The sequence below is a fragment of the Rutilus rutilus genome, assembly GCF_951802725.1.
Source record: "Rutilus rutilus genome assembly, chromosome: 1".
Lineage (NCBI taxonomy): Eukaryota > Metazoa > Chordata > Actinopteri > Cypriniformes > Leuciscidae > Rutilus > Rutilus rutilus.
The window spans coordinates 31,347,259-31,586,918 of NC_140209.1; the positions used below are offsets into that span (position 1 = coordinate 31,347,259).

Below are 239,660 nucleotides of genomic sequence, written 5' to 3' on the forward strand. Positions count from 1 at the left end.
AACAACTATTTACAAGACTGTCACTATTTATGATTGATAGACGGGGTTCAGGCTTTTTTTAAAGAGTATTTGCGCAAAAGGAAATTTTTGCGCGTTCGTCCCAGTCATCGAAGACTCTTGACTTGACTTAAAGTATAACTTAACTGTCATTGTCAAATATAGTGAAAGCTTACTGATGAAAAAGACAACCTGTCACACATCAGATCCACCAATAGCAAACCACAACCATCCAATCAATTCCTCATGGACAAAATCAAGCCCTGCCTTACTTTTTGTCTCGTTCGAGAAGACGTTTTACTCAGATATATGTCATAATAGGGAAGAGAAGACTAATGCAACCTCTTTTTCATACAGACTTAAAAAATAAATAAACTGACCATTTTCCACAGTTAACAAACACAAGACGTCAAGTAGAGGCCTTCTACTTGTTTGACATAAATGATCTAACTATTTGCTCAGAAACATTCCTGTTGCTACAGTATATGCAGACCCTCCTCTTTATATGTGATGAGTTAATGCATAACCAGACTGGAATGTCATGTCAAATGGAGTCGCTACATCTGGACCTGTTTCTGCGATGACCTGGATCAATAAGAATCTTCACATATGCTTAAGCAGAGCGTGTTTGCCATGCCTCGAGCGTTCAGCGCACCTCTTTCACCACACAGTGATAACCCTGCCCGTGTGTTTGTTTACCCGGTCCGTTTGAAGGGTAGACTGAGGTTAAGCAGCGAAGTGTGTCAATGTGTTAAAGCCTGAGCCGGTCTGGATTAACTCAGGGCATCTGCTACAGCTCAAACACACACTCATACACACAAACACAGATACAGAATTCGCGGAACAGCCAGCTTTTACTTAATTAACGGATTGTTCTTCCTAGAATTCTTGGTATTAACATTTTCATGAAGAACAGAATGTTTATGAATGAACAAGCATTTTTTTAAGGGCATTTAAAAACTTGCATAACTAGCCCATTAAAAGGTAAAAACATAATTATGTCGTGTGATAGAGATTAAATATGAATTGCAATATTGTAAAATGTGAATGTAATGCGGTTAAAGGTTATTTAAGGAGACTGTAACTCGTTCACTGGTCTCAACTGTACCACAGTGTTAGATAGGTGCCCTTTCCCCCAGTTTTTCTGCCTGAACAGCACTGTTGTTATTGGACCAATGACAGTCAACCGTGGTCACAGGGAAATATTCAAGTTTATCATAACATGTGAACCATCGAGAGTACAAAATGTAAATGTTTTAGCGTCAACACAGAATATTGATATGAGTTTAATCATAATATCACTGGATAATATTGTCAACTAATATGTACGTATTTACTGTATATACACTACATATACAAAAGGTAAATCTGTGTAAATAGCTTTACAGAAATATATGATGTAAATTGTTATAATCTTATAATCTTAATACCTTCCTGCCTTATAGTCGCATTTACCAGATTTTGTTGATCTTGGAACAACATTCCAAACAACCAATCAGATTTGAGGGACAAGTTCAGAGTTTGTCAATTTTAGGCTTAAAACCAGGGTTAGGTGCTTCTAAACATTCTTATTCCCTTTTCCCTCTGATTTTAGGAATAAGTTATGCGTTAGGCTTAGGACAAAATTTCAGACATGTTGTTCCAGGATTTAACAAAATATGTTGATCCACGAACATGTTGCACTTGGCAAAATCACGATGCATATATATTGCTTCATGTATACAGTATACTGCAAATGCAGGTATATTAGGATTTACTATCCAACTTTTATTATAGATGGGCGATAATAAATCGCTGTCATTAGCAATTTACCATTAAAGTGACTTAAATTTTTTCACAAGAAACTATCTTATGATTTCAGAAGACTTGGAATAGGGTCATATAAAGCACTTTTATGGTACTTTAATCATGTTTTTGGCATTTTTTAGCTTAGAAAACACAGAAACTATTTAATTTCAGTGTACTGGACATTCTGCCAAACGTCTACATTTCTGTTCCACATAAAAAAGAAGAAGAAAAGTATAGAGGTTTGGAATGACATTAGCGTGAGACAGACAATTTTCATTTTGGAGTTAAAATTATTCGATCACAACAGTTTTATTGGGTGGGTGAATGGATTTATAGATACATGTTTGTCTCCAAAATTGGAGTTTGTATGGAAATCCCATGTGTTATTTCTGATACCAAAGAGGTCATATGGTGCCAAAGTGTTTTAGTGATGGCCTGAGTCAAGTGTTAGTCAGCTTGTTGTTATAATAAACAGTTTGGCAGAACAAAAATGCATCTTTCCATGAGTACATTGCCCAGATTAGGCCATGCCAAGCACAAGCTACAATAAATTCTCATGTACAAATCTGCCTCGTATAGTGTCAGTCGCGACAGCAGATGGACCTGAGTTGATCTGATCACTCTAATGCTGTGTGAAAACACTGTGGCTTCTCGCAGATCAAGAGCAAGAGGTTACACACTGCTTTAAGACAGGGCCATGCTATAATTAGCGGAGTTGTTTGTTTGTTTCAGCAAGACGAACATACTGCTGTTCCTCACGGCATGCAACACAAACATGCATGCTGTCAGTTTTGCTTTCCCTCCAGTTTTTCAGTGTTAAGAGCTGTTGTGTAAGCACAAACTGTCTGAACAGTAGTGCGTGAGTGTGAGGTATATCAGGGTCAATGAGATTAAAGAAAACAAATTTGAAGGACAAAAAAAAAAAAGAAGAAGATCTATATTGCAGATTCACTTGGCTAAGTACATTATAAGATAATTGGATTTATTGCATCATGTTGAATTGTAGCCTGTATCTTATTTTTGTGTCACATTTTAGGTATTGTTGTCTAACAAACCCCAGATTTTACTCCAAATAGGCCTGTAAGAACTCAACTTGTCTGATTTCACATGCGGTCTTCATGTAAAAAAAACACGCTTCACAGATTGCATGTAAGATAATAAGCTTCACAATATAACATATAAAGGAATGTCAATTTTGAAGCACAGACTTTAATCAAATAAAGTCGTCACCTTTCGCCTAATATAATTTCACAAATAACTGTCTTTGAATGTTGTAGATGATGATGCCTCTCTAATAAGCCAATACTTCTACGACTTGATTATAATGAATGATTGCATTACTTGCTATATTAGGAGCTATATTTCATTAAAAGTGTTTTCTTTCTCATTATATCATATGCTTTCAAATGTCTTTAAATAGGCTACCATTGTGTATGAAATGTGCTATATTTATATATTTATTTATAAATAAACTTGCCTGCCATTATGGCAGAATTTCTCTCTCTCTCTCACTCTCTCTCTCTCTCTCTATGGCACTTAATGGTATTCACTTCTTGTTAAAGTGTTTCTGTTTACCCATTTCATAACACTGTGTTAAAGCAGTGCACGCAGTTCTTACATATCTTTACAAAGCAATTTAGTTTTCATCCAACCAACATTATAATTGTTTTATAGCTTGTTGTGGCATTAACCTCAGTGCTATCTTGAAAAAGGATAGCAGGTCGCGCGTCACTGGTCTAAATATAGTTTCCGTACCTTTATTGAGGACAACAGTCGCTTTTAAGGACAAGCGAGGAGAGTGAAAAGGGCGGGGGGAGATTGAGCAATATTACTTAATGCTTTCGAAAAGATTATTCTGACGAAATCTGTAACGAGGGAGAGATTAGAGAGAAGAGGAGGGTCCTGCGTGCGTGCGTACGGAGGGGGGCGGTCCGTTCATCCACTCACACACACACATGTGGTTCAGTCGGGGTGATGGAGCGTCCTCGACTGAACCTCATCAAGCAAAGGCACAAATAGGGGCCGCGCGCGTTGCAGGCGGAACAGACGCGGAACGGTTGAACGACGCGAACAGTGTGTTTGACTTCAACCGGCGACAAGCGAAACCAAACACCGTGTGTTTTCTTCTGAGGAGAACCAAGAACCAAATTCTCTGCGGATCTTGATTCACTGAAAACGATTTCAACTGAAGACCTTTTGAACAATTAACCAAGCGGCGATTTATAATGGTAAAATCCGTTTTTGTAATTTTATATGTTTGAAGATATTTTTATATTTGTGTATGAATCTATAGCACCTACAGTTGCTGCCATTCATTAAAAGTTGTATGGCTTGTGCTCGATTAGTTTTATTCCTTTTTTTAATTTTATTTTAATTTTTATTTGTAGATTAAGTCTAAATGTTTAATATGGACAAATTATAGATGTTGGGAATGTTAGTTGGAAAATCCTGTTCCGGTGTTTTGGGACACGTAGCCTATCAAATGATGTAGTTAGTGAGTTATCATTAATGGTCCAAATGGAGGCTATCATTTGATTTACTGGTCCAAAGATGACTTGGACCATCTAGACCAGTTAGGAACCAGCTTACATGTTCCAAAACAGCTAACTTAACATGGACTTTTTTTTTTATCATGGATGAGTAAGAATTTTGATAATGGGATGTTAACATTATGCAATTCTAGTGCGGGAGGCTCTGGATATGATTGGTAAACTTGGCCTACATTTTTTTTTTTTTTTTTTTTTTAGATTTACAATGCATTTAATATATATTTATGCATTCTAAAATATAGTTTATTTTAACTAATTACAAAGTTATTGTGAACTTTTCACTTTTTTAACTTTATATTGGAGAAAACAATTGACTTATGTTTAGTCCATTGATTTAGGTTTTCTTAATTTGTTATTTATTTTTATAGGAGTTTTTAATATATAGCTTTCTGTATATTAAACTATTTTTGGTAACACTTTATTTTACAGTGTCCTTGTTGCATAATGTTACATGTACTTACCATAGTAATAACAGTAAATTATGCATAATTACATGCAACTAACCCTCAACCTAATCCTACCCTAACCCTATAGTAAGCATATGTTGTTAATATTACTCAGTACTTAAATATATAATTACACTGTAACAGTGACATCTTAAAATATTTTTTTTTATCTGTAACAATGTAACAGAACAGAGTGTTAAGTAAGGCAGGATTTCATAATAAAAGTGACTCACTGGGACAGGAAGATGATAAGACTCACTCACGCACAAGCTGTTCTGCAAATAGGTCAACACAGGAATTCTTAGAGGCGGCACTTCTGGTTTACATAAAGTAGCTGCTTACTGTTGTTAAAAATTCTGTTTTATGTAAAGAAATTCAAGTGCGATGCCTTACATGATACATGCGAATGTTCATTTTTTGACGTCACTATGCTTAAGATGGCTATATAACTGTACAGTTGTTAACCTGATATATTATGCGGTGTAGTACATACTGTGCTTTGCCACTGGGAGGTAATGAAATTACATAACATTGTGTTGTAACTGATCTTACGTAACTGTTCTTGTGTTCTTTCTGCCACCAGGTGGAGCCACTGCTGTGTCAATAACATCTGAAACTGACCTGAAAACCACACGCTCAGAAACACAACAGAGACTTTTAACACTGCAATTGAGAAAAATAAATAACTTCAAGATGTATGAAGAGTCATCTCAGGAGATGAGAGAGCAGAACGCTGGAGTTTTGAAGGCTGTTGAACCCTCCACCAGCACAGGGATGCTGGGGTTAAATGTGGCCGCTCCCAGCAGCACAATGTCTTTCACGGATGAAGCCGTGTCCATCCTGACGTCAAGTAGTTTGCTCGCACGCTCGCTTCTGGGCCGAACGTCGGCGCTCAAACGCGAAGAGGCCGCTTCAGCCAGCGCCAACTCTGCGAGACGTAAGCGGGAGTTCATTCCTCATGAGAAGAAGGATGAGGGCTACTGGGACAAGCGCAAGAAAAACAACGAAGCCGCGAAGCGTTCTCGTGAGAAACGGCGCGTGAATGACATGGTGCTAGAAAACCGCGTGCTGGGTTTGCTCGAGGAGAACGCCAGGTTACGAGCAGAACTGCTTGCACTGAAATTCCGCTTCGGCCTCATTAAAGATCCCTCGAATGCTTCCATACTTCCGCTCACGACAGGAACCTGCGTCCCACATCCTTCAGCGCCATATTACTATCCTCCACGTGGGGATGGCGCTCACCATGTGGGTCCAATGTTGTCCAATGCTCAAAGTGGGCCGCAATCTGGGAGAAGCATCAGAGATACAAACAGTATGTCAGAAGATTCGGGTTTCTCCACGCCTAGTGGGTCCAGTGTCGGTAGTCCCGTCTTCTTTGAGGACAGACTGAGCGACCACGGAAAGTTGTCCCCACATCAAGCTGATGAGCTTGGCTATGAGTCCCATCACTCTCCAACTGATGTTTTAGCAGTGGGACACGTGCCCATGTCATCCAACCGGATGGAGTCGATGGATAGTATGAAGAGCCTTCCGCACAAGCTGAGGTTCAAGTCTCCGGGCGGCGGAGAATGCGACAATCTTGGAGAACGGCAAAGTCCCGTGCTGCCCAGAGTTCACAGCCTTTCGGGTACCAGCGAAGGAGCGGGTTACTGGACACAGCAGGAGGGAGAAGACACCCGAAAAGTAACACCACCGCCACAGCAGCTGCAGCACAGAAATTACGGTCACAACATGAACCCGAACGAATCGCAATACCAGGCCGAAAACAGCATGCTCAAATCTCAGCTCAGCTCTCTCAGCGAGGAGGTGGCCCAGCTCAAAAAGCTCTTTTCCGAGCAGTTGCTCACCAAAGCTAATTAAGACATTGTAAAAGTTTGAGCAAACTGGAACATTGCAAATATTCTCAGTCGAAGTCATGAACAATGAACATCCGTAGATCAAAAATTGAAAGAAAGCAGCATGTGCATCACTACCTCTTCACACTCGGTCATAACCAAACGAACCTTGCATATCCACCTTATTTTGAGAGCTATTTTCTGTGAATGTGTGACATTTTTTATTCATTAGCCACTATACTGTAGGTAAATAAATAGAAGAATAAGTACAAAAAACAAGCAGCGCAGCAGACTGTTTTTGTACAGCTAAAAGAACGCAGTGAATGACAACGGAAACCTCGCACATTCAAGTTACAAATGGCCGCACCCGCTTTAAAGTTAAAAATAAGGTGGATAGCGACTTTTTTAAACCCATTTTTCTTCAACTCTCATTCAGGACCGTGCAAGAGCATTCCAGTGGCATCGGGACACGTCAGCTACAACACCTCACCTCAATTTGTTCAGTTCCTCCTTTTGCCTCAAACACTGTGATCTTGCTCAAAAACACCTCAGGCGGTAAAACAATGTCTGCACACACAGAACTGTCTGTCACTGTACGTGTAAAATGAAGCATAGCATCCTCCGTCGTAACGTCATTCCTTTATTACGTGCCAACACTACTTAAACACCTGTCAGTCAGCGAGATGAGATACGCCGTGAGCCTGATAGTCTTCACACTGTAATGTTCCTCCTGTGGTTTGACAGATTTATACGGTGACTGCTGTGGGCTCATGAATGAAGTGTAAGAAACTTTTTTTGTTTTGCAACATGTATCCTGATTAAAGCAGAACGGGAAACACCAGGAAGAGGCAAATAGTGGAATCAATTGTTTATTGTCATCGTCATGAACCAGTAGCAACTTAGCACTGAATGACTGCATCATTTTTATTTTTTTCATACAGATCACTTATCTGCCGTTGTCCGGATAAGGATATTATCATTTGAACTACACTGTTACCTGTATTTTGAAGGTGAAATTTCTGTTGTCTTGTGAGTTCTTGTGTATTTGTACGGTAAATATACATTATATGTTTGTGTCAATAAATATTTTAACTGTTCTCTTGTGCATTTGTTATTAAACAAGATTAGCCTATATATATTAACCTCTATGTGGTTGAATGTATATATATATATGCATACATACATACACTGCCTGGCCAAAAAAAAAAAGTTGCTGTTTGGATTTAAATAAGCAAATGATTAGATCATTATTTCAGTTATTTTTATGTTTCTGGCATGTTGTATATTTGGCAACAGTTCTTATAACCATAATTAATGGAGTGTGTAGCTTTTCATTTCTTAAACGGACGAATTTCTAAAGGAAGACACATCATGGCCATATTCCAGGATGACAATGATTCATCAGGCTCAAATTGTGTAATAATGGTTGGGAGGAACATGAAGAATCATATTCACACATGAATCGGCACCTCTGAGTCCAGACCTTAAATTCAGTGAAAGTCTTTGGGATGTGCTGGAGGAGACTTTACAGAGTGCTGGACTCTTGCATTGATGGTGCATTGACCTCCATCAAGAGGTGCATACTTTTTTGGTCAAGATCTTGTATTGAAAATGCAAGAGTCAAGCACTTTGTAAAGTCTACACACTTTACAGTCTACTCACAATTTTTGAGCCTGATGAATCTTGACAATGTCATCCTGGAATACAGTGTGTGTGTGCGTGCGCGTGCGTGTGTGTGTGTGTTTAATTTGTCTTGAGAGACAACCAACAGTGGTTTCACAAGTAATGTTATTTTGAAACATCAAATTCTCTTGCATTCGATTATGAGAACTGTCTCTGAATTAGTCAAATTCCCAGAATCAGCCATGGACAGGTTTTGACATGTACACATAAGCAATACTCACAGAATATCACCTCTGCTTGGTATTCATCAAGATTTAACAGTAATAGCAAAGCCCTGAAGGCAATGACATCTTAGATGTCTCAGCTCAGATGTTGATCGTGAGAAAACTGGTTCATTTTAAACGCATTCACAGTTCCTTATTCAATAAATATATATTGTACATGTGCTGTGGATTGAGATATGTTCAAGATGTTTCTTAAAAGATTGTTGGGTAAAATGATCTGTAAAAAATTAAGCATGCACAACAATTAAAGGAGCATATATAATAAAGAATTCATGGCTTCCTGAATAAAAATGAAATAAATCTAATTTACAGCGAATCAAAAGCAACAAATATATTTGTCTATAATTCAATTATATTTATTTTCTTCTGTAACTCTTATTTTTCAATATACAGTATATATTACAGGTCTATAACGCGTCACACATTTGTTGTTGCAACTCTAGCACAATCCACAAGAGGTCAGCAAATCATTTTGTACATGCACGGCATTAACCGAACTACATGACACACACAGATTTGTACGACAACATCACCTGATTCAAGGTCAAATTACACCTTGACATTTCCCTGTACTTCCTTTACTCTAAAAATAAACACCTGACACCAAATATACCCAAATCCCCTGAGAACTGAGCTCCTCTGAGACCTTTCTGGTGACGTAAGAAGATATAAATAGCTGTGAGAGTCTATTTAAGGACCTGGACTGACACAAAGCTTTTCTTGAGCTTCAGTGTTTATGAGCCTTCTTCACTTCCAAATATCCCTGCTTCCCTTCCAAATACCCCTGCTTCCCAGTTAATTTCCCCTCCTGGACAGCTCTGTTCCACTAATCCACTGACCCCTGACTGGTTGATCTTCATCACTCTGCCAGTCAAAGGGAGGCTGGGCCTGACGTTAGGGGGTAGCGCGACGGTTGCCATGGAAACCTCCTCCAGACGATGCTGGGAGGGGTGGGATTGGGGGATGAAGGCAGGAAGGTATGGGGGAGGGGACAGTGAGCCAAGTTCAAGGTCATCGTCACAATACTATTGTGTTTGTGACTTCCATCTCTAAAAAAAAAAAAAAAAAAAAAACTAACTCCAAGGAGCATGAGGTGGATTCAGAATTTGCGCAAAATGAGGCAATACTTTCCTGGCCAGTACTAAAATTAATAAAATAATAAATAAAAATAAAATAAAAAATAAAATAAAATTTAAAAAAACACGATTTTTTGGACCATTACGGTCAATTTTCATGATCATATTACAACAACAAAAAAAAAAAAGATTCTCATTTTAATATTCTCAATATCACAATGTTACAAAAAAATCGGTAAAGTGGAAATCATGGTAAAATAATTAGTTTTATTGCTAAAATGCTGTAGTAATGACTATGAATGAAAATAATGGCTATATATTTTACTGTATATACAGTAGTAAAAGGTCAGGATGAATTACAGTAATTGTGGGTAATAATTTGAGGTCAAAGTGTCCTAAAATAGTGACAAGATATCTTAGTACTCTTCAAAATGGCCTTTATATTCTTGCAAAAAAAAATTCTTATGATTTCGTGGTGAAATTTGACCCAGACATTTCTTAACATACTGTACAAATTATTTATCCTAACATAGTCTAGCTGTCTCTGGATTCACCCAGACATGCAGCTAAATAAAATCAGCTGTTCTGTTTATGGAAAATTGAGTCAATCAAATTGCATATATTCTTGTATTTGTTTAGTAACTACTTTTGAAAAATCTGGAGGAGAAAAAAAAAAGTGAAGTAAAGTGTTATGTGCAATTTCCCGATTACATTTTTAACATATTTAATAATGGAATGTGGAAAGTTGCATGCAACCTTAAGTAACAGCTACATGTTTTCTAGCCTACATGTCAATCTTATTAGGAATATCATACCGTCCTATATCCGAGAGTAGGTCGGGCGGACTGCCTGATCCCTCCCAGTTATGCACTCACAGGCTTTCGGATGGATGAGGGAGGGACGGAGGTGGGGGTAAAAGAGAGAAACAAAACGTGACGAGGCACCCGAAGCGTCCTGTTATGCAACCGCTGACCTACTAACATACATTTCTAAACAGAAGCAGCTAGCGGCAGGATACCGGAGCGCCTCGCCAACACAACACAAGGAACCAGGGCAAAAACACACGGGCTGCGGAATCCATGCGTTCAGGACACAGCGTGTAGTGCGTGTGTGTGGATCACCTCGCCTTTCCATTCACGTCTTTGAGGCTGATACAAAGAGACTAATAATAACCATCGGGCGCCAAATATTTGGACACACACACAAAAGCCACAAAAGGTACGTTTGCTTTACTACTTTTAGATGCGCGCACACTGTAGGCTATGTTTACAACTGCATGGCTGGTGCTTCTGCGTGATCTTGCGGTAAATTTACGCGGCTATGAAATTAGATGACTGGAAATAATCAGAGATTTATATTTGTAATGCAACGGCCCAAGCTCACATCCAAATGAATTCGTTAGTTTATGTTTAGTGTGTTTACGCACGCACGTTACAGATTGGGGATGTTGCTCAGTGTGCGTGTTCGCAATGTTAAGGCGAGGCCAGGACCCCTCGCGACTGTTGACAGGACATTTAGCACTTGATGCCCATAACATATTTTAAATGTTGCCCATGCACAATCATTCACCATTAACAAAAGTTTTCGGAATCATTGTTTATTTAGGGTTAGTAATGATATTACCCTATTTTATGATTGGTCAGTGCATTTAAAAAAAAAAGGCAGTTTTTTTACAGTGAGAGTGCAGGGCGCACCGCTTATGACTTTGATTAAAACACCAACAAACATAATTACATTATATCACCGGAAATGTCTTGATATTATGTTATTGAATAATGTTCGACAATGACATCCTAATGAAAGTGTTCAATCCAATTGGGTTAGGAGGTTAATGCGGCGGTTTGGGAGGAAAAATCCCGGACACACTTCTCGCTGTCACGTGTAGCCGTGCTCGGTAAAGGTTAACGCGGGTGTTTACGTTAGAGGAGTCAGACCTGTTAACTCTTTCCTGGTATCCAGACAGGAGCAAACCAGTTGGCAACCAAATGTAACTTTCTTGCATGTAAAATGTAAATGTCCAAGTCGGAAACATGCAATGCTTGCACTAAACTCTCGTTTAATGTATTGATGCATTAAAATTTAATGTGCGAATTCTTTGACAATTTGGGGCATTTTCTGCCGGTAAGCAAGCGATAGCGGTTATTTAGTAACTTTTGTGGTTACTGTTGCATTTATCGTGGTCAGATCACCTAATGCCCTCCCATGGTATTTGTATATAAGCTGTACTTAAACTTTATACTATTGTTATTCATCAGAGAGTTCCCTGTACCTGGATGTAAACTGATTTACCTTATCTTTCCTACATGTTTATACAGTACAATTTACATGAGTAATATTAGGTTAAGTCACAATTTTCTTTTACCCTGATGAGTCTGACACCCGGTCTATACTTCAAATAGTATGCATAATATAATGTTTTATGCCATGAGCTCTTGCATCACATATTTTAGATTCAACGAAAGTGTGTGTGTGTGTGTGTGTGTGTGTGTGTATATATATATATATATAGATAGATAGATAGATAGATAGATAGATAGATAGATAGATAGATAGATAGATAGATAGTAAGAAAACATGCACCATATGGCATGCATGATCAGCTTAAAATTTGTGGATGTAAGATTGCTTGACATCTAGCCTTTTTTTTCCTGACATAATGCAGTCTTTGTGTAAAGAGTTACATAATTGAGAGAAATGAGAAGTCTAAATATAAAAACAAAAACAAAGGGTCTTTAAAGCATCAGGGGGCATCAGACGAACTGCTTTGTGTGCCAGCGCAGAATGTAGGTCATAAACCTGGAGAAAGCACTCCCTCGTCTGCCATAACAAAGAACAAAGCTTCTGCCAGTTTACTGATCCGTGCAGCTAAATCTTGCATATTGGGAACTGCTTTGGCAACAATATATAAAAAAGAAATAAAGAAAACATTGGTATAGTGTTAAATTGTGCAGATAAATCTTTCAGATTGCTACACATAAAAGCATATTTGTTTAGTGCAGTGTCATTCTTGATTTACGGTGTTTGAGTGTGACCAAGTTTACTGACCTCTTTAAGCTATAAACACTCAATTGGTGGATTTCTCAAGATTTTTTTCTTGTGAAAGAGAAAGGAAGATAGGAAGGAGGCGTGTCGTTATTGTGCCGATGTGGCTAACAGGGAGAGGCGAATTACCATTTAGTTTTGTGGGGCAAGAGAGCACATGTGACTAGTGAAACACATGGACTCGGTCAAAGCATTTTTTTTTTTCAATAGAGGATGATATGAGTGTGTTTATAGAAAGAGTTGGCCTGGAACTCCTCCTGCTTGTCCAAGGCCTGCCCTCCTCCTACTGGAGAAGATAAAGACAAAAAAAAAAAAAGAGCTCCCATCCCACGTGCCGAATATTACATTCCGCCCCAGGGTCAATTACATGGCCACAATGAAATCCAGCTCCCCGCCTTCACCCATTATTTCCATTACTGAAACGGCTGTAAAGCAACACATGAAACATTTGATCTGAATTATAGTTTCCAGGCCTCGCCCAAGTTAAGTCTACAGTGGGCCAGACATGCTATTTCTTCCCTGATGAAAGCACAAATATAACCCATGTCCTATATATAGGGCAAGAGTGAAAGTGAGTTTTATTGGCCCATTACAGTTTTAAGTTTATCTAATTGCATGTCATCCAGTGAAGTCGGTTATTAGAAATGATTTCATTGATCCATGTTACATGATAAATAATAGCAGTTTTGAATAACAGACAGACAGGTGTGTCATGTCAGTCTTTATGATGGTTTGATTGTTGGTGATGTAAGATTTCAATTATTAGTTGCATTGTTGTTAATGCAAGGAGATACATACTTTTTAATGACTCATGGGTGTGGTTGACAGAGTAAATAACTCATCCACTGACTATTTTCTTTCATAGCCTCTTCCTTTTTCTCCGGTTTAAAGGAGGCACAGTAGCATTTACATTTATAATTAAATTTCTATTTAAATTAAATACCATTTATTTCAGTTGCATTCGAAAAATGCATGTAACAGTAATAGTGCTCTGCTCATTGTAAACCTGAAATAAGTATTGGCATTTCTGAGTAATCTGAACTGATTCAGTGAGAGAATGAGTTGTCTGATTGATCCCAATCCATGAATCCTGTTCTCAGTTCAGTCTGATTCAGCAGTCGATTTGACTGAATCACTAAAAAGAACTGAATCAAGTGATTCATTCACAAGTATGACAGTATGTTTCATAGTATAATACAAACATCCTAGGACAACTCTGAATACTGTGCCAATATTAATACATTTGTTTACATTTGATTCAGTCTTTCTGTTTTCCCAGATAATTCGGAAATTGGCACTTATCCCTGATGGATTTTGTTTTTCTTTTGTTGGGTGTCTTGGAAAGCTCCTCTGTGTTTGTGTAGCTGGCATTCAGTAAAATGTATTCTCTTTTTTTTCCTCATTCTTCTTCATTTAGTTTATCCTCGATCCATCCCTCACCTCTCTATTTTTAGCAAACACTTCAATTCCCTTTCTGACTTTATCTCTCTCTCTCGTGATGCCTGTTGCACTCCTGACCTATATTTGAGCACAAGGGAAAAGAGCCATTTTTTTCCTCGCTAACCGCCCAGTTTCTAGGTTAGTGGGTCATTCAGGGAGGGAGTCTCTTTAAGCTTTGCACCTTACCTAAATGACCATAAATGTACCTGTTTAATATCATTTACATTTAATTAACAGTGCACTTTATTGACATACTTTATTTATATCGTACAATAATTAGGAGAGGAAACATCACAGTTTTGGCCATATTCATTATGCATTACCAGACTAAACCAGAAAGTGTTGATTGAAGCCATCAGAAGAGGTTTAAGCTGTCTCTAGTTACGTAATGTTCCCTCAGATGTCTGGGATGAGGAGACCATAACCCATAAAAAGGGAAGCCAGATCACAGGATTACACTACATTAGTGCGTAATTTCTGATGCAGATGTCATAGTTATTGCTACGGAGTCATTGTGCTATTTTAGATATGCAAGTAGTCTTAAATACTTTTTCTCTCCTTTAAAAAAAAGATAAATATAATGCTATTACTCCCAACTACAAATTGTGATAGTTCACTTTATTTATTCTTGTATTATTAGAGAACAGTGGCCTCATAAATTGGCCTTATGAGTTTAATATTACTGGGATACTGGGACCAGATATTTGCAGCCAAACTGAGCAAACGTATAGAAAAAAGGAAATCAGACACTTTTAGTTGAACAACAATATCCTGACATTGCAACAGGGAGTTATGGCTCAGTTTAGGTCATGAGGGGATTGCAGCAAATGTGGAATTACCCACTGGCTGCTGAGTTAATCATCACTGGAGACTCCGCTTTTCCATTAGTGCCCACTTTTAAATGGATGAAACGGTTACCTCCCCTGGATCTGAACTCATGTTGATGGAATGTTCCCTTGGCTCCCCTTTTTTCCAGAAAGGCCTGACCTATATTGCAAAGCTCACAATCCCCAGATCATAAAACCTGACTTGCCTTTTGCCTGACCTCGGTTTATCTCCCATTATAGTAATTATTGTTATGAGGTTTTCTTGGCTTCTTCTCATTTTTAGCTCAAGTATGCTTCTTTCCAAAGTTCTCCTTGAAAGCCTTTTAGTGAAGTCATTAAAAGATGAAGTGTTAATGTTTTTGAATTTGGTTTCTGGGCTCATTGCACATTGGGGCACCAGGCTCCTCGGGCTGTGCAGCCAAGAGGAGATGTGTTGTAACATTTTATGTTAATGTTTCAAAAGCCGAAACCTCTCGCACTGATTTCCTCTGAGAAGATGATGTAATATAGGATAAGGTTTCAAAATGTTAAAACAAATCATGTGTTCATTGCTAATGTTTACCATATGTGTAGTCATGTTTGTGGAACACATGGATGGAATTCTGGAATTCTCTTGCTGGAATTCTGTACAAAGGGTGATGCTGAACTAGGAAACTAATTTTAGGTCAGTTTCTTTAGCCGTTGGTCCTCCTTGACCAAAATAATCACTGACAGCGTCCTTAGCCGTGGTCCCTTTGCATCACAAGAGTCCAATGTCTAGTCAGTGAGGTAAGGTCAAGGGTCGCAGACAGACAAATCAATAGGAGGGTTAGCAGGTCAGACAGTGGTTACTGGGCAACAGAAAACATTCTGTGGTTGTCAAGGTTGAGTAGATGAAGCAAGAGAATATAACAAAGGCACAGCTGAACATTCCTCTTCTAAATCTTCTGATTACCCAGCCATGCAGAGAAGTGTGGAGAGTTGATTTTAAAATGAAAAACTACAACAAATTAAAATATTTCTTTAAGTGCCTAAAGGCAAACTATGAATTGCTTCAGCTTTCGAGAATTAACAAATATGTCTTTCTTTTCTCTTTTATGTTTGCAGCCTTTCGTCGAACAGCCAGCTGGAGGCTTTGAGAGCAGCAGCACCCCTCCCCAAGAGGCTGGCAAGCTGGGGCAGACCGAGTGACCTATATCCTCCAACACGCCCAAGGCACTGGGACACATCTCTGTGGCATGATAGAGCCCTGTTACATAAAGGAACAAAAGTGAAAACAAAGAAAAAGGGGGTCAGAATCTTTTAAGCAGTTTTGGCCACCTTCTCTGTACTTTATTGCCCCTCGTTTGGCTTTGACCAACATTGTGTGGCAAGAGAGTAAATTATTTTACTCACTGAGGAATTCTTCGGGTTTGTTAAATGCAGGAGACTCATAATAAAGTGCACCTGTTCTTGCTCTTCTTAGCCAACCTGGACACTTGATCATCAAGGACTATTTCCTTGCCATTCAAATCAACAAAATCAATGAGGTTCAGCTTTTCAGAAGCTAAAACACCTCATAAAGTATTTGCTGATCCAGCTACTTAGTTGAAGATTCTCCAGTCTACTGTACATCAGGATATCCCACGGGGAATCTTGTAACCACCTTTCCCCCATCCCTGTTTCTTCATTAATTTCCATTATTGGTGGTGAAGCCGAGGATGGAAAGTTTGAACTTACAAATCTCAACAAATTCCAGTTCTAGCAAAACCTTAGAAAACACAGACAGCTTTTCAGACTACAGCGATCTTCTTCATTCACCTCAAAGCAACCCTCGCCAGAGCCGCCTTCTCAAACCAAAGTCAAACAACATGAGCTGTCGACGCAAGCGTGAATTTATCTCAGATGAGAAAAAGGATGCATCCTACTGGGAAAAGCGACGTAAGAACAACGAGGCAGCCAAGCGTTCCCGGGAGAAGCGACGCTTTAATGACATGATCCTCGAGAACAGAGTTATGGCACTGAACGATGAGAATGTACGCCTAAAAACTGAACTTTTACAGCTTAAGCTCAGGTTTGGTCTGATAAGTACAGCCTCCTACATGGAAAAGAGTCAGCAGATTGGTGGAGCAGTCAATGGAACTTCTGGGGGCAACTCATCATCATCCTCTTCCTCCAGTTGCTTCTACCCTAATGGTTACTCCAGTGTTTCTCAGATGATGATAAACTCTGATTCTTCTGAAACAGAGCAGTCTGTTCGAGGGGATGGGCATTTGAAATTGACAAAGTACTCCCCACGAGGTTCCCTCTCTGATATGTCTGATGGCTCCTCTCGGGATAGCCCAGAGCCAATGGCGTATGACATCAAGCAGGAAGGGATGGGTCTAGAGATGGACATTGTCAATAGCACCACCGCACAGTTCATGTTCAACATTCATTCTAGACTACCAGCAGTTCTTCACCAGCGGACTTTCGAGCAGGGTTATTCAGCCAACCAACAGAAGCAACAACGTCAGGAGACGGTTGACAGTTCTGACGTCCCGCAATCTGCTCAAAGAAGTGTCATCTTATACCGTTCTAGCAGTGCCTCGTATCCTGTAGAAACTCAGGAAATGATTCCAAAAGAGCAGCAGAACCTCACCCAGCTTACAGAAGAACCAACCGAAAAAACCTTGGCAGAGGTGTCCAGACGGCTAGAGAGGAAGACTTTGGACACTCCTCATGACTACACGGAGGCCGCCGAAAGGCAAGCGTACATTGCTCAGCGACAAAGGGTCGATGCTGCCGCCCCAAATCTTCTGGTGAGACCCGAGGATGGAGATGAAACACAGATGTACCACTGTTCAAATAGCCCCAAGGAAAACAATGAGCCACCAGTGCTGACCTACGAAGGAAGCTTGAGACAAGAAGAATACTATGAGGCTCACTCAGGAAAGGACACTTCCTCAAGTGACGGGGATCCCCGCAGCTCTGATAAAGAGGGCTCCACAGATGATGAGTCTCCCTCTTCCTCTTGCTCTGATACAGGCAGCTACCACCCTCACATATTCATGACCCAGAGCTCCTTTTCACCAAGCCAGTGCAAAGATGGCCAAGCGGAAATCAAAGGCACTGCCCTACCCCACAAATTGAGACTCAAGCACAGAGCTCAGAGTGAGGGCACAGCATCATCTCAAGACTCGCCAACAACGCCACCTGCTAATTTCCAACCATTACCTCAGCACCCTTACCTGGCCTTGTCTCAATCTGGCGGTCAGTCGAATGCAGGGTTTTGCAAGCAGGACACTTCGGTTGGAAGCATCGAATGTGGGAAGAAGGAATCCAGCTTGCGTAACAGTTGCAACAAGAGACATGACTGAATGGGAGACCGTAGGACTCACTTGGGTCTTGGTATAAACCCCCAAGAGACATTGTATAAACCCTTTGAGGTCCTACCTTCATCCTCTATCCTTCGCCCATTCCCTGTTCTTATGGCTGAGAATAAGAGAAGTGGACATTGCCAGAACTACATCAGGACAGAACCTGATGCATTGTACCATAATGTATAGACTTACCTTTTGATGGTTTGGTTTGTTTGTTTGTTTAACTTCCTCTTAAGGTTACAGTGGCACTTTTATAACAATGAAATAGGATGACATGCTATTGATCGCACTTACCTGTATTTCCTGTGCTGCACCAAGATGTCAACATAAGAGTACATTCAATTCAATAGCAATATCTACAATTTGTGAGGCATTGTAACGGATTCTTCAATGTAAATAGGCAATTTCAAGTGCCCCTTTCTTAGTTTTTGGCCACAACGAAACAACAGAACATTTGCAGTTGTCTGTGCACCATTTTTAAACATATCAAACATCAGAAGATTCAGGGAACGTTCCCTTGACCAAAGAAACATGGCTTTAATTTCATACCTCTCTCTGCTCCCTACCTCTGTCTGCTTTTCTAACTAGTGCTCCCCATCTCTTTTCCCACATTCAACAGCCTAGCTACTGCTCCTTCTTGATCAGGCACTTGGTTTGTATGTATAAAATGTGATATAAATATTATATATGAATATATTTTAAAAAGAAAACAAAAAGATGGAGTTCAGCGACTAAAGAATTTTTCCTTGTCAAAAATACTGTACAATATCAGTGTGTTTGCAGTGCCACTTAATATAAACTCCTTTTTTTACTTTACCAATTTGCAAATAAATATTTTTTTGGAAACTATCCTTTTATAGGAAAATGACAAAATGCCCCAAAGCCTTTACAGATACATTAGCAGGTTCATGTAATCTCCATGTCATAGATACTAAAATGTTTTTATTGCAGTTATAACTAATTGAAATGTCTAGTCTTGAAACACTGTTTATCGTAATATGTATTTTCCAGATGTTTAAAACATTAAAACTACCCAAAAAATTACATTTACCTTCCATTTTATGTAGCCTTTTTATTTATTGTTTTCCTAGTACATCCACTGATGTAAACATCAATTAGCTTCATAACCTGTTAAAGAATGAACCTAGAATATAGAAGGATATTAAAAAAAAATTTGTTCTGGACGTAATGCAAAATAACTTTCTCTTCCTCTCTGGTTATGAACGTGAATGATTTGCTCTAAGCACGGGGTTTACAGGAAAGCTCCACCCTGCTTACATCAGTATAAATGGATGATTACTAGCATAATGTCTCAGATCGTTTGCCATTGAGGCCCCCAGTTAAGCAATTAAGCTAGCTGATACTGCAGTTTTTTTCACTCTTTAACTGGTTTGCTGACTCACTCACTATAGTCAGCTGCTGCCCTGCATATGCTTTCCTGCTAAAATGAGGTTTAATTAAAGTTGTTGTTTTTTTGTTTTGTTTTTTACTTTTAGAAGAACGCTTCAATTTTAGTCACAACTGCCCTTAAATATTTTTCTAAATAATTCTACATGTCATGTTAACTTATGGCACTTATGGTGTATAAATGTAAAATATTTTTTTTCTCACAACACTGTATTGTGCTTTTTGAAATGTTTTTGGGGGCCAAGTGTTGTCCTTTTTATCACTAACTGCGTCTTTACTTCCTGTTTACTGTGATTTTGTAATTGCTCACCACAATGTCACCATATCCCCCTTTGTCCTTTCAGTATGTTTCAAACTGAGTGATGTTTGATGTTTTTTTTTTATTATTATTTCTTATGGTTTTATCAAAAAAGAAATAACGAGCAAGGCTTGTTTGCTGTTATTGAGTAGACCATGGCACTGCTTTGAAATAGATGCATATTGTAAAAACACTAATATTCAGTGCTAGGTTTGGGTGCATTTAAAAAATTCAACAAAAAAAATTTAATAAAAAAATGTTGTTGCATTATTCATGCGTTTGTCTTTTTTTTTAAATACTGTATTTACTCAGTTATATAATTACATAACTGCATTATATTTTGCAACATGCAATTATAGCCTTATCGAATCAAATTTATTGACACCCGATTACATAACGGTTTGCTTTCGAAAAAGGATTTAACTCAAATTGAAAGAGATTAGTAAACAAAGGAAATACTTAATTTCCTATATCCTGTTTTATTCTGGCTTAACATTACGAAAGGGCAGAAATGTTGAACATCTTGCTCCGGCCTATCATGAGATACTGACACACTGACACACATCAATCTAGCTTTACCGCAGGCTTACGTGACTTACGTAACTCTGACCTAGTTACTCGATGTGCTGCTTAAACATGTTATGCAGATGTGTTCAGCGAACTGATATGTGCACGTTGCACATTGATAGTTTCTCATAATGTAACATGATATGAAGAACACAATGTGCGTATTTGAGACAAGCGCTGCATAAACATACACACAAACAATGTAGTCAAACGGGATACAATCTGTATCTTGCCTTTTCTGATTGGCTCTACCAGTAGAAAAGACTTAATTAAACCCTTATTCCCCTAGTTCCTTCATGTTTGTGTTGCATGAATGTACAGAACAGCCTGTCCTGCTGATGAGAACATGCACAGGTCAGCAGATTTATCAGGTGTTTTTAGTTTTAACACCTCCCAAGCCGTGCCAAAGACAAATCCATGGTGAGCTAAATCAATTAAAAATCTCGGTTTCCCAAGAAAAGATATTCCTATTTTTATGCAACTCCCTCAGACTCCTAAGAAAATATGTTGGATTTATTTTCAGGTGCTTTATGACTTCTGCTCAACAATAAGGACGACCCGGGGTCGGTGTGAGACAATATAATAAACATAACTAACATAGATATGGTTGGACAAATAATTTATAGGGTTCGGAGGCATTAGTTAAATTTAAAGTGTGTTAATGAAATCAGTTAAATATAACACCAAAAAATTACATACTTGTAATAAGATCATATTACATTTTTTAATATTCATAATCAGACAACAGTTACATTTTTATTGATAACATAATTACTTAATATTCACAAATTGCCACTAAATTATTCTTAATTCACTGACTCTTCATAAGTCTTCTGTTGTTCCTTTTAAATGTTCCTTTCTAAAACAGCCTATTTCTTATATACGTTTGTAAAGGACATAATTATATGTCAAATTAAGAGGCCATGCACACAGCATAAACAAATAAAATATTGAATCTTTTTATTATTTAAAAAAAGAAACAAATGATTTTTTAAAATAAATACAAAACTATTTATTTAAATGTTTTGTTTTAATTATTACTATAATTTATTAAGTCATAATTAACTTTATCAACTTACGAACTTCTAGCAGTTCCTTCACCAAAACCTTGATGTATTGTAATGTTCAATGCATTTCATGTTGTTGATAACACATTTAAAAAAAAATCTTCTTTTTCTTTGTATTTTTATATCAGTATGAAGATTATCCTATTGAAACACATTAGGTCAAAGGATCTAAAGTAATCAAAAAGTAGTCTGATTTTATTATGTAAAATTTGTAATGTCATCACTAAGCACAATTTTCATCATGTAATTTGTATTCAGTAATGGACTACCGAGTCCTGGTTTACTTTAGCTAAATGAAATAAACATACAGTGCCAGTATCATATCAAAATGAACAGCTCTCGTTGACTTGTGTTCTATGAATCCATTGTCCTCAAATAAAACTGAAGCCCTTGATCTGATTACATTTCAACAAGGAAAATGTTACACAATCTGTGTGTGAGGACAGACATAGAAGCAGAGAGACTGGTCCCGAACACAGAGCTGACATAATGAGTCTGGCAGCGAGAGAATGAGGGATTGGGCTGAGGGGATTTAGATCTCTCCTGAGACACACCGTCTGATCAGAAACACTCTGACCCGGTCCACACTAAAAACAAGCGGCGCGACACAACAAAACTAGAACACTCTCATTACAATGAAGGCTTGTTTTGTAGATGAGGCCCAGATAAGGTCTGTTTTCTTCACTAGAGAGACAAGGCAAGGCTATGGATGTAGAGAGAGTGATTTTATTTTGGGAAAAAGATCTGTATCTTTTCACATTCACTAAAAGTTTTAAAGTATTTGGGTCGGTGAGATTTTTTTATATTTTTGAAAGAAGTCTCTTCTGCTTTATTTGATAAAAAATACAGTGAAAAATAGTGCAATATTATTACCATGTAAAATAACTGTTTTCTATGTGAATATAGTGTAAATGTAATTTATTCCTGTGATCAAAGCTGAATTTTAAGCATCATTACTCCAGTCTTCAGTGATCCTTCAGAAATCATTGTAATACGATGATTTGATGTTCAAGAAACATTTCTGATTATTATTAATGTTGAAAACAGTTGTGCTGCTTAATAATTTGTGAAAAAACATTGTTTTTCAGGATTCTTTAATAAATAGAAAGTTCAAATGAACAGCATTTATTAAAAATGTTTGGTCACATTATAAATGTCTTCACTGTCACTTTTGTCCTTTCTGATCCCAAACTTTTGAACAATAGAGTATATTTTAAATGGATTTCAAAATCTATGATGGCCTAGAAATGTTAAAATATATTAATGCATTAAATATATAAGTTTTAGTTAGTTACATAGCATATATTTGCAAGTCGAACTCTGTAGCTATTTTCACTGCGTGCTAATTATGTTGTTTTATAAAAGCCTATATTGCAAAAGATCATGTTAATAAATAGGATTGCAGTGCTTGTTAATTTGGGCAATGAAAGAAATATGTGCTGCCAAAGTGAGCCACATGAAATAGGCCAATGCAACCAATGCCAGCAGCCTCATAACTACATGACTGCTATTAATAATCACCTCTTTGAAGTCAGTGTTGTAACCTGTTTTGTGAGGTTAGAAACACCATTGCAGTGTCTGAATAGAGGTGGGGCAGCAGGTAATGTTCCCCGAACAACAGCAGTGGAAACAGTAGCACAAGTCCTATACAGATTCGGCTTCCCCTTTGTCCCTCTTTTTGTGACTGGAGCGCATGGAAGCTTGCATAAACAGGTCAGTTGAAAAGTAGGTCAGCGCTGAAGGGGAGGGAGGAATGAGAGAGAGAGAGTTGGTGATGGACATGAAGTGAAAGTATTGGTAGGAAAACAGAAGAGAGAGAGAGAGAGAGAGAGAGAGAGAGAGAGAGAGAGAGAGAGAGAGAGAGAGAGAGAGAGAGAGAGAGAGAGAGAGAGAGAGAGAGAGAGAGAGAGAGAGAGAGACAAGCGGGCCTGTCCTGTCGAGGAAAGCTCATGGTAAGCTGAGGGAAAACAGTCTTCTCAAGTTACCTGGTTTATTTGGAACTGCCGAGAGAGGTCAACGGACCAGGCCACTGCTGCGTGTGTTTGTGCCATAGCACAACGGAAATACTGTGCACTGGGTTTTGGCTCGCTGTAAGCTTTCCTCCACATGGACAGGTCCGCAGAAACACCATCTGACCGCCCTCTGCACGCTCAGCCTAAAGACAAAATTGACATAAAACTATTTATGTTATTAATGCAAATTGCTTGCTTGTTCACACAGAAAGCTAAGTCTGCTGAGTCTGGCATTCATTCTGAAAATCATAAAAGAAACACCTTTATGCACTGTAGATCTAGACTCAGCTAATCAGCTGCATTTTTATGCAAAAAATATTTTTCAGAGTTGTAAATAAAGATGATTGGAAATTGAATACGTTTTACTAGAAATACTATTTCAACGTCAAAATTTCACTTTTATTTAAATGCGTTATTTGCTGTTTCCCTGGAATTATTTGTGAAATTCACTAGCAATTTCTGAGTGAAAGTTGTTTTCCTACTATAACATGTTTCAGTGTTCCCCAAACTGAGCTAAAATGCTCATAATAGTTTCCTAGAAATAAGTTAGACTTATTGTAGAGTCACTTATTTAATCAATTCCTATAATAATTCATATTTAAATATATTTATAATAAAGTTAGGCTGAAATGTTTGCATGTGGTTAATCGTGGTTCTAAAAGTTATTATTCTAAAGAAACTTCAGTGTGATTTTTGATGCAGGGATTGAAAAATAAAATGCAGGTTAGATGCGCAAATTCATCAGTGCATATTAAAATGATTCCACTTTCTCCATCTCTAGTAAAAAAAAAAAAAAAGTACTGTGTTAGTAATTGTACCATATTATGACACACAAAAATGGGGTTCAGTGGGGTTCTATATAGACCTTATGCTCCAGAAAAGAAGTGCAGCCATCTTTAGAATATTGTTTTTGCTTACAATAGCAATAAAACTTCTGTTTTAGCAGCTCTGTATATTTCTATGGCATTCCTTTCGAAGAGTAATTAACTGGTATAGTGTATGTATTTACTGTAGAGTTAACGAAAGTTATCATGAGCATTGTAATGTTTGAGGCGCATGTCATAACAAATGTGAGTCGACCGGAAAGATTTTAAAACCAGCGGCTCATTCATAAATCCGTAAGATCTTACCTTCATGCTGTGGAAAAACAAACCTGAAGACAGAACATGACAGAACAGAACCCCTTAAGCTTCTATACAGAACCTTTTCTTCTAAGAGTGTGATTGACTGTGAGCGATTGCCATATTGATGTTAGTATCTATATCCACATTTAGAGTGTACTTCAAAGAGTACACCTGTACATATGCAAATGTCCAAAGAAAAATGGTAGTACATAATACTTTTTGTTTTGGGCTGATATGTTTTCAAAAGGCCTTTTTATGCAACTAAGACAAAAACTAAACGCTAAACAAAAGCGTTTGACCTGCTGCAGTGTGTCCTCCACCCACACAGACAAACACAAGCATGTCATCATGAACACCGATCACACACGGCACTCCCTGTTGACTGTTGACCTGACTTTTTTACTCCACAATCTGTGACCCAAAATCATATTTTACAATCCCTATTACAAACAACTGCCCATCATCAATCATTTATGTTTAATCAGTAGTGCAGGATATGCTTCAGATGTGTGTTATGGAGTCACGGACACTAAAGGGTCAAGGTTTGGTTTTGTTTTCATGGCCCAGTATTATTCATTAACAGCCATTTAGAATGTATTCTGACGAAATTTCATTTATTATTATATTCTAGTAGATGTTTTGGCAGTGTCCGATACGTTTTGTATATTAAAAACACAATCATTTTATTGTCAGTTTGCAAACATTATGCACATGGCAATAAAAAATCTGCCTCTGCCTGGAAACTGGGCTATAAATACTAATAACAGTTTTTTTCCTCATTATGCAAGTATCGGTACATTAATAACAATATAACAAAGAAAGAATGCAATGAGGCCTTGAGATTAAGAGAGACGAGTTTAATATGAGAGAGGAAAGGGTTTTGTGCGTTTGGATATAATTCAAAACATAAACATGGACTATATCTCGTCCTGCTCGGTTTCCTTCCTGAAGCCAAAAACATTCCCCCACCTTCTGTTTTTCACCTTCCCGTTTATCCCTCCTATAATGATATGTAATGTGTGGACCATGCACACTTCTGACTTATTTATATTCAGTTAGTTTTCACAGAAACGGTGAGTACAAGGTCTAAAAAGTGTGCAAAATAAATGCAAGGCAATAAATAAATATATGTTTGTAAATTCATTAATGTTATCGATGTTAAAAACATGTAAATTGTAGGATTTTATTTTAAAAGGCAAAGTTCAGAGGAGGAGGACGCTGTTAAAATTTACTAAGGTATTAATTTGCTCAATCGCATCTAACATACAAGTTTGTAAATATATATATATATATATATATATATATATATTTTTTTTTTTAACTACTATGGGTTTCCTTTTCATGACAGTCTTCATTTGCATAATGTAAATGTAAAACAAATGCAGTCTTAAGTTACATAAAATATGCCTAAGCTAATGATAAAAACCCTTGCTGTTCTTCCCATTATGGTTCTAGCTTGGTTAAGTAATACAGTAAGTAAATATACATAAAAAACAAGCAGCTCAGACAGATTGCACAACACAGTCAGTTTTTAGTAATGCAAAGTCTCTCATGATGAATGTGTGTGTGTGTGTGTGTGTGTGAGAGATTGTCTGTGTTTACATATGCACAATGTCTCATATAAGGAAGCAGAGATCAGCTTTTCAATAGTCTAGCTGGCTTTGTGCCCATGTGAGTTCTGCGTTTACTGTAGAAATATCACTCCAGCTGTTTTTGTTTTCATTTTCCTATTTGTATCCTGAAATTAGGTCAGACGGCCCACGTGAGGCAAGGGAACGTGGATGGCGGACGGAGAGCTTAATGACTTGTTTATCCGTGCCTTTATAACTTGACACTGTTGTACAAGTCTGACTCACATTCTCTAGTATTACAGTTTTGATCTGCACATGCGGACTGACCCGTAACCGTCAGAGTTCTGTGTGAATGAGGAAACACATACACACCTTACACAGAACAACAGCTGGTAAAGGAACATTCCTGTCATGATGACTTTTTAAAACATCAACAGGTGCTTCACAGAACAGGATGAGCATTTCAGCAGAAGAGAGACACAGACAGCATTCATTCCTAATTAAATTCCTTCTTAAATATTTGCAAAGCTAAACAAGCACAAACATGTCCTAAATAATATATATATACACATAATTTAGTAGATTTAATAGAAATAAATGTATTTTTAAAATAAAATTACATATATTTTTTTTATTGAAATGTCTTAAAATATTTTCTTGTTCAGTCCATGTGTTCATTTTTGCATATTATTGGGCTTGTGCAATTTATGGTAGGCTAATATTTTTGTGTTTTCATATTTTCATATAAATTGATTTTAAGTTTCAGTTAAGTTTTGAAGTTTTAATTTGATTTTGGGTCTTGGAAGCATAAAGTAATTATCAAATAATCAATAATCCTAATAATTCTTTAGATTTCAAGTATATGTCCACATTGAGAGCCTAATAAAAAAAATAAAAAAAGCTAAAAGCAAGGGAAAAGCAAGAGAAAAAATCTAATTAAGTAAGAAATGCTTTATATAATTACACAAACAATTTTATGATCAATTAGTTATGTTATAGTTTACAATGTTTTAACTATTTAAATCAAAATAAGTTAAGCAATTTTCAACTCGTTTAAGTCAGTTTTATATAATTTAGGTTAAAATGACTTAAACATCCAAGTTCATTGTACTTAATTTAAGGCGGCCACTTTTTAGTGTAATGTGTTTAAATTTCAAAGAATTAAAAAGTAATTAAAATGTATATATATATATATAAGCCAACCCTGCGTTTTTGAACCTTTTGATTCTTGGAGGGGTTACATTTGACACAAACATTGTTTTTCCTTTGTAAAACTCCATAAAAACATTGTAAAGCAGACTCTCTAAAGTGGTTTAGGAAATAGGAATCATAAACTGTGTTTATAGAGTCCGAGAGTAAATGACATTTCACAATATCGCAATGTTATTTGTTTGTACATGAGCGCAATTCACAATTTTATAGTTTCCTTATTTTGCAAACAGCGATGACACTCAACCTTGATTCCAGTGAAAAGCCTTATGGGATTGTTTTTTGACCGGAAAGCACACCTTCCTGTAACGGTCACTTTGAAGGACCCTTCAGAGTGATATGTTGTCCGATTAAAAAGATGTTCCCACTTAAAAAGCCCTGAATAGACTTTCCAAAAGCCGTCTGGATCACGGCCTTTGTATATATAAGCGTTAGTGTGGCGTGTTAAATGTTTTTATTCAACGCTGGCTAGGCAGTTCAGAGGCTACAGCAGAATGTAGGTCAACTCCTCCCATTCTGGCCGTCACCTCCTCTCGCGAACACAGAACCTCAAATGAACCCACTCGTCATGGCAACGAGAGGGCAGCCAGTCATAACGCAGCTCAAAAGAAGGGGCGTGGCTAAACGAGCAGCAGACATGGGCATTCCGATTCGTTCTGTGTTTCATCTCCCTTTCTTTCGTTCCTCTCGTTCTCTGCTCTCTTTCCAGTGAACTGGAATCGTTTTTCTAGGAATCCTAGAGTGCATTTTAAGGCGGAGCACATGTCTCGCTTTTCTGTGAAATACAACAAATTTCTGGCATGGCCAGAGCACTTATCTTGTCGTCTGTCTTGCTCGGCACAGTGTTGACACTTATTTGCCCTTCAACATTTTCTCCTCGTACAGTAAAAAACGATGTATTTTCAGCCAAAATATGATGGCATATGTTGTGAACAGTGGAGCTTAATTGTTTTTTTTTTTTTTTTCTAATTGAGAATATATTTATTTTAAATCTTCAAATGCCAAAGTATTACAAAACCTATCAAGGGGTGAGAAAATCCATTTCCAGCTTTAGATACAGGGACTGTCGTAACTCATGTACTGACATAACTGGCGTACATTTACATTTATTTGAATGTTGATGTTAATTGCCCCGTTTTACATGAATTAACAAATATATATTAAGACATTAAGATAGGAAATAATAATAAAATGAAATAAACCTAAAGAAAATATATTTATACAAATACTAAACATATGTTTAAATCTTTTTTCAGCAATATATTGGTTGTATATTTTAAAAGAAACTCAAATTACCAGTGAAATGTGAGGACATTTGGCCCTCACACGACACAAGTATAGCTAAATGAGCACACACACACCTTGAGTTTCCATGTTTGGGGACTTTCCAACGACTTAATGATTTTTTTATACTGTACAAACTGTATATTCTATCCCCTAACCCTAAACCTACCCATCACAGAAGTTTGTAAAATATTACCACAAAAGCTTTTTTAAATCTTTTAAATTGTAAATCATAATCCACAATTTGTACTGTATTTTTTATTTAAATAGTGCAGTGTTGGTGTGCATAAGATACTACTTTCAAAAAGATTAGAAAAAAAATATATATATATTTTTTGACATATACATATAATATATGAATGTGTATTGATATACATTATATAACATATACATGTAAAATAAGGGAGAGAATAACCGTTTCTTGCAAGAGTGAAGGACAGAAAGGGAATGGATGCAGGGTGCATGACATGGAAGAAGGGATGAGGGATGGGTGGATGTTTTCCGGCGTTCTGCATGGAATGTGAAAGCTGGCGTTTTAGGAGAGGCCCAGCTGGTCATGTCAGACAGACTTCGTTTTATGAGTCTCGAGTCTTCATCGCACACGGCTTACAGCTACAGCTATTATAACTCTCTCTTTTGAACCTCATCGTGATATTTTAAACATGCAGGAAGCATTAATGCCTGTTGAAAAAAATTAGACCACAAAAAGCACACAGCACATATACCACAAGTACTCTGAAATGAAACACTAAAAGGAAAGGTATGTACAGGAAAACCACATTATTATTTTTCCTCTAGCTGAAATGTACAACCAATGGAATCTGGGTTTTATTTTTCATTTTTAAAGCAGATGTATTGCATATGTACAGGTCAGGTTTGACGACCCTTGTAAGAAAACCTATTGGCGAACACTGCAAGTAATTTGGCAAAACGCAGACCTCTGAGTGGTTTGAGGATCCTGAGCTATGCTTATGTTCACCGCAGGCTTGGCGATAGAGCATCTCTCTCACGCTCTTTAAATGTCTCTTTCATCACTGCCTGCATTTTACAGATTTTTCAGAGTCCAACTCATATCCTGTAGAGATTTGAAAAAGAAAAAAAAAAAGGGGGAGGGGGGGGGGTGGATAAGGGCAATGGAGTACATGAAGAAAAGATTTAAGGCTCAAGAGAAACTGTAAGCTCTGTGTGTTTGCAACATTCTCATTCTAGATTGTGCAACTCTTGATGAAAAAACTCTTCATACTCTTCTCAAAGTGTTAGTCAGACATTATGACTCACAACAGGTGTTGTCAGGTGATGAAAGACCCCACATGAGACATAGCCAACAGACTTTACTAGTGGTGGGAAGTATGACCAGCTAAAATCAAAAGCCTAGACTATGGATGGACCCCCTACTCACCTGTCAATCAACCAGTGCACTTTAGAATTATTTTTTTTTAGAAAGAAAAAAATAACTTAAAATGAATTAGTATTAAGTAATACTTTTACTCAGCGAGGATGCATTCAATTAATTAAATGTGACAGTAAAGTTTATAAATGACAATAAATAAAAAAAATAGAATAAATGCTGTTCTTTTCTATTTTTCAATGCCTTTGTGCTCACTCGCAAAATGTTTTGCGTTTCCCCAAGAAACTTTGCGGTCACTCTCAAAATGTTTTAATTTCCCCAAGAAACTTTGCGTTTCCCCAAGAAACTTTGCAGTCACTCTCAAATTTTTTAATTTCCCCAAGAAACTTTGCGTTTCCCCAAGAAACTTTGCGATCACTCACAAAATGTTTTGCGTTTCCCCATGAAACTTTGCGGTCACTCTCAAAATGTTTTAATTTCCCAAAGAAACTTTGCGTTTCCCCAAGAAACTTTGCGTTCACTCACAAAATGATTTGCGTTTCCCCACGAAACTTTGCGTTCACTCACAAAATGTTTTGCGTTTCCCCAAGAAACTTTGCGGTCACTCTCAAAATGTTTTAATTTCCCTAAGAAACTTTGCGTTCACTCACAAAATGTTTTGCGTTTCCCCAAGAAACTTTGCGTTTCCCCAAGAAACTTTGCGTTCACTCACAAAATGATTTGCGTTTCCCCACGAAACTTTGCGTTCACTCACAAAATGTTTTGCGTTTCCCCAAGAAACTTTGCGGTCACTCTCAAAATGTTTTAATTTCCCTAAGAAACTTTGCGTTCACTCTCAAAATGTTTTAATTTCTCCACGAAACTTTGCGTTCACTCACAAAATGTTTTGCGTTTCCCCAAGAAACTTTGCGTTTCCCCAAGAAACTTTGCGTTCACTCACAAAATGTTTTGCGTTTCCCCAAGAAACTTTGCGTTTCCCCAAGAAACTTTGCGTTCACTCACAAAATGTTTTGCGTTTCCCCAAGAAACTTTGCGTTTCCCCAAGAAACTTTGCGTTCACTCACAAAATGTTTTGCGTTTCCCCAAGAAACTTTGCGTTTCCCCAAGAAACTTTGCGTTCACTCACAAAATGATTTGCGTTTCCCCACGAAACTTTGCGTTCACTCACAAAATGTTTTGCGTTTCCCCAAGAAACTTTACAGTCACTCTCAAAATGTTTTAATTTCCCAAAGAAACTTTACAGTCACTCTCAAAATGTTTTAATTTCCCCACGAAACTTTGCGTTCACTCACAAAATGTTTTGCGTTTCCCCACGAAACTTTGCGTTCACTCACAAAATGTTTTAATTTCCCAAAGAAACTTTGCGTTCACTCGCAAAATGTTTTGCGTTTCCCCACGAAACTTTACAGTCACTCTCAAAATGTTTAAATTTCCCCACGAAACTTTACAGTCACTCTCAAAATGTTTACATTTCCCCACGAAACTTTGCAGTCACTCTCAAAATGTTTTAATTTCCCCACGAAACTTTACAGTCACTCTCAAAATGTTTTAATTTCCCCACGAAACTTTGCAGTCACTCTCAAAATGTTTAAATTTCCCCACGAAACTTTACAGTCACTCTCAAAATGTTTAAATTTCCCCACGAAACTTTACAGTCACTCTCAAAATGTTTTAATTTCCCCACGAAACTTTGCAGTCACTCTCAAAATGTTTAAATTTCCCCACGAAACTTTACAGTCACTCTCAAAATGTTTAAATTTCCCCACGAAACTTTACAGTCACTCTCAAAATGTTTAAATTTCCCCACGAAACTTTGCAGTCACTCTCAAAATGTTTTAATTTCACCACGAAACTTTACAGTCACTCTCAAAATGTTTTAATTTCCCCACAAAACTTTACAGTCACTCTCAAAATGTTTTAATTTCCCCACGAAACTTTACAGTCACTCTCAAAATGTTTTAATTTCCCCACGAAACTTTACAGTCACTCTCAAAATGTGTTAATTTCCCCACGAAACTTTGCATTCACTCACAAAATGTTTTGCGTTTCCCCACGAAACTTTGCGTTCACTCACAAAATGTTTTAATTTCCCAAAGAAACTTTGCGTTCACTCACAAAATGTTTTGCGTTTCCCCAAGAAACTTTACAGTCACTCTCAAAATGTTTAAATTTCCCCACGAAACTTTGCGTTCACTCTCAAAATGTTTTAATTTCCCCACGAAACTTTGCGTTCACTCTCAAAATGTTTTGCGTTTCCCCAAGAAACTTTACAGTCACTCTCAAAATGTTTTAATTTCCCAAAGAAACATTGCGTTCACTCACAAAATGTTTTGCGTTTCCCCACGAAACTTTGCGTTCACTCACAAAATGTTTTAATTTCCCAAAGAAACTTTGCGTTCACTCACAAAATGTTTTGCGTTTCCCCACGAAACTTTACAGTCACTCTCAAAATGTTTAAATTTCCCCACGAAACTTTGCGCTCACTCTCAAAATGTTTTAATTTCCCCACGAAACTTTGCAGTCACTCTCAAAATGTTTTAATTTCCCCACGAAACTTTACAGTCACTCTCAAAATGTTTTAATTTCCCCACAAAACTTTACAGTCACTCTCAAAATGTTTTCATTTCCCCACGAAACTTTACAGTCACTCTCAAAATGTTTTAATTTCCCCACGAAACTTTACAGTCACTCTCAAAATGTTTTAATTTCCCCACGAAACTTTACAGTCACTCTCAAAATGTTTTAATTTCCCCACGAAACTTTGCGTTCACTCACAAAATGTTTTAATTTCCCAAAGAAACTTTGCGTTCACTCACAAAATGTTTTGCGTTTCCCCACGAAACTTTACAGTCACTCTCAAAATGTTTAAATTTCCCCACGAAACTTTGCGCTCACTCTCAAAATGTTTTAATTTCCCCACGAAACTTTGCAGTCACTCTCAAAATGTTTTAATTTCCCCACGAAACTTTACAGTCACTCTCAAAATGTTTTAATTTCCCCACAAAACTTTACAGTCACTCTCAAAATGTTTTCATTTCCCCACGAAACTTTACAGTCACTCTCAAAATGTTTTAATTTCCCCACGAAACTTTACAGTCACTCTCAAAATGTTTTAATTTCCCCACGAAACTTTACAGTCACTCTCAAAATGTTTTAATTTCCCCACGAAACTTTGCGTTCACTCACAAAATGTTTTAATTTCCCAAAGAAACTTTGCGTTCACTCACAAAATGTTTTGCGTTTCCCCAAGAAACTTTACAGTCACTCTCAAAATGTTTAAATTTCCCCACGAAACTTTGCGTTCACTCTCAAAATGTTTTAATTTCCCCACGAAACTTTGCGTTCACTCACAAAATGTTTTGCGTTTCCCCAAGAAACTTTACAGTCACTCTCAAAATGTTTTAATTTCCCAAAGAAACTTTGCGTTCACTCACAAAATGTTTTGCGTTTCCCCACGAAACTTTGCGTTCACTCACAAAATGTTTTAATTTCCCAAAGAAACTTTGCGTTCACTCACAAAATGTTTTGCGTTTCCCCACGAAACTTTACAGTCACTCTCAAAATGTTTTAATTTCCCCACGAAACTTTACAGTCACTCTCAAAATGTTTTAATTTCCCCACGAAACTTTACAGTCACTCTCAAAATGTTTTAATTTCCCCACGAAACTTTACAGTCACTCTCAAAATGTTTTAATTTCCCCACGAAACTTTGCGTTCACTCACAAAATGTTTTAATTTCCCAAAGAAACTTTGCGTTCACTCACAAAATGTTTTGCGTTTCCCCAAGAAACTTTACAGTCACTCTCAAAATGTTTAAATTTCCCCACAAAACTTTACAGTCACTCTCAAAATGTTTTAATTTCCCCACGAAACTTTGCGTTCACTCACAAAATGTTTTGCGTTTCCCCAAGAAACTTTACAGTCACTCTCAAAATGTTTTAATTTCCCAAAGAAACTTTGCGTTCACTCACAAAATGTTTTGCGTTTCCCCACGAAACTTTGCGTTCACTCACAAAATGTTTTAATTTCCCAAAGAAACTTTGCGTTCACTCACAAAATGTTTTGCGTTTCCCCACGAAACTTTACAGTCACTCTCAAAATGTTTAAATTTCCCCACGAAACTTTGCAGTCACTCTCAAAATGTTTTAATTTCCCCACGAAACTTTGCAGTCACTCTCAAAATGTTTTAATTTCCCCACGAAACTTTACAGTCACTCTCAAAATGTTTTAATTTCCCCACAAAACTTTACAGTCACTCTCAAAATGTTTTCATTTCCCCACGAAACTTTACAGTCACTCTCAAAATGTTTTAATTTCCCCACGAAACTTTACAGTCACTCTCAAAATGTTTTAATTTCCCCACGAAACTTTACAGTCACTCTCAAAATGTTTTAATTTCCCCACGAAACTTTGCGTTCACTCATAAAATGTTTTGCGTTTCCCCAAGAAACTTTACAGTCACTCTCAAAATGTTTTAATTTCCCCACGAAACTTTGCGTTCACTCACAAAATGTTTTAATTTCCCAAAGAAACTTTGCGTTCACTCACAAAATGTTTTGCGTTTCCCCAAGAAACTTTACAGTCACTCTCAAAATGTTTAAATTTCCCCACGAAACTTTGCGTTCACTCTCAAAATGTTTTAATTTCCCCACGAAACTTTGCGTTCACTCACAAAATGTTTTGCGTTTCCCCAAGAAACTTTACAGTCACTCTCAAAATGTTTTAATTTCCCAAAGAAACTTTGCGTTCACTCACAAAATGTTTTGCGTTTCCCCACGAAACTTTGCGTTCACTCACAAAATGTTTTAATTTCCCAAAGAAACTTTGCGTTCACTCACAAAATGTTTTGCGTTTCCCCACGAAACTTTACAGTCACTCTCAAAATGTTTTCATTTCCCCACGAAACTTTACAGTCACTCTCAAAATGTTTTAATTTCCCCACGAAACTTTACAGTCACTCTCAAAATGTTTTAATTTCCCCACGAAACTTTACAGTCACTCTCAAAATGTTTTAATTTCCCCACGAAACTTTGCGTTCACTCACAAAATGTTTTAATTTCCCAAAGAAACTTTGCGTTCACTCACAAAATGTTTTGCGTTTCCCCAAGAAACTTTACAGTCACTCTCAAAATGTTTAAATTTCCCCACGAAACTTTACAGTCACTCTCAAAATGTTTTAATTTCCCCACGAAACTTTGCGTTCACTCACAAAATGTTTTGCGTTTCCCCAAGAAACTTTACAGTCACTCTCAAAATGTTTTAATTTCCCAAAGAAACTTTGCGTTCACTCACAAAATGTTTTGCGTTTCCCCACGAAACTTTGCGTTCACTCACAAAATGTTTTAATTTCCCAAAGAAACTTTGCGTTCACTCACAAAATGTTTTGCGTTTCCCCACGAAACTTTACAGTCACTCTCAAAATGTTTAAATTTCCCCACGAAACTTTGCAGTCACTCTCAAAATGTTTTAATTTCCCCACGAAACTTTGCAGTCACTCTCAAAATGTTTTAATTTCCCCACGAAACTTTACAGTCACTCTCAAAATGTTTTCATTTCCCCACAAAACTTTACAGTCACTCTCAAAATGTTTTCATTTCCCCACGAAACTTTACAGTCACTCTCAAAATGTTTTAATTTCCCCACGAAACTTTACAGTCACTCTCAAAATGTTTTCATTTCCCCACGAAACTTTACAGTCACTCTCAAAATGTTTTAATTTCCCCACGAAACTTTGCGTTCACTCATAAAATGTTTTGCGTTTCCCCAAGAAACTTTACAGTCACTCTCAAAATGTTTTAATTTCCCAAAGAAACTTTGCGTTCACTCACAAAATGTTTTGCGTTTCCCCAAGAAACTTTGCGTTCACTTACAAAATGTTTTAATTTCCCAAAGAAACTTTGCGGTCACTCTCAAAATGTTTTAATTTCCCAAAGAAACTTTGCAGTCACTCTCAAAATGTTTTGCGTTTCCCCAAGAAACTTTGCGTTCTGATTACCATCACAGGAATAAATTACATTTAAATTATTTTAAATTGTAATAATTTCACACACAAAAACCTTACTGAACTGAAATTTCTGAACGATAGTGTTCTGTTCACCAATGTAGCATTTAAGTAATCAAAATACAATTAAAGATACATATTTTAAAATAAACACTAGTGATGGCCAAGTGAACAGCTGTCTACAATAGAGATCATACATATACATACATTCTACATCAGATTCTCACCTGGCATATATTATTAATCCTACAGCTGTCACTGTGAGTTAATGTATGACATTTCATACAGGTCAAAGGTCAATCACTGCAAAACATTAGCTTAGCATAAAAGGACTCAAACAGGCAGCACCTGCTTATAAAGAGAAAGTGATGAGAGCTCAGGCAGCAGACTAAACAAGTGGTGCTTCCTTTATAGGTGAAAGGGCAAATAACAAGCATTTTTGCAGAGCCACATGAGCCTGAGAGGTTTTTCTTGTTTTCTTGTTCTGGTTCCATTTATCATTTGTGCATTTTCTAAGAACATCTTTCTAATTTATAACCACAACTTCTTAGATCGTACAGTACATTCCCAGAAAAAAAAAAAAACTATCTAGACATGGATCTATTCATAGAACAGCCCAAATCCTTCCATATCTGCATGTACCATCTGTTTGACATCAAGGAAGCTCTAAAAACATACTGTAGAAATTTACTCCATGTTTTTGGGATTCAAAACATGTGCTCTCATATTGCAACATCCAACACCACTTGTTTTATTCAAGATAGCTTGTCTGATGTCAAGTAACAAAAACAAGATTCAATTCAAATTAGTTTATTATTGGCAAGCCAGCACTACATATTTTGCACTACACATCTCAACAATGGTAAGAAATAAACACGTAATATAAAAGTGAAATGTAAAATATCCCGTTTCACTCACTTTTACATTCATAGTGATTACTCAGTCAAAACTTGCTCTGATACTAAAGATATCCATTTCAAATAAATGTTCTTTTAAACTTTCTATTCAATGCATCCTGAAAAAAAGAGCATAAGAAAAATATTTAACAAAAATATTAATTGATTATGATTGGTGAATTTCTGTAGTTTTTCTGTATGTCGCAGCTAAACTGTATAATTTACTTAATTCCTACAGATCTCTCGTGAAATAATTTCAAATCACTATTCTCAATTCACTATTTTAAATACTTTTTGTATTAGTTGAGTAACAAGCATTATCGACTGACTGGATATTATCACTTACATACTGTCGAGGACATAAGCATGTCTTGAACATTGGGGTTTGGGGGGGGGGGGGGGGTAAAGAGATTTAAGGGAGTAAAGAAAAAGAAATAATAACAGCATTAAATGTCTAACTGTAGTTGTGAAATAATCAATGTAAACTATTTGCAAATAATATTTTATTTTAAAATATGCACAGCTTAACTCTTAAACGCATGTCTAATATGTAAAACATTTCTTGTCATCACATTCAGTTATGAATTAGGCTTTATTAATCAAATGATAGCATTTTCAAATTAATGACCCAACTCAACAAAAGTTGATGAAGTTGAGTAATTTGAATCACAGGACATTACTGTCAGTCGTTTACCATTTCTGTCATTAAACAGTTGTCATATTCAATATTTAGCCACTTAAATCTTACCATGCACTCTTTCACAACTAAAACTAAAAGTTTAACATTGGAATTTGCATTCATCTTCTGTGAACAGTAAGGGCCGCCTTCTTTGATTTGATTGGCTATCTCAATCATTTTGACATTGACGAGCGCTGTTATACTGCTGAGGCAGACCAGGACAGTAATGGGAGTAACCAGATAGGCTATAACAGAGGGGCGTTTTCGACTGTAACCCGATTTGCTCACATCACAGTGGTGGTTGTGTTAACGTGTGGGGTCAGTTAAGGGGCTTCATTTTCAATACATGATTTAGGAACACCCTGACCCAACAGTTTGAAAATGCCCACAAATGTAGAAACGCCCACTTTTGTTCAGCAGAGACCTTAAACTCGTCCAGCCTGAAAAGGTATCTTAACATTTTTTGTCATTCTAATAACAAACAGAACGGTTTATAATGGAGCAGAGCAGCAGTTCTAATTATTGGGGTTGTCTCGATTGGTTACGACCCTGCATACGGTAGCCTATGGGTCGACTTCATTATATTGTTGTTTAGTTTCTGCAATTCATATGAATAAATGACTTTCTTCTAAACCTGAATGTGCTTTCATATTTCAGATGACGATATACAGTACGTAGGAAAAAATGTTGTAATGAAATTCAGGGGAATTATTACTCAAATGTTTGAGGAAATATACAATTGCAAAGTACAAGGAAACAAAATTGTGAATCACCAGAGATTGAGCTTTCCAAATGTGCTTTTTGCATTTCATTTATCAATTTAATTCCACAGAATCGTGAATCTTTTAGCACTGCGTCTTTGGCGGCTGGCCAAGGGACAAGGTTTTCTTGCAAGTTGAATAGTTTTCCTCTCACGTGTACCTGTTGACCTGCTTTCATCTCGGGCTGCACCCGGACTTTGATTTGTTAATAATTCAACTCAAAGCCTTATCTCCATTTCACAACAACAACTGTGTTCAGAGCCAAATAAGGGATAAGAGAGAGAGACAGCATAAACAGTTTCTGTAAACCATAAACGCTATCAGGTGAAGTCATGAGGAAATAAGCCAAGTGTAGCATTATGTTTGCGAAGGACACGTGACTACGACAGAGAAGAATGAGGGGAAACACACTAAACATTATCTCATCGTTTACCGTAACAGATCTTAATATATCTGGATCAGGTGAATCACCTCTAGCTCACACATGTAAACACTTCACGTGTTGACACGGCGCTGTTGTGTTACATTAACTATTGTTAACTAAGAACCCAAAAAAAGCAGGCTAATGGATGTTAACCTAATTGTGACCTTGGTTTGTAACAAACTCGGTTAGTAAATAAACATGCCCTAGTTCAAAAAGTCAGACGATGCGGTATAACCGTAGGTTATCAAAAAACAAACAAACAAAAAAACAGCTATAACCTATATTAAAACTTTATCCCATTGTAAACTGGGCAAAGTTATGAAGTATAGAACTTAGCTTTAGAAGTTCTCAATTTTGTCAAAACCTGCAGACTGACAGGTACCTATTTTTTAAATTCATGTGCCTCATAATCTTTAATCAAAATAATTGTCCCTCCCTCTTGCAGCTCATCTCTACTCTTCTCTGATGATGTGTTTACTGGTGTGAGGGCGGGGCAACCTGTCACTCACATGAGGTCAATCAACAGCAAACCACAACCATCCAATCAAGGAAAAGGAAAAGTCACCCACAGTTAAAAAAAATGATAATTAAATACATGATTTAGAAATGACAGAGAATTCGTGTTGAAATGCTGGTGATGTCAGTGTGCTTACTTTGTAAAGGCAGGGGTACCACTGATAACCTTAGATGATCTGAAAAGTTAATGTTTGCCTGAAATGGCAACATTACAAAACTAAACCAAACATCACTTCTCTCCATTAAAGCATATAACTGATTTTGTCTTTGTTCAACGGCATGCAAAGTCAAACAACCTCACAATAAAACCCGGTAACCTTATTTCACACCAGAGAGCAGAAAGGGAGAGGGAAAGACCTTGAGGTTATATTAATGGCTTCCGTCCGGCTCTGCCCAACAGTCAGAGGTGTCGGCTTACACGGCCAGCCCTCGTTTACATGCCGAACCGCTTCCTCGCCCTTAATTCAAACACCTGAGGGAGGGACACGGCTTAAGCCGTCCCCATGTGACAGCGAGTTCACATGCACCGGGGAGAAACGTGTTACTGTAACACCTTGTCGGAGGCCAGAGCGGTTATGTAAAGACCCGACGGCCTCGAACACTGCCAAGGGCACTGCAGGGAGGGGCAGCGGGAATAGAGGAGCTATGTGTGTCAGGATGGGGGTTGGGAAGCGAGAATGTATCAGCTGTTGTTGAGACGGGAGTTTTCACACTGGGCCGTGCATGCAACTATTTCTTTGGGGTTTTGGACTTTTTCAGAAATGTTTCTAATGAGACCTGAAACTTTATATATAGCAATATATAAAAATATTGTGAGTGAGTGAGTGAGTGAGTGAGGTTGAGTGAGGTTGAGTAAGTGAGTGAGTGAGTGAGTGAGAGGTTGAGTGAGTGAGTGAGTGAGTGAGTGTGAGAGTGAGTGAGTGTGAGAGTGAGTGAGTGAGTGAGTGAGTGAGTGAGTGAGTGAGAGAGTGAGTGAGTGTGAGAGTGAGTGAGTGAGTGTGAGAGTGAATGAGAGGTTGAGTGAGTGAGTGAGTGAGTGAGTGAGTGAGTGAGTGAGTGAGTGAGTGAGAGGTTGAGTGAGTGAGTGAGTGAGTGAGTGTGAGAGTGAGTGAGTGTGAGAGTGAGTGAGTGAGTGAGTGTGAGAGTGAGTGAGTGTGAGAGTGAGTGAGTGAGTGTGAGAGTGAATGAGTGAGTGAGTGAGTGTGTGTGAGAGTGAGTGAGTGAGTGAGTGTGAGAGTGAGTGAGTGAGAGGTTGCGTGAGAGGTTGAGTGAGAGAGTGAGTGTAAGTGAGTGGGTGTTTAGGTTAATCTTGGATTACAACAGAGAGAGGGCCTCCTCGTCACACGAGCTTTACACAGAAACACGTCACATTTCCATTATCCATAACATAAAGCCTTCTGAACAGCCTTATGGGTTCAATTAGCACAGTGTTTGTTTTAGGCTTAAAGACTGTGGAATAATACAGCAGTCAGTGTCAAAAATCTGAAGTACTTAAATAAGAACATTCAAAGAGCTTTGAGGAAATAATTTACATGCAATTAAACTAAACGATTTGAAGTCTTGTTGTAGACTTTGTTTAGTTATGCTTACTAGATGCAATGAAAATGAGAAGCAGAATTCAAATTTGGGTTTCCCGCATACGTGCACTACCACACAACATACTATGAATTTTAAAAATAATACTACATTACTTCTACATTACTAATATTTTATCAAAGACTGACCATTGACAGCTTTATTTCTGCCACGGTAACACTTTGTAATCATGGTTCCATTTAAATTTTTTATCTTAATGTAAATTTTTTTACATTTACTAACGCATTATTCAAATCAAAAGTTGTATCTGTTAATGTTATTTAATGGATCTGAGCTGACATGACCAACAATGAACAGCTGTATTTTTATTAACTAACATTATGCAACAAATGCATTGCTCATTGTTAATGTGAATTAATGCATTAACTAATGAGACTTTATTGTAAAGTGTTACCATTTAAATTAATTGCACACAATGAAACTTCCATAAAATGTTTAAGAATTGTGTTGCATTGGCGCACGCACATTATTTAATTAAATTGTACATTTTGGGGGTGTTGGTTACATTGATCTTCACTGAGGATTAAAAGGGAGAAAAAGAGATGGAAATCTGGAAGATACTAAATAAAGGTGATTATTTGTTTTATATCTGTCCAGACCAGCATAAGCAGCAGGAGATGTGACTCATTTGGTGGACGCAAATTACAGAGACTGCATCATCCCACAAGGGAGATTCCATTTATTTTTGTCCTGTATGGAAACAATAGTACATTGGGAACAAAATGTAGCATGTTATTCCCAATCATGTGGTTAGCAGAGGAACAAGATCACTTAGGTTAGACAAATCTTCACAGACAAGACAAGTAACTACACGACATTTTGACCATGACCTACATAGCTAAATAGCGTGCACTATACTCACTTCAACTAAAAATAAAACACTTAACATCTCAAACATGATTCATGTGAAGAAAAAAATCCCAGCCGAAATGGATTTAGAGTATCTTAGTCTTATGCTCTTATTCCATTTCAAATAAATGCTCCGTCTCCTCTGTTATCACTGTTTCCCTATATTAAGCAGCAAAACCTGAGAACCATTAATAAGATTAATAAGAACCAATAATAACTGAGCCCCATTAATAAAATCAGCATATAGAATAAGTTTTGACCATAGTGTAGTGTAAACATGTTTTTTCTAATCCAAATGCACTTACAAATCGAAGGCAAATCAATCAGGAATAACAGTGTTTGGATTTGTTTGAAATTGGATTGTTGATACAAGAAGGTCAAATAAATCCCTGCAGGTAACTCGCGTTCACTGCAGAGAAACTAGTTTATGACGGCTAAAGCATTGATAAAAAAAAGCACAAAGAGTAAAGAGGAAGGTGTGCTGATGGAAAGAGGCAGACAAAGGGCCACCACGTGAAAGGAGAGTGTGTGCCGTCTTCAGGCCATGTGCTGCTAGCAAGCGTGTGTGAGAGAGAGCGGCCAACGTAAGCAAATGACTCATTCTGAAGGAGCCCCTCCACACACGCGCTCATGGTAAATGAAAGCACGGAAAACACATTAAGCCATCATCCAAATGAGAGAATAGCAAGTATAGAAGCGGAAAGAAAACAACAGTGTTTTTCATCCTCTTTTTTTTCAAAGAGGGATACAAATAGCATAAACACACAGCAGCTGAGCTCCAAAGCTATATGATCTGGGCACTGGGCAAACGTTCAGCACGACCCTGAGATGCAACAGCAATGCTGGTGGCTCCTGAATAATAGTTGTGTTCATCATTACAGCTAAAATTCACATAAGAAGTCTGCTTCCCTTATTGTGACGTATATCCGAATGAAACAGCTTCTCAAACAAGAGAAAATGCAGGGCTTGGTTTTGTCCATGAGGAATTGATCGACTGGTTAAAAGCATCTTTTGACTAAATGTCATTATTTATCTGTTTGGTAAATCACATCATACTTCACTGATTTTGCACATGCATCTTGTTGGGGAAAATTTGCCGGTTTCCCCAAACTGAGCTTCTCAAGCTCAGCAGGAGAGCATGGAGATCGTTGCCCGGCCCTTGCTTAATCATTCCACAGATCTAGAGAATTTTAAGTCTGACAAGACATTAAGGAGATTTATCATCCTGTCTTTAAGCCACTGTATAGTTGATTTGGCGGTGTCATCATGTTGAAAGAAGAGCCGTCTAGAGCAGGTTTTAGCTTTTCCTGTAATCTGTATCATCCATCTTCCCCTCTATGCTGACAAGAGCATCAGACCCAGCCGATAAGAAATACTCCCACAACAGGGTGCGAACCCTATGGTATTATATATTTGGTTTTCATCAGAGCTGTTAATATTAGCCAAAATGCTGATCTGATTACAGCAACTTTTGCAACATTGCCAAGTACAATTGATCACAGAGGTCAGTAACTTTGGAGAGCACCACAAAGTGTAAACACTGGCACACAAGAAATAAATATTATATGTGGATATATGTTAGATGTAACGATACCCTCATGTCACGATTCGATACATATCACGATACTGAACTTGCGATACGATATTATTGCGATACTCCAAGACATATGGTAAAAGGTTAACAAAGAATGTACTGTTGATTAAAATGCTAAATTTGATATTATATTGTGGGAGTAAATGAACAGGCTTGGACTTGGTGCTGATAACCCAATGCACAGGACAATGGAGACACCCGAGTCTGAAGCTGTCACTAGATATATTTTAAATAATGTAGGCCACTTTTAACTGGTAACAAAAGACATTTGGCATTATCAGGACTCACAAATATTCCCCCATTGCATTATTATACATTATTGCAATTTAAAGGAGCTGTATGTAATACACCGCTCTATAGTAATTTGAAAGTGATTGCAGTACCAGTTTTGGCCACAATCTTACATACGGCTCCTTTAAACTTGAAACTCCGAAAACTCACACAGAAATTTTATTTTGGTTGAACCATACGCACTAGCCTACATATTGTCACTATCCACGATAAATATTGTTGCATTTTTATATTGCGATATATTGAGACACGATATGTTGTTACACCCCTAGTTTTAATGCGAAACACTATATTTATAGTATATTGAAGTGACAAAACATAAAATCAGAATACTTGGCATTTAAGCTCATTCGGATTCTGATTCTGCAAGCTTTTTCAAGGTAAATGTATGTGTCTTTCCAAAAAAGGACACTTGGAGACTCCAAAAGGACACCAAATGTTTTCTTTACATTAGTGCTGTTTTGGACTGATTGTTTGAATGAATTTGCTTACTGGATCACTGGACTGAAAACTTTCCCCCGAGTTTAGCGGCTTACCTGACCTTACCTAACCTGATCGCAAACAGAGAAGCTAAATCGGGTAAAAACGGTTAGAATACAAACAGAATTTTCTGCCTACCAGGGTTATATGTGTATTATATATATTTATATATAGGTCAACTGCTTTACTCATGACTGTAATGGGACACATTAAGAAAATATTTACATCAATGAGGGTGTATGGATTAGACTTGTTTGAAACAATACGATTTTTTTGTTTGAGCCTTTTGATTGTGAGCTGTGGTACTGTCAGAATAAGCGCATGTGAAGAGTGTGTGGTGTGTGTGTGTGACACAAGGTTGTTCTTGCATGGGGACTTATTGTTCATGAGACTCACCCTGTGATTCAGCCCATTCTCTTGAGCATGTTCTGCTTTGACATATCCTCTTGCATCTGTTTTGAGTCTATGTGTGAGTTCCTGTTACATGGTGTGCGACAAAAGTATGAAATGACAAATGTAGGTGTGTTTATACGTAACAGCATGAGAAAAATGTATGTGTGTGCTTGCACGTACACTCCCTTAAACACATTCATGCATCCAGGTGTTTGTGTCTGCGCGTGCTTCATTATGAAAAGCAATTGCTTTCTCAAAATAGAAAGTGTGTCAGGTAAGAAAAACAAAACATGGATTACAGGAATAGTCGTGTGATAAATTTTATATTAATATTTAACGTTGTGTAAAAGCTGGAGGTCCGATAGTCAATATTATTATTTTATTTTTTAATCACCACCATAAAACACATTTACCTTGTAATATTTGTGTGTTTTATGGTTGCTTTCTTACGGCTCTTTCTGGACAGCTCCAGTAATGAGTTGGTGAAATCAAACGTGGATAATAAAGTCAATCCCTTTCATTCTGAATGCATGCAAATGATATTAGGACAAATATACAGTAGGACAAATAAATGTGAGGTCAAATTGATTTTGAATGGTCACAACGTTGTTTTTAGCTCTTAAGTTACATTTGGTCCACCCAAGATCTTAAATGCATGGTCAGAAGTTTGGGATCAGATTTTTTTTTTGGAAAGAAATTTTAATTTTTATTCAGCAAGGACGCATCATATTGATCAAAAGTTACAGTAAAGACATTTATAATGTTACAAAAAAAATAATATTTCAAATAAATGCTGTTCTTTTGAACTTTAGATTCATCAAAGAATCATGAAAAAAAAAAGGTTTCCACAAAAAAAGCAGCACAACTGTTTTCAACATTGATAATAATTAGAAATGTTTCTTGAGCATCAAATCATCATATTAAAATGACTTCTGAAGGATCATGTGCCACTGAAGACTCTAGTAATGATGCTGAACATTCAGCTTTAATCACAGGAATAAATTACATTTTACAATGGATTCAAATATAAAAAGATTTAAAATTGTAATAACATTTCACAATCTTACGGTTTTACTGTATTTTTGATCAAATAAATGTCTTCAAGTGGTCAAGTTTAACAGCCTATCTACACTGAGAGCGTACAATGTGGCGCATTAAACCTAGAACACCCCCATTGTGATCAAAGAAACACTGTAATGCTCGATTTCATCATTCTAGTTGTGTCATGTCGGTCAGTTTCGGTGTAGACACAGTAAAACTGTCAGGCGGCTGGGTCTGATTAATCTTGGGGTGCTCCGTATCCCTGTCCGCTCCCACGCTGCGACCCACTGAGGGCCTGTTGCACTGACTCAGGACCTGCTCTTGTGAGTGAGAGTGAGTCAGGCGTTTCCACCCAGACACACTGAACATGATCAAATGATTCTCTGTTCTCTATATCTTTGTATTAGACTCTTTGACATTATTTGGTTTGAATACGTTCTCCTCACTTCTGCCATAAAGTTAATAAACTTCACTGACACCAGGTGTTTGGGATGAGACATCATCTCAGTACAAAGTGAGCAGAAAATATGTACATGTCCAACATAGAGCAACCTAGATGACAAAATAGCTTGATTATGATGACATGTTCTCATAAGGCTGTGCTTTTTCTACCATCTAGTGGCCAAAATGCTACATTTCATTTACTTTTCACTTCAGTCTGCCTTAGATATAACAAGAGTAAAGTAACATTTTTTGTTTGTGATCTTTATATATTGTAATTATTCTGTTGTTTGTCACCGTATAACAGGTACACACTTTGCACTGGATCCACCATAAATTAATATTGGTAGGGTTCTTACTCTAAATAAATAATTGATCAGAGTTACATCACTGACAGCATTGACTAAAGACAATCATCTGTCGCCACCTACTGGCGTGATGTAACTGCAGAAAGAGTTGCTGCAAATGTGAGATGACATAAAATACTTTAGTACTAAGCATAGCACGTTATTTTGAGGACAGAAATGCTCCATGACTTTGTCACACCTTTGAAGTGTAGCCTATTGATATTTCTGGGTTTTTTGCATAACTATGGGAACACTGGAGTAAAGGGTTTAGTGTTCAGGGTTAAACAGGGTGAAAACATCCAATATTTGCATCCACCTCACTCACCTCCATGTCGCCTGTCAATCCTGCCTTATTTCCATCCACCTCCACTGCCTTTATTTGACCTGACAGTGTTAAAACAAATACATATCATTTGACCGTTGCTTAAAAACTAGCAGAGTTTAAAAGGCAATATGTGTTTTTAATAGCCTACTTACACGAGTCTTTGGCACTGAAAAGTCTAATGTCCGTCCTGTATCCATCATTCACTTTAACCTAAAATACTCGCTCCTAACTAATTAAACCACGGTTTAAAACCACAGTTTAAAACCACGATATGCTCGCGGTTATTTAACAACTGGCTTTCAATAAACAAACGACCGATAGGCTTTTGCTGCAATTTATTGTAATATCCGTAATATTGTTTCTCTCATCGAGTCGCTTTGAAAATTGCTTCAAAACACATTCAAACAGTCCAGTGAACGTGACGCGAGCTTTTACATAAGTTAATCAGGCCCCTGTTAATCACTAGAGATCACGTGGTAGCCTAATCAATTACGTCTTCCAACGTTTAATTACTCATTGCCTGCCATTGCGTCTTTTAGTTCATTCATTTTGGTAGTTGTACTGTAGGCCTATTGTTTTAAAAGTAATTTAGTTTCTTCTCTAAAACCTTTGTTTAAAAAAAAAAAAAAATGAAATACCGCAGTTCTTGGCACATAGGCCTAAGTAAGCCCTTTCCCATGCTTTGATTAATAGGCTAATTATAAAAGTCTAACAATATAATTATGACAAAAAAACTCAAACACATTGTAATATATTCTCCTTGCAGATAAATACAGTCACAGAATAATTGCACTCACTCACATCCATACACGATAAATCATCAGAGGATGACAAGTCTCCAGATCCAAAACAATCACTGACTAGCCTTAGCCACTCTTGATGACCAGCAGCAGAGCTTAGGTTAGAAGCCTCAAGTGAGTTCAACGTTTTTGGCGACTTTGCTCTCTTTTGACAGCGACATTTCTCAAAGTAATAATATTTAATCTTTCTGAGGAGATCTGCTAGCTTGTTTACACAGAGCGCCGCGAGTCTGACAGGAGGATGGCTGGACCAATCGCGACACGTGTCGTGCCGAAAAGTGATGGTCCGCCGAAAATTGATTGCCGTCCGCGGGAGCGCGCGCGGCGTGTTAAAGCCCTTAAAGCTGTATCGCCCAGTCTCTTTACGACTACAGCTGCTTTTATGTGGATCAAACAGACATAACGCGCACATAAACATCCGCTTATGTCCGTGGTAATAGTGATTGATGCCTAAAAGTGATTGAAGCCTCTAAAGGTTATTTCTGCCCTGAAATTAGTTGATTTCATTCAGAAGAATTATGTTTGACAGATTATAACTCACATAGTACTTTTTACCTCTTGAAATACCTGTAGATGGCCAGTACAACCATTACAATGCAGTATTTTACCTGCCAAAAAGTGATTGTAGCCTCTACTTATTGACTGAAAGGTCATTTCTACCCTGAAATTAGTTGATTATATTCATCAGGGTCATATCTGACAGATTATAACTCACATATTACTTTTTACCTCTTGAAATACCTGTAGATGGCCAGTACTACCATTATAATGCAGTATTTTACCTGCCAAAAAGTGATTGTAGCTTCTACTTATTGACTGAAAGGTTATTTCTGCCCTGAAATTAGTTGATTTCATTCAGAAGAATTATGTTTGACAGATTATAACTCACATAGCACTTTTTACCTCTTGAAATACCTGTAGATGGCCAGTACAACCATTACAATGCAGTATTTTACCTGCCAAAAAGTGATTGTAGCCTCTACTTATTGACTGAAAGGTTAATTCTGCCCTGAAATTAGTTGATTATATTCATCAGGGTCATATCTGACAGATTATAACTCACATAGTACTTTTTACCTCTTAAAATACCTGTAGATGGCCAGTACTACCATTACAATGCAGTATTTTACCTGCCAAAAAGTGATTGTAGCCTCTACTTATTGACTGAAAGGTTAATTCTGCCCTGAAATTAGTTGATTATATTCATCAGGGTCATATCTGACAGATTATAACTCACATAGTACTTTTTATCTCTTGAAATACCTGTAGATGGCCAGTACTACCATTATAATGCAGTATTTTACCTGCCAAAAAGTGATTGTAGCTTCTACTTATTGACTGAAAGGTTATTTCTGCCCTGAAATTAGTTGATTTCATTCAGAAGAATTATGTTTGACAGATTATAACTCACATAGCACTTTTTATCTCTTGAAATACCTGTAGATGGCCAGTACAACCATTACAATGCAGTATTTTACCTGCCAAAAAGTGATTGTAGCCTCTACTTATTGACTGAAAGGTTATTTCTGCCCTGAAATTAGTTGATTTCATTCAGAAGAATTATGTTTGACAGATTATAACTCACATAGCACTTTTTACCTCTTGAAATACCTGTAGATGGCCAGTACAACCATTACAATGCAGTATTTTACCTGCCAAAAAGTGATTGTAGCCTCTACTTATTGACTGAAAGGTTAATTCTGCCCTGAAATTAGTTGATTATATTCATCAGGGTCATATCTGACAGATTATAACTCACATAGTACTTTTTACCTCTTAAAATACCTGTAGATGGCCAGTACTACCATTACAATGCAGTATTTTACCTGCCAAAAAGTGATTGTAGCCTCTACTTATTGACTGAAAGGTTAATTCTGCCCTGAAATTAGTTGATTATATTCATCAGGGTCATATCTGACAGATTATAACTCACATAGTACTTTTTACCTCTTAAAATACCTGTAGATGGCCAGTACTACCATTACAATGCAGTATTTTACCTGCCAAAAAGTGATTGTAGCCTCTACTTATTGACTGAAAGGTTAATTCTGCCCTGAAATTAGTTGATTATATTCATCAGGGTCATATCTGACAGATTATAACTCACATAGTACTTTTTACCTCTTAAAATACCTGTAGATGGCCAGTACTACCATTACAATGCAGTATTTTACCTGCCAAAAAGTGATTGTAGCCTCTACTTATTGACTGAAAGGTTAATTCTGCCCTGAAATTAGTTGATTATATTCATCAGGGTCATATCTGACAGATTATAACTCACATATTACTTTTTACCTCTTGAAATACCTGTAGATGGCCAGTACTACAGATATGACCCTGATGAATATAATCAACTAATTTCAGGGCAGAATTAACCTTTCAATCAATAAGTAGAGGCTACAATCACTTTTTGGCAGGTAAAATACTGCATTGTAATGGTAGTACTGGCCATCTACAGGTATTTCAAGAGGTAAAAAGTGCTATGTGAGTTATAATCTGTCAAACATAATTCTTCTGAATGAAATCAACTAATTTCAGGGCAGAAATAACCTTTCAGTCAATAAGTAGAAGCTACAATCACTTTTTGGCAGGTAAAATACTGCATTATAATGGTAGTACTGGCCATCTACAGGTATTTCAAGAGATAAAAAGTACTATGTGAGTTATAATCTGTCAGATATGACCCTGATGAATATAATCAACTAATTTCAGGGCAGAATTAACCTTTCAGTCAATAAGTAGAGGCTACAATCACTTTTTGGCAGGTAAAATACTGCATTGTAATGGTAGTACTGGCCATCTACAGGTATTTTAAGAGGTAAAAAGTACTATGTGAGTTATAATCTGTCAGATATGACCCTGATGAATATAATCAACTAATTTCAGGGCAGAATTAACCTTTCAGTCAATAAGTAGAGGCTACAATCACTTTTTGGCAGGTAAAATACTGCATTGTAATGGTTGTACTGGCCATCTACAGGTATTTCAAGAGATAAAAAGTGCTATGTGAGTTATAATCTGTCAAACATAATTCTTCTGAATGAAATCAACTAATTTCAGGGCAGAAATAACCTTTCAGTCAATAAGTAGAGGCTACAATCACTTTTTGGCAGGTAAAATACTGCATTGTAATGGTTGTACTGGCCATCTACAGGTATTTCAAGAGGTAAAAAGTGCTATGTGAGTTATAATCTGTCAAACATAATTCTTCTGAATGAAATCAACTAATTTCAGGGCAGAAATAACCTTTCAGTCAATAAGTAGAAGCTACAATCACTTTTTGGCAGGTAAAATACTGCATTATAATGGTAGTACTGGCCATCTACAGGTATTTCAAGAGGTAAAAAGTAATATGTGAGTTATAATCTGTCAGATATGACCCTGATGAATATAATCAACTAATTTCAGGGTAGAAATGACCTTTCAGTCAATAAGTAGAGGCTACAATCACTTTTTGGCAGGTAAAATACTGCATTGTAATGGTTGTACTGGCCATCTACAGGTATTTCAAGAGGTAAAAAGTACTATGTGAGTTATAATCTGTCAAACATAATTCTTCTGAATGAAATCAACTAATTTCAGGGCAGAAATAACCTTTAGAGGCTTCAATCACTTTTAGGCATCAATCACTATTACCACGGACATAAGCGGATGTTTATGTGCGCGTTATGTCTGTTTGATCCACATAAAAGCAGCTGTAGTCGTAAAGAGACTGGGCGATACAGCTTTAAGGGCTTTAACACGCCGCGCGCGCTCCCGCGGACGGCAATCAATTTTCGGCGGACCATCACTTTTCGGCACGACACCTGTCAGTCGAAATGGGGCTTCCCATTGACAAATGATCAGCGTTTGTGTACATTTCTAAGCTTTTTGATTGGTTCTATACAACGTGTAACACCATATTTGGAGAGCAGAGACGTTTCAGTGGATACCCGGGAAATGCTCAGAGGTGAGGAGAGGAGTTGAGAAAAGCAATATTCATTTCCAGCGAATTTAGTAAAACTTTGTAAACTTTAATAGTCATTTAAATAGCCTACCTTTACTCAATTATCTGGACTACGAAACTTTAGGAGATTATTTTTGAATGTCTGTTCTTTGAAATTTAGCACAAAAATAAAAATAAAAATATTATTTCATTGTTTTTCCACATAAACGGCCCATATCTTAAAATGGAACGTTGCGACTTCCGACTCATTTCGCCAGATCGTGTCACTAATTATGAGATAAAGTCCAAATTTACATAAAAGTCGATATTATGAGATAAAAATATAAATATGACAAAAAGTCAATTATGATATACAAATTCGATTTTTTTCATGCCAGTGACTTTACATCTCAATTTCAACATACTATATCATAATTCCAACTTTATATCTCATAATTATGACTTAGCGTGTGATTGGACTGAAGGAATGAGGAATCACAAGAGGTTTTTAAAACAAGTTACAGGGTTATGGCAAGTCCATTTTAAGTCCACAGGCCATAATTCAGTACATCAGGGTCAGAAATACTAAAAGTGTTGGACTGCGTAGGAAACCCAACACTTTCAGGTTTCTGCTTAGAAAGTTGTGCCACAGACTCAGATGACAGACTCCTTCTACAATCACAGTCATTTTTTCAGATTTGAGTTCAGATTTTCTTTCTTTATTTCTCCATGTGATCTGCTGAGGTCACTGAAATCTCAATGCCATCCTAGTCAAGTCTTCAAGATATAAAACTGAACAGGTGCTTTAAGATTTGTTAATCATAGCTTAATATAAGGCTGCTTAGGTGCCTATCACCCAGTCCTATACCAACATTTGCAAGTGTGACTTTAGATGCTTCTTGCTTGTGTCAGAGACCTTTGAGTATATTCAGACATCGTAAGCATTTTATACCAGCTCATTTTCACAATGCCTCTCATTCCATAGCAGCAAATCCACATCGATCTGTGCATAACATTCTTTCATCTCAGATCAGCATGTAGATTGCGCTCACGGTTTCACTTCATTTACATGTTTTTTTTACATTGTTTTTCAGAAACAATTGCTTCAGGTCCATCAGTGAAATGTTGCAGGGTTCAAAAAACATTGAGTTAAAGAAAGAAAGAAAGAAAGAAAGAAAGAAAATAAAAATAAAATAAAATAATAAATGAAACATTGAAATGATTAAAATAACTATAATATACATTGCATTAAATCTAAAATTTACAACATAAACTAACATAAATATTGCAGTACTAAAATATCTACATTTCAAACATCTTAGAGTGACAATATAATTTATCTTGTTAATTTGACACTGCAATAGCTTGTACAGTATAAGTCCGTAAAAGTAGACTGATTGTGGAGAGTCAAGTTACTGAATTTTGTGCAGATAAAGGAGGATACAAGACATAGTGGTGTAAAAATACCAGTAGAATGTACAGTAGTGCGGCCACACAGAAATAATAATTTTGCAAAAATTGGATTCATCAAATGACATGTGACTGAAATCACATGTAACAGTGGACAACAGCATGAAAGCGTGTCTCAGGAATGCCACTGCTCCTGTTTTGGAGCGGCTCGTCTTCCGGCATCATGATGGTTTAATGAGAAGGAACACTGTGAACTGATGTTAACCATAGGCATTCTGTGTAGACATTGAAAAAGTCTCATTCCAGGCTTCTAGGTGTCCGATTGTGTTTCAATTCCAAGTAAGTGCATTATCATACAGTGGATCCGCTTTAGATGGTCTCATGACAGAGCGGAAGGTCATTGAAAAGCATTGCTCTATCCCATTATCACTGCACTGAATGTTAGGAATTCAAGAAGGTGCCGTGTTTGTTATCTGTCTCGTCACTTAAAACAATTTACAGGGTTATCAGTTCATGAAACTGAACATGTGATATTTGCCTTTCCATTGCAAAGCCCTTCAGTCAACATAATTGGCACAATATATATATATATATATACACTCTTAGAAAATAAAAGATTCAGTCTGGTTCCATAGAGGACCTTTAGGTTCTTGACATATTTGTAAAGAACATTTTATGCCAAAACGGTTCTATATAAGGAGAAATGTCTTCATTTCCAGTGAAAAAGTATGTTTACAAGCTGTTTAAGTCATAAAATTAAAACAAAATGAATTAATTTAATAAAATGTTCTATAAACGAAGTGCCTGACGGAACAGAACCCTTTAAGGTTCTATATAGAATCTTTTCATCTAAGAATGTTCTTGATTTTATCATGCATGATTCATTACTGCATGTTGTTCCAAAGAAATTAATTATACATCAAAATGTAATAACGTCACCAAACTCTCATATTTTAACTTTTCACAATCCAATTAAATGAATTGATAAAACTTGTCCTGTTTCAACCAGAAAAACATCACATTATGGAAGTAAAATAGCTTGCGAACGGCGTCTCATGAAGTTTTCATCACTTCCCAAGGTGAAATGTGGAACAGATATAGTCTTTTATTGTCTTCAAATGACTTGTTTTCGATCTCACACATCTCCATTTGTGTCTGAATGACGTGTCTTCAACAACTGTTTGCACAGGAAAAATGAATCCTCCGGAAATCAAGGCTGAATCCGCGGTTATTTCGTTGCTCGTCCTGATGACAGTGAAACTGAGCGTATGAGTTGCTTCCGTTGGCCTTTTGGGCATCGCCGTAGAACAAAGTCATAGTTGGCTGATGTAGACATGGCGTAAAATACGTTGGCCTTTTCTGGAATATGCAACTCTACAACAAAAAACACACATGGAAATGGTGAGTATTGCACATGTGAATTATTTTGAATAAAACCAAAAAACCTATTTTAATAATGACAAGTTTAATATATTTAAACCAGTTTTCAGTACCTCTGCCTTGGGCCAGGAGTTGTACAAGGGTGAAATCCTGCTCACTAACATCCTCCAGGTTGTGTTTTTGCAGAGCTCTCTGGATCACCTGGGCGGTCTTATCCTGACTGGTCAACTGCGCAAGAGATCGTAAAAAAAACCACACACACAAGCCAGTTGAGAAAGAACAGAATTCACTCCAGTTTCTGCTAAATATTTACAGAACTCTTTAAGAAATAAAAGAACTGCAATCTTCCACAATCTTTAGTAGTGATATCCAGCAGAAGAGGATATAAATGTTGACTCAAAGAACAGGTTTTGAATGATGTGGATTTCTGCCTAAATGACTCTTAGATCTTTATTGAATTCATAACAGTAATTATTTATATTTAACAAAACAACAACATTTTAATGTTTGTTATATTTAACAAACAATCAACATACAATCAACATACCAGCCTGGTAATTTTACATCTGATGATGATGATGATGATGATGATGATGATTATGATTAAGTAGCAAATATAAAAGATGCTAATTTGCACCTATAAGTAACATTCATGTATTCTTCTTCAAGCCATTCTTAGGCTTTCAGTAATTAATACTAATTAAGATGAGTACCTAGAACATTTCATCATTGTTTTTTTGTTTTTGTTTTTTTGGTAGTGCATTAGTTGCAGAGTAAAAAGTAATCTCTATGACAGCTGTTGATAGTCTGAACAGCAAATTGCTGTTTAAGTTAGTTTAAAATAATTCATGAAAGACTTAAATAAATAAATCTATATAATTATATATAATCATTGGCAAATTCTTGCATTAATGTCCCTCCAAATTGGCATGGAGAAGTGAGGATAAGCTGTAGCATCATTTCTATAACCCCTCCGGTTTCTCGAGTGGGATTCGAACCAGCGTTTCCAACATGGGAGGCAGGCACACTAACAAGGACACTTAAGACAACAACCTCTAGCGTCAGTCGCCAGCGCGCCTCTTGAGTTTGACTCCCGCTTGGAGTGGTGTGAGTAGTACCAGTGGGGTAACATTGGTGCCGTGACCCGGATGGGAGTGAGGTTTAGGGGGTGATTGTTACGGAGGCCAGCTAGTAGGGGTTGAACGACGTCGACTAGTCACTGATGACGTTATTAATGAAGAAATAAGCCTGAACCTCGAGCTGAGACTGAATGCAGGTTGCCTTGTGCACAGCTATGGCATATGGCACAGCATTGCCCACAAGGCAATTGCTCCTACATACTTATAATTCTCACAGATTTCTGCTCGTTCTAAATCAGATACAGATAAGGTAACACAATAAAGGCCCGTTCACACCAAGAACGATAACTATAAAGATAACTATTAGCGTCCACACCAGTGGATGATATCGTTTTGTTTATTCTAAGCGTGTGCTTGTCTGTCACTTTAAATGCTCCAGCTCGTCACACCAGAATTGATTCTGATTGTTTTTATCGTTCATCAGCTGGATAAAATCGTTCTGAAAGTGATTCCAACAATATCGTCTCTCTGTGTCATTATTGTTAAGGCTGTGGAGAGGACTCTGCTGTTCTTTAATATTGGGAATGATTTTTAGAACCATTTCTTTATCGTTATCTTTATAGTTATCGTCCTTGGTGTGAACGAGCCTTAGAGGGATTACGTGTAAAAAACGCAACTATCGGCGCCGACAGGATTGCATGTAAATGAATTCTTCCTGGCAACGTCTCTACTAATAGTGAAGCTGTGGGTTTTAGTAATATATATAAATTTAATATATAATATATGGAAACATATGCTAGAACTTTTCAGTTTCTAAGGAATTTTATTGATATATCACAGAACAGTTTTGACAATACATTTCCACGCAACTGAATGTTTCTGTGTGCGTGCGATCTGCACGTGATGTGCGAGCTACCGTGTGTATGTATGTGCGTTACAATGCAGCAGCGAATTAGTTTAGAACGGCAATTAACTTATGCTGTTTAAAACGTGCATTCACCCGATCAATTCTGAGCATCCAGATGGTATAATCAAACAAATCCTGTGGAGCGCTCTCAGAATATGCATTTATTTGTCATTTTAACTGATGGAAACAGAGCGTAAAAGTGGACTACATGTTGCGCCCTCTATAGGCCATGATCAGCGACTAGTCAACGTCAATCTTAAAGGGATAGTTCACCCAAAAATGAAAATTAGCCCATGATTTACTCACCCTGAAGCCATCCTAGGTGTGTATGACATTCTTCTTTCAGACGAATACAATCGGAGTTATATAAAAAAATGTCCTTCCAAGCTTTATAATGGCAGTGAATTGCTGTTTCTGTTTTGACGTCCATAAAAGTGCATCCATCCATGATAAAAGTGCTCCACATGGCTCCGGGGGGGGGGTTAATGAAGGCCTTCTGAAGCAAAGCGATGTGTTCGTGTAAGAAACATATTCATATATAACACGTTACAAAGTAATATTCTAGCTTCCGGCAAAACGAACATATGCAGTCTATTTGCGCCTAAAGCGCAACTTACGCAACTCATGACGTCAGCAGTAACGTAGTGCGTCATGGCGGAGTGTAAATATCAGCAGAATGTCGCATTACTCGCATAAGTTCCAGTTTACACTTGGCCGGAAGCAAGTTATTTTACTTTATAAAGTTTTAAATATGAATATTTTTCTTAGACGAATGCATCACTTTGCTTCAGAAGGCCTTTCTTGACCCCCCAGAGCCGTGTGGAGCACTTACTTTTATCATGAATAGATGGACTTTTATGGACTTAAAATCAGAAACAGCAATTCACTGCCATTATAAAGCTAGGAAGAGCCAGGACATTTTTTAATATAACTCCCGATTGTATTTGTCCGAAAGAAGAATCTCATATACACCAAGGATGACTTAATGGTGAGTAAATCATGGGCTAATTTAAATTTTTGGGTGAACTATCCCTTTAAAGCGTCATGGCAGAGCATTAAAGTTGACTACTTGACTAGTCTGTGCAACCCCTACCAGCTACTAAGAGCTGTGTGAGTAAACCTCACTCCCCTGGCCTCAAGAAGCTGCGGTCTTAAGTGTCCTTGTTAGCACGCCTCCCATGCTGATATCAAAAAGGCTGTCTTAAAAAAAACACTGTCCCATGGGAAAGAATTTACCAGTATGCTCTTGTACATGTTGCCATTGTTGCAGAACTCCACGCTGACCCTGATGATGCAGGAGTCGTCCACCTGTCTGTTGTAGAAGGGCAGGGTGGTCATCGAGAATGAGCGCTTATGGCAGGAGACCAGGTGAGGGTCAGCTGACGCTGAAGAAGACGAGGAGGCGGAAGATGGATTAAGATTGAGGTCATGCTGAGAGCTGGAGGATGAACTAGACATGGTAGAGGAATCAGGAGAGGAAGACGAGGGAAAAACCTCGGGCATGTTCTGAAAGCAAATGGAAAGAGACTAGAGTTGAAAGGAGAGTCACATTTTAGAGCCAGTTTCAAAAAGACAACGTCATATGACACCATAAACAGCACCATAACAATCTCTTTCAAGTGTGAAACAGTTCAGAACTGCTACAAATTAATTTGGACTATTAGTTACAGACGAAAATACCAGGTAAGCTAAACAGTCATTATAATGACTAAATGATAATACCATATCAATATGGCTAATTAATGGACATGAAATTTTGATCTGAGTTTAAATTATTTAATTATGTGAGAAGGATGAAAGCATATGAGAGACATGAAATAAGATCAGCCTTGTAGAATATAATCGATCATGGGTTTGATTCCTGATAAAGTGTAGCCTGAATGCAAGAACACAAATGCATAAACGTAATGTTGTGAAAGAGCATACAACATTTTGTTGACACTTGATTTTTTGGTCTCAGCAACTTCAAATGATGTCATGGAAGCGATTAGGACTTCAAAGAATTAGAAGTATTTGAGTGCTGACGTCAGTATGTCCCTGAAAATACGGTGCAAAGTTACAGAGGGCATGACTGCTGACACAGAGATGACTTCTCTAACACTGTGCTTGAGTCATGTTGGCGACGAAAACACGTCAGAGTGGTGGGAAATTAAAACCAAGGACAAAAGTTTTAGCGTCTGCTGGATATGATGTGAAAGACGGTCAAGACCTTAGAAGCGAACAATGACGATGATAATGTTTTGATGACCTTGAAACGCAAAAATGGCCAGGGATGCACAATATATATCGGTGTGTGTGTGTGTATATATATATATATATATATATATATATATATATATATATATATATATATATATATATATAATTAAATGTTTCTACTAAGATCTAAATACACAAGGGCAAAATAAAAGCTTCTAAATTAATAAATATAAAATTGTATGTGTAGTACCGGTGATTCCTCAATTTCAGAGCTGCTGGATCCTGACGAGGACACACTGATCTGATCTGCGTTCTTTCTGGAGCCCTCATTTCCTGACAAGAGCCTGCGAACATAAATTCTTGCTATGTTAAGTCACATTATCTCTATTGCACACTCTATTATGCTAATGAAAGCTTGCAGCTAAAAGGATAATTGCAGCAAACTCAAGAAATCCTATCTGCACTCTGACATTAGTTAAAAATCAAGTTAAAAACAAGTTAAAAATGGAGTTCGAACTGATACTCACGATGAGAGCTTTTTGGTGAGAGTTTGGTGACTCCAGCGGCTGTTGGATGGAGAAGTGTCAAGAGGAGTCTCCAGCTGTCTGGAAAGTTCATAGCTGAGGACACAACAAGCATGATTAAGATAAAGGAAGTGATCTCATACCAAAAATTCTGGGGAATATTTTTAAGATTACAATTCTCCTTTGTCAAACTTTAGGCTGTAAAACTTCATTTTTTCAAAATTTCATTTTATTTATTTATTTTTGTTATCAATTTATTTTATTTTATTGGTAACACTTCACAGTAAGGTTTTATTAGTTGACATAAGTTAACTACCGGTACTTAACTAATAATGAACAATACTTATATCTACAGCATTTATTAATCTTAGTTCATGTTAATTACCACATTTACTAATACATTGTTAAAATCAAATGTTGTATTTGTTAACATTATTTAATGGACTGAACTAAAATGAACTAAAATAAACAAACAATGAACAGCTGGATTTTTATTAACTAACATTAAAAAAGGTGAATAAATACTGTAACAAATATGTTGCTCATTGTTAGTTCATGTTAGTTAATACATTACCTAAAGTTAACAAATGAGACCGTATGAAGTGTTACCTTTATTTTAATTTATTTTATTAGTCTTTGTTTATCGTTTTCTGTCTTAGTTTTCATTTAATATATTTAAATTACAGTATTTATATTTATATTCAATTATATTATTTTTGTTTTTATATTTATTATTTACATCTTATTATATGTGTTTATTTTACAACACAATTATCCCCAGTCTGTTGTTTTCAGTTGTGCTTTACAAATAAATTGACATCCTCAAAAAAGGACCTAAAGTATAGTGTTTATTTTGATCCACACATTTACCCACTCTGTTTGTTAATCTATCATGACTCAGTTCAGAGGATTCAGGTGTTGGGAGTCTCACCTCTCCTGTTCCGACAGCTGTTTCTGACTCTGTAGCCAGGCTGCGATCTGAGCATAACGGGGTAAAACATACTGAGAACACGAGGCCTGCAGCTGACGGATCTGCCTTAAAATCTCAAACTCCTGTAAAACAGCGGGAGTGAATCCCAAGAAATGAGAGGCATAGCAACAATATACAGAGCAAGAGATTAAAGTGAAATAGAGGAAACAAAGCCAAAGACTGTTAGCATGACTGTTATGTAACACACTCCGCACAAATAATCAGTCATGAGATTAATTTCAGTCTGCCTTCAGAGGAAGAGAGTGCTTTTTAAACATAAGTCTATCTCTACGGCGCCGACGTCAAACCAAAGCTTAAAGAGGACTTCATGTCCATTCAGAATGGGCTCTTACCAAATCTATAACAACAAGATCTGGACAAAGACTGCTTTGGGTACATTAAGACAGTTAAGAAGATAAACAAAGAGAAGGACTCACCCGTCTCCTCTTTTCAAAATTAATGAGGCCACCCTGTTGATAATAAAGTATGTACAGATATTAATCAAAATGATACGTTATGACATTACTTTGCATGTGAAACCAAATTAAAAACTCATAAGAGAAAAAGGACATTTTTACATTTTCAAAAGAAATTGTGAGTTATGCAAACAGGTGTCTGAGATGTTTTAAATGGTTGTCACGTAGTTGCTATGTGGTTGCTAGGGGTGTTCAGGCTGGTCACTAATGCATTGTTAGGGTGTTGTGCGTGATTTCTGTGCACACTGTAATGCAGCTACTATGATGTTCTTAGCTAATTTTCTGCTTGGGAAATTATAAATTATAATTATTCTGTGTTGCTAGGGCATTGCTAAATTGTTGCTATGGTGTTGCTAGGGTATTCTGAATGGTCATTAGGACATTTCTAAGTAGCTGCAAGGTAGTTGCTGGGGTGTTCTGTGTGATTTTAGCACACGGTTATGCGGCTGGAAGGGTGAGTGGTTTTTATCACATTCTCTGCTAGGGTATTATGGGTGTTGCGAGGGTTTTGCTAGGTGAGTTCTAGGGTGTTCTGGATAATCACTAGGACAGTGGTTGCAAAGTTGCTAGGGTGTTCTGAGTGTTTTGAGTGCCTGCTCTCTGCTGACTATTCTGGGTGTTATCACATTCTCTGCTGGTGTATTCTGGGTGTTGCTAGATTGTTGCTATGGTGTTGCTAGGGTGTTCTGAATGGTCACTAGGACATTTCTAAGTTGTTGCGAGTTAGTTGCTAGGTTGTTCTGTGTGTTTTAGCACACAGTTATGCGGCTGCTAGGGTGCTCTGATTGGTTTTGATCACATTCTTTGCTAAGGTATTCTGAGTGTTGCTAGGTTGTTGCTATGGTGTTGCTAGGGTGTTGTGGATGGTCACTAGGATATTTCTGAGTGGTTGCAAGGTAGTAGCTAGGGCGTTCTGAGTGATTTTAGCACACAATTATGTGGCTGCTAGGGTGTTTTGAGTGTTTTCTCTGCCAGGGTATGGTTGCTGAGGTGTTGCTAGGTGAACAAAGTGTTATAGTATGAGCACCACTAATAAAGTCAAGCACTCCGCAAAACAAACATGATTCCAACCTCACCTCCACAGTGTCTGGCAGGGCAGTGTCCAGCATGTTCAATACTGTAAGGTACGTGCCCAGGTATGGAACTGTTCCTCCAGCTGAGCTCTGGGGAAAAAATCACTCAGCTATTAATCACTGTAAAACATTGATTATTAAATATAAAAAAGTGTGCCATCTGTCATCTTTACCATCTGTTTTGTTAGAGGGCATCTCTTGGATGTTTTTGGGGTATTGTTATCCATGTCATCTTGACTCCCATCCTATAATATGTGAGAAACAACATGTAGTCAAGGTAACATTTGACACTCTAATAATCTTAAAAGTACATAGCACATACAAACACTGGGTAAAATAATCAATTCATAATTAGATTGTACTGTTCTATATTTTTGGGGCCAGTAAAATTGTTTTTGAAAGAAACTAAAACTTTTATTCAGCAAGGATGCTTTAATTTGATCAAAAGTGTTTGTAAAGACATTTATAATGTTACAAAAGATTTATATTTCAAATAAATGCTGTTCTTTTGAACTTTCTATTCATCAAATGCGTCACAATTTCCACAAATATATTAAGCAGCAGTTTTCAACACTGATAATAAGAAGAAATGTTTATAATAGTGCTTTCATGTGAACACTGAGATCAGATCATTGCTATAATAATCCCATCAGCACACTTTCTGGTCAAACAGAGAAGTCAGTGTCTCAGCACCTGTGTCTCAGTTTATAATAACATAAGTGGATTAAGAGAGAAAAGAACTCCAAATATGAGATCAAATGTGTTCCACTTGAAATTATAAAAGAGCACTTAATTAAATTCACATGGCGCAAGAAGTGACTTCAAATCTGGACCAAAAATAAGGTTCAACTCAAGGTTGATTGAAAGCTTTTTGATTATTGTGTTTATAAAAAAAAACATCAACACTAAAAATGTGTGTGTGTGTGTATAATGACAAAACCACATGAAAAAATTACTTAAATTAAAAATGAAAACTATATAAAATAAATAAAAATTAAAGCTTATTTAAAATATTAATAAAAAATCAAATCAAATTAATTCAAATCTATCATAAATATGAAAGTACATAATACTAAAATAACAGACACTATATATTCATGGCTTACATCCACAAAGATTTCTCGGCTGGTCAGAACACAGTTCTCATCAGGGAACGTTTTGCTCAGGTTCTCAAAGACAGACACGGCTTCTCTGGAAATACAGAATCAGAGATTTACAATGAAATATGGCCTAACCATAATGCTTCCCACCAATGGCTCAGGGTTTTCTACAAAGTACTTGCTGGTTAGAAATATAGAAAACAAAGCCAGCTGTGAGACTATAGTGACCATAAAAGCCAATTACATTTGAAGGATGTGTAACTGTACCTGCTCACAGCAGACCAGGTCTTCCTTAGTCTGTAGATGGGGTTGGACTGAAGGGCAGATAAAATTGCCTTAAGAGAGGAGAAGTTCTTCAGGTCTCTGCACCCCTGCGTGAAAAGAAATAAGTCTGAAGTCTTTCTTTAACACCTAATGATATTTTAAAGGTTCCTACTTTTGTTTTGGAAGTCTCCCACAATAGGTTTACATGCATCCAAGGTCAAAAACACTTTCATTTTCTCAATAGACATTGCAGCATCACCTCTTTTCTGTAAAAAGGGCTTACCTGTGCGACCCCAACCCATTTTTCAATGACTCTGGCTCTTTCTGTGGTTGTGGAGGAAGAGGCAGAAGACGAGGGATGAAGCAGAGAAGTGATGACCCAGTTGGTGACTGCATTGAACTGGGTGATGGTGGCCCAAACAGTGGGTGAGAGGTTCTCATTCTTGTCTCGTTGAGACCACACACAGCCCAGACACTGGAAAGGGACTACCTTCATGAACAAGTCCTACAACATCAGGAACACCAACATTACAAGATGACTGTCACCAAGATCATAAGCATGCAAGCAATGAAACACAGGCACTCACGGTATCCATACGGGTGAGCTGTTCTGCAACATCTGTGACGGAGAAATCCATGAAATCTGGAAGGTTATCTGACTCAACGTCTTTCGCCTCCTTGTTCAAGGCTGGTTCTTCTATATAATCAACTGGACAATCTGCCACAATATCTGGATGTGCAAAAGACAGAAGAGCTTAAATTGTAGTTGGTTTCACTTATTCAAGAGGATAAATGTCAATCCATACGCATTTTTCAGCCTATAACAAAAATGATGTGCACAACAAACAAAAAAATAATCGCGCAATGACCTTCAGTCTGGAATTTCTTCAGGAGCGCGTCATAGTGTTTAGCCAGGGGGAAGAGAGCGGGGCGTCCTCTCAGCTGTAAGCACATGAGACGCAGGGAAGAGTGCATGGGAGGATCCCTGAAATCATCACTGTACTCGTCCAACCACATCTGAAGCAAAGTCCACAAAGAGCTACAGTACGAGGGAATCAGGAAAGAGGGGAAAAACAAATCAAATATTGAAGCTGTATTTTCAAAATTGTACATCAGAAACCCTACGAAATGAGCAGACTCGTTTAAAGTTGAATTAAATCGAGACTGAACTGACTTCAGCTGAATAATGACAGTGCTTTACATCATTGATCATTATTTTCCTGTTTATCACGGTGAAGATGCTTTGAAACAATCTGTATTGTATAAAGCGCTATATAAAGAAAGGTGAGTTGACTTGACTTAAAGATCCAGCATGTAATTTCTCCACCACTATAGTGGCAAGAAAACATAATTTCAAAAATAATATGCTTCCTCCATTTGCTATTGGTTGGATAAACAGATAGGCCCTACCCAGACTCATTTACTCAAGGTCAAAAAAAGTGTCAAACATCTTATTGTCAGCGTATATTTTTACCTGTCAGGGTAACTGGTGCTGTCAAGCGAAGAGGCAAAGTTGTCCCTATTAGAAAAGATGAAAGGTATACTTCTTTATAAATAGTATTTATATAAAAACATTAAAAGTACTGTTGTCATGAAACCTTATTGACAAAACAGTGTTATAACAGATAGTAGCTATAAAGACACACCTTTTCATTTTACACAGTCAAGAATGACTGACAGACTGATGCAAAAACTGCATAGTCTTTCCTTATTAGTATTTGTCTGGTTTTACAGTAAAAAAAAAAAAAAAAAAAAATTCCTTAAAACAAGATGAATTTACTAGAGAAGCCAAATTGCATAAGATTAAGGCTGAATCCCAATTCTCTGTCTTACCCCTTCCCCTTCCCCCTTCCCCTTAGTTTTGCACGTTCACGTGAGAGTAAGGGCTATCCCAATTCTCATTTTGATCTAGGGGTAGGGCTAAGGGGAAGGGGTAGATACCCCTTAAAACCAAGAATTTTGAAAACCAAGTGGTGTCTCATTTCATAGGGGTATGTTTTCACCCCTAGCACTTACCACTCGGTTTCGAGGGACAAGGGCTAGGGGTAAGACGAAGGGGTAGGGGTAGGGGACGGGGTAAGACAGAGAATTGGGATTCAGCCTATGACTTGTTTTCAGAGATCTAGATTTTGAATTTAGTTTTTTTTTTTTTTCAGCTCAATGGTGATTAGAGAGAATTAATCTAGATTAAAGAGTTTGTCAAGACACACATTATGTTGAGAAAGTAACTTGGCCGGCAACTTTTTTTTAAACGCTGGCGGGGGAAAGAGTTAAAAGTAATGCTTTTAGATGCAAGATTCAACCAAGACGAAACAGGCCTGCTGAACAGACTTTCACAACCCATGTGTTAAATCAAAAGTGTGAAAAATATCATTAAAAAGGGCCTAATTGATGCAGTGTTTCTCATAAAAAAGGTACTAAATGAACCCATAAACCCACCGAGATCAAAAGTAATTCATGAGTTCAAGGAAGTGATCAGTGATGACGTACTATATGACTTAATGGCATAGAGAAATCCAATACACACAAACAGATAGCCAAATACAGCCTGTTATCGCAAACACATATTTCCATATGCACCTCTGAACACACACCTCTGGAAGAGCATCTCGATGAGTTTGTTGGAGCTGGTGAAGGTGTGATACGTGGACAGCAGTATTCTGCCGTAGTCTTGGTCCTGACAGCAGGGGTCCAGAAGGTGAGAGACCAGCCTGTCCAGCGTGGCCGCTTTTAACCTGCGCACTTTACATGTGCGGTACTGAACGAAAGCCTCGGTGGGCTCGGCTGAGTGCAGGACCGGCTCTCTGCGCAGGGTGATCCCAAACACCGCCCCGTCCTCATGCTCCTCGCCCCACTCCTGAACAGGCTCCTTTGACAACGATACAAAAGACATTACTAATAATCCTTGTATTTTTCACCAATAAAATAAATAAAATAATGATAATAATATGTATATGCATAGAAATGCCTTTTCACATAGCAACCACCCAGGAACGCCATAGCAACTGCATAGCAACACCCTGGCAACCCACAACACGTGGGATAGCGTCATGCTGGTGCATTTTCATTCTCTTCATATAGCGACAACCCAGAAACACCCTAGCAACTGCATAGCAATGCCGCTTCACATAGCAACCAGCCAGGAATGCCCTAGCAACTGCATAGCAACACCCTGGCAACAGATTTTTTTTAATGATTTTCTATATTGACTTATACACGTTGTTCCAAGTCCATACTTAGTCATATGTTCCACAAAAATCCAACAACAACAAAACAAATTGACAAAATTTGTTTTAAGAATTGAATAAGGGTGAGTAAATAAGCAAGGACACTATAGCCTACATCCGTTCATAATACCTAAAATATACACTACCATTCAAATGTTTGGGGTCGGTAAGAATTATTCAAAGAATATCTTTGAAAGAAGTCTCTTCTGCTCACCAAGGCTGCATTTATTTGACCAAAAATACAGTGAAAATAGTAATATTGTGAAATATTTGTACAATTTAAAATAGCTGTTTTTTATTTTGAATATATTTTTAAAAGTAATTTATTCCTGTGATCAAAGCTGAATTTTCAGCATCATTACTCCAGTCTTCAGTGTCACATGATCCTTCAGAAATCTTTCTAATATGATGATTTGAGAAACATTTCTGGTTATTATCAATGTTGAAAACAGTTGTGCTGCACAATATTATTGTGAAAACCATGATACTTTTTTTCAGGATACTTTGATGAACAGAAAGTTCAAAAGAACAGCATTTATTTTAAATATAAATCTTTTGTAACATTATAAATGTATCTGTGATCACTTACTGACCCCAAATGTTAGAATAGTGTACACGCTCCCTTATTGATTCATATACATTTTAAAATGTTTATATTATAAACATTCAAGTCAAGCAAAGAAACCATAACATAGCTACTAAATGGACGAGACATGTTCTAAATCAAATACTAAGCACACTTTTCAACAAAAACCCTTCCCATTATGCACTGTTTGTAAAACAACACTGGTGACTGAGCTGTCAGCTAAAAGCAGCATGGATTTGCAAACCACAGACACGAGGACAAAGAGTCATTATTACAAGCTTCATCTGCCTGACTAGCAGCTGATGTCACTATAACATTAGGGCAAGTCCACACCAGCACACCTGAGGGATTTTGAAGTCAGGATTACCTCTTTTGCTGAGTATAGGTTGTGTGTTGACTGTAAACAACTATTAGAAGCGGGTATGACACTGAAAACTATCAATTACAGCCCATTATTGACGGGTTAAACGGATAAACAAGAGGAGAGCTGAAGATGTGAAAACACAAGCAAGCAAAACAAGAGACTACTGTTCAAATCCAAAGCTTCAGGTGGATGAACATGTGCTTGAAGAGAAATAAAGTCAAGAAAAATAGTCAAGAAAAGCATGTTCCTATGCAGTTGCTAGGGCGTTTCTGGGTGGTTGCTATGTGAAGAGTGTATGAAAATGCACAAGTATGATGCTATTGTGTTGTGGGTTGCCAGGGTATTGCTATGCAATTACTGGGGCGTTCCTGGGTGGTTGCTATGTGAAGATACATTGCTATGCAGTTGCTAGGGCGTTTTAGGGTGGTTGCTATGTGAAGATGCATTGATATGCAGTTGCTAGGGCATTTCAGGGTGGTTGCTATGTGAAGATGCATTGATATGCAGTTGCTAGGCCGTTTCTGGGTGGCTGCTGTGTGAAGAGTGTATGAAAATGCACAAGCATGATGCTATTGTGTTGAGGGTTGCCAGGGTGTTGCTATGCAGTTACTAGGATGTGTCTGGGTGGTTGCTATGTGAAGAGTCAGAGTGTTTGAAAATGCACAAGCATGGTGCTACTGTGTTGAGGGTTGCCAGGGTGTTGCTTTGCAGTTGCTAGGGCGTTTCAGGGTGGTTGCTATGTGAAGCGACATTGCAATGCAGTTGCTAGGACGTTTCTGGGAGGTTTCTATGTGAAGAGTGTATGAAAAATGGACCAGCATGCTATTGATTTGCCAGTTGCCAGGGTGTTGCTATGGTGTTCTAGGTGGTTGCTAAGATGGTCGCTAGGGTGTTCTGGATGGCCAGGAAAGTTTAAACTCTTGTTTTAGAAAAAGCTCAGCAATCGCTAATAACTACAGCTATCGTAACTTATAATCTTCATCTTTGAATATAACATGAGTCTGTCCTTATGAATAAGCAAAATGGGGTCTCTTTTGATTTATTCCAGTGAACAAACACTACAGCTAATGAGAACCTGTCTGCAGCTCAAGAGGCAGAGCGCTTCAGTTCAAAGGACATGCACCTGGGACTCTGTATTTTCAACCTGGGACACAAAACATAGCATTATATATACAAAACATATCATTAAAGCTGCATAATATGACACGCACAACGTTCCTGTTTCTCAAAATCAATACCTGCTTGCATTTTTTAACCTTTATAAGCCATTTTTAAAATCTTGTCCTATTTCAAACCCATTCTGGTTGCTCTTTCAGCTCATCTGAACTGCACATTAATAGTTGGGTCATTCCTGGAATTCGGTAATATTTCAACTTGGATTTTTTTTAAACTACATATAATTAATTTTCAAATTTCTAAAATTTTCTAACCCTTTAGGCACATATCAAATCAAATTTCTTGTTATGAAACAAACATCTACAGTACCTACTGCTCATGTGTCCCTCATACCAATTTAATAACTACAAATGTAACATTTATGATAACATTTTAACAGTTTTATGGGGCTGAAGTTAAAAATAGACAAATTGTGTGTCTGTGGTCTCTTTATTTTGTAAAAAAATAAATAAAAATAAAATAAAATAAAAATATATATATAATAATTCAATTTAGATGTTTAACTAAAACCCCAAATGTTATTGTGTTGGTCTTGGTCCTAAACATGTCAGGTGGTAATCAGCAAGAATTGCCATCATTTTTTATCGTCTTCCCTATTTTTTCCCCCAAAAGTAGTGAATAGTGTGAGGGTTTTTTTAATTCAAATTATTCATAAATGAAATGAAAAAGGGTTGATGAGTGTGACGGGGTTGAGGGTTGTTTTTTGCGCAAAATGTCCATTGCTCCGTGTGTAGTGTAGGAGAGTAGACCATGTATGGCAGCAATGAAATAAGTACATTGTGTATACTTATGGATTAAAATAAAATTGAGAAAAAATATAAATTTCCATCTTATGTTCCATCTTAATTTTCCATCTCACACCATTTTATGTGATGGGGTTGAGTTGTTAAGTTTGACAGTATCCTCCCTGACTATAATACACTTAAAAACAAGAATTAAAAACTAGGATACTACTTACCATCTTCTTCAACACTGTTAAAGAGACCTGAATGATGTCATTTCTGGTAAGCGATGTCACATATGGGTGGAGTCTAAATTATTACAGGTGGAGAATACTTGGCGTGACGGGGTTGAGTTCAGATAGGGATGTAACTTTATAGTCTGTTTTTTACAAAATACTTCCTTCTTTTCCTTTTTTTTTTAAAGAAAAATATTTTTCACAAGAAAGTAACAAATAAATTCTTACAATATTGCCAAAATTATAGACAATGTGAACATTTTGTTAAATATTTTCTAAGTACAAATTTAAAGTTCCTCAGGGACATGACAGAATGCTTATAGTGTACGATAGAAATAAGACATTATTTTATGGTTGTAATTATATAAATGCATAACGGACATACTGAAGTATTGTGAAAAGCTTTTAACGTTTTATTTTGGTGAACCGGGGGACTGAATATATTTCTGGGGGACTGAAATATTACTGAATCTCAGGAATGACCCAGTTACTGTTATGTCACATTCATGACATTTTTTACTCGATCACACCAGGTCATGGGCATTTGCCATCTGATAGCAGGAAGCACAAGAGAAATTGCTATTATTCAAGGAAAAGGAAAAGAGTAACATTTTTGAACAAAAATCACTATGTATTTTATGTGACGCCCAACAAACACAGATTCCCGAGCTATTCAACAAAAGCTGTACTGGAAGTACTGCTGACTAGGTCATTTACTTCGGCTTAATGTCTGTTGCCAACATTCACCAGCCCAAATCCCACAGCAGACAAAACAGAGGCACATGACACACTCAAACTGGGCACAAACTGGTGGCTGTTGTAGATTAGTCAGTTTAGAACATACGGTACATAATTATTCAGCACAATAAGACAAATATAGAAATAATATGCATTACTGTCATGCATTACTTACTCCATTTTGAGTAATTGTATAGGCCTACTCTACTGAAATTTTTTTTTTAAAGCCTTACATTTTAAAGCATAATCAGTTTTGCTGTACAATTCACTTTAAATTAAATTATATTAAACTTACCTAAAAAATAAATAAAATAAAAAGCCACATCTCGCATAACTTAAAAAATGTAATTGAAAATGGTTAAATTATTTTCATTAGAAATGTTTTTATGACTTTATGACTAAATCATATTTTATTTAGTAGGGTTAAATCCTATTTCTGTATAGGCCTACTGTATTTCTGTAGACATATACTTCCTTGTTATTATGTATCAATATTAAACATTTATGCATTTAAAATGTACTATTGTCAATTTAAATAAATGAATGAATGAATGTAAGGAAAGATGGGTAAAACATGTTTTGTCAGACAGACATTGTAATAAATCAATTGCAAAATACTAACTTGGTTTTACAGCATTAGCCTACAAAAACAGTAACAAAAATTATCCAGTTTTGAACTCGATATTTCAAACCCAATGCGAGAAAAATCTCACGTGTGAAAATGTATAGCCATTGTGACAACTTGCCCCCGGTCTCTCCTATTGTATTTCTGTGATACATGACCATCATGGGCGGATCTACAGGGGGGCAAGGGGGGGCAGGTGCCCCCCCACTCTAGAGCCTTGCCCCCCCAGCTGCCCCCCTAACTTTGATGATCCAAAAACTGTACTTACAAAAACAACCCACCACTATGTCCAATACATTTACCAAAAGTGAACTATTCAATTTTTAATTTTAAATGTATTATTCGCCTCTCCCCCCTGCCTCTCAAATAGTTACGTCCCTGATTCAAACGTGCAGAGCGGCGTTCGCTCAGTCTGGCTCACACACACAGCAAGTCTGCTGCGGTGCGGTGGTCCTGCAACCCGACTAGACTGAGCTGCCCCTGACAGAGCCTCTGAAGGTGAAGTGAGTTTCCCCAGGTGTAGTTTAAACACACGTTTAACTTAAAGTTACATTTGTAATGAATGTATTGTATGCTAAAGACGATTCAGCATCAGCAAAAACAGCGAGTCTATTACGTTAGCCAAAATCAGCGGTCAAATCGCTCCCTCGTGATTTGTAAGAGCACTCTTCCCTTTGATTAGCCTAATTTTGATTTTAGTAAAGACAAGAACAGCTTAATAAAAAATATAAAATATTGAGGGGCAGCGCTAGGGCTGGGCTAAGGGGGCTTAAGTTAAGCCCCGAATGTTTTTAGTGAAGCCCCGAATATGTTGTTCAATTGTCTTTCTCACAGAGCAAAGCAATTAATCAGAAAAAACAAATGTGAATAAGATTACAGCGGCCGCGATTACCTAATCATGAACAGTGCATATTACATTTTTTATTTATATTTTTCCCTTTGCATTGAAGGTACTTTTGACGTGCTTTTGCAGCGTTGAGCATTGTAGCCAATCACAGACATGTCTGTTGATCACATCGGCCAATCAGAGGCGTTTAAATGAGTCGCTGTGCTGAAGATGTGTTTTGCTCACCGAGTTCACGGTCGCAAACCTGTTATTATTATTGGCAATAAACTTAATATGCAAATAAGAGATTCACTTGATATTATTATTGATGCTGCTCTGATGCACTACATTACGCAACGCTCTGTTTGTTGTTAGGAAGACTAAAAATTCAGCGGTCTAGCTCATCAATGTCAAAATGATTAAATAAGTTAACGAATGCCTGGTAAAATGTAAGTAGAATTTTTTGTTTTATATTTTACTGTTTTACAATAGAAAAGTTCAACTACCGAGACAAGCAACGTATATTTTGGGATCGTGTGCACATCTAAACGATCAAATATGTCAAAATGGCTGTCTTGGAGATTCACTTAAACAGTTTATTCACTTAAATACAGTTTTATGTCTTAAATGGGCGTTAATAGTTGGGAGAAAATATGATGCGTAATAATGATTAGATCTGCATTTGGTCTTAAAGGGGCAGCAGTCTAATAAACCTACAAAAGGCAAAGAGAAAATCAGTCGCAGCTCTTGAATGAATAATTTTGGCTTTTATAACTTTAATCTATGATAACCTATGCAGTGTTATTTTAAATCTGACTTTATTAGATGTCTTTTTAGCCCATATTACTCCTGAACAGTAATGTTCAAAATATAAATATAAAGCAATATTAAATGTGTTCATAATAGTTTTTCCCCCCTTTTTTTTATATAACAAAAAGAACCGATAAGAATACCGTTAAAGTACCGGATCGATAAGGAGTATTGGTAAGAGTAGTAATACCGTTAAAACCTTAACGATACCCATCCCTATTGGCAGCAACGAATTAAAAGTTATGGCCAATTTAACTGCGATTTAAATTCAGTATATATACTTCTGCCATATGTTGCCACCCCTCAAAAATTCCTGCCCCCCTCTCGCCACCCCATAAATATTTTTCTAGATCCGCCCCTGATGACCATTTATTTTAACCCAGTAACACCCAGCCCCTCTCTCTCTGACCCACATTGAATGGCCTCGTCTGTCAGCAATGATGTATATCTGTCAGGTGCTGGGACAGCACATTTTCTAAACACGATCTGTTACTCTATTTAAAGTGCATTCAGGGCACAGCAACACACTGCATTCAACACACACACAACTCGATTCATAACACAGTTACATTATGTGTGCGACTGTACAGTAGCTACTTTACATTTAACACATGAGAAATAAATCATTCATCGTCTTACCATTGTCAACTCCCATTTTCCCATTTCTACGAGGATGCGTTTACGATATAATCCTTTCCATCCTCACGAATAACCATAAAAGTAAAAATAAAATAAAAATAAAAATAAATGAATTGCACTATAGAGAACAGAATTATTCGCTAGAAAATAAACATCTGGAGAGTTGCATAAAACGTTATTTATAGTAGCCTACAGCTGCATATTAAACAGATGTTTAGAATAATAACAGATTATCAAAGATATATCTATATATATATATATAAAACGATTATTAGATAAATTCTCTATAACTTCAGAAGCACCAATCTAAAATCCCCATCATGTTAAAATATCCTTCCTTAGAGGCAGACTGACCGCACTGATGTGTCGTTTCACCTGCGCTCATAAGGGCATCATGAAGTGGGAGGTGTTAAAGAAGGAAGTCTACACTGTACGACACAACACTAGAACGCTGCCATTATATTCAACACTGAACGCAACTGACAGTCTTTAAATCGATTTTTCGAAGGAATTCAAATTCGATTCGAGGGAATTCTTGACTGAAAGTTTCGAGGAGCATCTGTTGATCTTCCTCCCGCGCGACCCACGTCATGGCGCTGTCAGCTCACTAAACTCTTAAATGTGTTTTAAAGAAAACACGAAGGTTGTAGTATGTGCCACTATAAAAGTATATTGAAGTTATTTAACCCTTGCTTTTATACGCTTCGACAGCCTTCAGTGCCTACACAAGCGCTGGATTAGCGAACTGTTACTATGGTTACCGCGTCAGGAGAACGCGATATTAATCAATTTTAATTTTGACAAATGACAAACTAAATGTTAAAACGGGCCAAATAATAGGCTAAGACACCTTAATATTGTGAACATCTTAATATCAGAAAAATGTCAGATAATATAAATATATATATATATATATATATATATATATATATATATATATATATATATATATATATATATATATATATACCATAATGTTAAAACTTGTATTGACTGTTGCGCATCTCAGAACACTTTGATTTGTAGGCTACTCTGTGTGCCAAATACATTATAAAGGCTCTTCTATTTTAATTATTACTCCTCCTCATAAAGTACAGGGCTCGAGATCAGAATGAACCGCCCGAGGGAAGGGCTTTTCTGGATGGCGCACAACGGAGGCCAAGAGCTCGTGCGTGCGTCCCGTGGGATCTGTGTGACGTGTTACTGTCGTCACTCGTCACTGCCGAGCATCTCATCTAACTGCGGCTTGGTTTCCAAATAATATTTTACACTCTGGTAGAGAGAGACGTGTGTATACGACACGTAGCCTATAGTATGTGCTTCATTAATATGAAAGCAGGTGTCACTCTAAAAACTCAAATGATGTTGCATCTCAGAAGTGAGAAGCTAAATTAGGTGAGAATATAATTAGGACATGGTTAACATATTGTAAAAAAAAAAAAAAAAAAAGATAGCTAGAGGCAAGGCCACAAACCCGATCCTAATATGATGTCATTTTCGCTGTGCACACATAAAACCTATATTCTGTGTTAATAAACAATATCTTGAAATCTGAGCTGTGGATTGAAAAGTGTATGAGCTATATACAACTGAAACCAGCCCCTGGAGATGTGGCTATCATGGAAAAGCATTCACACGTTACTATAGGAGCTGAGCTTCTGTAGTCTCTATTGTTGAGGGAATTCAGTCACTTAGAAAACAGTGTAACCTAGGATGAACTGTTTTTTTTTAGTTTTTTTTTAATAACACGGTTATTTGTAGCGCAACAGAACTTCCTTATGGGACTGTGATTTTGTGGTTTATAACTTTTCCCAATATTCGACTGTTCTTAGAATTGTAGAATAGCCTATTAGAAACCATTTTTATTTTCTGGTTAGATTATTGTGATCTAGCCTATGGTATGTTCAGGTTGGGTTAAACACATATGAACGCCACCACAAATTCGTAAATACGAGCTCTGTCCTGAGTGTATGAGTTGGGGGCCAGTGAGATAACAAGTGAGAAACGTGGCCTAATATAATACCACAATATTTAGCAGTGACAGGCTTTTTTTTTTTTAGGCCTTATAGCCTTTTTAGGCTATAATTGCCTGCACAAAATATAATAGCATTGTGATATAACACTATAATATGTAACGATACAGTTTACATCGGCTTCAAATGAATTGAAAACATAAAACAGCAAAAAAAGAAGGAAAAAAAAGTAGAGTTTAAAAATCTTGCTGTATTTAAGTGTAGGCCAGTTAAGAGAAGGTAGGCTACACTGCCAACTTGCTCAGATGAAAGTGACTTGAACACAACTGAAGTCATGAACTGGACTTCACAACTTGTAATTATGAACTTCCCAGTAAAAGCACCCGTAGGCCTACATCTGAGTGAACTGTCTGTACTTGAACAAGAGTAATTGGAGGGCGGGGCTTAATTTTGTTCATGGGGAATTGATTGGATGGTTGTGGTTTGCTATTGGTTGATGTGATGTGAGTGACAGGTTGATCCCACCCTCGCACCAGTAAACACATCATCAGAGAGTGAGGGGAAGTTATTTTGATTAAAGAATGGCACAAAATTGTGCACGGATAAATCATTTATAATAAATAGCCTACTGCAATATTCCGTAAAAAAAAAAAAAACAAGAACTGTTCATTTTGATTAAATGGTGACTATAAAATTGAACTTGGGTAAATTTCCCTCAATTCACCCTATATACTGTTCTACTGTATTTTTGATCAAATAAATGTAAACAAAAAAACAATTAACAATAAAAAAAAATAATTAAAAAACGTAATGATTCCAAAATGTTTGACTGGTAATGAATTACGTATAAATAATGAAATTATTTTCACATTATTTTAGACCTGTTTTTTTCCCCTTTTCTTTTCTTTAACACATAAATACATTTGATAATTCAAATTTTCTCCAGTTCACAGCTTCTGTAAAATATAGCGACTTCTGTATATATAATAAACAGCGCCACCTAGTGGGTAACTGAAAAATGAGAAAGTTCTACAGCTATTAAAAACGTGGGTGCTAAAATGAGCATTTGATATGGGAGTTAATTCACTTTTTTTATATTCAAGATAAATAAAAAATAAAAAAAATAAAAAAAATCAATCAGGTCTCAAACAAGTTTTACACGTTTTTTTGTAGAAAAGTCTTTATTTACCATGCATTGAGGCATGCCAACATGTAACAAAAATCTTAAAACACTGAATAAATGACCACCTTTCAAGACGAAGTCTTCGACTGTTTGAACTACATACAGGCACTTCTTATTATAAATGTACACAAGGCCACAGATATAGCTCTTAGGAACATAACCGGATGATCTAATATTAAAGTAAACATGTATCTGAAACATTTAATCATAAACATTGTATTATGATCGATTACGTATATATTGGCAAAGAAAACATCATTTAACAATCCTATCCAACAGCAGATTGAACGACGCCGAATTGTGTTTTTATATAAAAACCATAAATATAAACAAGAAAAAGTTAACTAAATATCAAAATGCAAACCTAGGGCGAAACACTTCCTAACGTGTCTGGTATTCTTTAAAGTGGGCAGTAAAATGCTCGTCAGTTATTTAAATAAATCTTCTTAAAAAAGCAGAGGTGTAATTTCACCTAATTGTAAAAATAAGTTTTTGGTAGTGTTCCTGCATTATAAATCTCAATGTATGGCTGAGACACAGAGGACGTTTGATGCGTTTCATAATTAATATGATTGTCTCTGGCTCTCTAAGGCACGGTGAATATGGCAATGAAAGCGATTTCAGGCACCTCCAGTTTTTCAAGGCCTCACAGAAAACATGCACGTACTGTACGTATAACCCTGACCGTCGGTGTGGACTAGTTGGCCTGGTTCTTCTTCTTCAGAACATTGAGAAGGTTATCAGACATCAGGTAGGGTCGTTCTGAGCTGCCGTCGTTCCTCTCCAGGTCCTCCACTGCGATAAATGGAGAATGTGAGAAAAGAGTTGAGGAATAAACAAGCCATGGTGTACCTTTAGCCACAGGAGGAAAGGAAAGTGACAAACTCCTCACACACAAATGTAAACAGACCTAAATAACACATGTCCCTTCTTGCATAGTATTTATTAAAGATAAAAAAAGACAAGGCAGCAGACAAAGTTAAAGGCGTCTCAAGAAGGCAACGAGGTGTTTGGGTTTTCCAAAAACCGGATGCAAAGTGCTACAGTACCAAAAACAATAACCAACCTTAAAGTGCATTAAATAGATATGGCTTACAATCTACAGGAAATACAGAAATATTATTCAGTCTATCGTAGAATAAAACAGCAGCAAGTACATTAAAAAAAAAAATAACTAAATGCATCATTCATCTGACAGTACGGACAACTAAAAACACTGACTCACTAACTTTGATGAACAGTGTAAAAAATGCAATTACAACAAAGCTGTAAATGAAAAAAATATGATTGGAATATGTATTAGGAGAAAATACTATTTAGGTCTTTCTACTTCAAAATCTCGTGCTTACTTTCATGTGTCACTTGATGTTGTAATTATTTGTGAAATTTACTGATAATTTCTGACCTAAAAATAAATCCTACACTGGAAAAAATGAAGTAGAAAGACTTTCTTAGAAAACATACTCCAATAATCTTTGTTTTATTTACAACTATTCATATTATAACTATGAACTGATTCTTTTTATTGAATAAACAGACGCAAAGCAAAAGGCCACTTTAAAGTCAACATGAAATCAACATTGACCGAACATTTTTGCACGATTCATTGGTTGTCTTCACATACGTTTATTAAAACGTAATATTAAGCCCTTTTCTTTTTCATATAGAGACACTTTTCATCGTCCAAGTGCCACTATTGTTTTTTATGGTTAACACTTTGCAATTAGGTCCCATTAGTTATGCCAGTTAATGCATCAGCTGACATTAACTAACAAGAAGCAATATATTTGTTGCAGTATGTATTAATCTTTGTTAAAGTTAATTAATAAAAAAACACAACTGTTCATTGTAAGTTTGTGATAGTTCAGGTCCATTCAATAAAATGACCAAATACAACTTTTGATTTTAATAATGTATTAGTAAATCCTGAAATTAACATTGACTAAGATTAAGAAATGCTGTGGAAATATTGCTCATAGTTAGTTCATGTTAAATAATGCAGTTAACTAATGTTAACAATTGAAACCTTATTGTAAAGTGTTGACATTTTTATTATTTAAAGGAGTTCTATGACACTTTTTTTATGTTTTCCTTTTCCTTTAGTGTGTAATGGATCTGTCTGTGCATGTATATATAACGATCTGTGAAGTTATAAAGCTCATGGTTTCCCACAGAGATTTATAACAGAACACTGATCCAGACCAGCCTAAATGGCCTCGACTGAAGAACAGATATAACTACCTTGATCATCTACGACACAATGTGAAATTAGCATAATGCCATGCAAAGTCATACTCAATTGAATTGTAGTCGTCATGTCGCTGAGACGCAGTGTGTTTGGATGCGACAGCAAAATCACTGGGTTTGGCCTTCCGAAAACTGATGATATCAGGATTCAGTGGTTACGTTCTTGAGCAATACAACCCAAAAGTTTGCTTGTGCACAGCACATTTTACAGAGGACAGCTTCCTGAACCTGGGAGAGCACAACTCCGGCTATATGCAAAGACTACTTAGTGTGGAAGTAATATTTTTCCACTTATTACTGTGAAATTTTCTGCTGAAATCGCACTTGCAAAGTTGCTTCCGATCGATCGGCTTGATCATCCGCATTTTCATGATCCGACTCGGGCTCGAACTGATCCAGGAAAACGACGACATTAACTGTGCATTTACAATTGCTTAAAGCCTAGGAATCTGAAGCTCTCGATAATGGTAAAGGGACGTTACATTTCCGACACACGTTTGGTGTTTAGCCAATCACAATGCAGCGGGTCTGCTGGCCAATCAGAGCACACTGCGCTTTTTAGAGGGACGGGCTTGAAGAAATCAGCGCGTTTCGGACAGACTGGGAATAGAGGAGCTGCAATAATATACAGTGAGAAAAATAATGTTTTTTGAACATTAAAGCATGTTAACCTACTCGATTACACCCAATAAAAAATAAGAATGAACTTTTAAAATAGCATCATATGACCTCTTTAACATCCTGTTTCATTTGGAGAAACATCACATTGGGTTGCGAATGTAGTTTCATGTTGACTTCATTTTCAAGATCATTTTCCCTGTCTGTCCTTGTGTTACCTTAACATACATTATTCATTATCAGTCGACTGAACACATGATTAGTTAACTGCAGTTATGATTTAATCTTATGACCATTCAGTCTCTTAATGTAATAAATTAGATTATATTTCCATATTACGAAAACAACTGGGAAACTTTCAACAGTTTTCAATTGTTTTTGTCGGGCTCCGTCAGCTGGATGGTCTCGTCATGCGAAGCAGGGGTCCGAGCCGCGTCCGTGTCCTTCATCAGAATGTCGTGCAGCGATGCGGTCATGTAATACGGACGCGCTGTGGAGCCGTCATTACGCTCAAGGTCTTCACCTTTATGTGGCGTTAGTGGGTTTAGTAATGAGTGTGTGATTAAATGATTAATGTGTGAAATTTGGATTGTGAGGAAAAGATATTGAATATGAAGTATAGAAAAACCAAAAGAGGAATGATGAGAAAAGTGTAGGGAACAACCATAAAAAGAGAAAGAGAAAGAATCAGGTTATTATGAGATGAAGGGAAGAAAAGCACCATAGACAGATTAGAAACACCTCATACCAGAATACATAACTGAAACAGTAAATTCTCAGTCTAGCGGGCCATATTTATTAAGAGAAAACTGAGCTACATGCACTGCCATGCGCAATGAAGAGTCATTAGTGGCATAAGGCTTCTTCCAAACAGATATAATATTTCCCTGAATGCAATGCTATGGCATTTTTAAAAGGATTAAAAAAAAAAAGACACTTATTCAAGTGTGGACCTCGATGGCTTGATATTTATACTTGAACTACTGGATTCTGAGGTGAAAACACTTATTAATGGCAAGTACTCACAGAAGCAGAGGAAGAGTGTGTCCACACACATGGCGTAAACGCTGAAAAACCCATGGGCGATGAGGTAGGAGCCCACCAGCACGGTCTGGAGAAAGAACGCAAACATGTTTCAGGTGCTAAAGACAGGTAGAATACACTGCCATCCAAAAGTGTTTGTTTTTTTAAAGAAATGTATACTTTCATTCAGCAGGGATGCATTCAATTGATTAAAAATGACTGTAAAGACATTTACAATGTTACAAAAGATTTCTACAGAATCCTTAACAACAACAAAAATCAGTTTCCACAAAATATTAAGCAGCACACCAATTTTCAACATTGATAATAATCAGAAATGTTTCTTGAGCATCAAATCATCATATTGTAATGATTTCTGAAGGATCATGTGACACTGAAGACTGGAGTAATGATGCTGAAAATACAGCTTTGATCACAGGAATACATTTCTTATTTTACAGTTATTTTAACTAGTAATAATATTTCATATTATTACTGTTTTTACGGTATTTTTTATCAAATAAATGCTGCCTATAGCCCTATTCAGATAATAATTGTTTCTCATGTTCTTATTCCTCAAACCACTTACCAAAATAGGAACCCAGTAATAATGGAGACTGGGTGCAGCACCCTTAAACGCATCCGTTTGTCCTGAGAAGAAGAAGAAAGCGAAGATCCCTGGGAGGAAAAAAGATGGAGTGAGATCAGAAAAGCCTCAGTTCAGTCTTATTTAAACATGGTTTCATTCTCTCCAGTCTAAAGCAGAAAACTTACCCACAAGCCCAACAATAAGGAGTTTTCCAAGAAATAAGATGAAATCAGTGACCTTATCCAGGACTACAACCCTGTGACGAGAGAGAAAACATCTGTAAAACATGCTTGAAATTCATCCAGCCCATATAAACGTCCCAAAACTAGTGATCTGCTAATGATATTGCCTTGCATTTGTTTATTAATTGTTGGTCTGCATACGCATAGTACGTTCTTGCTGTTATCAGCATCACATATCATTGTTTGTTAGTGTTTCACACCATAACAGTGGTGCTTTTAAGATACTGTGTCACTTTAAAAATGTTAAACCCCTGTATTCAGTTCCAGTCTCTTCTGAAGTGCAGTGTCAGGGTTTCACTCACCTGATTACATTTCTCATCAGGAGCATGAAAGCATCACTTGCTGAGCGGCAGAAGTTTTTACCGTATATGGCCACCTGTGACAGAAGAGACACTTATTCAACAAAGACTGCATATAGATGTTATTAAGATTCTCATACAGTCTATATTATAAAGTATGCAGGCTTCAGCAAAAAAATTAAGACTGCCTCCTCTTTGACACATTAGTTCATAATTTCTCCAGCTGAGAGTGATGAAACTACATTAAACACTTCAAAAAAGGAATCAGAACAGTCAGTTTAGTTCAGGGGTGTCCCATCCTGCTTCTGGAGGACCACTGTCCTGCAAAGTTTAGCCTTAACAGTCCTGCCTGGAAGCTTCTAGCAAAGACTTGATGAAAAGCCTGCAACCTTAGCCAAAAAAAAAGAAAAAAGAAAAGCGTAACTCCTGCTGACGCTGTGGTAAGCAGGGAAGGAGACCAGAGGCCGTTTCTTTTAATGGATGTCAATGGAGGAGAGACTTCACTACGTTGAATAAACCACTTTTGTGAGGAAATAGCTTACCGGTATTTAATTAATCGACATTGTATTGGAAATTTTACATTTAGATGTGTTTTTTACTTTAACAAGTGTGCAACTTGTGTTAACGTTGAACATTTATTTTTACTCATAAGCATTTAAAGAAATATAATCATATAAGCTTGCAGGAACAAAATGTTTTGGGTAGCAAAGAGACTATGAGTACTCAAGTGACCTTTTGTACTTCAAATGTCCTTTTGTGTTCTTCAAGTGTGAAAAGTATGTGCGCAGCTTTGATAGAAATAGAGATAAGCAAAATGTGTGAAAAAGCTGCAGCTAAAAACAGGAAACTTTTGCAGACGTGGTATTGTTCTGTCTAGATAGAATATATGTTGGACAAGAGATCTCGAACAAGGACATTTCCTTTTAAGGTAACTAAGGCGATCTTTTGAGGCAGACCAGGATGTGTTTCGTGTATATAAGCTGGCAAAAAGGAGAAGTCGGGCGCGCTTCTCATATCAGACTCTGACTGATGTGTGAACAGCCTTTTTCTTGCAAGAAATAAAGCTGATCTTTGTTAACCTTTGAGATATCCTACTGTCTTACAATTATTGATAAAAGTTGAGAAAAGAATTTCCACAACAACATCCATCGGCTAATCTTCAACATGTTTGCTCTTAAACTTTCATTTTTGATTAAACTATTTTTTTAGTTAACACCGAAAAAAAAATGCTTTTTTAATAAGAGAAGTCACTGACAACTGCGCAACAGGTATGATTCAGTTTACGCCACTTCTCATTTATTTCTATGGTATTCGCAAACAGTGATTGACTGTCACACAACTCAATTCAATGACGTCAATGCTGTAATGTGATTGTTTATCAAAGCACATGTGATCCAAGTTAGCCATTACACTTTCTTCAATGGTAGAGCATGACTGAATTCAAAATCGCCCTCTATAGCCTCACTCCTATAATCACTATTCCCTATGTTAGTCCACTAATACAGCTCACTTGAAGAGGTCAATGAAAACGAATGAGTGAATTTGGACAGCCGTTGAGTGTACATCGGCCGTACACTTGTTATTGCAGTGCATTGTGGGATTGAATGAGTGCACTCGGTTGGTTTATGGTGAGTGAGTGCACTCGGACGCCACTAAAAATGGCTGTCCTCTCAAATAATTCCCTATTAATTTTGGATTTTAGTGAGTCTGAAGACCTTGATTATCTGGTTCAGGTGTGTTTGATTAGGGTTGGAGTTGAACTCTACAGGACAGTGGCCCTCCAGGAGCAGGATTGGACACCCCTGGTTTAATTCAATCAGTTAAAGAGTTTCTGCTTTAAATAATACGATGTAGTGTACGACCACGCACCATAATGTAAGCATTCCTGTTTATGAACTTGATGAACTTCTCCAGGCACCAGAAGCAGCATTTCAAACAGCACAACAAGAACTTAGCGAATTTATTCTCTGCTCCTGTGGGCAGAAGAGTTCACAAACAGATTACAGTGGGCAGTGTGAGATATGGCAAGTGATAATGTTCACCGTCATCTCAAAAGAATAACCTGCAGGGTCTCTAATCGCCCTAAAAGGGCTTATTTTGCGACAATAACCAGTTGAAGTTATTATGTGAACAAGGCTGGAGACTGATTCGAGAGACATGAAACTAGAATATGTGACAATGGTCAATTATTATTTTACTATTAATAGTTAATTATTATTTAACAGTCATTATACACTTTTAAAAAAACAACAACAACTCTTTTTCGAAGTTGTAAATGAAACAAATATTTATAGAAAATGCTATTTATAAGAAAATTCTATTTCAGTCTTTCTACTTGCCTTTCTTTGCAGTTAACTGTAAAATTTACTAGCAGTTTCTGAGTGAATTTGTTTCTACTTTCAGTGTATGCACACATATTAACCTATCGTAATCAACCGAGTTATGACTGACTATAAACGTTCTGTTGAAATGTTTTCTCTTACTGTACCTTTGAGTTTGTGGTCAATATACTCCAGCAGAACCCTGATAATCTGGACGATGGCGAGGATGAGAGAACCAAACGCCAGAGAGCCTGTGTGATACCTGCGTGTGGACAAAATGCATCAAATTTATCAATTAAAACGTCCCTAGGACCCGAATGACACACTTTGCTAACATGCATATATTTTTTTCTAAAGCCGTACCTGAGGGATCTGCCCAGAGAGGCACACAACGGGAAAGCGGGGATGTGGTCGGGTTTTTTTAAAGCCCAGTAGTAGGACGCAAACGCTCCTGCCAGAGTCATCTGACCCAGAGCAGTGACAAAGTTGGCACACCAGAAGAATAGGAAGACGTTGTAGAACTGAAGGACGATCAGGTATTTGTGATACGGCGTTTCCCCACCGTAGAACGCAAACAGGCACTCAGACCGCGGACAAGCTGTCTTCATAGCAGATAGACTGTAGTTCTACAAGGATCAGGGAAATGAGAAACAGGGATTATTCACTTACTTTAAAACAGACTAGATTTTTCCAACAAGTCTGCTTCAGTACATCCACATAATTTTATTCCACGTCAGACATTTCTATAAACTCCAATAAACAAGTATCATTCTTTATATATATAAATAAATAAATTCTTTGTAGTGTAAAAATCAGAAAATCTTTGCCTTCAGGTGTTTGGGTAACTGTTTTCAAACAATAGTGATGCATACTAGCTGATTTTATCAATATATATTTATAAAGTACAACATATTTGCATTAAAAAATAGAATTGTGCACCTAATATTTTAATACTATGACTGTACTCAATAAATAAATAAATATACATTTATGTATACACACCTCAGGGATGCAGGTTTCTCTGGAATATGAACATTCTGTTTCGTTGAAAACCTTATAAACAGGTTCACTAGATGTAGAGAGAAAACTGACCAGGGCGATTAAGGACTAGTACTGGTGCAATCATGACATACATACATGTATATGTATGTATGTATATGTATATGTATATGTATATTATCTTGGTGCTGGGAATGTTTAACTATAGCATTGCTATCATAAAAAAATCCCCAACTTTTTTATCTTATTATAAAATAATCCATTACAAACCATTATCCCCTGCTAGCAGATGCTGTAAACTACACCATTATGAGGGCAAAAAGAATCTGTCTGTACTGACGATCATACAAAAGTCTGAGTATCTGTGTATTCTGATTAAATTATTTATTTAAATTTAATTGAAATGTAATGCAAATTGAATTGAATTAGATGTTTTGGCTCATAAATGGACAGTTCACCTAAAAATGAAGCAAACTGTTGATGTACCCCATTGACTTCCATAGTATCCAGAAGTCAATGTGGTCCATCAACTGTCTGGTTACCCATATTCTTCAAAATATCTTCTTTTGTGTTCAGCAGAAAAAAGTAATGCCTATGGGTTTGGAACAACTTGAGGATGAGTAAATGATAACATAATTTTCATTTTTTGGTGAACTATCCCTTTAAAGGCATGTAATGGATTAACCTTTTGCCCCTCTGAACTAAGAACTATTTTAATTTAGATTTAAGTGAGTAACTATAAGATGCAAGTTCCTGTCCAAAAGCGCTAACACACATTCAAATTTCTGCTTGAGTCTTGAGTGAAGGATACACTGCAGTGACACCCCAGTAAGCGATGACTATGGTCAGGAGGAGGAAGGTAAAGATCGGGTAGAAAAGTGATGACATAACATAACCGATGGCCCTGAAAGAGGTCAAAGAAAACCACAACGAGGGTAAACAAGGCCAATGCTAAAGCACTAATACAAACCAAAGATTAAAAGGTAAAATAACCAATATGCCTATAAAATTTAATAATAGCCAGAATCCTGCAAAAAAACACAAACCTGCTGGCCTCTTTTATGAGCTCAACAGCGATCCGGATTCGGTTCCTGAGGAAGATGAGGAGGAGGATGATGATGAGCTCCAAAATAGCCAGAATGATTACTGAAGAAAGAAACATGTGTTACTTCAGTGCCTTTACAATAATATTTAAATGAAGCTTAAGTATTTTAATTGCATTTATATTTAAATGTAAATTACGTTTTAATGCAAATCTACAGCCAAAATGCAAAAAAATTATTTGCAAAGTTGTGAGATCCAATCTAAACTGAATGTGATTAGAGAGAAAAAATTGCTAGCTACCACCAAACAGTAATAAAAAGACACATATATTAGTATACAGAAAATGTGAGTGGTGTTTACTAATGTTTAATTCACCACCACAATTTGTTTTTAGGGCGTTTTCATGCGTTTAGGGTGTTCTGGGTGGTTTCTTCTTCTTCTTTCACTCACGATCATGTCGTTCCAAACCCATAAGACACGAATGAAGAATCTGAGAATCATTAAAAATATCTTCATTTGTGTTCTGAAGATGAACGATAGTCTAATGGATTTGGAACGACATGTGTATGAATACATTTTTGGGTTAACTCAACCCAACCACAGTGCTCTTTTTTCATTTTATTTTTTAAAAATTAATCTTATTGGTCATCCTTTACGTCTGTACGTTGGTTTCACAAATATTTAACCAATAAAAAGCATTTTTTTTAAAAGTTGTGACTAAACCATTGGCGATCTCTGCTTGTTTGCAATGCAAGGGAAAATAAAGAACTGATATTTGCGCAAGTACAGCATTTTATTTACTCAAGAAACACTATGTCCATAAAGGCTAATGTTTTTTTTTTTGCATTTGAAGAGTGGAGAATAGTCTTAGTCTTTGCCATCTAGTCTAGAAGCAAATAGTGTTTTAAATATCTATAATTATCTCATTTTGATCATGAGATTCCTACAAGAAAACTGAGACCACATATAGCTAAAATAAACATTATTGTACGCTGATGGTCAGAAACCTCGTAACTCAATTTGAGCTTGATTTTCATAAAATGTTAATATTATAATGACACGTGCAAGTGTCTGACCATAGCTAAATAAAGCCACAATACCAATTTCGACGACAGTGTTTAATTAAATACGAGGTTTCCGCCCGACAGCGATGATATGTAGATTTGTTGTTTTAACATAACCAACAACAACATCATACTTATTGTGTTCTTACTTGACTTAAGCTCAAGTTTCATTTTAAATGGGGGAACTACTTTCAACATAGCCTAATATCTAGATTTAAATGCCATTTGAAGCAATGCATGTGTGCAATTATGTTATATTTTTATATAGTGGTGTGCCGTGGGATTTTTTACAAATTAAAATAGATCCGCAGCAAAAAACAAAAGGTTGGGAAACACTGGGTTAACTAACCCTTTAAAAGAGCCTAACCACAAGTCTCTCTGATATTCCGACCAATATGGCACTCCTTAAATCTTAGTCAAAGATTGTTTTTTGACCCCCATATCTCTAACCCAAAATATAAGCAAATAAGCAGTGAAGCAACTCACTGAAGGCCAGCCAGGTCTGTCTGATGTGCAGGTAGACGGAGAAGTCGGGCTGGAAGCCCAGCTGCTGTAGAGTGATATTAGAGCCAGCCGAGTCCTTCATATTGACATACTTTACGCTGCAGTGAGCAATACCTGCGTAAAGAACAGACAAACGATTGACCGCTTTTATCCATTTTTGCAGCATCATCAGATGTACTGCAGCAGATTAATGTATCTTAGTGTATGAAGACTGTACCATAGGCAATGACAGCGATGACCATGAGTATCATGACCCAGACCATGATTCCAGCCAGATACCGCAGGAGAACGATGAAGATCAGACTCAACACCACAGCAATCAACAAACAACTGCAGAAACAAACAGATTAACACTTGTTCACAGCAGGAAGAAAGTAGCTAAACCACTGCAATTATCGTCAACTTAAAAACATTTACAGTAAAAATACTGTAAAAAAAGCTTTATTTCAGCTAGTTTCAAAGCCAACGTTTCTAATTTTCCTTCAATTTAAGTACTAAAATTACTAAAACTAAGACTGAAAATTATTCATTTAAAACTGAAATAAAACAAAAAATTAAATAGACATATTACTAAAAGCATAATAATAAAACCAACAAAATTAGACAAAATTACTACAACAAACTAATAAAACTCAAATAAACCGGAAAAAAATCTAATCTAACAAAAAAAAAACAACAACACTGATTCAAATGTTAGCACTAAAATGAATGAGTAATTTCTATTGAAACTAGAGAAAATTTAATCACTAAAATAAAAAATGACTTACACTAGGATCCAGTACCAAGACTTTGTGTAATCCTCAAAGATCTTCATTGCAACTTGTCGACCCTCCATGACTATTGTGGCGTTCCTGCGATTGTCAAAGCAAACATGGATTTATAATAAATAGCCCCCTAGAATTGCACTGTAATCGCATCTGCAGTAGTGGCATGTAAATGAGTTATTTTCTTGCAAATGTATGTTTGAGTATTATAAATATGTTTACTTCATCCCAGCCACCAGGTCTTTGGCATTTCTAGTCTTCTCTCCATCATTAAATGTCTCTTGATCGCCCACGGTGATGACTTCACCCTTTTTGCCCAGAGATGGAAAACACCTTTGCAAAACTGAAAAAAATAAAAAAATAAACATAGCATTATGTAAGTAAATTTGCAATTATTCCCAATAAATATTAAAAGTGTAATAATAAGAACAAGAGTCTTACATGGTTTGCTGGAAATCAGATATGCAGGGCACAGTTTTTCTTGCAAAATTTGCGGCACAGACTTTAGAGAGAGACAGTATTGGTCATTCATTAGACATTTGCAAAAACTAGATACTTGCACACAACAACAAACATTTTTTTTTTTTTATATATATATATGTTACAAAACTAACGTACCTTCAGCCCAGGTTCTTCTCTGCAAAATTGTTTGTATTCTTTCCAATCGAATGGATTTGAGAAGGCATTTAGCAGAGTCATAGTGCGATTAGGACATTTCTCTACACACACCTAAACACAGAAAGAAAACAATTTGATATAAGATATAAAGTTTTAACAGGGTTGACTGCCCAAAACAAAACCAAAAAATCCTGACTTATAACTTTATTTTATAAAGATGAGACGTCAGTGCTAAAAAATAAGACAGACTTCATAATGGAATGCTATACTGCACATCACAGTGAAGTGCCTATTGTTTATGATCTTCTCAGTTCTCGCGCATGCGTCGTGGCGCTCTCAGAGGCCCACATGCAAGAAAATGAAGTGTTGAATAAAGTTGTTATTTTTGTTTGTTTTTTTTGCGCACAAAAAGTACTCTCATCACTTGGTAAACTTAAGGTTGAGCCACTGTAGTCACTTGGACTATTTTAACAATGTCTTAACTAACTTTTCTGGGCCGGCAGATGAGATTACCCAGCAGCCTATGAAGGCGTGAGCCAGCTCTCAGATTTCATCAAAAATATCTTAATTTGTGTTAATTTGAGTGATTACTGACAGAATTTTAATTTTTGGGTGAACTAACCCTTTAATGTCATCATGAAATCAAAATGGACACTATTTACTTTGTTAGCGCACATTAGTAGTCTTGTGGTGAACGATTAATCTTTGCAAGTTAATACACCGAAAACATTTTGTTTGTCGTGGTAATCTTTAATCAAAATCTGAAAATGTGCTTCTTCTCTGGAATGGTGTTCCTTCTCTGATGACGTCAGTTTGACGGCTTGGGTTGAATATCTTTAACACCTCCCCTCCAACTTCAGTCTGCTATGAGCGAGAGATGGAGAGGAGGTGTGCTCAATTCATAATATTACTGAATATTAAGTTTCTTTTAAACCCCAAGTTAAGCAAGCCAAAGGCGACCCAAACTCAGGTGACCGTAATGGCCAAATTAACAAACATGGTATGATTTTTTTAATCCAGGCGTCTTACAAATTAGATTTGTGGATTGATATCATGCTGACATTTTGTATCCAGCTCCTTCTGCGTGTAAATCCGGATACGAGCCGACAGCATTAGGAGGAAATGCCCATCATCGTTACAAAAAATTATCATACTTTGAATTGAATTCTGCAATAATAGTATGAGTAGTAAAGTAGTATGCCAATCCAAAAATACGGTAGGCACAGGGTGGAACAGATGGGGTGGAGAGGACACAAACCTGAGGGGTCGGACACTGGAACTCTAGGAGGACCATGGGACTGGCACACTTCATCATGTTAAAGTAGAACAACAAGGGCCTCTTCCTGTTACACATGTCACAAATACAAATGTTCAATTAAGTGAGGCTTTTATTAATTCATTTCACTGATACAGGGCTCAAAATTGTAACTTGAAAAAAAAAAATTTTACTGGAAAATGCATTTTTACAATATGCGAGAACTGCATGATTCAGGATAAATTGAGAGTGAGAGTGCGTTTTAAAATAGAGATCACGATTTTGAACAGACAACTACACAAAATAACGTAATTCACTAGAGGTTCTGACAAAATGTTGATTTTTGCAGTCCATTTAAAATTATTTAATTTATTTTTAAATCGTTTTGAATGAATGATTCGATGATTCACTCAAAGACTGCTGGATGAATCAGTGTTTTTGAACAAATCTCTTCAAGCTGAATAATTTCAAATGCATTTTTTTAACAGTCACAAATCCTTAAAAACCAAAGGTAAGGTTATATGATGTGATGTCACAAATGATGTCAAACCTGGATCAACAAAAGTAAAAATAATCTTAAATTTGTGAGACTTACTCCAGATTTCCCTGTCCACAGTACTGTCCCATGCTGTCTGTGGGGTAGATCACCTTCCTCGGGTCACCGTGAGTCCAGGCTGAGGGTGCAAGACAGAAATGATGAGTATGTCTCTCACACACACTCTCACACACACACACACACACACACACACACACACACACACACACACACACACACACACACACACACACACACACACACACACACACACACACACACACACACACACACACACACACACACACACACACACACACACACACACACACACACACACACACACACACACACACCTTTTAACAGGCTTTTTGAGTAGCCATTACCTTTCCAAAACCATGTCAGATGTGCGAGTATGAGAGAGTTAAAACAAATTTTAGAGCAAATAGATTAGGAAATATTTTAAATATCTCCAGAAGGCTTTTAGCCTCCTGAATCACCCAGTCCTGCCATGCACACAGACAAACGGTCATCACACACTTGTAAACCAATAATAAACACTACATATAACATTAAAGGGTTCATTGTTACACAGTACCCAGTTCATAACACTATTGCAGACTGACTTACCCAGTATTCCCACTGCGATGTAGCCCACTATGGCCACAATGAAGAAGATACAGCAAATAATGTCTGTACATCCTCTGTGGTGCAGAAAGAAACGGTCTGTTACAACATGCTTTAAAACTACAGGACCAGAATGTATCAATGTCTTATATGACGAACCAACATCAAGAATTGCTGTTTGCAGAGGTTTGATGTCAGTGCTGATAAACTCTATTGGTTATTGCATATCTCTTGAAGAATAGCAGCACAGGAAATTTGAACCAAAAGTGGGAATGAGTTACAGAGCAACAGATTTTCTTAAAGGATTTTTGGCAATTAACAACTTTGACTTTAGTCTGTTGTATTGCTATGGGACTGGAATTTGGCACACAAGCATTATGGACTACTTTTATGACACTTGGGGCTTTTTGGCACTTTTTGGAGCTTGAGAGTCCCTGGTCACTTATTATATAGAAAAAATAAGAGCAGTGTGAATAATCATTGAATAATCTATTTTGTGTTTCACATAAGAAAGCAAGTTAGATTTGGAACGACATGAGAGCGAGTAAATTATGACATTTTGTGTGAGTGTGAACTATCATTTTAATGTTTAAGCAAAATCTAGTTATTAAAAACAGATCAAATCAGTTCGATTCTTACCTGTTTTGGATGGGCCCTTTGAAGTCGGGGTCATATTTTTTGGGCTCTCCTGTGAGAACAACAAGGAGAAACTAAATTAAATACGACTCAACTAAAACAATCAACATTTCAGACATTGTTAGACCACAAGGAAACCATGTTAGATCACTTACAGAGCATAAATTTGCTCAGTCAGGCTTTTGTTAGCCCAATTAAGCACAATGAAACACACTTTGTGAATGACTGCTGATCTACAGCAGGGGATTTTCTTCAGCGCACGCCTGGAAAATGACATTCCAGCCCAGTGAGTGAGCAAGAGCTTCTGCTACATTGTAAATAACCACCTAGGACACCCTATCAACCACCCAAAACACCCCAATGCACAGGAACATGCTAAAACCCACTCAAACCATCCCAGCATTGATGTAGTGACTTCTGCAAGGGCAAACACCACTCACATTTCCTTCAGAAAATTAAGTCTAGTTGTGCCAGAAACAACAGCGTCCCACGCACAATTGTTTTGGAAAAACTTCCCAATTTACAGCCCTGGAATGGAGCCTCCTATTACAAAATGGCACAGAAAGGGTAAGCCAAGCATGCTTTTAAATGCAACATGACTTCTAATTAATGTACATTTGTTGCTGCTTGTCAGTAACATCTAGAGCCAGGGGGTTGTTCCTAAAATAAATAAGACATGTAGTATGAAATGTTGAGCTAAACAGCTAGTAACCAAGCTGCCCTGTTAAGTTAATTTAGCTCAAACTATGAGTCAGCTGGAAGTATTTGGATCCTCATGCCACACTTAAAAATATCTGGATGGCAAGAAAAGAATGTCAATCCAGCTGCATTAGGTTAAAAAATATAGATTGCACAAGCACAATGTTAAACCAACAGATTTCAAAACAAAGACAAAAAAAAAAATATGTGGGGACTCCAAACACTTTGAAACCAGTTCCAGTTCCTTACAAAAATGGCTAAAAAAAAAGTGAAGTAATTCATTTCAGAGAAGAACAGTAGAAACTGAGCACAGTTGCGTTGATAATTTTGGATCTACTATAAACGTTAAGTCAGTCCAAATACTGTACTTTTTGAGGCCACTGAACTCCCATCTTGTGAACTGCAATAAACCAAGAACAGATGTGCAAATGCTCTTATTCGCCAACCACAGAGCTCTGGTGCGGAAAAATCTGGTACAATCTTTCCATTTACTTTGTAAAAAAATGCCTTGTGTGTACTGGAACAAAAAAAAAAAAAAAAAAATCTGCCCTGTTTATGTCTCAGACATCCACGAAAAACATGCATACTAACTTGCCCAAACACATTTGATTACACAACACTTTTTGCAAAAAGTGATCAACATAATGACTTAATGCACTACATTTACATTTATTAATTTAGCAGATGCTTTTATGCAAAATGAGAAACACCACCAGCAATTGGTCATAAGAGCGAACAATATCATTCACAGTACACAATGTTAAGTTTAGTATACACTAGATTAGAAAAGCAGATGTGAAATGCATTAACTAGTAGTAGTAAGTGCCTAGGTTTATGGCTGTGGGTTAGTTAAATGCTTATAGCCTTAGTTGCTACTATAATATCATTCAGCTTTATGTTAAATAAGTGAGCTTCATTACAATATTTTCTTCTATCTTGGAATGAAAACAACTGCTGAGGATTGCTAAACTGTAGGCAAACCCTCACCACTTTAAGGGAAGACACTGCCATTGGAATTTCTGCTGTGGCATCTGACAGTAAACATCCACACCCTAGTAGACACGCAAAGACTGAGTGCTTCAGTTCCCAGGCAGACCAGGGTATTGTGAAGATGGACAAAGGCCTAGTATGACACTAATGCAGTGTGAACACACTTCTTCCAATGCACTAAATGAACGCAAACGGCTAATGGCAAACAAGCCAACAGTAGCGCCATTAGAGCAGCCTCTAAAAACTCCTAAAGCACTCTCTGAAAACAAAGCTGTAACTGGGACACAGTAGTACACGGTACCCTTTCAAAAGGTGTACAATTTAGGTACTACATCAGGAAACAATACCTTTAAGGTATTACTGTGCATCCTATAGGAGTAAATATTGCAAAAAGGTGTACCTTTGAAAGGGTACCTCCCAAGTGACAGTGAGAGTCACTGAAATATCCCATGTTATGGGAAACCATTTGAACCAACGTCTGCATAAAAACCAGGCTGACCGCACAGAAAAGATCTGGATTCAGCTAAACACTCCCATTTTTACCATTACTCATGTAAGACACAACTTTACTTGTGGTCAGTTACTCAGAGAGAGCTTCCAAGGGTTTGTCCACATGTCAAAACCAAGAAAACACTTGCATACTAGAGGAGATACCATCAAGTGACGTTACCGTTTTTTTTGTAAGCACCTTCCTCTGCGGGCATCTTGATGTTCAGTGGCTCTGATGATCTGATATTCCTTCCTCACTGTTTAGGGAAAAGTCCTTCAGCCGTCTATCTGACTTTAACTTCCTGATTTCAAGCGGGAAACAACCTTCCGCTGTTGAAAACTGGTTGAACAGGTTTAAGCTGAACTAAACACCACCTTTTCAAGCAAGAAAATATTGGATTTCTCTCATTTGATCTTTCTAAACTTGGCCTGGTGTCCTTTCTGAACTGTTTGTAAGTTTTCTTTTGTCTCTGAAGGACTAAATGGAGCAGTTTTGGGTCTCTAACATCAGGAGGGATCAGAGCTGGGTGTCACGACAATGACACCCGACTCGGTTTAGATTAACTTTGTCTTGCAGATGCTGGTGCAAAGCAAGTTTTTCGTGCAAATATCTCTCGAACCATTACCAACATGAGTGGAACCTTTTGAACAAACATGAGATCTTCTGGTTTAGGTCACAAACAGCCTGCTTTCAGTGGAGGTTTATCAGTGTGTGAAATCAATGCATATGCAAACATGTGGTACATCAAAAGGTGAAAAAAGAAAAGCTTCCCATTGGTTTCACACTATCTATTGGGACCTGCTCATGTGCATCTCCACTCATGCCGATATAACGTAATTAATTAAAGCTAGTAATGTCATTTCATTCATTCTTTAAAGCGACAAACGTTTTGGCTCAATTTTGCTTAGATTCAGACAAAATTAAAATTAAAAGAAAATTAAAACTGATATCAATCAAAATCTGACTGTTGTCCGTAACTGCATGTTGCCAAATCTGAGGAAAATGTACAAAGTTTTTGTTATAACTTAGATCAGTGGTTCCCAACCCTGCTCCTGAAGGACCCCCAACACTGCACGTTTTCTTTGTCTCCCTAATCAAACACACCTGATTCAACTCATCAGCTCATTAACCCATGTGATAATGAGCTGATGAGTTGAATCAGGTGTGTTTGATTAGGGAGACAAAGAAAACGTGCAGTGTTGGGGGTCCTTTAGGAGCAGGGTTGGGAACCACTGACTTAGATACTATTAAAGTTTGTATTAGTTTGAAATTGAATACGTTTGGGATGTTTAATATTTTATTTTAAGTTACAAAAATGTTTTGTTTTTTTTGTTAACTATAATAACCCTTTCAAAGGATTTTTACTATCAGAAAAAATATATACATTTTACAAGTCCTCTGCCATCCTTTTTCATAAGCTGTAATCATTTTTCTGTAATTATTGTAATCACTTCTCTATGGAGCCCCTAAAAGGACAAAACATGAGATGACAGGAAAAATAAAGTCGTCAAATATTTTGCGTTTTCTTGCAAATGTTGTGCGTTCCCCCAAGAAACTTTGCATTTACTCGCAAAATGTATGGTTAAAACTAAGTTAATTGTGTGTTATTAAGCAAGATTTTTGATGTGAATCTGCAAATAATCTTTATTCATTAAATATAGCTTCATTTTAAAGAATTCAAGTCAGAGAAAAGTGGACAGAAATGTCCAAAATAGTCATTGCTCATGAAAATACGCACTGTTCTTAAATGAGTAAAGTAAGAAATCAAATCAATAGCACTTCCATTAGTCCAAATGACTAATGGAAGGAAAGCTGCTATCAGCAGTTCAGGATGTGATCACAAGACGTCTAACTATTACTGTAAATGAAGCTAAGACATTTCAAAAGTCACCTCACAGTTAAGATTATATCAAGTGGAAAGGATCCGAAATGCCATGTTGGTTTATATGAGTCTTTTCCTGTCGTCTGGCTAACGAGGAAATAAAACACTTTGCTCTCTGATAAATTCAGGATTGAAAAGACTCATTGCAAATGTTCATATTATTTTTACTGTACAGCACTTTGGAGTTTTGGAGGTGCTTTATAAATAAATAAACACAATACAAATTAGGCAATATAAAAATATATTGCGGTGCTCGCAAACTATTTGAGAAGTTTGAGAAGTACAACTGAATGTAAAAGTCATCCCTTCCCTAATTTGAAACAGCTGCAGTCGCACTCAGTCCCTCAGCAGCAGAAATAGCACATAAGTACAGCTTAAAGTTTAAAATGAAGAGGTAAAGGCCTTATTTTATATCTTTAAAAAGCGCCATCCTATATTCCACCCTTTAATTACCCGTACATGCACTCCCAACTCATGAGAGCAGACTTTAGTGCTCTATGACTTTGGTTACCAGATACTTTACAAGGACATACGAGTAAAACCAGGGCTGAATATTAAAGCAAGGTTTTTTTTTTTCTCAACACAATTGTTCCAAATACTGACTTTTAACCTAATAGACAAGCAACAATGTTCTTGTAAAAGCAACATTGTATTAAGGAGTTTCCATCAGAAATCCAGGACAGAAACCATATGCAAACGATTAAAACAACCACAATTGACCCTTTCAATGGTTTCCATGTTGTATCCATACTCACAACAGCTGTGTGGTTTCATATGTCTGTATGTAGTTTAACCCTGTGGCACAACTTTAGTTGTATTTGCTTTGACATGATCTGGAAACACAGTTATCTTATCTAACAATAAACACGCCCACCTTCTATTTCCAGTCACACAGCTTTATTTGTTATAATAATTATAACAACAACAAAAAACTACTGTTTTCATATTTTCAACTAATATAACAAACATGTTTACTATTATAGTACAACTGAACACATGAACATTTCAGCCATGCTGTCACATGTGATGAAAGGACAGCATTTTTTTTTTGGTCAACCACCAAATTTGCAGTACCTACAAATAGGCTAAGTCAGCAACTAAAATGAGTGACAAAAGCCACAATGTTTACAGATATAACTGTTAGGAGTAAGAACATATCTACACAAAACATGAAGCAAATCCCAAATTCTGACATAGTAAATAACGGGGGGGTTATAACGTTAGGCGTTGCCTTAACTTACTAACACAACAGCTTTAACACTCATAACACAACTGTTTTTTCACCTTAACACGGCATATAGAGTCAAAACATGTAACAGTTGTTCTTACTATTAGCGGCGGAGAAGTTATTAAAATGAATTTCAGTTTCTGTTTGGTAGCGTTAACATTTGAGGAGGACTCTTAATAACACCAAATCATAAACTTTCAATACAAACACCAGCAAATGTAAAACCGAAATAAACTTGCCGTATTTTGGCTTCTCTTCCATATCCATTTCAGGTTAACATGCATGTACGAACTGTGGTGAACTATTCTTCTTGGTGGTCATGCGTTTCAGTCCACAACAAACTGCAGAGCAGACTAGCGAATTCATACGAGTCATGAGAGAGAGCTTTGATTGGCAGTTATTTTAACCAATCACTGGGCTTTCTGCTTCTCTGACAAGTGGAGTTCAACGGCCAGTAGAATCCTGCTTTGAATCCTACGTCCAATCTTTTCTCTTTTTTTTTTCTTTTTTTTTAAGGCTTATAAGGGGAGAATTTTTTTTCTTTATTGAACAATTATTCATGTACAAACGATAAGGCAATATTATTAAATCTTTACATAAAAAAACATACAAAACAGGTGCATGAAATAACCACAAATACACAGAAAAATAAATAATTAAATAAATAAATAAATAAAATAAAACAAATAAAATAAAATAAAATTAAGGGGCTAAGGTTTTTCTTTTACATCATATTCTTCTATGGTGGAAAAAAGACTAATTGCGTTTTTCTTTTTTATCACTTTGAGGGCTTTTGTATAAGAAACAAATTCACCATGAAATGCACAGAACATTGGTTTCATCTTTAGGTATTTTGATTTGTGCACATAAAATTTTCCAAGCATGAGGATATTGTTAACCAGGAAGTTATCTTTGTTATTGTTCATTATAAGTCCATAGATAATGTCCTTTGCAGTGAAGTCTTCGAGGTGAGGTATCTTTGGGTAAAGCCAGTCATAAATATCAGACCATAAGGCCTCCACATACATACAATGAAAAAACAGATGCTCCGTGGTTTCAATATCATCACAAAATAAACATTCATTTGAGTCAAATCCAAATCGAAGTCGTAAATATTCACTCTGTGGATATATCCCATTTAAAATTTTAAAATGAACTTCTTTAACTTTGGGAGGTAAAGGGAATTTTAAATATTTGGTTCTAAGCATGTGAATGGTATCTTTTGAGAAATAATGTGAAATTGAGTTTCTATAAGCTAATTTAGGAAAATAAATGTTGTTGAATTTGTTTTGTTTGAAAGTGGGCTTCCTTTAAAATCACGGCCTTCAACTAAAAGTGCTGGGATATGTGGGATCATAGTGACAGAATAAGAGAGAATTTCTTTAATTAGGCATATAACAGAATTAGGGATGGCTTTAGTAATAGATTCAAATTTAGCCCGATTGCATATGATATAATTTCACTGTCAATTAAATGGGACACTGACCAAATACCTTTCTCCATCCAGTTCTTGTCAAACAGTGATTTGTTCCTAACCGTAATATAGCCTATCTATTATTCCATAATGGTGTAGCCTATTGTGCGGTGTAAAATTATGATTATATAAAATCTTCAAGTATAACAAAACCTGTTGATGAAATTTGGATAATTTAATTGGCAGACGTTGAACGGTGAAATCACAACTTAGTAAAAATTCTATTCTTCCTTCTCTGGGAATATGAAGCCAAAAATTATTGTGATTTAAAAAGGATTTCAACCAGTTAATTTTCAGGGTCCCATTTATATAATCAAAATCAATGGCTTGTAAACCTCCGTCTTTATAATCTTTTGTCATCTCTACCCTTCTAATGTAATGTGTTTTCTCCCTCCATATGTAACCAAAGTTAACCTGAATATTTTTTTTTTTTTTTTTTTAATGGCTCTATTTGAAATAGCTATTGTGTATGCAGGATAGATTCATCTTGAAATGCTTTCCATCTTAGTCAAAAATACTCTACCTAATAAGCTTATATCACGCCATGATATCGTAAGATACAAGGTAATGGAGCCTTTTATACATTTTCGTGTTTCTTTAGAAATAAATAATGGACAAATGGAGTCTTTAAACGCCTCAGATGTAAAGTTATTCGCTGTCAAAGTGACGCCAAAATGAATGGGAGTCAATGGGATGCTAACAGCAGGTGATGGTCTGCTAATCAATGGCAGCGCCCGGGGACGCTTCAGTGTTTTATGAAACATTGCCACCCTGAGGAGAAGCAGAGCCCGTCTACGGACATTCTCTGGGAGAAGGGCTGCAGACTGTGGGCGACTGGAGCATCACATTCTCTTACATCACTCCCAAACAGGAGACACGTCACTTCCACTTGAAAAATGCGCGGGATTTTTACATTCCACATATACTTCGCCGCGGGGAAACATCAGCGATTTTCTCCCCTTCTGTCCTGCACGCGGCAACTCTCTCCGATCGGTTACATCCAGTCGCAGCCGATGTCGAACACACCTATTTAAACCAAGGTAAGTAAAAGCTCACTGTGATTTTGTTCTGTTCGCTTTTAACGAATCGTCAGGAAAAGGTCCGGTTCAAAAGAACAACTCGTTCGCAATTCTAAGCATCAAACACGTAACAGTTACTGTTTCAGTTTCAGGTGAGGAAAAAAGTTTAATAAGATTGCTTAAAATGTCTTTTTAGTATTTTTAGTATTTAACGGCGTGTAGTTGTTTTATTTTTGCTGATGGACACAAGCCGTCCTCCTAGTGTTTGTGTAGGCTTATTCCTTGTATTAAAATATTCAGTATTTTTTTTTTTTTTTTTTTGATGCAAACAAAAAGGGAAGTTGCTCACTTCAGAGCCAATGGGTGGAGCTCCACGTCCAGCTTACTCTCTCTGGACATCTCTGGGGCTTGTACCATGATGGTAGTTGAACAAACTCAGGGTTACAGAATTAGTTTTGAGTTGACAAAACCAAACCAGTCCAACCAGGCTTTGTTGGCACCATGTTGCTGATCATCAACTTTCTCTGTCAACTCAGGCTTTGATCCTGAGCTTAGGTGTGACATCAGCAGCGAACAGCCAATCACATGCTGAGAAAGAGAGAAACTGAGATTCATTTCTCGCGAGAGAAGCAGCGCGATTCATTTCTCTCTTCTGCAGAATATTACGAGATTGTAAATTATTAAGAATTTAAACAAATTTACACAGCAAGAAGAAAATAGCTGTCTTCGAAAAAGGACAACTAAAAGAAAAAGTCTTGCTATAGGCTATCAGTGCAAGTATAAGTTGTGAAGTTATACAGTTGATTTGAGAATTGAACATTTAAGCTCACAATCTCACATGTAGTCATTTTATAGCTTTATCTATATTGATTCTAAAGCGTATTTATATTACCTTTATTTATTTAATATTTGATAATTGATAAACTAAAATTGTACATGTGATCAATTAAGTGTATAGTAATTATATAATATCTAAATCATACAAAATTATTGTTCTAAATAAGCATTACTAAAAGCCAGACGATTTTGTCTTTAAAAATCATTTGCTGTGTAGTGACTTTTAATTTAGAGTAGAAACAGGTGGAGTGACTTTATTGCATCAGACATGTCACTTTGCTCACAGCTGACTGGTCCAATTTCAGTTGGGGATCTCTTACCTGGAACATAACCTGCCCTGGACCAGGTTAGCCGTGGAGCCTAAGTTACTATAAGCGATGAACACTGCTAAAAACCAAACCACTTTCATGGTGCCTAAAACCCAGGGTTGGCGCAAACTAAACTGAAACATACCTGGCTAGCCACCTAAACCGGCTTCATGGTATAGGCTAGGCCCCAAGGTGTAGATATGATTTAGGTTGAGCCACACCCCTTAGATCCACAGAGGTGGAGCTTGACTATGGTTCTGCTGCGAGCACCACCCACTTGATTAATTACGTGTTTAAACACCAGAAGGAAAGAAACTCACTTGTCCGAATTTTTACTGATTTTAGGCAGATCGTTTCATTTTAGTAGTTGTTACGCATGTATATCTTAGTGTAGATTTTGTTTAGAAAGTTGAGGAAAAACAAAGACCAATTGTAACTGCTTAACATATTATTATATTATACTTATAATTATAATTATTTATTATGAATACTTAATATAATAAATGATAATTTAGGCTAGTTTTCCCTGTCAGTAATTGTCACGTGTTTAGCGAGTTGCATAACCATGTGTTCATGAGTTCATGTGTTCATGCATGAGTTTTGAATATTGACAATCATATGGGATTGTATTTACATTAATTGTGTATAGACTTGCTGGATATTCTTCTAATCAACATGTTTCTTCTGTCTTCGTTGCTTTCATCTTTTTGATTAGGTTTTCAAGACTTGCAGTTTTTCAGCCACTGAATGAAAACAATGGATCAGCTGCGTAAGTTTAAAGTGACACTCCAACTCATGTCCACCACAGACTAGCAATTATAAATGTAGTTCATACGAAACTTTCTGCATTAGCTCACAGTGATGCATAAACTGATCTTCAACTAATGTCATTTATTTATGTCATTTCAACACATACTGTACAATGCAAAACTATGGAAGCTTATTTATGCCACAGAATACAAAAGTAAAAAAAGGAAATGGTGACTTTTTATCTCAGAATTCTGAGGGGGAATAAGTCAGATATAAACTCACAATTCTGACTTTATTTTTTACAATTACGATTCGTTTTTATCTCACGCTTGTAACTTTATATCTCGCTATTATGAGTTTATATTTCACAATTCTGATTGTGAGATATAAACTCGCAAGTTACCTCCTTTTTTATTTTTTAGGCAGAACTGAGCTTCCAATCAAAACTCCACTGGCGTGTATAATTAGTCAACACGACTCTTAAACTCAGCCTGGAAAAACTCCTTGAATGGATGTTTCCTCTCTGCAGTATTACTCACAGTGCATATTGGGAAATATTCTGGTTTAACTGTCATTTGTTTTTCAGATGCTCAGTTTGTGGACTGTCACAGTGCAGATCTCATCCAGAGGGTTGCTGCTGTGATGCCCATTGCTGATGGACTGATCGCTGTTAAAATAATTCACCCTGAAACATACTCAAATATTCAGGCAGCTGCTACAAATATGGAAAAAATGAGAAAACTCCTGATGGCTCTAAACTCTGACAAAGCAAAATCTGCTTTTTACAATTTGCTTGAAACAAATGACCCTTTCCTGGTTAAAGATCTTGAACAAAAAGGTGAGAGAGATTAGGAAATACTAAACATTTAACAAGGCAACAATACCAAACACATACAAGGCAAAACCCAAATGGCCATGGCACAGATTCTAACGTTGAATGGATATTTATTCTCATGTTGCATTTGCTTATGCTACTTCTTGGATTAAATTGTGAGTTTGCATAATAATAATTCCATTGTCAAAGTGCAACATTATGCTCTGTTGTGGAATTGAGATATACAACTTTAAAAGTAAAGAAATTTTTTGTAAATAAACCTTATGACCCTCTTGGTCTTATATATCATATATTTTCTTATATAATTTATATTTATGTAGGAGTTAAAAAAAGGATTCCAAGGTCTTCGGCACAGCACGGCAAAAAGCACTCGAAAAGTGAACCTCTCGCTAAACGTGCCAAAACTGAGGAAAACCAAATCCCCAGGTGGAACAAATCCTCCAAAAGACATGGTACAAAACTAGAGGAGCTGTATAAAGAGACTGACATTGAAAAAGTAGGGAATCTCTACTTTTATAAAGATGAGAAGTACATGATTAGCCCTGAAGGAAGCGGCGCACAAGTATATATTGGCTTGAGTGAAGATGGCATCGAGGTGGCCATTAAACTAATAACAAAGAACCCAAAGAACAACAAACACATTGAAAATGAACTGAAACATTTGCAAGATCTGAATCTTGAGAGCCAGTATATCGTCAGGTATGTGACCTTTGCAGAGGATAAAGATTTTTACTATCTTGCAAGCCGGCTTTGTGAATACGATCTAGTGGACTACATGGACGATCTTCGTCTCCAGGAGCAAAAGGACAAAGACAACGCTTTGAGGAAAATAGTGAAGGAGATGCTTCTTGGCCTTCAAGTTCTTCACCGCGCTGGAGTGATACATCGTGACATAAAGCCTAGAAATGTTTTGATAGGTACAAATATTTAAAAAAAAATCTCAGAATAATACAAATGATTCTATACGGTTGACTTTTACTTTAAAAAGCGATAACTCGCCCAAATATTTTGTCTTCATTTAATCTCTTTCACTAAATAATGCAATAAAGGTTTGGAACGACATGAGGGAGAGTAAATAATGTTAGAATTTAACTTTAATTCAACGTATTCAAAACTAACATATTTCTATTGTTAGACGAAGACAAAAGGGCAAGGCTGGCTGACTTTGGTATCAGTCGCAAACTGGAGGAGGGAAAAACCACACTGTGTACTGATAGAGCTGGTACACGAGGCTGGGAGGCAACAGAGACCCTGAATCAGACCAAAAAGGGCCGTTACAAAAGGAGCTCAGACATCCAGGTTTGTGAAATACATGATAACATGAGACCATCTAGCTAAGAGAGGATTTGATTATCAGTTCAGTTAAAAGAAATCTTGATTTCTTGCACTTTTCCAACTCTAATCATGTCCAGTACTGTGCAGTTTTCCCTGTTAACTGACAAATGATCTTCATTTATTGTAGGTGGCGGGAATGTTGACCTATTACATCCTCTCTGATGGGAAACATCCTTTTGGAAATGGCATAGACTGTGAGGTGAACATTTTTAAAGGGGAATATACTCTTGACGATGTCCAAGACAAAAAAGCAACGGATCTCGTAGAATGGATGATCAACAAAGACCCAGAAAAGAGACCAACTGTCAACAAGGTGTTAGATCACCCTTATTTCTGGGATGATAAAAGGTAAATTGTAATTAATGTTTGATGCTCAGGAAAACATGTGTTAAGAAAAACTTCTGCTGCTTATTCTTGCTTTTCACTACTGAAAGTGGCAGTTAAATGACACTGTAAGGTGTTTTTTAACTATTATACTTATGGTAATGATTTATCTTCTGCCTAGTCTTTCACTGCATCCTTTTACTCTTTTATACTTCTTTCTCCCCTTTATTTCCAGTATTACAGTTGCTGTTTCTGCCTGATACTCTGACAAAAGTCGCTCTTCGACTCGTACTGAGACACTCAGGATCTTGTTTCTAGACTTTGGCTCTTCATTATCTTGGCATCTATCTTTCTGCATCAGTTCTTGAGACGTCTCTACAGTGTGCTGCTTTGCTGCCTGTTAGTAAGAGTAAATTGCTATATCATCATATTAATAAGAGTAAAACTGTGTCAGGGAAATCCTCCATTGATAAATTCCCTGACTAGCCCTGATATATGCACCAGCTTTTTTCTCTGAAAGTAGGATTAGATCAGATGTGGAATTGATGTGGACTCACACTTACTGTTTGCCTTCACAACAATGTTTTTCCTTCAGGATAAAGGAGGTCCTTCACAATCTGGGTAATCAAGAGGAAGTCCAGGATTATAAGAACTATGAAAGAAATAAAGAGCTTTATGACACTGTACAGAAATACACAGAAGGAAAATCCTTTTCTGATTGGAAGTCAAAGGTGAGTAAAGACTTCTTCGGCAGAGAGATGTTTTCCTCTCCTTGCTCTCCTTGGGTGTGTTTGGACTATTAACAGCACACAGGAACTAGATGAGTGATTCTCAACTAACAGGTAGCGACTTCAAATTGGATTGTAGCTCTGTTCTGATTGGACAGATGAAAAACAATGCTAAATAAATAGTACAATGTAACCAACCATTAAATCAAGTATATTTAGGATAATAAAAAAACAAACAAAAAAAAAAAAGACCAGGCTTATCAACTTTTAAAGGGAGAGGAAACACTTCCCAATTCTTTTGTTGTTTGTCAAAAGATATCTTACAAATTCATTAATTATGCCCTCATAAATCATGCAACAAACTGAGCAAGGCAAAGGAAAATTCAAACCAGACCGCATTCATAGATCGGCATGAAACTGAAGTTGCGATAGTCTTTTCTTTATATTTATAGTGTAGGTCTATATACAAGTATAAAACGGATTCTAAGGAAAAATGTAGGGCGGGACTTGATTTTGTCCATGGGGACATAAACACAAACATAAATATTGAATATTGTTATAATTTCCCACTTCTATAGATTTACATATCTCAACTATGTCTCTGACATTTAACAATTGGAGAAGACTGCAAAAGGATTGGATGGTTGGTTAGATGGTTGTGGTTTGCTATTGGTGGGTCTTATGCTGGGCTTAATTTGAGCTGGAACATGCCGGAACATGTTCCGTCACCTCCGACATTGGATCCGGAACCTTTTTTATTGGATCCAGAACCTCCTGTGTCACTATGGAAAATTAATTGCCTAAATGAAAAAAATAAAAATACTGTTTGTGTAGTGTTCAATGTTTGTGACACATGACTTGCGCGCTTGTTGTACTAGTTGAGATTGCTGTTTGCCTCGATCGTTTCACTCAGGGGAAAAATGTCAAAAAGACAGAAAAGTTTGCTTAAGTTTTTCAAATACGCTGGCCAGTCAGATCCCAAACAAGCACAAATCGTTTCCGCTGATCAAGAATGTGGAGACCACTGTGGACACAGCAGTAGCCTAGTATCGACATAATATCTTGTTATTTCGACAAAATAAGGGGACATTCTAATCTGCATTAAGCGTTCTTATAATGGTTTTCTATGGGAGGAAAATGCTTAACGTGTAATTACGTTCATATTCTGGGCTCATCTGATTTTTTGTACATAGCATAGCCTACTTTGTTATGATTTTAGTATAATAATGATTAATAAATGCACGCACAATTATCCGTGAACTTGATTTGAATAAATGCCTTTCAACTTGTGTGTGCAAAATTCAGAATTAAATGAATGTGCAGCAATGTTTTCATCAACCAATTGCCTGGATTTAATGAATAAAAAGCAAATATAACAAACAATCATGGAGGCGCCCGCGCGGTCACTTGCATTGCACGTTAACTGGAGCGCATCTCATCCTAACTTAATGAAACTCAGTGTATGCCTCACAGACATGAGAAATACATCAAATACACAAAGCTTGAAATGTCTTTAAACGAAATAATTCAAAACGAAAAAAGAAAAAGGCTACTCTCTGTTTATGTAATCCATTAGGCTTTTTCCATATTTATGTGCATTTCTCTCTATAGGCGCGTTCACACGGAGATGGCGATTGTCAACTTCATCTTTGCAGCCGAGTCGACACTGTCAGAGAAAACACTTGTTTATTAATAAAAATCAATGCACGCGTCACCGCATTTACAAATGCACATCTTGCTTGTTGCACGCACACATATTATGTCGAAATAACGAGATATTGTGTTGAAATAACATTATTATTAATAATAGCCCACATCTTTTAGAATATTTGATTGAATGCTGAATGTTGCGCTCATTAACATTACTGAATATTAAATATTTAGAGGCCAAGTTTTGCGCAGCTCCCCCCGTCAATGATCTAGCACCCCCTCAGCACATGCGTTAAAAATTACCTGGCGCCGCCCCTGCAGACAAGCTATGTAGGCAGTGTAATTTTTTATTTTTATTTTTTTTCGTTACCTCCAACCCCCGTTTTGAGTCGCCGGATCCACCCCCCCTCTGCGCTCCGGGACCTCCCACTTTACAAATTAAGCACTGGTCTTATGTGAGTGACAGATTGATCCGTCCTCACTGTAAACGCATCATTAGAGAAGAGAAGAGATGGGGGAAGAGGAAGGGGAAGTTATTTTGATTAAAGATGGGGGGCACATAAGTGTAAAAAATTTATATGGATAATAGATAAATCATTTTTAATAAATACTGCAATATTCACTATAACATATTAAATGATTATAAAAACAGTGTTGTGTCGTTTGGATGTTTGCTGTCATTGTTTCCTGCACTGAGATTTCTTGATCTAAGACTCCAGCTTTGTATTTGCAGGCTCCTAACACATGGACAAAAATTGGCAAAGGTCTTCCCAATGACTTACTTGGCCTATTACGGTATTTGCGCAATGCACTGGGACATCAGTAAGTACAAAAATAGGGAGGGGGGATTTTACAGGTTTAACAAAGACAAGTAGTTTCTGCATACATTTTTACAGTGTTTTACAGAAGGTTTTGTAAATAAAATGTGTATTTATTATAGGATATTATTTATTGTATATGCTATATTGTAAGATTTAACTGTTCTAGTTTGTTTCCAATAGGGAAAAACTCTTCTATGCAGAGAAGATGATTGATGAGTTCCCAGAATTCCTCATCAGTTTACACCGGTTGGCTTCTGACATGGGCTGGGAATACTGAAGAGACTGAGACATTTGATGCAGACACCTATAGCCACTTCCACTGCTTTGCACTTAATGTTGAATAATGATGTTTTTATGGATCCCCATCGCCCCCAATATTGTCCACAATATTGGTTTCAGCTCAAGGCTGTTGATGGTGGGTTCGAGGCCTGCGTATCTTTGCGATCATGTTTTTGACTAAAGTCAATATTGATATTTTTGACTTGCTGTTTAAATGTATCGAATCAGTAATGTAATGATTTTAATACATGCTTTGCTTCCTTTTCCATATGAATGTCATTCATGTATTGTGAAATGGTTTGTACAAGGAGCAGTCTATAGTCGTGTCCCATTTCAAAGACTGTATCATTCCAAGGCCGATTGCGGCACAGGGGCCGATGAAGGTTGTCCCAATTCGAAGGCTCATTTAAAATGATTTCTTCGTTTCCCATGAAATGAAGGATACAACAGATGGATCCTTCGCAGCCTTGCCTACCCCAGAATTCATTTCGTGCCAGTTTTTGTTTAGAGGAATTGCCAAATTACACTTACGCAAGTATTGAGTTTCAGCTTACTCAAATATCTAAAAAAAAATAAAAATACATAAAAAAATGTTTTTTATAGCGGTTCAAATGTTGACATGTCTTACTAAGATGCGATTATATATAGTTTTACTCTTTATTATATGCAGAAATGGACCGTGATGTGAACCCCATTTTGTTTTCAGACAGTTTTATAACTTAAAAAAAGTCTAGTACAAATGTTACTGTCACTCATCACCGGCAGCTGTCACAGTTGATAGGCGACAAGAACAATCCTCCGTAGGCTAGAGTAGACCGTCCCATTTAACAACTCTCTGTCCGACCTTCGAAGGATGCAGCCTCTGAATTGGAACACAGCCAATGACCTTCTGAAGATCATTACAAACACCTGTAACTTATTCAAGTTTTTAAATTGTGTTTTTGTACATTTCATGTAGCCTTATAACATGGTCTTATGGCACTTATAGTATGGTTGTGTTTCTTTGTATTTTTTAAATATACAGTTTTTTTTTTGTTCTACTATGAGTTCTTTGGTTTTCTTAGTGTTGAGCAACAATTGGGAAACACTTTATTTTACAGTGGCCTTGTTACATATGTTACATGTACTTACCATAGTAATAACAGTAAATTATGCATAATTACAAAACTAACCCTCAACCAAATCCTAATCCTACCCTAACCCTATAGTAAGTACATGTAGTTGCTTAATATTACTCAGTACTTAAATATATAATTACACTAACAACGACACCATAAAATAAAGTGTAACCACAAGTTATCAGTGCACCATGAAGCTATGCGGTCCACCTCCTCCCTGTAGGCTGACTCGTTGTTCTTGATGAGTCCGATCACCGTGGTGTCGTCTGCAAACTTGACAATGATATTAGAACCATGTAAAGGATAGCACAGCAGTCGTAGGTGAAAACTGGATGACCAGTTGGGAATAGTTGGGAAGACCTCATCAGTGTCTTGATGAGGAAAGTTCGTGTCAGGAAGTAACCATAGCAACAGTTGGCTGCTTGTGCTTGCGCGTAAAAAATAAATATTGTTATAATTTCACACTTCTATAGATGTACATATCTCAGCTATGTCTCTGACATTTGTATTAACGACGATTTGAGAATACCGCAAAAGATGAGTTTGTTTTAAATATGTAGGGGGTGTGGAATTCTCCAAAAGGAAAGCAACTGGTCTCGTGTTGTTGTTTGCTTGTACTGATTGGCTGCATGCATCGTTTCCCTCTTCCGCACTCTTTCTTTTCTAACCTTCCGATTTCTGCACGACAAAAGTACATCCGTGCTTTCTTATAAACTACTACAGGTATGTGAAACTCACATCTGTACATGCATTAAATATGAGTGTTTATTAGCTGCTAGATTATTACGTTCTGACTGCGCTGTTGATCAGTGACTTCCTTTCGATTTTAAACGTCACACTAAAAATGTTTTAATATTTCTCAGTGTAGTTTCTTTTTGAAAGTCAGTTTCTCTAGAGACAAATCTTGACGACAAAAAACATACAGTTGAATGAATAAACAATGACTTTTGTGGTATGTAAATGGATAAGTTTCACAATGTCACAGCAAAACAATTATGAAAAAAAAAAAAAAAACTTCAACTTGCCCCAACCTGATATCAAGTAAAGTCTGACTTTGTCTGGTTCAAAACCAATGATAGCGAAAACAGGCATTTGATTTATTTAAATTATTAAGAATAAAGAATAATCAATATAAAAAGCAGCATGTTAATGTTGTTGTTTTACATGTTTTGTCTTTTTAGCTAGTTTAAAGGGACTGAAGAAAAACAATGGAACATCAGCGTAAGTTTTACATGAAAAAACTCTCCGACTTAATTGCACCACATTTGAAATAATATTGGCATATTAAATTCACTTTAATACCCTATGACCTAGGCCTAATTGTTTCTGGGTTTGCTGGCTGATTTATTGGTTTGTTTCTGTGTACTGAAGATGAGAAAAGAGTGAAACACTGTCTCTTTTTTTTTTTTTTACTGATGTTTGATACTCAGATGCTGAGTTTGTGGACACGCACTATGAAGCGTTCATTCAAAGAGTTACATCTGCGATGCCCATCGCTGATAAGATGTATGAAAACAGAAAGCTTTCCTGGGGACTGTATTCAAAGATCACAAACGCAACTAAAAGGACCCAAATGACAGAGCTCTTAAAAGCTGTGAAATCTGGAGGACCTGCAGTAAAATCTGCTTTTTACGAAATACTGCAAGAAATCAAGCCTGATGTCATTCAAGAACTTGAAGGTATGAAGAAAATAACATATTTAAACCATATATAGCTTTATATTGGAACTTAACTTTAATTTTAAATGGATTTTCCAGGTTTATCCCCACAGACGACAGATGACAAACGGATAACTGAGTCTCAGTATCAAAATGTAGCTTCAGAAAATGTGCAAGATAAGACAGACACACCTGTTGATGATATCATCAGGTGCAACCCATCCTCAATAAAATACAGAAGTAAAATAGAGGAGCTCCAGAAAGATCCCTCCAAGAAAAAAGTCAGTAACATCTACTTTTCTAGAAGTAATAATTACATTATTGGCTCTGGAGGAAGTGGCACAGTATATCTCGGCCTGAAGGAAGATGGCACTGAGGTGGCCATTAAACGAATAATCAAGGATCCACGGAAGAACAAAGACTTTGAACATGAACTGAAGCATCTACGAGATTTAAAGCTTGAGAGCAAGAACATCGTCAGGTATGTGGACTTAGCAGAGGATGAAGATTTTTATTATCTTGCGCTACAGCTTTGTGAATATGATATGGAAGACTACATGGAAAATCTTCGTCTGCAGGAGCAAAAGGACAAAGAAAACGCTTTGAGGAACATAGTGAAGGAGATGCTTCTTGGCCTTCAAGTTCTTCACTGTGCTGGAGTGATACATCGTGACATAAAGCCAAGAAATGTTTTGATAGGTATCAAAAATAGGTTTTATGTGCTATATCATAATTTAGTCTATAACATTAACTTTATGTATATAGAGAGAGACTGAGTGAGAGAGATAAAATAACAGATGACAGATAAACTCATATTTCAACAGATTCAGAAAAAAATGCAAGGCTGGCTGACTTCGGCTTGAGTCGCAAACTGGAGGATGGCAGAAGCACAGTTCATACTGTAAGAGCTGGTACTCAAGGCTGGGAGGCGACCGAGATCCTGAATCAGTCGGAAAAGAGTGGTTACAAAAAGAGCTCAGACATCCAGGTTTGTGAAATACCATCAGTCAACTGCAGTCATGAGATTACTGAGAGTTCACCAAGCTAAGGGTGGATTGTGGTATCATTTTTGCTGATGATTAGTGGGAAGAGTTAGTGTAAGCCTCCGCCAACAAGGCGGGCTATTTGCACGTAGTGAAAATAGACACTCTGTAAGATTATACTGATATTACATCAAACTTAAAAGAAATTAACAGTCATCAGTAATGGAACTTGTGTCATTCTAAACCCATGTGATATTGATCCATGGAACACAAAATATGAGTTTTTCTATTTAAACAAGCTTCAAGCTTTAAGTCCCCATTCACTTTCATTGTACAAAAAGGACGCAAAAGGAGTCGATATGACCAATGCTAGATGATTAAACAATGAGGTTAGTTAAATATATTCAGTTCTCGACGTTTATGCTAATAAAAATAGTACACTTTGTAAATATAGCACAAGTATAGCACAAGTAGGCCCTATTAGAAATATGGAAAATATATGGGGGTCAAAAAGGTTAACTTACTGTTCTCTGACAATCTTACCTTCCTTTACCAGTTTGTCAGCCAATAACAACTTATTGTTCTGTTCCTAACTTAAAGATATTGTTAAAAAAAAGTTCTCTATCAGCTCTTCCGGTTTATTTCTCGCTGTCCCGTTAGTATGTGCTTCACAGTTTGCCCAATTTATTGCAGGTTGCTGGGATGTTGGTGTACTACATACTCTCTGATGGGAAACATCCTTTTGGGGACATGGATCGTGAGGTGAACATCAAGAATGGGGAGTACTCTCTTGAACATGTACAAGATATAGTGGCCAAGGATCTCGTTGAATGGATGATCAACAAAGAACCAGCAGAGAGACTGACCGTTGATGAGGTCCTACGACACCCTTTTTTCTGGGATGATTACAGGTAAATTATATGTGACGTTTGTAAAAAGTTCTGGTGATTTTGACTCCTGCTATTCAGCTTTTACCACGTACATGTATCTTATTCCTCTTCTTTGTGGAAAGATTGCTCAGATTGTTTCTTAGTATAGTTTCCAGTTCTTCAGATGTTGTTCTCTCATGATACTCTGACCAAAACCAGCCCTTGAATGTCCTCTCTTATACTGAGTCACTGCCAGGACCTTGTTTTTGATTGTAGACTCTTTATCTAGCTGTGAGTCTGAGAATCTTCAAGGAATTGATCACCCAAATATGACAATTTTGCCATTATTTTCTCAACCTCATCTCATTCCAAACTATCAAGTGTGATACATTTTGTTCTGCTGCTGAACTTCCCTGCTCAATGCCTGCCTTTTATTTCCTTCAGAAAAGATGCAGTCCTCAGGAAGCTGGGTGATAGGCCTGAAATCCAGAACTATGAGACTTTAGCAAAACTGCGCAACCTCTACATAGAAAAGGAGCACACAGAGGAAACAGACCCAACAGCAACACTGACCATCTACGAGGCCTTCAGTGACCTTAACATCAATATTGAAAAGAAGTAAGGGTTTTATATATATAAATATATATATAAAATCCCCCTGTGGTGAAAATCAAGCTTTTAATGTTGTTTATATGTCTATGTGGTGTTTTTAATATGCTTTAAGACAATCCAAGTGTAAATTCATAAGTCAACACCATTGCTGAGTATTTTCTGCTTAAAACTGCAAAGACCGTCGCAAAATCAGTTTGAAATCGCTGGTGTTTCTGACGTCACAAACTACCTTGTAACCAATCACGTCAACGTGTGATCGTCAACGAGTGGATCTCTGAGCTGAGTGAGTGAGTGGAGGCGGCCGGCGGGGCTAATTTGTTAGTAATTTTGTTTGTATTCATAGAACCATGTATACTAAATGAGGCAAGGGTGTTACATTCAAGCTATTTTAAAACATCAAGACATTTTTTCAAGAAAACACTTAAAAATGCCATTTTGGTGATCAAATATGAGATTTAAGGGAAAAAATGATTGACTACAGAGAGACTTTAAAATGAGGTAAATACAACCTCAGATGAACAACAATACATGGCATATTACACTGTCATGGTTTATTTAACAAAAAGCCATGTGTGATAAGTAAATTATTTAATTGCTTGTACCACCTTTAGCGGCAATAACTTGAAGACATTATTTTCTATATGACTTTATCAGTCTCTCACATCGTTGTGGAGGAATTTGGTCCCACTCTTCTTTACAATGTTGCTTCCGTTCATTGAGGTTTGTGGGCATCCGTTTATGCACAGCTCTCTTTATTATGCCCTGATACGTAAAACATAGAATTTAAAAGGATGTACTTCCTTTATCACATGACATCAACATAGATACAACACATAAATAAACATACAACATAGTTGACGTGATTCATGTGCAACTCTTTGCTTGCTCATTTTTTTCCTTCAGGAGAAAGGACATCCTTTCTATAGTGGGAGAGGATTTAAAAAACCTTTGGAAGCTCTTCAAAACTGCAAAGGAGGCCACAGAGGGAAAAACCTTTTCTAATTGGAAATTGCAGGTGAGTAAAACTGTGAAACAACAAGACTCGCCTAAACACAAGACGAGAGAACAACAGCTTTCCTCTCCTTGCTCTGCACATTATCTTGGTTCATTCAAGGCTGTGTTGGGACTACTAGTAATGTAGCACATTAGACCATTCATGCTGGTGTGTGTCTTATTTGCAGCTTTCAGAAATATGGACAGACATTAACAAGAAGCTTCCGGAGGACGTACTTGGCCTGCTGCGTGTTTTGCGCAACAAACTGGTGCATGGGTACGTGAGACAAAAATGTTCATTCAGATCTCAGTTACATCTCTCTTCCCGTTTATCTTTGTGTCTGAAATACTTCTGTTTTGATTTTAATTCACTCTATCTTTTGTTTCTAACAGAAATTTCAGAAATGAATTTGAAGAGAACAACATTTTTGGTCTTTTCCCGGACTTCTTCATTAGTTTGCACAGAGTGGCTAAAGACTTAAACTGGGATTATTGAAGGAGCTGAGAGGACATTACGCCACAACATGGCAAAAGTGTTTACAGTTTTCACATTCAACACAGAGGACAGTCATTAAAGCACTGTTCTCAAAATTGTTACATAATTATAATTTTTTTTTATTTAACTTTTTTTGTTTTATTGGGTTGTTCCTGAGATTTTGTTCCTGAGGGGGGGAGCTGTGATTATATTTTCTCATTTAATTACAAAGGTTTCAGCGTCCTCTCAAATATAAGGTTTTGTTTTGTTGTAACAAACTAAAATTGCACCAGCATGTTGGTGGATGTATATTAGTGACAAAATTTTGCTGTTTGAATTTTGCTTTGTGGTTTTTCTGTAATCAACCACTACTCAAAATACAATTCTGAGTAAGTTATTATGAAATCAAAATTGAATCAAATCAAGGCTGTAATAATTTTATATGATTGACATCTCTTCCCATTTTTTTTATTCATATCATGTAAATAAATGGTTTAAGAAAGCAGTCGCTGAGTATGTATTCTGGAAATTACATAAAGCAGGGCCTACAATCCAAACTGCACACGAAAATTATATTTTATGTTTGAAATATGTCAACATATATATATTTCTTATCCATGTTGAAAACAAGTTTTTTTTTTTTTGTGGAAATCATGATACACTGCCATTCAAAAGTAAAAAAAAAAAGAAAGAAATGAATACTTTTATTTAGCAAAAGCAACCGTGTTTAACATTAATAATAATAAGAAATGTTTCTTTAAGACCAAATCATCATAAGAATGATTTATGAAGAATCATGTGATACTAAAGACTGGAGTAATGATGCTGAAAAATTTCAACTTTACCATCACAGGAATAAATTACATTCTAAAATATATAACAGAAACCAGTTAATTTAAATTGCAGCTTAATAATATTTCAGTTAGCCTATACTGTTTTTACTGTATTTTTGATCAAATAAATGCTGCCTTGGTGAGATTAAGAGACTACTTTTAAAAACATAAAAAACACCTTGATGTTTCTAAACGTTTGTAAATACACACACCATGGATTGTAAATTACACACACACACACGACGGAGGAGCGATGAAAGATGGAAAAAAGTAACCGAATATTATAAAGTTAGGAAGAGCCAGGACATTTTTAAATATAGGCCTAACTCCGATTGTATTCGTCTGAAAAAAGAATGTCATGCACACCTAGGATGACTTCAGGGTTACTGGGTTAGTAAATCATGGGCTAATTTTATTTTTTGGGTGAACTATCCCTTTAATGTCATAATTTTTAGATACGCTTTATTACACAAATAATTAAATTGATTTAAAAAAACAACACCTTAGATTTAAAGAATTATTAGTTTCAAACTTTGCATATTTTATTATACCTGTTCATGTCAATCAATGTTCATGCCAACCGCCGTAAAATAGTAAGAACTATGAGTAAGAAGAAGAAGAAGATGATGATGAAGATGTGCCACACTAAAAATGGCGCCCTGGACTCTCCATCGTTCACACATTCATGTTCCTCTTCCGCCCTCCGTTCGCTGCCTGTCAAAAGTGATCCCACCTGTCTAACGCAATTATCGCTGTATGACAAGTGAACTAGCACCATCTGCTCATAAATCGTAGTGTACAGGTATGTAAAGCTTTTATCTGTTTATATGACATTATACCGGAGTCCTTTATTAGCTCCTGTGCTTTTGGGTCAGCTGCTATTCGTGTGCATGACTTGTGGCCAAGAATTGTGACGCTAATGCTTGTTTACAGAACAAGTGTCTGAGGATTTGTTTACCTACGTTAGACTTTGACTGAAACTCTCCTAGCTTTAGTAGTATTATGCAATCTGTCATTTAAAACACAATATCCTGTATGTCTTGTCTTGTCTTTAGTGTTTTAACTAGTTAGCATGGTATGACATAATAATTCTATAATTTGTATTATGATTATACTGTATGCTGCCATTTTGGGCAGTTCTCTCTTAAAACAGATATTAATTTGAAGGGGCCAACCTGGTAAAATAAAGAGTTAATATTAAAAATGCATAGAAATGGTTAAGGCATTATCCATGAATGTTTTGATACATGCATAGGCTATATTGTAATGTATGATCTATGACATTCATGACATGCATTATTACTTTTACAGAGGCTCACTCATCATGGCGTTAAGGAGTGCGAGTTGTCTGCTTGTGAACAGCCAGAGATGTCTCCTCTATACAGCTTCCAGATCACAGAAAACTGCTGCGGCTTCTCCATTGGGTCAGAACGGCAGTTTGTTGGATATATGTCTTTATATAATGCACACTTAAGCACCTCTATGTTGTTCCAGACCTGTTTGGTTTTTATTATTATTATTATTAGAACATAAAAAGAATGTTGAAAAATTATACTCACCATGTCTGTCAAGCTAAAAAAAAACTAGCATAACAGTAATCCAAACCGTTTTTGAGATATATTTCAATACTTCTGAAGCTATACAGTGTATTCATGTGATGAACAGACTGAAACTGAGTCATTAATCACATCAAATAATTCATGCACATCATTATGCAATATAACGATTGCATTGCCTACAGGTTTGGAACAACATTAATAATTTTAATTTTGGGGTGAACTATCCCTTTAAATGTGGTCAGTAGTCATTTATTCCTTAGCTCAAATACAGAATATAAATCATGTTCTTCAATCATGTCAATTTCCTTATCTGAATATTTATAATATTTGGTATGATTTAGTGATCAAGAAACATTTCTCATAATCAGTGTTGAAAACAGTGCTACTAAATATTTCTTTGATGGTAGAAAGTTCAAAAGAACAGATTTTTTCGATATTTTATAACATTATAAATGTCTTTACTGTCACTTTTGAGTATTAAAAGATCTTAATGACCCCAAACTTTTGAATGGGAGTGAATTTCTAATGCATATTTCTATTCGCACATGCATAACATTGTAAAGATACACAAATGTAAAATCTTATTATTCTTCTATCAGATGCAGAGAAGTCTGGTGAAAAGAAGCAAGTGAAAACACGTATGTTTACTTCTTCTGCAATATTTCCTGCTGTAAGCTTCTGAATATCTGCTGATCTCTGACCTCTGGCGTGTTTGTTGTATCCCGTCACATAAACCTCAGCTAAAGCGCAGTTTAACTGGCGTGATGCGCTGGAGCTGGAGGGTCTCCTGACGGAGGAGGAGGTCATGATTCGAGACTCGTTTCGCACTTACTGCCAGGAGAAACTCATGCCGCGTATCCTGATGGCCAACAGAAATGAAGGTGAGTGTATATTTATATCACAATGACAGCTTGTGGTTTACAACAGCACTTCTAAAAGGGGCTACGGGTTGTGTAGTAGGGTGTTAGTTCCCATTGATTGAAAGCTTTTTTTTAAACAAACTGCTCTTTGTTCTCCACTAGTTTTTCATCGTGAGATTGTGTCTGAGATGGGGGAACTGGGTGTTTTGGGCCCAACCATTAAAGGTATGCATAATATATCAGTCCCATATTGGTCAGGAGTCGATATTAGAGTAAAGCTTGAAAATGATTATGAAATTGCAAAAGCTGCAATTTAAATGAATATATGCACTGAACGTTTCGGAGGGAAGCGCGGCACTGTGTTTATTTATACACTATTTTCAGTGTCTCGGAGCGGCTCGGTTCGCACTGGAAATGCTGCTCCACAGGAACTCCATCTCTGCATCTGCTCTGAGTTTGCGTCGTTATAATGTGCATTTGGGAACCCAAAGTGCGCAAACCATCTTCCCAAAATTTGAATCCATCAAAATAAAAGATTGATGGTTTAACTTTTGAAAATGAAACCAAGACAGACCTTTTAAAATGTAAATACTAAATTCTTAAATACTATTTTTATTTTATTTAGAATATTATTATAATATTTCAATAGTAATATTTCTTATTGTTTCATATTCTCATTTACTAATAATAATCATAATAAAATTAATGATCGTTAAGTTATACTCGTATAGTTATACTGATGCACTATATAAAGAAAAGATTCAGAAAGATTGCAATTCGATTTGTATCCCCAAACTGTGCAGCCCGTCATCTAATGCCTAGTCAGGAAGTAAAGAATGAATTGCTTGTTGAAAGTGTAAAGGGTAACAGGTTTCATTTGTTAATACTAGCATTAGCTAACAATATATTCTTGCAGCATTTATTAATCTTTGTTAGTGTTAGCCGTAAAAATGTTCCATGTTCATGTTAGTTCACAGTGCATTAACTAATGTTAACATACAACTTTCAATCTTAAAAATGTATTAGCAAATGTTGACATTAACTAAGAGATTAATAAATGCTGTAGAAGTAGTTCATGTTAACTAATGTAGTTAACTAATGTTAACAAATGAAACCTTATTGCAAAGTGTTATCATGTAACCATATATACTTTTCTGTAACTCTCTCACACTCATGCACTCTTCCCTATCAAGGTTACGGCTGTGCTGGCACAAGTTACGTGGCGTACGGTCTCATCGCTCGCGAGGTGGAGCGAGTGGACAGCGGCTATCGCTCGGTCATGAGTGTGCAGTCCTCGCTGGTCATGCATCCCATCAACGCTTACGGCACCGAGGAACAGAAGCAGAAATACCTGCCCAGACTGGGTAAGACTGCAAAACCAGAGAATGTGTCACAATGCAAAAAATCTTGATGGTTCACATTCTTTTATCTTTTGATTATGAGCTGAAATATTGCTCATAAGATTCACCCACTTAAGTTCATACCCATGCAGACATCATATTGTCTATGTGTCGCGCAGCACAAGGAGAGATTCTAGGTTGTTTTGGACTGACGGAGCCAAACCACGGCAGTGACCCGGGCGGCATGGAGACCAAAGCCAAGTACAACCCGTCCAGCCGCACCTTCACCCTCACCGGCTCCAAGACCTGGTGCGTCCAGCGCCGCTCTTATATAACGCAGGTTTAGAACAACAGTAAAGGTGAAGAAATCACAATCCGTCTGTACAAGTAACAGTCTATGTCCACATGGTGGTGCCATAAGCCTTTTTTAAGGACTGCGTTCAGTTAATGGGACAGTTGCTGCCAGTGTCAGCCCAGAATGCAGCAGTTATGATGTGTTTTTATAGGCCATCCCCGAAGGTCTGGCAAACCCTGACCCATCACCCTGGTTCCCTTGGCAAAAAGCCAATAGGATTTTTTTTCCACTGGCTTTTGGATTATTGTAGAAGATAAGCTCTGTGACCAACAAAAGATTATGATTCTTACACCTTTTGTTCATCATGATAATCTTTACACATTAACACAACTTTTATGAATTCTGAAGCCTATATACAATCACCTGAAGTAAATATCTAAAATTATACTATGAACAAACTACACCACGGTCATTTGACTTCAACGTCGTCATCACTACGATTCCGACATACAGTGCTATGCATAAGTTTAGACACCCATGCTAAAGTTGACTAAAGTTCCTAAAAAGAGGAATAAAAAAATCATCTTTTGGAAATTGAACTTAATTAAAAAAATTAGGAAAAATCCAATCTTTAAGGACACCAATTTTCAATTTCAACAATTTTCTTTGTGTCTAGGTATCTTTCAATCTCTAGGTATGGTGAAGGCTATGTGATGATGTGGGGCTATTTTAATTCCAAAGGCCAAGGGAACTTTATCAGGATGCATAGTATCCTGGATCCATGAAGTAACTGGCCTTTAAAAATAAAAATCTGCCTGCCTCTATGGGAATTTAACCATAGGGGTGTCCAGGCTTATGCACCCTGTATTTATGGAAGAACATTTATTTATGATACATTATTCATTCACAAAGAAAATTGGTGTCCTTAAAGGTTGGATTTTTCCTAATTATTTTAATTAAGGCATTAAGTTCAATTTCCAAAAGATGATTTTTTTATTCCTCTTTTTAGTCAACTTTAGCATGGGTGTCTAAACTCGCACTGCATAGCACTGTATATAGACTTTATTTATAATCTACAAGATGGAATAGTTTGAGTTAGAATAGTTTGTATAAACTCAACAAAGCTGTAAAAGTGGTGGACCAGTGAGAAGATGAGTTTTCCTGTTCGGTGTGATTACGATTTATGTCCCGACAACCTCTGTGGTCCATTTAGCCACTTGTTAACAACTGCCTTTTTCAAGACAAGTAAAATCATAAAAAAACAAAAATCATTAATGTGGTATTTCTGATGTATTTTATGTTTTAGAAAAGAAAAAGAAAAACATTAAAATATCTTGAGCTTGTGTTAACCACACATCTTATTTCAGGCATTTAACCAAAAAACGATTGACTTCCAGACGATGGAACCAGAAGTGCAAAAATGCTCATTTCCGTTTTTTTAGGTCTCATTCCTGCTGCACTTATTTTGGAAAATGATCTAAATTATGGACAGGAGAAGTGACAAAGAGTCTCTTTTAATGTCTTACACTTGCTCCATTCTCTCGCACAGGATTACGAACTCACCCGTGGCTGATATCTGTGTGGTTTGGGCCAAATGCGAGGACGGGAAGGTGCGAGGTTTCATCCTGGAGAGTGGCATGAAGGGTCTGTCCACCCCCAAGATCGAGGGCAAGTTTTCTCTGCGGGCTTCAGCCACCGGCATGATCGTCATGGACGAGGTGGAAGTGCCAGAGGAAAACCTGCTGCCCAAAGTATCAGGGCTGGCGGTGAGTGAGACAGAAACCGCATGAGACACCATCAAGAAACACTGGCTCAGGGTTTATTGGCTTGACTTTATTATTAGATCTAATAAAGTCTCTCACAATAATGAAGCACTGGCTTGAAGTCGGCATGAAACGGAAGTTGCGATAGTCTTTTCTTCCTATTGTGACGTATATCTGGGTGATAAGTAGCCTACATCAAGATGTTAGGTCTGGCAACTCAGGGGGCGGGATAAACGGCTGTCTTTCAAATTCCCTCTGCACACAATAGGACATCGCTACAACCAACCAGAGCGTTTTCCCACCAGCGGAGCTAGTTGATAGATTAAACTTTTGCTGTATCTGGCCGGCAAAACTACGATCACATCATCCTTTTTTAAGAATGTCTTAAGTGCTGTTCTTTGTTCTTTTCTCAAAGAAAAGCTTAACTCCAAGTCCTCCAGAGTCGCGGCCAAAGCCGATTCGAAACACCTCTGTTCGCCAGCAGCAGCAGCCACTCTTTGTTTTCAAGTAGCAGGGAATTAGCAGGAAAGTAGCAGGGAGTAGCAGGAAAGGGGCAGATATTATAAGTTTATCTTCTTTCTGCTCCTTTTCATTTCTTTTTTTAAAAGAATGAAATAAAATATGAAATGAATTCACACGGAACCGTCACAACTCTGTCGTCATTATTTTAAGCCCGCCCGCCGATTCTATACACAATGTGATTGGCCTGACCAGAGTTTGGTTTTTCCAGCTCGAAAGCCAACGGAGAGTTGCTAGACGACCCTGGCTGCAAAATAAATTTTGCTGCCGTTAGGGTGCATCTAGATTTCTAGGCTAGGTGATAAGGCTTCTCAAACAAGCACCTAGTCAATGCATAATAAATTTTTTGTTTTTTGTTTTTTGTGAATGTCAATGCTAATATAGCTGTGATTTTCTTCCTTGTTCACCAGGGTCCATTCGGGTGTCTGAATAACGCTCGCTATGGCATCGCTTGGGGAGCTCTGGGAGCCGCTGAGTTTTGTTTCCACGCCGCACGTCAGTACACACTGGACAGGTCAGAACACGTCTGCAGTCTGTTCTCATTAATGAGTGACTGGATAATGAGGACCGTGTGAAAGGATTTTAAACTGTAAATGTTAGTCTAAGTAAATTTGCTTGCTTGCTAAGACTGGCTCTCCTTATAGTTAATGTCTATATGGTTCTTGCAGATGTTGTTTTTCAGAATGTAACACAGTGTTCCTGTAATGTTCTCTTTAGGATCCAGTTTGGAGTTCCTCTAGCCAGAAACCAGCTGATCCAGAAGAAGATGGCAGACATGCTGACCGAGATCACCATCGGCCTGCAGTCGTGTCTGCAGCTGGGCCGACTGATAGATGACAAAAAGTGAGGTTCATCTCTACGCTGCTCTAGTTTTTAGGATTTATAGACATGGACATCATTTTTGTGAGGATGCAGGGATCAAGTGTGGATTGGAACAGAGAAATACACATGTTTGGTGCAATTTGACACATTTCACAGGCTCATGGAAAACTTGGAAATATCAGAGGTTTTTTAAAATGGTGATTTCCAGGCCTAAAAAGGTCATGGATATACAGTATATAGTGGCCTAATTTTAGTTTTAATATTTAACTGACTTGGTCATTATGACTATTTTCCTGATTAACAAAAAATCTTCTCCAATAGTCAACAAAAGTCATGAAAATTCATTAGTCAAAAAGTTTTGTGAATTCTGGTTTGGAAGAGAAACATGGAAACATTAGACGCTTCCCATTCGTTCACTGCAATTAATATTTTTTTAACATTTAAGTAAATGTGATTAGTAAATTATTTTTTAAAAGGTCCAGTACTTTATCTTGAGTGATTCTTTCATTTTTAAGTCTCTTCAATATTTATCATTACAAAAATACCCCAGTGAAGTTTCCTGTCATAATAGAGCTGCTCTGCAGTAAGTAAAGGCCATTTGAACTTTACTTCTAACTTAAATAAAAAATACAATTGAATTTAAAACGTAAACCCCGTCTTGAAAGAATGGCGTTAATATGTGAGCAAAATACCCCTCATAGATGTGTAACTGATCACATCCAAGCTAACGGTCTTTACTCTCTGATCTACGTTGACAGAGCGGCTCCAGAGATGATATCTATGCTGAAGAGGAACTCCTGCGGGAAAGCCCTGGATATCGCTAGACAGGCCCGAGATATGCTGGGAGGAAACGGCATCGCAGACGAGTATCACGTCATTCGTCACGTCCTGAACCTGGAAGCCGTCAACACTTATGAAGGTCAGAGAGAGTGAAGGAGATGTGAATAAAGTGAAAAGATCAGGCATTACGGAGAAACCCATGTGTGTAATCCCTGATTTAAACTTCCTGTTGTGGGTCACCGCACAGACGAGAGTTCGGTAATGCTTTGAGCTTTTAGGAAAGTGATCGGGATTACAAAGAAAGTACGATATTTTTGGAGGACATCAGAAAGCTTGCATTAAAGCACTTTTTATATTATTTCCAGTTGGTTGCCTTGAGCCGCAACACACTTATTCAAAACATCCTGTCTTTTCCCTTGTTCTTTTTTTTTTAAAGGAATAATACATAATTTCATAAACTGCCACTGTAACCCCAAAAAATTAGTTGCCATAAAGGTGGCTGTTTGTGCATAGTTTTACACTAAGTAAAGAACATAAATCATTTGCAATCATAAAGCGATCAATTATTTGTCAATTTTCTGGGATCAACGCTCTGTGTGAAAGGGGCTTTTTACACTTTCATTTTTTAATCTGTATTCCAAAGTATTCATGAATTTCAAGCATTTAAGTTCAGATCTATTCTCAAAAAGGGGGTGACAGTTAACAGGTTAAACTTTGTTCTTTTATGAAGTAACACTTGCACAGCCAGATTGCACATTTAGATGTATGGCCATTACTGTGGATTAGCTCTTGATGTGAACACGTTAACTTGATCAGCTTCGCTTATTAAGTGTCAGCGCAATATTTTTATCTCAAAACTGGAGGAAAAAAAGGTTATCCTAAAACTGTGGTTGTAGCTATGTCTATTTGCTGGACATTGCCCTTTTGGAGTGTACCACAGCTAAAGTGCATGGCGCCACCAGAAAGACAATACAATTTTGGTTGAACCTTATTGAGACACTTTATCAAAGACTTTGAGATCCTTCTATATATTGTTTTGGTCAATTTTATTTAAATTTCTTGTCATATATTTTTATTTTATTTAGTCTTATGGATCTTGGGCATTGTTGTAAATATTTATACATATAAAATGTTTCATAAATAAAGAAGGTTATCTTTATTTTTCCAGAAAGATTCCAGAAAAACTTGGTATATAACCGGATATAATAATGAGCTAGTTCTGATGTACACCAATGCATCCATTGATTGAAGGCTTGATTGAGTAACTTTTTTTTCTTTTTTTTTCAAACACATTGATTATTGTCGTCTTTTGTAGGTACCCATGACATCCATGCCCTGATCCTGGGCAGAGCCATCACTGGACTGCAGTCCTTCACCGTGGACAAATGAGCTGCCGTCTCCCTACTGTACACATCATGTACACTGCCTTTGACCTATTACCCATTCAGTTCCAGAACGCTTGTAGAGTTTGCTTCATTTACCATTACAACTTACTTAATCTTTAATAAATACAATATTCTCTGAATCTGGTTAAAACAAACACGTGTTAGCAGTATTTCAGGTAACGTATGTGATAATTGAATGTCTGTAATTTATGTATGTAGTCTTTGTCAGAGATCTATTTTTCTATGTTCCTACTAGACCACAAGACTTTGAATGAAGGTTTGACCGCAGGTATAAAGTAGATTTGTAAAGAAATGCACCAAGGATCGCAAAAAATAAAAAAGTGCATGTTTCTGTTTGTACATTGATGTATTATAAAATGAATCTCAAAGTGCAAATTATATTTAATGCAGGTGAATAAAATGTAAAATATTACAGTGTTTCCCCTTTTGCTTTCATTACGCAGATGGTACCGGAGGCTCTAGGGTCTGTTCTCAAATCCTCATTTTGTAATGGTTGCATCTTGCTATCTATATTTATTCAGAGCAGTTCATTTGTACTGAGAAAGCCATAAAGAGAATTGACAATGAATTAAATGGGTTTTCAGTTGCTAATGCTCGGGGAGAAAAGTCTTAATCCTACAAATCTCAAACCTTAGTTATTGAAACACCAATAATGTAGTTACCAAAACCACTTTTGGGTTAAAAAGGAATGATAGTACAAGTCTTTTAGTTAAACCATGTAATGAAACAAAATAAATATTTAAATACACGTAAAACAAATCAGATTAGCATATTCATTCACATTTGAACTTTCTTTAACATACTATAACAAGAAAAACCTCACTTAATCAGCTACACTCACTTAAATATTCATGTTTGAACAGTTACTCCTTCAGTTTAAGTTAAATTACTACAAGTAAACAAGACTCTGCCTTTGTTATAATGTGTGTGTATGTACCACAAGTAACACAAAAATCAAAAAGTGTACTCTGCTTCATATTATGATATTGTTAGGTTGTGTCTCTACTGCTCAGTGTTGTGCTGCAGGCCTTTATTGATAGCGGCCAGGGTTTGACTGGCTCCCTGAAGCTCCATACTCAGCTGACTGCTTCTCTCCAGCACCTCCGACAGCTCAGCGATGCTGGCCTCCATGCCCTGACTGTGCTGCTCATAATACTCAAACATCTGCTCCTTCACCCGCTGACACATCTCACTCACCTGCACGGACACACACCACACATTATTCACACCGCAATTCACTAAAAGGTGTGTCTGCATTTATCATGTATTTTAACTGACATTACACCTGCCCAGGGACTACAGTTGAAAACTAGCCAATTTGGCTAAACTGGCACATTGACATAAATGTTTATTAATGTGCACTGTCACTGTAAACACTAAACTGTATAAAAAATAAAATAAAAAGACTAAATGTAGTCATTGCATTACTGATTTTGCATAATTTTTGGCCAGTTGTTGCTGAGCCGTTACACAATCATTTATAGGGTCATTCCGTGTCAACCAGAGATTAACCCCAGCTAATATTTTAGATAATGATAAACAATTCCTGATGAAAGACATACATAAATGTAGAAGAAAGCTCACATTTTTATGTCATGAATGTATATTGACTGATTAATCCACTATTTTGTAGAAGGGGGTCAAAATGTTAATTTTCACCTGAGATTTGGAGCCAAATTACAGGGGGTGAAAATTACTTTAAAAAGATAGCAGCATCATTATTTTCTTTTTACACAGAGATTGGTAGGTCTGTTAAAGGGGTGGTAAAACACAATTTCACTTTTCTAACTTTAGTTAGTGTGTAATGTAGCTGTTTGAGCATAAACAACATCTGCAAAGTTACAACGTTCAAAGTTTAAAGCAAAGGGAGATATTTGCTTTTAAAGAAATCAATATCTAAGAACTACAGAAAACGGTCGGTAGGGACTACACGACATTCCTGCGGGCTTGCTGACATCACTAAGCCCAATATTTACATAAACCCCTCCTCCGATGAAGGATTCGCAAAACGGCTAGTCCTGAAAGATCGAGCAGTTCCAACTTTAAAAACAGAAGCTGTTGTTTACGAGCCACAACCTGTAAGTATAATTTTTTCGTTTATGTGTTTTCCTGTAATAGTTCGTATTGTTAATTGTACGTTGTAGCAAGGAAGTAAACGAAGGACAACACTGTTTGGCTCCACAAACCAGTTTGTTCAATGCTAATTCATACTTATCCGACAAACACATACAAACTTCTGTTTAATATCACCAGCGCAGCGAACTTGGAATGTTCGTGGTTGTTGTCGTTTATGTGATCAGTGTAAATTATTCTTTGATTATAGCTTTTATGTATTGTTTATCTACATGCTTGTTTATCTACAGTTTCAGTAGTCATGTCAAAGTTGCCTTATGTGTGTGGATTGATTTTAAAGTATTATTACTGGTATATAAATCACTCAATGGCCTAGGACCTCAATATATTGCAGATATGCTCACTGAATATAAACCCAACAGATCACTCAGGTCATTAGGATCACATCAGCCAGAAATACCAAGGGTTCACTCTAAGCATGGCGAGTCTGCTTTCCTAACCAGCTTCCAGAAGAGATCAGATGTTCTCCTACAGTAGTCATATTCAAATCCAGACTCAAAACACATCTGTTTAGCTCAATTAGCTGTGCATTTAATGAATGAGCACAGTGCCACTGTACGTCCGACTGTTTGCACCAGTTGTATTTTATTCTAAACTGTTGTTATTTCTTTTGATTATTTTAATTACTCCTATGTAAAGCACTCTGAATTACCATTGTGTATGAAATGTGCTATGTAAATAAACTTGCCTGCCTTGCCTTGATGCACCATTGTTGCAGTAAATTTGCACAATGTTCTTGAATGAATGAATGACTTATTGGTTGAATGCCGGCCTGTTATTCTAGCGATATCGACTATATTTTCACGCCCCTAAACATGACGCTGAACAAAACAAGCTGTGATTGGTTGCTTTAAATGTCAGTCAGACGGCCTCTTGGGCTGTCCTTGGCCGATGACAACTGCGGTGGAGTGAGTCTGAAGGTCTGGTTACGTGAGACAGTCACTGCGTCCAAAAATCGCATTCTCTCTTGAGAAGGAACTTATTTTGAATTTGAGTAATTACTTCAGGGCTGCTAAAAAAGTATATTCTATATAGTATCATATGCACACCAGAATCTCGCTGGAAGTAGAAGGTCATCCAGGTACTTTTTTGTCTACTCTTTTACCAGTACTGTGAATTTAGACATATTGCATTTGTCACATACTGTTTTTCATCTACTATATAGTAGGGAAGTATGCGATTTCAGACGCAGCTTATGTCTGTTGTAATGATGAGTACCTTTTTAATGAGCTTTTCCTCAAAGCTGTTCATCACATGTTGGTCCATGGCCCTTCTCTCATTGATTCCCTCAATAAGGTCCTGTGCTTTCTTCCCAATCTCATCTATCCCTGAATTTGTGGGAGATAAAACGCCAACATCTTCCATTGTACTGTTGATGGGTGAACTTCTAATTGAGGTATTTGAAACACCGATACCAGAGTCCTCACTGTCACAGGGTGAGAAATAGGTCAAGTTACTGTAAATATAATCAACAGTACCATGAGTATTATCAAAGAAAATAGATATTTTCTATTACTGGCTCACCTTTGCTGCTCAGAGCTGTCATTTAGGGTAACAAATGATAAAGTTTCACCTGTTGAATTAAAACCATCATCTGGCACCTGCACAGAAAATATTCACTTCAGTAATTATATTAGAATATTATCAGACATTTGACCACATATGTCAGATGTAGCCTAACGTTACCTTTGCTGAGACATGATGACTTAATTTTGGTGTTGACTGCAATGTCATGGAGCCTGAATTTCCAAAAAAATGCTGAGCCATGACCTGAAAAACATAATATATAACACATATGTACACATTAACATAATACAGTATGAATACACGTTTACAATTAACCTGCGTCCTCATACAAACACGTACTGTCGTACCATTTTGCGGTGATTTATATACTTTTAATAAACCACATGGTATTATACTCCAAACGCGTCAAATAACATGATTCTTCTATTGTAAATGTAATTCACATAAATAATCCATAATTTCACCACTAAAAATGAGGTCAAACGAACTTTTTTAAACTTCGCGTTCGAATTAGCATGTTAAATTATCATATTGTAACTAGCTCGTTTCTTAACACGTCTGAATAACTTAAACTTACACACTTTAATGCGTCACCGTCGAATTATGTGTCTCTAGGGTTTTTTTAACCGTCAAAAAGTAACAAAGTAACAAATGAGAGGTAGTTTTGCTCGTTTTATCGAAGTTGTTTACAAATCCACAACGCGCAATCATGCACGTGACCTGCACGCGCGCCGTGTGTTCAATGGAAAACGACAACCTTACTTACGTTTTTTAACAAGTAAAAAAAAAATAAAAAACACACACACACATTGATTTTATTAATATTTTAAATTAGCTTTTATTTGTATATTTTTCATGTTCATTTTAGTTTGATTTTTAGTCATTTCGTTATGTGCTTTTGTCATTTTATTAGTAGTTTTTAATAAAAAGAAAATATTGTTGCTTTTTAGGTTTCATTTATTTTTGTTTTGGTTTTTACTCATTTATAATGTTAATAGTTTCAGTGATTCAATTTAACATTTCATGTAATTGCCAAGGCAGAATTTCTAATATTCGTTTAGTTTAAGTTTAGTTTGTTTCGTTTTAGTTAACAATAATAACCCTGCTGAATGACTACCATACAGTAGCCTAGTCTACATATCCAAAAATACACACAGACTGGTATATGCGCACAATAAACCATAGAATTTTTGTGTTATGTGATCAAGCAAGTTCCCTTAACCCTCATGTTGTCTTTGGGGACCCCATTTGATGTTTCGCCCATTAAAAAACATTGTTCACTTTATCTCAGAGTCATGACATTTTTGTGACTTTTATTACATTATCTGTCTAAACACACATACAAAAAATGTGATTCGGTTGTTCTGAAGGTATGTAAAAAAAAAAAGAATAATAATAATAAAAAAGTCACACTTATTGTCTTCGTTACCAATTGCTGATATTGAAAATGAATGGGAAAGTAAAAAAAAAAAAAGTTACAATTTAAAAAATAATAATAATTCAACAAAATCAAGAAATCCCATATAAATCTAAAAAACATTACACAGAAATTAAGGCCTGGTACTACACCACAAATGCAATGTGGAACAACACACACAATCAGACTAAGTCTTGACTTTTAGTCGCATCTTGTGTGGCATTTTTACATATATTTACATTTTATACAGCCTATATATATATATATAATTTTAATAAAAAAATAAAAAAATTAAATACCACTAAAGTTAGGCACAGAGCATTTGGCCTCTTCCAGAAAATGGAATTGATGTCTATGGGCCTCTGCTGGACATACATTACATTAGTTTTTCTATAGCTGCAATTCCTAAAAAAATTCTCTACCAGCAGACGGTAGGATTCTGTCCCTAACACCTAGATCAATATCCAGAAACAAACAACTTATATTTAGTTTAGATCATCATTGAAGTATTTATTTTCATAAAAATGTAATGTCATATGCATGTAGGTAATGGTGTAGTTGAGTAATTAAAACACACATCCCCCAAAACACAGCAAAAATGTATAGTTGATAAGTAAACAAATGTATATTTTATGTATGTTTATCTATATAGACAATGTACAGACCCCAGAGACAGTGTAAATGAGGAGAATATGAGGGTTAAGTCTTACTTCAGTTTTCAATCTAACAACATAGTGAGTTTTATAGGGAGACCTAACCTCGTGATTTGCACTACTGTCTCAGGTCAGCGTCTGAGGAGCAAGCATTAATCCGTAAATGGAGATACATTCACTGGCTCAGAACATAATGGACTGTAATAATGAGATGAATGAGTGTCAGAGGACACAGATAATCCCTGTTGCTGAGCCAGCTGGGACAACCGGGAGCAAAGGATCTACATTTGCACAATGATTTTTTTTTTTTAAGAAAAAAGCCTATTGTTCAAATAATGTTGAACAATAATAATGCATTAATTGTTGCATAATGCATTTATTAACCTTTGTTAATGTTAGTTAATTAAAATACTGTTGTTCTGAAGATTCTAGTTAAAGGCTAAAAGTTTTTTCCATGTGTACAACATAATATGTCACACACAAATAAAATGCATGTTTGGGTCAAATATGGACAAACCCAACCGTTATTTTACATTTTGAAATTGCATTTTTTCAACCCAATGGTTGGGTTTGTCCATATTTGACCCAAACATAGGTTGAAACAACCCAGTATTTTTAGAGTAGCCTACCTATTTCCCCTATTGTATTTTGGTTGTTTTTGAGATATTAAATGACCCTTGGATTTGTATAAAATTGCACAATCACATAATGCAGAACTTTCCAGGACACTGACTTCTAACACACACACACACACACACACACACACACACACACACACACACACACACACACACATAAATCAGGCATGAAAACAGGTCAGGGGTAAAAAAGGTGAGAAGGATGCGGCATACCCCCCCCCCCCCATTAAATGTAATGAGTGAGTAGGAACGCGTGAGTATTAACACGAACAGATGAAATAAGTACAAAATTCTCACTTATTAATAGAATTGAACCATACTCCACAGTGATGAATCCCCCCAAAAAACCTGTAAGCTGCATTGGCATAGTATTACCAGTGTTTCTCACAGGATTTTTGGATCACTGTGATGAGTGGACCTCTGCCACTCTAGGGGGGTTCGGGGGCATGGTCCCCCGTAAGAAAATGTTGTGCTTTTTAATGTTAAATTCATCAATCTGGTCCAAATTAAACAAAGAAAAATTCAAAACTCTTTTAGTTAAAGTGTCTGTCTACATTACTACTACAAGAATAGTTATAATATTAATCCCATGATAGTAATAGCCATATTGTAAAACAAATGCACTGAAAAATAAAGGAAACTTTCATAATTAGTTTTGTACTAATTTCTATACTTCACATTAAAGATGTGATTGGGCTAGCCCAGTGTCAATCAAGAAAAGAACCAGTGGGCCGCTGAACTATGTGTTTCATCGGGTGTCAGAGAAAAAAAAACTATTTACTACTACTATTTATCACGCATTAAAAATGCCCCAAACAAGTCGTCTGTATGATAATCTGAAACAAGGACTGGTGAGCCGTTGTCCTGCTTCACTTCACAGATGCTGAGTGAAAGGAGAATTATAGAATGAAAGGATACTCATTCATTTATATGACACTTTATTCATCAGGAGAACAGCTCGTTCAGCGCGTCATCCGTCGTCCTTTCAGTTTCGGTTTTCAATCGATCAAGTTTTTTCACGTTCTCTCGATAAACCACCCCTTTCAATCCGATCGAAAATATTTGTAATAGAGCTGACACTTTGAGTTTTTAATGGGTTATGTTAAAGTCCTTCTTGTTATAAATGTTTTTATGAAATATCTCTAGTGAATGCATTATCATATCACCGTATTATTTACCGCCATGCGAGCCACAAATTAAAGCTTGGTGAGCCACATGAGGCTCGCGAGCCGCGCAATGAATAACACTGCTACTTGTTCCTGCTCACTCAGCGCTCACGGCGCCCGCGCCCGCTCGCGATATTATCTCGCCCACTTCTATATCAAAATATAAAAATAATGACATTGGCAACATCGCTGTCTGTATCTGACAGGACAGTTAACATTGTAAGCTAACTTACCTCAGGCTTGCTTTCCGACGTGCGGTTTGTTCGGCAGTCCAGTTGTCAGACTCACGGTAAGACTTTGAAAACATTTCTGCCCTAACGTTACTCTGACTCGTATGGGCTGTCATGTTTCGTCATTAGGAATGATGATTGTTTTTTAAAGCTGCGAAGTTTATGGTAACTTTATAGGGGATAAATGCTGGCCTCAGCCTCAGCCTCAGCCTCGACCCCCCCCCCCCCCAAATAAATATTTTCTCATCGGATCTGCACAAATCACGTAGGTGACCCTTTTAGGTTTTAAAACGGCGAATTTCGCCGAAAGGTGAGGAGTTTTCATGCCTGATAAATGTCAAAGTCAAACCAGGTGCCAGATTTCATTTAAAAGCTCATCTGAAAATAGAAAACAGTGAGGGATACAGAAAAGAGAACAGGATGTCGTGAAAGCATGATGTCAATCCGTTTAGAGAGACAATATATCTGATATAAACCCATGTGCTGACACATTATTGCAGAAAGATCATATTCATCTGTGTTTTGCACTAAATATCATGACTGCTCAGGTTCTGTTCACAATTTCCCATACAGTTTGAGTTCAGTTTTTAATGTTTTTAAAAGAAGTCTTGGCTGCATTTATTTGATCCAAAATACAGCAAAAACAGTAATATTATGAAATATTTGTACAGTTTAAAATAACTGTTTTCTATTGTAATCTATTGAAACTGTAATTTATTCCTGTGATCAAAACACTGAATTTTCAACATCATTACTCCAGTCTTGAGTGTCACATGACATGATCCTTCACAAATCATTCAAATATGAGGATTTGATGTTTTTTTTTCTCAGCATTTATCTGAAATAGAAAGCTTGTGTAACATTATACAATACCGTTCAAAAGTTTAGGGTTAGTACGATTTTTTTTTGTTGTTGAAAGAATTTTTTTTTTTTTTTATTAATACTTTTATGTGGCAACGATGCATTAAATTGATCAAAAGTGACAGTTACAAAAGCTTTCTGTGTCAGATAAATGCTGTTCTTTTGAACTTTATATTCATCAAATTATCCTGAAAAACAATTGTACTGTTTTCATCATTGATATAATAAGAAATGTTTCTTGAAATCATCATATTGTAATGATTTCTGAAGGATCATGTGACACTGAAGACTGGAGTAATGATGCTGAAAATACAGCTTTGATCACAGGAAGAAATTACACTTACAATATGTTACAATAGAAAACAGCTCATTTAAATTGTAATAATGTTTCACAATATTACTGTTTTTGCTGTATTTTTGATCAAATATGTGCAGACTTGGTGAGCAGAAGAGACTTCTTTTAAAAACATTCAAACAAATCTTACAGATCTAAAGCTTTTGAACATAGTGTATATGGGAGCCTACAGGTAGTTGTAAATAAACCTAAATGCAAAAATAAACCTATAAACAGAATCAAATCTGTGATGACTAGCTCCGGTCTCAAAAAGAACCACACACACATCAATCATCATATACAATAAGTCCAACGTATGTATGCAATAACATATTTTGTTGACATGAGGGCTGTATCATATTATTGGCTCTAAGATTTTCTAAATCATTTCCTGATATCGCATTTGTTCAATGCAACATCGGACCCCTTCTTCACTGTTTAACTCTTTGCTCTTTGTTCTCCTCTTATAAGCACTCTTGCACAATTATTCTCATGATTCTTATTGCAAGGGTCAAGCATAGAGGGCTAGATTGGTTGAGACTATAGGACACACAGTTCCTGGTGCCCTCTGACCCCTTTGCTTATAGGCCTAAATAGGAATCCATCAGGAAAATGCACTGAGCAGATAAAGGCAACAGAACAACTAACACGGGCGGCTAGTCCTCTGTCAAGCCATGCTGATTTTGAAGAGGAACATTATGAAATCAACAAATCCTGCGCAAGCTCAAATGGTTATGTAAGAGGAATACTGCTGAGCTGTAGCTTAAAATTAATTTGACAATAAATATCCTGACAGAACATTCAACATACTTTCTTTTCTATTAGTCACGCTTAAGAGCCTTTAAAGCGCTGCTTTAATGTTGAATATCAAATATCTTCAGTAACATGAAGCCCTCTGATATGACGTAATAAAACAACATTTTTTAGGGTGAATTGTAAAAAATAAGGATGACTTTCAAAAGAATTGTCCATGTCACATGATTTTTCATGTTTATTTCTATTTCAAAATAAAGGCCTAAACACGCGGAATGAATATGAAATATTATTGTTGCATATTGATAAATTACGGCTCCTCTGTAATTTATAAGCCACCAAATATGAAAACTAGAGATTGTAAACTTTCAAATGATATATGGTTTGTCAATATTACTTTAGGTTTTTACTAAGATATTATTGTTCTAAATATATAAGGGTGAGACGGTGACACTTAAGGGGTTAAATTCTTCCTGTAAACATGCATTACAAGTTTTGAGCTTAAAAAATGTCTGTCTTTAGGCAATTTTCTTTGATCCACACAAGAGCAAGTATACGCTACCAAGTGGTGTCTATACGCAGTTTATATTGATATAACATAATATTAATGTTGCTAGGGTGTTTAATCTTTCAATGGAAGTCTATGGGATTTTTTTTTTTTTTTTTTTCGTTTATTATCTGGCCATGTTCAGTCACTTACAAAGTAGCCTAGCAAAGCCAAGATTAGTCTGATAAACTGGACTTAACGCGAGTTATCGGGAAAACAGGTCTTTTCAGAGGGATAACCATGTTCGCGGAATCCCCAACTTAATATTAAGCGAATTAAAGGACTTGGGACGTGAGCAGTGGCGGCATTATCAACCTCTTGGAGGCGGGATGAAAGAGTTGATCTACCTCTATCCAATGATCCAAAGCTATATGAATCTAATTAGGACTTGGGACTTCTTTGGCGGCCAGTGCAATAAAAATATAAGGAAAAAATGGCGGTCAAAAAAAAAAAAAAAAAAAAACGTTTGTAATGATCCTATTATGCATAAAGAATAGTTTACTCTTATCGAATACCATTCAAAGACATACAGGGTGCGATATTTCCATTTTTAATCCCAGTTTATGTTTCTAAAACGTTGTCTGTGTCTTACGGTACTGTGTATTTACTACCAGTAACGACGACAATGTTTTCCAAAAACAAAACTTCAGTAAGTCAGAGTGCGAATAATAGCCTACAACTGCGCCAAACGCTCGTGAACAAAAGTCGCGTGAAGTGGTAACCGTAGCAACAGAGACATTACCGTTGGGATCAGTATCTGACGAATAATAAACAAAACAACGCACAAGCACTATTTATCACTTTTTAATATAGATTTTCATACCTAATAATAAATACTAAACTGTTTTGCTTTTAAAATGTCACCAACAATCTATTTGGATTATTTAGATGATTTGGTTACAATTATGCTTTGTCAAAAGCGTTATCTTAATCATTTTAAATTGAATTATAAATGGCTCTCAGACTAACGTTAACGTAGGCCTATGTTGGACTTGGCTATTGTCACGCACTATGATTTATTTTCGCCCAAACAAAGCCAAGATTAGTCTGATAAACTGGACTTAACGCGAGTAAGTTAATTGGGAAAACAGGTCTTTTCAGAGGGATCACCATGTTCGCGGAATCCCCAACTTAAGTAAGCGAATTAAAGGACTTGGGACGTGAGCAGTGGCGGCATTATCAACCTCTTGGAGGCGGGGTGAAAGAGTTTATCTACCTCTATCCAATGATCCAAAGCGGGTGGAAAGTGGGTGGTTTTGGAAATGTTCTCCGGGATGATTGATAACGTTGGCGTCAACCGAGAGTCGCGCGCGGAGCCTTTAGCACCGCGGACAGCGCTCAGACGCGCATGCGCAGCACGCCTATCTGAATCTTAGGACTTGGGACTTGTCTATAGACTGTGAAACCCTCAGGAACGAAGATGCAAACGCAATGGAGAATGAAGGAAACATCAAACTAATTGAACCCTGAAATTATAGACATTCAACTTCAACACTGAGGGTGAGGACATTTAATAAGCTATTAAATCATTAAACTGTTTTGGATACTGAAGTTTAAATAAACAGATGAGTTATAGTATGCATTCTCTTTCCAAAATCTTAACTCAAAATTATTTCACTTTTCCAGATTATTGTATAGCGAAAAGCTCTTTTTTATTTTTTTTTATTTTTTTATCAGAAATCAAAGCACCATTCATCGGCGGCCAGTTCGTGAAAGAAACATCAAATACAGGCTACATAATCTCTATTTTTTGAAGGATTATTTGCCGAAAGAAAGGCTGGTAATGAATTCTTTCAACGTGTCAAGTTTGAACGTAACGGATAAGACTGGGCATTCTTTTCAATACTCCTTTTCAAGCGAGGACCCGATGTTCAAAGACTACAAGCCAGTGCACCGGGACCTTATTCCCTTACCAAAGGGGGTTTTGTACCTGTTAATGGCCGCGCTGGTGATTGTTGCAGTCGCCTATGCCATAGTGGGACATCTAATCAAAGACCTCGCTAATGATGTAGTAGGTAAGGTATGATTTATGACCTTGTGGTTAAACCTTAGCTGCTTAAACCTTAACCCTTAATCCATGCCCTTTAGTAAATTCTTATGCTTAATGATTCAGACTGTCAACACAAAAGTCATAGCATTCCCAACAACACTGCATTTTCTGTATTATTCGCTTGAGAAGAAAAAACTCTGTAATAAGTTAACAAAAAAAGTACCATGGTATCATAGTTATAGAGTGCATGTAGTAATGTAGCCTATTTTGTACAATGGCAATGCTTTGGGATTCTTTGGAGTATTTTAAATTACCGTGGTATCTGTTAAAGTGCCATGGTTTTACCCTCTATCACCTCTATACTGTACATGGTACAGGGATCAATACCTTTGTAGCGAGGATTTTATGCCCTCACATAAATCCCAATGTTCTGGAACTAGGTGCTTAAAGTGTAAAATGTAAAGAATATATTATAAGATTGTCTTACCGAGTTAAATAAAATCACCCGTTAATTGAACATAACTTGTATTTAAGTCAATTAAATTAGGCTAATTAATTCAGTATATTGGTTTCAGTATCCTCTTGATCAGGACAGAGAGAAATATGAATAAATAGGTTGCTTTGTAGAAATTGTGCATCCGAATTACTTAAGAAAATCTCTATTCCACTTGACACTTGTTTCTGTATTTTAATCTCTAAAGCACAGAAAAAATGGACTTTACTGTTACTTTCAAATAGAAACTTTCACTCAAGTATGATTTTGGTGGGATATGTTTGCCTAGAGTAACACAATACCCATATTTCAACTAAAGTAGAATATTTACCCTCCTGCTGAAAGTTTTATACCATAAAATATTTGGTAACATTTTGTTAACAGTGTTTGTTAATAAAAATGCAGTTGGTCATCGTTTATTCATGTTAGTTTGCAGTGCAATAACTAACGTTACCAGATACAACTTTGATTGAAAAATGTATTAGTAAATGAACTAACAATGAACAATGCGTCTACAGTATTTATTAATCTAAGTTCATTTTAAATAATGTGCAAACTAATGTTAATAAAATAATGGATCCTTATTGTTCAGTTTTACCAAATAATTGTTCTCGTCACTTTCTTTTCCTTGTCTCTCATGATAGACTGTGTGCTTGGCCCAAATGAAGATGATGCAGAAAAAGACGACATATCGAGTATCAGACCCACCCGTCTGCCCCAGGCCCTGTCTCTCTCCCATGCCAACGCCTTCCACGTGTGGGACCAGGATGATGTGGTGATCCCCTTACCGTCGGACGACAGTCCTCAGATGAGCCCTCTGCTGCTGTCTGCCATCCCCTACATCCCCTCGTTCTTCCCCACATCCAGCTCCAACAACAGCATGTCAATGCCCGACAGTCCTTCTATCCCACGGGACGTCTGAGAAAGACGGAAGGTAAGAAGGTGACGCATGGTTGCTTCATATGATTTTTTGACAGTATGATGGGTCAAGACCAAAGAAAACACAAACATTGAAGGACAAGTGTTGTACACCAAAAAAGACTTTGTGCATGTTCTCTGGTTTACGACTTTTCAAAACCGACATGATATTATGAATCCGATAACATTTACAATCATGCATTTCGTCAACGCTTTTATCCAAAGCGACTTCCAGTGCATTCAAGCGACACGCTTTACCAGTCTGTGCTTTCCCTCGGAATCAAACCCATAACCTTGGCATCGCTAGAAACATGCTTGAGCTTCAGGATCAGCTTCATTGGAAGCCTCGCTCATTTTATTTTCCAGAGTTTTTGGACCCCGAAAAGTCATTTGGAAATACAAAGGGATGGATTGCTTGAGTTATATTACTTTTCCCTGTTGTGTAAGACGATTTACGGAAGCTCTGTTATGAGCACTGTTGAACATCATTTCAACTCATCCCCAAAAGAAGGATTATTTAAACCAAAAAAAAGCACCAGGACTTGAGCTCAGAATTACTCAGCATTATATTCTCAGTTGGTATTAATTACATAACGACTCAAGTCTAGACTTTTCATGCCAGCACAAATAAACCCAAAAATCCCCTTCAGTGTCGGATGGTCTCAAAGGAGCGTCTCTTTACGGGATACAGTCTCTTGGAAATCAGAGATGAGCAGGGCGAAGGATAAAAAGGGAACATTATTTGGACAGAGGCCTAAAGCAACACCAGACGCCCTTGAAAGGGTCAAGAAGCTCGTTGGATGATCGAGAATCTTTGATTCATCTGAATGTGAACAGTGGATCTAGATGTCAAGCTGACATTGAATCATTGGATTCACCATTTTATAGACGCACTAGAATCTGTGAATTTTTGTTTTTGTTAGTTTGCATTTTGAAGACCACATGGGGTTGTTCACACGGGACACATTCTTTTCACATTCATTGTTTCTGCGCTTTCTTAAATATTGGTCATCATGATTGTTTGTTTTTCAGTCTTGCTGTTTTTTCAGAATCTCGGGTCATGAACATCCTGTTTTTTAAACTACGAGGTCAAGTTAGAAACTAATAAAAATGAAAAAAAATTGACAATTTAATATGTTCCTCGTCTAATTGTGTCACTAATCAGGGCACGTTATTTCACAGCAAATAATAATGTTTGACTTTATCATCAAAATGTAAAAACCTTCTCTCTTTTAGAACTTCATTAAAGGTATAATGGAGGATTTTTTACTTCCGGGTGGATCACCTATACTATTGGTCCTCCTAATTGTCAATCATTCTGGTGAATCAATCAAACTTATTCAAAAAGTGGAGAGGGCGGGTCTTATCTAAAATTCGGAAAGATCCTCCACTATACCTTTAATTCCCTGGGAAGCAAACCCATGACCATGCTGTTGCTAGCACAATACTCTACTGTTTGAGCTACAGGAATCCATCACTAATGTGTAATATAGCCAGTTAGTTATGTATTAGCAAACTTGCATTATTGTATTGATATTCTCACCAAATATCCCATTTCACTTGCACAATGTGTCACATTACGAATGTAAAACGGGTTGCGAATGCCATCTCATGTTCAGTTCGGCCCATTCTGTAGTGCTCCGACTAGTTTTTCCAACATAAGTACGTGCTTGTGTGAACACCACCATACTGTATGCTTACAATGGCATTTTTGTTTAAGTGTATTGACTTTTTTTTTTTGCAAGCCTTTTCCAGTCAAGGTTGGTTGACAAGAGTTGAACCAATACTGTTATGAACAGTTACAAATGCTGTAAATAAAGAACTGTGCTAACCCTTAAGGTGTACAATGTATAAATATTTCATTGTACAGTGTCTACATAAATAATAGTGAAAAAACAAACACTACAAAAGTGATGTTGAACTGATCCACACAGGTAGTAAATGGAGCAGCGGCTAACGTAGGGCTGTTCTCAGACAGGTTATTTCCAAACGATATGGGATTATCTTGACCCGGGCACTTAAGATGTCACGACATTTAAGCAAGTAAACAAGATGTAATCCTTCAGTGTCATAGAGGATTCCCTCAACCTCTCCTCCCCCAAAGGGCAATCGGCGGGCCAACAGATTCACCGTACGCTGCTGACTGCCCTCTCGAATCTGAATTGTGTTCAAATCATCTAAATAGTTTTTTCAGTGGGAAAAGAGTTCTGCACAAACTGCTTTCCTCTGAGATTCAAAGCTTCATCTCGTCTTAACAACCAACTCATCCTCAGCCAACATCCTCTCCACATGTGCTTTTACATAATATTATGTGTGCCAACTACAAGAGATGCTGGGAAATGAAGAGATTACGGAAGCCATGTTTCCATGGTGTAAGCGGTCTGTCGGACGCTAATTCAAAGCCTGCAAATCAAATCTTAAAGTGCAGTTCATAAAGAACATTTAAATACCATTCAAAAGTTTGGTGTCGGTAAGATTTTTTTATTTGAAATAAGTTTAAACGTTAAAAAGGACGCATTAAACTGAGCAAAAGTGACAGGATTTTTTTTTATAGCTTTACAAAATACTTGTATCAAATAAATCCAGAGCTTTTGAACAGTCGTGTGTGTTTATGTTATTTTTGTGTAGCACACAAGTGGTAGATGCAGAGACATGAAAAGATTACGGAAGCAGCTTGATTTCCAACCATGAGTTTTGTTAAAATAAAATGGAATTAGTGCCACTAATCTTATTTAGTTTGTTCATGGAACTTGACTACAAGGAACAAGTGTACCCTAGAGATAAAACATACAGCTTAACGTTTACGTCATTATCAACTAAAACCGAATCAATGCTGCCAGGAAATATCACTTAGAAAAGGCACAGAACATCCAAAGAAGAGAAAAAGAGACGTTTAGCAGAAACATCAATTTCAATTTGACTCTAGTGGTTCTCAACCTGGGGGCATCTGGAAACTTACAAAGTTATATATTTAAATTAGTTAAATGAAATTGAATTAATTCAAATAAATGTATCTAAATAAAATATTTAAATTAATTATATTAAATTCTCAAACACTGATAGTGTTTTTTGATCTTAGATGCATGTAAATATATTGTAGGAAACCTCCAAAACAAAATTAGGAACACTTTAATATATCACAGTTAAAAAAAAAAGTTCGAGCTGATCATCGATTCGAGTCATCAATAATGTTGGACAATGTGGGGCCTCAAACCACTTGTTGCACTGCATTGGTTAGCCCCGCCCACACAACACAGTGAAATCTCATTGGTCCCCTTCTCATAGCTACACATTAAACATCACGTGTATTTTTGCAATTCTGTTTAAAACTCTGTTACACCCTGTAGTCAAACATAGAAACACTGGGATCAAACGGATTCTTCCGTTTAACCAACAGGGAGATTAAACTGCACGGAGAAAGCTTAAACCTCTTCACTGGATTTACACAAATGACCCAAGACCCTTATCCAGACCTCTTGAGCTCGGCATTTACAAACGTACACGGCTACACGCACCATAAAGATGAACAATGGTGTACTGGGATCTGATGCTGCAGCCATGGAAAATACAGCACAAAGACCCCGGTTTCATTTCATACACTGAAATAAATTGTGCTTTCATAATAAACAACCATTAATGAAGTCATATTGGAGATTTGAAACATTTTTAATTTAACATCGCAACAGTATGAGGACTTCAATAGTTTCCATTGCATTCTGGGTTGTGAGAACAAACTGGGTGGCTGTTTTTTTACAGAGCTGTCATTAAAAAACGGGTCGTGGAAAAGACAAATCAATTGAGAATATATATATATGTATATCTATATGATTCAAGTAGAGGACAGTAGGGATCTCTGTATCAGGCGGTGACACTGTAACAAGGTCAATGTGACGCTCCTCATGCAAAGACGTGAATCTTTTCCTCCGTTTTGACGTCAGCCTGTTCAACACGGTCCTCATAACTAATGCCCGAGCAGCAAAATATAGTTCAGGGTGTGTGTTATGGCTTAAATGGACAATAACTATGCAGATGAGTCATGAGAGCACAAATGAATCCAAATGCTGAGTGCACATCATTTAAGAGTCCAGTCGGCATATAGGGCTGTCGTACACCATCTGTAGGTTCACTTTGTGGCCCACAAGCTCTCGGATGTTGTTGATTCCGTACTTGATCATGGTGGGCCTGAAGGTGGGTGAAAAAAATCGATTTTTTTTTTAACTTTGAGGTTTTATATGCAAACGATGCAATTTTATATGTGTGAGTTGACGCACCTCTCCAAGGACAGACCCCAGGCAATGACTGACACCCCCTCGGGCAAACCCATGGGCAGCAGCATCTCAGGCCGGAAGACCCCAGAATTACCCACCTCCACCCACTTCTTCAGACCTAAGAGAGATTCAGAGAGACAAAAGGTTTGTGATGCTAAACTGGGTCAGACAGTTAGCTTTCCGCCTATAGAGGGCAACAGAGTCCGCCCACTTTTCATTGCCTTAGTTCCAGAAGTGTTTTTTCAATTGAAGCTGTGAGCTGAATCATAACACACACACACACACACACACACACACACACACACACACACACACACACACACACACACACACATATATATATAAATAATATATAAATATACACAGTATTTATATTGATAATTTATATAAAAAACAATATATTTTAAGTTTATTGCTAAATAAGCATGTATATACACACATTAACTATTTTGCACTGTATTTGCTTATCGCAGTTCTCTGATTGGTGGAGTTTTCTTTGCCGAATCATGAGTAATGTCGTTTTTAAACAAGGAATGATTATTTAAAAAATTAGTTATGATGTCCGGGATCCGACAGCTGCACTCTTTGCCATGCCGCTGTTGAAATCTTGATTCTGATTGGCTGACAAATGTTCCAGAGCGGTGACTGATAGCCTATAACTGCTGTATGAAGTTTCACATGACTTCAGCAAATTATTAGTGTTATTCAAAGAGCCTTACAGCCTACCAAAGCAAAACTTCTGTTTCATGCCAACTACAATATCAATGCTATTTTATTACTCAATCATATAGTTTTGCTTCCAAAATACTAAATTGAAAATAGTGCATTATTGCATTACCATTTCACTTGAAATAATTCAATGTTCTATCTAGTGCTGTCAACGTTAACGCGTTAACGCATGCGATTAATTTTTGTCTGGTTTAACGTGTTAAAATATTTAACGCAATTAACGCAGCATCCGTCTTTTCTGCCATCCGTTGGCTAGCTTTACATTATATGATCACGCTCTTATTCATTTAAATGCTTTTAAACATTTCAAGCGCGGCAAGACAAAAGAGAATGCGCTGTCTGTGAATGTCCTTATGTGACACACACACACACACACACACACACATAGACAGGGCGCCAGAATCCAGTTCTCTTTCGCGCTTGAACTAACAATAACAATAACAATAATTTTGTCGATTATCCTCATAAGAGCAGTCTTAAATTATTTATATAAAGTCTAAAATGAACAAAGAGTTGCGAGAGAATGAGGCGCGTGTGAGATCCATAGACAGTATATAAACGGTGAGCTCCGCGTGTGTGTGTGTGTGTGTGTCTGCTCTTAAAGGGACAGCAGCCAATAAAGCTTCCTGTCAGTAAAGTTAAAGAACAAAGGGAACAGAGAAAATGACTCACTGCTGTTGACTAAATAACTTTTGTAGCTTTAATAAGGATTAACTATTTAATTTATAGTTTATGCAGTGCAGACTGCATATAACTTTGATAACTTTATTACATTTCTGTATATTTCCTAACTGTTAAGACAGGAAGGGCACGAATAAATATGACATTTATTATGGGTTTATGTTAGCATTGTTTTAAGTTCACTTAAATTAAAAACTGTTATATTTTTGAAGCCTAATAAATGTGAAAAAAAAATCAGTAGCTGTATTAATATCAGTAATACTGGCCTTCATTCATAAAAAGATGCCATTAAACAATTATTTAAAATATACTGTCTTTATGTTGTTTCTACATTAATTTGATTAACTGTGAAATTATTACATTATAAAATATATTAAAAACGTACAAAAACATTTCTTTTTTTATTGCGATTAATTGCGATTAATCACAGAAAAAATGTGTGATTAATCTAGTTAAAATTTTTAATCGATTGACAGCACTAGTTCTATCATTTCATCTTTTCATACTTCATCTATTATTATACATCCTATACCCGATTTCAGTTATTCTATACTTACTAAACAGCAGGCTATGAAAGACTTAATAATTGTACCTTTAGCAATATAAACGTAGCATATAGCACACATAAACAATCACATACCGCTTCATATGGAGAGTTTTACCTTCATGATAGCTGAAGACTTCCATACTTGGCTCAGTGTAGGGGTTGTACGCTGGCTTGAAACGCAATTTCGTGATTCCTGGAGTAAAATATTTCAAAATCATGATCACAAATCTTTGGAATATTCAAGAATCCTCCTTCATTGTAAATGGCTAATTATACTAATTATACACATAAAAAAGAAGAACTTTCTTTTCAGATCTTATTTGTAAAAAGCAAGGAGTGCAGTACCTAGTTTGGTAAAGAACTGGTGCAGGATGCCCATGAGGTTCCCCAGGGTAAGGCCGTAGTCGGCCACCACGCCTTCGATCTGGTGAAACTCCGCCAGGTGGGTGGCGTCCAGAGTTTCGTTACGGAAAACTCTATCGATGGAGAAGTACTTCACTGGTGTGAACTTCTCCTGGAAGGAACGACAGAGACGAGTGAGATCTGAAGTAAACGGCATTGAGTGAGGCCATGAGTGTGTGTGTGTGTGTGTGTGTTCACCTGCTGCGCGAGTTTATACAGCATCCGAGCGCTGACTGCCGTGGTGTGTGTTCGCAGGAGGTTCTTCTGAGCTTCTTCAATCTTCCAGTCATACTTGTATCTTAAAATTGATATGAGAAGTTAAAATTACAAATCTACAAATGCACTAACGTTTAGGGTCGGTAAGATTTTCAATGTCTTTTCTGTTCACCAAGGCTCATTTATTTGATAACTGATTTGATAGTGCAAACAGTAATATTGTGAAAGATTATTACAATTCAAAATAACTTTTTCTATTGAAATATATTTTAAACTGTAATTTATTCCTGTGATCAAAGCTGTATTTTCAGCATCATTACTCCAGTCTTCAGTGTCACATGATCCTTCAGAAATCATTCTAATATGACGATTTGATGATCAAAAAACATTTCTGATTATTATCAATGTTGAAAATATTTTTTTTGAAAACCATTCACCAACAGTTCAAAAGAACAGCATCTATTTGAAATATAAATCTTTTGTAACATTATAAATGTCTTTACTGTCGCTTTTGATCAGTTTCATGTTTCCACAATGAATAAAAGTATTAAAAAAAAATTTTTTAATCATACTGATCCCAAACTTTTAAATGGTTGTAAATAAACGGCATTGGAGATCAATGAATGGCACTCGTCTTACCCCTGTGAACCATAACCTCCTTCAGAATGAACCTTCTTCACTCTCTCCAGATATTCCTGAGGAAACTCGTGAGCCAGCGCTGGGTCTGAGAAATACAAACAATTAATTCGAGACCAGAAAAACATGCTTTGACAGCAAGCGGTCTAAACTCGTACAGGTCAAGGACAGCACAAAGGAGGACTTCTCTCACCAGAGATGAAGAAGGTGTCGTGTTGGTCTCTCGCTGGGTGCTGCTGGGGCTGGAACAGAGAATCGAAGTTCCAGAAGGAGCTCTCGATGAAGTTATTGGTGGGCATTTCTGTGAATCTGTAGGGGAATACGCTTGTAGATTAATGATCTAAGATCAAAAACACTGGTATGGAGTAAAAAGTTTTGTATGAAGGCACAATTGGTTGTTACATTTAACTATTAAGTTTCAGGTCAATAGTAATACCATTGTACTTGTATTGATAAACACACCATAGTACTGAATTAGCAATATTATTGTACAAATCAGGGTTTCTGCAGGTTTTATGAAGGTAAATTTAAGACTTAAGGAGAATAAATTGAATTTTAAGAAATAAATTGAAGGGAACACAATATGTCAATATTTTCTCTGAATGTTAATGTTAAGGGAGAAATACAATGAGCCGTATTAGCAACACCTCAAAGTTTTACTTCAGTTTGCATTTGCATCTTAAGTTAACATATCTTGATTTGTATTGGAAAACAGGACACAAATACTGAGGAAGACATTGATTTGTTGCAATGCATGCAACATATAATAAATGACATTATGGATTTAAGACTTTCTAAGGCCTTTTTTAAAGCCATAAAGGGATAGTTCACCCAAAAAGTTACATTTTTACATCCTCAAGTTGTTCAAAACCTGTATGAGGTTTTTTTTTTCTTCCGTTGAACACAAAAGAAGATATTTTGAAGAATGTTGGTAACCAGACATTTGACGGCACCCATTGACTTTCAAAGTAGGAAAAAAAAAAATACTATGTAAGCTAATGGTCCATCAACTGTTGGTAACCAGATATTCTTCAAAAATATCTCCGTTTGTGTTCAGCAGAAGAAAGAAATTCATACAGGTTTGGAACAACTTGAGGGTGAGTAAATGATGTCAAAGGTTTCATTTTTGGGTTAACTATCCCTTTAATTTGTGTAAGGGTGAATTTTAAAACCCACAGAAACTCTAACAAATGGTATTTACATGATACTGCAACACATTTTAAAAAAAAACATGGTACTACCATTGCATTGCTCCACTAAAACACTGCCAAAGCACTTACACACACTCACACCAAAAAAAATCCTCTAGCTTGTTTCCTAATCTAGTTGTCCAAACACCTGCCGTTTTATATTACGAATATTCTTGTCTCTTTGACAAACTGCTTTTGTAAGCCTCTGTGGATAAAAGCGTCTGCTAAACAACGAACAACTTAAAATAAATGAGTGAAATCCTTTTGTCCATAACATGGTGACCAAACAAATAAATCTGCTAAGTTTCTCATCTGAGGTAGAAGAGTGTTTTGTAAGCATGAAGGACTGACCCCATCTCCAGGAAGATCTGCCTGAACTGTGTCCGGACCTTCATGAGCGGGTGCAGGTGACCGCAGTCTGGAGCAACACCCATCGCCTCAAAATTATACGGCTTAAACTTCTTCTCCTTCCAGCTCCCACTGAAAGAAACAAGTCAACCAAAGACAACATCTTCATTTTTATGAAGTGTCCTTGAAACCCAAGTGAGTGTGCTGATTTTTGATATTAAAAACCCAGCATAAGTCACAAGAAGTGGGTCAGAACTGCATCTGACAGTGTTTTTCAGCCTATTTTCCTTGAAGAATGCGATTGGTCTCACCTGGCGATCATCTCTGGAGTCAGTTCTGTCTCTTGTTTGGTGATGGTGGTACTGAAGCTGCTGCCTTTAGTGATCCAGTAAGACTTAACCGTCCTAAAATCATTCAGAATTTATAATGGAATTCATTTAGACAAACTAGGAATATATTACATGCGTCTCCCTTACAAAAATTTGACCTAAGATGAGATCATCATTGAGCTGTAGCGCCTCCTACTGCTCATGTAGCACATAATAAATAATAACCTGCATCATTCGCAGACTAATCAAACACGCTAAATGAATCTTAGGCCCTGTTTACTCCTGGTATTAAGATGTTTTGGTGGATCGGATCACAAGTGGACGACGCTAAATACAGGTGTAAACGGGGTCTAAAACGTTTTGAGCTTGTCCACTTTCGACCAAGTCCAGAGGTAGTAGAAAACACATTAGACCGGATTGCTTTCGTGTAAACGCTCATGTGGTCGAACAGACACTAAAGACCGCATACTGACCTAACGCATAAACATTATGGGAACAGCTCTAGCCAGACAGGATTTAAACTTTGTCGACTGAAGCCCCAAGTTTGGTTTGAAGATGAAAAACATACCAAGCACAATGTTCTCTCACCATTCCTGATTTCTAACACACACTTGCAGTGTTCGGCTGTTAGAGCAGAAACGAAAGCTGCTGTTCTCCGTATGTTTTTCCATCATCTCCGCGCGTTCATACGTAAATTGCGCGAGCTTATATTGTCAATTAGATTCAAAGATCTGGGAAAAAAACAAACAAACAAACAAACAAAAAAACATACATTTCCCGGCCCATAGACCCTCCCCTGGAAGAAAACAGGACAGAAGTGGTTGAAAGTGGACAAAAGAGACGGATTAAAACACCAGGTGTCAACGAGAATGTGTCTCCCTCGTCTACTTGTGATCCGATCGACCAAAACGCATCTTAATACCAGGAGTAAACAGGGCCTTTGATGAACAACTTGAGCAACTCAACGCTCTCTTACACTTCTGCTAGCAGTTTCCTTTTCTTCAGTTCATTCTTTTCTTTCTCCTCTAGTTTTGCCGACTGTTCCTTCTGCACCAGCTGTAGTTTGTCCCTTACTGTATCCTCAATGGTTTCCACCTGCAAGACACACACACTAGATTAATAACACATTGATATAGGTATCTGGGCTTAATTCACGATCTGTGCCGCACTGCATGTAACTCACGGTTTTGAAGACTCTCGGTCCTCCCTCGTGAGCTTTATCCAGACGGATCCATTTGTTGGACATGGCTTTGCTGAAACCAACCTTCCCGCTCTGCATTTTCTAAAAGGAAAAGGCCCATTATAAAATCTCCACAGGTCTAGATAGACATGCATACCAATGTATGTGCATCAGTTTTGAATTCACAGGATTAATAGGTAACCCTAGTGATCGTATATATGTTATTAAAGCAAAAAATTCAACTGTTATGCAAAATAATAATAATATGAATAACAATAGAAAATAAATGTTAAAATCTCATATACATTACTGTAAAAGATGAACACCTTGTCTGGTCAAAAGGATTTTTTTTAAAGAATTCTGTATAACAAATACTTCCATGATGTATACATCTAACTGTACTTAACAGAAATACTCTAACAGTGTTTTAATAAAAATAGAAAATAATCTTATCTAATAATCGTATAAAATAAAAAACAAATCATTTTGATTTTGAGGTGAAATATGACCTTGACCTGAGATTCATCTTAATGATACTCGTACAGGTCAAATCCAGCACATGATGGTGTGGTACACCTACAGATAATGTTGTTCTCTCACCATGAGCTGATTCTGCGGCAGACCCTCAGCAGGGATGGCGTTGAACACTCGGGCTTCATGACTGCCCTGCTCCGCGATCTCATGCCCCTCTCCTGTCAGCTCCCAGTGTTTGGAGGACTTCTGCTCTGCCGAGATCACCTGAACACATCATTCAGCCAAGTTAACACAGATAAACAATCACATATTTATAGAAGATCAATATATATATATGAACGTGACATGCTCAACATGCTCTTGGTCTACAATAACATACCGATAATAATAACATTATGATCAGATTTGAGGGATAAGTTTAGAGTTTTTTAGGCTTACAACCAGGGTTAAGTGCTTCTACATCCGTGTGATTCACATTTCATTTCCCTCTGATTTTAGGGATATGTTTTATTTTTTTTAACAGGAATGTTGTTCCAGGCACGAATGTGTCTTACTTGGCAAATTCACGGTGACCACGGTATCTTATGATACACAATACATATAGAAACATATATAGAGAGATATATATAGATACAGTTTTGTAAATATACTAGGCTATATAGTTAACGTTTTGCTACTCACTTATTTTTTGTGTTATTTGTTGTTATACATGTTATTTCTTCTTTTAATCTAGTTGTTCTGTTCCTAGTTGTATAGAACGACAGACACACAAAACAACAGATAGATAGACAGACAGACAGACAGACAGACAGACAGACAGACAGACAGACAGACAGACAGACAGACAGACAGACAGAGACAGATAGATTTAAAGATAGACAGATAGATAGACAGACAGATAGATAGATAGATAGATAGATAGATAGATAGATAGATAGATAGACACAGACAGATAGATTTAAAGATAGATAGACAGACAGACAGACAGACAGAGACAGATAGATTTAAAGATAGACAGATAGATAGATAGATAGATAGATTTAAAGATAGACAGAGAGATAGATAGATAGATAGATAGATAGATAGATAGATAGATAGATAGATAGATAGATAGATAGATAGATTTTCGGTTCTAACTATTATCGCATGATTTCAGGTTAGTAACGCTACAGATCCTGCGGGTTGAATGGGTCTCATCATTTGCGCCGCTGTTGCATCAGACAGTGCGTGTTTCTGCTGCAGGATCTCCTCACCTCTCCTAGCGCCTGCAGACTCTTCACCGCGCCGACGATCGCCTGATGATCCACGCCGAGAGACACGGCCACATCCTGGCTGTCAATGCCGCCGTCGACCTTCTCCACTAGCCGTAACAGCGATTCCAAGAGCCCGGTGTCCGCCATGCTGGAGTCGCCTTGCGCTCGGATGGGGAAACGGACATGACGTCACACAGCCGTAACCACAGTAACAAAACCGCACACAATTGTTTTTACCGTAAACCATGTAGACCTGCTCTGTTGAAAATATTTACATATTAACCAGTTTCCAGTCATGGGCCCACAAACCTTTATTTTATTAAAAACAGTTCTGTATTTATTATAACACTTTTGAAGATTAATATTTACATTATTACTAATACTACTGTTACTATCACCGGAATTTTCAATTGTGGCGTCCAAAAACCTTTGTCAAGAAAAAAAAAATCTGTATATTTAGAGCAGCTTGGTTTTCTTATAAAACAATTTATATAACGTTAATCATCAGTTTTCAATCGTGTCAACACTTATTAAAAATGTTCTGTATATTTAGTGGCTCTGTATATTACACTTTCGAAAATAAGATATTTTCATTATCATTACCAGAGTTTTCAATCATGGGCTCAAACTTTATTAAAAATATTCCATTATATCCTAAAACTTTATGTTTACGTTTGAATGTACTTAATCTTGAATGGTATATTTCAATGTGACTTTTAGACCCAACTCTATATGTAAATACAGGTATAACCCAAATACCTGGAGAAGTGCATTCAAAAACACCACAGAAATCAGAAATCCTCCAAAATAAAATCCTTTATTACAAACACCACACATTCTTTAAACAATGTTCGGAAAAATAAAGGTCCCCCAACCCAAAAACAGCCAAACGCTACAACGACCCGACACGTCACAACTTTCACAATCACGTAACCATTTAAAACAATGTCACATGTGCATTCATAATTTAAAAGAAAAGCCTATGATTACAGGCAAAATCATGAAATGTAGCTGGCCAAACAGAGGAAGAAGAAGAAAAAAATATCATAAACCTAATGATTTACAGCTTGAGACGATGCATCTTTATACATGTCTGAATGGTTAAAATCACTCAAGGACTGCGTGTCCCGTCACTGCATGTTAACAAATATCAGGTCCTCGCATGCGTCGCTTTGGGTTCGTATGTCCCTCTCGAGGGCAGTAGTTTAGGGGGTTTGTTCACAGATTTAAAGTAACTAAACTAAAATAAAAATACACATACTTCAAAAGAAACATGGAAATACACTATTTTGCACAATGTTTAGAGACCACTATTTTGCTTTAGTTCAGGTGTTGGTGATAGGAACCAAAAGAAAAACAAGAACGATAGAATCAGAAAGGATGATGCTCCTTGTTTGGAAGTGATGGTGCAGGACCGCACACAGGAAGGAAGGCAGGTTTATCGATACTGGTAGTTCATACTAGGATCTCCCCGGCCGTACCCTACTGGTCCGCTGTTGAAGGAGGCGGGGTTACCGCCGAAATTCTGGTTGGCTCCGCCCTGCGAACTGTAGTTTGACTGGTTGTTGTAACCTATGAGGCAGACCAATCAGAATTTAGGAAACAGTAAAACACCACAATTTTTTTTCACCCAGACTCACTAATACTGCCGTCACGTGCTATCGGAAATTTCCTGAAGTTGTAATTTAGCTTGTTGTGTTCAAGTGCTTTGTTGTCAGAAAGAATAGGGATCATGGAGGACACCAGGTTTATTCTTGCCTTAATCTTATTAAAACCAAAAGTCCCCCTGTGGTGAAAATCAACCTTTTAATGTTGTTTATGTCTATGTGGTGTTTTTAATATCCTTTAAGACAAGCCATCTACAAATTCATAAGTCAACACCATTGCTGAGTATTTTCTCCTTAAAACTGCAGTGAACCAAAGAGCTGTGTGAGAGGAGGTGTGGCTAATTTGCCTATTCATAGGACCACATATACTAAATGAGGCATAAAAATGTAGCGTCCCATTGGTTGACAACCATATAATCATTCACCTCGCTATCTAGATGGAATTTCAGTCAATTACATGCCATTTTAACGATGTATAAAACATACAATAGGCTTCAAATGGTTATTCATATATGTAAATATGCACTAGTGAATGACAAGTAAAGTAATTTACTGCCCTCATAACTTGGAAACATGGGCATCAAAATTATCTTAGAGTTTCCCAGTAGTAAATACAACTTGATAGGTCGTTCAGGTCCAATTAAATTCTGACTAGGAAGCTCATATTTAAGTTAATTCTGATAGCATGTGAAAGCAGCATAAATCACAATGTTTTCATTACCTTCATAGCTGTAGTCCTGTCCTCCGGTCACCTGTGAGGGGTAAGCAGTGCTGTAGTTGAAGTTTCCTCCTCCTCCACCTTGAGCCGGGCCGAAGTTCTTCTTCTGTCCGAAGCCCTGGCCGTACTGACCAAAGGGAGCCCCTTGTCCTGCTCCGGGTCCTTGAGGCTTGTTGTTTTGGTGCATGGGCGGCTTCTTAATGGGTGGTTTGGGGGTTCCCGTAGGGGAGGTGAAGCCACCGTCACTCTGGTAATACGAGCCAAAACCGCCCGCTCCTCCCGCTGCTCCGACAGAAGACGCGTTTGTGCCTGGACCGGACGCTCCAGGACCCGAGGACACCGATCCGCCATTAGACCCTCCGTTATTATAGAAATCTGAAGCGGAATAACAGTACAAGTTAAACACACTGCTCAGAGGGACATTAATTGTAATTCAGTTCACATCATCAAATCTGAAGGCTTTTACAGAATCATCATTTTATTGGGTTTTAAAGTGTTTAGGTTAAAAACATATTGCTATACAATGCAACTTTGTACAAAATGAACATCCATACAGAGTCATGTTAATGTAACGTTAACAAAAATTAAACTGTGGGATAGGACAATTCTTAACGTTTTGCGTCATTGACTGGATGAACAATGGAGGTTCAATAAAACCACAGACTAATCTGCATTTTCTGGCTTTACGGCAATGGAACGGTCGACGCTGTACTTTTCTTTCCATTCAAGTGCATGCAAATGCGAAATGCAGGAAAAATGCAAGCTTACGCAAAGCCATTTCACTGCTACAAAGTTTGCTGGATTCTGACCTGCGAATTCGTATCACATAAGACAGATATGCAGTAGAAGACTGGCTTGACCTCTGAATTGAACACGAAGCTTAACACTACAGGTTTAAAGCACCGCAGGAAAGTGGAGTAGAATGCATTTAACTGTATTTATTGATATATTTCCATATGTTGAGTTTGTTTTGTTTGAGCGTGAGGTCATTTCACGACATTGCAGTGTTGAAGAAATTCTGTGTGCTCAAAGTCTACGTGGATTTGCACTAATTTTATTTTCTAAAACTTGTTGCGAGTGGTCTGAAAGCAATTGCGCCAATTATAGTATGTATTTGCATATTTTTTTTTTTTGATTGAAATCATTTTCATTCTGCCAAAACATTTTGGCATTCAATCGTAACACCAGCTAAAACTTCCCACAAAAAAAACATCTTTGCTAAACCTGATGCAAATCGATTTTTCAAGAAATATTCAAAGAAACTTTACATGGATATCACAGGTTTGTAAAGTAACTCAAATTTATTGCAAAAAATAAAGTAATCCACAAACATCAATTAAAAAAAAACAAAAATGCAACAAATATACCTGCGTTTGTTCAATGGTTCACAGAATTAAATTCAAAATCTGTGCCAACTCATTCACAAACAATGGATTTCACCACAATTAAAAAAAGAAAAATAAATAAACTTGAAAAAAAAAAACAATTAAAAACATGGCAATGTATAGAAGTTACTTAATTTTTTTGAAAAAAATCCATCGGGAACATTATTCCAGGAAAAACAGCTAAACTGTCGGCAAAAAATGGCTTATACAGTGATTCAAAGCTGCAGTGAAGATACAGTCATGATGAAATGTCAGTCCGCTACTTTTGTGACCATCCGTCAGCCAATCAGACTACTCGACTTCACTGATTGTGGCACAGATAACGTGTCAGATTTCCCATAGCAACTGTAGGCAGAAACTCCCGTTCACATCCACAGTGTTAGTTGATCGGTGGGTGCAGGTTTATTTGAGGTGAGATTGTGGGTGATACTTCACGAGGAAACGAGTTCAAAATGCGGGTAACCAGTGTTTTCCCCCCTCGGTCTCTATTGTTCATTTCACGTTTGTGTGCTTATTGAAAACAGGACGGTTTATGTCGCAAACTCGTGGTAGCCATAGGAGTCTGAGACAAAGTCACCTAAAGGGTGAGACAGAGCAGAGAAGCACAGAATTAGACGTCTTCTGTGTTCGGCATGCCATGACATATGTCACCGGGCATATGTTGTCAATCAGTTATCATTAAGGTCAACGATAGTTTTCTGTGCTTTTTTTTTTTTTTAGATTTCTCTGCTCCGATCACCCTCAAGGCGGCTTTCCTCAGAAAGAGTGGCGTTGGCATGTTGGGAACATTTCGCGTTTTTCGCCGAGGAAAGTTTGCGTCCCATGGCACAACAAAGCAGAGAAATGTAAAATCAAAAAGGAAAATACAATAACGGATACCTACATAAACTCAAAAGACATCATCTAAAAAAATGTCCTAAAAACAACTAGTGTAGCGGTTTTAATACATCCAGGGCTATGTGCACAGATTTCTTTACTTGAGCGAAAATAAAAAATAACTGAGGAAATTAAAATGGCAATAACTTGTGCCATTAATACAAGTCTTATGGCTAGAAACAAATTAATTAGGATATAAAGACAATGGGTATTAAATTAAAATGTAAATAAGTAAAAATCAATGGCCCCAGTGACAAATAGGAAAATACTCACTGTAGCCAGAGTTGTTATTGCCACCATATCCATACGTCCCATATCCACCTGAAAGAGGACAAGAATATGCATGTTCAAATGCAAGTCAACAGGACTTTTGTTTTATTGTCTGCAAAGCAGTTTAGACATAATTTGAGGTGAACTTATGTTCGTAGCACAAACAGTGCAGGATGGGCGTTAAGTAGACACAGAGACCCAAGCATTGATATTCATGATGTATTTCTTTTCACCCTTTAACATGTCTTTAGGAAGCCATTATTTATTTAAAAAAAAAAATGTGTTTAGGCAAAACCTAAACACTGGGGTAAAACTTTTTTTTTTTAAACCGTGCAAAATTGCAACACTGAACTTTTTTTTTTTACCACTAGTTTTTGATAAACTAAGTGAACGTTTTAAATTCATAACTCAAATTAGCACACAAATGTATTTGAAACATTTCAAGCAGTCATGAAAAGTTTAGGAATCTCAATACACGTCTATTTAAATGATGCAATAAATATTCATATCAAAACATTAATGCAATTTATTAATTTGAATAGCACTAAACTAAAAGAAAATTCATCTCGTTATATCAATAAGACAAGACTGAAAAAAAAAGCTGGAATTTCTTTTTTTATATATTATATATAAAAATTTGTACTATTCATTAAATATGCTTCATTGTGTGAGAAAAAAATCTGCCCCCTAATGCCCAGCTTGCATTTTTGAAAATGGTCTCAAATTCATGTACGTTCAAAATTTCAGGGCATATAAACCTTTCCACATTATAGAACATAGAAATAATAATTAAAAAAACTGGACATCAAATACTTTGTAAATAGATAAATGTGTTCCAAAAGTGTTAATTCTGACAGTTGATATTAAAATTGGGTAACACTCTATTTTACAGTGTTACTACTTACCATAGTAATAACAGTAAATTATGCATAATTACATGCAACTAACCCTCAACCAAATCCTAATCCTACCCTAACTCTATAGTAAGTACATGTGGTTGCTTAATATTACTCAGTACTTAAATATATAATTACATTGTAACAATGACACCTTAAAATAAAGTGTAACCTAAAATTGTTGAGAGTGACAGCTACTGGGGTGTAGATTTGAGCAATTTTGAGTGAAAATTAGGTATTTGTTTTATACAAACGTTGCAATTCTGCTACACTGGGTCTTATAAGGTTTGTCCAAATCCTTAAAACTAAGTGATGCTTGCAGACAGCACTGGTGTACCTTGATTGAATCCTCCGCCATTGTTAAATCCACGGCCGCGGCCCCTGCCACGTCCTCTCCCTCTGCCCCTGGGATTGGCCATCATGTCAGCAGGAGGCCCACTCACCATCCCAAATCCAGTGGGGTGCTGCAGCCACCAAATCAGACCATTAAAGAGAGAATATATAAGAGAGGAGATTTCAATGTCACTGAACACAGAATAACAACGATGTACCATTGGAGCCATTTTCTTTTTTTTGTTTGCCTCTGAGTTGGAGCCCTCTGGGAAGAGCTTCTCCAGGGCTGCCAGTGCGGCGTAGGCCTTCGCCACCTTTTTATTGGACCCGGTACCCTGAAACTTCTGTCCGTCGATCTCCACCTGGAGGCAGGAATCAAAAACAGAAGGCATGGATATTTTATCGGTCTAGAATAAATACTGTGAATCTGCGATGTGAAATCGACCTTAGAAAGCAAGCGACAGGCAAACTACAATGCATCTCTGCCGACGTGCCCTCACCTCCATGACGAAGCGTTTGTCGTGGCTTCCACCGGTCTCAGAGATGAGCTCGTACTTCAGTCCTCTGCGTTTTTCATTGAGCTCCATGACAGGGTTCTTTCCATGCTTTGTAAGGATGGGCCCCTGCTGCCGAGCGCTCTGAGAGAGCAAAGAAGAAACAAGCTCTTATAATACCCAACAACACACAACACTGGAGGTTTGATGTGACTAACCAGTCCAAATTAAATCATAATGAAGTTTAATTAGCACTTTCCTTCATGAATAACATGACGATTAAAGTAAATTATTCAATTTAAAAGCTTTTGCTCTTAAATACAGTAAAAACAGTAATGACAAAACATTCTTTGAACAGAAAGTTCAAAAGAGCAGCATTTATTATAAGTGTCTTTACGGTCACTTTGTTCGAAAGTGGTGTGTGTGCGCGCTTCTCAACAGCATTTTAATATAGAACGGTAATTAAACTGACTACCTGTGCATTAAACAGTTTTATTGCACACCTTCCAGCCAATCAGAATAGAGTATTCAGACAGACCATGGTATAAAATTGCTTGGTCATTATTAGGCTAATCATTTTCCAAAAATAAAATGTAGTGCAATCTGTAGTAATTACAAACTTGTCCTTATAAGCCATTATCTGGGTTCATGTTATAAAGATGATCTTAAATACCTCATCAGTGGGGCTTTCTGAGGTTGGCACCGTTTCTGGCTCCATTTGGGTCACTGGGGGCAAAGTCTCCTGTGTGGTCACTGGCTCCTCCTGTTTCACCTGTTCAGCTACTTTTTGCTCCACTCCCGTTGGCAGACCCATATCTTGCAAGACCTGGAGAAGGAATTAAAAAACAAAATTCAGTTTCTGCTAGGTCTGTAAAAAGAAAAAGAAAAAAAAAAGAGAAGAAAACTACAGATTTTATTTTTTCAATATGATTAATATTTCTGTTGAGAAGGAAAGTCATTATTACATTTGAAAGATTCTGAATCATTAAGAAATAATGTAGCTTCTATGGCAAAAAAGAAAGAAAAGTGTTTCAGACCAAGTCAAATAATTCATCAGTCTCTTACTTTGACAGCTACGTGTAGTTTAGCAGTGCGTTTAGAGGGACCAGAAGCTTCAAAGTTCTTCCCGTCTACCTCTACAGCCATGGTGAACACCGGCACATGGACAGGCCCGGTCTGAGAGATGAGTTTGTACTGCAGACCCGGCTTCAGCTGGTTCAGACGCATCAGGGCATTCATGGCCTGTGGCGGCTCTGCCTTCTCCTCTGGAGCTGAACAGCAGAATACAAAAGTTAAGTGTTTTGTGCAATGTGTGCAAAACTCCACCACAAGCCAATTATGAACATATGAAGAACATTTACATTTCTTTTGCAATTTCTTCTTCTTCTTGTTTGGATTCTTCTCATCAGTGGACTCCTCCTCCTCCATGGGGCGTTTCATTGGAGGAACATAGGTTGTGCTGGGTGGGATTTGAACTATGCGGATAAGACACAAACCAAAAAAAATCAAGTTTCACACAAAAACATCCATCAAGTAATGAAAAATATCCACCGCTCCACACTCCATCTTACCCGTGTAGTCAATAGGAGTGTCACTCCGAGGTTTTCTGGGCATTTTTGAAGGAAGCGGATCCATTCCAAGTACTTTGTGCAGCTGTCCAAAAGCTGAAAGCCTTAAGGCATGCTGTCAATCAAAAAGACGACAAACGTCACCCATGGAGCTCAAATGAGATCTCTAAACAAATAAATGCAAAAATGTAGTAAAAAAAAAAAGCTGAATAATTTATTGACAAACCTGAGCACTCTGAGTGACGTCCTCCCGCTGCTGGCGATCCATGTGACTGATGGCATCTGTTGCTTCCTTTTCACAAGGGTCACAAATGCCTGAACCATCTGAAAGCAGACAAAATTTCAAAAGCATTTTTGTAGTATGCTATACTTCTCAATCATTCATTACGATGACTGGTTAATACAGCAACAGTAACCAGTAAATGTCACAGCTAAAGGGGTTGAATGGATTCAAAATGGTCTCTTATACTGCATTACTGCCATCCGCAGACAGACACCGTTTTTGGAATCTATTTTAGATGTTAAGATTTCAATTCTTACCAGCCATGAGGATTCCAGATGCGAGACACTCAAGAACTCTGCGGAGAGCTTCTCCTGCTCCCATTGGCCGATTCCCAGTGCCAATCGCCTTCTCGCACAGCAGTTCTAAGGGCTTCAAGAAACAAGAGCAGCATTACATGGATGCCAACATATGAATGAAAGGTTTGCTTATTATATTCATATCAAGGAAAAAAAGACCAACGCTTAGAGCTAAAATTGAGATAATTAATTCTGAAATTGTCAATTACAATACACATTTACATGGAAAAATATAATATCCATGTGAATTGTAATGAAATAAATTCATCAAAATTATTTGGTAGGTCACATAACTACATAGCGAACGTAGGACGTTCAGATTACACATTATAGAACATACTTTTAGCGGTCGTGAAGTAATTACTTATTCAAAACATTTAACAACTAGAATTAGAATGAACACCCATTTTCTATTATGCAGCGCTGTTTTGCACCACAATGGAAACGATGCATAAATTTACAGTTAAGCTTAAGCTGCAGTTTAAAAACATTGGTCATCCCTATGTTCTCGGGTTGTTTTCGTACTTACCCATCCTCGCAAAGGGGCCCAGGTGGGAACACGAGCACAGAGGTCCCTAAGGATACGGATGACGATCACACAGGAGCGGAGCCCATTAGCCCTGGCCTAGAGACAAAAGCAGGAGGGATACAATCCACTGGTTTATCTCATGGACTCAATGTGGCACAACACCAAAGCAATAAACAAACAAACAAAAGGGGTGAGATTTGCCGATACTGAATAAGGTGTCGATAAGCATTAATGTAAAGAAGGTGACGAATGATTAAGAGGTACACCAAAAAAAAAAGCATATTACTCAGTTGAGAAGCTACATATATGACAGATATTAAGAGAGCAGATTAAATACATTATGCTGAAGAGATGAAGAACACAACAGAGCTCGTGTTTGAGGCTGGCCTTCTGATTAGATATTAAATACGAGTTGACAGAAGTGAGAATGTTCTAGAGGATCTGGGAAATGCAGCTGCATTTTTAAAGCACTGCAGGGCATCAATGAAAGCATGGATACGCAAAAAATGGCGGAAAAGGTGCAATATTCCTTTTGGCATGAAAAAAGCTGACAAAGCCAAAACAATGTGAGATATTTGCAGGGTATTGCAGTAAAACATCTCTCGCTTATAATAATGTTCCAAGTTCAATAAAAGCTTAGCAGGCAACATTTGTGGCATAACACCTCAAGCTTGTTTATCAAAGGGAACGACAGCATATCACAAATCACTGTTTATTATTTGATGTGTAAAGTTATAAAAGTAACTTATTTTTTGATTATCTAGTGCTTTATGGATATTTATATTCACATTCAAATGTTTGGGGTCAGTAAGACTTAAAAAGAAGTCTCCTATGCTCACCAAGGCTGTATTTATTTGATATAAATGCAGTAAAAACAGTAATACTGAAAAGTAATACTATTAAAGTAATACTTTTTTTATATTATTCCTGCAATTATTTATTATCTATGTTGGTAATGTTGATTATTATCTATGTTGATAGTACATTCGTACTGTTTAATTTTTTTGGAAACCATGATAGACTTGATCATCCCGTTCTGGTTTTCCTTGCATCTCATGGTTTTCTCCGACAAGTCAAGTGTCAAACGGTGCGGCTGGCTTCAGAAATATTGCACCCGACATTTGCATTAAAATATTTACACTTAAAATTAAGGTGATCAAAAACATGAAGTATTAAACTGGACCGTAAAAGTGGCAGTTGATGACATGTAAAAAGGGCAATGAACAGTTTATCGAGGTGATAGTAAACTTAGTTAAATTAGCCAGGCAGAAGTCAGACAGCATTGACAAAGATGTCCTTGGCAACGCAACTCAAACCTAACCAGCAAGAATGTGACATTTTACCAGAGGCAAATACACTCCCATAAATAAAATCTACACAGATACACCGAAAAGAAATTCACACAAACAACTGAAAAATAAAATACAGCATGAAATAAGGTTAACACATATACAAAATTAAAAACAAACTCAACTACTAGAAGACAAATAAAGACAAGATGCAAACCTGGAACCACTTGGCGTGGCGGAGGGACGCCAAGGCAGTCAGGCATTTCTGCCTGTCCAGTACATCCGGGGGATCGTTGACTGATAGCGTTTCTATTGGCAGGTGGAATAAGAAGACAAGGTACAGTTTGACCAAGGGGTTTTTCTGTCTCACGGCCAGGGGGGAGGAGGCAGATGACCCCTACCAAAGGCAGTGGAGGGGAGAGGACGGGGAACCCCCCCCAAACAAAAGCAACCCTTCCTGTGCAAGTACACAACAGCAAGGACAGAAACCTACAAGTGGGCGGAGCATTCGGCTCTGTTCCAAACCCAAGTGAGGCGACACTTGACAATAAAATGGATTAATCTAGCCGTTTCCTACCTTGACTTTTTATAAAAGCATAATCATTTTAAATATGTTTTACATATAATAAGACAAAAAAGGCATTTCGATTAGTAGGCTAGAGGTCGTTAAAATCAAATTATTTTCAATTTAAAGCATTCTAGCTTATTCGAATACGTGCAAGTACCAAAATATACAGTACTCAGAAATATTGTTCAAGACGGAACCATTTTAACGATAATGGATAAAATAAATATTTGTATATAAAATTACACTTTATGTGATCATCACATTTTAAATAAAATATTTAACTGAGCTCGCCATAAAACCATCATATCGCTTTGGATAAAAGCATCTGTCAAAATGCATAAATGTATGCAAAGTTCTGGAATAGCCTTAACCACAAAAGATTTTGACAGCAATTTCCTGCCAACTGACTGAAACAGTCTTCACCTGTAGATGGCGTCTAGGTAGGCAGCTCACTATGATTTGGAACAGAACCCCTGCAGCTGTATTTTGAGGCATGAAGGTGCACAGTGAGTGAGTGTTGTTGGGAGGTTCTTGTCTGGCTAAATATAATATATGTATCAGTGAAAACTGAGGTCATTTGTGTGATGGTGTGACATGGGGGAACCCCTCCCCCTCGCCCCCTTGTTTGTTTTTCTGGGTGCACTGCCTTGCCCCTTCCGAGACAGAGAGCGTCCAGTTGGTCAAAGGTCCAGCGTCCCTAAAATTGACAAACTAGAAGGCTTGACAGAGAGAATCAGATTTTGAACCACAGGCAGCAGTAGTCAGATACACAAGAGGTATGATTAAAACGAGTCCACACTGCAGCAAAACTGATGGCTTGTGATGGTCAAAGGCAGGCGTCACTAATCATGGGGTCACAGATAGGGCTAGGCTTTGAGTTCAGCTTCAAAATTGCTCCCAATTGACCCTTCGCTAAGCCCCGCCACCCTTGGTTATGGTTGCTCTCTTTCGAAAGAACCAATTTGAGATTTGGGCTTGTTTTTTTTCCAGTAAAATGTGCTCAAAGTGGTAAAACTTGATTGCAAGGATTGGATTAAACTGTGAAATGATCTGTCATGTCGTTAGCCTCATAGCATAATTGCCTAAGTAATATTTAGAAAAGGGCAACTTAAGCAATTATGCTATGAGGCTAACGATGTGTCTTTAAAGACATTTACAGTAAAATAACTTTAAAAAAAGCAAAAATTCCAAAAGAAAAGAGAGAAGCTTCTTTTTAAAGTGATTGTAGGCTGACTAAACTGTTTATATCGCCTCTCTAACAACTAGAATAGATCATAAACATGGCATTCAGTAATTAACATTAAGCTAGGCACAAATGAAGGCATTAACCCTAATGTTTTAGGTTTTAATTTAGGACAAACCAAGTCCAATGCACTTGTCAATTTAAAAGATTGAGCAACAACATTTTACCATAGTTTGTTGGATAAAATCATACAGAAATTTTGCAAACAGACAGAACTTCTATGGACAAACATCAGAAAAGACCAGAAACTTGTCTGATAAAATGGAGAACGGCTAAAGCAGCTAAGATTGGACTGCAAAGCAGGGTTTAGCGAAAGGTCAATGGTTTTATCTCACCGAAACAGGTTTTTATTTCGGTATCTTCCCTGTCCAACACTGTAGCCCTGAAAAAGCTCTTTACTAGACTTAAGTCTGCCCACGATGCACTAAACTACAGATTCGTTGAGATACTGTGACCATATATTATCAGGCTGTATTTTATTGAGTCTAATCTTTTTGTTACATTTTGTCCTAATGTCTAGCATTATCTATAACCCTCCTGCCCTCCGTCCAGTCTCTGTCAACAAGACCTGGTAAACAAACCAGAGCTCGACAATACTTCTGCTTCTCATTTTTGCTGCAATGCAAACTGTTCCATTTCTTCTCCATTATATGAACACATGCAAACAACAAGGTTTGTGATTTTGTTTCTTAATTCTCAGTAAGCCTTCAGTAAACTCTCCTGGAACTGGGTCTTATTTAAAGCTTTACCCATCACTTATGTTACTGTATATTGGGCCGTCAACACTTCAACATCATGCTGCATGGAACCGTGAGACTTCAGGTGGCAGTAAACATAACAATCTGTGTCACATGACTAGCCTGTACACAACATCCCCAAGCTTCATTGAAGGCCCAATAAACAATATCCCTGCCTGAGTCCATCCCATCTGCATTTGCTGTTTCTGGGGTCGTGGGGGTGGTTAGAGGAACCATAAGGCACGTGATTTCAAACCTACCCCCGGCAGCCTGCTTCTCAGCCTCCTCCCTCACGAGGGGTGACGTCAGGTGAATGGTGAGGGTCAGCGGTGGCTCTTTAGAGTTTTTGATGGCAATGGTGGCATCACGGATACAAGGTTTAATGTCATATTTTTCCTCTGTGATGAGCTGCAGGACAGATCACATGATCAGGTTTCCACATGATTTATACATCCTGCCTTTTTAGACAATGATGTTAAGATTACAGGTGCAAGTATACCTTAAGCTGCACAGCGAGGTTCTCTGCCACTTTCTTCAGCAGGGTGATGGTGGGTTTGTCTTTGCACAACAGCACGAGCTCCAGGTCAAGATCTCCCTTCAGCAGGAGACCTTTAGCTACTAGACCCACACGCATGACTCCACGCAGGGAACGCGTGGGCTGATCCATGGACTTTGGTTCACTGGAGGACAAAATAAGGAGTTACATGAGAGATACTAACTCACACCAATAACTAATCATACAGTCACAACAGAGAAGATGAAATTAAGGGATCACTGACGTCTCCTTCTCGCCGTCTCCATCGGACTCCAAGGTGATCACTTTGGTATTTCCTTTCTCCTGATCGTCCAGCCAATCAGAGACAGCCTTGAGGGCACGTTCGGTGTGAGACACCATGTTCTGCACCCCCTCCAGCTCCTCCTGGGTGGGATAGATGGCCGAGTGCTTAGCCATCACATGACGGTCATCATTCACAAAGATGCGCATGGAGCGATGACGAAGAGGAGGAGGCTTCATGGAAACAAAGACAGAAAAACAAATATACATTACATTAATTTATATACATATATACATTAATATATACGCACGTTACATAAACAATACACCAATTTAAACCAAAAGGTTGGGCACATATACTACGCATTTTTTTTTAAACAAATGAATACTATAGCCATTTTTCCACAGTTAGGCTCAATGGTTCTAAGAACAGTAAGGAATGGTTCCAGTTATATTTCCACTTGAGCCTGGTACAGAACAGTACGATTACAAACTCTTATCTGCCCAGATTTCTCAGCGCTGTTGGCTAACTGTGCTCATAGAGCGCATCTGTTGTCTGGCTACTCGTTTTCTCTGTAGTCGGCTAAGCATGGTTTTTGAGCAACGTAAACAAATTAATTATAAAAGTAAAATAAATATTTGATCATCCTCCATAACGCGATCTCTATTTACATCTCATATACTCTGAAAACTCTCGCTTTACTAAGGCAACAACTGATGCATTTCTATTACATTCAAAAGAGCTCCGTTACCAGGCTCACAGTGGAAAATGAGACCATGTCCGTACTGGCAGAGCCGGACCGCCACGGAATGGTTAAGCAAAGAGAACAGTTTGGCCCGACGGTGCTAAAGCGGGTATTTATTCAGCAAGGATGCATTAAATTGATCAAAAGTGACAGTAAAAAGAATTAGATATTAGAATGATTTCTGAAGGATCATATGACACTGAAGACTGGAGTAATGATGCTGAAAATTCAGCTTTATCATCACAGGAATAAATTACATTTAAAATATATTTGTATTTAAGTTATTACAAATCATAATTTTACAAAAAATAGTGTTCTTACTAAAAAAATTTTAATCAAATACAGCCTTTGACCATAAGAGATTTCAAAAAAACTTTCTTCTCAACATTAATAGCCTAAACATACTTCAAATTTCCTATATAATTTCCCTAAATAGCGTGGATGTGCTGTGTATTTTCTGGCATATTATTACTATTATTTCTTAGTTCTAGATAGTGTTAATTAGCTTTAGTGAACTTTGCAATTATTGAGAGACTTCAATCAGCAAACAGACATGCATTCATAGAATGTAGAAGCATTGAAATATGTATACTTTACCATGATGGGTACAAAGTAGTTCTTCAGTTTGGCAGTGTTGGTCTAAATGTGGCAGAGAAATGCTGTTCCAGTTGGTCTGTAATGAAAAACAATCAGTTTTCATTATTCAATATACATTATAATCAGCTGAAACCTGATTGGTAAAATTCTTTCACAGCTATTTTAAAGACCGTTTCAATCAAAATATGGTACAAAATAGTCATGTTTACATTTGTTAAACACAGGAGGCAGTTCCCACGATACAAAACAGTGTCTGTAATTGTCTTGGTTAACATTAAAGCAAAAATTCAAAAGAGATATAAAGTGCACAAACCCCGTAAGAGCAATTCTGATTTCAGAATCAGCAAAAATCAAGGCCTAGGCTAACCCATAAAATCCTTCTGTGTGCATCCTTGCCAATGTTCACAGAGCATCACATATTCAGATCTCCTCGGAGACAGTGACTCAATACAACCCATAATATCATCCAGGTCTAAGAGATGCAGCACAACCAGCTCAGAAACTGAAACCCCTTTTTATTCACCAGACTGAAAACTGATATACAATTAAAACATATGACTGACGTGACTTCCTGATGCCATTATATCTCAAAAGAACGAGATTTTTGCATTTCCTGAAACCTCAAACTCATTTCCTGCTATTGTCTACATGCTTGTCGCACAAGTGCCATTCTCACCCTTTTATCTGGGCAGAATGTTTTTGTCATTCATAGCTCCTTGAATTGCCAGTAAATGTTTGTTGATCTCTCAATTCACAAGTGAACCATTTCACTTCTGCAACTTCTAACTAGACTGTTATTATTGGTATAAAACCATCTGAAATTTACCATCCGAAAATGTAAAAGGCAGCAGTGTATTTGCATGTTAAAGACCCAATTTATACTGTGAAAAAATATATATAATTGAGTAAAAAAAATATTTAGTTCCTACTATGGTACATTTTTTATTTACTACAGTGCTGTGCGGTTATGTATTATTTATTTATTTCATTTTTATTATTGGTTTTAATCAAAATATTGATTATCAATATATAACATTTTCCTGCCCGATCTTTTTCTCTCTTTAAAAATTGTTCACAGATCCCCTAGCACTCCCTCAAGGCCCGCTGACCCCAGTTTGAAAACCTTTGCATTATATTAAAGTAACAAAAATACCAATACATATAATAAAAAAAAGCTTGGATTGTGCACTAGTAGTGAGACTGATTTCCCCAAATATTACAATAAAGCGTAGAAAATGACCTGAGCATTGATGTGAAAAGAATGAGAAAAATGTGTAATTATTAGACTTAAACGATCATTTCACTGTACTACTTAAAATAAATATTATTGCTTCATTGCTATGAAGACTTTAATTTGGAATGATGCGTCTATATTATATCAAACAAGCACTTGTTGACGCCCAAACAAACCCCGTAACTCTAAAATCTAAAAACAGATCAGTAAAAATATGATAAATAAAAAAGAAAAAAACATCTCTTACATACTCAATGTACGCACAGTGAAATTGTATCAAAATGAACACACCAATGGAAGTAAACAGGGAAAACGCAGTATACATCACAGATGTGTGCGGCCATTTTAATGCAGCCAAACAATGGGGACCGGTGTGCTCAAACATCTACCGTCGTTTAAGAAATCCACTGGTCTTTAAGGTGTCATTCCTGATGGTAAAATTACGATTTGCACGAAAATCTAGCTATTGACGCCACAACGTGCTTTCTAAGCAAGATACGCATTTGGGTTTGAGACACGGCCAGAGATTCGAGATACCGAATGAGATAAAATGGTCGTGACCCTCCCCCAAAACACCCAAAAAACTAATTTAACTTTGCCAGAATGCTCATTTAACTACACAATGAGACAAAATAGAAGACTACTTTATACATTAAGGCGTAAATGTAAGGCAAAATAATCACGTAATGCTCAATTCTCGCTGTTTTTATCAAACTCATGAAGAGCTAGCGTGCTAACTGCTAGCCGTAGCCGTTTGCTGAACAAATAAATACATTTTCACTGCATTTAAGTGTTGAAACAACACATTCAGAGCAAATAAGAATTATTAGATCGGGATTATTTGCAGCTAAATCATTTTAAACCAAGTAATGTTTAAGAATATTTATGTTCATATCTACTCACCAATGCCGCGACAAAGATGCGCCCGTCCACTATTCTGCAGCTGAAGAGAATCAGCGTGCTCTAAGCTGGAACAGAGACACGTGATCTCAGTGAACCAATAAGATCATCCCGTCAGTGACAGACGGGAATGAATGGAGAGGGCGTGGTTTTGTCATTCAAACTAGCGACATTGAATCTGTTTCTTTCTTTCTTTCTTGTTAAATACAGTCAACTTGGATGTTTAAGTCATTTCAAACTAACTTACATTAAAATGACTTGAACAAATGAGTTGAATCTTGTATAACTTTGCTGACGAGTTAAAGCAATGTGAAATTATACAGTATGTTGTCATAACTTATTGATCATATCATTTGTATACAGTGTAGTAGAAATAGAAGTGCAACATACATAGAGACAGAAAGAACAAGTGAACCTTTATTGGTCGAAATAATATTCGATAGCTTTTAAGACTATTCCATAGCTTTTCAAGATCACAAATATAGCGCAATACACAAATATACAGATAGGTCAGGTCTACAAGAAAATTGAAACGGCCATGCACATGTAAAAGTTCAACTTTTAGGCTGTAGTGATACTTACAGTATTTTTCATTGTTTTAATTTTATATATTGTATGAAATAGAAATAATGAAGTACAACGGACAATACAAAATCCTGTGCAATAACTCTGAAGCAAAAAAAAAAAAAAAGCTTCATGTTCAAAAACATTTTGGTGAAGTCACTATTATCATATAATGATGATTCACCACAAGAGATGGTGCTTGTTTGTCCTGAAAGTAACAATTGCAAACTGACATAAACAGGACCAACACTTATTTTCCTTTGCTCTTGACTTCTGAATCCCCTGCATCATTTCCCCTTTTTATATTTATTTTCCCTTGTAGTTTTACATAGGTGTTTTTGTTTTTTTTACAATAGATATTTGTCATCTTTATAACTTAATATTTCACAAGTTTAATTGACTCACTGGGCTTTATGATTATATCAATCCTTCATATACAATTGAAATGGTAAAATAATGCAGGTGACTTGAGGGCATGTTTGCAGTCTTCACATTCTATAGATCGCAAAAGTAACCAGTGACAACCTACCTTTTCACAACCTTGGTTCCTGAAATATTTCCCCCACTTATTTTCTCCATAGGCCTTCTAGAAATTTCAATCAACACAACAAACTTTGAACTGAAGCAAAAAAAAAAAAAAAAAAAAAAGGTACAAGACTATTCTTTTATGAGGGATTACTCATCACATGAAGCATTTTGAATGATATAAACAAATAATAAAGGTAATATGAAATGATTGGCAATGAGTCATTGATGATGATTTGTGCATGAAAACCCAAAATCTGACAATTAAATGTGTTTTTTTATTGAAATCACAGACTTGTGTCTTCTACAAAAACAACCTCAAAGCTCATGGTAAGTCTGTCTTGAAAGATGTTAGGCTATATTGTTGTTAACGTCCATTTCCTTAGGAGAAAATGAATGGGATTTTTACTTCCAGAACCCCACTGTGCTCAATTATAAAGCTTATTGAAGTGTCTGTGGTTATTCCAGAGCATCACTTTACAACTTCCAGTATGCTGCTCCTTCAATCATCATTCAAGCAGTACAGTAGGATCTTACATCTGCTTTCAGTTACGCTGCACTGCAGCGATTTGGTTCGAACATTTCCATTTTTTTTCCATGTGGTAGAACTCACACTCTTCTGGAATCCCTCCATCAGTTCAGATTAATTGCGTTCTTCACTGAGCTCTGGAAGGAGCTGATCTCCCACCGCCGGAATGTGCTCCCCCTAAGGTCACTGCGGCCAGTGGTTAAGCGGTAGATCTTTCTGAGGACGGCCCGGCGTAGAAGAATATAAACCCAAGGGTCCAGAATCTGGTTCCAGGAGGCCAGGCGCACTCCCATTACCATTAAAGTCTTGTAGGTTTCCAGATCATCCCCCATAGAGCATCTGTACGAGCGGATGACTGACATCAGACTGAAGATCTGTCAGAAAAACAGAGGAAGTTAGTTGTAAACAAAGCAATATATAAAGTCATGCTTATATGACAGCAAAAAACAACCCAGATCAAACATCCTAGAGGACAACTGCATTGCTCAGAGGTAGATAGATAGAACAGTAGATATACAGACAGACAGACAGACAGATAGATAGATAGATAGATAGATAGATAGATAGATAGATAGATAGATAGATAGATAGACAGACAGACAGAACAGTAGATATACAGACGGATAGATAGATAGATCACATCTCTTTGCTTTGCCCTGATAAGTTGTAATGGTCACACTCACCAGCAGAGGGCTCCAGCAGATGCAAGAAGTGACCATAATGCCCACCAGCTGTGCCACCATCTCAATGTCATGCGATTTAGCTGATCTGCGCTGGCACTTCTTCCTGCGGAGACGGGCGATCACCAGCGTCATCACGCTGATGGTGTTACAAATCAGTGCCACGGCCAGCGAGGCCAGTCCCAGTCCAGAAAAGAGCAGCACAAACACCACGTCTGTGAGGGTCGGGGGTGTTTTGTCTGTGATGCTTGTATTGTCTAACACTTTAATGAAGCACCAGGTCCATGGGAACTGGTAGGTATATGAGCCCAGCCGAAAGAAGGGCAGCAGTGCCACTGTTAAAGCCAAAAACCATATCATCACCAGCACCACCTTAGTGCGTGCAGTGCAAACCACGCGGGCATGCAGGAGAGGCCGTGTCACACCCATGCACCGCTCGACCGCCATGCCACACCCGAAAAACAGCGGGCACAGGCCGAAGAACACCATGCTGCCGCCCAGGAAATGGCAGGTGGCATCAGGATGGTTACAAAGTCCCCCGGCAGTGTAGAGGTGCAGAACCAGGGCACCTGGAATAACATGACCGGCAAGGTCCGTTGCCACCAGACAACTGGCAAACAGCAGGAACGTGGCTTTTGAGCGCTTCCGCAGGCGAGCGTATGCTTTAGCCAGGATGATCAGAGCTATGATGTTGGACACGATGCCCAGTGTCATCGACAGGCCCGCTAGCGTGGGGTTGGTTGTGGAGTTCAGGTTTTCCTTGCAGCGCAGCGGTTCCACCATAGTCATCTGCTGGGTCTGATTGCTGAGCGCGTCTGAACAGTTGCAGTGTTTGTTGGCTAACATCTCCAGGCTATGGGACGAGCACCACTGACCTTAGAGACACATAGCTAAAGAGAAAAGAGGAAAGAAGTGTAAAGCTGAGTTTATAAGATGCAAACAAGCTTGGTAACACTTAATTTTAGGTTGATTTATGTTACTACATGTTACTATAAATAACAGTAAATTATGCAGAATTACAAGAAACTAACCCTAAACCAAACGCTAACCATAACTCTATAGATTATAGAAAGTACATGTTAATTAATATTACTCAGCACTTATTTGAGTAAGTAAAATGTAACTATGTCACCATAAAATAAAGGGTTACACTTTATTTTAAGGTGTCATTGTTACAGTGTAATTATATATTTAAATACTGAGTAATAATCATTTCCAACATGTACTTACTATAGGCTTAGGGCAGGATTAGGTTTTGGTTGAGGGTTAATTTTGCATGTAATTATGCATAATATACGCATAATTATTACAATGGCAAGTACATGTAAAATATGTAACAAGGACACTGTAAAATAAAGTGTACCAAATAAAGTATAACCGCATGAGCTTCATTAGCAGACACGCAGCAAACAAAGATGTAAAAATAGTGACGTACTGTTGATTTTGGCCACAAAACTCAGCTATTTGGAACAATTTAATCATTTAACAAGCAAGTGATTACATGCCTTCCTGTTTATGCTTTCTTTTCTTGTTTTTTCCTTATTTACACACAAACATAAATTGAGGGAAGTTATGTCCAGAGGTCTGAAATTATACACTGACACACCTTTTAGAAAACTTTAGTGAATAGGAAAATTGTTTTTCACAATTTCCTCTTTAGGGTACAAAGCAAAAGTGCAGTACAAATTTCAACACTTCTGACCATTCACCACTATAATTTCCAGTAATGACAGCTAAATAATTGTTTGGAGATACAGTGATAGCAAACATATAAGTAATATTTCCCACTGTAAAAACAAATGGTCAGGCTGAGTAAAAATGTGCTTCAACTAGTCTAAACCAATGACCAGTTATCAAAAATATTATTTAATGTCTAAATTAAACTGATTACATTACACCATAGTATTTAAATGAGTCAGACCAGGTAGATTAATATACATATGCTTATATATCAATATCAATATTATATTATATATCAATGCTCGTCTCTATGCTTATTTTAATTTACAAGGAGAAAAAGGAGAGAAATATTTACCATTTGAGACGCGTTTCAGATTATCCGCATCACTCCACCTGAACATCTTATAACATTTAACAACACAGGCGGAAAAATTAAACAAACAGTCCTTGAACCAGTCCTTGAGAATCGAAAGGCGATATCAGGATCCCATCACCCATTTAGTCTGGAGAGTCTTTAATACTTGAGGGGGAAAAACTTATTCCAGTACGAATAAAAGTGTCTTTGTAGTCTTAATAAACATATTCAGTTGTATTAAGAGTGTTGTAGTATCTATAGTCTGAGAAAAGTCCAATGTAAGTGGATGTAAAGTAGACCGAAACACGCAGAGATCCGCGCGATGTGTGGCGTAACCCGCGCGCGCTGCTGTATTTATAGCGCTCAGTGCTCGAGACTCTCTGCTGCGCACCTTAAATAATGAAGCGTCACTGTGTCTCACGGTTTTTGTGGTGTTATGGATGCATGGAACATTTTTTAAGCATAATGAGCGCGTACATTATGTTTACGCATCAAATTTGAGTTGATAACCATATTCTTTTTAGGAAGGCAGCACACTACTTTTTAGGCACCGTTGGCGCCTTGCAGTAGTGTTGGACATCATGACGCTGTCTAGATAGGCAGCTCAAGGTTTTGAGACACCATGGACCTGTCAGTGGAAAATATAGTGTTAAATTAATAAATGGTGTTAAAATGTTCAATCAATAGCATCTCATTTAGGCTACTCATTATAATTTAGGTATAATATCTCGGTGCTTGATTTCCAACCTCATTCAAGGTGACAGAAATAAAATATGAAAAGCAGATTTTAACAGCATTTTAGTTATTCATGAACTGGATCAAAGTCTGACCTCCTGTCAGATAATAATGACAGTCCAATATTTCCAATTAAATGAAAGAATCTTAGATCTGACAGGTCTGGAATATGAAACCAGATTCACGAAACATTCTTATGAGAATAACAATTATTGTATTCCCAAAGTTCTTCTTGAATGCTCTTTTTTTTTTCTTGAGATTGTTCATTATTCTTAAAATGTCTGAAGTCGTAGTAATTTTTTTCTCTTTTTTATGTTTCTAGATGAACCATGGTTTGATTAAAGGCTTTTTAAAAATTCTGAACCAGAAGTGCCTTGGATCTTTTTTTTCCTATAAATACAATTGAAACGCAACCAAAGAGCACCTTGATTACTGAACAAAGGTCCTTCCAACAAGCAGCGCTCCAATATGTTTTCCTTGATTCTCATGAACTTCTTGGAATTTATCTTCAATTTCTTCTATAAGTAGATTTACATGAATCTGGCACCACTGGTTCCACTTAAAGACCCAGAGGGGAGGAGTAGAGGAATAAATGTTAGAGGTACAATTTTTACCATAAAAGAGCAACTCCTCGCAGATTTAAAAACAAATACCAAAGAATGTACACAAAACTTGCACATATAAAGCCAAAAAGTGTCTAATTCTTGAAGATTAAGTCAATCAGGTGAACCTAACAACAGAACTTTCCTTTTTCTCCTGGTACTGACCCTTTTCCCAACTAACCTAATTTGGCACTAAATGGAAAAGCACAGCAAATACCATCCCGTCGCGACTGAAAGGGTTGGTCGCTCTTCCGTCATCTCGTTCAGAGAAATAAATAATCACATGATGTCAATGTTGAATACCTTTCTATAAATATAACCCTGCACAATGCAAAACAGCTTGGGTATAAAATGCAAGAACTGAATATATACAGCATACACCAATTTCCACATACATTGTGTTGCTTCCATCAGGGTTGTGTTTGATGGACATGAACTATAGCCCGTGTTTATAAAGACATGACCCAGAGAGGTGGTTTAAAAATGTAAAATGCATGCAAAAAATGTCTGGTCACTTTTTTTCACCAGATCAACATATTATTTCTCTAAGATCTCAACATGAGTTCCAAGTCATCTGGCGCACATCAAGCAATTGTTTTTTCACCATAGGCAATTGTGGTCTCATGGAAAAGATTGCAGGATCACCTTGGTCTGTGATAATGGAACATCCACCAGAATTAGATTTCCCACCATTCCTGCAGGCTTTCCGGAATGAGAACTGCAAAGATTTGGTTTAGATAACAATATAGGTCTAATGTTCTCTTAAAACAACAGAAGATTACAAAACAATCCTAAAAAAGCAGAAAAAAACATATATTTTATGCCCTTTGTTCCTGGAAGAAAGCTCAATCGAGGTGTTTCAGGGTGTTCTTAAACTGTGCTTACTTACTTGATATTTTATGTAAACATAACTGAGAACTCCTAAGCTATGAAAGAGCAACTTATGAGCAATAAAACAATCATCTGGGTTTAGAACTTGCACATGTATTTAAGTTTGCATTTAATTGAAACACTAACTTGCATTTGATCCTTTACTTTGACTTAAATTCCTAAACATCTTTCTAGTTTGCTGACATCAGGCATTTGCTGAGGCTTTCGTTGTCTTGATTAACTGGACCACATCTTCATACCACAAAACTGCAGGCCATCACCCAAGCACTTTCCTCTGGTCATTATGTGTGTGAAATCTATCTTAGAGTCGAATTCATCTACAATAAATCTGGAGGGGAAATAAAAACAGATGAACAGGGCTTGGATAAATGTGCTACAATTCAGTACTTTTACCTAAAGCTATTCAAGCGTGGTCAATTACATGTTTCACACATACAAGGACATTTAGCAGACACTTCTGTCCAAAGCAAGTGTCACAACATTTATTACACAACAAACACTCTGGAGCAGCCTGAGGTGACGTGTTTTGCACAGTGGTGACTGTGGAGATTGAACCAGCAATCTTCTGAGTACCAGCCCTGGGCTTTAACCAATATACCACATCTTGAGGTTTTTTGTTTCTTTTTTTTTCTCGTTTTTGCTAAAAGCTGTAAATGGACTAAGTACTGCAGTGACTAATGACTTCATTGGTCTCCAGTGAGGAATCTCTGACAGAGACAAATGTTCTTTAGCAGCAATCACGATGTCATTGGCTTTTAGGCCCACAAAATACACCACAGGGGATATTTCGCTCATCCATTTGTCTTATGAGAGGAAATAGTCAGATATCGAAGGGAAGCATAATTCGGAAATTGCAGAAAACATTTTTACAAGTAAACTAGACTTTTACATTTTCTATAAAAAAATGGTATAAAAGCTGTCACTGGGGATGTACTGTTTCACAAGGCACACCTTTTTAAAAAATGTTTACCTTATTGTAAAACTTATTCTCATGAATTGAGCGGTTTAGTCCAAATTTTCCTGAAGAGACACGATTGCTTTATATAATGAACAGATTTATTCACATACAAACATTGATCAGGGAAAATAAACAGAAATTCAACCATACATGCTTGATGCGTGAGAACGAACCTCATTGTGTCATGGCTCGAAAGGAACAGTCAAGGATTCAATAGCAAGTGAATACTGGTGTTTATTAACACAAAAGTATAGAGGTAGTGCAGGTCCAAATAACAGGAAGACAACAGATAGCAGGCTCGGTAACGCGGGACTCAGTGGGCAGACGGCAAACGGAAGAACCGCAAACGATCCTCAGAACAGGCAGACGAATCACAGAACAGGAACACAGGAACTGGAGCGAGGAGAAAAGACTGTGAGCTGAAGCCTGAGAACCTCCACAACCATCTGACAAAGACAAGACGAGGTGACAAACAATATATAGGACATTCTCATTCAAAACAGCTGGCGCTGATCAGCTCATCAGCGGAGATAACGAGCCGTGCTGATGAACCGCGCCCATTCATACAACACGCACTCACATAGCGAGGGCGAATCAATGAAACCATGAATCGTGACACATTGGTTCTTGCTGAAGCTCAAACGTGCTGAGTAACACATGAGAGAATGAACCTCATTGGTTCGAAGCTTAAACGTGCTGAGTAACACATGAGAATGAACCTCATTGGTTCGAAGCTTAAACGTGCTGAGTAACACATGAGAATGAACCTCATTGGTTCGAAGCTTAAACGTGCTGAGTAACACATGAGAATGAACCTCATTGGTTCTTGCTGAAGCTCAAACGTGCTGCGTAACACAAGAATGAACCTCATTGGTTCTTGCACATCAAGCAAGTATGCTTTAGCTTCTGTTTACCATAAATTAACTGTGTGTTGATGAATGTTGATATGTGAATAAAAGTCTAAATTAAATCTGTTCCTAGGTGGACAAAGTACACAACTTCCTTACTTGAGTGAAAGTAAAGATACTACTGGTCAAATATTACTCTGTTACAAGTAAAAGTAAGAGTACAGAAGTACTTGTTTTTAAAAAGTACTTAAGTATCAAAAGTAAAAAGTAAATGTCAATGCATTGTTTTATTATTGTTGCATTGTTGTATGTACCTTATGCCTCTGGAGCAACTTAGTGAATACACCTACCAGTTAGTAGTATTTGTGGAGCTTTTAGAATGTTATAAAACCTATAGAAATTAAACAACTGAACTGACAAAAAAACCCAGCCATAATCATCTTAATTTTTATCTATTTATTTAACACTCTTACCACCCCAACAAAAAAAGTACACATCTATGTGTATCCATTCATGCACATTTGAATCAAGGCCTATAAAAATCCAACTTGGTTTAAAACCTAGCTACACAGCCATAGCTGTATAACTGCCAAACAGCAATACTGCTTTAACAAACAGCAAAACAGAAAGAACTATTTGCCATGGATGCGCGCATGCGCCAATGATCCGTCTTCATCAATTTCGCCACCAGTTGATTAGTGTTCAAAGAAAATGATGGGAAATTGCTGAACTTCACGCCATGTGACCCTACAAGAGTGATTATTACTGATAGGCTGTCTGTCACCTACAAAAAAACAATCACGTTTAAAAAAAAAAAAAAAAAAAATGTAGTGGAGTAAAAAGTGCGACATTTGTCTTTCAAATGTAGTTAAGTTAAAGTAAAAAGTTTCCAGAAAAATGAATACTCAAGTAAAGTACAGATATTCAAAAAGTGTACTTATACAGCACTCATGTTCATTTACTTCATTACTGTCCACATCTGAAAGCAACCGTGTCTCTTCAGAACATTTGGACTTGACCACTCAATTCATATGGATTATTTTTACGATCTCTTTGCTAGAGTAGTTGCTTACTTACCCAAAGTCAAAAGAGGCCAAGTTTCCATGGTAAACTGATAACTCTATGCAAATTTTCTTAGCTGTTTAACCACCAGACACAATTTGTGAAATATGGAGAAAACTTAAAGTCCCCCTGTCAATAATTTTTTTTCCTTAAAACTCATCTTTGATCACCAAAATTACATATTTAAACGTTTTGTTCCTTTTGAAAATTCTTCATGCCTTAAAGCAGAACTTGGTAACTTTTTGAAATCATTTGGATGGTTAAACAACCTGTTCTGGTGATATTGGTGACTTTCCCTGCTCCCCCCAGCGTTCCCAGGCGGAAAACCAGCCTTGCAACTTGGGGACTACCGTCCCGGCAAGATAGAAATTGGAAGTCTCGTGAGAAGCGAGAACGAGAACGGGAACGTGCGCGAAACACGAACTGCTTTACGTCATGTCAATGTTCTATGATAATGTGTATGATGTATTACCCACCTCGGTAGACATAGCTCCACACGATACAGTTGGCTTGCTCCGATCAAAACAAACGCACATGAGCAGCGGTAGAGAGGGGGAGGAGGCCGCCGCAAGTGAGTTTTTTTACGACCGTGTTGTGAAATATACGCCCACCACAGCTGTAGGGGGAGCTCGTGGGGAAAACATGCGACAACAAAAGGAAAAATCAGCGAAGAAGTGACTAGAGTTCGCTAGAGTTGCCGAGTTCTGCTTTAAAATAGCTTGAATGTAACTTTACACCCTTTCCTCATTTAGTATGCTGTTCTATGAATATGCAAATTAGCCCCGCCTCCACTCACTCCAGCTCAGAGATCCACTCCTTGACGATCACATGTTGACCTGATTGGTTACAAGGTAGTTTGTGACGTCAGAAACACCAGCGATTTCAAACCGTGTTTTTGAGACTGTCTTTGGTTCACTGCTAGCCTGGGTGCCAGTCCGAACCCCGCCCACAACATTTTTTGGTCGGGAAGTTCCGTCTGGACTCGATCCGTTGAGGAGTAATTATGCTCGGCTCCCAGAAGGCCGAGCCAATCAAATTGCCAGGGCAGGCTTTAATCGACGATGGACAGATGATCTGCGGTTACGTAATCACCCACGTCATCAAGAGCGCTTGGGTTGAATTTTTCAACAAAGATGACTGCAGCTGGAGAATTGAGATGTTTAGATTCCGCTATCACGTCTGTTATAAAATAAATCGACAGTGCATTCATTTTAAAAGACGAACAGAGAACCGCAATCAAGGCATTTGTCGATCGGAAAGATGTGTTTGCCGTCCTTCCTACGGGATTCGGCAAAAGTTGAATTTATCAGCTGGCTCCGATGGTTGCTAAGAAAATGGGATGCAATGAAAACCCTGTGGTCATTGTGGTTTCTCCTTTGGTCGCACTCATAGAGTGCTTTATTATTACTTTACTCATTACTTTACTACTTCTTCCAGCGTGCGTGCAGTTGAGCTCTGTTGACAACTTTGCATCGCTCAACATACACTTACTGCGTTGCTCTGATTGGTTGTAGGTCTATCCAATTGAGTGCAGAGTTGTTGTTTTTTCCTGGTTCGGTTAAGACACACCTCATAATCAAAGTCCTATGAAGCAGTATCAGACTCACATTCTGCCTAGAATATGAGTATGACGAAGGCAGGCTAGTTCACTGCAGTTAAAGAGAATATACTCAGCAATGGTGTTGACTTGTGAATTTACTCATGGTTTGTCTTAAAGCATATTAAAAACACCACATAGACATTAAAAGCTTGATTTTCACCACATGGGGACTTTCAAAGTATTCAGAAACAAAGTTTTAAAAGTAAAGTTAAATCAGTCATTGATGAATTATATGAGGCTGTCAAAACATTTAAGATTTGGATTAGTATAGACAGAAACGAATAAGAAACTGAATTGATACACTCAAAGTGCTATAAAAACGTCAAGCTAAAACAGCATTTTCTCTAGCAGCAGAACTCAAAAAGATCTTTAGATTTACAGGCATCAGAACAACACATAGAAACCTGGCCATTCTCAGAGAGTAAAACGACTGAAGTTTGAACATTTGATGTACAGCATCTTGGCAATCCATATTTCCTCCTCTGGGAGGTTTGACTGAAAATATATCCTCTGTGGGACAATGATGGGCGGCAAGTAAATATATCTGGAACAGAACGTGATCTTTTAAAACTGATGCATGATTAGAGACTCGTACAGAAAATGAACTACAACAAATTAAGAGATAATGGCTTCATAAAATTATTCCCAATGCAGAAAAGGATCACACTCTCTCACAGAATATCACTGTTATTTCACATATACACACACAATTTTTTTTTACTTTGTCTTGGAATGGAGGTAAACATTTGAGAATTGGGATTCTTCTTGTGCCAAACAATGGTTTCATGTGCAGTATCATTGGCTGGACTTGTCTGGGAAATAAACAGCAAATCTGAACTAAAAAAAACCCTGACTGAATGAATTTCTATGCGGTTGTAGGCCTACTGCTATAGTCATATTTGGACTGCATAGTCGCAACTGTATGGTTCAATTTGGGAAGACGATTTGTATGATGAATGAAATATTTGCATAAATGTTGCATGATTGCTCCGTGAAAGCAGTTGTGATTTCTAAGCCTGTCTGATAGTCGCAGAGTGCAATTGGGTCACGATTAAGAGTAATTTCCTCAAAATTAACTTTTTGTAAAGTGTAATCAATGAACCCAAGTGGGATCTGTTTGCCCGTAAAATGAAAATCACATGTTTGGCACCAAAACTGCATAAAGCAACAGTCATGGTGAAAAACCGGGATGTAAAAAGGAAAAAAATGACCAATCTAAGCACTTTGGTAAACATAACATACTTAGTGCAACATGTAATGTATAGATTAGATACAAACAAAAAATACATTGAATATAAAAATAAATAAAAAGTACGCTCATTAATTATACATATTAAGTTTTGCCAAACTTTGCTTAGTAGTGCACAAAAAATGAAATTTCCCTACCCACATCCTGTTAAATCATTTAGTGATGTAGCCCTACACTTGTTCCCTATATGCTATCTGCAGTGTCTTTTATAACGCCTTCCTTATGATTTCCTTAAGATCTCAAAACACCCTGTTGCTGGACACTAAATGGAGCATACACTTTACTTATTGTGAAAGATGTTGTAAAAGGAAGTGCACTTGTGAAACCAAACCACTAAACCAGTCTTCCTATCTATCTTTGTGTATAGAAATGTAGAAATCATCCTCTTAAGGCACTGACAATAGTACGTAGTATGTGTGACCGGCATGCATTGTGTGCATAACCCTTAGACGTCCTTGTGCGTGAGAAAAAAAAGGCAATTACAAACTGAGATGGCAGCCCTATCCGTAAACACACAGCTCACAAATTCCCTTTACCACCCTGAACTATAAACCCCTTGGGCTCTGCAGGTTAATCGGCTGTGCCAAACTGTGAGCTTGTGATAAACAGCCCATCCTCGAAATAAAGTCATGCCACTGCTCGAGTCGCTTCAAGTGCCTCTGCTGACAGCTACCAGAAATAACCACAGATTTACAACTATGAAGATTAATGAAGTGACGTCTGAGAGTATCTACGGCCTCCTGTATCTTCCACCAAGGCCTCTTTAGTTACTATAACTCTTGCTCTAATGTCCTGTTAAATGTTTCATTGGCCTCTTAGATCAGTCACAAGTTGTTAATGCAGGGATTGGTGTGTGGTATCAATCTTGAAGGAATGTTTCAGGGTCGATTCAAGCTCTATCGGTAGCATATGTTTAGCACTGAAAATTATGTTGTTGTGTTCCTCAAAACAAACAAAATCCACTTTAGTCTAAAGGGCTAAGAGGGTTAAAAAGAAGCAGTGCACTGAAAATATTCTTCTAAAACTATTATTTGAGTGGTAAACTTCATGTCATCCTTTTAGTAGTTGCACAACTGTTTTAGAACTTCTAGTTATGTGCAGTGGTGGACGAAGTACACATACCATGTACTTGAGTAAAAGTAAAGATACTCAAGGTAAAATATTACTCAAGTAAAAGTAGAAGTGCTGCCTTTAAACATTCACTTGAGTAAAAGTACAAAAGTATTTGCCTTCAAATGTACTTAAGTATCCAAGTACTATGATTTTTTTATGACTATAATGTCCTATTATAATTTTTGTCACAAGACTCTTGCTTAACTCAGTCTACGTGAAGACTCCAATGTCACTCTTGGCACATCAATCTATTAATAAAATGACATTAATTAGTCTATATATATATATATTTATATTATATATATATATATTTGAATTGAATACATTTTTTGTTTGTTTAATTTTGGACGGAAGGGCACTGTTCCCATAAGGTATAATACATTTACAGTATTTACTGTATATATTTTGGAAGACTATATATATTTGTATATATATATATATAAAATTTCTACGTTATGGGAGTAGCCAATTTCCCTCCAAAATTAAACACCAAAACATAATGCAGTGTTTCTGCTACTCCCCAGAAAAAAAATGCTATTATATGCATGTAATTTTAGTGTCAACCATGGTGTCAACGTAATAAGCAATGTTCATTATGCGTCAATATTTACCGATAATTGCTGCAATAATAGCTGCTGCTCTCTGCGCTGCTTAAAATCATTGGCAACGCGATTTGTTTGGAACTATTGAGAGCTACACGAATCACGTGACCGCGCGGCGGCGAGATCACAGCGGCTGCACACTGCACAGACCATTCGGTGAATGATATTAAAATACTGCGAGATCGATTAGAGTGTACTAGTGTAGACGGCTCTGTATGCTTTTCAATCACTCTCGCGATGTCATAAACTGATCGGTCTGTGCAGCTCCGGTTCAAGTCGAACAAGCCTAGTGTGTCGTAACCTTATAGCCTACTGTCTATGGTCGCAACTCTCATATTTAACGGCTAGACTGGTTCACGCAGATAGCGCCAAGGCAAGTTCAAAACAAAGCACGCACGTTAGTGATTGGTGGCTCGTTTGACCAGTTAAGTTTTTATCCACTCATAAATAAAAAGGAACGACTGATTTTGAAAATGTAGTAGAGTAAAAAGTAAGATATTTGACTTTGAAATGTAGTGGAGTTAAAGTAAAAGTCTTCCAAAATGTAATTACTTAAGTAAAGTACAGATACGCAAAAAAACTACTTAAGTACAGTAACGAATTACATTTACTTCGTTACTGTCCACCACTGGTTATGTGTAAACAGTTTTTGTGGCTGGATTTCCCTTTACAGTAAGTAAACAGTCCCTTTTGTTATCATTGTGCGGATCATGTGAAGTTTATTGGCTTTACATGATTACAGGAGTTGAAAACTGCTTGTAAGTTTGCATAGACTAGGCTAGTAAACAATTGAAATTTTTGTGGTTGAACTTTCCACAAATCTGTATTATAACATTTCTTCCAGGGCAGTGTTCTGCCCACTACACTCCTAAGAAGTCCATTGCCGTAAACCAGTGTTTTTATTGTTAAAGGGGTTATATGTAGAATTCAGAAACCCTTGTTATTAGTGACAACGGTGGTCGTTAAAGCAGTACTCAGTAGCTTCGGGATTTCTACGCTGTATTCTCGCTTTTTGCTCGCAGGTTTCTCTCTAGAGCTCCCCCCACAGCTTCGGAATAGATATTTGACAACACTGTTGTAAAAACTCGTTGGTGATTCTCAGACACCAGAGGCTAGTAGATCAACGACATCAAAGCAGATGGGACATTCTTTAAAACGTCTTCTTCATTCGGGTTCGGACAGCGTGAGGGAGCGCAATAATGACAGCATTTTAGCAGATTTCTTTTGGCCGTAAAGCAGTTGTTTACATCGCGAGACCTGATATCACCCCGCCGGCCCGCCGATATCGGCCCGCCGCCCCAAAGTTGCAAGTGCGTATTTTCCGCTCACGGGCACCAGGGGGGTGCGAAACGACCACCATTCAACCCGAAATAAGTATTATAACCATTCCAATGACTCCGAAGCTGTTCATTTAAGGTAAAAAAGTTACTTAGTTCACCTTTAAGTGAACTGCAGTCAGCAACTTATTGCTAGTGCTCGAGCTCGTGCTTACGTAAGGTACAAGAGACTGAACGTGATTGTCAAAAGAATTTGGAAATACGTTTGTAGCACTATACTCAGAGCCGATCAGCCCTATACGCACACGCAAGTTGCGTAGGGCCCCGCAAATTACTCAAGGCCCCGCCTCCCCCTCGAGTCAAAGCGCGTCAATCAAAGTTCCCTTTCGAGAACGGTCACTTCGTATTCCGTAGCTATACGCAGAGAGGAAACTCCTTTCCTCAAGAATATTGAAGCCTATATTTAAAACGCAGTGCAGCTGCACAGCAAGTACTAGCTCACCGATTGGCTGTGCTGCAGCAACTGCACAGAAAAAGAAAGATAAGAAAGCATCTGATCATAGCACTGGCATCATGTCTACAGATGATGTAACTAAAATTACACTAGGCGCGTTTCCATTACAGATTTGCGCAAAACTTTTGCGATTTTCTCTAAATATCGACAAAAAAACTATTGCGAAATGACGGCGTTTCCATTAACCGATGTTATGCGACTAAAACTTCATTTTTTCCTCTCGCGATAAATAAAATCATTCCAAAAACCATGGCAATGGATGTTGGTAGGTTTATATATATCCCAGCCACTGGACTAGCCATTATTATTAATCGAAGGAGATGGAACCAACCAATCAGGTCAATGTGCCGGCGGGCTTTAGCATATCATTAACAGCGAACTAGCAGGGGAGTCTTGAGAGAAGCCAGGTTATCCCTGTATATTTTTGTTGGTGTGAAGCATCGGGTAGATTTAGCAATTGAGTGGGTGTATGAAGAATATTACGATGTTATGATGAACTACATGCCTTTCTCCACTGATGTTCTGAGTTGTTCAAAGCGTTTCTGATGATTGATAGGAGGCAGACTGAGAAAAAAAGAACAGACTGACTGAGGCAGACTGAGAAAAAAAGAACGGGAACATAGTTTGTGTAACATTAGCAACACTATTAGCTGTTTGATAACATAGTAAAGCAAAAGGCTAATCATATTAATTGCCGTTATGTGTCCGACGTTATTAACAAGTGGATGCTGCACACTGGTGGTGGTTGAGGAGAGATCCCCTGACATGATTGTAAAGCGCTTTTTGGGTGTACAGTAGTACATATGAAAGCGCTATATAAATGCCCGATTCTATTCGATTCTATTCTAACAACAATACCATTGCTGAGCTCGCGTGGAGGCGGGGCTAATTAGCATATTTATGGTTTGTGTATAGCCTACTAAATGAGGCATAGTTAGTTACATCGTTAGTTACATTACATGGGTGTACAGTTAGTTACATTACATGGGTGTACATTACATGGGTGTACAGTTAGCCTAGTTAAATTACATGCATGGGTGTAGTTACATCAAGCTATTTTAAGGCATGAAGAAGGGTTTTTTTCCACAGGAAAAAACTTTTAAATATGTAATTTTGGTGATCAAAGATGAGTTTTAAGGGATACATTTATTGACTACATGATGAAAATGAGAACTCTTGCCTTGACAACTGTATAACTGAAATAAAATAAGTTTAAGTACTAAAACGACAAAAACGGAAATAATAAATAAATAAATTACAGCTAGATCGAAATACTTTTAATAAACAACAAAAACTTACAAAAAAAGCAAAAGCACATACACTTTCTAAAATTGAAATGAAAATATAAAAATAAAATAAAATTCAAAATATATAATAAATATTAATAAATACTATAAATAATAATATAAACTGACACTGCTGTAAACACAATTTTGGCATATTTTAACAAAGTGAGAGATAAGTATTTTCTGTGGCAATCAACAGCATGCAATGCTTAACTTAACACTGAACCCGGAACATTGCTTTTATTGGTTAAAAGGACGAGGGCAAATATTTGGTATTAGTAGAAATCCCACAAGCCATGCCATATAAAACATATTTAAAGAGGCAATTACAATGCCCATGTCCCTGATTCCAAAATCCACAGTCCAGGATCAGCCGGAAAAACATTGGCGGTACATTTTGCGAGAGATCAGCAAAAGTTATCCAGACCCTTAATGAAATGTTTCACTAAATGTGATATATTAAAGCGTGAAGAACTAAATGAATTGTTTCTGGTTTCAGACTCTCTCTCTCTGACTCTGTCTCTCTCTCTTTCTGACTCTCTCTCTGTCTCTCTCTCTCAAACACACACACACACACACACACACACACACACACACACACACACACACACACACACACATTCAAACATGTACCTTCTCATGCAGAAAACCGCTCTGACAGATTAATAAACAGTTTCTGCAGTTGACAGATGATAACTTAACATCATCATTAGCTAATACCAAACCTCATCTGCTGTCTCAATGGATTATCTTATTAACACTCAATGCACATACAATTCCCCTATTCTTACCCATAATCCCCCACTGCAAGACTAAAACAATTACTGAATCTTTCTGACTTTACTTCTGGCACGGTATACACTCTTCCTTGATCTCTGATATGAACATTAACCTTCTCAAATGATGAAACATCTGAAAGTCATCTCACTAATTACACTGATGATTTGGCATCACCGTGACCTACTGATATATAAATGCTAAGCACCTTTCGGTCAAGCAAAAAATAGCAGATTTCATTGGAAAAATACTGGCAGCTGTGTTTTGTTCTCCATGACTCCAATCCGTCTGACTTGAAGCCCTTCTGGGAAACTAAAATAAATAAGAGTTGAATCGTGAATCAGTATAGTTGAATTATGGATCAATATGGAAATGCAGTGAAACTCCTCAGTATATACTGTATTTCTGTATATATTTCAATGTGCATACATAGTATGTTGTTGTCTTTTACAAAACTATTCCTCTTCAGTTAGCAAATTTTATATGAAATTTTACATTTGCTTAACATTTTTACCACAACATTCCTGTATTTATATGATTGACAATATAATTAACACTAAAACCGGCAAGAGTGGAAAATGATAATCAAAAAATTATTTCATGTCATTTTTAATATCATCTGGACTTGATGAAAAGTAGATTATTCAAGTGTTCTATTAGTATACTTTGTTTAAACTAAAAATAAGAAAGTATACTTTCAGTCTACATTTTATATACTTCTCAAAAATGTACTTGATGTACTTCTCAGAAATATACTTAAAATTACTCTTAAGTGTACTTGACTTATACTGAGATATTTGGCCTGTACTTGTACTCAATCTTTTGTATTCAAAGTATTCAAAGTATACTTGGCTTGTAGTTGTGATAACTCTTTTGATCGAGTAACCTATTAAATATACTTTTTTTACATAGTTTTTCATATACAGTCTTGTGAGACTTGAAAATGTTGATTAGAATATTGATACAAAACAGATATGTTTCTTATTCTGCGTATCTGAATTTTTGTGTAGGCTGGTCCACTGGTAGTGTATAGGAATTTACTCTAATTCTACTTTTCCCAAACATTGACTGAATTTTCTATCCATGTTTTCACTAGGTAGGGGGCGCTGTGACACATCTTCTAGTACAGAATCTCCGGATCAAAACACAAGAGAAGAAGAAGCTGAAACAAGTCATAGAAGATTGCTCACTGAAATGTAAAATAACATTATCATCAAACATTAAACAGCGTGTAAATCAAAACTTCTTAATATTACCAAATTAAATGAAGCGTAACCCATGAAGAGAAAACGACTGTGAAGCTTTGGGGGTGTTGGACTTGATCTACTCCACATGTGTTTTGATCATCATTCTGAATCTGATCAAGGCGTAGTCTTTGACAAAAATGTGATTTTCTCAACTTTTTTAGTTTAAAATGTTGCCTTTCTTTATGAAACTTACCGACATTGAAGTGTTGATTCAAAAAGGATGCATGAAGCTAATAAAATGTTTTTAAAATTAAAGTACAGTTAAATGTATTTTTCAAGTATAAAAATAATATCTACATTTGAACAGTAGTATAATACTGCAGGTGCAAAAATAATATATAAATAGTAAACTATAAGTATAATGTTATGTTCACTTAAAGAAAACTTACAAGTATACTTGCAGTATAAACTACTAAACTAGTAGTTTACTGAGAGTAGGCTAAACTCCAGTGTGTACTTTCATAAACTAAAAAATGTACTACTCGTATTAAAATAGTAAACTACTATACTTATAAGCAGTGTTGGGAGTAACGCGTTACAAAAGTAATGCATTACAGTAACATATTAGGCTACTTTGTGCTGTAACGCAATAGTGTAAGGCATTACTAATCAATTTTCAGTAATATTTTTCTCAGTACATGTTCAGTAACGCTTGCGTTGCAACACACTTTTAGCCCAAAATTTAACTGTTCAAAAAAAAAAACGTGGGAAAAAAACATCAAGACCGCGAGACATTAACGAATGAAAACCGTGGTCAGTCAATAGTCGCGTGTGGTATCCAAGTTTGTAAATAAAGACTAAATGACAGCTTCTGATATATTTGTATGGCAATTTATTTAATTCATCTCCCTCTTGCTGGTGTACCTTTGTATTGTGACATAGTAAGGTGTGTTTAGGGCAGGTTTTACTGCCGCGAGGCATGATTTTGGTCTCTGTGCTCGCGCTGGCCAGTGGAAAAGCGGCTAATGGGAGAATATGGTAGAAGAAGGCTGTACATTTGCGAGATGGACGTATGCGCATTACTCTTTTTATTCTGTGTTTTCTTTCTAACCAGTTAGGCTATGTTTAGGTGGTGTTTTTCATCATGTTTTCATCACACAATCATGTTTTTGATGCGGTGGTGACGCGTTCATGTAAAATGTAGGCTAAGGGGGGCGCTGGCAATAAAAGCACCTAAAAGCTGTCACAAAGAACCCGGCAAAAGTTATGATTATGAATATGTCAAATATAGCAAGAAGACATTTTAATTGTTTATTAATAAACAAGTGTTTTCTGTGTCAGTGTCGGCTGCAAAGATGAAGTTGACGATGCTGACTCACGATCTTCGCAGTAGCCTAGTGAACGTGCCAGAGAGAAATGCACATTTCATACGGATTACATAAGCAGAGAGCAGTCTGTTTTCTTTCGTTTTGAATTGTTCTGTTTAAAAGTAGACATGTCTGTGAGGCAAGTAGGCACTGAGTTTCGGTTCATTTATGAGACGAGCTCCAGTTCACGCGCTGGCGCCTCCGTGTCCTGATTATCTCTTGTCTACTATATTTATTAACTCCAGGCAATTGGTTGATGAAACATTGATTAAAATTAAGATACAATTAATACAAAACGAAATTCACTTTAAAGAAAGGCTTTCTGCTTGAGGTCTCTGTGAAAGTTTTAAAGCAGTCTTTTAGTGTCGCTTTCAGAGCGCTCACGTCCGTAACTGAGAACTGACACGTCTGTAACATTGTTTTTTTCCTCATAAATGTGAAAACGAAAAATAAAATAAAATGAATATATTATGTTCTGTGGAGAGCCAACCCTTCTTCATCCGGTGGGTAGTATTGCTTTTGGTTTGCTTAGTGTAATTCATAGAATTACAAAAAAATATTTTGCTACCTAAAAGTTAAAGATTTTTTGTGTCACGCAAGCATGCATGTCTATTTCCCTCATATTAAATATAAAACGCGTGTAGACTGATATTTTTCTAATGTCTGGACTCCTTTATTAAGGGAGTAGCCTATGGATATATAAACAGACGTTTCAATATATTGGTATTAAATGCATTTTCTGAGAATTTATATTTCAAGGTTTTACTGCAAATGTCACGTCCATAACGCTGGAATTGCCCAATTTTAAAGAATTTATCCTCAACTAGTTTTGTGGTGTAGGTCTACGAATTTTATAATGTTAACTTCAAATAATACTAATAGTAATTTAAAGATGTGGTAGCATAGGATCTGGACGGGAAGGATAACTCTGGGGGTTGGAAGGGACGTGTCGCGATTCTGCCTTCTCACACCGCGACACAGGTTCGTGGATCTAAGTGTCGCGATTTCGGTTTCATATCGCATATCGTTACAGCCCTAGTCATTTTAGAATGTTAAGTTCTACTTCTGTAGTTATTTTGGTAAAAGTAACTCAAAAGTAATACAGGAGTAATGTAACGCATTACAATTCTGAGACAGAAATATTGTAAGGTAAAGAATTACTTTTAAATAACCAGTAACAAGTAATGTATAATGTATTACAGTTTGTAAGTAACTTGCACAACACTGCTTATAAGTTCACTTATACATGCATTACAAATGAGAAACCTAGTTGTGTACTTAAAGTTTACTACTCTTACACTTATAGACACTTAAACGTATACTTTTACATACTAAAAGTGGGCCAATTTAGTCCCAAGCAGTATTGAAATAGTACACTTACAAGTTTACTACAAGTGCACATTGATATGAGTATACTTACTATAAAAATATACTTGAACATTACTTAAGTATACTTCATAAAATGACCTTGAAGTATACTTCTTTTTCGTAAGGGATATCCAAAGGAATTTTGAAATATTTGATATAGTTTGGATTTTATGAGTTGTATCTCCTAGGATTCTTTGCCCTATTAGGGTATAAAAAAGGGCCAAAGCATCAATGTTTCTGTGATTTGTTTGATGCTGTAAGACTGAAATAACTGTAAGACTTGAGAAATTAGCTAAATGCCAGGCAGTCTACTTGAGGCCCTGAGAGGACAAAGGACCTCTCTGGAAATTAACATTTGAACTCCCCCTTGTGCACTATTGAGACGAAAGTCTCACCTCCGAGTCACCCTAATCTACATTTCATTCCCTCATTCCCCACTCCTTCTCCCCCATGCGAAGATCACCAAAAACTCACCCAAGAATCTAAATGGTTTAATGTGAATGATTATCATCGAGTATTATACATGTTTGGTATCATTTGAAATGTCTCAGTGCGACTGGTACAAATGTCTCATTTCCAAATAGTTAAAACAAAAGGTAATAAGGTTTTTAAGAGTTTAGAGATAACTGGCACACAAAGGAAGGTGGTCTCTCAAGACAAATGGTCTCCTACCCCCCAAAAGGTGTCAACTCTGAATGTAAATTCCCATTGTTAGCACATGTTTCCATGTGAAAGAAGTTTATGTCTATATAATGGAATGCAGAAAAGGGTTCGGGGCCTTCTGTTACTCAGATGAGCCCATGATGTTGAAGGACCTCAAAGAATTCAGCATCATGTATTTTAAAGTTGGGTTCGCATCTCTTCTCTTTAATCCAGAGCTTTTGATGTTTTGTATTGATTATCTTTGAATTGATTATGTAATTGGCATGATACATTTACCTGACATAATAAATTGTTACATTTGATTATTCTATAACTGACTTTGACGTTTTTTTAATTAAAGAGTTAAAAGGAATAGTCAAACATTCGCTCACATTTAATGATGCACAGATATCATTAAAACCTTTTCATTTATGGAGTCAGATGAAATAACGAGAGAATACATATTCAAATGTATTGCATTTAATCAAAAAATACTTTGCCTCGAGAAAAGACAGTAACACGTAAGGACCTTCCGCGCTGGTCAGATGCCGGACTTTGGGCCGATCGAGTGCGAGTTTACAATGCAAAAAAATATGTAATATGCTAAATATGCTGCATGTATGACATGTCTAATATTTCTTTACATTTCTTATATTTTTTCACTGCAGAACAGTTTCGTCTTCAACCTCAGTTGTTGGAAACTCTAGCCCTTGAGGTCCACTGTCCTGCAGGCATTAGCTCCATCCCTAATCAATCATATAATGTGATTTATGATACAATTTATCATTTTCTAAGTAACCTTGAAGACTTTAGTTAGGTGTGTTTGATTGGGGTTGGAGCTAAACTCTGCAAGATGGTAGCCCTCCAGGAGCAGGATTGGACACCCCTAAAATGAGCTGTGTGAAACTCTGCAAGAAAATATCTAAAAATGCAAAGATGTAGTCAAATAATATTTTATTTGTATTTAAATTTTATAATTTAATATAAATATCAGGTTTATTGGAATATTAGAATATTATGTTATATTATATTTAGTGCTGGTCAACAATTAATCGTGATTAATCGCGATTATTCGCATCCAAAATTAAAGTTTGTGTTTACATAATATATATGTGTGTATTGTGTATAATTATTTTGTATATATATATATATATATATATATAAATAAATACACACACATGCATGTATATATTTAAGAAAAATTTGTTATTTATATATAAAATATTTATATTTATATATAATATAAATTATGTAAATATATTTACAGTATATACATGCAAATATTTCTTAAAAATATACATGCATGTGTGTGTATTTATATATACAAAATAATTATACACAGTACATAATATTATGTAAACACAAACTTTTATTTTGGATGCGATTAATCGTGATTAATCGTTGCCCAGCACTAGAATTGAATACCATTTGCACAATTTTTAACTCAAAATACATAGATTGAGAAAGGGGGTGTACAGGGGGCCCTGAGGCCATGAGGGCCTATAAAGATCTTCTCTAAGGGCCCCGGCCCTGGAACGAGATTTCTACTGGCCCCTCCACCAAACACAACCCACCCCTCACCGGTCACGCCGGAATGTGCAGTAATGCAAGGACCAGTACAGGGGCCCAGTTTACCTTGAGACACCATTCATTGTCAATACTGTGGATAATCCTTTTTTTTATACCCTAATCTGGCAACGTATCTCAGGGGATACATACTTTTCAAAATGCGGTAAATAACAGCATGACCAATATATGACTTGATATTCTATTTCATCATCTTAAGACAATCTTCACAATTAATATTAGCAGGTGTATTTTTTCTGAAAAATAATAAAATAAAATAAATAAAAGTAAGATTAATATATGCCTACTTTATACAAAGTTAGAATTATGAAGAGACATGTTGGCTTTAGGTCAAACTGACAAAACGAGCACAGAAAATTTTAACCAAGCCATGTGACTCACGTACTCCAAACAGACTCAACTACATATTGACTCCTACAAGAGACTAAAAAATATGTATCCTGTGGTGCACGTTGCCTGTTTTAGGGTTTAGCATGCATGCAAGCATGTTAGTATTTAGTATTTTAGGATTGAGGCCACATTCACCTTTAAGCCCCCAAATTTGTTAGTATTGGCACCAAAACATGTTTCTTATAGCACAAGCTGGCTTTAGCATTACAGAACAGAGACAGAAATGTTAAGTTGACTGCAGGGGCAAAACAGCAGTTATTTAAAAAATTACAGGACTAGAATTCCAGAAACCATTCCACCCTTCATTCACAACTGTTTTCTCTGTCTTTTAATGTTGGGATCAAAAAGATAAACCACACTGCAAATATTCATCTGTATAAGACACCATTGTGTCCAAAATTACATACTCATATTTACAAGCATTCAAGCAACTAACAGTATATTCTTTAATATATATATATATATATATATATATATATATATATATACATATACATATATATATATATATATATATTTATTAAAAGTTGTAGTTTTAGCTTTTTTTATAGCTCTGCAATAACTGTCACAGTACAAAGTCTGACACTGCATCAGTTTAAAATGTAAGTAGGACTGTATTGTGAAATACAAGTGTATTTGTGTTTTTTTGCAACATACTTTAAATTATGTCAATGAAACTAAACTTCTCTTTCATTATTCACTAAGGTGAGCCTGAAGGTATGAAAATGGAAAATAAAAAAAAACTATGGTCCTTCCTTCAAATGATTTAACAAGGACAAACAAGAAATTAATTTGTAAAAGTTTTTTTTTTAACAGTATTTAACTTCCCAAATGTTAATTGTTTAGATTCACCCTAAACGGCTCCCAGTATGCATTTATGATAAAAAAAAAATATATATATATATATTTTAGAAGCAGTTTTTTCCCCATTCAGCCAATTTGCTTTAATTTAAAGTAATATCAATCATGTTTAGAGCTCTTTAGTCCACTGAAGGCCGTGCATACTGGTAGATCATGGTCGCTGTAAAAGGCCAGCTCCATGAACTCATGGGAGATTGAGGTGCTGACAGATGCTGGTGACTGCTAACATGTGTGTTTTGGGTCACGTCCAACATCTACAATATCTCTCCCACCCTTCCCTGAGAACACACACACACACACACACACACACACACACACACACACACACACACACACACACACACACACACACACACACACACACACACACACACACACACACACACACACACACACACACTTATTCTCATGGACACACTAAGTCCACATTGTTCAATCTTATCAAGGTTAAAGGGAAAGCAAGACAGCGGTGTTAAAGGAAAGGCTACTGATTATTCTGACTAGGTCAAGTTGTTTCCTAATGAGCATTTGAACATGGGAAAACACTTCAACAAAAGAACTTTGAATGTTGAACAGACGATAAACTAAACATTCACCGTGTTGCATTTTCATGCAATAGAAAGCTGTAACAACACTGCAAAAAAAAAAAAAAAACATGATGCAGTACACTTAATCTAAAGATATACTTTTTTGTTCATTTATATTTAAATGTAGGCCTATGTTATATGTAACTTTGTGTTCTGCACATTTTGATGAAGCTGACCTTATGGATGCAAAGTTAATTTCAGTGTAAGTTGTATCATATCGTAATTCAGAAATATGTATAATATTAAAAATAAAGGTTGTTTATTGGCATCGATGGTTCCATAAGGAAACTTTCCATCGCATTAAAGGTTCTTTATATCACAAAAAGGCTTTTTTGATGAACCATTGCTGTAAACTCATCCTTTTTGGAACCTTTTCTTTTTGGTAGGCGTAAATAGTGGCAGACACACTATAAGTGTAAATAGCACCAAATAGCTTCTTGTTTACACTAGTGCATAGTAATAGATGATTCACACAGTATAAACATAAGTGATATGATATTCTTTTTTCATGCTAATCATAATTAAGGGCTGTATATATATATAACGTGTGTGTGTGAAGCACATTCTGCTAATAATCCCATTATTCCATGGCATGTAATAAGTAGATGGAGACATTTTTAGTGTTATATTTTTATGTTTACTATATTAGAATTTTTTTTTACCATGGATTTGAAGCTTTCCTTGAATGCTGGCGCGGCACAAGGGAGTTATTAAAGCCATTAGCAGTATAACACTAATATTGATATAGTTAAGCTGCAAATTATTCTTCCGCTGCTAACAACGACCAGGGAATGTTTGATAGGACATCTGTTCTGGACCTCCATCTGCAGCCTCACCTTAGGCAAGGGAAATATTGAAATTATTTCAAGATTCCATGTTGTGCTGCAGAAACAAAAACAAGTGATAAAACCCCCCTGAAATACATGCCAATGATAGACTCTACAGATCTCCAGACTAGCCATTTTTAGAAACACAAGCTTTCTGAGCGATGCAAAAATGGAAAATGCGTCAACAAACTCCAAACTACTCCAAGCACGGTGCCAATAAGGTTCTATACATTTCTAAATTCCATCTTGTTCACTGACCACATTAAAGGTCAAATCATTTCTCGCTTATTTATGTCATCATACAAGAATCAGCAGCTGTTTTTATATGCACTGACCCGTTTCTCGATAACTGCCCTGTGCGGGAAAAGAACAACGTCAAAAGACTAGTGACCCTGAAGTTTCATTGACTGTATTGAAGGAGTTCATGTGCTGACTGCATTTTCTTGTGTGTGTGTGTGTGTGTGTGTGTGTGTGTGTGTATGTATATGTATATATATATATATATATATATATATATATATATGAAGAGTTCAGATGCAAAAGCCTCTAAGTGCCATCTGTAAATTTCTTCTAGAATGATCATTTTTATGAAGCTCGCATATTTAAGTTCAGTAATTTCACTTAAATGGCAATGAAAATTACCTATTAATTGGCATTTAAGTGAAATTACTGACCTTAAATGAGCTTGATAAAAATGATAATTCTAGAAGAAGAAAAAAAAGAGAAAAAAAAAACACATATATATATATATATATACACACACACACACACACACACACACACACACACACATACAGTATATACATATGCGTACAGTATATACATTTTATTTTATATTTTATTAAATTAACGTTTATTTATTTATTTGTAATAATATTTAATTTATTGTTCTCAGTGAATGAGTTTGGTTATTCCAGTGATTAAATTTTAACGTTACACCATACAATGGCATTTTAGATAAGTGTTTGCTTTCAAATTTGTTGCAATAGTTTACAAACTTCTGTATGTCACTGTATCACCATACTTACGATCAAGATTTGTTTTCCCTTGACGGTTTATTAGGGAGATACATATCACAACATAAATTAAAATGAAGTTAAGATTAATCAGAGTACAAATGTAAATGAAGGCCTAGAGTTGTTTTATCTTAATTGTACTACTTTTGTAATGTTTATATATTCCACATCCAGTTCAGCAGAAATCTTTTTTTAGGTTAAAAGATGTATTCTCTGGCAAAGCTTCAGGAGATTGTATCTTCAGGGAATCTGCGGTGGGTCTTCAAAAAAAAAAAAAACACGTAACACATTTGAAAAAAAAAAACACATTTGTACATGTAAAAGCACGTAAACCATCACCAAACCTTGACAATTATGTATTTATTTACTCACATCTCGTCCAAACTCCGAACTGAAGTTATTTTTTTCTATGAACCTGCCAATAATTCTTATTAAAATATAGCTACATTTTGCTATAAAATATTTTTTATTGGACATTAAATGTGCCATTTGTAGAATTTTGTATAAGTAATTGTATTTTTATGAAATGTTACTATAGTAATCAAATAGTCTGTGCTTTTATTTTTATTTATTTTTATTTTAGTGAATATAACTTCTGCTTTAAAAAGCATTATTTTTGATTTTAGACTGTAATGTTGCAATGTCAGAATGTGATGTGATTGTAACCCTTTTTTGCACATGATGTATAGCATATAATTATGGTTACATTCACTGTATTTGTTTTCATTGCCTTCCATTTGAACCTTGTTAGTAGGACAACATTGGGCAAATCAATTTCAAATAAATACAATAGAAAAAAGTAGAAAATACCAAGATATAATCACCATTCAGCCAAAAAAATTAAATAAAAATGTCATATCGCCATATCACCCAGCCCACAAATGAAGACATTTGAAACTTTTTTTACCATACGCTCAAAAAACAACAAATGAAAAACATTGCGGGTGCTTAAAATGTCAGTTTGGACTGTCTTGAGAGGGAGTAAATTATGACAAAATTTTAATTTTGGTGTGAATTTACCTGAAACATTAAGCCATTGCAGGATAAAAGCACATACTATAAGGTGTGGTAAAATACTGTATTCTGTATTCAGCACTGTCCAGCTCTACAATAATTGCTGAATTGACTGAATGCCAGGCTCATTTTCTCTGCGGGAGTCCAGAAGACAGGGAGAACTCAAACCAGGCGGCTTTAATCCAATCCCACATCCATTCCAGAGTCCCACATAGAAAAGAAAGGGTTTCCATTTTCATTATGAATCGCAGCTAATGCATTGAGCAGTTGCTGAAATATAACCGAGTGTGTTTCCATTAATAAAGCAATCAAGAGACAAACTGAGCTCTGCATGAAAAATTATATTGATTAACACAATATATATATATATATATATGGCCTGTATGCACATTTATATAAAAATACACTTTTTTAAAAATATTTCAGTTAAAAAAAATCTTTCAAGACATCATCTAAATCCCATTAATACTAATTAAAAACAACTGGATTAGAGATATATCCTTTTTCATATATATTTTGCTATCTATACAGAATTAATGGCACCCCTGGTAAATCAAAAATGGCTGTAAAAAATAAATCTGCATTGTTCATCCTTTTAATCTGTCATTCAAAAAATTCGCAAAAATCAATGTTTTTCTCCAAAACACGCTGGCCATAATTATTGGCTCCCTGTTATTAAATACTTTTTGCAACCTCCTTTTGCCAAGATAACAGCTCTGAGTCTTCTCCTATAATGCCTGATGAGTTTGGAGAACACCTGACAAGAGATCAGAGACCATTCCTCCATACAGAATCTCTCCAGATCCTTCAGATTCACAAGTTCATGTTGGCGCTTCTTCTCTTCAGTTCAGCCCACTCATCAGGTCAGGGAACTGTGACTGTCATGGCAAAAGCTTCATTTTGTGCTCCGTAACACATTTTTGTGTTGATTTTTAAGGCCTGAGCACCAATGGTGTGAGGACACTCTTGGAATTGCTCCGTTTATGATGTTTGTTTTGGACCGTTGTCCTGATGGAAGATCCAACCACGGCCCATTATAAGATTTCTAGCAGAGGCCGTAAGGTTTTGATTTTTTTTTTATCTGTTGGTATTTGCTAGAATCCATGATACCATATATCTGAACAAGATGTCAAGGACCTCTAGAAACTTTCAATTCTTTAGCTATTTTCTTACAGCCACTTTCTATTTTGTGATGCTCAACAATCTTTTGCTGCACATCAGAACTATATTCTTTGGTTTTACTCATTGTGATGGACGATTAAGGGGATTTGGCCGTTGTGCTTCCTCATGTTTAAACTCCTGTGAAACAAGAAGTCAATTTCATGTTCCTAGTCACCTTGGTGTGCTAAAAAAAAAAGGTAAATATTAGTGGGAATATACTTCAGAGATATTTTATTTGTAAAAAATTCTAGAGGTGCCAATAATTGTGGCCGACGTGTTTTGGAGAAAAACATTTATTTAATAATGTGACCCCCCACTTTCAATTCTTTTACTTCAATGAAAGGTTCGATTTTTTCAATTTTTTTAAATGAAAGATCAAAATGATAAGCAATGCAGATTTATTTTTTAGAGCCATTTTTGATCATATTTACCAGGGGTGCCAATAATTCTGACCACAACTTTATATGTCCTTGCTATCTTGCCAAGTACATGTAGGGCTTCCCGGACATCCTTATTTAACATGAGAGTATCAAGGGATGATATCCAACCAGCTGTTTATGCTAATCTATTGCTTTGTGATAACAAAACCGGGAAGACAAATGACTAAAACAAACAATATGATCAGAGAGCAACACAAACACACAAACAATCACTTCTCTGACTCCATTTTAAGATCAAGTGAAAATACCATTTGATAAAGACTTAAAGGAGTCATAACCTGCAATTTTCACTTTTCCACGAGAATCAATGTATGTTATGATCGACTTACGATTATACACTGGCCGGGAAGCCGATATTTAAAAGTGAAGCGTTTGTTTACCTCAGGGTAAATAAACCAGCGCGCGTGCACGCGCACTCAAATACGAGATTTTGATTTCAGCTCCCTCTTGACGTCATGAGGTAGTAGGATATACCATATATGGACACCGCAGCAGGAAGCCTTCCCCTCAGTTCAGTCGAGAAAGATGGAGAAACCGAATACACACGTACCGGACTTGCTCTGTGGTTGATTGCCATAAAAAACATGTAAATGTGTTTTATCTCCCAAAATCGGACGAAACTATCAGGGACCAGTGGATGAAATTCATTTTTAATGACGCTGTCCCAGCAACACTTTCAACTGGCGTGCAGAGCCATATAGAGCGTCCACGACAGCCAAAACATCGCATTGATCTCGCGAGACAATAATGCCTTCAGAAATAAGGGTAAAAGTAGGTCCAAGTAGGTTTTTTTCCACTTTTCTTTTTTAGAAGGGCCTGAAAGACTATAATACAGCAGTAGGTATCCAATGTAATACTAGGTTATGACTCCTTTAAGAAGCAATATTTGTTAATCTGAAGTGACACAAAACGGTGCTCTTTATGTAATTTCTGACTGTTCAGCAGAGGAAAAAATAAATGCATTCCCGTTCTTGTACTGTACACTGTAAAAATTGCTGTGGTTGCTTTTCAATTTTATAAAAATTGAAAACTGCTTCTGGCAGAGCATGGCGCTTGAAACGCCAAGGTCTTGGATTCAATTCCCAAAGAACACAAATCCTCATAAAATACCCTGAATGTCTTTTTGGATAAAAGTATCTGCCAAATAAAAGTAACTTAAAGCACTCAAATGCACATAAATAACAGCAAAAAGATGAACAAGCATAACTCATAAATATGTGATGAGTAATGCAGGAATTTGTGCTTATCCCTATAATTTTGAAGTGATTCATGACCCGGAACGTGCATGTACTCTCTGTACTTAAATATAACATATGGATATATGATCAAGGTAAGATAATTCTTACTTTTCACATAAAAGAAAATTCTGCTCATTTTGATTATTTTTAACACTTATTTTGGCTCAAGCATTTGCTGAAATATAGAGGTTATTATAAATATAGTACATATAGCCTAATATTTTACCATAAACTGATTAAATATTTTATAAATGATTTAATATTTAATATATTTTCCTATTACCATAAAATATTTTGCATTAAAAAATGTATTTTTTTTTTATAATGTAATTTTTAACGGAATACTTATGTGTTTTTTTATACAGGTTTGTTAACCATTTTGACATTCTTCTAAATTGAACAAATTATCTCATAATTAGAGGCAGATTTTGTCTGCTCAAAAGACCTAGCCATGAACCATATAGACTACATTAGTGTACAAATCATCAGGTGAACTTTGACCTTGTTAGCAGAAATGAAACTTTACATGCTTAAAAGTGCAGTTGATGAACAGTAGCTATAGAGGACATACCTTCACTGATTTGCACTTTCACATCTCCATTCATTGATGTACAAAGTGACCGTGAAATTCTCAACATCATTCTCCGCACTTAAGAAGTCTGGACGGTAATGTTGGTATTTCTTGGCAGCTGTTTTCACTAGCCTGCTGCACAGAAAGCAGGTGAAACAACACACCATTAATCCACCACAGTGGAATTCCTCTGTATTTGACAGCCAATGATTTCCTGAAAAACATCTGTGCCATACAAAACAATGTTTAATATGCAACTGCAGTGCACATGTTTTAATAATAATAATTATAAAAAGCCGTATGATCTATAAGTGGAGTAACGCTATAAAATCTTTAATTCTGGCCAAACCTTTTAATCAGGCTGTTTCATAATAATAATAATAATTTCCACTCGATTCTATTACGCAGCAGCTGGAAACTTGGAAGGACAAGCCGAGCTTTGGATCTGATTTCCAAACAAACCCATAAGGCCCTATTCATCATACGTCTAGAACACCAGAGTATTTCCTGTGATGTTCAGCTGTAGGTGTGTTGAGGAGTAGAGTTTTCTGTTAAACCAGGCCAAACCAGTTTCTGCAGCTCTTCAGATAGTCCTGCTCAATCCAGATCTCTCATTATTCAATACTTTACCTTCTCTGCTCCCTGGAATAAAGACATCAACACATAATTAATCTGCCCAGATGGATCTGCCCGCGACAACAGAACAGGCCAGATGTTGAAAGCACAAAAACAATGAAGCAGAGCTTGTCAAAAAAAGAAATACTGATCTGAATTCCTGTATTTTGAAACTTTTTTTGCCTCTAATGTCAACCAAAAATGGCAAAAAGTACAAATTTCAAACAGTTTCCCAAACACTTCTCCATCTGCTATTAGTCTGGGAAAAAGTCCCGCCACTAAACGCAAACATCGGTTGAGCTTAAAAAACAACAACAAAACAATGATTTGAAAGTGACACAGAGATCTGTATCATTGGATATTTGAGTAAGTTGAAACCCAAAACTTACGTTTAAAAGTGTAATTCGTCGATTTCTCTCAAAAAATTGGAAAAAGGAATTCTGGGGTAGGCAAGGCCGTGAAGGATCCATCTGTTGTATCCTTCATTTCACGGGAAACGAAGGACGCATTTGAAGGGAGCCTTTGAATTGGGAAAGCCTTCGTCAAGCCGTGGTGATGCAAACGGCCTTGGAAGGATGCAGCCTCTGAATTGGGAATTCCCATAACCCATTGCCTGGACTTATGTTTGATTACTTACACCTGTGTCTCATTATCTTGTTAATGCCTGCCTATTTAAGCCCTGTGTTTTACTCATTCTTTGTGAAGTCTTGTAAGTGTCACACTGCAATTCTAAATGTGCTAACCATGTTTTAGTTTTGACTTTGTTTTGGTTTTGACTGGTTTTCTGGATTTCCCTGTTTCTCTGCCCTGTTCTCTTTTTGGATTATCTGCCCTGTGTTTTGACCTATTGCCTGTCTTATGCCCTAATAAAGCTGCATTTGGATCTTCAACCGTGTCAGAGCAGTTTGTGAGACACTGCTGTGTGGAAAATTGTGAATATAGCCATATTTGTTAAGCTATTATACTATTATAGTCATGTTGAACTATGTGTGCAGAGGTCTGTGAAAGAGTGGATGTGCTCACATATGAAGAGTTAAGAAAAAACTGTCAGGGTTTGGGGTTGAGGAGATGAGGCGAGGACTCAAGTGCAGGAAACAAGGGCTTCTTTAATAAAAAACAAGAACAAACAAACAAAAAATACCGCACGCTCACATGACAAGACAGAGCGCACCAGAACGAGCGTAAGCTCATCCTGTGCGCTCACGACAGAATATAAACACGCTGAGCATGAATGTCCGAATCCCGACACAGAACTCGAAACCAAACTAGACCGACGTGCCGGGATCCAAACACCACGCCCCGCTCTGTCACAAAACCAAGAAATAAACTAGACAGAAGTGACAGAACCCTGACAAAAACATGTGATGATCTTGTGCTGACATATGATGAACTAATCCCTCTTTGTGCAACCATTATATGAGAAAACGTGATGAACTGAGATCTCTTGCTTTATAATATAGGCTGGGATGTACAGTAAAGTGGCATTTAGTGACTCTGCCTTCGATTGAAGTATATGGAAAACCGTAGCCTATATTATGTATAACATTTACATTGTAGACCAAGTCAGCTTTATATCTCTGATAACAAAGTCTTTTCTTCTGCCATCAAAACCCAAGACTTCGAGAGTGATTTCGAAGCCCCGACAAAAGACGTTTTTAATTGCTGCTGCATCTTCTATTTTTATCCTTCAGTGTTATCTAGGAATGTGATTTATGTTGCACCACTTACATTAGTGCTTGTCCTCCAGTTACAATATGCAGCACTCCAGTTCAAAAGCACACACACTTTCTGGCCTGTTCGGATCGAGTGCTGCTGATCCTCCTGCCTGCTTGTTTGCCAAACACAACAAATGCATTCAGTGTTAAGCCAGACAGGAATGAGCGTTTGTTATTATTCTGTGAAACTATCTCCCACCCAGCTAAATTCAGTCTTTAGTGACTGCATACCAGTACAGGACATCTCCCTAAACAAACCCAATGGGATTCTCAACCTCTTTTTGAAAGATAACACCCTGCTTTTTCTTCTAAACAATGATTTTAGTATACAACTGTACATTTACAACCTCACATTTACAGTATCAGATCATCCACAATTCCTTTTCCCAAGCCTCTGCCAAGACAAACCTGGCAACATACTTGACCTCAAGATCCTGAACTCACTGTGACTCCCGCTATTGTGTCCGACCTCTCTTCCTCCACCCATGTTTGACTGTTCAGTTGAGTATTTGATGCCTAATCAAAATAAAGCATTAGAGGCCGTGCATTAAAGGGGTCATGATGCTATTTTAAAGTTTATTGAGTGATATAGAATAAGTTAACATGCTTTAATGCTCACAAAACACATTATGCTTCACATACTGCACATTACTGAAGTACCTCTATTCCCAGTCTGTAGGAAACGTGCCAATTTCTACAAACCCCTCCTTCTGAAAAGCCCAGAGTGATCTGATTGTGATTTTAAGCACAGGGAAAAGCCAGAACATGAAGCAGGCTAAAATCACTGGAAACCTAAAAATACATCTTGAGTGAGAAAATGAGGTGGCTTAAAATTAAACATTATGATCAAAAGAACTGAATTGAGATTGATTTCCAATGCAGGGTGAATCAGATCTCTTAGATAACAGACAAACTGTCTGATTAACTGAAATACCATTTGTTTTCTGTTGCGATTTCAGTCCAATTGTTCTTCTAACACACACACACACACACACACACGTTTACTTAGCTATCTAAATTGGGATATCCCATAGACGTAATGGTTTTTATACTGTACTAACTGTATATTTTATGCCCTTACACGAACCTTACCACTAAACCTACCCATCACACAAAACTTTCTGCATTTTTACATAAAAAAATAAATTAAACTTTAATTTCCATGTTTATCAAACGAGGACGTCCCTAAAGGGAGGTTTTTGGACATTTTGTCAGGTTTTGGTCACTTCTGGGAACAAATTTGTCCCCAAAATATGCATGCACGCACGCGCATACACACACACACACACACACACACACAGCTGGCAACAGCAACATATCAGTCAAATGACTGCAGTTTGCACTGATTACACTGTATTTCACCAGAAGCCATACAGAAGGCCTGTTTCACACAAAAGTAACATTCACTTACTCAGAGTTTGAGTGCAGGGAACATACAAACATAATCAAGCCCACTCATTTCAAGAGCTGCAGACACTTCCCGTACAGCCAAATATAGCGATTATCAAATCGTGTTGTAGAGCTACTCAAAGCCTTGAGATGTCTGAGAGGTAATGTCAAGGGTACGCACCAACATGACTCTCTCTACTGTGCTATTTGAACTCAATGTTCCTCTAATGCTCCAGTGAAATGAATTGAGCCAAGAGACTTCCTTAAATTTAACCTGTCTCCCACAAAAACCATATATTTGGCAGAGAGACTCAGTTCTTAAGCAGCGCTGGGGGATTTATGTCTTTGCTGTTCTCCTTTGGGTCCGGGAAGAAGATGCGTCATTTCAGTCTGTGGGGGGGGGGGGGGGGGGGGGGATTATTTGAGTAAAAACAGAGAAGAAACACTGATTATTATTTGTTTATATTTTGGTAGAGGTCAATATGAGAGAATCGTATGACAGAAACAAAGTGACACATAATAGGTCTATTTCGTAATCTTTCTCTAGTTATTCTTGTGACTTATACAGTTTTTCTTTTTATTATTTCCATTAGTGACACCCATCAGAAAAAAAAGAAAAAAAGAAAAAAAATTCAGCAGTGTGATTTTAGGGTGTTGCTAGGTGGTTGCTATGCTGTTTTGACTGGTTAAGCTTGATGAACTTTGACCTATGAATCTGCATAGCGAAAAGGGATAGAGCTGTTCAGGTTGTAGTCCAAAAACCTGGAAGAGCACAAGCATTTTCAAGCCATGAGTTTCCTTTGGAATTTCCTGGATTTTTTTTTTTTATAGATTTTTTTAGATGTTCAAATTATGAGTGAAATATTTGTTTTGGTTAACATGATCTGCAGATACTTGGATGTCTTGTTTTACAACATAAATTACACTCAAGAAATCTCAAATCTGAATTTTCAAGATGCCATGTTAAAAAAAATGTCCATTTGTTCCAAGAATGTTGAAACATTTTCACGTAAAAAATGTTTTTCTTCATAAGAAAAGATATTTATAGAAAGAAATATAGGAAAATAAGATTTTAATAGTGATTAAGAAAAGACAAAACCGAAAAATACAGATTTAAAGGGAAAAAAGACATATTTACAGAAACCGAGAAAAACACTGACTAAAAAGATTTTTAAATAAAATATATAAAAAAGACAATAATATAAAATACTGAGTAAATGTGATTTCATTGTTCATCTACGTCAAGCAAAACCAGCGAGTGACAGTTTGTATTTGTACTGTTTTTTTTTTTTTACTTCCGTCTGGGAAGAATGTTAAATTCATAAAAATGTTTATTGTTGATGAACTCCACATCCAGATACCTTTGAGTCACAGACACCTTCACACTTTCCATAATTCCTCCTACGAAACATTCCAAAGTTCTGAGTTCCCGAATTAGCCACAATCAGTCTAAAGCTCCTCTCATCCCAGTGCGTACAACAGCTGGTTGTTGTTTGTCACACCAGTTCCTTCTGCATATCCTCAGAAGTCAGCATTACATGAAGTGCAGAGGTCATTATATCAAATGAATATCTGTTCCTCATCAAATATTGAATTAGTCACCTAGATTACTGTTCTAGATTAACCAGCATGTTTGAACTGGAAGCCAGTGAAATGTGGATGTAATTTCATTCAACAGATATCAGAAGTCAGTTCAACATATACTATCTTTTAACATATATAAACACTTTACAGTAAGGTTCATTATTAGTTAACTACCTTAGTTAAAGGAGAACTCCGGTCAATTTTAACATTGAGCTCATTTTTTTGTACATTTGGAGTGCTGTCAGTACAGAGAACAACGACAAAAATCGGTGTTGCCTACACCGTGTTATCCTCATTTTAAAATTTGCACCCTGTTGACTTCAATGGGGCAAGTTTTAAACCTGCTTTTAGCCTCTTAACATCCTTGATGTGTCATTACAAGTGCACAGGTCATGTGAGTGATTCCTTCGGAGTGAACGCGGGTGAATCTGACTGCAGTAGATGTGAAAGATATTAATAAAAATTATGTTTATTCAGCCAGCGCACATACCTGTATTTACATCCTGTTTTCGGTCGAAGTCCACAGTAATCGATTGTCGAGTTCACGCGCATAGGTTTAGTACCTATGATCACGCGTGTGAACTCGACAATCGACTACTGTGTACTTCGACCGAAAACAGGATGTAAATACAGGTATGTGCGGAGTTCTCCTTTAACATGAACTAAGAATGAACAATACTTCTTCAGCATTTATTAATCTTAGTTAATATTAATTTCAATATTTACTAATACGTTATTAACATCAAAGTTTGTATTTCGTAACATTAGTTAAAGCACTGTGAACTAACATGAACAAACATTGAACAGCTGGATTTTAATTAACTAACATTAACAACGATTAATAAATACTGCAACAAATGTAAAGTGAAAGTGAGGTTGCTCTATAATATTGACGTTTAATTTGAGAGCATCATCGGAGGAATAAAATGCCTCCTTTATATTTTTGTTTCAGTCCTGATGTGTTGTTTAAATCCTCACTATAGTTTGTTATGGGTAACTGGGATTTATAAGAGTAGATTTGTGACACTTTGGGGTTCAGAGCTCTTTCTGAGATCCAAATCTTCTCCAAAAATTAGTTTAATGTCTGTAAAAGGAGTTTAATGTTTGTTTTATACTGTGATAAGTCCTCTGTTAAGAGTATGTACTCATTCAGATGACCTCTGGTTGTGTTTAAAGCGAGAGATGGTGGAGATTATGAATATTAACACATCACTTAAACATAATCAGGGCTAATGCACCAGTCGCCACAATTCTGAATGTCTACTTCATGACTTTAAACAGGGAGGGATTGATTCAAACAAGAGGCCTAAAGGCTTGATTACAGTTTCAGTGCCTGAAACGCTTCTTCTAAACACTGTATTTGTGGGTGTTTATGCAGAGTGGAGTAACATACCAGATAGACAAGATCTCACATCCATCTCCATCAAACTCTCTGTCCACCTCAGTCTTTATGTGCACTCTCACAGCTTTCTGACTATACAGTTGCCTTACACTGGAAAATATCTTTTTAATCCTTTTTTTTTTTTTTTTTTTTTTTAATAAGTCTTTTTTTCTATGCAAAATCTTTTTAATCAATATTTTATCTTTTTGTCTTTTTCCGTAAAAAAATCTTTTAAATCAGTATTTTATATCTTTCATCTTTCTCTGTAAAAATATTTTACATAAGATTTTCTTTCTTATGTTTTTAATCAGTACTTTTGTCTTTTTTAAAATCATATTGACTGTTGTTTTTTGTCTGTGAAAAATCCATTTAACCCAATTTTATTCAATATTTTGACTCTTTTTATCTTTTCTTTTCCTGTAAAAATCAGTCTCTTTTTGTCTTTTTCTATAAAAATCCTTTAAAAAATATCAGGAATAATACATGCATGAAACATTAACACAAGACTATGAACAGACGATGACTGAGGGTTTAAATACACAAGACGAAGAGACTAAATGAAGGACAGGTGTTGGTAATTATTTGACATGGAAACAAACAAGATGACATTGGAAAAAGTCATATCAACACTCTATATATAGTATATAGCAAATAACATGAAGTATTTATATAATTACCCACTGTGTTACAGTGGGGAAAATGTACTTAATTGTCTTTAAAATAATTCCAAAATCCCCCCAAAAAATTCAAACGTCCTTGAAATAAAAAAAAATCCAGTCACCAATACAAATTCATTTTGATCTTTGGGTGATATGTGACCTGGATGTTTTCTTGAAATTCCCCCACCTTAACACACAAGTGGATTGTTTCTGCTTTACTGAATTTTTCCTTTTTGAAATCAAAGCTTTGCAGATAAACACAAGGATTGCAAGGAATTTTTAGCATATTCTTCAGAACAGTTAAACTACTAATAATACACTCATCAGATATCTGCACATTCCGAAATACCTGTTCTGACAGCTTCATAACTGAATCTGTACTGTTTTGATGAGGAGGTCAGCAGATACCGGAATATTTATGACGACAAAGCCTCCTAATGCACTGTACGAATCCATCGATTGACCATCAGAGCCAGGAAGAAAGCAAGACTATAAATAAAAGATGCCACTTCATTTTCATCTGCCCCAGATGGCAATTAAACAGGACGCTGAATGGCAAAAGCAACGGAAGGAAGGGTATTAGTGTCTAAGCCAGCATCAGCATGGGCTCTCAGAAAATCATGAGTGAGGGTCTGTGTGACGTAATGTGGGGATTATATGGGGAGAAGGTAATACATTGCCTAATATGATATTGCCTTTAGAATTGAACTTGTCTGAAGGTCAGCTATAGGCTACTTGACATTTGCCCAGCTGTCTGACACTAACGCTATACTGTCAAATGATCAAACAAACATCAATGTCAATGCAGACATTTGATCAAATAATACTTCCAAATGCGGAAGTTATACTGCCTACTACAGGCTACTGAAGAAAAAAAAAACTTTGCATTGTGCCTTGACATATTAAAGGCACAGCTAAATGTAACAATTATTACGATGTTTATGTGAAGATTGTATAATTAAATGTTAAACGATGTTAAACGTTGTATACTTTTAAATATATATATATATATATATATGTTGTTTGTACACTATTTTGGAGATTCAATGTGAAAGTATTACAATATGAAAATATATTTATATATATTTATAAAATATATTCCAAACTTGGAAATCGCGGTTAATTACAGAAAAATGTGCAGTTAATTAGTTAATATTTTACATTCAGTACTGGGTAGATTACTTGCAAATTGTAGTCCGTTATTTGCTAAAACATTACATGACAAAAATGTCAGGATTATCATTATCAGCATTATCAGGATTACTCGTTTTAGGAAATGTATTCGGACTTCTTTTTCGATTATGTTTATAACTCGTTTATCACTTAGATTTGAATGGGATTATTGTGTACCATATTAATATATACTATAGAGAGAGAGAGAGAGAGAGAGAGAGAGAGAGAGAGAGAGAGAGAGAGAGAGAGAGAGAGAGAGAGAGAGAGAGAGAGAGAGAGAGAGAGAGAGAGAGAGAGATTATCCATTCTTTCCAAGTGCATTAAGCATTCAATTATACCATGAGTTTCCCTGGGGTTAATGAAAGAACTGCAGGGAGATTGTGAGTTGATGAAAATCTAATGATTAATTAAATCATAAAAATGTAAAATTAAAATTAATGTTTTTTAAGAAAGAGCAATTTAAAAGAATTAGGGAGAATCAGTAAATTATGAATAATTTAGTACCATTTTGTGAATAATATGTAATCATGTAATCCATAAAAATAATCAGCATTTTAAAACATAATATAGTCTAATTACAAGTACTAAATATAATATATATATTTATATATTAAAAACAAAGAAGACAATAGAAGGATGATGAACATAAATAATGAGGTGAATAATAATATTGTATTGGTCTCTGAGGAAGCCTTGCCTTGGTTGTAAATGTGTTTTAAATGCAGAGGAGTTTATGACAAAGCTCTGAGGAAAACTGATCAATACTATCAGGAGCAAGACATCTGACACACTGAGTCACTTTTCTTTGTTTTCCTTCTAATTCTGTTAGTCTGGACCAGCTAATAGCCAGTTTGGATAATCTTCACTGTAAAAAAATTGCTGTAGTTATGCAGCAGATTGCCAGTAACTTACTGTAGATTTAAATTTATGTTATTTACTGGCAACAGTTTGTTCAAAGTTAAATGAACATTAAACATTAACAAGTCTTTGTCTTTACAGAATAAAACTATAAAATAACAATCTAATGCAAAGCATTCTGGGAACCAGAAATCTTCATCAACCTTTTTCTGTTTGTTTTTTCCTTCAGATTTTGGTTCCCAGAATGCTTTGCATGAGGCTGTTATTTTAGTTTTATTCTGTAAAGATAAAGACTTGTTAATGTTTAATGTTCATTTAATTTTGAACAAATTGTTGCCAGTAAATAACATCAATTTAAATATACAGTAATTTACTGGCAAGTAGCTGCCAGTAATACTGTAATTTCTACAGATTTTTCTAACAGTGTTGGAACAGCTTGAAACAACTAATCATCACTTTGGACCAGACTGGATCAAGTAATGACCAGATTAGCCCAGTTCTGACCAACTAAAAACTACCTTTAACTGGTTTTAACTGGAACATCCAGCACATTCACAGTTCTCTGACTTTACATATTGCTGATAGTAAACTCAGTCATTCTCCCATAGCTGCATTTTGTCAATGTCAGATTTCTTTAAACTGATAAACTAAAATAAGTTGCTACAGTTAACATTAAGAAAAAAATCTGGCAGGAAACACAGACCCAATCCACACACAGCTGCATGAGTGTGACTGTCACCCAAGGAAACAAGCAAACTCCACTGACAATATAAAGCAAAGGCTTTTCATGCATGTAAAAGAAGCTAATGGTTTATGAAAAAGCCAGTGGAAAATGGTTAAAGGAAATCAGGCCAAACTATGAATCAGAGTTACGAGAAAGCAATCGCAACCTCGATGCACTCGCCCCAGAGAATACTGAGAAACACGACAGTTTCCATACCAATACATGCATGCTTATATGCAAACGATTTGTTCGAAAAATCCCACTTTGAGGGCACAAACATGCCGCAGATGTCATAAAGAAAGAAAACATTAAATAAGCTTAAACATGACACATGCATATTCAGTGTGACACAGTGACTCTTAGAAGAAAAGGTTCTGTATAGAAGTTTCAAGGGTTCTCTCTTCAAAGAACCTTTATTGATCCCATGGATTTAGATTTCTTTTTTTTTCTTTTTTCTTTTTTAAGCAGTTAGTAAACATACTTTAGCACTAGACAAAAATTAAACATGAAAGTATATGCAATCATTTTTACTGTATAGATTTTTGGCATAAAGCGTTCTTTAATATTGGGCATAAAGTGAATCTTTTTTTTTTAAGTGTGTACTACAATCGCCTCACAAAACAGGCTGCTGTTTATTTAATCATATTTAATTTTGACTACTAGATCTCTGTCATCACATCTGGCAGCAAAACCCTAGAGAAGGAAGGAAAAGGAGAGTAAACGGCATGATGGGGAAATAAACTGACAAACACTGACAGAAAAAACACTTCAGAAAGAAAAAACCCACAGGCAGGGTCCTATGAGAGCTGAGTTTCAGTGGAGATGCTCTATCTTTGTCAGATCTGTTTAGACACAGGCAAATCTTCTCTAAACACATGTTTTGCTGAGAAAAACACACTTTCCATCATGCTGTTGTTATCTTAACGGCATCAGAAACGTAGCTCGTGGTTGACGTAAACACTAACCCACTTAGCAAGACTTGGAGAAAGAGTGTGAATGCAGAAAAGACAACAACATAACAAGCCAGAGAAGTGGAGGAAGACGCCAACGGCTGTAACCACCAATCAGACACTAACAGGGACTGAACTATAAATATTCATATTATTTTTGACCAATATATGTTTTTCAACGGTTAAAAAAATGGTTCACCCAAAAAATAAAAACATGTGCACATATTCAAAAGTTAAGATTTTTAAATGTTTTCTCTTATTCTCACCAAGGCTGATAAAAAAAAAACACAGTAAAAACAGCAATATTGTGAAATTTTATTTCAATGTACTGTAAAATAGCTGTTTTATGAGAATATTTTAAAATGTAATTTATTCCTTCGATGGTAAAGCTGAATTTTCAGCATCATTACTCCAGTCTTCAGTGTCACATGATCCTTCAGAAATCATTCTAATATAGGATTAGGATTCTTTGACAAATAGAAAATTCAAAAGAACAGCATTTATTTGCAATAGAAACCTTACTTTTGATTAATTTAATGCATGAACAAAAGTATTAATTTGTTTTGTTTTTTCCTTACCAACCCCAAACTTTTGAACAGCAGTGTAACTCAAAAGAACAAACTGAAAGCACAGATGTTTCATAAAAGTAGTTATATAATTTGTGCACTTAAATTTTGATCTGTTCTTCACATAAATCATATAACTTAGTTGTTGCACTACTTTTACATGGAATTAGATTTGTGCCTAAAATATTGAACATAACTTTTCAAGACAACTAATGAAGATATAAATTGAAACTGAATAAAATGTCTTTGAAAAAAGTATTTGAAAACTGTTTTCTCCTCTTTATTTTACTGAACTGCACTTACAAAGTTTTCATTATATGCGTCATAGTTACATTCAATATTTTAGGCACAAAACTGATTCCATACTTTTATTGTGTTTTTTTCTGCTCACTATTAACCCTTTCATGCATGAATTATGACAACCTCAGTCAGGATTTTTTTTCCTATGTGTTTTTATTGCTCTTAGGGCATGAAAAACAAGAATTGATTTTTATTTTATTTTTTTACAAATTTTTCAAAGAGATTTTCAGATGTCCACTTGAGTGGACAGCATGCGGTTATGGTTTAAACTGAAGATATACTGTATTGAATAAGACAATAATCAAACAGATAAAGTATGTGAATTTAACAAACTAATCAATACAATTATATCAAATCATGTGAAAACTATAAAATATATACAAAAAAATATAAATGCAAAATATTGCAAAGGCTTCATACAACTTCATACAAGTTGCACTTCGCGTATCTTTGATATCAGAACATGAGGACGTGATTCCATCAGAATTTTCTACTGTCTGTCAAGGTACAACTGTGGAAACCACTCAGATGCTCCCTCCAGTGCACCAGAGTGTGGATATTTACCCTTATTAGCTGATAATTCTGATTATGTTCAAGATGGACATGCACATTTCTATCATAGCCCACCTCTGAGAAAACCTAGCGATACGTTTTTTCAATCTCATCTGAAATGATCTGTGTTGGGGGTAATGCATTACAAGTAACATGCATAACGCATTCAGATTACTTTTTGATCTAACAAGTAATTAACTAGAAGTAATGTGCATTACCTAATCAGATTACCTTTTGATGTAACAAGTAAAGAAACGCATTACAAGTAACATGCATTATGTAATCAGATTACTTTTTGATGTTATGAGTAAAGAAAGACATTACAATAACGCACATTACATAATCAGATTACTTTTTGATGTTATGAGTAAGGAAATGCATTACAAGTAACATGCATTACGTAATCAGATTACTTTTTGATGTTGAGTAAAGAAACGCATTACAAGTAACATGCATTATGAAATCAGATTACTTTTTGATCTAACAAGTAAAGTATGCATTACAAGTGTCATACATTATGTAATCACATGACTTTTTTCGATGTCAATGAAAATTACATTCTAATAATACAAATACATTTATTTACAGTAAAAAAAATCACTGCAGATTAAGTTTTTAAGTTTTAAGTTTCAAAAACAATTTCACATTATAATTATGAATTGTAGCTGAAATATAGCCATTGCATGCATGACGTCCACTACAGTGGACATGTGATTAATCAGAGTTTTCTCTCAATCTAAAATCAAAACTTGGAAAATTTTACTGTGATATGACTCATCAGATATTGCTTGATGTTGCAATATTTTTTTTACCTACAAGAGTCTCCTAGGATAGAAGGAATGGGTGGATATTCCAGAGCAACTTGGCATGTCTGACTGACCCTTGGCCATCTTGGTTTGGAGGGGGAAAAAATCGAAACACAAAGGCTTGTCACTTGGTTGCAATTTATAGGATGATGCACCAGGGTCCAATGAAGAGGCTGATGTGCAACTTTGCCATAAAAACCCGTGCAAATTCAAGAAAATGCTTTTTTAATAGCTGTCTACTAGTGACCACTATGCGTGAAAGGGTTAATTGTCTCTGTGTGTCAAAAGCTGTATTCAATATAAATGCTCAAAAAAATTACTTTTGGAAGGACATGAGGGTGAGTAAATAATGACAGAATTTTAATTTTTAGGTGAACTGTCCATTTAATCAAAATGGATAGTTTAAATGTTTACCTTTACAAGTTCTGAATATATGGTTACTTCTTTGCTAGACGCACTGCTGTTCTTCTAACACAGCTGCGTCTGGTGTACAGTATTTTGGCAGGAAAGTTTGTCTCGAAGGTCCCATATGCAGGAAGGGGAATGTCTGTTCTGTAAGGGTTTCTGTCCTTGGCTTTCATCCTTTATCACCATGAGGAAGACATTTAACCCCAAAGGACCATGTAGTAAAACCATAGACTGTGAGTAAAACATGCTGTGCTTTACATCTGTCCCTTACAGCAAACAGTCTTAAAATGCATTCAAAGAGAGCGAAACAAAAAGTGTATTTAAAAAAAAGAAATGGCAAGTCTCTCAACATTTACTCACCCTCATGTTGTTCTGAACTCGTGTGATTTTCTTTCTTCTGTGGAACACAAAAATACAGTTAACATGATGCTTATTTTCCACACAACACCGTGACGAAGGGCTGTCAAGCTGCAAAAACCACTATGAAAGTACCATAACAATAGTCCATATGACTCATGCACTATACAGTATCTTCAGAATGAGTATTATTTATTAGAGGAACAGAGGTACATTTATAGTGTTATCAATTGAAAAGCTTCTTTTATACTGTATACATGAATGAGATATATAGTTCATAGAAACAGCAACCAAGTTATATTTGATACATTTATATGTTTTAAATACTTGTTTTTGTCCTTTATAGGACTTGACTGCGCCTAGAATGTTTTATGTATGGAAAAGAGCATTCATCACAGAAGAAAGTAAGTTATACAAATTTGGAATGACATATATTTGGCAAGTAACTTTGAATCTTTGGGACGTTGTGAAAGACAGTTTTATGTAAACGTATAAGTAAGACTGGTGTGAGTTAACAGAGAAGATGCATGCATACATGTAAGAAACTCAGATTCATCGAAGAGCTGATAAAACTGATAAATGCACCGTTGGACACGCTCATGTTCTTTGTTTAAAAACTCTGAATTACATCCGTGTATGAATAACTCTGGCTTGGATTGGTGTTTGAGCCTTAAAGACTCATTGGTGACCAAGAAGCAATCATCACCTTCATATTACATTACAATGAGTTATCATGGAAATATCCATTGCACAACACTCAAGAGGGAATCCTGGTTGAAACCAGAGCTGGACGGTCAGCCTAAGCTATGACAGTACAGTTTTATTCTCATTTTATGCATTTCATAGCTTGATAGTTTTCAGGAATGCGTTAATAAGCAGAGGTTTGATCTTGGGTTCATTTTCCGAATAATACTGTTGAAGGAAAAACACATCTCTATACTGAAGAGTGCAAACCTGAACGCCATTCAGCTGTGAAACAGATGCATAACCATGACTAGCAGGTTAAGAAACGGTGGCTATGTTCGGAACGCATACTGCAAAAGTACTTTTACTGCATTATATGTTGCCTATAATGTGAATAACATGCAATGTTTCTACTTTTGCCAGAAATTGAGCGTCAGCGTCAGTTCTGGCAGGCCAGGTAGTCAAGACGCTACTAATGCTGTTTGCTAAGAACACTGTCCCGTCAGCTGATCTGCTCCAGCTGAGCTGCATTAGCTGGTTAACTCCCCTCGCTGCTCAATGGCCAAAGCTCAAACAAGGCGCCCTATTTAAAGCACATTCAGTTTGCTCATACATGCTTGCTGCTCACTTCTGCTGCCCGCCACCTCCCCAGCTCCTCCTTATGCATAACGTGGCATTGCTTTATGTCATGTTGCTTGCTCTGTTCACAGGGGGGATATTTTAGCTCTCACAGTCCTAAACTGTGTGAGTGTTCCCTAATGCTGCTGCTGCTGTCCTCTGACTCTCTGCTATTTCATGGTGCTCATGAAAGGTCAGAGGACTCCCTGAACAGAGCCATACCGCCAAATTTCAGTTCAGGAACATCAACTTGTTTGCAATCTATTCAATGAAAATTCTTTATTTTTATTGTCTGTGTGTTCTTGACTTAATGGACCTGACAGAATGAGTACTCTCCATGTAATATCCCACAATGCAATGTGTTCAAAAGTCCTTCTATTTCCAGTGTTTCTGAAATCAACCATATTAATATTGATAATTGCTGAATTAAACATGCAATGAGGTCATGTGACAAAAATGCAGCATACGTTTGCATAATGCATTCTGTTTCAAATACCATTTTTATGTCTGTTGGGGAGAATCAAAATAAAGTGTTAGCAGATATTAAGAAGAATGTCTACTGATACTCTAATGACTGATAGTTAACATGTAGTTGCAAAGTTACTTATAGTTAGTAGAATGTCTAAAGTGAAACATCGAAATAAAGTGTTACCCAAGTTCCTACACCTTGACTTTTTGCTAACATTCCCATTTAGATCATTTTGCACACATTATGAGAATGTTACATTTGAAGGTTATCTGAACTGTCTGAAACAAGTGGTAAAAATTTGTTTTAAAAACCATTAGACGAACATCCAACTAAAACTAAAAAAATGTCCATTAATGATGTATAAATAACAGTTTTTTTGCTAACGTTTTGAGAATGTTGTTAAAGACCAGATAACTTAATGAACATTCTATTAACATTCCTGAAAGAACATTTGTTCATAATCTTGCCAAAGTTCTGAGAATGTTCCCTGTTACCCGGGCAAAAAAATAAATAAACCCCAAAAAACATGGCATTCATAAAAACTCAACACCATGATGCATCACACACACATACACATACACAAACACACACGCACACGCACACAATCAAAGCAAAACAACGGTGTCATTGAGCGGTTGCTCTGTTTTCCTACAGCACACTCCCAGGGAATTAACCTGCATCCTTTCTGGAAAGAAATGAGCAGATGCCAAGCTAAATATGGGTGTACAAACACACAACAGTCAACAGATGCAGCCTGCATCAAGCTGAACTACACAGAAAACCCTCTCTAGCTCATGAAGAGTCTAGATTGTTCTAACGTGGACACAGAAAAGAGAGAAACAGAGGCTGAGCAGATGAGTTTACTGTAGGTGAAGTCATGGAAGAGGCGCTTCTCCAGCCGCTGAGTGACGGATGAGAGCTCGGAAAGCTGGAAAAAGCCACAAAAGACACTTTGTTGTGAAAAAGATCTGCACTTCACTTCAATTCAATATTTAGATGGCAGAATCCATCATGAAGTCTTCTTGACCACAATTTATGCCAATTGATTTGGGACTTTTGAACAGAGAAAGCACTCAACTGTGTCATGTGGACTTTGTGGTCTTGGACAAAAGTTGATTTATGAAAAAGTTTGAGCGGCGGGATTTGAAAAATTATTGTAAATGAATGTATCAGTGTCAACCAACATCAAAGTTACATATTGTAGATCAGAGGAGGGAAATTGAATAAATTCGCTAGGATTTTAACAGTCATGTCTTACAGTCAGACACACATCAGTACGTTCAATCCAGGAGGAGAGAGGAAATCTCTAAGTGTTTGTTCACCACGGATTTAGTACTCTAATTTTAATACAACTCATGGAACAGTTGAACAAGACTCACTGACGAATGTGGTCTGACATAAACATCATTCTCGCAATCATAGCTTAACGGTGGTTTGATGCCATTAGCATATGTTAAATGGATGGTGAAATGCTACTATGAATTATTAATAATGGCGCCGGCATCCAGTTTACACAATAACGTATATGCAACGTAAGATCAAGTATTTAACTTTTACACCAACTTTAAAGAAACAAATCACATAGTTAAACATTAAGTCTTGGTACAAAAATGTTAATTTAACAATTAATTCAATTTGAATACATTTTAGGCTATGATTAAGAAATCATCTTTCAAGTCAAAATAGGCTAATGTTACTTATTGTTTATTGAAAGTTTTGCTTATTCAACTTATTAGTACATTTTGTGATGTTCTGTTTGGTTTTGTTTGGTTTATTTTTGATATGTCTGAAATAAAATTTCTTCATTCTTCATTCATTCATTCATTCATTCATTCATTCATTCATTCATTTATTCATTCAGATTATATGGATGTATATCAATTCTAAATATGTGTGGATATGAACCATTAGAGATTCATCTTATACAGAACATTATAACGCTAAAAGCCCTGCAATACTATAACGTCCAAATCAGATCTGCCGACAAAAACAATCGGGAATTGACGGTAATGTGCAGAACAACAGCTCAATCTTAATAGGACGGTTCAAATGGAAAACCTGGTGGATCAATGCAAACTTCATCTTTCAAGATGTCTAGAATCCCTCAGTGTTTCAAGAAGGTATCAGTAGCAGCTCGGCTAGATCTCCAGAGACCTCTGTTCTGCTGCCAAAATCTGATGCTGACAATGATGGGGATTAGACTGAGATGGAGAAAAAACACGGCCTTCTGCCCTTAGAGAAAACGCATGATGGGTTATTTGATGTGTATTAACGTGCATGTTTTTTTAAATTATTGTTAAAGGGGCAGACCAGCCACTGTTTCTTGTGTATTTATGTATGCTCTCCTCTTTGTGTGTTTGTGCTCAGTGACTTTGTACAGGGCCAGGCCTGCATCGACACTTAAAGGGATAGTTCACCCAAAAATGAAAATTACACCCTGATTTACTCACCCTTAAGTCCTTAGGTGTATATGACATTCTTCTTTCAGACGAATACAATCAGAGTATATATTAAAAAATGTTCTGGCTCTTCCAAGCTTTATAATGGCAGTGAATGGTCGGTTTCTGTTTTGAAGTTCATAAAAGTGCATCTATCCATCATAAAAGTGCTCCACACGGCTCCGGGGGGTTAATAAAGGCCTTCTGAAGCGAAGCGAGGCGTTCATGTAAGAAAAATATTGTCTTATTGAGATGCTGTTTTGGTATTATTGAGATGCTATTATAATTTTTATGTATATATTTTATTTATATACATTACATTTATTTATATATTTTGTAGTATATATGTTCCATTTTCAGTAGGAACATTTCCAATTCCATTTTCCGCTGTTTCAGTCATTTTGTTGTGTTTTGGACAATTTTTTTTTGTTTTTGTTTGTCTATACAGCTTTTTATTCATTTTTATTTCCACACACACACACACACACACATAATGGTAATAAAAAAATCCCTACATGTTCCAATAGTTTATGGTTTTGGAATGCTCATTCAAATTCCCAAAAATAGGCCGGACCATATGCAGCCTGAACACTTTGCTAAAGCTTTATGAGTCAATGTTCTGTGAAAGCCTTGTGGCACATTTGACTTTTGGAAACCTTTCGATACATTTGTATGCCAGACGCTGTTTCATAAGACACCTAATGACATGAAGTCAGCAAGCTAGATGAGTATTGGTACATTTTAGTATAGTAAAACTAGACAGCTAATCTGTACTATTAGAAACTGCGGTAAAGTATCTCAATAGGCATTTCAATCTTCAGCGTTTAAATACTTTAGTCTAATAACATGATTTTAGAACAACAACTTAAAACTCAACTTTTCATGTAAAAATACTTTTTGTGAGAGAATACGTCATCTCAAGTTATATTTTCCACACACTTAATTTATTTTTATATATAAAATAAATAGTACATGAAGGTTTTCTATGTCAAAATTTTATAATCAATAACTAGTGAATGTGAAAAAGACTTATTGGCAAGGCAGACATCAACTTGGCTGACTAACATAAGTGTCCAGAATCGACAAACTTAATAATAAACAATTTCTGTTGTCAATATTTTGAGCAAAATATTGTGTAAAATAAGTGTTTGATTTCAGAAATTGCATAGGTCTCATTTTGTAATAAAAGAAAAAGAGCAGGGTGGCCAATATAACGCTGATATAAACAACAATGCAATACAAATGATATATCGCCATCAGCAACAACCATTAAAAAAAGGTAACACTTTATTTTACAGTGTTCTTGTTACACACACCTACTTATCAAAGTAACACACATGTATCCATAATTACATGCAACTAACCCTAAACCAAACCCTAACTTAATTTTTACTCCATACTTAACTGTATAATTACACTGTAACAAGGACACCTTAAAATAAAGTGCAACCAACAACAATGAAAAAATAAAATAAACCAGTAATAACACTTTACCATATAAGGTTCCATTAGTCCATGTTAATTAATGCATCAACTAACTTTAACTATCAATGAGCAACACGTTTGTATTGATTAATAAACAATGAAATGCAACTGTCCATTGTTAGTTCATGTTAGCTCATTAAATAATATTAACGGATACAATTCTTGATTTTAATAATGTTAATATCTCGCAGAAGCCGCAAGTAAAATAAACAGAAACATGCAGGCCTTGTGGTCCATTGCTCCTTACAATGTCATTGACAAGGTTTAGCCTTGACTGAGTCTTTCCGCCTGGTGTTCTGGACACAGGACTGGTTTTTTTCTGTACTTAAAAGAGACACAAGTGTGTCAGTATAGTTTATGTTTAAGCTATTTCCCCATCCTGTCAGCCACAGATATCCGATAGCATCTCAGCATGCTCCCGCCCATTCGCTCTGGATCTGGCATTGTCTGGCTTTTACGGTTGCAGTCATGTCCGAAGTGTTTGTTTTAGTTTGACGTATACACCCGCATCCATAGTAGCTAATCTATCTTTCTATTCCTCACTGAGTTTGCTGGGAAATATCTGCGTCACCCAATAAGATCTTCCTTTTGTGCAAATGAAATGAAGATTATTCACACCTTATAAATGATTGCGAAACATTAAACTCCCTCATGGTTTGAATAAACCTCTCGGACATGTTTTAATACGAACAAACCCAGAAGTACATCGGCTCTGACTATGGAAGTCTGAAAGAAAAATGGGTTGCACTTTATTTTACAGTATAAGTGCACTTTCAATGTACTTACAGCGTACTTATCAAGAAAGTTCTGAGTAATATACATGGGTTAAGTTTAGGTTTAGGGGTTAGTTCAGGACTATTACCTAGTTATTGTACTTACAATAATATAAAAATATAGTATGAACATGCGAAACAGGACTGTAAAATAAAGTGCTACTGAAAAATGCTATCCAATAGCATGCCCATGCACCTCAATCACACTAAAAGTCTTTCTGGATTGGGTGGCATGCAAATCAGATTCGCTTAAAATCCCATGGGCTCAAATATATCTTTATATAATGAGATGGTCAGTTATCGGTTCTATCTGAGAATGTGAATTGCACAAAATCACCAAACATGGAAGGCTTCCCACACTTCCTGCCATCAAAAGCCCTCCAATCATGGACGGAAGCTAGAGTAATACGATTAGGAAAAAAAATATAATGGCCACAAAACTGTCCTACTTTATACAATAACTTTAAATCCCAGATGAGCAAAGGCTATGCAAGCTAATTTCTCTAGTGATTGTGATTGAGGGTTGGTTACAGTTTCAAACATGTGCTTTGCTTAGTGGCTCAGTTGCGCCCTCGTCTGGTATGTGTTTACAATAGGCTAAGACACACTATCATGAATACATATACATGATATGGTCACACTTTAGATTATGGTCCAATTCTCACTATTAAACTACGACTTTTACCTCAATAAACTCCTAATTACTGCTTATTAATAGTTAGTAAGGTAGTTGTTAAGTTTAGGTATTGGGTAGGATTAAGGGATGTAGAATATGGTCATGCAGAATAAGGCAGTAATAAACAGCCAATATTCTAGTAAAATGCATGCTAATAAGCAACTAGTTAATAGTGAGAGTTGGACCCTAAACTAAAGTGTATATTCTTTTCATTTTCAGGAGGTCAAACTAAATATTATACTTGTGGTTTTACTATTCCTTTTTACTTCATACTTTTACAATTATTTTACACGATTTGAGAACATATCTAAATAATGTTTAAAACCCTGATTGTGTGATTTTATGTTTTAACAACAAAATGCAATTCCATGCAAAAAAAAAAAAAAAGAAGAAGAAAGGAATAACAGGATTGTAGGTTAAACCTAAATTAAACTCAGTAGAGAGCTAGTTTGAGACCAAATATTTGTTCATAATATTAATATACTTGACAAACCTATTCATTTGGGATAATTTTTTTAAAGGGGTGATATAATGCCCTTTTCACAAGATGTAAAATAAATCTCTGATATCCCCAGAGTGTGTATGTTTTAGTTCAAAATACCCCACAGTTATTTTTATATAGCATGTTAAAATTGTCACTTTTTGAGGGTAAGCAAAAAACGTTTTTGTGTCTGTCCCTTTAAATGCAAATGAGCTGCTGCTCCCTGCACAGAGGGCGGAGCTTCGATTACCTCACACAGATATGCACTGAAAATTTCAAAAACTTTTAGCCTTTTATGTTCAAACCGGACAGTCAGACAAAGATGGAGAGACTCAAGAATTAGTGCCAACATGTAGACAACATTTCTGAATGGTTAGTTGATGAATTTATGTAGCTTTAGTTGTCTTCTAGTCATTGATTAGCATATTCTGTCATGATAATCTATAAATCTCGTTCCCGGGGGTCGGGGTTTATGTACATTTTAGGTTTCGTGATGTCACTAACCCGGAAGGAATGTCTTGTAGTCCCTACCAGCCGTTTGTTATAGTCCTTAAAAAGCAATTTCTTTAAAAGAAAATATCTCCCTTTGCTTTGAACTTTGAGCGTCGTAACTTTGCAGATGTTGTTTATGCTCAAACAGCAACATTGCACACTAACTAAAATTAAAAAAGTGAAATCAAAATCAACCACTTTAAAATAATTTACATATTCTCTTTTAACTTGAGTAATATGGTGTAATGGTTTAGCTCGATACACAGCATTAAAAAAAAAAAGAGAAAATGTAATGAGATTATTATTTTTCAGTAGAAAAGGGTTCATAGGGTCTTGGGTTCCTTCTACAATTTTTGACTACAATGAAATAAATATTAAAACAGATTGTCATTATTATGACGCTGTATGATTACTAAATACAGTCGAGAGGCTGGACAGGCCAATGGGACTCGTAAATTTTAGGAATAGACTCTCAATTCCCAATGCTTCGGAATCAACTCCCAGTCCATTTAGAGTTTGGCCTACACACTGGATACAATGTTACTGCTTTGCATGCCAATAGCTCTCAATATAAAAAAAACACGATTTGTGCCCTATTCATGGAAAGCGGCACACGTTTTACAGGTTTAGAACAAGAGTTCAGGAAGCTTGTTATCACCGTGTTCCCATCACATCCACTATAACCATTTACTAGCGGTTTGTTTTGCTATCAGACTGTTTACAATTCCCAGCGTTGATAAGACGTATGCAAAGGAACGTTAGACTCCGTCCAATTAAATCAGGGCGTTGTTGATCATCCTGCTGAGTTATGAAGCAAAAATGACGAGTGCACAACTTGCTGAGATTTTAGAGCACATTTAATGATTTTCATTCAAGAGCAGATTCACATGAATCCATCTCTGGTCAACACTTCCATGGCACTTCTCTCTTTCAGTCACAAAAAGTCATGTTTTCCTCTCTCTCATACAACACAAACACTTGTACAGAGACTGCAGTCTAAACCAGCTGAGGAGATCTTTAGGAGATCTTACACCATCTGCTGTGAAGCACATGCCAACTGGGCAACAGTCACAAAATGACCCAACTAACCAATAACAACATACATAGCAGTTGCATTTAAGACACGTTTTTAGAGTCCTAGGACGAGGACTTGACAATCTCCCTTTGAAACAATCTTCAATTAAAAATCCATTCACATCCACTCGTTCACATGAGCACCAATGTACTTAATCTTAAAAGAGAAACTGACAGAATAAAAAATAAAACACTGATCTATTCCACTGGTATGTAACTGCAAGTAAAGGAATGCACATCTCATTAAAAAATACACAGCATTAAAAATTGAAATAAATTCACAAAGATCACATTTGAAGTGTTAAACTGTTAATATCTTCTTCTTGTCTATACATATGTTAGGTAAGATATATCAATAATATTCCCTTTTGGAATACTAAAAACCTAACAGTCAGAGTTAAGTCGTAAAAGCTGCAACAAACATCCGTAGTGGACCAGTTTGTCATTGCTTCCCTGTGAAGATATGGAAACATAAGCAAAAGCACTCGTATGTTTGGGAGGCAGTCACTGTTTTTGCAGTAAAAATCGACAGTCAATTCTTGGATGAATCAAGCACCATAAGTATGGTGAACTTGTATGGTATACTCACATAGTAAACTATACTTAGTTGTCAATTTCTATTTATTTTAAAGCAAATCCACAGCAGCAAATCCGCTGCCACCGTCCACTGCTCAAAGACAAAACAGAACGGGGACTTGCAAACGCTAAAGCTACCAAAGCTACCAAAACATGTGTGACGTCCTCTTTGGCACATTCTGTCACTGGCAAATTTAAACAGTTCTTAAAATCCTTTTCTTGCTTTTGTTTTTTGTGAAAACGCCTTCAGATTGGTACAGGGAAAAACTTCTTAAGAAAAAAGCGTCATACACAGGCATTTAGCACTTTATGCTCAGGAAAAAACAATATATATATATATATATTTATATATACAAGAGTTTAAACACACGAACGCTCCCTAATTCGTTGCAGATAAAAGTGCATCGTCTTTTTACTCTTGTAAAACATTCAATGTAGTGTAGCCAAATAGTTCAGTTCATTCAACATTCAAAAGAGCCATAAATTTGGGTTCTCTTGAAATCTGGGAGGAAGGGGGGGTGGGGGGTGTCTTAATCTTAACAGTCTTATTTTTATAAGACTAAAATACTTCAGCCCATCAACTTGTTTCAAAGCAATTTCTCAGAAAGCTTCATTATCATTTAAAAAGCAACCAGAAGACTTTTAGACAGTGGAGTCAACTGCTTCATTTGGAGTTTACTTTGTGTCAAGCACAGAAGTAACAAGAAAGCTGCTGTGAAAATGGAGCGATCTAGAATCAAAATCGTCAAAGCATTATGCAAAGCATCGCATAAACTTGTGCAAACGTGCTACAAAATAATGTGCTGTATGAAAGAGCAATGAAGGCATAAATACGTATGTTGGAATACAACTGGAAGGCATGACGTAATTTTTCATGCTTATTTTGTACAAATGTTGGACGTGCTAAAACAATGCATTTAACTAAGTGTGCTTAGCTTATTTAAATATTTAGCAGCAAATGGTTCCAGACAAGTTTGATCATCTCTAAGTTGCAAGATTCAACTGAGAATATAAACATCAAGATTGCAGAGGGATAGTGACCCCTTAGTAATGGAGCAGAAAAGGATCCAAAGGAACAGAAAAGGAAAAGCATGTCTCGTTTTGACATGAACCCATCTATGTCTGCTTAAAACAAACATCTCGCATCTTTTTATAACTGCATGGCAGTGCAAGCTTGTACTTAATTATCACAGTTAAAAACTGTGAACTTGCAAATGCTTGAAACAGAAAAGCTTTGTTTCAAAGGGCCAAGGCCTTTTGTCTAAGTGCTTTATAGTTTTATATCTGTGCCTTTATGATTGTAATTCTGATTTGTCGACGATTTAACAATACATTAGGTAAGCTAAACGGTTTTGCTGTAGTCTTAAGAGTTCCTCTTGAACAACAAATTTTAGGCATTGGGCATAAGGGCCAGGTAGCTTACAAAACTGAACTCACCACATACTCTTTCTCCTTTTCAAAGCATAAATGCATGAAACGTTGCATTGTACTGTGAATTTTTTTTTCCATAAATAATGATCAATCCTTTTCGAGGGAAAAAAAGGGAGATGAGAACTGTCATGGCAACACACCTACCTCTCGCCTGAATCATAACAGATGCTTGTGATGTAGGTCAGGGTAAGAAGGTCGCTAGCTGAGAATTTTCGAAAAAATCTCTCCCTTTGATCAGAGATAGAAATATTCAAAGATGAGCAATACAGAAACCAAAAAGAACAAATTAGGGATATAACTGGTGAAGATGATGGCATCCCATACATATGTAGGAGGGACACATGGTCTAATTTGCAGGCGAAGGAATTGGCTCTACTGTGGCCGGACGGAGACTTGGTTGAGAGTGGGTGTAGGTGTGGAGGCTGAAGTGGGCATTGGGGAGGGCGTGGACGGGGTCGCGGCAGGAGCTGTGGTTGTAGTGGAAGAGGAAGTAGCAGCTGAGACAATGGGGTTTGGAGCAGGAGTGTCACTTTGGACAGGAGTGTTGTTTGTGGGTGATGCAGTCTTGTTGTAGTTAAGATTGAGGATGTGCTGCTGCAGGTGCCTGATCCAGTCCTCCTGTACCGAGAGAGGGCCGTGAAACTCCATGTCACAGAACCTGAAAGAAATAATTTACAAATAAAACATAAGGTTCTACACATTTGTAAAAAGAAATGAAAAAAAAAAAAAAAAGAATAGAAAAAGAATAGAAAACAACAGTGAGGAATCGATTCTTGGAATCGACTCCCACCGATTCCAGAACCAGGAATCGGACTCGATTCCAAAAATTTCGGAATCGTACAGCCCTATACCAAGATATTAAGGCATTTTAAGGCATCATAGACATGCTCACAGCACAAAGATCTCACGAAAAGATAGATACAAAGTTTTAGACCAAAGCTATGTATCTATCTAGATCTATGATTCTAGATCATTCTACAAGAGTAACTTGCTAGTTTCCATTTCAGCTAGCATTCTAGTTATGTAGGCTGTAGATATCCAGGCAGCTCACTAGACTACGGACAAGACTTAATATGCAAGTACAACTCACCGGCACTTGAGTGAGTAAATTTTACCCACAAGTCTAACCAGTGGGGTGGAGGGGGGCTTTGGCACAAGGGCAGGAACAGTACTGGAGCGAGGCTTTGGGGGGCCACTCTCTCCCTCCCCTCCTTCAGCATGTGACGGGTGTTTAAGTGGCCGTCTCTCAAATCCTTAAGAGAATGAAATCGGCAGCTTAGGTACAATTTTGCAAATACATAGGGAAAAAGGAAGACGAAGAGATTAAGGTAAAGTTTTGCTCAGACCTCGTGGCAAACGCACGTTGAGTTCACTATGGGCCACCTGTGCATGTGGAAGAGCGTTATTGGAATGATGGCCGCCAGGCTGTGGAATAAGGCCATGCTGAGTGGAACTTCCACTCCTGCTTTTTGCGTCTGTTCCCCGCGATGACAACCCCCATGAACAACTGTTGGCATCACGTTCAATTGCCCTCTTTTGAGGCAAAGTGAGAGATGCCCATTTGGACACAGCAGGCTTTTGGGAAACAGGAGTTGTAGGGACAGAGTTACAGGATGGTGAGAGAGTGGAACTGCACCTCTGCAAAAGAATACAGAAATTTTAATTGATATAGAAAGAGCAATCTTTTCATATTTTCACAGCTAGACACCACAGAATTGCTTTCATACTTTCTTTTGGGTATAGCGGGCTCCTTGCACATAACTTTGCTGCATCTCTGCTGCCTTCTGTGGACGGCTGCGTATCCAGGCACTCAGCGTCTCGATAGGCGAACCATTTACACACCACTCTGTCACGCCAAACTGTCGTAAATGTGCCCGAGCATGACTGGCCAATGCCTTCCGGTTCTCAAAGTAGAATCCACAGAGTTCACAACTAGCATCTGAAAAGGAAAAACAAAAAGATGAAGCCACATTGTTTTTTAGAATATTCACAAACCATTTTACGTATTTCTGAGTAAATCAGGATATTCAACAAGGAAAAAAAAATGCTAAACAAGCAAACAATGAATATTTCACAATAACACCAGGAACATATGTAAAAAGAAAAAAGCAAATAGGGTCATTTTTAATACATATTTTTGCTTATAACCACAAACTTGATTGGCTCTATTTTAAGTCTTGAAATTCTGAATTGGGGTATTTTATTTATTTGAGTCATTCTTGTGCAAACATTGAAGCAACAAAGACATTGAACTACAAATAGTCTTCAAACAATGTTATGGAGAAGAACCAAAAAAGAAGTCTTACAAAAATATTCACTTACCCATGTGGCCTATCCCATGCTTCTCCGTTGAGGCTTTACCCTTAAAGGAATAGTCCTGTGGGGGAGGCGAGAAGTTTTTAGATTGGATGAGCAGTGTCTTCTCTCCAGGCTGTCCCTCCTCCACCAGCACCTTCTTCTTCAGTGGAGACACTCCAAAAATCTTCCCCACAGGTGAGGTGGGGGACAAGGTCATGCTTCCCAGCCCATGCTTATGGAGGCGCGAACCAGAGTGTAACAGATTAAGAGGTGATTTGCGGGACAGGGCAGAGGTCTGATAGCCTGGACTGTTCAATGAAATTCCACCATCCTGTCCCGGTTCCTCCTTTATACCTAAGGCAACAGATGCAGGGGTTGTGCCCTGTCTCCTCATGACTTCCCACAGTGTGTCAATGGGCGAGCCATTTACAGACCACTCTGTGATACCCATATGCCTCAAGTGTGATCGTGCGTGGCTTGAGAGGCCTTTGCGGTTTTCGAAGAATTCACCACAGAATTCACAGCGAATATCACGGGAAGGTTCCTTCTCCTGAGTCATGACTGTAGGAGGAAAGACCGTAAAACGACAACAGATGATTCAATCATCCATTAACATCATTAAACATGATAAAAGTAAACAAACAAACAAACATAGACTACAGGTGTGAAAACCAAAAAAAAAAACTTACCCAAGTTGACTGGATAAACATTATCTGAAGTAATTAAACTGGAATGTAATGGCTCTGGACTGTAGCCTTTATTTACTCCCATGTCTGATCCTTTCATAGTAACTTCTACAATTTCAGGCTCTGGTTTTGGCTTAACCAGCTCTACTGTTTGGGGGGAACTGGCAGCAGATGTCGAAGGAGACATTTTGCGATAAGTAGGCTGGTTGTGGCTTGGTGTTTTGGCAAAGTGGAAAGGTAGGCGCCCAAGAACATTCCCTGGTGGGGAAGAGGACTGGACCGCAGGACGAGGCATTCCTGGGCCCGGAGAAGAACAGGGGGATTTGGGGGACTTCAGAGGCATGATGGACGGTAGGCCTCGACGGACTATAATCTCTTTTAGTGTGTCAATTGGTGAGCCATTCACAGACCATTCTGTGATGCCAAGTTGGCGCAGATGGGAGCGAGCATGACTGGAGAGGCCTTTGCGGTTCTCAAAAAGTTCTCCACAAAATTCGCAGCCCACATCTTTCATTGGCTCTGATAGAAGTATACAGAACAATTTATCAGACTAAAGTTTATGTGTGTAAATTACCTTATGTAATTAGCAAAGAATAAACAAGGACATGCAAAACACGTAAAAGTTGTTACCTATAGGAAAGGACATCACTTCCCCACCACTGAAACGAAGGACCTGCAAAGAGGAGGATTTCAGCTTCTTTGGGGGTGGGCCCAATAGGGTGTGGGTAGAAGACGAGGTAGCTTTGGAGCCAATGGCTGTCTTCAAAGAAGAAGTCGCCATTTTATATAGGACAGGGGTGGAGGGAATATGTCTCTTAGATGAGGAAGTGGAAGTGGAGGGTAAGAGGGAAGTCATGTTGGTCTTCTGGGACCTCAGGTCCTCAGGACCATCGGAGAGAAAAGAATTTGCTTTGTGCTTAAAGTCATCAGTCAAGATGAAACGGTTGAGTAAGTCAATGGGGGAGCCCTTGGATTCTGAGTACTCAATCCCAAAATGGCGCAAATGTGCACGAGCATGACTTGAAAGGCCTTTTCTTGTTTCAAACCATGCACCACACAACTGGCAAATAATATCTTTAGAGTCCATGTCCATCGCTAGAAAAGAAAGACAGAGGAACAGAAAAGTTTAAGAGATTTAAAGGACATATAGACAATAAATTTTCAAGAAGGATCAATTGATGACCCAAGACTATAAAAACAAATCGCAAACAATTTGTTGAAATTCTTTATTAGTATTTAGTATATTAAATGCTTTCTTACTAAGGTTCAAAGGGGCATCTGTCTCTTGCGGAGCCCAGAATGGTTTGGTTGGACTAGAGAGGTTTGTAGATTGTTTCTTTCCTAAGGCCTTATGCTCCTGGGATCGAAGTGGGGAAGACACAGGTAGTAAGGAAGAGATGGGAGCTTTTCTCAGCACTGGGGAAGGGGATCGAGACTTTAAAAATGGAGAGGAAGGCAGAGAGCCAGCTGCAGATGGAGTAGTTGGGGAAGAGGAAACTTTAATAGCGGAACCAGCTACAGAAAACGGGACAGGGGGCTTTGTGTCCAGCAGTCCTTCTTCAGTTTCAACATCTTTTGTGGGGCTAGGTATAGGAACAATAGGGGCATGGTGCTGGGGCTTCTTAGATGATTCCATAGTAGGGGAGGTGCCAGTGAAGCATGCATCCATTGAACGTTCCTTAGTGATCTTGTGGAGGAGATCAATGGGTGCTCCACTGTTCTCCGACATGCCAACGCCCAGCTGCCGTAGGTGAGAGCGGGCATGGCTAGACAAACCACGACGTGTCTCAAATGTAGTACCACAAAACTCACATTTCAACAAGTTGGAGCCTGGAAAACAGAGAAATGGTGATACAAGGCCTATATACACTTATTCACTTCATGAATTTTGAAAGATGGGATTGCTAACCAATTGGGTATGCATGGCTTGAACAACATGATGCATTTAGTCTTGGAATGCGTTTCATCTTGTATGCATGTCAAACCACCTCCTGAGGTGATCAGATTGTTACCCTTCTCAATTGAGTCTTGGAGGGCATTAACATTTGGTCTTTTCATGATTGCACAGTTAATCAAAAAGCAGTGTAAATAGTCATTTACTGACTTCTCCACTGTGGAAATAAAAACTAATTTTGATTAGTTGAAAATTGTCACGTAAAAATCAAGATGGCAGACCAGGCCAATAAGGGCAAATGTTGACGTTTCATCCCATCAGCTCAAATATCCATGCAGATGCAATTAATACTGGCAACTTCAGGTGTATTTAAAGAAATACTTAATCCAAAAATAAAAATTCATGTCCACAATTACTCACTATCAAGTAATTCCAAACCTGTATGAATTTATGTTTCTGTGGAACAAAAAGGGTGAATTTTTAAAGACTATATTTGGATTTTTGGGTGAGCTATTCTTTTAAAAGCAGATTAAAAGAGTTGAGATAAAATAAAATTCAAATTACCCATAGAATCGGTCTCTTTAGATTCAGGGCTCTGTTCCTCTAGAGTAAACAGGGTCTTTTCTTCTGGACTTGTGGCCAACTTATCCATAAGGGGCATTTGGGCCTCCTCTTCTTCATCTTCATCTTCCTCATCCTCTGCCTCCTCCCCACCTGAATATGCACAGACAGAGACAACATTTTTAAATGAGCTAAATAGTCAAAGCCTTTCAAGGACAACCACAAAGGTCTGAAATGAATGTTTCCCTAAAACTAACAGTTACTAGCTTTCCCTTCACCATATGCACGATAAATAATAAAATAAAATAATTCATAGTTAATTCATGCATAATTGACTGGCTACGTGATTTTGAGAGATTTGCTAAAAGATATTTTTTTTATTATGGGGACAGAAACTTACAGGGCAATCACAAAATATACTTACTATATAGTTTGATGTACATTTCATCAAAAGATGAAATAAAACATTTCAATTACATAGCCCTTAAAATTCACATCAATTTCTTGCTTGAACTTTGAGATAATAGTCCCAACATTTCCGATCGTATTTCATATCATTACTGTCTTTCACTTATTTTGGCAAAAGTTTAACATATAATCTGCGTCTAAACAATTATATCTAACTCATTTTATTTTTCTCACAACTTAAGCATCATGTTGCACAGAAAAAAATGTTAGATGAGCATAGCCCATCCTAGCACTCTGCTAAGTCTGGGCTTTCACAGTAGATTGCAATTTGAGGCAGCATTAAACTTACTGTTTATTTACTTATTGTTTTTAAAATGGACAAACTTTGGAGATGAAACCATAAGGTACAGCTAATAGCCTTGACCTCAAACAGCCACAAGATTAGGCTACTATTCTAGTTTAACTACATTTTTAGACAAGGCTATAAAACAACAGGTTTATCTGACTTAAGAGTTGTTTTATTTTGAATGGTCAAGTAAGTCTAACAGTTAGATAAACAAAACCAATATTTTATTCACTTCAGAGATAAATTCAGCAGGCCTACTACATTCGTAGCACACAGTGTTTTTCTTTTGAAGCTCCTGCTGGTCTTGCTCTTCTCAGCATATTCAATATAATAAGCTGTGAACGCGTTCCTGCGGTAGGCGTTTCTGTTCTGTCATTTGATCTGTCCTAGACACAATTCTAGCAACATCAGCCCTTTTTCTCCTCAGACTGAAAATGAAAATTCATTGTAATGGCACACATCGCATGAAATAACCAGACAAATAGACAAAAGACATCAAATGCAGTAAGTTAAACATTAAAGCAAACCGTTAAATAACTTATTCAGGACAACATAAAAGAAAACAAGCAGCGTTGTCAATATTATTTTCAAAAACGTTTTTCTGAAAGTGCGCGGAAAAAGAAATAAAAATCAAGAGCAAGAATAACGCGTTGGCGCGCTCCATTTCAACATTAAAAAGCACCTCAAGTAAAATGGCGAAGACTCAGCCTAATTTCGGTAATCATAAAGACATTTATGCCGTCATTTTGACAGGACATCAAAAAATGCGTTCATTAAGTACCTGAGCGCATAATGTCACATATCTTTACTTTTAGAAAAGTGACAGACAGCAGGGGAATCAGTGGCTTTCACACGCGCACTGTCTCACTAAACCATTTCAGGCATCAGTAATTTAAAATGCACATCGGGTATGACAGGAGCTTGTCTTAAATGTTAACACGATTGCATGCCATGCAAGCTTGAAAAGTGGCTAAGCTCCGATCATATGCATCTTTCATGCATCCCCATGCACGGCGCGGAAGTGCATGCACTCACCATTCAGCGGCTGCAGCGCATCGGACTTATTACAGCACCTACAGTCAGACAATTTTTCCGCTATTGTTTGTGTCTGCGGGGAGGTGGAAGCAGCCATTTTGCCCCGCACACATGCACTAACGCACCAAGGCGTGACGAACCGAATAAAGGCGGAGACTAGGATAACTATTAAATGCAAGACAGACATCAATTACATCAACGAATGTTGCATTATGAAATTAGCAAGTGTTCTGCACCATACAAAAAATCTTTAGAACTGCTTTTACAACTGCCCCTGACAGCATTACAAAAAATCCCAAGGCACCCATAAGCTTTAGAGGTTTCTCTTTAGTAAGCTAGCAATATTTTGGACGTCTGGACACAAAGCAGGCGAAGTAAAGGGCATGCAGGCTATTTATGTAAAAGAAAAGTAACTTATAAGCAAGTAATGTAAGAACATTAGAACGTCACTTCAACCTTTGAAAAGACATCTAAACACTAATGCAATACAAACTTTTTATTGCAAACTATATTATGATTACAACAATTTCAATTTCAGAATTTTTAAATGATCTTACTATTTTGTATGTGTTCACCCTTTTGCTTACTGCATGCAATTGAGCTAGTATGACTCCACAAGTTTTTTTGCGAACCCTCCTTGTTATCCAGCATGACCTTACAATGTTTCAAAGAGCATCTTGTGCTTTAATAGTTCTAAGCAAGAACATCTGACCTTTTTGTTCAAATAAGCTAGCATTTGAGTAATGGCAGAAATAATGCAGAATCACAAATATTTATTGTCAAAATATATTCTGTCAGACTTTTTTTGCATTATTATTTTCTAACAGCCATTTTTGCTGTGATTTAAAGAACTTAGTAATAACTATGTAGTGACCAAATCTTTATTTGAGAAATCAAGAAGTAAATCCCATTCACTTACCCTCTGGTTCACTGATATTGTGCTTTTCTTTCCAGTGCTGTTTTGGAGAGTCAGAAGAAAGAGTGGCAAGATCTGCAGTCATGTCCTCCTCATCTTTCATATCTTTCCTGCTCTCTTGCTCTTCATCAGAGTTTTCCTCTTGACTTGACTGGAGAGTATGTGTAGGAGCAGTGGGTAGAACAAGATCTGGATGCTTGGCAAAAAGCTCTCGGAGAATATTAATGGGAGAAACCGTGACTTCCCAATTGGTGATGCCAAAGTCTCTGAGATGGGCTCGGGCATGACTGGAGAGACCAGCCCTGGTGTCAAAGCCGGCACTGCAGAACTCGCATCTCATAACGCTGAAGGTCGACGGGTCAAAGTTGGCAACTAGAGGTGGCAATGGAAAGTATTACATCAAAAAAAGTTACACAAGCCTTTGGTTCTGTATCGTAGATATGGAAAATATATTTTCATGAGACATCAAGTTCATAGACATTAACAATAGTAGGCAAAAAGCCATCTACATTTACATTTAGAAGTCACCTCACCTTTTTTCTTCTTTTTCTGGTAGGAGAATTTCTTCTCAATGGCATTAACCTCCTCTGGGGAGATGAAGTGCCTAACGTTGTAACTGACACCCACTCTGTTCAGGTGACCTCTAATGTGATTGGCTAGTCCGATGCCATTATGGAATCGATCTGAGCAATAAGGGCATTTTCTTTCCACACTCTTGAACAACCCCTCTCTATCATCATCTTCATCATCTTCCTCAGTTAATGCACCAATAAGACGATTTACAACATCTTCATCATCTACATCTTCTTCATCCTCATTATCATCATCATCACCATCCTCTAGTTTTGTAGCAACAAGTATGTCTTCTTTGCTCCTCCCCTGACTATCAGATTTGTCTTTTTTGAGTTTGGATTCCTCCTCCTTTGCTTCAAGCTTTTTGCTGCTCTTCTTTGGTGAAGAGAAGCTGGCTTTGAGATCCAGAGCACTGGCAGGTGGCTCACTCCCTGAGGTTAAAGTGGAGTGTTAAAGAGTATTTAGCCGTTATGAAAAAAATAAGCAAATATGATTATTGCGCAATCAATTATTGTGATTATTTCACAACAAAACGTTCGTGGGATGCAATGAGAATGATGGCAAGCTGAGTTAAAGATAAAAGTTGATCTAAATGGAAATTCTGTTTTCTTTTACTCACCCTCATGTTGTCTGAAACACAAATGACTTCTTATGAAACATGAAACAAGATATTTTGAAGAATGTTCATGCTTCTCTTTTCTATGCAACAAACACATATTGGGGTCAGGGGCTCCAAAAAAGGAAAAAGTATTGAGAATGTCAATCAAAATGTCTCCTTTTGCGATCAACAGAGGAAAGAAAGTCATATGGATTTGGAACAACAATATGGAAAGTAAATGATGACAGAATTCTCTTTTTTGGCCTGACTACTCTGCAACCATTTACGATCTCTGTGGCACTGCTCATCATTCACCCATCACCCTGCTGTATGAGAGGGGAGTTTGGAGGTCAGAGCTGAGAGACTCTATGATGACGAGGGGTAACTTGTTTCTTAGCTGGGCTTGCTGCCCCTCAAGCAAACCCAGCCTCTCTGCTGCCCCTCAGAGGCTGGCTGAGAAGCTGCTTTTCAGGTGCAAGGCCAGGGTGAAACCTGGGATTTCCCCAAGTTTATGGCCAAGCACAACTCATGTGAACTATGTGCTTTTAGAATTTCAAGACTCGGCATTTGCCTCCCATCAAAATATTGGTCCTTGTGACCATGGCCACTGACTGGATTAACTGTTCCTCTCCTACAGTAAAAATTGAAGGAAGAAAGTCACTATACCACCAACAGTGGCTAATAGTAAGCATCAGCCAATGGAACAGGAAGTTACACCTCACAACTATAATAACTGGCCAATGGAATGGGGAGAGTCACTCCTACTGGTTAGCAGTGGATCGAAGAGGATGTTCCATTACACAAATTTGGTTCAACCGACTCAGGCACATTGAATCTAGACATCACAATAGCACAACAATACATACAGTAAACATACACATAAGCATACATCACTACAATGTAGTGTAGAGAGAATGGTGTCGTCTTGGCGGCCCTAATTTAAAAACAAATGATCGTTGCGACGGAAGCGAATCAATCAAAACTAACTTTAGCTGGAAAATAACTTTATTAAAGAACCGCTATAAAGCCAAAACAATCTTACGTTATATTATACATTTATCTCTGTGAAGCTGCTTTGAGACAATCTACATTGTTAAAAGCGCTATATAAATGAAGATGACTTGACTGACTTGACTACAAGACCAAAGACAGAAGTACAGGTAATGTATTTATTCTGAATATGAAATTAGAATTGTGACAGCAAATTCTAATTGTTCTGTTGTGGTGGTTAATGACAGTATTATTTAATGTATTATTTAATATATTTAATGTTATAAGTGGATGGCGAGAAATTTATGGAAAATAAAAACAAGACCTTTCTGAAAATGCATTAACAACCAAATTAGAAATATACCATTAGTTTATGCTATTTTGCATCCTCTCTTGTTCCCTACATAAGTGTTGCATTGACAAGTAATAGTTTCCTTTACACAAATGCTGCTGACAATACTAAGTGTTAGCATTTACATTTATGCATTTGGCAAACACCTTATCCAAAGCAACTGGCAGATCATTCAAGTTTTGCCTAAGTGCATGTCTGTTTCCTGGGAACTGAAGCCTTGCCATTGCTATCACCTTACCAGTTTAGTTACACAGCTAAGCATTGACTGGTCTTGGTGCTATAACTTGTTATTGACTTACCTGTTTTGGAGTCTTGTTCTGAATCATGCTCTGGTTCTGGTGTTGGAATGTCTTCTTTCTGGCCCTTATCTGCAGTCTGGTTTGAGATTTGGACTTGCTTTGTTACACCGGTAGTCAGGGTTGACTTACGATCAAGTCTTGTACTTGCTCTTGTGCGCCCCAGTTTATTCTTTGCAGCCCGGACTGAGCGCTTTTTTCCTATGCTCTTGAATGCCACATCCTTACGCCTTGGATTTGGAGGAGGAGACATTAGATGCTGAGGTTGTAGAACATTCTCTTCCATAGAATTAGCCAGAGATGTCTCTCCTGCTTGTCTCGACTCCTCCGCATGGTCTGTATTTGCATGCAGGGTTGCTTTATCAGGTTGGTCTGTGGCTTCTCCTGGGGTTGCAGAAGCTCTTTGACAAGACAATGAACTAGAGTCCACCTGTGAAGGTGCAATGTCGGGCTGTGTTTCTTTAGGTTTTTTGGATGCTCGGATGGGGTATCTCTTGTTGAGAGGTGAAGTGATAAAAGTTGGTGTAACATCTGCAGAGGACTGGACCTGTCCTTTCTTGCAGGATTTCTGCTGGAAGCGGGGTGAAGTTCGATAAACGCCAGCCCTTTTTCGGGTGGTGTGCGTCTTGGCGTGCTCGGAAAGCTCTTGAGGCACATCACAGCTGAAGTTGCACTCAAGACACACAAACTGGCCACAGGTGACCTTTGTTAACTCTTGGATGACTGGCTCCGATGCATTACTGCAACTGGCTTGCACTGCCACCCGCTTTTCCTCCTCATTTAATTTTCCAATCTCTTCAAGGATTTTCTGCCGTGACTCCTCATGGCATCGGTGATGATCTAGCAGCAGTACCTTGTCTACAAACTCCTGACCACACTCTATACATTCAAAAGCATTTTTATTAAGATGTCCGCTCCAAGCTTCTTTCTCTCCACATTGCCATTTCTTCCCAGGTCTACCGACCTGACCATGCTCAAGCATGTGTTCACGTAGATGGGCACGTTTTTTGAAGTAAATGCTACATTCTACACATGTGAAAATCTCTTGGGAGAGGTCTCCATCCAGTTGGTGGTCTACTACTGAGTTCTGCCTCCCCCGTACCTTCTCTGTTTTTTCCTCTTTAAAATCGAACATCCCTCCCCCATCCTTTGCGGTTTTCTTACGCTGCTTTGCTCCAGAGGGTTTTCCCCTGGTCCTTCTGCCGCCTCCCGTTGTGCGTTGCCAGGTGCCTAAACCAGAGAAAGGCCTCAGTATGACCCTCTTTTTCCTTCTGCGCTGGATGAAGGTGCAGTGCGCCCAAGGTCCAGGTGGTGGACTCTCTGGCTCAGAGTCTGCTGGGAAGGTGTATACATCTGCCTCTTTGGTGATCTTCTCTTCCTGCCCTCTGCGATTAAGGACTTTCTGATTATCTTTCTCTTCTTTTTGGCATCCCTCTTTTGGTGTAGTATCTGGTAGATGGCTCACTTTGTCTTTTTCCACTGCAAGTGAATAGGGAAAGGTTTTATTGACTTGAGTATTTTTTTATTTTCACATGGTGGTATTGACATGAATTCAAACATGCTTTGAGGTACAGTACTTTTAGTTTTTTTACGTTTTGCTGCACGCTTCGGTAGGCTGGAGTCTGTTGTTGGCCCCATGTGTGTAACATCTCCTTTATTCTCCACCTCCAGGGGGACAAGTGGGTTTTTATCAAGAAATAAGTGCTTGGTTTCCACAGGTTCTTGGCACGGATCAATGTCAAAGCTGCAAGTATAAGGATTAAGACTGATGAATAGGTTTCAGCTCTATATTTATCTCCATCAAACCCCTCAATATTTAAAATCCTCATATATGCACCTTTCTATAAACAGGGGTGCACATAACTGGTGCGCAGGTGACCATGAATGGAAAACATAAACAATGTGCAGCAGAAAACATGGAGGGAAGCACTTTTGAGTGCCAACATTTTTGGGTACAGAATGAGACACGTTTACTTACAGGAGAAAAATCTTACTAGATTTTTGTCCATCTCTGGTAAGATAGCAATATGATGATAAGTGTGTTCATTAATTATTAGTTATTAATAGGTGTGCAACGCATGTGATTCGCAGATTAACTGCTAAGTTTAACCATCATAGAGTGAAAGTTTGTCATTTGGACATGTTTTGTCTTGCCAATTTACACATTCAAACGATTTTAAAAGTGAAAGAAGAGGCAAAAATTGTGTGCATCTGCGTAAAACTTATCTGTGTGCAAAGCCGCACGCAGAGAAAGAAAGAGGCACGCTTCAGACAGCACTCAAACACCGAATTGATTCCTCTTTCGCGTTTACTTGCGCTTGAACGGACACAAACACACAAAATTATGTCAAAATACATGTCTCTGCAAGTTTTCTCTCGGTTATTTCATAAGTGAACAGTTGAGAAAGAAACCGGATGTGTGTCAGTATATTCGATCTGTGCATTCTGTCTTTAAAGTGACAGCAGTCTAATATTCCTGCTGTTGTCTGTGTCATTATTTTAATATAAAATAAAGAATACAGCTTGAACCTTTATTTAATTTCTACAGTGAACAAATAGTGTTAAAGTGAGGAGAGCAGTCAGGAAGAAAGTGATGACGACAGCTTGTTGGATAAGTTTGCCGCGTAAAGTGTGAGTACCAAGCAGCATCTCCAGGTGCTCCCTTGAGAACCAGGCCAAAAAATGTAATGTGCACCCCTGTCTATAAACCTGTTTTTCCATGTAATTATCTGCATCTCACCTGTCTTGTTGTAGTACAGAGGTGGGACTCCCTGGGCTGTGAGCAGCCAGACCATGAGGGTTAGAAAAGTGCTGAAGTTCTTCCTCTGACATAAACCATTGGAATCCACACAGGAACACAAACAATATACATATGACTTAACAGAAAGCAGTAGACTCACAGTTATAAATACAGCATGTAGACAAACAAAACCATTAACACTTTTCACAGAGAGACAAGTTTCACAGTACAAACACATAATAGTTCAACCTGAATGTAGCTGAATGATTGCAAATTCTCATTTCAAGACTTTTTGAGTTTCTTATGATTTAGATCGACACCCATGTATTTTTCACTGACATGAAAGTAAGAATGAACCAGAGAGACAATTACCATCCAAGGTTTCTTTCTCCGAGTCTGAGTCCCATGTGAGAGATGAGGGAAAGCCTGAAGAACGTGGACTTCTCTGTACTTTACCACAATGTTCCAGTGTGGGGAAAAAGCAGTTTGGACCTTCTGAATCTCCATTTCCATCACCCTTCTCCACTTCATCACAATGCAATAACCCCCCCTGTGAGTTCAGAGGGTTGAAACAAGTCCAACATTACATAGTTCTGTTTAGGAGAGAAATAAAATGTTGCAAGATTCTCACACACGTGTACGCTAATTGTTAAAAGATAGGAATCAGAAATGTATACAATAACAGTGCAACGATAATTATGATTAAAAGGCATCTAACTGTATTAAAACAATGACTCCCACATATAATGTTTTACATTCATGTTTTAACAGTTAGTTGTTATTGTTTTTTTCCATTGGAAAAGGGGAATAAATTAATGCAAAGAGAAAAAAACGTTAAAAAGATCCATTGTCTAGGGCCTTGGCTATACCAGGAAGGTGCAATTGAGTAAGGATGTTGATGTTGAAGGCAGTAGCCCTTGGTTGGACATCAGATCTTGGGGGTCCCTGGTCGAGAGATCATCCTCAGGCTCCATTATCCTCTGGTGCACAGGCTTGTGTGCAGTTGCAATCCACCTCTCCTGTCCTACATTATGAAGAGCAATTCCATTTCTGGACAAACATAAACACAACTAAGATGCAATCTAAGACTGACCACCTGAAAGCAATAAATATGGACTAGTAGCCACAAAACTCTCATAATTTTATGGTTTATTTAAAGAAAATCTACAAATAAGCATTTGCAAGATGTTTACAAAGAGGTTAATATGGGGATACATTACATACTGCTCTGTGCTATTTAGTCTCTGAAAGAGTGCATTTGAATAGCCTAACTAAATCTGTGTTGAATTCATGAGGAGTATTACTCTGTCTGACCTATTTTATCATGCCTCATTTCCTACGTTGATAATATCAGAGGAGGCCGTTTTCTACTGGAGAAAAAAAAAATAGGCTAGTACCGGCTCCCGACAATATGGTGCTCGTCTATGTAGTTCACATGCGTTTTTAACTTGCGATATTAATACTGGATCATCTGCAAACGCTGTCCTTCCCCAG

The 239,660-nt window shown here is 37.0% G+C and overlaps 13 protein-coding genes and 1 long non-coding RNA gene across 28 annotated transcripts; 6 read left to right on the plus strand and 8 right to left on the minus strand.

Annotated features, from left to right (window-relative positions):
• Window positions 1-3,706: 3,706 nt before the first annotated feature.
• On the plus strand, window positions 3,707-7,712 carry nfil3-6 (nuclear factor, interleukin 3 regulated, member 6). Its single transcript, XM_084406098.1, has 2 exons — window positions 3,707-4,013; window positions 5,364-7,712. Exon 2 carries the CDS (start codon window positions 5,474-5,476, stop codon window positions 6,638-6,640), a length of 1,167 nt encoding a protein of 388 aa, XP_084262224.1. The 5' UTR covers window positions 3,707-4,013; window positions 5,364-5,473; the 3' UTR covers window positions 6,641-7,712.
• Window positions 7,713-10,552: 2,840 nt separating this feature from the next.
• nfil3-2 (nuclear factor, interleukin 3 regulated, member 2) lies at window positions 10,553-20,202 on the plus strand. The gene is made up of 2 exons (XM_084407367.1): window positions 10,553-10,816; window positions 15,994-20,202. Exon 2 carries the CDS (start codon window positions 16,587-16,589, stop codon window positions 18,222-18,224), a length of 1,638 nt encoding a protein of 545 aa, XP_084263493.1. The 5' UTR covers window positions 10,553-10,816; window positions 15,994-16,586; the 3' UTR covers window positions 18,225-20,202.
• A 3,349-nt stretch (window positions 20,203-23,551) lies between these two features.
• LOC311289383 lies at window positions 23,552-47,158 on the minus strand. Its single transcript, XR_014627116.1, has 3 exons — window positions 46,901-47,158; window positions 46,749-46,807; window positions 23,552-23,721 (listed from the first exon to the last, which is right to left on the minus strand). It is a non-coding gene; the product is annotated as an uncharacterized lncRNA (long non-coding RNA).
• Window positions 47,159-52,202: 5,044 nt separating this feature from the next.
• Window positions 52,203-73,146, minus strand: LOC311300783 (ral guanine nucleotide dissociation stimulator-like 1). The gene is made up of 17 exons (XM_084425344.1): window positions 72,805-73,146; window positions 65,450-65,724; window positions 64,330-64,374; window positions 63,725-63,894; window positions 63,443-63,585; window positions 63,139-63,360; window positions 62,859-62,962; window positions 62,598-62,682; window positions 61,665-61,736; window positions 61,495-61,581; window positions 60,380-60,412; window positions 59,904-60,025; window positions 58,976-59,068; window positions 58,699-58,792; window positions 57,486-57,755; window positions 54,377-54,491; window positions 52,203-54,257 (listed from the first exon to the last, which is right to left on the minus strand). Exons 1-17 carry the CDS (start codon window positions 72,826-72,828, stop codon window positions 54,112-54,114), a joined length of 2,100 nt encoding a protein of 699 aa, XP_084281470.1. The 5' UTR covers window positions 72,829-73,146; the 3' UTR covers window positions 52,203-54,111.
• Window positions 73,147-75,933: 2,787 nt separating this feature from the next.
• LOC311300788 (choline transporter-like protein 2) lies at window positions 75,934-97,128 on the minus strand. 2 transcript variants are annotated; one of them, XM_084425357.1, is made up of 22 exons: window positions 96,874-97,128; window positions 91,349-91,397; window positions 90,713-90,786; window positions 90,143-90,221; window positions 89,551-89,635; window positions 88,293-88,403; window positions 88,116-88,176; window positions 87,897-88,017; window positions 87,678-87,761; window positions 87,128-87,240; window positions 86,893-87,024; window positions 85,345-85,444; window positions 85,110-85,202; window positions 84,302-84,386; window positions 83,663-83,925; window positions 83,467-83,561; window positions 82,848-82,951; window positions 80,982-81,055; window positions 80,623-80,693; window positions 80,438-80,526; window positions 79,852-79,936; window positions 75,934-76,755 (listed from the first exon to the last, which is right to left on the minus strand). In XM_084425357.1, the coding sequence occupies exons 1-22, from the start codon at window positions 96,899-96,901 to the stop codon at window positions 76,658-76,660; spliced, it is 2,094 nt and encodes a 697-aa protein (XP_084281483.1). In that variant the 5' UTR covers window positions 96,902-97,128; the 3' UTR covers window positions 75,934-76,657. The 2 variants fall into 2 exon arrangements, with proteins under 2 accessions (XP_084281483.1, XP_084281482.1); XM_084425356.1 differs by lacking the exon at window positions 75,934-76,755 and adding an exon at window positions 77,488-79,348 and having other exon boundaries at window positions 96,874-97,010.
• Window positions 97,129-99,009: 1,881 nt separating this feature from the next.
• On the plus strand, window positions 99,010-107,979 carry LOC311303473 (uncharacterized protein). 2 transcript variants are annotated; one of them, XM_084429984.1, is made up of 9 exons: window positions 99,010-99,148; window positions 100,988-101,041; window positions 101,609-101,860; window positions 102,178-102,774; window positions 102,993-103,156; window positions 103,320-103,540; window positions 104,112-104,247; window positions 106,628-106,716; window positions 106,896-107,979. In XM_084429984.1, the coding sequence occupies exons 2-9, from the start codon at window positions 101,020-101,022 to the stop codon at window positions 106,990-106,992; spliced, it is 1,578 nt and encodes a 525-aa protein (XP_084286110.1). In that variant the 5' UTR covers window positions 99,010-99,148; window positions 100,988-101,019; the 3' UTR covers window positions 106,993-107,979. The 2 variants fall into 2 exon arrangements, 1 of the variants encoding a protein (XP_084286110.1); XR_014629759.1 differs by lacking the exons at window positions 106,628-106,716; window positions 106,896-107,979 and adding an exon at window positions 103,752-103,915.
• Window positions 107,980-108,724: 745 nt separating this feature from the next.
• Window positions 108,725-114,207, plus strand: LOC311303468 (serine/threonine-protein kinase/endoribonuclease IRE1-like). Its single transcript, XM_084429975.1, has 10 exons — window positions 108,725-108,835; window positions 109,294-109,333; window positions 109,543-109,791; window positions 109,870-110,469; window positions 110,595-110,758; window positions 111,447-111,664; window positions 112,067-112,240; window positions 113,138-113,249; window positions 113,416-113,504; window positions 113,621-114,207. The coding sequence occupies exons 2-10, from the start codon at window positions 109,321-109,323 to the stop codon at window positions 113,721-113,723; spliced, it is 1,722 nt and encodes a 573-aa protein (XP_084286101.1). The 5' UTR covers window positions 108,725-108,835; window positions 109,294-109,320; the 3' UTR covers window positions 113,724-114,207.
• Window positions 114,208-115,177: 970 nt separating this feature from the next.
• gcdhb (glutaryl-CoA dehydrogenase b) lies at window positions 115,178-124,291 on the plus strand. Its single transcript, XM_084408885.1, has 12 exons — window positions 115,178-115,337; window positions 115,847-115,959; window positions 116,694-116,732; window positions 116,835-116,975; window positions 117,117-117,179; window positions 118,148-118,318; window positions 118,474-118,603; window positions 120,139-120,355; window positions 121,282-121,385; window positions 121,589-121,714; window positions 122,452-122,612; window positions 123,789-124,291. Exons 2-12 carry the CDS (start codon window positions 115,860-115,862, stop codon window positions 123,860-123,862), a joined length of 1,326 nt encoding a protein of 441 aa, XP_084265011.1. The 5' UTR covers window positions 115,178-115,337; window positions 115,847-115,859; the 3' UTR covers window positions 123,863-124,291.
• On the minus strand, window positions 124,153-128,291 carry syce2 (synaptonemal complex central element protein 2). 2 transcript variants are annotated; one of them, XM_084408901.1, is made up of 5 exons: window positions 128,117-128,291; window positions 127,699-127,782; window positions 127,537-127,613; window positions 127,231-127,438; window positions 124,153-125,076 (listed from the first exon to the last, which is right to left on the minus strand). In XM_084408901.1, exons 2-5 carry the CDS (start codon window positions 127,777-127,779, stop codon window positions 124,882-124,884), a joined length of 561 nt encoding a protein of 186 aa, XP_084265027.1. In that variant the 5' UTR covers window positions 127,780-127,782; window positions 128,117-128,291; the 3' UTR covers window positions 124,153-124,881. The 2 variants fall into 2 exon arrangements, with proteins under 2 accessions (XP_084265027.1, XP_084265026.1); XM_084408900.1 differs by having other exon boundaries at window positions 124,587-125,076; window positions 127,887-128,283.
• A 7,007-nt stretch (window positions 128,292-135,298) lies between these two features.
• LOC311280552 (uncharacterized protein) lies at window positions 135,299-140,139 on the plus strand. 3 transcript variants are annotated; one of them, XM_084392786.1, is made up of 3 exons: window positions 135,299-135,638; window positions 135,816-136,153; window positions 137,266-140,139. In XM_084392786.1, the coding sequence occupies exons 2-3, from the start codon at window positions 135,922-135,924 to the stop codon at window positions 137,541-137,543; spliced, it is 510 nt and encodes a 169-aa protein (XP_084248912.1). In that variant the 5' UTR covers window positions 135,299-135,638; window positions 135,816-135,921; the 3' UTR covers window positions 137,544-140,139. The 3 variants fall into 3 exon arrangements, with proteins under 3 accessions (XP_084248912.1, XP_084248911.1, XP_084248913.1); XM_084392785.1 differs by having other exon boundaries at window positions 135,376-135,638; window positions 135,765-136,153; XM_084392787.1 differs by having other exon boundaries at window positions 135,376-135,638; window positions 135,996-136,153; window positions 137,266-140,133.
• Window positions 140,140-141,186: 1,047 nt separating this feature from the next.
• On the minus strand, window positions 141,187-149,999 carry farsa (phenylalanyl-tRNA synthetase subunit alpha). Its single transcript, XM_084392660.1, has 13 exons — window positions 149,793-149,999; window positions 148,666-148,803; window positions 148,069-148,167; window positions 147,862-147,980; window positions 146,868-146,960; window positions 146,560-146,688; window positions 145,212-145,327; window positions 145,022-145,106; window positions 144,365-144,464; window positions 144,110-144,278; window positions 143,880-143,957; window positions 141,811-141,925; window positions 141,187-141,721 (listed from the first exon to the last, which is right to left on the minus strand). The coding sequence occupies exons 1-13, from the start codon at window positions 149,937-149,939 to the stop codon at window positions 141,616-141,618; spliced, it is 1,494 nt and encodes a 497-aa protein (XP_084248786.1). The 5' UTR covers window positions 149,940-149,999; the 3' UTR covers window positions 141,187-141,615.
• A 591-nt stretch (window positions 150,000-150,590) lies between these two features.
• On the minus strand, window positions 150,591-167,261 carry ilf3b (interleukin enhancer binding factor 3b; the record flags this gene model as incomplete). Of its 9 annotated transcripts, none has more annotated exons than XM_084406809.1 (19): window positions 150,591-151,364; window positions 152,121-152,492; window positions 154,652-154,699; window positions 155,882-156,008; window positions 156,126-156,239; window positions 156,378-156,515; window positions 157,045-157,197; window positions 157,437-157,642; window positions 157,733-157,846; window positions 157,943-158,054; window positions 158,166-158,263; window positions 158,480-158,591; window positions 159,048-159,143; window positions 160,554-160,645; window positions 163,145-163,292; window positions 163,384-163,564; window positions 163,664-163,893; window positions 165,003-165,078; window positions 167,140-167,261. In XM_084406809.1, the coding sequence occupies 18 exons, from the start codon at window positions 165,003-165,005 to the stop codon at window positions 151,231-151,233; spliced, it is 2,478 nt and encodes an 825-aa protein (XP_084262935.1). In that variant the 3' UTR covers window positions 150,591-151,230. The 9 variants fall into 9 exon arrangements, with proteins under 9 accessions (XP_084262935.1, XP_084262932.1, XP_084262934.1 ...); XM_084406806.1 differs by having other exon boundaries at window positions 156,096-156,239; XM_084406813.1 differs by lacking the exons at window positions 150,591-151,364; window positions 152,121-152,492 and adding an exon at window positions 152,576-154,079.
• A 270-nt stretch (window positions 167,262-167,531) lies between these two features.
• ptger1b (prostaglandin E receptor 1b (subtype EP1)) lies at window positions 167,532-171,797 on the minus strand. The gene is made up of 3 exons (XM_084395089.1): window positions 171,470-171,797; window positions 169,438-170,324; window positions 167,532-169,128 (listed from the first exon to the last, which is right to left on the minus strand). The coding sequence occupies exons 2-3, from the start codon at window positions 170,278-170,280 to the stop codon at window positions 168,859-168,861; spliced, it is 1,113 nt and encodes a 370-aa protein (XP_084251215.1). The 5' UTR covers window positions 170,281-170,324; window positions 171,470-171,797; the 3' UTR covers window positions 167,532-168,858.
• Window positions 171,798-224,705: 52,908 nt separating this feature from the next.
• On the minus strand, window positions 224,706-239,210 carry wizb (WIZ zinc finger b). 2 transcript variants are annotated; one of them, XM_084419488.1, is made up of 16 exons: window positions 239,036-239,210; window positions 238,539-238,716; window positions 238,167-238,251; window positions 237,019-237,170; window positions 235,430-236,905; window positions 233,151-233,621; window positions 232,621-232,989; window positions 229,916-230,065; window positions 228,718-229,287; window positions 228,088-228,552; window positions 227,461-227,976; window positions 226,796-227,332; window positions 226,201-226,412; window positions 225,820-226,111; window positions 225,564-225,726; window positions 224,706-225,131 (listed from the first exon to the last, which is right to left on the minus strand). In XM_084419488.1, the coding sequence occupies exons 1-16, from the start codon at window positions 239,138-239,140 to the stop codon at window positions 224,846-224,848; spliced, it is 6,027 nt and encodes a 2,008-aa protein (XP_084275614.1). In that variant the 5' UTR covers window positions 239,141-239,210; the 3' UTR covers window positions 224,706-224,845. The 2 variants fall into 2 exon arrangements, with proteins under 2 accessions (XP_084275614.1, XP_084275613.1); XM_084419487.1 differs by having other exon boundaries at window positions 237,004-237,170.
• Window positions 239,211-239,660: the final 450 nt, after the last annotated feature.

Bases quoted from the DNA above. Each gene is read 5' to 3' on its own strand.
- nfil3-6 (XM_084406098.1), top strand. From the start codon at position 5,474: ATGTATGAAGAGTCATCTCAGGAGATGAGAGAGCAGAACGCTGGAGTT.
- nfil3-2 (XM_084407367.1), top strand. From the start codon at position 16,587: ATGGAAAGTTTGAACTTACAAATCTCAACAAATTCCAGTTCTAGCAAA.
- LOC311300783 (XM_084425344.1), bottom strand. From the start codon at position 72,828: ATGGGAAAATGGGAGTTGACAATG. The intron at 60,026-60,379 runs GTGAGTCCTTCT...GCTGTTTTACAG, and splicing joins ATTTTGAAAAGAGGAGACGG to GAGTTTGAGATTTTAAGGCA. The intron at 59,069-59,903 runs GTGAGACTCCCA...TTGTGTCCTCAG, and splicing joins CAGCTGTCGGAACAGGAGAG to CTATGAACTTTCCAGACAGC.
- LOC311300788 (XM_084425356.1), bottom strand. From the start codon at position 96,901: ATGGATATGGAAGAGAAGCCAAAATACG. The intron at 87,241-87,677 runs GTAAGTCATTTT...TTGTTTCTGCAG, and splicing joins TCTTGGTACTGGATCCTAGT to TTGTTTGTTGATTGCTGTGG. The intron at 83,562-83,662 runs GTACGGCTTTAG...GTCCACACGCAG, and splicing joins TCTCTGGGCAGATCCCTCAG to GTATCACACAGGCTCTCTGG.
- LOC311303473 (XM_084429984.1), top strand. From the start codon at position 101,020: ATGAAAACAATGGATCAGCTGC. The intron at 103,157-103,319 runs GTTTGTGAAATA...CATTTATTGTAG, and splicing joins AAAGGAGCTCAGACATCCAG to GTGGCGGGAATGTTGACCTA. The intron at 104,248-106,627 runs GTGAGTAAAGAC...TTGTATTTGCAG, and splicing joins TTTCTGATTGGAAGTCAAAG to GCTCCTAACACATGGACAAA.
- LOC311303468 (XM_084429975.1), top strand. The intron at 109,792-109,869 runs GTATGAAGAAAA...TGGATTTTCCAG, and splicing joins TGTCATTCAAGAACTTGAAG to GTTTATCCCCACAGACGACA. The intron at 110,470-110,594 runs GTATCAAAAATA...ATATTTCAACAG, and splicing joins GCCAAGAAATGTTTTGATAG to ATTCAGAAAAAAATGCAAGG.
- gcdhb (XM_084408885.1), top strand. From the start codon at position 115,860: ATGGCGTTAAGGAGTGCGAGTTGTCTGCTTGTGAACAGCCAGAGATGT. The intron at 116,976-117,116 runs GTGAGTGTATAT...GTTCTCCACTAG, and splicing joins GATGGCCAACAGAAATGAAG to TTTTTCATCGTGAGATTGTG. The intron at 117,180-118,147 runs GTATGCATAATA...TTCCCTATCAAG, and splicing joins TTTGGGCCCAACCATTAAAG to GTTACGGCTGTGCTGGCACA.
- syce2 (XM_084408900.1), bottom strand. The intron at 127,614-127,698 runs GTAACGTTAGGC...TTTTCTGTGCAG, and splicing joins GTCATCATGTCTCAGCAAAG to GTGCCAGATGATGGTTTTAA. The intron at 125,077-127,230 runs GTACTCATCATT...GTGTCCGTGCAG, and splicing joins AGGAAAAGCTCATTAAAAAG to GTGAGTGAGATGTGTCAGCG.
- LOC311280552 (XM_084392786.1), top strand. From the start codon at position 135,922: ATGAATTCTTTCAACGTGTCAAGTTTGAACGTAACGGATAAGACTGGG. The intron at 136,154-137,265 runs GTAAGGTATGAT...CTCTCATGATAG, and splicing joins CCTCGCTAATGATGTAGTAG to ACTGTGTGCTTGGCCCAAAT.
- farsa (XM_084392660.1), bottom strand. From the start codon at position 149,939: ATGGCGGACACCGGGCTCTTGGAATCGCTGTTACGGCTAGTGGAGAAG. The intron at 143,958-144,109 runs GTACTGCACTCC...ATTTTACTCCAG, and splicing joins CCAGTTCTTTACCAAACTAG to GAATCACGAAATTGCGTTTC. The intron at 141,722-141,810 runs GTGCGTCAACTC...ACCCACCTTCAG, and splicing joins TGGGGTCTGTCCTTGGAGAG to GCCCACCATGATCAAGTACG.
- ptger1b (XM_084395089.1), bottom strand. From the start codon at position 170,280: ATGTTAGCCAACAAACACTGCAACTGTTCAGACGCGCTCAGCAATCAG. The intron at 169,129-169,437 runs GTGAGTGTGACC...TTTTTCTGACAG, and splicing joins TCTGCTGGAGCCCTCTGCTG to ATCTTCAGTCTGATGTCAGT.
- wizb (XM_084419487.1), bottom strand. From the start codon at position 239,140: ATGGAGCCTGAGGATGATCTCTCGACCAGGGACCCCCAAGATCTGATG. The intron at 227,333-227,460 runs GTAAGTTTTTTT...TTCCTCCTACAG, and splicing joins TGTTTATCCAGTCAACTTGG to TCATGACTCAGGAGAAGGAA. The intron at 225,132-225,563 runs GTGAGTTGTACT...TATTTCTTTCAG, and splicing joins ATTTACTCACTCAAGTGCCG to GTTCTGTGACATGGAGTTTC.